General features: G+C 55.6%; 16 protein-coding genes across 27 annotated transcripts in view; 9 read left to right on the forward strand and 7 right to left on the reverse strand.

The window, feature by feature from the left end:
* Positions 1–1,670, forward strand: part of CBFA2T3 (CBFA2/RUNX1 partner transcriptional co-repressor 3) — a 14,008-nt gene extending 12,338 nt beyond the window's left edge. For all 3 annotated transcript variants that reach the window (XM_088526231.1, XM_088526232.1, XM_088526233.1), the window contains 5 exons: positions 1–77; positions 311–491; positions 573–641; positions 1,111–1,301; positions 1,419–1,670. The exon at positions 1–77 is cut by the window's left edge and continues 9 nt beyond it. In XM_088526231.1, coding sequence (XP_088382357.1) covers positions 1–77; positions 311–491; positions 573–641; positions 1,111–1,301; positions 1,419–1,670 — 770 coding nt within the window. The remainder of the gene's footprint in view (positions 78–310; positions 492–572; positions 642–1,110; positions 1,302–1,418) is intronic.
* A 3,932-nt stretch (positions 1,671–5,602) lies between these two features.
* On the forward strand, positions 5,603–9,807 carry PABPN1L (PABPN1 like, cytoplasmic). The gene is made up of 8 exons (XM_010225213.2): positions 5,603–5,622; positions 6,158–6,323; positions 6,875–6,983; positions 7,430–7,494; positions 7,972–8,078; positions 8,960–9,047; positions 9,134–9,261; positions 9,690–9,807. Exons 1-8 carry the CDS (start codon positions 5,603–5,605, stop codon positions 9,727–9,729), a joined length of 723 nt encoding a protein of 240 aa, XP_010223515.2. The 3' UTR covers positions 9,730–9,807.
* A 2,844-nt stretch (positions 9,808–12,651) lies between these two features.
* TRAPPC2L (trafficking protein particle complex subunit 2L) lies at positions 12,652–15,343 on the reverse strand. The gene is made up of 5 exons (XM_088526278.1): positions 15,292–15,343; positions 14,454–14,626; positions 13,705–13,792; positions 13,509–13,588; positions 12,652–12,833 (listed from the first exon to the last, which is right to left on the reverse strand). The coding sequence occupies exons 1-5, from the start codon at positions 15,322–15,324 to the stop codon at positions 12,788–12,790; spliced, it is 420 nt and encodes a 139-aa protein (XP_088382404.1). The 5' UTR covers positions 15,325–15,343; the 3' UTR covers positions 12,652–12,787.
* A 64-nt stretch (positions 15,344–15,407) lies between these two features.
* Positions 15,408–55,933, forward strand: GALNS (galactosamine (N-acetyl)-6-sulfatase). Its single transcript, XM_088526238.1, has 14 exons — positions 15,408–15,515; positions 18,562–18,685; positions 19,809–19,883; positions 20,934–21,036; positions 23,819–23,962; positions 24,810–24,876; positions 24,995–25,122; positions 25,925–26,064; positions 27,237–27,340; positions 32,654–32,790; positions 35,256–35,358; positions 42,742–42,863; positions 52,797–52,914; positions 55,810–55,933. Exons 1-14 carry the CDS (start codon positions 15,408–15,410, stop codon positions 55,894–55,896), a joined length of 1,560 nt encoding a protein of 519 aa, XP_088382364.1. The 3' UTR covers positions 55,897–55,933.
* A 6,817-nt stretch (positions 55,934–62,750) lies between these two features.
* Positions 62,751–65,424, forward strand: APRT (adenine phosphoribosyltransferase). Its single transcript, XM_088526279.1, has 5 exons — positions 62,751–62,862; positions 63,913–64,016; positions 64,471–64,604; positions 65,099–65,177; positions 65,247–65,424. The coding sequence occupies exons 1-5, from the start codon at positions 62,783–62,785 to the stop codon at positions 65,387–65,389; spliced, it is 540 nt and encodes a 179-aa protein (XP_088382405.1). The 5' UTR covers positions 62,751–62,782; the 3' UTR covers positions 65,390–65,424.
* A 1,605-nt stretch (positions 65,425–67,029) lies between these two features.
* On the reverse strand, positions 67,030–71,273 carry CDT1 (chromatin licensing and DNA replication factor 1). The gene is made up of 11 exons (XM_088526268.1): positions 71,149–71,273; positions 70,986–71,076; positions 70,655–70,822; positions 70,204–70,475; positions 69,733–69,927; positions 69,507–69,652; positions 69,050–69,153; positions 68,481–68,669; positions 67,956–68,090; positions 67,672–67,873; positions 67,030–67,298 (listed from the first exon to the last, which is right to left on the reverse strand). The coding sequence occupies exons 1-11, from the start codon at positions 71,271–71,273 to the stop codon at positions 67,135–67,137; spliced, it is 1,791 nt and encodes a 596-aa protein (XP_088382394.1). The 3' UTR covers positions 67,030–67,134.
* Positions 71,274–73,669: 2,396 nt separating this feature from the next.
* Positions 73,670–96,904, forward strand: PIEZO1 (piezo type mechanosensitive ion channel component 1 (Er blood group)). The gene is made up of 51 exons (XM_088526239.1): positions 73,670–73,788; positions 78,834–78,929; positions 80,904–81,026; positions 81,287–81,329; positions 81,531–81,693; positions 82,480–82,624; positions 82,704–82,917; positions 83,000–83,171; positions 83,345–83,437; positions 83,545–83,629; positions 83,758–83,849; positions 83,949–84,209; positions 84,281–84,392; positions 84,504–84,682; positions 84,797–84,945; positions 85,069–85,248; positions 85,324–85,418; positions 86,341–86,498; positions 86,574–86,750; positions 86,879–87,004; positions 87,111–87,311; positions 87,378–87,582; positions 87,669–87,773; positions 88,529–88,682; positions 89,109–89,352; positions 89,508–89,604; positions 89,711–89,879; positions 89,950–90,039; positions 90,219–90,307; positions 90,543–90,614; positions 91,036–91,136; positions 91,216–91,309; positions 91,481–91,564; positions 91,650–91,822; positions 91,897–92,078; positions 92,142–92,315; positions 92,464–92,722; positions 92,799–92,987; positions 93,289–93,565; positions 93,648–93,771; positions 93,861–94,008; positions 94,087–94,301; positions 94,555–94,713; positions 94,817–94,964; positions 95,078–95,266; positions 95,364–95,456; positions 95,579–95,751; positions 95,822–95,944; positions 96,045–96,124; positions 96,194–96,392; positions 96,490–96,904. The coding sequence occupies exons 1-51, from the start codon at positions 73,725–73,727 to the stop codon at positions 96,737–96,739; spliced, it is 7,587 nt and encodes a 2,528-aa protein (XP_088382365.1). The 5' UTR covers positions 73,670–73,724; the 3' UTR covers positions 96,740–96,904.
* Positions 96,905–97,433: 529 nt separating this feature from the next.
* CTU2 (cytosolic thiouridylase subunit 2) lies at positions 97,434–100,424 on the reverse strand. Its single transcript, XM_088526280.1, is given in 15 exon segments — positions 97,434–97,600; positions 97,687–97,745; positions 97,860–97,926; positions 98,007–98,130; positions 98,219–98,291; positions 98,293–98,311; positions 98,430–98,521; positions 98,638–98,769; positions 99,018–99,153; positions 99,233–99,537; positions 99,700–99,809; positions 99,926–99,986; positions 100,055–100,114; positions 100,188–100,266; positions 100,342–100,424. Coding segments are annotated over 15 exon segments (1,446 nt in total). The 5' UTR covers positions 100,401–100,424; the 3' UTR covers positions 97,434–97,530.
* Positions 100,425–101,726: 1,302 nt separating this feature from the next.
* On the forward strand, positions 101,727–107,388 carry RNF166 (ring finger protein 166). Its single transcript, XM_088526240.1, has 6 exons — positions 101,727–101,902; positions 103,998–104,154; positions 105,058–105,170; positions 105,570–105,684; positions 106,224–106,331; positions 106,978–107,388. Exons 1-6 carry the CDS (start codon positions 101,727–101,729, stop codon positions 107,041–107,043), a joined length of 735 nt encoding a protein of 244 aa, XP_088382366.1. The 3' UTR covers positions 107,044–107,388.
* Positions 107,389–111,046: 3,658 nt separating this feature from the next.
* MVD (mevalonate diphosphate decarboxylase) lies at positions 111,047–114,070 on the forward strand. The gene is made up of 10 exons (XM_088526281.1): positions 111,047–111,140; positions 111,284–111,354; positions 111,682–111,796; positions 111,871–112,017; positions 112,092–112,291; positions 112,373–112,447; positions 112,704–112,922; positions 112,994–113,109; positions 113,182–113,293; positions 113,950–114,070. Exons 1-10 carry the CDS (start codon positions 111,071–111,073, stop codon positions 114,028–114,030), a joined length of 1,206 nt encoding a protein of 401 aa, XP_088382407.1. The 5' UTR covers positions 111,047–111,070; the 3' UTR covers positions 114,031–114,070.
* A 566-nt stretch (positions 114,071–114,636) lies between these two features.
* CYBA (cytochrome b-245 alpha chain) lies at positions 114,637–117,127 on the forward strand. The gene is made up of 7 exons (XM_088526282.1): positions 114,637–114,710; positions 114,745–114,815; positions 115,679–115,748; positions 116,136–116,210; positions 116,431–116,514; positions 116,620–116,701; positions 116,945–117,127. Exons 2-7 carry the CDS (start codon positions 114,758–114,760, stop codon positions 117,125–117,127), a joined length of 552 nt encoding a protein of 183 aa, XP_088382408.1. The 5' UTR covers positions 114,637–114,710; positions 114,745–114,757.
* A 1,551-nt stretch (positions 117,128–118,678) lies between these two features.
* IL17C (interleukin 17C) lies at positions 118,679–119,782 on the reverse strand. The gene is made up of 3 exons (XM_088526269.1): positions 119,777–119,782; positions 119,154–119,476; positions 118,679–119,029 (listed from the first exon to the last, which is right to left on the reverse strand). The coding sequence occupies exons 1-3, from the start codon at positions 119,780–119,782 to the stop codon at positions 118,780–118,782; spliced, it is 579 nt and encodes a 192-aa protein (XP_088382395.1). The 3' UTR covers positions 118,679–118,779.
* Positions 119,783–122,219: 2,437 nt separating this feature from the next.
* On the reverse strand, positions 122,220–165,607 carry ZC3H18 (zinc finger CCCH-type containing 18). 7 transcript variants are annotated; one of them, XM_088526244.1, is made up of 19 exons: positions 165,544–165,607; positions 158,644–159,245; positions 156,136–156,220; positions 153,433–153,581; positions 152,968–153,060; positions 152,350–152,507; positions 150,883–150,915; positions 149,188–149,305; positions 147,713–148,005; positions 136,764–136,964; positions 135,538–135,663; positions 133,968–134,069; positions 132,201–132,344; positions 130,491–130,643; positions 128,023–128,177; positions 127,208–127,404; positions 125,941–126,037; positions 124,108–124,204; positions 122,220–122,650 (listed from the first exon to the last, which is right to left on the reverse strand). In XM_088526244.1, exons 2-19 carry the CDS (start codon positions 159,229–159,231, stop codon positions 122,452–122,454), a joined length of 2,988 nt encoding a protein of 995 aa, XP_088382370.1. In that variant the 5' UTR covers positions 159,232–159,245; positions 165,544–165,607; the 3' UTR covers positions 122,220–122,451. The 7 variants fall into 7 exon arrangements, with proteins under 7 accessions (XP_088382370.1, XP_088382369.1, XP_088382372.1 ...); XM_088526243.1 differs by having other exon boundaries at positions 128,017–128,177; XM_088526246.1 differs by having other exon boundaries at positions 128,017–128,141; positions 149,179–149,305.
* A 3,538-nt stretch (positions 165,608–169,145) lies between these two features.
* On the forward strand, positions 169,146–170,371 carry CIDEC (cell death inducing DFFA like effector c). The gene is made up of 5 exons (XM_088526283.1): positions 169,146–169,240; positions 169,393–169,534; positions 169,618–169,767; positions 169,905–170,089; positions 170,177–170,371. Exons 1-5 carry the CDS (start codon positions 169,191–169,193, stop codon positions 170,367–170,369), a joined length of 720 nt encoding a protein of 239 aa, XP_088382409.1. The 5' UTR covers positions 169,146–169,190; the 3' UTR covers positions 170,370–170,371.
* Positions 170,372–172,451: 2,080 nt separating this feature from the next.
* On the reverse strand, positions 172,452–199,056 carry ZFPM1 (zinc finger protein, FOG family member 1). Its single transcript, XM_088526248.1, has 10 exons — positions 198,941–199,056; positions 189,154–189,305; positions 187,487–187,577; positions 178,407–178,540; positions 176,307–176,409; positions 175,581–175,793; positions 175,273–175,497; positions 175,103–175,198; positions 174,858–175,010; positions 172,452–174,358 (listed from the first exon to the last, which is right to left on the reverse strand). The coding sequence occupies exons 1-10, from the start codon at positions 198,978–198,980 to the stop codon at positions 172,479–172,481; spliced, it is 3,087 nt and encodes a 1,028-aa protein (XP_088382374.1). The 5' UTR covers positions 198,981–199,056; the 3' UTR covers positions 172,452–172,478.
* A 6,221-nt stretch (positions 199,057–205,277) lies between these two features.
* ZNF469 (zinc finger protein 469) lies at positions 205,278–218,730 on the reverse strand. 4 transcript variants are annotated; one of them, XM_088526251.1, is made up of 2 exons: positions 211,794–218,730; positions 205,278–211,703 (listed from the first exon to the last, which is right to left on the reverse strand). In XM_088526251.1, exons 1-2 carry the CDS (start codon positions 218,728–218,730, stop codon positions 205,717–205,719), a joined length of 12,924 nt encoding a protein of 4,307 aa, XP_088382377.1. In that variant the 3' UTR covers positions 205,278–205,716. The 4 variants fall into 4 exon arrangements, with proteins under 4 accessions (XP_088382377.1, XP_088382376.1, XP_088382378.1 ...); XM_088526250.1 differs by having other exon boundaries at positions 211,770–218,730; XM_088526252.1 differs by having other exon boundaries at positions 205,278–211,104; positions 211,399–218,730.
* Between the last annotated feature and the right edge of the window lie 55,700 nt (positions 218,731–274,430).

Consider the following 274,430-nt stretch of genomic DNA (forward strand, 5'->3'; position numbering starts at 1 on the left):
GGGCACGCCAGGAGGAGGTCATCGACCACCGGCTCACCGACCGCGAGTGGGCAGAGGAGTGGAAGCACCTCAACAACGTACGTAGAGCCCTTGGCTGCTAAAGGGGCCCGGGCGCGGGCAGCTGCGTCCCCACCACGGGCATGCACGGCCACCAAGCCCAGCACGCAAGAGCTTTTGGCCTCTGCGTCCCACGGGGTGGTGGCACCTTCAGGGCTTTTCCACTGGGCATCCTTTGCTGGGAGCCGGCGCGTTGCACCCGCGCGAGCCCCAGCCCGGTGCGCCCCGTCCCTCACGGTGCCGTCGCCCGCAGCTCCTCAACTGCATCATGGACATGGTGGAGAAGACGCGGCGGTCGCTCACGGTGCTGCGGCGCTGCCAGGAGGCCGACCGCGAGGAGCTCAACCTCTGGATGCGCCGCTACAGCGACGCCGAGGACATGAAGAAGGGGCCCCCGGGGCGCCCCCCCGGTGGCACCGAGGCCCCGCAGCTCGGTAGGGCGCAGGGGGACCCGGGCGCGTGGCCGTCCTGCGTCCCACGCTCCAACCAACGGCGCCTGCCCCTCTCCCCCGCAGACGCCCACCGGGAATTCGCGCCACGGCCCCTCACCGGCTACATGCCCGAGGAGATCTGGAGGAAGGCTGGTGAGTGCAGGGGGGACGGGGGGCTCACCCGTGCACCGAGCTGCTGGGGTCTCTGCACTCATCTGTGCACTGAGCCGGCAGGGTCTCTGCTCTCAACTGTGCATGAACTGACAGGAGCTCTGTGCTCAACCATGCACTGAGCTGGTGGGGTCTTTGCACTTATCTGTGCACCAAGCTAGCGGGGTCTCTATGCTCATCTGTGACCAAACTGGTGGGGTCTCTCAGCACTGAACTGATGGGGGTCTCTGCTTATCCATGCACCGAGCTGGTGGGGTCTCTGCACTCACCCATGCATCAAGCTGGTGGGGTCTCTGCACTTATGCCCACCTGGGGAAGCGCGGGGCATGTTTGCAGGGTGCAATCCCCCCATGGGGCAGCTGGTGCCGCACACGGAGAGCGTGCGGTCGGCGAGCTCGGCGCGCCGCGCGGTGCCCGGGGCTCTCCGGCGAAGCCGCTGCCTTCCTTCCAGAAGAAGCGGTGAACGAGGTGAAGCGGCAGGCCATGTCGGAGCTGCAGAAGGCCGTGTCGGACGCGGAGCGCAAAGCGCACGAGCTCATCAGCACGGAGCGCGCCAAGATGGAGCGGGCGCTGGCCGAGGCCAAGCGGCAGGCGTCGGAGGACGCGCTCACCGTGGTCAATCAGCAGGAGGACTCCAGCGAGGTAGGGGCTGCCGGGGCGGCCGGGCCGAGCCGCTCGCGGCCGGGGGGACGCCGGGGCGGCCGGCGGTGGCCGCGGTGCCCGTCCCCGCTGAGCCCGGCGCGCCGGCCGTCCCCGCAGAGCTGCTGGAACTGCGGGCGCAAGGCGAGCGAGACGTGCAGCGGCTGCAACGCGGCGCGCTACTGCGGCTCCTTCTGCCAGCACAAGGATTGGGAGAAGCACCACCACGTCTGCGGGCAGACTCTGCAAAGCCTCCCGGCCGGCACCGCCGCGCAGCCCGACGCCGGCAGCCCCGGCGAAGCGAGCTCGGCGGCGGCGTCGCGCTCCGGCACGCCGGCCACGCCGGCGCCCTTGGAGAGCGCGAGCCGCTGAGGGCCGCGCGCATCCCGGCGAGCGCATCCCAGCGAGCGCATTCCCGCGTGCCGGTGGCTCCGGGCTCACCGACCTGACCTGCCTCACCGCCGCAACCACCTCTGTCTCCGCGGAGCGGCCGCACTCATCCTCACGCCGGGGCCGCGCGCGGAGCCAAGGCACACGCCGCTCTTCTCTGCGCCCTCTCCGGTCTTTGCGTTGGCTTTTTGGTTGGTTTTTCTATCCTTCGGGGGATTGCTGCTCGGCGCTACCGGGTTGGTGTTTTTTTCTCTTTTTTTTTTTTGTTTTTTTTTTGGTCCACGGAGTTTTCCCACTGGGCCTGGGGGCAGCCAAACCACAGCCCCACACAGGAGGGAAGAAGAACTTCTCGTCGTCTCTGTCTCTCTGTCTGTCTCCCCTTTTTTTTTTTTTTTTGTAAAAAAAAAATAAAGAAAATAAAAAAGAAAACGTCGGACTCTTTGGCTTTAAGTAAGAAACCATACAAAAGGGAAAAAAAAAAAAAAGAAAAAGAATCCCAAAAAAACACAAGCAGATGCCGCGACGTCGGACCCCGTGACAGAAGCTCACCTGTAAACTACCTTGCTAGCTAGCCAAGAACATACCGGACTCACCTCTGCTCCAAAGGATATCCAAAAACGGGAAGGACCCAAACGTTTCTCCACTGCCAAAGTTCGTTTCGCTCTGGGGCCGCTTGCGCCGGGCCGGGCATGGCCCCGCGGTGCCTCGGCGAGCTGCCCTCGACGCAAAGACGCGATGATGGAGAGGAAGGGCAGCACGGCCGGTGCCCCACTACCTCGCCGCCCCGGGGCCAGGGAGATGCTGCGAGGCCCTTCGCTGCCCGCCCCATGCCGCCTTGGCACGCTCACGGCTCGCTTGGGCTCGCTTGCGCCCGCTTTGCAGCGAGCAGGGCCCCGGGCGGCCGCTGCAGCCCCCCATGGACCTTGGGTGCTGCTGGGTTGCTTTTAAGGGTTTTCTTTTTTTAATTCCGCTCCTTGCCCCGGATTTGTTTTTCACGACGCTCTCCAGGAGGAAAGCAACGGCGAGGGACCCGCAGCGCCTTCCTCGACAAGGAGGAGGAGGATGGGAGGAAGAAAAGACGATGTAGATTATTTTGTATTTCTTGCGTCATTGTATAAAGCGCAGAGGACGGGAGTGCAATACGGAAAGTCCCACGGCTCCGCGAGGAGGGAAGCCGGAGCGCAGCCCGGCACAGCCAGGGCGCGAATGCTGTACGTTAATGTGAATGTAAATAGTGTTTGCAGAGGTCCAAAAATAATAATAATAATGATGATGATAGTGATAATAATAAGAGACATTTGCCAAATAAAAGATGATGAGAAACCACTGGAGGATGTGACGTTTAGGAGCTAGGTTGAACTGAAAGGACGCAGAATTCATGTGCTCGGTGAGGAGCTTTAGTTTCCGGATTTGCAGAAACCATCCTGTGCGTTTGCGTTAGGGACGCGCGAGGGGCTCGGCGCCGCTTTGCTGGGCGCGTGTCGGTGAGGCCGGGCTTCCCGCCGGGGTGGGAAACTGCCCCGGCCGTGTCACCCCACGGCTCCGCTCCAGGGATGCCAGCGGCTCCCAGCCCCGCCGAGCGCCCTCGCCAAAGGGTCCTGCTGCCTCCTGAGGCCTTGGGACAGGGCTGCATGTACCTCGAGACCTCGAGGCAGGGTTACATGCACCCCAAAAGCTCGAGGCAAGGCTGAGTGCGCGCCTAGACCTCCCAGTAGGGTTGCATGGCCATGCAACCCAAGACCTCAAGGCAGGGCTCAATGCACCCTGAGACCTCGTCCATCCTCAAGGCAGGGTTGCATGCACCCCAAAACCTCCCAGGAGGGTTGCATGGCACCCCAAGACCTTGGGGCAGGGTTGCATGCACCCTGAGACCTTGAGGCAGGGTTGCATGTACCCCAAGACCTCTGGGCAGGGTTGCATGCACCCCAAGACCTCACGGCAGGGTTGCATGCACCCCGAGACCTCGAGGCAGGGTTGCATGTACCCCAAGACCTCTGGGCAGGGTTGCATGCACCCCAAGACCTCACGGCAGGGTTGCATGCACCCCAAGACCTCGAGGCAGGGTTGCATGTACCCCAAGACCTCTGGGCAGGGTTGCATGTACCCCAAGACCTCTGGGCAGGGTTGCATGCACCCCGAGACCTCGAGGCAGGGCCATATGCACCCCCAGACCTCGGGGTATGGCTGCACGCACCCAGGATCTCCTCCCTCGGCAGGTGGGGACTCCCCCTGCATGTCCCTGTCCCACTGGGGCTGCGGGAGCTGAGTGGGGGCCCCTCGAGCGCCGTTCACTTTATTTATGGTGTGGCATATGTAATAGTGTCTATTTTTCTTACGTTTCCTGAGAAGAGGTAATATATGAGTATTGCAGATGCACCTGCTGCGGGGCCACTGCTCTTGTTGGTGTCTGAGCCTTTTCCTCCCCTCCCCGCCATGCGTGTCCGTCCGCCGGCGCCGCTCCGGGCCCTGCTCTCTACCTCCGCCTCACCGGGAAACCGCAGGCAAGAGCATTTACACAGCGGCTCTGCTCTCGTTTCGCTTCCTTTCTGGTTTGCTTTATTTTATTTTGCTTTCTTTTAATAAGAATAAAAATACCCTAAAGAACCTTGCATTGAAACCAAAAGCGGGGGGAGGGAGGGGACGGGCGGTGCGGCGCTCGCGGGCGGCCAGCCCCAGATAGACAGCTTTAAAGAGTGATATTCCCAAAAATTAGCAACGAGGGGAGGGCAGCGGTGCGGGTGCAGCTGCTGGAGGGGGCTCGCGGGGGTTGTGCTGGCCTCGAAGCCTCTGGCTAGAGGGGCTGGGAGGGACATGGAGGAGGCAGCTGGAGCGGGGTGAAGCCTTTGCCGTGCATTCCCATCCCAAATCCCAGCTGAAACCAAAGTGCTGCCCCAGGAAGCAATGCAGAGCCCTCCTCCCCCTGCCCTGCGCCTCTCCGGGCAGCCCTGGCCAGGGCTTCACTCACTCCGCGCTCCTCCTCTCTGGCTCACGGCCACCAGAGCATCCCCGGAGCAGCGCCCTTCTCCTCCCGGATCCCATTCGGGGCTCCGCGCGTGGCTGCCCCAGCTCCAGCAACAGGGATGCTCCCGCGGGCATCGGTGCGGGGATGCTCAGCACAGGGATGCGGGCCGGGGCGCTGGAAGCCGGGGGGGGCTGCCCTGTCGTGCTCCCCCCGCCAGCCTAGAGAGATGACGTGATAGGACTTTCCTTCGGCATGCTGTCCCCCCCACCCTTTGCTGTTTCCTGCTTTCTCTAAGTGTACTGTATGTTTGACCTGTGCAAGATGTAAACTTTATGATTCAGGTTCTGTCTGTTCTTAACTCTGTATCTGTGTAATAAAGACAATTTAATATCACCCGGAGGGCTCCACAGCCTCTGCTTGTGCTGGGCCCTCGCGCACCTCCCGCCTCCAGGGTGTCCGTATGTCCTGGAGGTGGTGTGTCCCCTCACACCTGCCTCTGGGACAGGTTGTCTGCAGCAGGTGACACTGCGGGTTGCAGATTCCCCCAGGAATCCCCCATCCTGCACCCTGTTTGCAAAGGGATTTTTTCCCCCAAGATGCTGCACCTCTCCTCGGGCTATCCTCTTGCAGGGCAAGGGGGGCGGGTCCCAGTGCCTGGGGCAGCGTGCGCGGTCCCCTGCTCAGAGAAACAGCAGCGATGTCCCCCAGCTTGGCCACCATCCGTGGCGACCGGGCCAGCGGGGCCAGCGACCCCGGGCCGGGGACTCGAACCTGTGTCCCCGCGGGGGGCAGTACCGCCCCCGCGCGGCCGCCACGGGGCGGGGCTTCGCGGCGCGCCCTGCGCTGATTGGCTGCTGATGTTATGATAAGCGGCGCGCCGGCGCCAAACGCGCACGTGGCGGCGGGAGATTCGCGCGTGGCGACGCTCCGCCGGATCCGAGGAAGACGCAGCATGTTCGGGGCCCGGGCGAGGTAGGGGGCACCCCTGGGGACCCGGCGCTGTGGGCTGGGCCGGAGGTTGCTGGGCTGGATCTGGCTCAGGGGGAGATGCTGGAATTCCAGGCTCTTGGCTGGAGAGTTTGTTGTTTTGTGGGCCCGGTTTAGGAGCTGAAACCTGGAAGTATGTAGATCAGCCTTTCATTGGGTGAGGCAGGAATCCCTGCTGCTCTGTGTATACAGCCTAGGAGCTCTCCTGCTGGCACAGGTTCTGCCTCCTCTTCTCTTCCCTTGACCTTAGTGAGGTTATAATACTTGGGCTTCCCAGTGCTTTCATACCCTTCCATACTGGGAAGTGGTTCAATACATGTGAACCAAACAGTCTTCTGTAGGCAAGACTCCTGCAGTCCTGGAGTCTTGCTGCAAGCCTGCCTGCAGCTCTGGGAATGAACTGCTTTGGGTGCTGTTCTCCCCTCTGGGGGAAGTGCCCTCAAAGCCTTTGCCTGGTTGGTGTTCTACTTCAAGATCTGTGTTAAGCTATTCCTTGCTTATTGCTGTGCTTCCTACCCAGCCCTCTCTTTCTGGACACTTCTGGAATCTGGTGGCAGGACCCACCATCCTTGGCAACAGTGGAGGAGCCCTGGGATGTGACAGAGATGACAACTCTGCAGAAGGCTGCAGAGAAAGACTTAGACCTGAGCCACCCAGAGGGGGACATTGTGGAGGTGCAGGATCCAGTGAGTGTTTGGTGAATTGTGAAACCCATTTTCATTATTTTTTCTAAGAAAATGGCAAACTCTACCCCTCTGTTCAATCACTCCCCAAAGTTAGGAATAAGAGCTATCTTGCTTATGGTGCCCATCATCAAAGCTGTAACTGAACTGTCACTCCCCTGATATGGAGCTTCCCCATCAAGCTATGTCTGCCTGAGCTTAAGTAAATGGCTCCTGATTGTCACCAGTTTGAATTTCCGGTTGCATTTGGCAGTCCCAGTGCTGCTGGGGCATCTCTGCTCCAGCAAATGCTGTTTTGCAGCTAAATATGAGAAAGGAAGTGTGTGGCATTTTCCATTCTTCTCTTATGGAGCTAAGACCTGAACTTCCCTTTGAGGGAACTGCCTTCCCTTGAGGCAGTTGTTGTCCGGAGACCCTATCCCACCCTTGTCCCCGAGCCTGGGTGTGCTAGAAAGGTGCCTGTGCAGGGCCGTGACGTTGCAGTCTGAGCTGGGGAGTGGGATGAAGGTCCCTGCTGCACATGCTGCTGGCACAAGTCTTGGTTTGCGTTCCAGGAGTTGGAGGCCATCAAAGCCAAAGTGCGGGAGATGGAGAAAGAGGATGAGAGGCTGAAGGAGTTGCAGCTGGAAGCGGAGAGACACTTCCTCATGAGCTCGGAGGCAGGTACGGGCTGTTGCTGGGTGCTGTTCCCTCCACCCTGGCCCTCAGGTGTCCATCAGAACTGGATTGTGCAGCTCTGCCTCTCGGCACTCTAGTGTCCTGTTAGCTGCAGACTGCATGTGTCCTTAGCAGGACATAGTGCTGATTTGCATTATATCCATTCTTGTCTCCCACCTCTACAGGCCAAAATTCAGTAAATTAATGAGATTGGTAGCAGCAGTTGCCCTGTGTCTTTTTTCTCCTCCCCCCTCTTTGGAGAGAGAAAAGCCAAAGGGTGGAGGATGAGGCTGTTGTAGGTCATTTGGGAATGCCCAGACCTGAACAGAAGCATGGACATGGGGAGCTTGTGGTAATCAGGACCAGGAGAGCATGGAGCTGCTTGGTGTCACCTGTGCAAGAGGGCTCCTGCTTCTCCTCCCAGTGCTTCAGGGCAACCCTTGTCTCTGCAGGTCTGTTCCCAAAGACGACCGAGGAGAAAATAGAGTCTGACCAGCGATCCATCTATGTGGGCAATGTAAGTGGGAGCCACACATGCTGTTCCAAATCCTGGACTTGGGTTTCCAGGCCGGGTGATTAGGGTGATGCCACTGCTTCCCTGGGTTACATCCTGCATTGCAGTGGTGTCCTGGGGGGGGCATAAGTGATGCAGAGCCAAGGTGACACTCAGGCTTAGAAAAGACCCCTCTGGGTGAGTCACTGCTGGCCTTAGCTGGCTCAGAAGACAGCAAGGCCTTAGCTAAGGATTAGCTGGGTGCTGGTCTGGGCCATCCGAATTGTGCCCCTTTCCTTGCAGGCAGAGGTGGCATGTGACAGTGCAAATCTGGGTGCAGTGGTGACATGAGTGTGCTAGTGAGGATTTCCCTGCTGTTGGGAAAGATAATGTGTTCACAGAGGGCCCTTAAGGGCTTCCCTTGCCCTGGAGAGCTGAGGCTGGGGCTGGCGGAGGGTCTTGGTGGTGCTTGAGGGGCTGGGCCTGGGCCTGTTGTTGCAGGTGGACTATGGTGGGACTGCAGAGGAGCTGGAGTCTCATTTCAACGGCTGTGGGCAGATCAACCGGGTGACCATCCTCTGTGACAAGTTCTCGGGACACCCCAAAGGGTCAGTATGATGCATGGGGCCTGATTTGGGGTGGGCTGGGGATGCCTAAGGGTGCTGCCCTGGGTCAGACCCTGCGCCCAAGGCTTTGGGAGCAGGCGTGTGTCCTTGCTGTGTGCTGTGGTTTGAGGTTGTTCCTCTCCACCGGGTTGCTCTGCAAACAGCCCTGCTGGCCCCAGGGGAGGAGGTGGTTCCTCCAAAACTGCCAGCTCCAGGGCTGCAGCCCTTTGCCTGACATGCAGCTCAAGCTCGATTGAAACCCCCAGTGCAGAGAAGGGGGTTGTGCTCCAAACCTTGCTGTGGGTTAGTGGTCTTGGTGCAAGCCCGGTCTTGGTGCAAAGCTCTCAAAATGAGGCCTCCCAGGCATCAGCCCTATGCATTGCCATGGGCCCTATAGAAAGAGCTACTGAGACCCTGGAAAGCAGCACAGTGTCCCACAGCTGTGTGCAGAGGGCTGGACCTGGTGCTGCCTGCACCTGGGTTCTGTGCCCCTTGGCCTGGGGAGGGTCCCCAGGTGGAAACCAGTGCTGGTTCATTCGGATGTTGTGTGGAGGGCAAGAGCCTGACCTCCTTCCAGGCCCTGCGGAGAGGTATGTGTCGATCCATGGCCGCTGCCTTTCTGCAGCGTGTGTCCTGGCTGCTCCTCCACTGCTCTTTCCCCGAGCGCTGCGCTTGCTGCAGTGCTCAACACCACTGCATGGTGATGGGTGGCCCAGGCCCTGGTTGCATGGAGCAGCTTTGCAGTGGGGAGCCACCTGAGCCATCTCCTGTGCCTGCTGCACCAGCTGGCTTGCGGGAGCCCTGTGGCACCTCTGGATGTGCAGGTGGATGGGGAAGGGACTGGTGGCAGTCACTCTGCAGTGCTCACGCCTCTGCTCTTACAGGTATGCATACATAGAGTTTGAGGAGAAGAGCTCTGTGAAGGCCGCAGTGGAGCTGGACGAGAGCGTGTTCAGAGGCCGCCTCATTAAGGTAGGAGCTGGAGGAGGCCCTGGGATGGTTCCTCTGTCTCCCAGCCCTGGAGAGCCGGCAGCAATTGAGGTGCCTCTGCTTTCCAGGTGCTGCCCAAGAGAACCAACATGCCGGGCATCAGCAGCACCGACCGTGGCCGGTACCGCGGCCGCTTCCGTGCCCGGGGAGGCTACTACGGCGGGCAGTACCCGCAGGTGCGAGGGAGGATGTACAGGTGAGTGGATGCAGGGTCAGGAGTCTCGGCACACTCGGACCAAGCAGGATCCCGTGGGGCAGCTCCTGGATGCTGGGAGAGCTGGTGCTGCACAGGGCTCTGCAGCCTCCCACCGGCACGGGGAGGAGGGAGAAGGGCCCTGCCAGGAATCTCCTCCTGGAGGTCTGTGCTAGAAATGTCTCCTGCTGTCTTGTGCTGTTAGTGTCACCCACCGGCTGCATCCAGCTGGCCTCATGGGGCTGTAGGCAGCTGAAATTGGAAAGGACAGAAGTGAGCAGCCAGCGATGGCCCAGCAAACGGGTGCCCAGGGCTCGTGGCACCTGCAAGAGCCTGTCTGCTGCTGCCACCACACTGTCCCTCGTGTCCCCAGAGGGGCCTGGAGCTGCTCTCCATCACTGAGATATGGTGCTGTGTGTGTTCCTGCCTAGGGGTCGGGCAAGACTGTGGCCTTGGTATTTTCCGTACTAGAAGGAGAACTGGACTACCCTGGTGGTGCCAGCGGGACTGAAAAGAAGAGATGGGATTGGAGAGATTTAAAAAAAAAAACTGCCAAAGCCAAAAAAAGATTAATTTTAAAATACCATCTGCCTGGCCATGAGGATTACTCGGGAGGCAATCGCGTGCTGCGCAGCTGGAGCGCTGAGCTGTTGAAGGGAGGCCGATCTGTTCTACCTGCGCCTCGGCCAGATCCCTGGCAGCTCGGGGGGGTTGGGGGCACCTTAGGTTTGCTTAAGAAACTGCATTTTTATATTGGAAACAGTCTCACTCCTGCCAGAGAGGATCCTGATCCTGGGAAAAGAGCCCTTGCAGACCATCAGTTTGATCCCCCTGCCATAGCAGAGGGCTCTATCTGAGCATTTGGCCTTTATGGGTTTATTTTTCATAGCTTGCTGTTGTCCTACATCAAGGAGGGGAAAAGCATTTCTGGTTATTCCTCTGTAAGCCTCTGCTGGGGTTATTCAAGACCTGGTTGTCAGCAACCCCTTTTTCCTCCCCTTGCTTTTATTTGGAAGCGAGGGGGAGAACAAGGGGTGCAGCTAACATGTCTCCATTTCTGGTGGTAGCAGCATTTCGGAGTAGCCTCCACTGTGGTAAGTTGGGCTCTGATCTCCCTCTTTACTCCTGTCATCATTCCTAGTCTTATCCCTGTTTGGGAATGAGTATGACCTCAGCTGAACTAGTGGATTGGGATAAAGCACATGGAAGGAGTCTGCTGGTAGGGAACTTGGGCTGGCACTTGCCCTTGCTGCTGGTGTTGTCTTTGAGCACTGCAGCTGCTCATTTTTAAAGGAAAACTATTTGTGTTAAAAGAGGAGGCCTGGGAATTCCAGCCAACAGTGTTACTGTGTTAAGTTCTGCATTAAAATAAACTTTATGTAATTCTTGAACTAATCTTTCAGGATCCTGGTCTAGGATTCATCTAACCTAGATGCAACTTCTTACTTCTAAAGCAGCTTTTCACAGCTCAAGGGACACTGGCAGACTAAAACTCCTGCTGACTTTTTCTTTTCTTAGTACCTCAGGGGTTTCTAAAGCTTGGTGCCTTAACTCTTGATTTTGCACTTTCTGCAGTATGGGCCATGCTGGTGAAGCTGGCCTTGCTTTCTTGATCCAAGCTACCTCTAGGCTCAGACTGTAAAATCTTGTTTTTCTAGGACTTTAAACTTTCTATTAATAGGTTTTGTAAATTCTCGAAGCTTAATTTTTTTATCAAAAATATTTGAGTGTATGGACTACCCTGTAATGGCTTGTGGAAGAGGAAATGCTGAACTCCAGTCTCCACAAGTGAAAAGATCGAACACTTTTATATAGACATATTTCAGAATAGCCATGTACAGCTATGCCTTGTTTAGATGGTGGGAGAGGCTCAAATATTTTAATCTCCCATTATTTGACAGGTTGTTGTTGAGTAAATGTATTTAAGTTCTGTTTGAGAAGGTATTGTAAATGTCACTTATTTTTAAAATAAATGATCCTGCTGTGTGAACTTCATCTGCAGTGAGACCACACTGGCTGTGAGCTGACACAGCACTGACCTAGCTTTTTCCAGGCTCCTTGTATCCTTTGGAGCTACATGTATATATTTTTGTGTTTTCTGTGTGTTTAACTGATTAGGTGCTGGTATCATAGACTCAGTGTTGGAAGTGGCATGTGCTGGGTTTCAAAGAGTGAATGCAGTGAGCTGTTCTGGGGAACTGCTTCAGCTCAAATGTGGCAGGAGGAGTTTGGGTGCTGCCTGGTCAGCCCAGGTGACCAAAGTAAGGCTGTGTGGGCAGAGAAGAGCACATGGAGCAGGAAGAAGGGTGGCTCAGAAGTGCTGAGGAGCTGCCAGCACCTGTGGCCTCTGAACTGGCTGTAGCTGCAGCCTCCTGTAGTGTTCACAAGTGACTAAGAAGCTGGGCTGTCTATTTGTTTCTCCTGCCTTATATTTCTGTGTAAATACCTGATTTGGTGGTCTTGAGTTAAAACAGCAGGGAGCTGCAGTAGGAGGTGATGCTAATGGAGATCAGTCTGGGATGAGTCAGGTGGCTGTGTGATTCTGATGTCTCAATCTCTTGGCATGGATTTATCCCACCTGCACTACCTGTGCTCCCTGACCTGCCCTAGAAATACTGCCACAAGTGCAAGTGGGCACCTGAATGAGGTGAAAAGTGATAATAAGGGGAATGTCAGGTGCAAGTCATTCCAAAAAATCTTGCCTAGGGGGACAAGATCCATGTGGGACTTGGTCATGTTCGAGGTACTTGGAGACCAACCGCTTGCTCTGTTTGCCAGAGCTCTGAGTACATGAACAGGGGCTGGTTATAAAGAAATGTGGAGCCTTTGGCTGACCTATGCACTGTTCCCTCTTTCCAAGAACTACTGGACTAAGCACATAGATCTGAGTGGTCCTGGCTAGGGAAAAATGGGACAGAGAGACCAAATGTTTGGAGGAAGTATCGCTCATAACATTCCTACTGGAATGAACAGCCTGGAGTAGCAGAGGGGCTGGCGAGCAGCAGTGTGACTACTTGTTGCTGGTGTGCACCTTCAATGTTAGAACTGCTCTGAAGCACCAGTGTTGGAAGAACAGTTGTTGCCAGCTGTGCCTTTCAGCTGACTGAAATCTAGGTTGATCCCAGTAATCTCTTAGCTATCTCTTGGGCAGCTGTCCTTGTTCTAATCATAAGCACAGCAGGAATTGCTGTTATACAAAGCCCAATTTCTAGGGAAACATGAGTTGCATAGGGAGCACAGCTGTGTGCCATTCTGTAGGGAATGAACCTCCTGTCTGACATGTCTGACCTTTATTAAGGAAGAGAGCTGGCTTGTACATGTTACCTGAAGGCAAAACCAAAGCTGAACAGTGAATTTTGCTGTACTCTGCTAGAGTAGAAATGCATGCAGACCTCACAAGCATCAAGTTTATTTTACACAGAATAAATGTAATATATTACACAAAAGGAAGACAATATATACATCACTTCTTAGGCATGCTCCTGCTCCCAGGGTGTGTTCTCACCCTCAGAAGGAAAGGGGCAGTCTTTTAACACACTTGCATCATCATGGAGGTCACCATATTATCAAAAGCTCTGAAGAAAGGAAAAAACAATGTTAAAGGAAGTTAAAAATGCTGCACACCAAATCTTCATGGCAATACCAAAAATGCCTATAACTGGCAAACAAGGGGCTTTTCCCAGGGCTGAATAGGTGGCTTCACTCTGTAACATATTCCCTAAGTAAACAATGACTTTTCTTTTAAGCTGAAAGTAGTACAGGTTTTAGCCTGGCCTCAGTGAAGTGTAAAAGAAGCTGTTCTTGCCTGGCAAGACATTACAAAAACTTGCTATGGAATTCCAGATGAAAAAGGGGGGTGTAGCTGTTCTCAAACATTAAGATTTATGCATGTTTGTGGGCCATTCAGTCCTTCCTTAAGGACAGGAAGAACTGCTGCTGCTTACCATTCTATTTAACTATGTTGCAGTAAAATGGGTAACTGGTTTTGTCTCTATTAGCTTGAGTCAATGTTTCCAAATCCAGTTCTGAGATGAGTGAGAGTTTTCAGTGTGGCTCTTAATCAGAACAGCAGTTTTCTATTATGCAGCAATGGGCCAAAGAGAACATAGCTTTTAAGAAGGTCCAGCACCACCCCCAGCTGCACTGGTCAGCCACAGGGGTTACATTCTTAGTTCTGTTACAATGCAAGTGCTCTGCAAGTCCCCAAAAGATAACAAAACTCAGAAAGAATGTATGGTCTGCCTACTTACTTGGAATGGATACGGTCCCCAGGGTTGTAAAACGGGTTGCACATGATGTCTGTATATGAATTATGCAGCTTTCGGAACATCTGAAAAGGGATTGTGGTTTAATTACTTTTTGTTGTGGGTTCTCGGCATTTTGTGAATAAGTGGAAGTAGCAAAAGTCCTGATGTGACTAGTTGCATTCTGATTTCCTGCACTTACGCTGCGGATCTCATTGTCTCGGAGTGCTGTGTTTGAAGAATCCACCACCATAACAAACTTCACCTTGGAATTTGTCACGTAGCCATATCTGCACAGCTGTTAAGGAATTTGCTTCTGACATGCAGAGACCTGGAAAGCAACTCAAACAAGCCTGGAATATGGTCAAAGAAACTGAGAGGAAGGCCATGTTCATACCGTACCCAGCACATAACTAGGAATACAGGAAGTAAGCAAGATGTTAAACTGCAAAAACAACACTCTGCTTTTTACCTTAATTCTGTTACCTTTGCTATCTCACAAAGGTCACAGCTGGGATTAACTCAGGCCTAATTTAAAGGAAAAAGAATTAAGTTTGCTGTCATACTGGCTGGTAATACACACTTTGTAATCTCAGAAGCAGCCTCTCACTAGCTCTTTTGGTAATAGTTTATCTGCTCATAAGAACTTTTTCAGTGACCCTTCTTGCTGGTCATTCTTATCTGGGTGACCACTGAGGCACAGACCATCAAATACCAGCCAGTGTGACCCGAAACTTCAGAAATTAACAGCCAATCTATGAAAATGCAGAAATCAGGTCTGTTAAAGCAGGCCTCTTCCACCCGTGGGATGGAACATGCTAAAAGGGGAGGACTGGTCTATGTAAAAGCCCAGTCCTCCAATTCCTCAGTTTAAAACTGCACCGGAGGTTGCAGAGAAGGAAGAAGGCAAGACTAGAAGGGGAACACGCCACCCAGGCACTGGAGGGATGCACTTTGTAGTCCTCTGTTGGGTAGAGGAGCCCCAGGTACAGATCCCTCTGATCTACCATGGCCTTGCCCATGGCCGAGATCTTCTCGTCCACAACGTCGAGGGAGGTGTGCACGGTGTAGTGGAACTTCAGCTCGTTTTCCGTCGGGACACTTCGGATGTACAAGGGATAGTTCTGCGGAGGAGCACAGCTCTGTTCCCCTCGCCCTGCTCCAGCGCCGCAGTGTCAACCGTGGCCCTGCTGTCCTGCTCTGGTCCCACAGCCTCAGTCCTGGCCCTGCTGTCCCAGTGAGGCCCCACAAGCTAAAGTGACCCCCACAGCCTCAACCCCAGCCCCACACCCTCAATCATGGCCCCACTGCTCTGCTCGGGCCCCATAACCTTGGCTCCAGCCCACTGCCCCACTCGGGCCCCACAGCCTCAGCTCTGGCGCCACTTCAGTTCCACAGCCTCAATTGTGGCCCTGCTGCCCCACTCAGGCCCCACACCCTCAACCCTGCCCCACTTGTGCCCCACAGCCTCCGCCTCCGAGCCCACTTCCCCAACACCTGCACGGGCCCCACAACCTTGTCCCCAGTGCCCCATTGGGACCCCACAGCCCCAGGCCCAACCCCACCATCCCACTCGGGTCCCACAGCCTCAGCCCTGGTCCCACTGCCCCGTTCGGACCCCACAGCCTCAGCCCTGGCCCCACTGCCCCGCTCGGGCCCCTCAGCCCCGGTCCCACTGCCCCGCTTGGGCCCCACGGCCTCAGCCCCGGTCCCACTGCCCCGTTCGGACCCCACAGCCTCTGCCCCGGCCTCCCGCCCCGCTAAGGCCCCCATCGGGCCCCGGCGCCACCTCCTTGGCGATCACGGCGACGCAGACCGCCATCTTGGCCCCGCCCCTCGCCCCGCCCCTCCCGCGCGGCGCCACGTGACGCGGCGCCCCCCTCACGTGACGCGGCGGCGGTTGCCATGGCGAGGGCGCTGGTGGCGCTGGTGGCCCTGGGCCTGTGCTGGGCCCCGGGCCCCGGCGCCGCCGCCGCGGCGCGGCCCAACCTGCTGCTGCTCTTCATGGACGACGTGAGTGCGCAGCTCGCGCCGCCCCGGGCTCCTCGCGGCGGGGGGACGCGGCGCGACACGGCGGGGAAGGGGTCCCGTGGGGGAGGGGACACTTGTCATACGGGGCGGGAAGGGGGCCTCGAGGCGACACTTGTCATGAGGGGGATGTCCTCAGGGGGACACTTGTCACCTGCTTGTCACCTCTTGGGGAAAAGGCCACTTGTCATGGAGGGCTTGTGCGTGTTGCTGAGGAGAACAGTAAGTTGTTGGCGGGTGGCATGTTTGTCCCTGGGGAGATGCCTAGGGGGTGTGGGGACATGTCTTGTCCCTTTGTCACCAGTGGGGCCCTTCTGTGTGAGGGGACTGGGAATATTGTCATTAGGTGAGCACTGCCTGGGGGAGAAGAGGACACTTGTCACCAGAAGGGTGTCCCTTGGGGGGACACTTGTCACACAGGGGAGTTTCATGGGGCAGGGGACACTTGTCACCATGGGAGGGGTTTGGAGAGCCTCTTGCTGGTTCGTTTGCCCCCTTGCTCCCCACCCAGCGCTGCCCCTCGTTCCTCTGAGCAGCACGGTCCCTTCCCGGGGTCACAATTCCTGGGCTCACATGATCTCCTCCAGAAATGGCTTTTCCAGCCCTATAAAGCCAAGGGGACACACGCTCAGCAGCCAAACAGCTCGTGCCTTGTCTAGAGGTGGAATCATCCTGTCTTGTGGTGCATTCATCATGATGAAGCAATTCGTTCCATTGTCCTTGGCGAAGGATTCCTCTCGCTAGCTGCTAACGGTGGGGAGAAGAGGGATGTTCTGTTTTCCCAAGTCTCAACAGAGTTACCCTAAACTTAAGGCTTGTTTTTATCGCTTGCAAAAAATACCTGTGGCGATACCTTCTCAAAGCAGCAATCTCTTAACAGTGAGGGTGCCAGAGCACTGGAACAGGCTGCCCAGAGAGGTTGTGGAGTCTCCTTCTCTGGAGATCTTCCAAACCCGCTTGGACGCAGTCCTGTGCCACGTGCTCTAGGTGACCCTGCGTGTGCAGGGGTTGGACTAGATGACCTCGAGAGGTCCCTTCCAACCTTAAGGGTTCTATGATTCTGTGGATGTAGTGGTAGCAGCACTTGGGATGGTGCAGCTGCCAGTGTAGCCAAAGAAACTGCAACTCATTTCAGAAACTGTTCTTAGAAACCCAGTCTTGCCTCCTTGAGAGCTGAACAAAAAGTGAATTAACTGCATTAACTTTTGATTTCTGAACTGAAAAAAATGCATTGAAGAGCAAAAATCATCACAGATTTCTTCCCACCTGAAAACCCCTTCACCTTTCTACTCTCTAGTAGGAAACATGTTTCCAACACAACCTTTAAGCTGGTGGCATTTTTCTGCTTGGCTTCATTTGTAGCGTTTTCTTGTCGTCTTTTGGGTGTGTTTGTAATAGAAATGTGTCTTGTACTTGAATGTGTCTTGTGTACTTGAAAACTAGTGAGGGTGGGTGCATGATTGGAAGGGTGTGCAAGGTCTTACTGGCTCTTGGCTTCCTTTGACAATTCCCCATGACTGTCTCGCTGTTGTTTTCACAGTGTTTCCACACTCTTGTACAAGATAATTACCTTGTAAGTCTGGGTATTTTTTTTTCCTGTCCAGTTGACCCTCCAGCAATCTATCTGAATTTCCCATTCAGGAATATTCCCCCCCAAGCCAGCATGTGTAATTTCTGAGATGAAAGCTCCTTGGGACAGTGATTAGCCTGTTCTAGAAGTGTTAGTACAGCACAAGAGATCAGGAGGCACAGATCCTTACTGCAGCCTCTCTGAACTATTTATTTATTTATATACTATTCATTAAAAATACATTTCCATGGTCTTTTTTCCTTTGATCCTTCTGTAATTTCTGTGACTCCTTCACTGTGTGTGAATTAGAGCAGCACGGTATCCTTTCTTCCTTTCTTGATGCTAAAGATACTGAAGAAGGGAGAACTCGGAGGTGACCCTGCTGAATCCTTTTTTAATTCCACATCCTAGTGGTATGTGATACCATTTAATTGCTTCTTCACTCAGGCTTCAACAAGCAGCTCTGCAGCTCTCCAACAATCTTCTTCTCCAAACTGCACCACTGCAGTGTTAATGTTAGACTCTCAAATGGGACCAGACAGATGGTTTTTCTAAAGCTCTGGATACATTATGCCCTCCATATCAGTTGCTCACCTGATACACATCTGTATTAAAGAGAGCTATTGCCTTTTGAAAAGTACAACATAATCTCTAGCAACCATGGTGCCTAATTGCTCATTAAGTTGTTCTCTTCTAGAACCTTCTGTTTTAAGATGCTTAGTTTTATTTGTGTTATTACCAGTAATAGTTTTCAGCGATGAATTTAGCGCGATGGCAATTTGCTGGCTCTCCTGGTCAGGAGCTGTTCACTGAACTAAACTAGGGGAAGACCCAGGGTGAAATTACTGTCTTGCAAATGAGCAGTGACATAGAGTGCCTCAGGTGGGGTTTTCTCGAAATCTTATTTTAAAATACATGCTCTCTCTCTCTTCCTGCTGCACCACTTTTGAATTTAGACCTTTTTCTTGCATTACTAATTGTATGTCCATAGATGGAGATGACTGAGAGAAGGACTTGGGGTCGATGATCCAATACAACAGCGAACATAACCAGGGCCCGAGTGGTTTATACTGTAATATATGCAAGTCCATATCATGTAACTTGCTCTGCCTCCCTGGTACGTGCACATGGGTCAGTCTTCAGACACTGCAGTGGGAGAAAAGGTGTTCAGGTTCTTTTCCAGCAATGCTGCAAATTTTCCATGCCCATTAGCAAGTCATTTAATCTCATGTGTGCCTCAGTTTCCCATCTGCCAGGGAAAAGGTGAATAGTTCTCTGCCTCGCAGGATTTGGGAGGATAATTTTCATCACTTTTGTGAAGTACTCCCTGAGTAGAGAGATGAGCGCTATAAAGATTTAAAGGTGGAGGGATAAAATAAAAATGTTATGTGGGCCCAGAAGCATCGCCATTTGTTGAAAGGTAAAAGTACTTTTACATCTTTTGGTGTGTTCTTTTTGCAGATGGGTTGGGGTGATTTGGGAGCTTTTGGAGAGCCTTCTAAGGAAACTCCTAACTTAGACCAGATGGCTTCAGAAGGGATGCTTTTCCTGGATTTTTATACTGCTAACCCCCTCTGCTCTCCGTGTAAGTAAACTTGAGTTTTAAACTAGCATATAAGAATGCCACCTTCTGAGAAGATTGGGATGTTTGCCAGCATCTGACATGAACTAGCAACCAAACCAGTGATTACCCTCAGGGCAGAGTTTGCATTTGGTGCTTTGATCTTCTGTTTTGCTTTCTTTTATTTATTTTTTGAGGGGAAAGCCTGCAATCTTTAGTTCATACAAAGCAGTGCTTTAGTCATCAAATCAGTCCAGCTGAAGGACTTTTAAAAAATATTCCAGTTTAGTGTCGCAGCTTCCATTGCTGATTTTTTTTCTCCTTTATTGTTTTGGGGTTAACAGACAATCTAAATTGCCATTGAACAAAAAATAAAGAAGTTGTCTGATTCTGCTGGCTTTCACGCAAGGAATGACAGCGGGTTGTGTCCTACTGTTGACCCTGGGGCTTACTAGGTTCTTGGGGAAGGGACAAAAGAAGCCCTTGAGTCTGGGAAATACAGATTATTTTTTAATCCTTACTGCCTTTTTTTTCTTTTTTTTTAACCAAATAAATTAACAAAATTAACAAAAATAAATTAAGAAAAAAAAAAGGGCTCTCTTTTTGGTCTTTCGTTTAGGAAATCATTGTGCTAATGACTGTACTTTCTCAGAAAATTTATTTGAAATATGCCAAAGTCCTGCTAACTCAAGTGGTACTTCAGCGTATGTTTAAAGCTAGGCATCTGCTTAAATGCTTAAAGGCCCAGATTTTTATCATCAAGAATGGACAGCTTCTTTTTGTTCACTCTTACATGACTTCTGTTCAGACAAGCTAGCCATGGCCTGTAACCAATCCGTGTTATGTTTTCCTCTTAAATATATATGCCAGCTATTCAATTCATCTGCACTAATACAGAATGGCTGCTACACTTCCCGCTGGAAGCAATTACTTTTCAGCTGTGGATAAAATAATTCAATAGAAAGGCAAAATTCCAATCAGGTGTGACTTGGAAAAAGCCTCTGATGGTGGCATATCAGAGCCTGGTTATCTCCATGGCTCACTCGGGGAGTTGTACCTGTTCTCGTGTGTGTTTTGCTGTCCTTAATGCCATAATATTAACAGAGTGGGCTTGTAAAAGTGAAATGTTGTTTGTTGTCATTTGCAGCCAGGGCAGCGCTATTGACGGGCCGACTCCCGATCAGGAATGGCTTTTACACCACAAACGCACATGCCAGGAATGGTAGGAGCTTTATTACAGATTTGCCTTTGTTACTTGGTGTTTTGTAGGAAGTTTTGCTTCAAAGAGAGGCTTGGCTCAGTGATCTTCCTTTATGGGCCCTTCAGCATGGCATGAGAAGATTATTACAAAGTTAGCTACTGGTAATAGGTGTGAAGTGTATTGCTTCCCCCTCAGCAAGTTGAAGGCAGAAAGCATCCTCAAATGGAGACATAAATGTGTTAATCCATTTACTCTGTTGGCTGGGATACAGCCCCTCTGGGTGGGCTAGCTGGTGTCTGGTGAAAGTCACTTGAGGCATTAACATCCCAGGTTAAGCCTGAGGTGCCTATATCAGCCAGTTTCCTAACTAGGTTAGCCAGGGCGTTTCTGTAGTACCTCTGTGTCCATGGTGCTTCCAAGGAAGAGTCTCAAGCCGTAGTGTCCCTGTGTTCATTTGAGTTCAAAGTGACAGGCAGCATGCGAGACCATACGTGCTTGGGCAAGAATCAGCAGCTCTATTAATTCACACCATCTATCTCAAGCATGCTTGGCTATCTCCTTGCTAGCCAAAGTCACATCTTAGATTCTCTAGGGCCACAAAGCTGCTGAGTGTGAGAGTGATACTGGTTCTTTCAGCTGCTGCAGCCTAGTCATGCTTATCAATCATTTGATTTCAGCAAATGCCTTTGTTTTAGAAAGTATCAAGCAAAATTTGCAGGAATAAAAGCCAAGTGACTCCACGGCATTCTTAAGGCACTTGTTTTCTTTATGACCTCCCTCCTTCCCTTTCAAGGGCTTCACCTTCATGCTGTTCCAGCAATCCCTTTTGTTTGTTGGCATGGTGTGGAGGTGGGGGGAGATCTCCCTTGGCTTCAGGCATGTGTTTGCTGAATCAACTTGTTCTCTTCATGTCCTGGCCTCTGAGAATTAGATTTCTAAACAGTGGTATTGTTGGAACATCAAACTAATTGCCTTTTGTGATCTGCTTAAGTAATCCTTCTAATCGAGTGGCCATTAGTTATTTACCCTAATATACGTAAGAGTCCGAAAGAATATTTTTGTTTTCCACAGCATACACACCACAGAACATAGTAGGAGGAATCCCAGATTCTGAATTACTGCTTCCAGAGTTGCTGAAGAAAGCAGGATACACCAATAAGATCATTGGCAAATGGTAAACTACTTTTGAGATCTTTTGCTTCAAGATTCAGTTTTCAAGTGTACATATTGTGAAGGAGGAGGACAACTGGAGTTGGGAGGAGAGAATGTCTTGAAGCTTAGATGTCCATCTTACAAAATTTGTGGTAGATCTCTTCCTTTGTGTTAATTTCAGAACTAAGTGCTATCATTATGTGTGCGTATATATATATATGTACACACGAATACACAGTATAATTCGTGTATATATAAACACTTCAACTCTTTGGGCTTTCCTCCATGTACCACGCAATTTAATTTAATCAAAAAAAAATATGCCAAGGTGCTCTCTTGGAACTTGCCTTCATCACCTGCACGCTTTTTATCTTTGGCCCCTGCTATATATTGCTCTTTTGATGGACTAGACTAAACTAAGCAAACTTTGAGGGGGTAGAGGTGTATTCACATAGAAATAGAGATACAGACACATGAAGACAATCAAATTGATACCAGAGCTACGTTGATAGCCGTTCACCTGGCATAGAAGGTCAGAGTGGATAGTGATAGACTTGACCAGAATATACTTCCTGGAATTTTATTCTTTGCCTTTATCGACTTTCGTGGGAGTACAGTAAACTTTTGCAGAGGATACAGAAAAACTTCAGGAACAGCTGTGCTCAGCAGTGCCTGTGAAGGCTGGAAGGGCAAAACCTGAAGGTACTTGGGCCAAACACAGGCAGTTGGTGGAATTAACAATGCAATACTTGAAACTGGCGTATTTATAACATTCAAATTTCATACGAGCTTGTAGGCTGTAATGGAGTCCCACTAGGTCTGGAGATCTCCAAACAGTTAATGCACAGTTTGGGGTAGTGCTATAATAAATAAATGCATAAATAACAACTTCAAAATGCAGACAAGTACTGCTTGGTTAACAGGGTAATTGTTAATAAAAAGACTTCAGACAGGAGTAGTACCAAGGGGGATGCTCTTTAGGAAGGTAATAAAATGCATTTTATTTAACAGTTTCATTAACAAGTTAGAGAAAAGTGTGACTGAATTGTGGTCGAATACACCAGTGCTGCTGAAATTGAAAAAGAAGCAAACTAACCTAAGACAGTGAATTATTTATTAGCACAAATCCAAACAGTAGAGTGGCCATGAAGAATCAGATCAGTGGGCTGAATGCAATAAGTTGCAGTTCAGTGCTAATAAATGTAAATTCATACACCCCAGGAGGAGAAATAAACAACACAAATACAGATTGGTTCCAGGCAGTTATTTGGAAAATGGCAACTCTGGAAGAACCTGCAGCTGTTAGAAAGAAGCAGACTAAATCTGAATGTGCAATGCAATCATTGGGCACTTGAGTTGGGGTGCTTGACGGGGCTGGGGAACGATGTTGCACAGTAGGAGTCTGGCATTCGTGGTCATCGCCTGCTTCCTAGAAAGGTCTAAGAAAAATGCAGAATGCAGCAGTTAAATTGGAGTCTCATCCCATTCCCTCTTAGAATTTTAGTTGTTTTAAAGCTTAAAAAAATCTTTACAGCAAAAGATTTTGCATGCTTTTAGTGTCCCTTTTCAAAGGTGTCTTGTGACAGTTTAGCTATATGTGTGCAAATCAAGTATTTTCTGTGACAGTTTTAGAATTTGTTACATTTCATTAAATATTCTTCTATTTTTCTATTGCAAAAGAGAAAAAACAATGTCTTCCTCACTTCAGCAATTATTTGTAGCTCATTTGTGTCTCCTATTTCTCCTTTTAAGTTCTCCTAGTGCTTTCTTAAAGAAAAATATTTTTTCATGTTCCCTATTATTGTGGAAGCAGCAAGGAATAGCTTTATATTGCTATATATATAAATAAGGAAGGGAGACTCCTGCATGTGAGACGTGCAGTTTTAGTTACATCACCGAGATTTGATCATAGCTGCAATGATGGTTATTTTCTGTTACAACTCATTTTGGAAAAGCTCAAAATGACACCATGGATCAGTTTAGTTCAGGTAATGTATTTTATGTTCCTTATGTTCAGAAAGCGTTTGGAGGGTGCTGACATAAAATATGCAGGTTATAGGTGTAGATTTGTGATTTGAACCTAGAATGATAAATAGACATTTAGCTAAAAGATGCCCTGTAGAGACAGGGAGAACATGGGCATTCTTTCTCTTCAAGATACTTATAAATGAGGAAGTGGAGAATTTGCAGTCCAGTAGTTGGAGATCAGAAAGGAGCTTCCTCTTGAAGTTAAAGATAGAAATCTTTTTAAGAAGTATACTAGAATGGAGCTTTCATTGGGAGTATCTAAATGTATTTTGGATTCACATGTACATGTACAAGTAAAGAACTCATTTACATTTGGTCCCCTTGTACCATTTTGGCAGCATGGAAAATCCATAAAGTGAATGCAAATATAAGGGTACATTTCAGTGTGTTTGTATAGAAGTGACTTGTCACTATCACATAGATCAGAATCCATAAGGGCAATGGTATATGCCTCTGCAATGGCTTTGGGCAGTGTAGCCCATCAGAACGGACCACTAAGCACAAGAGAAGACACCAATAAAATGAATTAATGGAAAATTAAGACTGGACAGCAGAATAAAAAAAGATATATATGCAAGCTAGGAAGAGAGTGCATGGATGAGTTCACAACAAGAAGTATAAAAAGCTGAAGACATTGGTCTGCAGCTATTTATTTGATTAAAATGCTTGAAGGTTTTCTTCCCAGGCAAATTTTGTTTCTTGCATGCCATTCTGATGAGATTATTATTTGCTTCTATGCAGTAAAGCTTGAACTTATCTATGTCTTTTGTTCCTAGGCATCTGGGTCACAGGCCCCAGTTCCACCCCCTGAAGCATGGGTTTGATGAATGGTTTGGATCCCCTAACTGCCATTTTGGACCTTATAATAACAAAGAAGTCCCCAATATTCCTGTGTATAGGGACTGGGAGATGGTCGGCAGGTAATTTAGTTGCTTGCCTGCCAGTTCCTTTCGATGGCCTGGGGACCATGGAGGGATCGGGTGTGCTCTGGGCTACCTCCTGGAGACGTTTGCTCGCTCCCTTGTGCCTTGAAGGCTTCTTGCACTGATTTCAGCCCAGCTCTTGGAGACTGGTTTCATTCCCAGCTCAGAGAGCTCTTTATTCCTCTTTCCCTGTGTGTGATACCCTTTTGTCTTTCGCAGACTGTGGGTTTGCAGCCTCTACCATTCTTGCCCGTTCAGTTCTGAGCCTGTTACCATCTCCTCTTACTCTCCCGAGGCCTTCCCTCCCCTTCTGCTCTTTGCCTAATTGGTGTCTCAAGATGCCTCAGCTTTTCAAGCATTTTCACAGCAGCCTGGCTTCTGATTCCAAGTTTGCATTATCTCACCAAAATCATTTGTGTACTTCTGAAAACTTAACTACATATCAAACAGCTCTGTATACAAAAAATAGCATCAAATGATTTTTAAGTGTACTGCCCCTATTATAACAGCGGTGATTAAATCCAATTTTTGGGCTGCTGCCTTCACTGGTATCAGTATTCAATCAGTTTTGCCTACTAATCTGTTCCCAGTGAAAAACTGGTGGCTCAGGTTCATCCAAATTTTATACTCCTCATTAAATTGGATCTGATCATTTCACTGCTTTCTTCTTTAAGAATAAAATTATTTTTAGTGTCTAAAGAGAATTGATTGGTTACCTAAATTATGATTCTGCCCTTCGACTGAATAGTAACAGTGACTTATGTGTGTAACGAGGAAAAAAACATTTTTGTGCTGTATATTCCTCAATACTTTTTTTTTTCTCTCTGATTCATTTTATCTTAAGATATTATGAAGATTTCAGTATTGATCTGAAGACAGGGGAAGCCAACTTGACTCAGATCTACCTGCAGGTACTGTCTTGTTTAATACTTTTTTTTTTAACCCACAGTGACTTTTTTGTTCTTTTCATGGAATGATTTACATGGCAGAGGAGGATTCTGTTAAATTCATTTTTATTGTTATTTACAGGAAGCTCTCGATTTTATTAGCAGGCAGCAGGCCAGCCAGCAGCCATTCTTTTTATATTGGGCAATTGATGCTACCCACGCTCCTGTTTATGCCTCCAAACATTTCCTGGGTACTAGTCAGAGAGGACTGTAAGTCTTTTATTTTTCTTTTTTTTCTTGTTTTTGGTGATTAATACCTCATGCTGTAGAAACAGGAAAACAAAGCTATGAATATTAGATCCAGCTATGTGGATCCCTTCTCAGAAATTTTTGTGTTGCTGAAATACATGACCATATATTATTTAGTGAGAACTTTGCTTGGATTGTTCTTTAATACTTTTGCTATAACCTAAAATGAAGCTCATGTGACTAAAACATGTTCTAGGAATGGAGTCTAGGCTTGTTTGCTGGCAATGTGAGTGATGAAGTGCTGAATGTGGCACAGATGATTTTTGGAAGGCTTTTGTATGATTAGTCTCTGTTTTAAAAGTGTATAAATCAGAGCAGCAGGCAGAAAAGCATGCATGAAAAATGCAGTTGACAGGATGCAAAGAGTAACTGTGTAGATTTTTATGGGCCTTGCTTCTGAGACTGCAGTTTCAAACTGACATCTATAAACAAAATGATGTTATTAGCTTCAAGCCTATGACGAAGTGCCTTTGCCTATATTTGAAAACGCTGTACTTAAATTTATCTCAGTTGCTTGTCTCTGTCCAAGAGTGGCTTGGATCTGAACAAACTCTGATTCTTAATATCCAAGAGAAGTTGCTCTCTGCAAGAAACATGAGTTTTTGCAGTGACACTGGAAAACTCCATTACCTTACTGATGCATAAGAGAATTATTTCTCTCTTAAGCACAGGTAAAAACTTGTGTCCACTAAAAGCATTGTGGCTCGTTGCAGTGCTCTTCCTCTTCTGCTGCCTTAATGTTTTGCATCTCCGTCTGTCTCAGGTATGGTGATGCTGTACGAGAAATTGATGATAGCATTGGGAAAATCCTGAAGCATCTTCAGAAGCTGGGTATCAGTGAGAACACGTTTGTGTTTTTCACCTCCGATAATGGGGCCGCTCTCATTTCAGCTCCTAAACAAGGTGAGTCACAGATGAACAAACCTGGACTGGGGCCACGAAGTCAACGTGTCAGTCTCCATGTCTCAAAGACAACTGAGGTTTTCCCTTTGTCCCCTCTGCAGCTAAGAGAAGCCTCAAAGTTCAAATTATTCAGTTTTAAAGTCATCTCACTGTTGGATAAGGTGTCCTTAGGTGTCCAGTAGACCTTTGGCCTAACCCAGTATGCTGTTCATCTGCTTGCATTTCCACTTGGTGCTGCACTGTGAATAGGTGAATATTTTTAATTTGTTTAGGTCCAAACGTAGAGACTTAGCTGTGTTTTTACTCTCTCCATCTGCTCAATGTCTATTTGAGCTTGCTGAGTAATTAAGAAGCGTTCAAGGGTCTCGCTTTTGTTAGCTATTGTGAAAAATACGCAAATATGCAAATACTTTTTCTTCGTGATGAGTTTTTTTTTTTAAAATGATTGTTTCTCTCAAATGGAGTAATTGCAAATTGATTTTATAGCCAACTCCTTTCTGTTTGGAGGCAGATTGTGTAGTGGTTATTGGACCACAAATCCAGGAGTATTCGGAGTTCTCATTTCAGCTGAGTCTCTCAGTTCAGCCTTCAGGCTTCAGCTGAGCAAATGTTTGCCTTTGAGTGACCTGGAATCAGTGGTGGGACCTCCCTGTTTGTTTCTCAGTAAGCTCAGCTGTGAGGCTTAGTTAAAAGTGCAGCATATTCCTGCAAATCACTGGTCATTTCTGAGAGTGAACATTCAGGGAATGTATAGTTATTTTGCTTATTTGCATATCTGCAGCTAATACTGTTCTCATATTTTAAAAGGGCTATCAAAAAAAAAGCTGTTTCTCTCTGAAAGCATCAGATTTCCTTTAGTTACAAACAACAGTTAACACCCTCAAGAGCAAGAAACACCAGCAGTCTTCTGTTTTCTTTTTTTCTTCCTTCTCTCTTTATTCTGTTAGTAGCAGGTTGTGTTTAACAGTTTCTCGCTGTGCTGAAAAGACACTTCTAACATTTGATCATAAAGAAATATTTGAATAAAATAACTCTGGAGTTGTTATTGGAAGAAGGATTCAGGCAGAAATCAAAATTAATTTAAAATTAGTCTAAAAATTCCCTTCTTGACGGTGTCTCTTGAAATAATATTTGCATTATCACAGGTTCTGTGGCTTCTCGTCTTTCTCTAGGTGGAAGCAATGGTCCTTTTCTCTGTGGTAAACAAACCACCTTTGAAGGAGGCATGAGAGAGCCAGCTATTGCGTGGTGGCCTGGACATATACCTGCTGGAAAGGTGAGTATTTGCTTTTAACGATTTCTGGTCAGTCTTAAACTGAAGTGGACGGAATGATTCTTATTGGATTCAGTGGGCTGGATTCTTGTTGGATTTCAGATTTCTAATGTGTCCCACCCCTCAGTCCAGAGGCCTCCCTAAATAAGGAGCTTAGTGCTGCCCGTAGAGAAGGATACCATTCCTGATTGTTATTGCAAATTTGCATCTAAGGTGTCTGTTTAAGCTCGTTACTCTTTTGGACTGCAGTATTCTTAGTGGGTTACTGAACTTGAAACGCAGTACAAAGACACGCTGCTATTGTATGTCCCAGTCTAGAGGAGGAGCATGTTGTCCATCAGGTAACAGGGCCACCTGGGAAGGGCTAGATACTTTCCAGTCCGTACACAAATTCATATGTGATCACTTCAAAATAATCCTCAGGTGACAAAATTCACCTCTCTTGTCCCAGTTCTCATTAAAGAAAGATGCAATCAATTTTTTCTGCAGGCAGGGTTCACAGTAAATAATAGATTCCCTCCCTTTTATGAGCGTCTCTTATCCCTGAAGAAAGTGATATTTCATTAACTGGACACTGTGTTTAAGACGACAAAGTATTCATAAATAAAATGTGCATTTTTCTAAGTTGCATTCCTTTTCAGTGGTTTAGTTGAGTCAGGATAATGAAAATTTAGGAGGATGCCATCAGATACCTTAGATCTGCAGCTGAGGGCAGCAAGCGTAGCTTGGTTTCATCATTTTTAAAGAGTTCACAAAACCTACTAGAAATATTTTATTATTTTTTTAATTGGAAATGAAAACAGTCTTTTTGTTTAAATTTAAACATTTCCATAAAGCCTTTACAAGCCAAGTACAACAGCCTTGGGCTAACACATGAGAACACAAAACTGAAGCTGACTGTTTTGTTTTCCATGTCCAAACTGAATAATGTGCTAAAAGTAAACATGCATTATAAATGGGGGCAAGTAAATAACCAAATTTAAAAATTCTTTCCATTGTAGTAACTTTAGGGATAATTAGGAACATAAGTAGAGAAATCTTTGTGCTTGCTTATTTCCTTCAGCTCCGGCACGCTGGTGCCACGGTCACAGATAGAGCCTCGCGTGTAGCGTGGCAGAGGAGGGTTTACGTGGTGAGCAGCGTTCTCAGCCTGAGGGGAGGCTTCCTGCTTTGGGCCACCGTTGAATTTCTGTGAACAGCCACTTCTGAGCAAAGTTAACACGTGTGCACACACAAGCACGGTGACCTGAGTGTTACAAGTGGGTGCAAGCTCGGCAAGCAGCGCGCGAGCCGGAGGTTTGAGGGGACAGGCTGAGGATCCCCCTCTGCACTGCTGTTAATACCCTCGGTATTTAAACACGTGCTTAATTTTAAGTCCTTCCTCCCCTGGGCTCCAATTCATGATGCTGCCTGCTAAATACCTGCTAAATACCCACTAAATACCTGCAGGTGCAGGTGACTTGCATCCCAGGGCTGCTTTGCTCCCAGATATCCTCCTGGCCTCTGCTTAGGTGTCTCTCAAAGGCTGTTCTGAGCTCTGTCCCCAAGATGTCCTGAGTTGGACCCACATATGCTACGTAAATATGTGATAGCTACTTATATGTCTTTTCTGCTTGTGTTCGTGCCATCGAGGCTCCAGCATTGATACCCAGGGCAGCACTGACTGCAGGTGAGAGGTTTGGCATTGCTTTTGTGTACCGTAGCTTACGGTGTGCTGGCATATAGGGTGCCTATAATTATTGCTTCCTATCTGCTTCTTTGGATACAGTAAGTGAAAAGCCATCTATCTTCGAGTGTGTTTTTGGCTTCTTTGGTGTGCTGAAGTCTCCAGGTTCAACATCATCTTTATTATAACTTGAAACCAACCTGGGTCTTGCTCCAGGACTTCCTTGCTCCTAGGTCTTGCTGGGGCTGTAGGAATGGGGCTTGTTCCTACAGCCTCAGCCCTGTGGCCCAGGAAATCCAGGTGTCGGTGGAAGCCTCGTCCCCATCCTGACAATGAGGTCTAGCAGTTTCCTAATAATCTCATTCATATGTAGGTTTTACTTTGATCAAAGAGTGCATTTGTTTAATTTCTTTTTTTTAAGAGCACCTTTTTACTTAAAAGAAATCAGATGATAGGATTGTGAGCACTGTTGAGGAGGATCTTGATAGAGATCAGGTTGTTTGGTGCAATCAGCTAATTTATATCTTTGTGCGTGTGGGTGGGGTGGTCTTCAGGAGTCTCTGTTGCTCTTGGCATCATGTTCAGTGAATTCTGGTCCCTCACCAGGTACATTTATTCACACACAAACAGCCTTTCTGCAGTTCCCTGCTCAGCGATGTTTTCCAGGTGAATTCATAACAAATCAGCATTTCAGCATTCCCCACATCACATCTGCCTTCTGGAAGGATCCAGCTGGAGGGAAAAAAGAAAAATCGTATTCTGCTGGTATTTGAATCCTTCTCCTCTTCCCTCACCCTCCTCCCCTTGCTCTCTCGTGCCTGCTTCCTGAAGGAGAAAAGAACATATCAACCCAAAGACAGCACTGCAACCTTTTCTTCACTATCTCCCATGGGGCGCAAATTGAAATTGAATTAGACAGGGATATCAGGTCTGCTTGCTGTGATAACTGTAAAAGGATTTTATTTAAAAACACCCTGACATTTGTTCACCCAGTTTCAAATATTTAGCTTTCCTCCTTTCCATTCCTGGCGGGGGCGACTTTATTAATTGTCGCCTTTGATTCAGAGTTAAAGCTTGAAAGCACTGATAACAGCACTGGTGACTATTTCTTCTAGCGACGTGGCCCACAGCAAAAGGATTTCATTTTCTTAAAGACGTTATGTGTATACTGAGAGTTTATTAAAAAGAAGGGGGGAAGAAGGGGGAGAAAAATCCGTTCTTACGTGCGTAATACCGGCTGTTTCTCACTGATACGAGCAATATCTGATCTCACTCTTTTTTATATATTATTTATTTTCTCTGGGCTGTTGCCCTCTCTGGATTTTTCTTTTTCTTTTCTTAAAAAAAAATAAAAATAAATGGGAAAGGCAACTAGAATGAAAGAGCACTGTTGACAGGAGAAAATGGTAATTTTTTTATTTTTCTCTGAAAATACTTCAAAGTTTTATATAAATATTAACCTTTCCCCCGCCTCCTTCTTCAATGTGGTGCTGCAGAGCACAGATAAATCCAAGTGGTTGTGGCATGGGCATTTAATTTCCTTAAGAAGTTTTCTCTGCTTCATGGAAAAATGTTGTCTGAGACCAGAAGTGTAATTGGATGATTAAAGAGAGTCATCTACATCTGGTTATGGTTAATAAGGGCCAGTGCAAGAAGACCGTGGTGGCCCCATAGGCTTTCACAAGGCGTTGTATAAATTAGGTGGTATTAGAGGCACGAATCTCAGGTCAGCGACTGCCCCTTGCTGCCCGTTATCAAAAGATGGAGGCGAGGGAAGGGATTGACAACAGGAAAAGCGACTTTTGGATTCGCCTCGTATAGGGCGAGGGCCTGAACATCTTCCTGCGGTGCCGAGCGCTTCTCACCCCTCAGCTTCGGGAGCACCGGGGTTCCCACAGCTCCCGGAACCATCCAGGTCTGTAAGGAGGGAGGCGAGGGCTCGTTTTTGGTGAGCAAACCCCGTTTTTTTGTTTTTTTTTGCACATGCGTGGCCAAGAGCAGAGAGGAGCCTGCATTAGCTCCATCATTGGAGCGCACAGCACTTCCCGGGATGCAGCCGGCTCCGGCTCTTCCTGAGGGTCAGCGTTTGGCACGCTGGCTTCTCCCCACCTCGGAGCCCCATTGCTCTTGGGCAGCTGATGCAGCTGCTTTCCTGAGCAGGAGCTTCCATGCTCAGGCTTTTTTGCTTGGAGCTTCACACTTTGCTTCCTCCATGAGAGCTGTGGGAGCATTTTTGGAGCCTGCTTTTAGCATCACCTGCTCCTGCCAACACCCTGATGAATGACAGCCGTTAAAATTGCTGTAATCAAGTGATGTGATGTTTTAATGTTAAACTTCTAATCAGTTCCCTGCATGTTGCTTTTTCCTTTTACTTGATTCTTCCTTTAAATGTTCGTTTTTTTTCTAGTCTAACCTCTTAATGAAAAGGCGTAGTATCCCAGCAAAAAAAATATGTTTCCCTCCCTTAATTTTCCTGTAGAGCAAGCAAACCAACATGTTGCAAAGATTCATTTATCATGTTATCATTTGTAATCATATTTAAGTAATTAGCATCAGCTCACAACCTGGGGCTCTGTTAGTGACTAGCGAGAAGATTCAAAGATAAAAACTCTTTGATAGTCCCAGCATCATAAAGTTCACGCTGACATTAGCAAGGTCTGCAGGAGGAATCTGGATTTCAGTCAAAATGTTTTTCTGTATTTTACAGATGTGCTTTTCTATCAGACGGCTTCTCGTCTTGCAATGAGTGGTATGGCTGAAAAGGCTCTTTTCATGTCACATCTTGTGCTGCTGCATCTCAGTGCAGAACACGCCTGCTCTTGCTCTCAATTTGAAGATATCTCCTTCACTTTAGTGTGTTACTGGCTAATTAAACCTTCTACAGCAGATAACAGTAGCACATGGATGATGGAAGCAAAAAAAAATCACTCTGAACAGATTTTTTAGTTTTTTTAAATATAAATAATTAAGACCAGAGAGATAACTATGGCTTCCAATTAAAGTAAAAGAACTTGCAGATCTCCTTTGGAGCCAAAGCCAGATGTTTTTCTCCCTTATTAAAATACATACTAAAAATACCACAACTTTACAGTTCTTGAATTGTTGGAAATGGTTTGCTGATGAAGTCATCAGGCTCTTTTTGTTATTATCCATCTATTCCTGTGCTTTCTGGGAATTCTCTCGGGGTATTCTGGACTCCAGAGATGACCTGGTGAGGGAATCGAGGACTTTTTGCCTGTTCTAAGTGCTGTTTTTTTCAAACCACAAATGACTCAGAATTTGCAAAAGGAAATTGAACTGGTGAAAAGAGATACTCCTATAAGTGCATACATAAAAAGAGGTGAGAAGAAAGAGAAAAAAATGAACCAAAATGCAAATGCTCCCTAGAAAACAATAGGGGAATGGAAGAAATTTGGGTCTGGATTTCTCCTTTCTGCTCTCTGTTCCTCCCCTCCTCTCCCCCCCCTTTTTTAATATATATAGAAGGTTTGCTGATGATTGCTGTGTCAAAAAGGGAGATTTTTTCTTGAAGATGCCTAGCAGAGAAGGAGATAAAGCAAGCAGTGCTTCTGCTGCAGTGGAAACCTGCCTCCTCCGCTTTGGCTTTAGCTGAAGGCCTTTTTGCAAGTGCTTTTCTGTTGGTTTTTCAGGTAAGTCATCAGCTGGGCAACGTGATGGATCTCTTCACCACCAGCCTCTCCCTGGCGGGACTGCAGCCTCCAAGTGACAGACAGATTGACGGCATCGACCTTTTACCTGCCGTCTTGCAGGGACAGCTAATTGACAGGTTAGTTATGAACGCAGAGCTCCCATCCAGGTCTCCAAGCTGACACGATTCCAAACTTCACTCTATTTATTTAAATTAAATTTTCTCATATACTTTATAAACTGAGCTAATGCATTTGTTCTCCTGCTAGGTGAAGTGGGGCAGCAGCAGAGCTTTATGGTAGGAACAGCTTCTCTCCGGGAGCTGGCTGAGGTTGGAATTCCTGGCACACAACATATTGCTGTACAGTGGATTTTCTGGACAGATGCAAATGTCAGGGGGTTAGCAGGGATCCCTGGAGCAGCATATGGCAACTGGGGAGATAAAAGCCTGTGAACTGCAGCCTGTTCAGGGGAAGATGCATAATTTATTACTGGAGAAACATCCAAGAGCTTGCTGGCTCTTTGCAGAAGAGTTACAGGTTTTGCAGTTGCTGGGCAAGGGAGGCTGGAGGCAAAGGCTGGGCTACTGAGAATGAACTGGAAGCTCACTTCCTGCAAAGTCCTGTTTCTGTGGGTGTTTTTGTAAGGATAGACTTGCATTAAAGATCTGGAATATTTATGAACAAGGAGCAATGCTGCAAGCTCCTGGGTGCAGACACTAAAATTTGACCACGAATCTCTTTGGCTCTCTCACTTGAATGTTTGGAGATTGAGAGGTGCTTTAGTTGTGGTTTTGGTGAAGAATTTGGAGCCTTGGAAATCACAGTACAGGATATGTTCTTTGTGAGATAGCGTGGAAACATACACATGCAAAACATAATTGAATTATTTTCATGATGGACTTGAACCTTTGTTCAGTAAAATTGCTTTTGTGCCCACTAAAGCAAGAAGCAGACACATGGTGTTACCTGATTTCCTGAGGGGCAGCCAGTGGCTGGCAGGAGGCATTGCAATCTCCTCAAAAACAACCTATCCCCATCTTTACTTCCAAAAGTTTCAATAGATTTTGTTGTTATAAAAGAGAATTGGCATTGTAGCAGCCAGCGTATTATAAAGAGCTACTTCTGCTACAATAACAGTGCTTTTTTATTTAGAATGAAAAAGAGAAAGGTGAAAAAGGAAACCATTAATAACAAAATTTTGAGCATAAGCTTTAATCTCCATTAAAAGATAAAATATACTTTCATTTTTTTAAAAAAGGCAAAAACTTAATCCCATGCCTTCAAATCTAGAGGGCACCTAATACTTTGTCAAATAGTGAGTGTTTACGGCAAGGAAAAAAGCAGACTGGTGTGTGCCCAGCTGTGGCATGCTTGTTCAGGCTTTTAATTTTGTTAATGTGAGTAGTTTAAATCAGGTTCTGTGTTTTGGCAGATCTCTCAAGCTGCCTTGATTGCACAGGCATTTCAGGTGTGTTAGATGCAGGATTGGGCCCAGCTGGGAGCAGCCTTTTCCAGTTTGCTCCAGAGCATTTCCTAAGGACAGAGGACACCAGGATTGTTATGCAAGAAAGCTGGAAAGGAGGCTACCGTTTTGCTCAAAATAGAAGAGATCTTGGGCTGTGCTTGTCATTCAGTCATGGTGATTTTAATCCTATTCTATATTTAGGGACTGTTATTCAAGGTGGCATCATAGGAGCAAGCAGTTTCTACCTCGTGGCGTCTTTGAATTGAAGACAAAGATATATACCCATGCAAATAGTGATAAACAACTTTACTATCTCATCCTGCCAGCAACCAGGAACAACTGGAACGAGCCGGCTCAGTCTGATGTTCTTGTGCGATGAGCACCAGATCAATCCTCTCTCCCACAAATACTCCATAAAATTTGCACCATTTCCTCAGGAATGAGGGAACATTATCAGGAAACCAAACAGGACGGTTGCTGGGGTGTCTGGGACAAGGGTACGATACGTGCAAGGGTACAACCCACCAGCTGCTCTGTGTGGAGGACCTTTTTCAAACGTGTCTTTAATTGAGAGAACTTATCAGAAAAGAACTAGCAGTTTTCAGTTATATCTGCAGATGATGCAAGGCATGGAGGGAAATTGATCTGGGTTAAAAATAAAGCATTTTTTTGCTGCTAGGCTTTTTCATAGGTGTTTTCTGTTCTGGCACTCAGAAGAGGGCACAGCCTCTGCGTCCTCCCGGGACGGATGGGGAGCCCGAGCGCGGCGGATTCGGTGGATCCCATTCTCCCCGCTCGCTTGTGCACGCACGCCGCTCCGGATCCATCTGGGGTTCCGATCGGCACGCTCCGTGGGAAGTAACGGGGTCCGATAGCTGGAGGATTAACAACCGCTGGCAGCCGAGCTGCAGAACGTGTCATCCCCGCGCAGCGCGAGCGCTCAACTTGATGAGCACTTTAGAAAATGTTAATTGAAAACCTTGCAGCGGGGACTATTAGGAGGCCGCCTGTTTCTGCCTGATAGCCGCATCGGAAGTCGGACGCCGTAAAAGCGTTCGGCTCCCTTATCAGCCCCGCTGCCCGGCCTGGCGCGCTCGCCTGCTCACGCGGCTCCGCTCTCTTCTGCATCCTTTCCAGGCCCATCTTCTATTACCGGGGTAACGAGATGATGGCCGTGAGAGTCGGGCTTTACAAGGCTCACTACTGGACCTGGAGCAACTCCTGGGAGGAGTACGGCAAGGTACAGCACACGGACCTGCTCCCTCCTTCCCCTCGCTCTCCCCTGCCTCTGTCATTTTCCTATAAATAATCCTTTAAAGAGAAAAGCAAGAAAATGAGCAAACTCTTTCCAAGCTGTTTTGAGTGGTGCTCCCTTTTAACAGCGTTTCTTAGCCCTAAATATTAAGCTCCTCTCCCTGGAGAGTTACGGGCGTTCCTGTGTTTCCCATACTAGCTTTGGAATACTGAACCGATCATGTATCTCCCAATCGATGGTATAAAAACGCTGGTCCCTTGGCTATATAAGTGGAATAAGGTGGCTTATTTTTTTTCTTCCTGGAAGGGAAAAGGAAGGCGGTAGGGGCAGTGCAGTGGAAAAAACAGCTCTTGTGGAAAATGGTAGAGTACATATGTTTAATCTATTACCAGCACTTTTGCAAGCCCTCATCACTCTAAGATATTTTATGTTTTATTTGCCAAATAGGCCCTGCTTTTGTAATTTCCTGGCTTATCCTCTCACAATTAGAAGTTAAGCACTGTCATTTTTTCCTCTTTTGTATCCTTCTTGCTGCAAACTTGAGTACTAAACCCTGAGCCATTTCTTGAATGGCAGGTTCACACATGTGCCGTGCTGATTATACGTTCAGGCACGAAGTAAATGTATACGGCACAGCTCTCAGCAATTTTGACAGCAGGATGGTATTGGGGAGGGATTGCTTGTTTGATTTATTTTTTTAATATATATATTTCTAACTTTATGGTAGGTCCTCAAGGCATCACAGGTGCAGAAATAAGTGCTGATGACATTTGTGGATGTAAAAGTGCAGGGTTTCTTTTGTGGGGATGTCTTGGGGGTGGAAGGAAACGTCAGCTCCAAGGGAGCCATTTACATTCAGGGCTGTAAATGCGTGTTTGTCCTTGTAAGACTGCAGGCTCCAGGACTCACAGTTTCTGTTTTACACACAGTCGTAAGGAAAGGAAAGTTGGCTCAAAAATGCAATGCACGCTTTGTGTCAACGTTAATATTCCACAGCTAAAATGAGATAATATATTTGTCTAGGTTAGCGTGTGCATAAAGGCCATATATCACACGTGGCACAGCGTGGAGGGTTTTCCCTGTGTGAGGGACCCTGGAAGCTTGTATGTGCATGGATAGGGATACATGGCTGGGCTCACACATGCTTTTTCCACACGTGTGGGAGATAATGTCACACGTGAATAATTGCTCTGCACATGCACACACTTACACGGCTCATTTGAAAATAAATAAATGTCTCCATTGATCTAAGCCTGTTTGTACATGGCTGAGTATGTGTGTAGCTGTGATAATAGGGACCAGTTAGTCATTTCAAAGACCATCCTATTGTGAGCAGTAGCAGTTGTGCAATTAAGGGATATTTGTTTCTTTCTAAGTCTTTGTTTAACTGCTGTCTGATAAAAGTCAGCAATTATACTGTACATCAGAGAGATGATTAAAAATTCGCTTGCTTTCCTGCAGCTTCTATCACATGTGGTTGATGTGGGTAAAATTGGACCACATTAGTGGACAGACTAGCTATTAACAACATGCAGAGGAAGCTGGGCCTGAAATTTGTTCCAATTCTCCCTATGTTCTCAAGTCATTAATTACAAGCCCTGCAAGTTTAAAAATAGAAATAAATCGGGATGCAGAACAGTCCTACAGTTGTCTTGTTTTAGGGGTTTTGTGATCTCACCTTGTGGTGCAGTTGCCTCTTTCAGTGACTGGGGTTCTCAGTGCTGTTGATATTGGGCTAGAATTGCTCCACCAGAATCAAGGAGACCAATTTGTTTACTAATTTCCTTTGAAAGTGGATTAAAATGCATGCCCGTGTGTGGCATTAGAAATTTTGCCCATTGACACACTTGCTGTTTGATAAGTTTGATTTACCATCCCAGCAGAACTTCAGCTAATAAGGCTTTGTGTAACCATTGGGTCTTCAACATAGGCCGTTACCTCCTGATCTGAGCCCAGTGTGGAGTTTTATGAGATTTTTTTAAATGTGAATCTGAGGAGTCTACGCTCAGGCCTGGGATAAGCAGGTGTATCAGCTTGGGATGTCATCCGCTTTGGAAGAGATTTGAACTTGGCCAGATGCATCCAAACAGCTGTATGTGAAAGAGGTTTGTTATGGATAATTGAGTATCTCGTTATTTTTACAGATTTGTACAATTTAGCCAAGCCTCTTTTCACTTTCAGAGTTCCCTTATCAATTGACAGTGTGGGAAATGCAAAATCTTGCACTATTTTTGATCCATACTTAGTGTATTTTTTAGATGTGACTATATAATTATAGCAGCCAGAATCACATTTCCATGTTGAGTTGGAAAGTATAAATCTGTTACATGAGCATGTGCATGTCCATTTATGACTACCAGGCCTTACAGGATTAACTAGAAATAATGTGTGCAACTTGAGACTCTCACCTGGAAACCCGTTTGTTTGAGCATAGTGTAAGTTAGTTAAGTAATTGTGTGTGTGTGTGTATATATATTTATATACCATATGTACATATAAATATTCTGCCAATTTTAGCAGTTTTAAGATTGAGACTGAGTGACTCAGGAGAATCAAGTCCCTTAGTCAGTAGCTTAAAAAGTGGTTCCACTGTAGGCAACTTTTCCATTCCTAAAATATGAACACCTGGAGTTTGTACTGTTGTGAGTTCTTTTGTCCAGCTGCTCGAAGGGACCTTCCTTATTTTGAAGAAGAGGCCTGAGAAGGGAAAGGTGAGTATTCCCTGTGAATTTACCTGAGTCCTATAGAAATTGCCTAATTAAATGCTATGTAGAGGAATGAGCATGAGCCAGCAGGAGAAAGCTGCAGCAGAGAGTAGCTCTTGTGCCTTCCATGAGCAGGGTTGCAAGAAGGAAAAAATAATAATTTAAGGAAGTGTGAAAAAGCCCTTTGGCTTGCTAGGAAATGGCTGATAACATCAACATTTCTGCTGTCCCCTTCGGATGTTGTTAGGAGCCCTCCGTGGCTCCTCGTGGAGGCTCCTGCGCCGTTCTCCGCGTTGTGTGCGCAGGGAGAAGCCCCTCCGGTCTCCGTGTGCGATGCCAGCGGCGCCGTGGGCGCACAGCCGCTCTCGTCGCCCTTCTCGGCAGCGCGGGGGATCGATGCAGGCTGCTCTGCGAGGGGGATGTGAAGCCAAGCAGAACCTCACCAGTAATGACACTTGATTGCGGTCCTCGGAGCGGATGAGTTGCCCATTGATCGCTTCTGCTGGAGAGCAGCGGAGGCGAAGCAGCGTGCCTGGCTTCGGGGGGCTCTTCCAGGCAGTTAACACATTAGAAGCAATTTTTGCTCGACAGGATTGACACCCACGATCCTGCTTTCAAGTGGCCTGTCCTTCCCAGCTCCAGTTTGGGAGGATTTTGCTGGGAATTTCCAGGTGAGAGAGCATCACCACTCACCAGCGCCATGGCAAATGGCGAGAAGCAGCATTCCTGCCTTTAATTAGTTGGTGTTATTTTCCTGTCTCCTGCTGCCCAATATTAATATACTTTTGTTGGCGCTCTGGGTTTAATGTGCTGGAATGAGGAAACATGACCAGGAGACGGAGCCAGGATTTGCTGCAGCACTATCAGAATCCACGGTGGCCTGTCAAGTCCGACCGATCTGGGACAGCGCCAGGGTGACGAATTGCCAAAGGGCTCACGTTAGCGCGAGCGGCGCTCCCAGTGCTTGGCGAAGAGCCCAAACTGGCAACCGGCTGTATTTGTCTCATGTCTATATTGACATAGCATCTGTGCTCTATTTGCTCTGGAAATTAAAGCGTAAGCTGTGCAAGCCGTGGCCGCGAGGACTTGCGAAGGGAAAATCAACGATGCAGGTCGCAAAATTGCTGGGGACAAAGGTGGGCAGACGCGCTCCCTGCAAGGTTGACCTGATGTGCAGGGCATGTTGGGGGGTTTCCTAAGGAATTGCTGGGATTTCTCTTGCAGCAAGCAGGTCTGTGCACTGCTTGCACTATCCGGGTGTAAGGAACTTGGGGAATGAGCTGAGGTATTTCTGTTTGCCAGCTGATAGTCTTCAACCCTCCCTATTTGGAGGCACAGAGCTGACTTGTGCTCTGGGTAGCATCTTCTCATTATCTTTCATGCTTTTATAATCGAGGAGGAAAAAAATCCAGGAATTTACCCAAACGGAGGCAGTGGCCTTTCCACTTTGTTGGAATGTCACCTGCAGACATTCATATGACCTTTGATAGTGCATGGAGCAAAATCTTAGGGCTGTGTTTTTAACTAGCTATTGATTCCCCTGCACATTGTAGCTATCAGTCTCAATGAAATGGTTGTAGGTGAGTAATAGCAGGTGAAGTGCTGGTGGATTTGGGTTGTGTTATCCTGGTGGATAGCGTGGGTGTAGCTGCCTCCCTGCTCATCTTCCACGTGGTGCAGCTTTGGTTTTGGGGCGAAGCTGCCACTGAAAGTGCTGGATTGCCGAGAGCTCCCGGCTGGTGCAGATCCCAGCACTGCAATGTTGCTTTTGCTCCAGCTGAGAATTTGGCACGTTGCTATTTATTGTTAAGCCCTGCAGTGTTCCTTTTAAAAGAGAGAGAGAAAAAAATAAAGTGTTTATCAAAGAGCAGGAAATGATCCAAAATTCCCTTCTGGTGGCCTGCACCACTGGAGGTACCTGCAAGGAGCACGTCCTCCTTGACCAGTCTGATGGTGCTTCAGCTTCTTTCCACTCTTCCTGCCAGAGGGCAGTTTCTTCTGTGCTGTCAAAAACATCTATCCAGGGGCTTTTGGCATGTCCTGGCAGCACACATGACCAAATCTGCAGGCTTTCCAAGCAGCTAGAGCCCTTGCCCAGATGTTCCAGCGTGTGGATCGTCTTGTCTTTAAGTGCCTCTCAAATCTCCAGCAGATTGCCTTTTGTAGCAGTTCTGCTCCAGAAAAGCAAAGCAATCCAGACTTAGCGGATCCTTGATTTTTGATTTATCGGGGTGGCTGATTTTTCTTTTTCCCTCACGAGATCTGAAAATGGCTTTGAGTTGCAAAAGAGAATGAGACAGAGCTTAGGGAGAAGTTAGATACTCTTTTCTGTCAAATGTAGACTGTTTCACTGAGTCAAACTGAGCAGCATCGAGCACTGTCATCACACCCATCAGTTTTCAGTCAAGAAGAGGCACATGCACATTTTAATTAGCAATGATTAGATAGGCTGCACTATGGCATGATGCGAATGCCCTGCCTGGGACACAGGAACTGTTCCTGGAGAGCTCCAAGGCTGCGTCCCAGCCTCTTGGTCACATTAAGGTTCTTCCAAACATCTCTTGCCATGTGTTTGTGCAATGAGGAAGTCTCTGCTTGTGGCTGCAAGCTCTGGTTAACTTGGCTCATGGACTATCTGCTTTTCCACAAGCTCCAGGTGCTTCATCCTTGTCCGTGTGCTGCCAGGCCCCCCAGCTCTGCAGCGGGTTCACTCATTCTTCCTTCTTCATCGACTTATTGTACACACTTATTTGTGCTCCTTTCATTAGCTTTTACTTGGTTCCCTCTCTGCCCCTTACAGTTTATACAAGAGAACCCTCTAGTTGTTTCCACCATATTTTATTTACTCTTATACTGGACAGTGCCTTAATTACAGATGCAAGGACATGATCTTAGCATATGTGTTTTGCTCATTTGTAGATGATCAAGTAGAAAATGCATTAAACTGAATCTTGAAGGTCACATAATGCATCAAAATAGTAATAGTTGTATTTGGGGATATAAAGTTGACAAGCCTTAGAAACTTACAGGGTGGATTCAGCCACATTTTTAGAGTGTTATTAATTTAATAAAATAGTATGCTTGATTTCCCCCCCTGCCAATAGAGTATTTTTGAAGAGGGCTCTGACTGTTTAGATTAGAAACACAGATACCTTTTGGCTGGTGGCATCAGGCAGGGTTGTCACAGCACTTTGGAAGGAACCTCTGGGACGTAACCCAGGCTGTTGTAGAGTTGCTGCTACAAGGATTTTACAAAAAGCAAAAGATAAATCGTAAACAGAGGAATGTATAAACAAATGCCCAAGAGACTAAAACCTTCTTTCGAACTAAAGCGTTTGCAGCAGAAGAGTATTGTACCAATTAGCAGGCTCTTAATTAAATAGCTTGTTTGATTTGCATCCAAATTATAATTTGGATGTTATGTCAGCTTTGATACCTTTTCATTAGCTGTTTCTTTTGAAAAAAAAATCTATTTTTCGCCATGTTTCGGCAGTCTGTGGCATTGGAAGGTGGAAAGGTCAATCATTTTTGTATCCATTTAAAGTCCATTATTGGTGGGCCACTAGAACCTATCAAGCAACTCTCTTATTTTTCCAGTCAGTGATTCAGGAATCTATAGCTCTGTGCAGATAAATGGGATTTCATGGGCTTCTAACCTTCTTGCTTTATTGAAAAGCAGCATATTAACTGCTCCACTGACCAGCTGTCCATTAAAAACAGGGGATATTTTTAGAAAATTGTTTGCCAATCAAATCCGACCAACATCTGCAGAGGGCTTTTCAGTTTGTTTGTTTTATAAGCGAATGCTGCAGCTGCTTTCCCACCTCCATTTAAATATTCCTGTTTGCAGGAATATTTACCTTCTCTCCATGCCTGGCTCTGCTGCTGGGGGCATTGTAAGCAGCAGGGCATGTTAGCCCAAATTGTAAAACGAGGTTTAACAAGTCCATTAGGTGCTAGCCCTCGCTAGCCGATGGGCCCCCCTGCGTTAGGGGAAATAGCACTTGAAATTTGGTGCCACTCGCAGGGCGCTTTCTAGGAGTCTATACGTCATATAAATAAATACACCCTTTTCTTTTCAAAATTAACCCTATTTGCTTCTTCCTCCAGCGAAATGGGTCCTTTAGCTCTGCTGTCAGATGCTGCACGTGCAGTTTCAGGGGAGGCTCGTGGTGCCTGTGTCCTCCCAGGATTACATCCTGCTGGGTGATTCACAGTGACTGCTGCTTTTAGATCCGAGTTGCCAGGTGATCAGAACCTCCCTGTGTGTTTGAGCCATAGAAACTAGAGAGGAAACATTCCGTGAGCAGAATTCCTATGATTAAATGCTTTCACCTCTTTCTTTTGTTTGGCATTTCATTTTTAATGAATATTTTATAGAGATTACTTTTTTATGAGGCAAAATTGTAAGGCCCGCTTCATCTTTTTTGCTCGTGCAATAGCAACGCTGTCACCTCATTTTACCCCATTGGATCAGAAAACATTTTGGAAACTAGAGCAAACTCCCCGGTTTTAGACTAACTCTATATTTTGTGTATATTTGGCAGCGTGGGGGAAAGTTAACCTGCTTTGTTTAACAACAAGATGCTGAGGAATGTGGCGTCAGCCAGAATTCTCTGTCTTTTTTCACTCCTGTTGACTTGTTTCCTCCTTTTTAATGCAGGGCATCGATTTCTGTCCTGGGCAGAATGTCTCTGGAGTGACAACACATACGAAGGAGGAGCACACCACTCTGCCCCTGCTTTTCCACCTGGGAAGAGACCCTGGAGAAAAGTATCCGTTAAGGTGAGCCATTTGATAATGAGGAGGTGAAAACTCTCCTCACTGTCAGTGCTTTCATTTCCAGAGGACCTGAGGAGCCAGGCAGCAGGGTGGAGATGGGGTCTGCGTGTCTGGCTTTAACCTCCAGGCTTGATCAGGCTGTTTTTATCATTCTTTGCCAACAGATGTTGTTGCTCTCCTAATTTCACTTCCCTAATTGTCTTCTTTTTTTGCTTTCAACTGTTGCTGTGTAAGGACAAAATAGGCTGTTTGGGGTGATGAGGGCCAGTGTAATGAAGTAGCATTTACAAGATTCGCATTTAATTGTGTCTCTTCATCACCACACCTCTGCTGATGGCCACAGTGATGTTTATCTACCAAGCCAGTAAATAGCTTTAAAAAGCATTTTTTTTTTCCTCTGTGCTACACCGGAATCTGCAGAAGGCAGAGGTGGTAACTTCCCAGTTCCCTAGCACCCACTAAAGGAGCTTCTCCAGAGAGTCTTTAGCAAGAGGACTGTCTGCTCAAGCCCTTCCCTCCTTGGGCTGTCCGGCTGTCTGAATCCATTTGCCTCTAAGTCTGCTATTGTAATCTTTATCTGCAGCACACACCATGCCCTGGGACATTTCTGCAAGGATTTACATAGCCATCAGGCAGCACAATCCACATATTAACTTAACACCTCCAAAAGGGCTCCCAAGGTGCCCCCCCTGTTCCTCCCCACTTGCTTCTCCTGCCTGTTTTTTGTTCTTAGATACAGGTGGGGACATGCAGCCTCTTGCTGGTGACTCTGACTCACAGAATGTGAGAGTAAATAAAAGGGCAACTAGCACTTCTGTGACCGCCTGCACAGAAATGGTTTTGTGCAGTGGCTTTAACAGGACAGAGATGTTTTCTGAGCTGACAAGCCTGCAATTACTCAACTCTTTTAAATAATTGAGTGGATACAGTCACTCCATTACTTTCAAAAGAACTGAGCATGTACTGTCCACTAAGTGTTTTCGCTAGAGAGAGAGAGAAAGGGAGGAAAAATATTTTCCCTTCTCTCACTTAACAGATGAGCACCCTAGAGGTATGTTACACAGTGTATGAAGCTCTTCAGGAGCCTGACACATTAGCTCTCCTCTTATATTGCATTTTTGCACTAATGAATAAAGCAAACCTGCAGCTCCTGGATTTTAAATTTGACTCACTGAAGCTACACTACTAGACTGGGATTCCAGATGAGGCTCTGCCCTGTCCAGTTTAACAGCTATTTTATTTTAGAAAGATGAGTGGGTGGAAATGACCTCTTTCCAAAAACCAAACAGTTTGGTATTAAGTGCAGTTTGCATTTCCTCTGAATTGGAGGAGGAGACCTTTTGTAAGAGGTGCTTGCAGGACACCTGCTTCCCTGTTATTTAGACATTCCTTAGAGCCACCATGACTTGAGTATTGAGTATTGAAATAAATTCCAGTGTTACCTCTGCAATCATTTCTCATATGTTTTCATTGATTTTTGGATGCTCACAAGCTGTTGCCTTGATTGAATTTTATGGAAAGATTATGACATGATTATGGAAAGCTGTGATGATGTTTAATATGCAGACCCCAATAGAAAGCTCCTCTTTGGCAAATGAGCCTTGCTTTTGGAAGCACGTTGTGTCACTATCGTCCCCTCTCTGGTCGCAATGAAAAACTCACAGGAAGTGGCTCCCCTATATCCAACGTGGTAATTAAATTATCCTCATTTGTGAGGCTGTTACTGCTGTGTATTTTTTTTCAGCTTAATTATCCCCCTTGGCAGAGAGCTGGTGCTTCTCCGAAGGGAATCCAGCGCTCTGCCTGCGCACACAGGGTGTGTTCCCGTCACCCGTGCTCCTGCCCAGGGGTTGTGCGTGTCGGCCACGTCCCCTGTCCGTCCTCGTGCAGCCCCGGAGGAGCAGTGTCTGTCATAAGACTCTTCTGGCGGTTTGGCTCCTCTGGAGCATTTTTATGTTGCTAAAGTCTTTGGAAAAATAGCACGTTGCACCCCTGATTTCTCAGTACATTTCCCTTTATTTCATTTACTTTCAACATTTGTTTTCTGTTGGTAAATCTGTACTACATTGTATTATTTTTTTCTGCTGTTGTTCTGGAGGCTATGGAGGAGCTGCATTGCATGTTCATGCTATGTTTTTCTCTGCCTGTTTTGTTCAATTTCTGGTTTTCTTTTATTTCTTTAGTGCAACCTTGTTTTCTTCCTAAAATGATTTTAATTCCTGTCATATCTCTTAATTCGCATTAGTCTGGGGAAGAGTCAAGTATGCGACCGCCTGTAGGATGGTTCATTGCTTCATATGAAGGCCAGGCATCAGGCATGCACCTCTAGTGATATTTAATATTTATCTTTGGGGTCTCTCTAAGATGCTAAGACATCTCGGAGCCAGGACATCCTAGAAATCAGTCAGCTCAGCCAACTGAGTCAACAGGCTTGACTTGCAGTGCTTATGTTCAAGCAATCCCATGTGAAAGGGGCCTGGATAAAGAGACTGTGCAGATAAAGCCCCGCCTGGCACGGAGTCTTTCTCAGGGTTATGGCAATGACTTTGGTCCATCTCGGAGATGGGGAATAGCCTTTTACCTTTTCCTTGGAGAAGTGGCTGCTAGATGGATCACCGAGGATTCAGGTCCTTCCGGGTCTAGCGTGTAAAGTTATCAGTTATATGAACCACCATCCCAGCAGGACGATGGTTGCTCCAACCTTGGGTGCCTCCTCCCAGCTTCCAGCAAGGACACGGCTGCTGTTTCCACCTTTGCATTGGAAGATAATTGCAGGTATTTCACCCTGGCAATCCAGCAGCCTCCCTGACTTTGTGCTTTGGTAGCTGGAATTCTTAGCAATGCCAAATGTGCGTTAGGAATCCTCACTCGGATAAGGAAAGATGAAAATGCTTATAGGTGATGATAAGACAAAATTGGCATCTGGTTAGCTGCTTGTAATAAGAAACCCAGCAAAACAAAGGTGTCTGTGGCCAATATATTTCAAAGAAGTGTCTAGTGCAGTTACTGGTAAATAATCTTTCTTTAGGTTGTCAAAAATGGCAACTCTGTATTTATATCAGTGTTGTTATTTAATCCTTGTGTAGGAAGTAGTAATTTGTTTGTGTCCTTTGTCCTCCAGGAGATTGACTAGATCTGTGTAGGCTGCAGAATAGCCCTCAATAGCTCTCAAATTTTAAATATAAATAAGATAGTTTGCTAAGCACCACACAAAGCAGAAGCGTTTCTCTAAATAGAAGCAGTATTTTGTTTTCTCCCTAGATAAAATTACTAGGGGTTCTTTGCTTTGTTTCAAGACACTTGAACTGTGGACTGTCTTTGTTACCAAATATATCAGAAGCAGAACTAAAGGATCTGATAAATCTTTATCTTTACTAAATTCTGTTACACTCTGAATGTTGTGTTTCCCCTGAGTACCACATAGGGAACTTGCTTCTCCACGAATGCAGTGCATTCAAAACGAATTTGTCAAATTCAGTAAAATTATCTGTTGGTAACATCTCCACAACCAATTGCTGAAAATAGTTTAGTTTTATCACCTGAATCGGGAGTTACAGTTTTACTAAAATGCTTCATAAGAGTTAGGAAGGACACAAGTAATAATATAGAGCAAAAGTTGGGACAACTTCAAATATACTTAACAAAATGCCCAATATAAACTTCAGCAGAAAGAGTATTTTGAGTGAGACTCCAAAGATGCAGAAAGAATAGGGTAATAGGAATCTCTTAAGTTCTGCCAGGTTGAGCTAGAGGTACAAAGCCTGAAAACCAGCAAATACAATGTGCTGAGGCTTTGTCTGCACTCCAGCCTAGCAGTGACTTCTGCTTTGGGGGATTAACCCCTAAATTTCAAATGCCGAAATAGCAGTGTTTGACTTAAGGCAATGGTGTTGACTATTAGAGGGGGGAAAAAAATGGAAATGATAAAACTTACTTGATGAATATGATTTTAGAACACATTAATTAACAAGAGAGTTCACAAGTGCCTATTTCGAGCAGATGGAAAATCTTGGAAACCATTGGAGAAGTGATTGCATTAGTTATGGAATCAGGAAAAAAGAGAAGAAGCTCCTGAAGGGAAGCTAAAGGGCAAAGGATCTGACAGAAAAGTTGCCAGCCTTACCTTACTCATCAGGACAGAAACCTCTCTGCTGAGAAAAGAAAGAAGGTGCAAAAAGAGCCAGAATCTTGCCCAGGGCAGATGCTGACTCCTCATCTTCTTCAAACTCAGGCAAATAGCAGCAGCTGCCCTGCAGGGTGGAATTAGCTGCTGTACTGGAGAGCTGCTATGGAGAAAAACTTCAGAATGATGCAAAAATTGGGCAAAAAACATGGTGATGCCAGGAAAAGCCTGCTGTCCGGCAGCCCCGGAGCAAGGAGAGGGCACAGATGGGTGGCAGGACGTGTGCCAGTCTGGGAGTGGGGGTAGTTGCTTGCCCAGGGACTAGGGCAGGAGGTAAAACAGTCTAAATCAGGAGGTGGGCATCGCTTGTGCACTCCAGGACCAGGACTCTGCATCGTGGCGAGTCCTCTGCACCGTTACAAACTGGTGTTTGCACCGCTGCTTAAACATGACAGAGCAACAGCCTGCGGGTGTTTTGCTGAGTAAGTGTCTAGACAAGAAAGATGCTGTGTAATGAGTTTTTTTTTAAAAAAAAAAAAAAAAAAAAAAAGACAGGATTTCAAAAACGTGAACTTGACTTGAAATTGATGACGTCTCCTACCTGACAGGTCTGGACCACAGCCATAGCCTAAGAGCAGTCTGAGCAACTTGTGATGATTCCACAACTGATGATTCAGAAATGCCACTGAAAGAAGTAACTAGAGAATCAAGAGAATGGGCATTATTTCTTGCAGCCTGTGTGTGCAGACACTAAGGCTTATGTAGCCACTGTGCTACACCCCATAGCAGGGTGGCCTTTGGGTAAGTCAGAATAAAATTTGACTGGGAGATGAGATTCCCCAAACTAGGGCATTACAACATCCATGAAAATAGGTGACCAGGTAGAGAAGACCAAGATCGTTGCTGAAAGGAGGGCTGTAGGTGCTCTTGGAGACCCCACAAAGGTGAGGGACATCAGGAATAGCCCAACCCAGAGATAGTAAATGGCCAAATGTTCCACACACCTGCAGGAGCATTTGCATGCAAGGCCTGCTGGACTAGAGAGCTGAGGTTTAGTATGGGCTGCCCTGCGTTCTTCTCTTTGATTCCTCCCTTATTTTCCCATGAGTCTTTCCAGGAATCACAGATTGCCATATTTCAGAAGTGGAGCTCTAAACCTTTTGTTTGCATCGTGTATTGTGCAGACTTTGAATTGCAGGTAAAGTTGATAATAGAAAACAAGAGCAGAGAAAGACCGAATAATAGGACAAGATCAAGACTGGATACTACAGTGCTGAGCAGCCTCAAAGCTCTGATAACAGATAAAATCAAATTATCTGAATCTGGGTGAAAGTATTTCACAATTTAAAATAATGTTTTTTAATTAAATTAATTCCAGTGGAGAAGGAAGTTGAAGATACAAATCATTAGCCAAGTTTATGTTCTTTCCCTGGCTTCGTGTGAGTCTGGTAAAACACGCTATAAATCTGAGAGCTGCTGTTAAGAGCCTGCTGTCAGATTTGCACGAAGCACACTATATAATAACCATTTGGTTACATTTCTCTCGATAATGTCACAATCCTGTTGCTCTTTGGAGAGAGATACTGTGCTGTGCCTTTATATGAATCATCAGGGAGAGGTATAAATGAATACATCAAGACCTAGATTTTTAAAAAAATGCTGAAAATGCTTTTTAATTTCCTCAGGTCCTGATGTCTTTGACACAGTATTTTTTATGATAAAGAATTACCCTCTCCTCTTCCTTCCTGCTCGGAGCAATTCAGACCTGAAGGTGAAAGCCTGGCGAGTGCAAGATTAAAACGGTGCTCCGGTGTTGAAGGCAGCGCGTTAGACAAACCCTCCTTCTTCCAAACCTGCATTTCACTGCAGGGCACGGTGGGGTTAATAGCAGAGCAGGTTACACTGGGAGCTCTTTGGAGAGGGAGGAGATGAGAACAGATTGCCAAGGCACAATTACGCTAAATGAACTAAGCACAGGCCACACCTGTGCCTGGGACCTGGCGCTCGCAATCCAGCCCTGATTGGCTCTCCGGGGACTTCCCGGAGGTAAAGTGTCAATTAGTGTAATGACCCTGGACTTTGTCCACTCCGCTCGTTCAGTCTGAGCACGGAATAATTTCCTGTACACTGGGGGATCCCTTTTAGCAAGCTCCTCACAACACCACCTGCTCACCCTTGCTCCCGCGCGCTCCTTCTTGCCGTGCTATTCCCAGCTCCGCTTCGGCAGGACTGTTGAACTGGAATACGAAATACAGCGTGCCCTGGAGGCACCGAGCCTGGATCTTCATTCACACAATGATGCCTAAACACCTGTATAGATAATATTATCCTTTTTCTTCTTTTTTTTTTTTTTTTTGGTAATGGAGACTATAGCAGATTCTGCTGTTGCAGCCCAAATCAGGCATTCCCACTCAAGAAAATGATGGGATTCCTTTTTAAAATAAGAGTGGTTCCCAGACCCATTAGCAACTCAGACTGTTTGCTGTGAAGTAATTATCCTCATCTTACATACAGATTAAAGGCACTCTTGTGTTGCAGATTTTGTCTCAACGCTAAGGCTGGAGGCAGTTTTAACCTGGTCTCTACAGTCAGTAAATATTACATTTACAAAACCCTGCAGGGATGTCGGGTCTTGGCGCATGTTGTGCCGCCTGCAGACGTTGCAGTCCCCTCCTATGCAGGGAGGTTGCTCTCCATCTAGATGAGGGAGATAATTTGTGTGTTTAATTGAGGCTTTTGAAGACAGTCTGTGATGGCGACGGTGTTGAGCGATTCCTTGCAGCATTCGGGGTCCCACCATTGCCATGTACTTAAACATGAGGAAGACAGCTGCAATCGGATATTTTTTAAGCTAGTGTCAACAGGTTTAGCCTGCTTAAGAGCATGTTAAGCCCTACTGAGACAAGGTTTATAGGTTAGCTGTATGACTTGGAGCATAATCTATATATGCTCTTTAGCTTTAGCCAGCTTTGTACTTAGGCGAGAAGTGCGAGTCTTTTATATGTGCCAAGCTGTTTCTATCACACTTTGGGGAAGTCGTTCAGCCTATGCTAAATGCTGGACTAATCTAAGAGCGTAGGAGCTGCAGGGGAGAGCACTTCAAACCACCAGGACCTGAGGTTAGGCCAAGATTTCCTGTTGCTGCTGAGCTAGCTGGAAATGCAGGGAGTACCCGAATGGGAGAAGCAAAGTACAACGATGACTGAAATGACTCCAGCCTGCTTGGTTTTACAGCAGCAGTCATGTGCCTTGGGTTGCTAATGAGCAATGATGCTGTGGATAAGTGCAGTAGTTAAGATGAGAGCCAAAAGGGTTTTTTTTTTTCACTGCAAGAGGACTGGCATATTTGGAGCAAAAAGCAGCAGTCATGACAACATATTGTTTATCTTTCATCCAGACCACAGCTGTGTTTTCCACTGGTCTGTCCAGATTATAGCTAATTTGGAAGCCTGTGTATGAGGAGCCATTTCGGTGGATGAAATTGGGCTCTCTCTTAAGCACTTAAATGTTTGCAAAGATGCTGTGGAGCTTAATTAGTTTGTGGCAACATTTTATCTTATGAGTCCAAAAGAAGTTCTTAAATGCTGCAGAGATGGTACAAGTAGGTGACAGAAATAAACACATTAGATGGTTACAAAAGCAGCAGCAGAAGCAGAAGGTATTAAATGATTAGATAACTAAAATCTGTTGGAGTCTAACAATTGGTTAAAATATGTATTAATTCATATTAATCCTTAATAGGAGGGCCTTAATAAAGTGTGATTAGTTTGGAAGGAGCTTTCAAATCCCAGAACAATAGGTACCTTAGAAATCCACAACGTGGCAATATATGTTCCAGTAAACTGCATTTTATCTCGGTTTGCATTGCTGGGGTATCTGGGCTTTAAGATGTTCTTGTTTTGACTCCCCCGTTTGATCTGGTCTCAGTGGAGGAGAACCTGGCCCCGCTGCCCAATGCAGTGCCTACACCTCTGCACCCCTGCCGTGTTTTTAGCTACGCTCCCGTTGTGTGTTTCCACCGCAGCCCTTTCCCTCCATGTGCAGGCTCTCTTGTGCTAACAGTGCTGTCTGTATCAACATAGGTTAGCTTTAGGTCCCGCCAGCATCTTCTAAAAATCAATTTTGATTTTTATTTCTAAGCGTGCTGCCGTGCTGGCAGCTTGGGTGTTTGCAATGTGGCCAGAGGGCTTCCAGATAAAATCGTGCTGAATTGAAAGGCCGTTATGCCAGTGTGCTGCCCAAACTCCCGAGCCAAGGGCTCGCTGCCTTCCGTGTCCTCATCAAGGCTCTGAGTCATCCACGGTCCCTGGCAGCTTGCAAACCTCTGCCTGTCCCTGCGTTTCCAGCCCGGCCCTTGGAAGGAGGCAGGCGCATGCGCTTCCCAGCTGCGAGGCGTCGGGAGAGGTGCGGATTTGGGGGCAGCACAAGCAGGATCCTTCGGGATAAGCTGCACAGCTCGCCCAGCCCTGGTGATGGGCTCTGCTCCAGGCTGCAGCTCGCTGCGTGTGAGCGCAGCACGTCGGGTTGCCGGAGCTCGTCATTCCAGATTCCCATCCGGTCCTCTATCAGCAGAGCTCAGGCCCATCCCCACAATTAGCTTCTCTCTGGATGGCTGCCGAGATGTGATATTTATAGGGTTTACTGGAAACTGTTGGCATGTTACTGGGCTTCAAAATGTGATTGTTTTTCAAAGAAGGAAATTAGCCGGAGTGTGGGGCTGGTGGCCAGCTTGGACTGTAAGCAAAGGGAGCCTGAGGTCAGCACCAAGCTGCATTGTTTCTCTTTTATCTTCAGAAGCAATTTGCCGCTCTCTTGTTTTTAAGTGACTCTTGATGTGATGAACAAAATGAGATCATTGAGTAATAAGCCTCCCTTTTTGAAATACTTGAAGTATTAGTGAAGTACACCATGAACCACTTAAACAAGTACCTACTGGAGTAATACTTTGGATTAAAATCTGGTTATTTAGCAAACTTTGTATGCGGGCTGGAGCATGACAGATGGGTCCCAGCTTGGAACAATAAAGCTCTAATGGAAGAATGTAAATGGGGCAGAACCATGGGGTGAGGTTGCGAAATGGAGGAGGTATTCTTGTCTTGGACAAGTCCTTTCTATTCTTTTTCTTCCTGTTTGCATAATATTAGTTCATCTTGGTGATGGTGAAGCTTTATTAGCCAACGCTTGTAAATAAGATGATTTGGAACCCTGAGCTGGAGAGAACTCTTGGAAAAAAAAAAAACAAGTATTGTCATTACCTTCCTTTCCCTGCAATAAATGCCTCTGCATGATGCGCGCGTTGCTGAAAGGCTGGAAACCAAGGGAGCTCGCTGACCTCTCCTGTGGCACGTTGGGAGGATCTCGGCGAGCTTGTTTATTTGCTTAATGCCTGTGGCAAGGTGTTTGTCCTGCATTCTAGGAAGCCTCCTAAACAGTCCTTTAAAGCACAGCCGAACTCCAGGACGAGCCCAGAACGTTTGGATCCCGGTACATTTAGATCCTCCTCGGGAAGCACCACAAGGCAACAGGGAAGGGGAGGCATTTGGGACCAGCGGGACAAGCAGCTTTGGAAGCTGAAGCCCCACGGAGGGGGTCTGCCGGGGGTGCAGGGTGGCTGCCCCCCGAGCAGAGCAGCCAGCCCAGCTGCTCTCATCCCATAGGATCCAGTGGGCACCCAGCGATGCCCGCATATTTACAGACACTTCTTTGCTATTTCCTGGGAAAAGCCCTCTGAAATAGCTCAGCCATGCAGTGTCTCAAGCCAGATATATTCTGGGGGTCCCTATAGTAACTCTTCAATTTTTTTCACGCTCTAGCTTTGCCAGCGCTGAGTATCAAGGAGCTATGGAGCGAATATCTAACGTTGTCCAGCAGCACAAAGCGACCATGGTGCCAGGACAGCCCCAGCTTAACGTATGCGACAAGGCCGTCATGGTAAGGAGTTAAAACATAAATAAATATGAGAACCCTTGACTTAAAATGTATTTTGCAAAAGCTTAAGAATCTCACCTAATGTTGGAAGGGGCTGGAGAAGAAATGCACGATAGCCCTTTTGAAGGGCTATCTGGCTGCTGCACTGGAGAGCCAGCGTTTGTTATCTGTGGAATGCAGTAGCACAGGAGGGCTAGTACAAAGTGAGTCGAATGAGGTCTGGGAAGTCTACAGACACACTGTGATAAACCCTGCGACTTCCTTCCTTGGAGATACAGCGCTATCTACGGCTCTAGGTCCTTCTCCTCCTTTCTAATCCTCCTCTGCAAATCTCAAAAAGCCCCCTGCGTTTTGAGTGGTGGGATTGGGACAGTGGCTCTTGTTTTTTCAGTGATGTGTGTGAATATCCTTGGTCCTACACTTGGTCTCCCCAAATCCACCCAAGCCTGTCTTTTCCAAAATTGTTATGACTTGGATCAGGCCATACATGTTTCCAGTTCTGCATTGTTTTTTAGTGTGGCTTTCCTCTGAAACAGTCCTGGGTTTGTATAGAACCTGGGGAAGAAACAGCATGGTTTGAGGGGGTAAGATGCTAGATGACAAGAGCTTCTGTTTCTAGACTTCTGGAATCTAAAGGCATGTGCCTGTAAAGGCTGGCACAAAATAACAACAGCCAAATCTTTCTGAGGCTGAAATACTCTTCTGAAGCAGAAGACAAATACCTGCTGCTTAGGATCTATTTCCAGCCAGGCAGGGAAGTGCAAAATGTGGAATAGCTTCTCCTCACTGAGGAGGCAAAGACCTTTCTTAGCTTTGTCACATCTTTTTTATTTTTGGATGTTAAGTAGGAAAAAGATTTGAAGGGCCATTGTTTCTATGTTGTTTTCCTACATTATTCAACTTTTCCCTTAAGAAACTCCGTTCTGTGCTCCTTTGGGACCTTATGGGTTCAGACTCTCTCCCCAGCGCCTGGTTGCTGCCAGAGCCTGCAAAGACATTCCTTGTCTCCTGCTGCTAGCTCCAAAATTGGTTCCTAAGGCGTAGCCATGTCCTGTTACTTGCAGCTCGTAGCTGGTGCAGTGCGTTTAGGTGCTGTGAAAGCATCTGCTCTCCGTGTTCTCCAGCACCCTGTGTCTTAAGGTTGTGTATTGGATGAAGCCTAGAGGTCTCATGCTTCATAGCCCGCTCTTTGGGCGAGAGGCAGATGTTTCCCTGAGGATGTCCTGCTGCTTATCTCAATTAGGAAGTTCTGGCTTTTCTCACACCACTCTCTGGGCTCTGCCTATGGTCATGTCCTGCGCTTGGCCAAGTTCAACCGTGTTTGCTAATCTATAATCAGAGGCAGCGAATGACTGTGCTTGGACCGGGTCTCACCAGGTAATTCAGAAACAGAAAGCTCTTTCCAGTGGGCTGGGTAGGATTCGTGTCCCTGGAGAGGTGTTCGAGTCCCAGAAGAAAAGCTTTTTTACATTATGGCTTTTATACTCCAAGTGAACTTCTAACTGGCTAATTATACACAAAACTAAATGCAACAGAGGCAGCAAATTATTGTATGTCGTTTGAAACCGGACACGAGGATAACCCAGTCTTGCCTGGGTGATAGTATTGCTGGGGTTGCTTGTGCCCTAAATCTCTTTGGAGAATGCTGAGGGATAAACGTCACTTGGCAATACTACACTGAACAGTTTTCTAAATTCTCTTGCCCATGTATTTGATCCGGATGTTTAATATTCTTTTGGGAAGAGAAGTGAAGAATCGTCCTCGCTTATCCGCGAGCAAAGCAGATGCATCATTTTGTAGCTGCCACTGCCGTTTGGGGAGTGATGGAAGAGCAGCAACTTGCAGCCCTCTGAGCAGGGGATGCGTTTGCTGAGGAGTGTCCTACCAGCAACGTAGATGAAGCCCCTACGGAGCAGCCCGTTTTGCTGCGTTTTCCTCTTGTGGAAGCAGAGGAGAAGTTGTCCCGTGCGGTGGAGCAGCGCTGGCCTGCGTGTGTTTGACCTGCTGTGCACAGCGAGCTCGGAGCTTAGAGCTCATAGCCAGGAAAGCCGCCTCGCCCCGGGAGGCTGAAGCAGATACCATCTAGTTTTTTTGCAAAAGAATGAACATTTTCTTTGTTTCTTTGGATCTCTGTTGCCTCTGCAGAATGGTCAAGCATATGAAACATCCAGCAGTGGTTGTGCGTTTTGAAAATGAGCAACAGATTTAGAAAACAGCGTTAATTGTTTCTACACCATCCGAAGCCCTTCGTGCAGCGAGGTGCCCTCTGCCAAAGTCCCCCTCTGCCTTCTCCCTTGCCTGCAGAGATAACTGGAGTGCCACTGCCATCTGTTGTCAGCTCTATGGAATATAGACCCGCTGCGGCATTCCGGTTAGGGCTCAGCCTTTCTGCCCCAAAGGAGCTCAATGCCAGGCAAATGCAAATGTCAAGAAGAGGGGGGAAAAAAAATGAAATAAAAGGCAGTAGGTCAGAGCTGAATTGACCTTTAATAGGTGACAGCACGAATCTGCAGTAGATGGGTAGACGTGGAGACAGGGAGGGCTAGAGAGTGAACGTGCTGAGAATTACAACTGCCCTCTGGATCCCAGCGAACAGGGAGGTTTCACCAAAACTTCATGGATGGGAGGGAGGAAGGGCAGCACAGACCCAGCGGACACAGCCCCTATCCCGGGAGAAGACAGAATCCGCTCTGGCAGAAGGATCCATAGTCTTTCCTGAAGCCTTCGGGATAGCATTTGGAGTTGGGAAGAGCTGCAAGCAGTTTCATTTTTCAAACAGGACGTTAAGAGCCTCGTTGTGAGAATCAGAGCGGGGCGGTTCGGGTGCAGGGCTTAGCAGGTATGTCGTGTGAATGCTCTGCTTCATTTTTCTGACTCTCTCTTGCTTGTTTTGAACAGAATTGGTCTCCCCCTGGCTGTGAGAAGCTAGGAAAGTGCCTGAAACCGCCCGAGTCTGAACCCAAGAAATGCATCTGGCCTCACTGATCTCAAGAGCTGCTCAAAAAAGCCACAACCAGCCGGATATATGGTTTACAATGCATGTTTTCTCATGTTGGCACTCCTGTTTACACAGGAAGGGTGGGATGTATGATATCATCACTTGCTCTTCCAAAAGGACCAGTGTTTATATTGGTAGTGCTCAGGGTTTTAGCTTGTCCTCCTCTGTTTTAGCCGTTGCCGTAAATGGTAAATGTTCAGTGAAGACGATTTCGACTGGAAAGGCTCCGTAGACAACCCCAAGTGTGCCATTACCTCAGAAATGCTGTGTGTGCACCTTTCCTCCCGCTCCTTCCACCCATCCTGCCCTCTGGAATCATCACTCCTTCCACTGCCCGCGCTGACGGCCGGGGAGATTCAGGGAGCCCGAGCTCTGCCCAAACCGGCCGTGTTTTCTTTGCATGCAACTTGTTGTTTTAACATTTGCTTTCCACTGCGAGACCTTTGGGCACCAGCTTGCTTTTTTTAATTCATTTTCTTCCTAAATTTGTGAGCACTGGGCATAGCCGGATGGCCCCTATGCGTGGCAGAGGGCAAACAAGCGCTGCCTCCGGAATTCCCAAATGAAGGATGGGCTCGAGGGAGGAGAACAGCCGCAGGCATTCGCTAGGTGTGTTACAAGGGACGGCGAGGACGGTGTCTGTGTAAGTGCTGCCTCGCTGCTGGTATGTGGGATGTTCTCGGGAAGCTGGGGGGCAGTTGCTCATTTAAAGGTTTTTTCTGCATTCCTGGAAATCTGGGCCCAAATATGGTGGAAGTCACGTTCCAAGCCTCGTGATGGGGGCCCGGCCAAGCGGAGGCTCAGAAATGCCCGTTTACATCAGACGTTGCCTCTTGACCCTGTTTCCAGCGCGCTCTCGCAGGAATTCTCCTTGTGCAAACTTTGCAGCCGGGCGCAGCGCTTCTCTAAACATACCTCCTCGTAAATGCAGATCCTTCGCGCACTTGATCCTTTCCTTCGCTCCTTTCACCCCCTTCTGCGTGTTTTTCATGCCCGTTCCCGCTGCTAATTACCGTTTCTTGCGCAGAACCTAATGCAGTTAGTGCAGGGCCCCCGGGGCATAGCTCAAAGCCTGGTCAGGCTGTGTGGGCACTGCCAGCTGCGTGTCCACCCCTGCGCTGCTGCCAGCAGTGCCCGTGCCCTCTTCCATGCCAGAAAACCGCAGGGCTCCCTTCCCAAGCCGAGCGTGGGACTCCAGATGGCTGGAAAGCTCCGCTTCCGAGGCAGCTGCTGCGAGGAGTTCTGTTCATCCCTCCCTTTACACCCAGATGCTCCCGTCGCGCTGCTCGCTACCTGCAGCCCTCGCCGCGGTAATTCCTAGCGTGCACCCGGATAATCCCGTCAGGCTGTAGTAAGTACAGCTCTGGCGTTGGCTCTTACTGTGCCGTCCGTCAGGAATCACAGCCAAGGGCAGCAGCATCCAGCAGATCCATCCTGGGCTCGGGATGGATCCTGGGCTCATCTGTAAACGGGACTTGTTCATTGTCCTGGCAGCTCTTAGCTGCCTTGGGGTGTCCCCTCTTGTTCCTCTGCTCTCTTGAGGCATTTCCAGGTCATCCGGGGCATTTCTCCTTGTCCTGGCACAGTGTGTGTAGCCCAAGAGATTCAGATCAGCCTAATCTTGAACGAGTATATGAGAAGGATGGCGGAAGATTTCCAGCAGTGATGAGTGGTGCCAGAAATTGGAAAAAAAAACCCTCTAATTTTTCATTTTCTGGTCTCTTGCCCCACTGCTTCAGTCACATAGAGGTGCTCAGACCCAGTAGCAGATAAAGATGCCACCAGATGAGGGAGTCTGTCCCTGCAACTCCCTGAAAGCTGCATCTGCCGTGTGTCCCGTGTCCCTCTTCCAGGCGTGCCGGGCCCTTCCTTTCCCTTCCACAGCTGATGCATTTGGAGATCCTGCCTTTCTCTGCTCCTTGGACCAGACCTGCACTCTCTGTGCGCTCAGCGTTTGGGTACCAAACCCGCAAAGGCCTCATTTTGTTTCCAAAAAGTAGTTTCTCGAAGCACAGATGTTGGGCTTAAACTTCACGTGCAGCTCTTAAAAGGGGCCCCTGAGCGAAATCACTTGGTGTTTACTTACCTGCTTCCTGCTCATCTGGTATAAAAGACTGAGGTTTAGTATGAGGAAGCTACTGCTTTAATTAATAGAGCTGGCTAGCTAAGAAGAATTTTAATTAAATTTTCAGAGTTAATTAACACATTTTAAATCAGTGCCTTTTCCAAAGATGTACAGATTTTGAAGTTGTGGGATGAGGGACTAATGCACAAAAATAAAGTAATTTTTCCAGCATGCAGTACGTGATCTGTTTGCGCACACCTGAATCACGCCTAGTTTGAGGATAGTCTTGCAGTGATGCCTTCCAGATCCCGGGACTGGCTTGGCTTTAAAACAGCTTATTTTGTTTGCCATGAATTAGATTTTAACGTGGACGTGCAGGATGCGAGAGCCAGAGCGGAGCCGATGTCTGCAGCGACGGTGCTAACTGCGTGACGTCCCTTCTTTGTATTTAAATATGCCTCCTAAACACTCAAAGCTTAATATCTTCCAGGCTAAGGGTCCAAGGAATTTCCCGCTTGCCTCTAATTTCCCATTAGCCTCTCGAGTCCCCGCTCTGCCCCGGAGCCGTGTAATCGTTGGGCGCTCCGTGCCGGGAAGCCGCTGAAATTGATGTCGCTAATAATCGTGGCGAAGTCCTCCGGGCTGCGAAAACGGAGCCTCCCTCTAAAAACCCGCGGCAACAAATGGATTATTTCGGTGGCAAATTAGTCTCCGCGGATCAACAATTTGGGGATGTGAACACTGGAGTTGGAGAGCAGGAGATCAATTCCAAGCACTTAGAGGAAGGTTAATGCCCCGCGCGCGGCGGCGGCAGATAACGCGCCGCTGCCTTTTAAGTGCGAGCCATGGGATACAATATTAAAAGTGAAAATGGGAAGGAGCTGAGGCGAATGCGAGCGGGTGATGCCACGTTACCTGCTAATAAAATGCTACTGGAGCTAACGCTGCCGAGGAGGAGGCTGGCGGAGCCGGGAGCATTCCTGGCTGCGGGAAGCTGCTCGGCGCTGGCCATTCCCGCTCCGCACCGCATCATTCCCAGCCGGCGTGGACGGCTTCCAAAATCCTCGCGGTCTCGCCCAAGGCCAGGCGGCCGAGACGAAGGGAAGTTTGGGAATGCTGCTACTTCCACGGAGGACAACGTCTTCCCACTCGCAGCGCCCGAAGGGGGTAATTTGAAAGGTAAGATATTGCTTAAATGGGGGATTTGGGGAGAAAAGGCCGTGTTTGGAAGCGAGTTGTGCTCGGTAAAATTGCAAGCAGCCTCCCTGGCAGGGCTGGGAGCAAAACCTCTCCCTTGGGGATCTTGCCGTTGTTCTGGGCCCCAGGGATCTGTACTGCCCCTTGCACATCTGCTCTCCTTCTAAGCAAATCCAAATAGCTGTTCTGCAGCAAGGAGGCTTGTTCTCTATCTCTTTTAAAAGTTACAACAGTTGGAAACCTACTTCTGCTTTTCATTTCTGAGTATATTTGATGTGAGTTTTCTGTATGGTCTCAGCAAGTGATACGGAGCTGCCTCCTGCATTAAGCAGTGCACTTTTCCCAACAGTTACAAGGCAAGAAGCGAAATCTCATGTCAGGGTCTTTATTTGAAGAGGCAGAAATGGTTACTTTAGGAAAAGACAGTATTTGCTAGTTTTCTTTATATCCTCTTCCATAGTTGATTCAAAGTTGCTCAAAGCCTACTTCGAAATATGCACGTGCACATAAAGAACCCTAAATAGAGATAGGTCACCAGCCAAAAGAGATGGAAAAAAGTGGGAATTGCGTCTCACCCGGCAGGCGCTGCTGCAGGGAAAGGGCCCAGGAGCCGCCGGGTCCCAAATCCCTTAGTCCTGGATGCGGCCCAAACCCGCGGCCGGAGCAGGGCAGCGTTTTGGGTCCACTCGGGCCCTGCTGCATGAGCCCCTTGCCACTCTCCAAGGGGACAGAGGTCCCAAATAATTTGTTATTTGGGACTGAAACATCAGTCGCAAGCCCAGCTTGCTGGCCCCGGAGCTGCATTCTTATGCTGTCGAAATAAGATATTGCAAACTTGTTTTTATTAAATGGGTTTAAGGAGCGTATCTAAGGCTGCGAGCAGGGCGGGGAGCACAGGCTGGTTCTGCTTTCCCCTCGTGGGTGATGTTGAAATGGGGGCATTTTGTTCCACTTGACACGGAGGTTTGCAGGCCCTTAGCGGAACAGAAACTTCCACGCTCAGCTCCTCATTGCCACGTTAGATCGGAGCTGGCCGCGCGGCTCGTACGCCCACCCGGGCCGCGCTGCCAGGTTAACACACAGCATCGCTCATGCCCGGATCTCGAGGCACCTACGGCGCTTGTTCCGCGACGAGCACGATTTGGCAGCGCCGCTGGAAATCGCTCCTAGGAAAGTTCGCTGCGGATGGAAAGCGCGGCAGGAGCCAGCGCTCTTGTTTGAGCGGTTGCAGGAAAACTCATTTGCTTGGGAAGGTAGAAACCAGGCCCCGGAGGTGCAATTTGTAGCCTGTGAAGCGGAGGGTTACTGAGGGCAAGGTTATTCCAGGGCTCTTGGGCATGTCCTGGCCGGTGGAGCTGCAAAGGAGGAACCTCCGTGGCCGCTCGGAGGCAGCGAGGCTGCCGTGGAGCCCCGGCCGGGGAGGCTGCGTGCCTGATTTGCAGCCCATTTCTCGCAGCAGCTGCTCGGGAGGATTTTCCAGTGCCAAAGAGATAATCTGAATTCAGGGAAAATCTGTGTCCGCGCTGCTGCGAACGCCGGCCACGCGGGCCGCCTCCTACACGAGCTTTCCGAGAGCGCCCCTTGCACCGACATCTCCAAGGATGCACCTTGGGACATCTATCCATCCATCCATCCACCCATCCTGCAGGCGCCTGGCCAAGGAGACCCCCGGCCAGCTCCACATGGAGAAGGGAAGGAGCGCAGCAAAGCGGCTGGATACCCGTGGAGGGCTCAGGAGGCACCCGGGTGCGTTTGGAGCACGTCCACGTCACAGCTGCTGGTGCAAGAGGGGCCGCTCGTCACCCGGCGCCGCGTCCCCGGCCCCTCGCTAGCAAACTGCTACTTGCAGGAGGGAGATGGGCGCTAAGAGCCGCGCGAGCGCCCTGACCTCCTCGCTGGGGACCTGCCCCGGAGCGCTGGGCTGGGCCCAGCCGCTTGCTTGGGCTGCCGTTATCATCCCTGAGGAGTCTAATCTGAGACAGCAGCTCTAACGACCCAAAGCGCAACCCAGGGCTGATGAGGGAAGAGCGGAGCAGGAGCCCTCACGAGCGGCTGTGCGAGGAGGTGCTCTGGGTGACGGAGCCCAGAGCCCTTAACCGTCCCCCCAAGCATGGGGGGACCTTGCTGAGCTGGATGGGGCCAGGCCTGTAGCTCTGCAGGGAGCTACAGGACCAGGGCACTGCGCTCGCAGGTACCGGGGCTCCGGGCACGGCGGAACCAGGGCACAGCGCACCAGGATGCTCTGTGGACCAGCGGGATCAGGACTTTGCGCACAGAGGTACCCAAGTACCCAGGGGCCGTGCACCGGTGGTACCTGGGCTCCGTGCGCAGGGGGTAACTGGGCTCTGTGCGCTCAGGGTCCCAGGGCACCGAGTATGAGGGAACCAAGGCACAGTGCACCAGGGCACCCAGGCTCCCTGCACACAGGGTACCAAGGCACTGTGGATATTGAACTCCGTGCACCGGGAGCATGGAGCACTCGGAGTACCGAGGATCCATGCAGGAGGGGCACCGTGCAGCAGCGCTCTGCACCAGGGGCACCACGCACTGGGACCACTGAGCACTCATAGCACCGAGGCTCCGTGCACTGTGGGCACCGAGCACCCAGGCTCCATGCAACGAGGGCTCCCTGCACCGAGGGCATCCTGCAACGGGGCACTGAGCACCTGCTGCACTGAGGTTCCAGGCACCAGGACACCGGAGTCCCAAAATGCCATGCACTGCAAGCACCGTGCAGCGGGGCCTCTATGCACCGGGAGCACTGGGGCTCCGTGCACCGGGAGCGCCAAGCACCGGGGCAACATGCACCGGGAGCACCGAGAGTTCGTGTACCAGGGCCTCTGTGCAGCAGGAGCACCAGGCACCAAGGCTCCGTGCACCGGGATCACCGGGGCTCCGTGCATCAAGATCACCAGGACTCTGTGCACCGGGGCTCCATGCACTGGGGCTCCGTGCACCGGGATCACCGGGGCTCTGTGCACCAGCACCCAGGCTCCATGCACCGGGATCACCGGGACTCTGTACACCGGGGCTCCGTGCACGGGGATCACCGAGGCTCCATGCACCGGAGTTCTGTGCACCGGGAGCACCCAGGCTCCGTGCACCGGGATCACTGGGGCCCTGTGCACCGGGGCTCCGCGCACCAAGATCACCAGGGCTCCGCGCACCGGGATCACCGGGGCTCCGCGCACCGGGATCACCGGGGCTCTGTGCACCGGGATCACCCAGGCTCCATGCACCGGGATCACCGGGGCTCTGTGCACCGGGATCACGCAGGCCCCGTGCACCGGGGCTCCGCGCACCGGGATCACCGCGGCTCCGCGCACCGGGAGCACCCAGGCTCCGTGCACCGGGATCACCGAGGCTCCGTGCACTGGGATCACTGGGGCCCCGTGCACTGGGCCTCCGTGCACCGAGATCACCAGGGCTCCGTGCACCGGGAGCACCCAGGCTCTGTGCACCGGGAGCACCCGGGCTCCGTGCACCGGGATCACCGGGGCTCTGTGCACCGAGGCTCCGCGCACCGGGATCACCGGATCCCCGCGCCGCCCCCGCGGTGGCCGCGCCCGCCCCGTGGCGGGGCCGCGGCGGCTGCGCAGAGCGGGGCCGCCATGAGCGACGAGCGGCTGCGGCGGGTGCGCGAGCGCGTGCGGCCCTTCCCCGACTTCCCCGTGCCCGGCGTGCTCTTCCGGTGGGCTGCGGGCCACGGGGCGGGGGCGCGCGTGGGCGGGGGGGGCATTGGGGCCGGGGGTGCATTGGGGCCGGGGGCTGCATTGGGGCTGGGGGTGCACGTGGATAGGGGGCACATTGGGGCTGGGGGGGTGCATTGAAGCTGGGAGTGCACGTGGGCGAGGGGTAAATTGGGGCCGGGGGTGTATGTAGGGGCTGCATTGGGACTGGGGGTGAACCTGAGTAAGAGATGCACGTGGCCTGAGGGCGCACCCTGGGCAGGAGGTGCATTGGGGCTGGGGGTGCATTTGGGCAGGGGGTGCTTTGGGGCAGGGGGTTCACGTGGCCTGGGAGGCGCACGTGGGTAGGAGGTGCATTAGAGCTGGGGGTGCTTTGGGGCTAGGGGTGCATTAGGGCTAGGGGTGCATTTGGGTAGGGGGTGCACATGGCCTGAGAGCACACCTGGGCAGGGGGTGCATTTGGGCATTGGGGCCTTGGGGTGAGGGGTGCATTGGTGCTGAGGGAGCACATGGGCTGGGGATGCGTTTGGGCAGGGGGTGCGCTGGAGGTGGGGGTGCACTGGGGCTGGGTGGAGGGTGCATTAGCGCTGGAGGTTAATTGGGGCTGGGGATGCATTTGGGCAGGGGATGCACTGGGGCCTTGGGGTGCACTGGGGCTGGCTGGAGGGTGCATTGGCAGTAGATGTTAATTGGGGCTGGGGATGCATTTGGGCAGGGGGTGCGCTGGAGGTGGGGGTGCACTGGGGCTGGGGGCTGCTTGGTGTTGGGGGGTGCCTTTGAGCAGGAGGGGGGGGTCCAGCCCCCTCGGGGGGCGCACGGGGGTGGGGGTGTGGGGAGGAGGTGTGTTTTGCTTGATGGGGGGTAGGTTTGGGCGGGTGCACGTGGCTGGGGCTGCAAGGGGGCTGCAAGGGGGCTGCAGGGGTTGCACTGGGGCCAGGGGGTGCAGCGGGACTGAGGGCAGAGCCGGGGCCCGGGCAGGGACTGACTGTGGGTTTGGGAGCTCCCTGGGGTGGGAGCCAGGGCGACAGCTGATCCCCGTCCCCCCGTTCCAGCGACATCAGCCCCTTGCTGAAGGACCCGGCAGCTTTCGGGGCTCTGCTCGACCTCCTGGAGGCTCATCTGAGGGCCTCCTTCCCCCGCATCGACTTCATCGCGGGTGAGTGCGGAGCAGCATCCCGAGCCCCGGGCCGGAGGGCTCCTCAGTGGGACCCACTCGGTGCAGAGGGGCTCTGTGAGCTCCAGCGCAGCAGCCCCTGTCCCTGCGGGTTTTCCTTCTCGGAAGGCTTTTTCCAACCCCACGAAGGTGCTTCACACGACAACGTTTTGCAGCACAGGGAGGATAAATCACTTGGGCTTGATGATAACGCAAAGTGCGGTGAGCCCAGACCGAGCCCGGTGCACCCGTGGGGGCAGAGTCCGACAATCCTGCGCCCAACCTGAACTTGGCTCTGCCAAGAGCTAGTGGGAAGGGAGGCAGAATGTCCAGGGAGGTCCGAGCCCTGTGCTGGGGGCTTGTAGCAATTGCAAGAGCCAATTGCTTCAGCCCCCTGGATGCCGGTGGGTAGAACGGGAATGCCGTGAGTGTCCTGCAGTGGCTCCGCGACCCGCAGGTCTCGACTCGCGCGGCTTCCTCATCGGGCCGCCGCTGGCACAGAGGCTGGGCATCGGCTTCGTGCTCATACGCAAGAAGGGGAAGCTTCCCGGGCCAACAGAGTCCATCTCCTACGCCCTGGAATACGGCAAGGTAATGCCTGCAGCAGGGGGAGGCAGGAGGGTGCAGGGGGGTGGCACAGCCGGGTTCTGCAGGGAGCCAGGCACATGCACTGCATGGTTCCCTTTTCTTAATTATTGTATAGTCTTGGGGGCTGCAAATGGCGCTGAATGGGAGGCTGTTTTCCATATTGATGGGTGCTGAAACCCAGGTGAGGAGCCCAGGTCTGCTCCACATTAGGGAGGTGAGAGGAAGGAGGGATATGGGGGCTGCTGCTCTGCCAGCGAGTGCTGCCCTCGCTGCACGGCTGCAAAACGCAGCGGGGCTCCCCCGCTCCCCGATGCAGCAGTGGTCCCGAGCAGCCACCTCCTATCCCGCTCCTGCGGTCACTCCCAGCAAAGCTGGGGTCAGACCCGCTGCGTCGACGTCGTTCCTGATGGGTGCACGGATCCTGCCCACTGGTCGTGGGTTTTGGGGTGTTTTTAGGGGCCGAGCACTAAGTTGCTGCTCTTTCCCCCCCAACACAGGCCGAGCTGGAGATCCAGAGGGACGCGGTGGAGCCGGGGCAGAAGGTGGTGGTGGTGGATGACCTGCTCGCCACGGGAGGTGAGGACGGGGCCGGGGGGTCCCCGGGCTCGTTGCGGGCCGCGCTGACCCCCCTGCGCCGTCCCGCAGGCACCATGCGCGCAGCCTGCGAGCTGCTGGCGCGGCTCCGCGCCGACGTCCTCGAGTGCCTCGTGGTCATCGAGCTGCGGCCGCTGCGCGGGGCCGAGCGGCTCCGGCCGCTGCCGCTCTACTCGCTGCTGCAGTACGACTGAGGCACACGGGGGACAGCAGGGACACCGCGGGGGACGGCGGGGACGCTGCAGCCCGGCTGGTACTGAGCACGCGCTGCAAACACCTCCGTCCACGTTGTTTTCCAAGGCCCAGAACTAGTTGTGTTTAGTTTTTTTTTTACTTTCAAGCTCATCCTTCTGGGAAGGAAGAGTGGTTTTCAGGAAGCATGAGGCAGCTTTAGTGATTTGTTATTACTTTTTTTAAGTGAGCAGAGGGAGATCGGTCTTGGGGGAGGCAGGAGGGGTTTGTAGCATTGCAGGGCCCGGCAGTGCCTCTGGCCAAGCTGTGCATGGTCAGGCCCGGGGGAACGCTTAGGTTTCCAGGGAATTGCAGCCACCTCTCGCCTTGCACATCCCATCCTGCTCCGCTCGTGGCTGCAGGAGCCGGACCCACAGGCTGGGCCTGGCTCTGTCCTGGCAGCAGCTTCGTCCCCATGTGCCAAAGCTCCTCTGCACCTTGGCAGGCTGGGGCTGGTGTCCCCTCTGAACGGGGCTAGAATGCACTGATAAAATAAACGCTGGCTTGATGCTTTTTTAAACAGTCTCGCCTTTCTGCATGTCTTGCAGCACGGGCGCGCTGAGGGCAGAGCCTCGGGCCACGTTGCAACCCAGGGCACTGGCAGGGACCCAGGAGCTGCCACCCCCAACCTGAGCAGCTCGTGCAGATGGGTCCCTGCAGGGCCACCTCTTCACGGAGGTGATGGAAGGTGCATGCAGGAACGCAGGGCAGGAACAGTCTGGTCTGCGCAAACCCTGGGCCTCGGCTGGCTCCACGCAGGAGCAGCGGGACTGGGAGAGTGTGGGATGGGGACAGGGCATAGGATGGGACATGGGTAGGGGACAAGGCAGCTCCCACACAGAGCTCAGCAGTCCTACAGGGACCCAGGACCTGGTACCGCTGCAGGAGGCAGCACCCTTGGCCCTGGGAGCTGGCCCTGGCTTTGTCCCTTGTTCCCAACCCAAGCTGCACCCCTATAGCTGCCTCTTGGGGTGTCCCTGCTCTGGAAGCCACCCCGGCTGCAGGGAGCTCCTGGGGGAAGGGGCTCTGGCTCTTCCTTGGCCCTGGCCCCAGCTCCCTTTACAAAAGCTGCTTTCAGCTCTGCAGCCCCCTGCTCACTTTTTCCAGCCTGTCTTGCTCCAGCCCTTGGACAAATCCCAGCCCTTGTCTTGGAGAGCCGCAGTGCTCCGGTGGAGCAAGGAGGAAGAGCACAGAGTTAACATAACTCAACTCTATTTAAAACATTTAATACAAAGATGTTTTGACAAGCCCCGCAATCGTTTCCAGCAAGAGCCGGAGCCGTTTCCCTCCCTTAAAAACAGAACGAGGCCCAGAGCTCGAGAACGTCACCACTTTGTGACTTCACTCCTTCCTCCGTGTCACCCTCTTACCATGCCCAGTCCGGCCTCCATCCCACAGGATTCGGTCAATGGAAGAAAACTCCAGTGCCAAACTTGCCAAAGAGCAGGGTCACTCGAGAGGAGGCTGCCTGCTCCCCTCGCTATGGGAGAGGGCACTCCAGGAGCCAGAGTGGCTCTTGAGGGTGGCGAGTTACGTCCCGGTGGACAGTGGAGGTGAGGCCTGTCCATTGCAATCCCAGATGTCCCTAAGGATGAGCCTCCCACTCCCTGGACCCTCGGCCGCTCCCACCAGCCTAGGAAATCCCCCCAGTCCCAGGACATTGTCCTGGGTTTGCTACATCTACGGCTCAGATCATGTGCAAGACGGCTCAGGGGGCTTCTGCCTCCTTGATGGCCTGGGCGAGTCTCTCCGCGATGACATGGAGGTCCTTGTCCTTGTCCAGTTTGATGTAGGTGTCCGTGCGGATGGGGTGCAGGCTCACCCAGTCGGGCAGCAGCTCTGTGAAGAGGCGCAGGTGCTTCTCCATGTCACCTAAGGGAGCCAGCACGTGAGAGGATCACCCAGCTGCCCAACACCGTCCCTCCTATGCGGGGATCTAACTGCCTCTATTGGGGTTACAGCCATTTCTAGTCCCACCAACCCGCTGGTTTCTGGTCTTATCCACTGCTCTGGAACCACCAGGGCTGGATCGCCTTCGGATCAGGTGAGCGTCATCCCAACCTCAACTCCTGGACTAAGCAGCTTCCCTTGCATCAGGGAAGGGACAGAGGAACTTGGTGGCTCCACACTCGGTGCACCCCAGGGTCCTGCAGGGAAGGGATTCATGTGGAGGGAGGGAGGAAGGGGAGATGCAAGAGGCCCCCAAACATCCCATGCTGGGGAGAAAGCGGCCGCAGTTCCGTACCGGGGGACATCTGCGTGGGGCAGCTGTCACTCATGCGGGCACAGGCCACCTCCAGGCTCAGCGCCTGCTTCTTCTCGGCCACGAAGACGTTGCGCAGGACGCGGGCCATGGCCGGCAGCCGCGCCAGCATGGCCAGCCGCTCCTCGCGCTGCGGCGCCCGCGTCAGCAGCGCCCGCATCCTCTGCGCCTCCTTGGCGCGGACCTGGGCAGCGGGACGGCACGGGTCAGGCTCCGCGGGGCACGGCCAGCGCCGCCGCGGTCCCCGCCACGACCCCGTCACTCACCCGCTCGAGCAGGGCCGGGGACACCCCTTTGAGCGCGCTGGAGGTGCTGGCCGGGGACGGCGCGTTGGGAGCCTCCGGCTCCCCTGCACTCGTTTCAGCTGCTTTCAGGGCCATGTTGGCAAGAGCTTTTTCCATCTGCTCGTGGGGAAGCGCAAGGTGGCATTGGGTTAGTGCAGGGAGCTGCTCCACTGCACAAGAGAATTCCCCCCGGAATGCACCCACTCCCAACCCTGTTCCACATTCCTGGTCCAAAGCTCCCGTTTCATGTGGCTCTCAGCCACCCCACCTGCCATGGGGGCACCTTTGGGTGCTTCACCTTCTCTCCCAGCCCCACAGTAAGTACCAGAGACCTCCCCAGCCCCAAGCAACAGCCTTCATCCTCAAGCCCTCTTCGTCCCAGGAGGGCCTCAAGGAGACCTCAGGAGCCTTAAGGGCTCTGAGCTGGGCTTATCCAGCAGCACCTTCCTGGAAAGACAGCAGCTTTGAGGTCTGCTGCTCACTGGGAACGTCACCTTTGTCACTCACCTTGGGGGTCATCACGCCCCGGGCCGTGCTCAGCACCTCCTGGGCCGTGGCGATCCTGTCACCCTGGGGTGGCCGCGGCAGCTCGGCCGGAGCGATGTCCGGCACCTCGTCCACGTTGAAGCGGGGGTGCCAGCGCGTCAGCTCGTCATCCGGCACCGCCAAGGGGGGGCTGAGGGAGGCCAGGAATGCCTGGAGAAAGACGTGGGGGAAAAAAGGAGGAAAGATGTGTCACACAGCAGGGACCGGGGGTCTGGCCACCCACCCGATGTGGCCCCACGCTCCTCGTGCCGCTCACTGTTACGTGGCCGCGAGCTCAGGGGAGCCGGGGCTGCGAGCGATGCATTTCCTGACGCTCCCCACCCACGCCGGCCTGCCAAGAATATCCACGGGCTGCGCCACAGCCTGGACACCCGCCCAGGCCGGCCCAGCGCTTCCCTGGAGAGCAACGGGAGGAGACCCGGAGCCTGCAAGGGCAAAACCCACCCGTGACCCTGGGACCGTCCAGGGAAGGCTTGACCCGTGGGGCAATGCCAAGGATGCCGAGAGCAGCGTGCCGAGGTGCCCCTCACCTTGTGGTGCCGCTTGACGATGTCCACGAGGCCGCGGTTGAACTCCTTCCTGCGCTCCAGCAGGCGCGAGGCTGACAAGTGCGGGCGGCCGTCGACCTTCTCCCCTGCAACGGGAGCCCCGAGCGTCACCCGCAGCCCTGGTACAGCCCTCCCGGCCAGGCGCAGAGTGGAAAGCGGAGCCAGGCAGCAGCTGCCTGGGCGCGAGCCAAGGCTCGAGAGCCTCTCGAGGGACAGGAGACCTGTTGCCGCCTGGTGCCCTGCCAGCACCGCTGCTCAACCTCGCGCTCTCCCCACAAGTGTTTTCCACTTCTGGCACGCTCAGGACTCACAAATCAGATTATTTAATAGACCAGAGCAGAGCGAGGCAGCGTGGAGAGCAATGCTGGGGCCTTGAAGGTCCTTGCGGGACCCAGGCGCCCGGGCCCACCTCTGCTCTCCCAGGACCCCAGGCTCATACCTTCCCCCAGCACTGGCTCAAGGGTGAGCTGATAGTCCGACTTCTTCACGGTGCTGCTGAACGTGGGGATGTTCTTCTCCTGGCGCAGCCGGTATGATTCCGGGTACACCGCCTTGATCTGGCCCACGTGCCGCTCCTCGAACTGCCTGCGAGAGCCCGGCAAGGTCAGACACCGTGGGGACAGCGACAGGGACCCTCCTGCCACCCCTGCCCACGCTGCACCTACTTGCGCATCACGTCCTGCACCCCCTGCTTGACCTTGGCAAAGGTGACGGTTTCGGAGCGGTTGAAGAGCATCCCCACGATGGCATCCATGCTGCGGAACATCTCCGCCAGCACCTTGAACTTGTAGGGCAGCGTGAGCCCCGGCGGCACGTCCTGGGCTAGGGTGTGGAAGCGCTGGTACGCGGGGACCTTCTCGCTGCCGGGAGAGGGACAAGAGGTGTCAGCTCCTGGCACGCTCCTTGCAGGGCCTGCGACCTCCCGGACAGGCTGGCTCAGCATCCCACTGCCTCAGGGCCACCTTCCTGCCCGGCAGCCCGTGCCACGCTCGCCCCAGTTAGGTCACCTTCCACCCCCATCCCTGTGGTCTTCTCCAAGTAGCTTCTGCCACCATTTGGGTCATCCTGTGCTTCGGACAAGGGCTTTGCACATGCGCAGCCGCTGTTGAGCCCTGCGCCCCGAAGCAGCTGCTCACCTGGCCGCCCCTGCCGCGCTGCTGCTCTCCTCCGAGGGCTGCGCCTCCGCTTTGGCTCTTTCCGCTCTCCTCTGGCGGATCCTCAGCTCCAGGTCCCGCGCTCGCTTGAGGCGGCTCTGCAGCTCCGCGCTGGCCTCAGCGGAGGCTGCTGACACCTTGGCGAGCTCAGCGAGCGCCTTCATCCTCTGCAAGCGGCGCTTCAGCTCCGCGATGCTGTCCTGGGGCAGAGGAGGACAGTGACATGGAGGCACCCGGGCCTGGCACACCAGTAACTTTACCAAGCGCCTCTCCACACCGCAGAACCAGAATCTGTGGGATCATTAATGACCCTTCTTGGTGGGACACTCTCTGTCCAGGAAGGAGGGTAAGCAGAGGTGACCTGACAGAGCAGTGAGGGTCACCTCGCCCAGCACAGGGTGGCACTAAGACATGCAATCACCCCCATCCGTACCTGCTTCGACTCTCTGCTCTGGCCCGGCGTGGCTTGACCGGGCTGCATCGCACCGGGCTGCACCGGCCCGAGGGTCGCACTGGATGTCGTCTTTGCTGCTGTGCCTGGCGAGGAGGGTGTCACTTCTGATGAGGAGGGGGTCAGAGTGGTGGCCACGTGGCTGGAAGCCTGCGGGAGGGTGGGAATGGTGAGCGGTGGAGCTCGCTGGGTGTAGGGAACCCAAATGAGGGCAGGGAGCAGCTCGCAACCCCCCAGCCCCGCACCAGGGGCTGTGCCTGGTTTAGCTTCCCCTGCTCCAAGCCCCGCGCCCGGCTCAGCCGCAGCCCCTCACCGCATCCCGCGGCAGCTCCAGCCTCTTCCGCGCCGACTTCCCGCTGCGCTCCGCGCCCGGCTCCTCATCCAGCTCCTGCCGCCGCCGCTTCCTGCCCGCCAGCGCCGGGATGCTCCCGCCGCCGCCGCCGGGCCGCGCGGGGGTGCGCGGGGAGCCGGGCGGCCCCGGGGGCTCCGCGCTCAGCGCCCGCTTCCCCAGCGGCCCCGGGGACAGCGCGGCCTTGAGCCGGCGCTCGGCACCGGCCGCCTTGGTGCGCCCAAAGAAGTCGGTGAGGCGAAGCTGGGCCATGGCGCGCGGCGGTGCCGGGACAAACCCGCTCCCTGTCCCCGTTCCCGGGTCCCGGTTCCCGCCCACGTGCGCGCTGCCGCGCGGCAATGGAGCCACTTTGGCGCGAACCCGCCGCGCGCGCCGTCACGTGACGCGGAGCGGCGCGCCCGGGAGCGGATTGGCGCCACCGGGCTCTTAAAGGCGCCGCTTCCCGGCCGGAGGCGGTCGGTGGGGAAGGGGTGGGGAGGAAGGGAGCAATGGGGCGGTGCGTGGCCGGCCGGGCGCTGCCCGTCCCGCTGCGGCCGCCCCGGCTCCCTGCGGCTACTGCACCGGGATCGGAGCCTTCGAGGTGCATCAGACCGCGCCGTGATGCATCGCACCCCGTTGCGGTGCCTTTAGCTCCTCCGGGGTTCATTAGACCCCTCTGTGGTGTGTTGGACTCCACCACGGTGCATCGGACCCTGCTGTGATGTGTCAGCCCCCACCAGGGTGCATCGGACACCTCCATAGAATCATTATGGTTGGAAAAGACCTTTAAGATCATAAGATTCAACCATAAACTTATCAACTCTATGCCCGCTTAACCGTGTCCCTAATGCAACCAGTCACCTCAGGGTGCATCAGACCCCACCATGGTGTATCAGACCCCGTTGTGCTACATCAGATGCCACCGTCCCTGCCATGCTGTATCAGACCCTGCCGCAGTACACGGGACAGATGCTGCGGCTTACGGTGCTCTGCACTGGCCTAGTTGATGCACGAACGCATCCCACTCCTTGGGATACAAGATGTTGCTCCGTGGTGCCGCATCTAGGATGCTGCAGAGCGTCATTCCCGCTCCGTTCCGCATCAACTGGTGCTCCTCATTCATAGGATCCCACTTAGCGGTGGCTTAGCCGCATGCTGGGACACCCCTGTGCCCACCTCCCTCCCCAGCGGATGATGCTGGGTGTCGGGATGGGAATTTCAGGCCGATTCCCGCTCTGAGATCCCAAGGGCAATCCAGGCAAGAGGGACCAGATAGCAAAAGCAGTTGAAATTCCCAGTGCAAAACCCCTGAAGCCGGGGACCGGCTGTGCAACTCGCTGAGCTACTGCTTGCGGCTCCATCCCTGGGCCTGAAAAACGGGGTGGTGTTTGCAGCCTCCCAGTGAGGCAGGAAGGCTCCCGGCGTTCCCAGCGTTCCACCTTTTCCTGGAATGCCGGTATCTGCTCCGGCCGGAGGGCTGCAGCCGGAGCATTGCAGCTGTAATTTCTAAGGCTGGCTTTTGCGGGTTTGCAGCTGCTTCGTTAATGCAGGACTTCATACCTGGGTATTGAAGAAGGTTTTACTCTGGCCGATCCCTCTGGATCCCGGCTCGCAGGGATCAATACGGCATCGCCTGCCAGGCAGAGGGGCCAAGGCCTCGTCCCGAGGATGCTCGAGGGGTTTTTCTTGTCCACAGCCTGTCCCAGCACCCGGCGAGCAGTGGGCAGCCACACACGGTGCAGGGCTTGGAGCACCAGCAGGGCAGGAGTTGGATGGAGCCCAGGGAAGGAAGCGGAGGCCGTCAAGGACCAGTGCTGGTTTATTAAGCGCGTTTGGGAAACAAACAGGAGAAAAGCCAAAGAATGCAGAGAATTTCACGGGCTGGTGGTTCCTGTTGGGGCTGAGCGGTGCTGCCGATGCCAGCGTTGCCGGATTCCGAGTGGGACCCTTGCACCGGGGGGAGTCCCAGGCTGCCCACGCTGGCTCGACCGCGGCTGCTGTGCAGTGGTAGGTGGTGAAGCACAGGGTGTACAGGCACGTGCCCCCATTCCGGGGTGCAGGATGGACTCCCTGCTCCCAGGACTTGCGTCTGGGCATCCCTCTCCCAGAGCTTGCGGCAGGCAGCCACAGCCAATTCCGGGACCGCGTGACATTCCCACCCCGCTCCGCAGCTTCCGAGCTCTCTACGGACATTAGCTCGCCCCGGAGCCCGGCCGAAGCACTCAGCCTCAATTAGCTTTTTTTTTTTTTTTTTTTACGACGCACAAACAGGAAGCGCATGGTCTCTTTTTCGCCACAAATGCCCTTGCTGCAGCCTGCCCGCTCGCGTGGCAGCGGGGGCCGCGCCGGGAGGGCCCCTCTCCTTGTCCCGTTGCGCTTTCGCCACCCCGCTCCAACCCACCAAGGGGGTCTCCCCGGGCCGGGGGCAGCCCCCGCCGCCCCCTCTTCGGTCCCCTAAACCGGCGCTGGCAGCGGGGGCTGAGACCGGCCAACTCGTGACAGCGGCTGCAATGCGCAGCGGGCGGCGCTAGGTGGTGCCGGGCGCCGCGCGGGTCGGGTCGGGCCGGGCCGGGCCGGGCCGGGCCGGGCTGGGGGGGTGGAGGGGGGGGGGGCGGCGGCGCCTATAAAGGCGGCGGGCGCGGGGCGGGCGCTCCGGGACCGGCCGCTCCGCTCCGCTGCGCCCGGGCGCGGCGGGATGAGCGCGGCGCGGGGCCGCCTGCAGCCATGGAGCGGCGGCTCCTCTGCGCCGGCCTCTACTGGCTGCTGCTGCCGCTGGCCCTGCTGGCCGGTGAGTGCCGGGACCCCCCTCCTCCTCCGGGACCCCCTCCCCGAGACACTTTGTATCCGCCCGCCGCTACTTCGTATCGGCCCGGAGCGCTGCCCGCGACGGGACTGCGGGCGCCCACCCCGTTTACGGGGTGTTTTTGGGTTCCCCTGCTTGCTCTAGTGCTCTGGGAGGTGGGAAGCCTTTGAGCACCCCCGTGCTGCATGTGCTGGGGACACCCCTGGGAGCCTGGCTGCGCTTTGTGGGGTGCCCCAAAGCGGGGGTGTCGGTGGGTGCTAAGGCCACCCGTGGGTGAGTGGCTCCCCCCGCCGCAGCAGGGAAGTGACCGGGGGTGCGGGCGCTGCCGCGGCCAGGAAGCGGCTGAATCAGTGCGGCCCGTGGGAAGGCGGCCGCCCGCGCGGAGCCACTGAGCGTGACACCCGGCTCCGCAGCGCCGAGCGCGTCGGGCCAGCGCCGCAGCGTGCCGGGATAGCGGGGCGGCTGCTGCGGGAATCTCTGCTGTCTTCCCATTCCTGAGCCCGGGGAAGGGGCAGCAAGGGAGCCCTGACGTGGTGCTGAGCTGCCAGGCACGGGGTTGTGCAGATCCGCTGCACCGGGTCCTTTGCCCCGGCACCCGCAGCGTCCGAGCACGTGGGACCCGTCGGGGTGAAACCGCCTCCCGAGGCCGGAGCGGCGGCTGTTTTGCAAGTTTTATCACCGAAGGCCAGGGCTGCGCGGCGGCCGCCAGCCGGCTCCGGGTGCGGCCTTGCCCGCTCCCTGCGCCCTCCGCATTCCTCCTCACGGGATTTCGCAAACCTGCTCCCGGGAGCTGCCGTGACGGGGCTGCTTGTGCAACGAGCTGCTCGGGCTCATGTGGGGCAGGCAGTGGGACACGGACCCAGCTGCAGCCGCCGGGACCGTCCCGGCGGAGCTGCTCTAAGCCCATTTTAAGCAATGTTGGCCTTTGAAGGCAGATGCACCACCCACCTAGGCAATCGTCTGGCTACTAGCCTGGAAAATACCCGTGTCCCGAGACTCGAGACTCGCCGAACAAGAATCAGCTCTTTGAACCTGGGCTGCCTGGGGAAACGTGTTCGGGGACTCTGGGTTTACCTTTAAATAGACGCCAGGGGAACGCTGCTCAGGCCAGGCAGCCCGGCGCTCCGTAAACAGCATCGGTCAACGGGCTCCTTGTGCCCAGCGGGCGCCGTGGGGTGGCCGGAAGAGGCTGCAAGGCGGCTCGTGCGATAAGCGAGTGTCACCGCTGCCCATGACGGCACCTGGGGGCTGCATCCAACCAAGCTGCTGCATTTCAGCTTTTGCAGCCTCGACCCGGCCTTTCTGGGCCTCCAGCGGAGGCAGCTCGAGACTCGCTGGTGCAGGAAGTTGGTGACTGTTGAAAAAGCTTCTCTATTTGCTCCAGTTTGTGCGGGGAGTGACTCAGTGCAGGATGTGAGGAGGTTAATTATAACGCTGCCATGAGGCGGGCTGGAAGGTGTCCGGGCGCTGCTGCACGCAGCCTCCCTGCTGGCTCTACGCGGGGGACGGTGGCCTTGCCAGCAGCACGTGTCCCCCCCGGCGCCTCCGTGTCCCCCCGCCAGCAGCGCGTGCAGCTCGTGGGGCTCTGTGCCGGGGATGCTGCGGCTCCCGAAACCCTAGTAGCCGGGTGTAATATTCCCCTGGCTGCATCGGGAGCTTGTTTAAATTTGGAGCCTGGCGCAGGCAGCTGCTGGCAGGGATCGGCTCCGACGCTTCCCTTCGGTGCCGGAGCAGCCGCGCGGGAGGGAACTGGGATGGGGGTGACAGAGCCAGGGCCCCGCCGGGGCAGTGGCGTCCGCCTCCGCCCGCAGCCTCCCGGCCTTCCTTCCCCTGCAATTAGGGCTCTTCCCGAGCGTGCGCAGGATGTCGGTGGCGGCCGCGGGCCGGCTCCGTGCTGGGAGCCCCCCGGGGCTGCGGGTCGGGACGAGGACGCGGAGCGGCCCCTCTGCGGGTCCCCGAGCCCCCCGGGGGTGCCAGGTTGCACCGCCTGTGCCCGGCGGGTGTGTGGGCTGCGGGCGGCTGCCTCCTGCGGTCAGGTGCTTTTTATAAATGAGGGGAAATTTAAAAAAAAAAAAAAAAAAAAAAAAAAAGGAAGCTGCAGATGTCTCCAGGAGAAACAGCTCCTGCTTCCTCCCCAGGGCAGGGCCGGGTGCAGGACTGGGGCACTGTGTGCCCAGGCCTGGGTTCTGCTGTGCGTGTCCCCACATCTCTGTTTTGGGGTGACTGCTGTGGGGCTGGGCTCCCTGCATGTTGCAGTGGGCACCGTGGGTGGGATGAGTGTGCGGTGCTGGTCCCACAGTGGCACTTAGAGGTGACAGGAGACACTCGGGGGTAGCACTGGGTCTTGCTGCCTGCCCCCAGGCTGGCTCTGTTCATGCTCCCCCCCTTGATGCTGCAAGGTCATAGGAGCAGGGCTGTCCCTGTCCCCTAGCACTGCGGTGGCCATGGGTGCAACCCCATAGCCCTGGTTGTGGGGCTGGTGACAGCACTGCACCACCATGGGCACAGTGCCCACCTGGTGCCCCCAGGGCAGCTCTGGCCATGTCCCCAGGGAGCCACCGTGAGCCGGCCTGGCGGCGCTGCCGGCACCGGGATGTGTTTTTCCACAAAAACAGGATGCAGCGGATGAAGTGTCGCGGCTGGTCCCCCATCCCGGAAAGGGGATTTGGGGCGTGCTGGGAATGCAGCCGGCAACGTGGCCCCTGTGCCTGTGGCCACCCCTCCAGCGGTCCCGCTCCGGGCGCAAGGTTCCCGAGGGACACTTTGCCCTTGCAAAATGCACCCTGTCCCCATGCACTGCATTCTCCCGGGAGTGGGCAGAGCTGCCTGGTGCTGCCCCATGGCACAGAGCAATGCCCTGGTGCTTCTGGGCACCAAACCCGCCTCGGGACTCAGCTGCTGCAGCAGGTAACGGCGCTGTGCAGAACCAGCAGCGCGTGCAGTTGATTAAAGAGCTGTGCTAATTAATACTGCACAACCGCCGGTCCCAGCGGGGAGAGCGGCCGTGCCAAGCCCTGGAGCGGGTGCCTTGGGGTCCTGCTGTGGATGTGCCGGGTCTGAGCCCTGGGGCACCGGGCAGCACTGCTCACTCATGGGCCTCCCACCGCACCAGCTCTCAAGGGAGGATTAAAGACTGCTCTTTAATGAGGTCCCATGCATCTTGCTGTGATTTATCCTCCTCTTCGTGTTTTAACTTGGTTAATATTTCAAGTGCTGCTGGCTGCGGCGCTGGGTTAATCCCTGTGCAGAGTTGGAGCTGTCCTGGCAGCTCTGAGGGGCTTTTTGGGGACATGGGGCTGGCCTGCAGCAGCCTCGTGCCCCTCTGGCACTTGCCTGCAGCCCAAATGCACTTGTGGGGCTGAGAAGGGTGCCTGTGGGTCCCCACTGAACTGGGACTGGCTTGGATGCTGCTGAATCCTGACTGTCACCTCCTCCTGGGGTGCTGTCCCTGTCCCCGGTGTCCCTGTGGTGCCAGTGCCTCCCAGGTGCTTGCAGTCCATGTCCTCATGAAGGGTGTCTCGTGGTGCTGCCTGCATCCCAGCCTGGGTGATGCTAACAGGGCTCTGTTCCCACTGGTTCCATCCTTGCTGGCAGCATCCATGGGGTGGGGACGGCACCAGGATGGGGTCTCCGAGCACCTTTGGGTGTCCGTGGGGCAGGACCAGGATGTGCCAGGAGGGCCATTCCTCCCGCAGCCACCCTCCCCAGCGCGGCTCCTCTTGGGCTCCTCACTGCTGGCGCGGGAAGGGGAATATTTGCTCCATGAGGTCATGGCTTGCCGAAATGCAGCGAGCAACCCTCGGCGGGGAGGGGACAGGGGCTGGGGGCAGCGCTGGCCGTGGGTCCCTCATGGGCAGGGGCTGCGAGCGGGGCCGGGCTGCCCCCACCCCGCGGTGCTGCCTGCAAGAGGTTGGATCCGTGCCCTGTCCAGGACATTCCCGGGGTCCCAATCCCATGTGGGATGATGGTGCCAGCTGGTGGTGGGGTCCTGCCAGGGGCTGTGTGTCCTCCCCGCTACGTGTGGCCCCAGGATGAGCCATCCCATAGGATCCGTAAACACAGGAAGGGCCGTGCCTGGCTCACTGGTGTGGAGCACGTCCCTGGCTCCTGACCTGCTCCCCCTTGGCCATGCAGGGAAGGGACAAGTGTCCCTGCCCCGGCCGGACCTTGTGACCGTCCCCTCCTGGGTGGCCCTTGGGCTCCCTGGCTCTTGCTGGGACATGTTCCCCTCCGTGGCCATCTCCGAGATGTCCCACCCAGGCGGTCACCTCTGTCCCTGCTGGTTCAGGTATGGGCTTTGCTATGGGCTGCCCAGCGCTCACGCAGCCACCGGGACACTGCGACCCCGTCCCCGCTGGTGACAGCCCGACTCGGTTGCAAAGCTCCCTTCCCGTCTCCTCCACCACGTTTGCGCCTGAAAACAAGCTGTAATTTAGGTCTAAAAATAAGCGAGGGGAAGGTGCAGAGCGGCTGATGTGTCCGAACCGGGCTGCGGGTCGGGGACCGGACCGGGACTGAGGCGCTCCGAGGCTCCTCTCCCTTCACCACATTGCCGGAGGGTCCCCACGTCCCCCAACCCACGGAGGCGGCCGTGGGCACTGGGATGGCAGCGAGCACAGCTCAGCGCTGCCTTACGGGAAGGGGGTTGTTCTGCCCGTCGGAATAACGCTGATTTTGCTCTTCACTGCTGCGCCAAGGGCTCTGAGCTGCCCCTTGATGGAGCAGAGCCCCTGGGCACATGCCAGGCGCCGCACCGGCGTCGCTTGGACGATGCCTCCCCGAAGGGGTGTCCCCTGAATGGGGATGGGAGATGTGGGACAAGCTCTTTTCTCCCCTTTGCGCTTTTCTCGGGACCTTGGTGATCCTGGGGCTCGCGTCTGCGTTTGCAAGTGGAGGCTCCCAAATGCACCCGCTCCTGGGCACTGCAGGGGTTAGGGATGCGGGGTTCCCAGCTGGATTCATCCCAGGGGCTCCCGGTGCTGCGGGGTGGGTGTGCAACGGGCTAACTCCATCCGTGCTTCTGTCCCCAGCCTGTCTCTTCCGCTTCAACGTCCTCTCCCTGGTCTACCTGCTCTTCCTGCTGCTGCTGCCCTGGTTCCTGGGGCCCTCCGAGCACACTGTGAGAGGTAAGAGCTGGGGGGCCGGCTGCGTCCGTGGGGACCGGCTGGTGCCATCCCCGGGCTCCCCTCCTTGCAGGACGGGAGCTACGAGGTGCCCTGGCGCGGGTTCCTGCTCCCCTTGCCCTGTGGTTTGCCCCCGGCCGCGCGGCACGGGGACGCGTGGCTCCGCGCGGCGGCCTCGCTCTGTTAATTATAGCCCAGCCCAGCTATTAATAGGCTTCTGGCTATGAAAAGGGCAGTTTCGAGTCCCAGCCATATTAACCAGAAACCTCAGAGCTGGGCTGTGCCCGCGGGGCGGGCAGGGATGTGCTGCCACCACCGTCCCTGCCCTGGGTGCCCCGGGCAGGGCCCCTGCAGTGGCTGCGCTGTGTGGGTACATGGGACAGGTCCCCCATGGTGGCATGCCATATATGCACGGGGCAGGTCCCCATGGTGGGTATATGGGGACAGGTCCCCATGGTGACATGCCATATGTGCACGGGGCAGGTCCCCCATGGTGGCATGCCATAGGTGCACGGAGCAGGTCCCCATGGTGGGTACATGGGACGGGTCCCCATGGTGACATGCCATATGTGCACGGGGCAGGTCCCCCATGGTGACATGCCATAGGTGCACGGAGCAGGTCCCCATGGTGGGTGCATGGGGCAGGTCCCCATGGTGGCATGCCATACATGCACAGGGCATGTCCCCATGGTGACATGCCATATGTGCATGGGGCAGGTCCCTGTGGTGGGTCCATGGGACAGGTCCCCATGGTGGCTGCATGTCACGGGAGCATAGGGCAGGTCTCCCGTGGTCAGTGCATGCTGTGGGCGAGGAGGAGAAGGTTCCTGCAGTGGGTGCACACTGTGGGTGCACAGGGGAATGTCCTTGCAGTGGGTGCACCCTGTGGGTGCACGGGGCAGGTCCCCATGGTGGGTGCACACTGTGGGTGCATGGGACAGGTCCCCATGGTGGCTGCATGTCACGGGAGCATAGGGCAGGTCTCCCACGGTCAGTGCATGCTGCGGGTGAGGAGGAGAAGGTTCCTGCAGTGGGTGCACACTGTGGGTGCACCCTGTGGGTGCACAGGGGAATGTCCCTGCGGTGGGTGCACACTGTGGGTGCAGAGGGCAGGTCCCCGCAGTGGTTGCCTGCCATGGGTGCATGCAGCAGGTCCCTGCAGCAGGCATGCTGCGGGTGCATGGGGACGCGTCCTCGTGTGCACAGTGCATGCAGCGGGTGCATGGAGCACGTCCCCACGGCAGGTGCAACCTGCATGTCCCCATGCGGGACAGCCGGGGCGCACGGTGGCAGCGCTGGAGGCGAGCCAAGCCGCGGGGTTGAGGGCTCCGTGCCCCGCTCCGGGTGCCCTCCAGGCCGGGCTGCGCTGCGGCAGGGCTGAAAGCGCCGGGCGCTGCCGTGGCTAAAAGCTCTGCCCTCTGAATATTTCATGGGCTTCTCGGCGTCGGAGCCCGGGCGCTGCCGCGAGCCAGCGCGCGGATTTACAGGAAAAAACAAGCGGAGGGAGAGCTTGGCCCGGGGCCGCCCCCCCGGCCGGTGCAGCTGCGGCGGGGGCTGCGGCGTGGCCTTTCCAGCCGCAGGGAAAGTGGGATCAGGGCCCGGGGGCCCGGCCGCAGCTGGTGGAAGGTGTGACGGGGCCGGCGCGGCGTGGGGGATCGCTGGCTCCTGCCCCGCTGCCGCCCCCGGGAAATTCCAGCCGTGGGAAGGGGAGGCAGCGCCGCGCTGGCACTCCGGGCGGGATGGGCATGGAAGGGGGGAGCTCCCGGCCGCGGTCGGAGCATCCCGTGTGGATTCTCTGCTCCGGTGTCTGGGAAACAGCCCCTTCCCCAGCTGGTGCTGGAGCAGGGGGATGCTCCCGGCTCCCTGCACTGCTCCATGCCTCAGTTTCCCCAGGATTTTAGCATGGAGGGGTGCCCCTAGGTGGGGTGCGCCGGGGGCTGTCATGTCCTTGGTGACCGGGGTTGTCCCCTCCTGCAGGTCACACCGGCCGCCTCCTCAAAGCCCTCCTGGGAACCAGCGTCATCTTCCTCACGGCCCATGTGATTTTCCAGATATGTCTCTACACGCTGCCCGTCCTCGACCAGCTGCTGGGGCCCAGCTGTGAGTACAGGGCACCGCAGGGGGTGGGCGAGCAGGGCATCCCACGGGCAAAGAGCCCTGGCCACTGCCCTGGGGACTCTGGGCGGGTGCCGTTTGCTTCGGTGCATCCCTTGGGTGCTGAGGGTTGCTGCAGCTCCGCGGTGCAGCGCTGGCTGCATCGGTGCCCGCGCGGGCAGCAGCGTGGCTGGAAATCGCTGCTGCGAGCGCGTCGGGGCTCAGCACGCCCTGCCGCCGCTCAGCACCTCCGTGGCTCCCTGCAGGCAGCACCTGGGAGATCCTGGCCCGGCACGTCGGCGTCACCAGGTGAGGGGTGGCCCCAACGCCGGTGCCGCACAGGGAGCAGGAGCATCCCTGCCCTTGGGATGCTGCTGAGCTCGGCGCCTCCGTGCGCTAGTGCAGGGCTGGGAGCTGTGCCGGGTGACATGGTCCGATGTCACCCGCGTGGCCCTGCATCCTGTGCAATGGTGGCACGTCCCTGAGCCCTGCTGTCACTGTCCCCACCAGGATGGACCTCAACGACATCCCAAACTTGGTGCGCCTCGTGGCGCCCGATGCCGGCATCCTGCTGGTGTCCGCGCTCTGCCTGGGCCTGTGCCGCCGCCTCGTCCCCAAGTCCCGCGCCCGGAGGCCGGAGCCCCTGGAGCCCCTTGAGCGGGTGGGTGACAACGTCTGTCCCCCTCATGTGTCCTGCCGACAGCTCCTGCATCCCTATGCGGTGGCCTTGCTCCCGCACCCCGGCATATCCAGGGCCGCCGGGATACGAGTGCTTTGTGCTCCCAGCTCCGCACGCTGGGAATCCCCGATGACGTTGGTGGGGCCGGATCCATCCGCGTGGTTCCCGCATGGCTGCAGCTCCCCCGCGCTCGGCACCTCGTAAAGGCCGGGCTGACTCAGCCGGCGGCCGCCGGAGCTGCCCGTGTTTGCGCGGCGTTTCCATAGGGATCCCGGCAAACAGCCCGGCTGCACAGAGCCGCTTTATGCGGGACGGCCGAGGCCGGGCCGGCGCGGGCTGTAACCGGAGCGCGGGCAGATGCGGATGCCTTTGCCGTGAGCGCGGGGCCGGCGCGGAAAAGCAGCCTGGAAAAAAGCTCAGCGCCGGGAACCCGCGCGCCGGCGCCAAGAAAAGCAGCCGTGCTTGGCGGGCGCTTTCCGAGCGGCTGATGGGATAAACACGGCCAGGTGCAGGGCTGCGCGCCCGCGTGGGATGTCCCCGCTGCGCCGGCACCGTATGGAGATGTGATCCCACATCCCTCCTTCCTTAAATACCCAACGCCCCGAGCTGATGGCAGGAGCTGGCAGGGAGTGCTGGCATTCCCAGGACCCGGCTGTGTGCTGGCCGTGCGTGGGATGCTCTATGGGGACACCAGGGCACGCAGCTCCGGAGCAGGGTGGCCCTGGGTATGCGGTGCCGCTGTGCGGGGACAGATCGGGATCATGTTCCTGTCCCCGTCAGGGGGAAGAGGAGGACGTGGAGCGTCGTGGTGGCAGTGGCACGGCCGGCGAGGGGACGCCGCTGAGCGCCAAGCTGCGGGTGACAGCGCACTGGCTGCTGCGCGCCGCCGCCACCGCCTCGGCCGTCCTGCTGCTGGCCTTGGCAGGTGAGACGAGCTGTGGGGTGCTCAGCGGGAGCGGGCGCCGCCGGTACCGCCCAGGCGCTGACGTCCCCCTGCTCCGCAGGGATCACCCTGCCCTCCGCCTCCTCCAGCGTCTACTACGTGCTCTTCGTGGGGCTGTGCACGTGGTGGGCTTGCCACGTCCCCGCCGGCCGCGCCGCCTTCGACGTGCTCTGCGGCCTCGTCGGCCTCTACGCCGGCGCCCACCTGCTCTGCCTCTACGCCTACCAGACGCCCTTCGTGCAGGGGGTCTTCCCGCCCCCCACGCTCTGGGCACGGTGAGTCCCACGGCGGGATGTCCCCCCACGCCGGGAAGTGGCTCCCGGAATGGGCTGAACGCCACCCGCTTGGTGCCCGCAGCCTCTTCGGCTTCAAGGACATCATCGTCTACGCCAACTGCTCCCGGCCCAACGCCCTGGCGCTCAACACTGGCCACCCCTGGCCCGTCTATGCCCACCCTGGCATCCTGCTCCTGCTCTACTACACCGTGGCCACGCTGCTCAAGCTGCGGCGCCTCGATGCTGCCCAGAGGGTGAGGGGCGCCCGGGGGGCTGCTGGGGTGAGATGAACCCCCGTAGGGTGCCAGGACCGTGCTGGGTGCCCCAGCAGTGGTGATGGTGGGAGATGGGAACAGGATGGGATCCCCTCCTTGGTCCCAGCGGCTCCCGAGGGGCTGCAGTGAGCTGGGTGCTTCCCCCCTTGCAGAGAGCCCGGCTGCCGGAGCGGAGCCGGGACCGGGAGCTGGTGGAGCTGGAGAGCTGGCCCAGGAATGGCGATGGGCTGGCTGAGGACACCAAGGTGGGTGCGCGGGCGCCGTGCCCCCCATGGACACGCACACGGAGAGGGGGTCCCCATGCGTGGGGCACGGCGGTGCGCCCCGCTCAGCCCCGCTCTCTGCCCCCCAGCCCATGCTGGGTCCCGGTGCCAGGAGCCCGGGCAGCGGCCCCCAGAACTGCACCGTGCACGTCGTGGGCACCGCGTCGCCGACGGGTAAGCTGGCCCCAAACCGGGCAGCGAGCTCCAAGCCTGCCTGTGCTCAGGGCAATGCCCCAGCGTGGGGCAGAGCTGCCCCCAGCTTCGCTCCCGGGGATTTCACGGCTCCCGCTCCCCGCGGCCAGGCACGAAGCGGCGCTCGGAGCGGCCGCTGCTGCACACACTGGGTCACGTCATCATGAGCCAGAGCTACGTCTGTGCCCTCATCGCCATGATGGTGAGGAGGGGACGGGGGGGACGCCCGTCCCCACACCCCGAGGGCTGGGGAGGCATCGGGAGAGCCCACGCGAGCGGCCGCCGCTGCCTCCCCGTGCAGGTGTGGAGCATCACGTACCACAGCTGGCTCACGTTCGTGCTGCTGCTCTGGGCCTGCCTCATCTGGGTGGTGCGGAGCCGGCAGCACTTCGCCATGCTCTGCTCGCCCTTCCTGCTGCTCTACGCCGTGGGGCTCTGCAGCGCCCAGTACGTGTGGGCCATGGAGCTGGCCCCCGAGCTGCCCGCCCGCGTGGGCTTCATGAGCCTCGAGCAGCTGGGGCTGGTGCACCCCAAGTACCCCTGCCTGGACCTGGGGGCCAAGGTGAGGCCGGTGGCGCCGTCCTCGCGCCCGCGGGTGCCGGGACGCGCCGCGCTCACCGCCTGTCCCCGCAGCTCCTGCTCACCCTCACCTTCTGGCTCCTGGTGCGGCAGTTCGTCAAGGAGAAGCTGCTGACGAGGCAGTGCCCGTCCACGCCGCTCCTGGAGGTGACGGTGTCGGACACGGGTGAGGGCGCCGAGAGGGACGGGCTGGGGACGCTGCCGGGGACACCCCGTGGGCCCAGGTGTCCGGGCGGCGATGCAGCCGGCCCCGAGCAGCCCCTCCGGTGCCTTGCAGAGCCCAGCCGGCAGCAGGACGTGCTGAAGGCGCTGGGGGCCCTGGTGCGCGATTTCTACGCCAAGTACTGGATCTGCGTGTGCGCCGGCATGTTCATCGTGGTGAGCTTCGCCGGGCGCCTCGTCGTCTACAAGATCGTCTACATGTTCCTCTTCCTGCTCTGCCTCACCCTCTTCCAGGTAGGGCCAGTGCCGCTGCCTGTCCAGGACCCCGTCCCCGGTGGGGTGGTGTCACGGTGTTGTCCCCGCAGGTGTGCTACAGCCTGCGGTGGTGTCACGGTGTTGTCCCCGCAGGTGTACTACAGCCTGTGGCGCAAGGTGCTCAAGGGCTTCTGGTGGCTCGTGGTGGCCTACACCATGCTGGTGCTCATCGCCGTCTACACCTTCCAGTTCGAGGACTTCCCCATGTACTGGAGGAACCTGACGGGTCTCACCAACGAGCAGTGAGTGGTCCTGTGACAGGGTGACGGGCACTGAGAGGTGGCCAAGAGATGCCAGCACTGAGGATGCCAGCAGTCGGGATGGGATGGATGTGGCCCTGCGCTAAACGCTTTCTCCCTGCCCAGGCTGGGAGACCTGGGCCTGGAGCAGTTCAGCGTCTCCGAGCTCTTCTCCAGCACCCTCATCCCGGGCTTCTTCCTGCTGGCCTGCATCCTGCAGCTCCACTACTTCCACCGGCCCTTCATGCTCATCACCGACCTGGAGCACATCCCCGCGCCCGAGCCGCAGCCCTGCCGCATCCCCAGGTAGGGCCCCGTGCTGGCGCTGGGCACCCATGGGTGCCCCCCAGGCCCACGTCTGAGCCGCCCTCCTGCCCGCAGGCCCGAGGAGCTGCACGGGAGCCGTCTGCTGCGGGACGCGGCCGCCGCCGAGAGCGCCGCGGCCGACGGCGAGGACTCCGACAGCGCCTCGCAGGGTAGCGGGTGGCAGGGGATGCCCGCCAGGATGGGGCGGGGGGGGTGCAGGTTGGGATGGGGCATCCTCCGGGATGGGACTGGGGGGATGCAGGGTGGAACGGGACGTCCTCCAGGATGGGACTGGGGGGATGCAGGGTGGAACGGGGCGTCCTCCAGGATGGGGCATGAGGGATGGAGCATCCTCCAGGATGGGACTGGGGGGATGCAGGGTGGAATGGGACATCCTCCAGGATGGGGCATGAGGGATGGAGCATCCTCCAGGATGGGACTGGGGGGATGCAGGGTGGAACGGGACGTCCTCCAGGATGGGGCATGAGGGATGGAGCATCCTCCAGGATGGGACTGGGGGGATGCAGGGTGGAACGGGACATCCTCCAGGATGGGGCATGAGGGATGGAGCATCCTCCAGGATGGGACTGGGGGGATGCAGGGTGGAACGGGACATCCTCCAGGATGGGGCATGAGGGATGGAGCATCCTCCAGGATGGGACTGGGGGGATGCAGGGTGGAACGGGACATCCTCCAGGATGGGGCATGAGGGATGGAGCATCCTCCAGGATGGGACTGGGGGGATGCAGGGTGGAACGGGACATCCTCCAGGATGGGGCATGAGGGATGGAGCATCCTCCAGGATGGGACTGGGGGGATGCAGGGTGGAACGGGACGTCCTCCAGGATGGGGCATGAGGGATGGAGCATCCTCCAGGATGGGACTGGGGGATGCAGGGTGGAACGGGACATCCTCCAGGATGGGGCATGAGGGATGGGGCATCCTCCAGGGTGGGGTGGAGAGATGCGGAGTGGGACAGGGCATCCTCCAGGATGGAGCAGGGGGGATACAGGGTCAGATGGGGTGTTCCCCAATCTAGGACAAGGTGGGGAGAGCATAGGGATGGGACAGTGACAATCCACGTCCCCACAGTGCCCTCCAAATGGGGGCTGGTGCTGGAGCGCCTCATCGTGCTGGGCTGGACCTTCTCGGACCGGCTGACCCAGGTGCAGGTCTTCGTGGGGCGCCTGCTGGAGCTGCACATCCTCAAGCTCGTGGCTCTCTACACCGTCTGGGTGGCCCTGCAGGAGGTAGGGGCAGCGGCTGGGATGCGTCCCCAAGGGCCCTGGCACCTCTGCTGGGTGGTGACACCGGCGCTTGCCCAGGTCTCGCTGATGAACTTCCTGCTGGTGCTGCTGTGGGCCTTCGCCATGCCCTACTGCCGCTTCCGCCACATGGCCTCCTGCCTCTCCACCGTCTGGACCTGCATCATCATCGTCTGCAAGATGCTCTACCAGCTCAAGATCGTCGACCCCAGCGAGTACTCGAGCAACTGCACCCAGGTGCCTGGGGACAGGCGGGTGCCACCGCGCTGGGGGTGCCCGATGTCCGGGTCTGCCCGGAGATGCCCAGCTCTGGGTGGGATGTGGGTGCCCATGGGGCTGATGCCTGGATTGTGCGCCCCTTGCAGCCCCAGCTCAACGGCACCAACCTCAGTCCGGAGGAGCTGGTCAACTCCACGCTGTACCGGGGCCCCGTGGACCCCGCCAACTGGTTCGGCATCCGCAAGGGCTTCCCCAACCTGGGCTACATCCAGGTGGGTGAGGACGATCCAGGGTGCTCCCTGCACCAGGGTGTCCATGGAGACCTCCACGTGGGCATGGGCATCCGTGGGGATGCTGAGCACCCTCTCGTCTGCGCAGAACCACCTGCAGGTGCTGCTGCTGCTGGTGTTCGAGGCCGTGGTGTACCGGCGCCAGGCCTACTACCGCAAACAGTTCCAGCTGGTGGCCCCCGTCACCGAGACCATCTTTGAGGATGTGTCCCGTGAACACCTGGACCAGGGGCTCATCAGCTGCGCCAAGTACTTCCTCAACTACTTCTACTACAAGTTTGGCTTGGAGGTGAGGAGCGGGCAGTGGTGGGCACCAATGCCGGGGTTTGGGCTGTGGCTTATCCTCCATGTGCAGATCTGCTTCCTCATGACGGTGAACGTGATTGGGCAGCGCATGAACTTCATGGTGATCCTGCACGGCTGCTGGCTCGTCGTCATCCTCACGCGGCGCCGGCGGGCGGCCATCGCCCGCCTCTGGCCCAAGTACTGCCTCTTCCTCGTCATCTTCCTCCTCTACCAGTACCTGCTGTGCGTGGGCATGCCGCCCGCCCTCTGCATTGGTAAGGGACGTGGCTTGGGGACATGGGGACATGCGTGGGGACGCAGGGGGGTGGGTGGTCACTGAGGTCGCTGGTCACCCCCCCAGACTATCCCTGGCGGTGGAGCCGGTCCCTCCCCATCAACTCGGCGCTCATCAAGTGGCTCTACCTGCCTGACTTCTACGTGGCGCCCAAGTCCACCAACCTCATCAGTGAGTACCCACCACCCTGTCCCCTCCCCGGTGTCCCCGGCCTCCCTGGCCACCCGAGCCCCAGGCACAGCCTTGGGAGTCCCCTCCTGTCCCCATGGGTGACCAGGCAGGACAGCTGGGAAGGGTTGGGGTGATATACATCTCTTTTGGAGCTCATCCCAAGGAAGGGAGAAGCCTAGAATTAGCTCTGCCCCCTGGGGGTGGAGCTTGATGGATGTCCCGCCCCTAGGGAGGAGTTTATTGTATGGCACGCCCACTGGGGGGAGGAGCTATTGGAAGATCCCATTTCCCTGATGGAGGAGCTTGGTGGAAGTCCCATCCCTAATGTTGGGGTCCCCATCCCTGTGGAGGAGGAGTCTGGAAATAGCCCCACCTCCAGGGAGGAGCTTGATGAAGGCTCCACCCCCACCGGGGGAGGGGCTTGGTAGAAGCCCCAACCCATGGAGGAGGAGCTTGGTGGAGGTCCCATCCCTATTGGTGGAGTCCCCTTTCCCACGGAGGAGGAACCTAGAAATAGACCCACCTCCTGGGGGAGGAGCTTGATGGAGACTCCACCCCATTGGGGGAGGAGCTTGGTGGGGGGTCCCACCCCGTTGGTGGTGTCCCCATCCCCTTAGAGGAGGAGCCTGGAAATAGCGCCTCCCCCGGTGGGAGGAGCTAGTTGGTGGCCCCACCCCCTTTTGGCGTGGAGGCGTGGCTTGCTCACGCCCCGCCCTGCGGGGGGGCGGGGCCAGCGCTGAGCCCTGTGCCCGCAGACGACTTTGTGCTGCTGCTGTGCGCGGCGCAGCAGTGGCGGGTGTTCGCGGCCGAGCGCGCCGACGAGTGGCTGCGGGCGGCCGGCGACAACGCGGACCGCCTCGACGCGCCGCGGGAGCCCCGCAACCCCGCGCCCGACTTCATCCACTGCCGGTGGGCGCCCGCGGGAGCCGTGGGGATGAGACCCTTCCCAGCGTGCGGTGGGGACCTTCCCCCAGCACCGACGTGGCCTGGGGTGGCACTGCTTGGGGATGGGGACCTGCAGGCAGCACGGTGCTCGATGGATGGGGATGGGATTCCCAATGTTGGGGCTCTTTGGGGACAGGGACAGCATCCCCTTGGCACCAGGATGGGACTGGGACTAGACCCTCGTGGCTGGGATAGGACCCCGGGACGGGAGCCCCTCAAGCCTGGAATGGCACTTTGCATCTTCCCCAGAGCACTGGGATCCCCAGATAGGGCTGACACGTCCACTTGGGTCCTCCTTGGTTGTCCCTTCCTTGCTTGACAGCCTATACCCCAAAACCTGAAGGTGCTAGGAGGGAAGGGGGACCCTGCCCTGAACACCCCATCCCGCAGGTCCTATCTGGACATGGCCAAGGTGGTGGTCTTCCGCTACCTCTTCTGGTTCGTCCTGGTCGTGGTCTTCATCACCGGTGCCACCCGCATCAGCCTCTTCGGCCTCGGCTACCTACTCGCCTGCTTCTACCTCTTGCTTTTTGGCACTGCCATGCTGCGCAAGCCAGCGCGGGCTCGCCTGGTGCTCTGGGACTGCCTCATCCTCTACAACATCACCGTCATCATCTCCAAAAACATGCTGTCGGTGAGGGCGCCGGGCTGCTGGCACCCGTCCGGGCGCCGCGGAGCCATGGATCTCCATGAGGAGCCACCATGGCATCCTTGCAAACCCCGGGAGCTTCCCGAGCCGGGTGCCTCGGGGATCCAGCAAGTGCCTGAGCCTCCGCTCTGCCCCTGCAGCTCCTCTCCTGCGTCTTCGTGCAGCAGATGCAGAGCAACTTCTGCTGGGTGATCCAGCTCTTCAGCCTGGTGTGCACCGTCAAGGGCTACTACGACCGTGAGTGCCCAGGCCGGGGACCGGGTCCTGCCTGCCCTCGCGCCCACCTCGAGCCCGGGATCCTGGAGGTTGGCGCTGCCTCATTGTCCCCATCTTCTCCTGCCAGCCAAGGAGATGGGCAAGGACCAGGACTGCTCCCTGCCTGTGGAAGAGGCCGGCATTATCTGGGACAGCATCTGCTTCTTCTTCCTCTTGCTCCAGCGCCGCGTCTTCCTCAGCCACTACTACCTGCACGTCATGCTGGACCTCCAAGCCTCGGCCCTGCAGGCCTCCAGGTGGGCTGGAGGTCCTGGGGGGCCGCCGGGGCCGCCGTGGCCTCGCTCACGCCGCGCGCTGTCCCCGCAGGGGTGTCGCGCTCTTCAAGGCCAGCATCCTGAAGAGCATGCGCTCGCACCGGCAGGCTGAGAAGAAGTCGCTGGCACAGCTCAAGCGGCAGTGAGTCAGTTTTTGGGGGTCCCCCTTGCTTCCCCCCCTGCTGCTTGCTGGAATGGGGCTCCCCTGTGCGCTGGGTGCCCAGGGAGGGATGGGGGATTCTATGGGACCCCTTTGGGGTTTGGGTGTCCCTCGGGGCGGTCCCTGCTTGGAGCTGATCCGGAGCATCCCGTATTCCGCAGGATGGAGCGGATCCGGGCCAAGCAGGAGAAGTACCATCAGGAGCGACTGCCTGGTGGCACTGGTGACGGCCAGGACGAGGCCAGTCCAGGTGAGACCCCGGCGCTCCCGGCCCCTCCAGCCTCTGCCCTTCCCCTCCTGGGGCACAGCAGGGTGGCCTCGACCTGTCACCGCTGCCCGTCGCCCTCGGCTCGTCCCACGTTCTCGCTGGCAGGGCACTGGAGCATTGCGGTGAACCAGCCCTCCCGCCCCGCTCTGCCCGGCTCCCTGCTGGGGGCCATGCAGCGAGCGCGGCAGGTCTCAGCGCCACCCGTGCCCTTCCACAGAGCCCGGCGGCCAGGCGGACCCGTCCCGGCGCAGGGAGCGGTGGTGGCGGCCTTGGTTAGACCACGCCGCAGGTACTGCCCCGGCACGGGGCACTAACTGGGGCGCTGCCCCACGGCAAGGTCCCTCCGCCGGGGCCGCTAACACCCGCGGGGCTGCGCGGAGCGCTGGTGAGGCTGCTTTGGTCCAGGTGCCACCCGCATGTCCCCTGTCCCCTCTCTGGGCTGCAGGACATTAACCAGGGCTTTTCCTGCTACCGGGCACTAACGGGGCAGTGACTCGGGCGGCTCCAGCATTCCCTGTGGGAGCCTCTCTGGATGCCACGGTGGGGACATCCATGCGGAGTCCTACGCTGCCGTCTCCAGCGGGGACGCCCATTGGCGCCCCGGGGCTTGGGCAGAGCCCTGAGGGACGGCAGTGGGGTCTGCACTGGCTGTGCCGTGGTGCCCGGTGACACCCCATGGCGCCCGGTGACGCGCCGTGCCACCCCGGCAGTGCTGCATTCGGGCGAATACTTCCTCTTCGAGTCGGACAGCGAGGAGGAGGAGGAGGCTGCTCCGGAGGAGCCGCGGCCGGGCAAGCAGAGCGCTTTCCAGGTGAGCGCGACCCCGGCGGGCAGGGGACACCTTGCCCGGGCCCCCCGCACGCTCACGGCCCCGTCCCCTCCCGGTGCAGCTGGCCTACCAGGCCTGGATGACCAACACCAAGACGGCGCTGAGGCAGCAGGAGCAGCAGGAGCTGGAGCAGCCGGGCACGGAGCTCGCTGCAGGTGGGAGCGTTCGCCCACCTTCCTCCCAAACGGGGCTGCGGGGCGCTCGGGGGACGCTGTCTGGCAGAGCTGTTGGCATCCCCTAAGGAGAGCATCATCTCAGCGGGCTCTCCTGCGCGAGAGGGGACTCTCTGATGGCTACAATAGGGTTGAGCACCATCTGCTTTGCAGGGGACGGCGCAGGGAGGAGGGCGTCCGAGGCTGAGGCACCTGCAGAGGCTGAAGGCCAGGAGGAAGAGGAGGAGGAAGGGTCAGGTAGGTGGGAGGCAGGACTGCAGGGGTCTGCGGGGGCATGAGCTGCTGCAAAAGCGCCACCCTCTCTCGCTCCTGGTCCTCGCAGAGCGGGGGAACGTGCTGCAGCGGGCGCTGAACACCCTGCGCTTCCTGTGGGTGCTGTGCCAGGCCATGGTGGACGGCCTCACGCAGTGGCTCGACACCTTCAACAAGGAGCACACGGACATGTCCACGGTGCTGAGGGTCGAGAGATACGTCCTCACGCAGCGGCTGGCCAAGGTGAGCGGGCACGGGGCCCAACGGGGACGCGGCGTGGCACGGCACGGTCCCGCTGACGCTGTGCCCGCCCGCAGGGCGAGGACGTGCACCGGGGCGTCCTGGACGAGCTCTACGTGCTGCCACCGGATGACGGCCCCGAGGAGCCGAGCCAGCGGGCGACGGGGGGCAGCGAGCCCCAAAACGGCCTCGCTTCAAGGCAGGTGCATAGATGGCCCCGCGGGGCTCGGCTGGGCGGCAGGGACACGCGCCCGTCCCCGTGTGCCCCCACGTGGCTTCCCCCAGGGAGAGCGGCTCACGGTCTGTCCCTCGCTGTCCCCAGCGGGTGCGGAGGAGCCAAGCGCCCCCATGGTGCCCCGGAGCAGCAGGAGCAGCTGCCGGCCCTGGGCTCGCAGGAGGACGTGGCCGGCTCGCGGGAGGACGTGGCCGGCTCACGGGAGCTGCTGGCCCTGCCCCAGAACCGGACCCGCACCGCCAGCGAGCTGCTCCTCAACAGGTACCAGCGCCAGAACGGGGGTGGCATGCGTCACCCCAGGGTGGCAGCGCACCCGGGGACAGTGGCAATGCACCCCAGAGTGGCAGCGCACCCAGGACGGTGGCTGTGCACTTGGGACGGTGTCGGCTCAGCCCCACGCGCCCCACAGGCGCCTCTACTTCGCCACGCTGGAGGAGTCGGATCAGTTCTACCGCTCGCACAACCGCTTCCTCAAGCTGCTGCTGGCCGCCTACCGCTGCGTGGCCGCCCACTCGGAGCTGCTCTGCTACTTCATCATCATCCTCAACAACATGGTGACCGCCTCCGTCATCTCCCTCTTCCTGCCCATCCTCGTCTTCCTCTGGGCCATGCTCTCCATCCCCCGGCCCAGCAAGCGCTTCTGGATGACGGCCATCATCTTCACCGAGGTGGGCACGAGTGGCGGGGGACCAAGGGGTCCGCTCCAGGCTCACCGCCTCCTGCTTGACCCCTGCCCCTCCGCAGGTGATGGTGGTGGTCAAATACCTCTTCCAGTTCGGCTTCTTCCCCTGGAACAGCTACGCCACGCTGGTGCGCAACGAGGGCAAGCCCTTCTTCCCGCCCCGCATCCTGGGCTTGGAGAAGACCGACCGCTACATCAAGTACGACCTCCTGCAGCTCCTGGCGCTCTTCTTCCACCGTTCGCTGCTGCTGGTGAGCAGGGGGCTCGCGGCAGCGCCAGAGCGTCGCTGCTGGAGCGGGTCCAGCCCTTGGGCATCTCGGGTGGTCTTGATGATCTTGAAGGTCTTTTCCAACCATAATGATTCCATGATCTTCATCCCTTGGGCATCTCTATCCCTTGTTTCCAATGCAGACACTGATTTCTGGTGGCTCTGGTCCCTGGGAAGCTTTAGCGCCCTTGGGTTTCTGGGAGCAGGATGGCCAGGGATGGGGTTGGCACAGTGGGGCCGCGGTGGGTCCCAGCCGGGCTCTTGCTAACTGTGGCCTTCCCCAGTGCTACGGACTGTGGGACCATGAGGAGGACCCCCTGGCCAAGAAGCGGCCGGAGGATGAGGAGGAGGAGGAGCGGCGGGAGGAAGCAGAGCCTCCGGTGGGTGGTGACGAGGGGCCGCAAGCGCTGGCAGAGCCGGGAGCGCCGGCAGTGGCCGTGGGGCTGGAGCAGGAGGACGATGCCGTGGGGCAGGACGAGGGCACCGGGGCTGGCGGCAGCCACCTCCGCTTCCGGAGGAAGAAGCAGCTCTGGAGCAAGAGTCAGGAGGCCGTGGAGGAAGGTGAGCGGCGTTTCCCACCCACCGTTGCCCCAGGGAGGGACGTCCTCCTGTCCCCGTGCTGATACCTGTGCGGTGTCTGCAGGGCATGGTGGGGAAGAGGAGGAAGAGGAGGAGGATGAAGAGGAGGAGGAAGAGGTGAAGCAGAGCCACTCTCAGAAGAAGCTGAAGAAGTTCGGGCTCCGGGTCAAGCTCTTCTTCCTCACCATGTGAGTGCCCCGTGGTGCTGGCTGGGGTGGAGGGCTGCGGCATGAGCCCATGGGACACCCGTCCCCCTCTGTCCCCTCGTCCCCTGCAGGGCACAGAACATGTACCAGCCCGTACGCGGTTTCTTCCATGACATCCTGCACACCCAGTACCGGGCCGCCACCGACGTCTACGCCTTCATGTTCCTGGCCGATGTGGTCGACTTCATCATCATCATCTTCGGCTTCTGGGCCTTTGGGGTGAGCGGGGCCGAGGGCAGCTCTGCCAGGTGACATGGGGCAGGCCGGGCTGTGTCCTCACATCTCCTGCTCTTCCAGAAACACTCGGCGGCTGCCGACATCACGTCCTCGCTGTCAGACGACCAGGTGCCGGAGGCCTTCCTGGTCATGCTGCTCATCCAGTTCACCACCATGGTGATCGACCGCGCGCTCTACCTCCGCAAGACCGTGCTGGGCAAGCTCATCTTCCAGGTCATCCTGGTCTTCAGCATCCACCTCTGGATGTTCTTCATCCTCCCGGCCGTCACCGAGAGGTACCGGCCTGGCTGTGTCTCCCATCCCGCTGCATCCATTGGAGATGCTCCTTGGGTGGCCCCTGCTAGCACTATAGGGGGCTGGGGGCATCCAGAGCCAAGGCCACGTGGTGCTTGCTTGGTGCCTGCTTGGTGCCTTCATGTCACCTTCATGGTCCTGGTGTTGCTGGGAGCCACTGGCTTGGCATTGGTGGCCCAACCATGGGGGATGGGGTGGCCAGAGGAGTTACGGGTCCCCGCGTGGTCCCTGCAGGTTGTTCAGCCTCAACACCGTGGCCCAGCTGTGGTACTTCGTGAAGTGCATCTACTTCTCGCTGTCAGCCTACCAGATCCGCTGTGGCTACCCTACCCGCATCCTGGGCAACTTCCTCACCAAGAAATACAACCACCTCAACCTCTTCCTCTTCCAAGGGTAGGGCACGGAGGGTGGAGAGTCTCCCATCGGGCGGCCTGTCCTGGCCGTGGGGCAGGACGGACGCTGCCATCCAGGACGGACGCTCTCCCATTCCCGGCAGGTTTCGCCTCGTGCCCTTCCTGGTGGAGCTGCGGGCTGTTATGGACTGGGTCTGGACTGACACGACGCTCTCCCTGTCCAACTGGATGTGCGTGGAAGACATCTACGCCAACATCTTCATCATCAAGTGCAGCCGTGAGACAGAGAAGGTGGGACCTCAGCATCGCCCTGCTTGTCCCCGGGTGCCAAGCAGGGACTCGCGCGTGTCCCCCAGGCTGGCCGAGCCCCCTGGCACCGCGCTGAGCCCACCGTCTGCCTGCAGAAATACCCGCAGCCCAAGGGGCAGAAGAAGAAGAAGATAGTGAAGTATGGCATGGGGGGCCTCATCATCCTCTTCCTCGTGGCCATCATCTGGTTCCCACTGCTCTTCATGTCGCTGGTGCGCTCCGTGGTGGGCGTTGTGAACCACCCCATCGACGTCACCGTCACCCTCAAGCTGGGGGGGTATGAGGTGAGCACAGCGGGTTGTGCCCCCTTGGGGCTGCGGCGCTGGGCTCGGACGCCTGGGCCCCGCCGGCTGATGCCGCCTCATCCGCGTGCCCCTGCAGCCGCTGTTCACCATGAGCGCCCAGCAGCAGTCGATCCAGCCCTTCACCCCCCAGGACTACGAAGCCCTGACGAACGAGTTTGAGAGGCAGCCGGTAAAAAGAGCCTCGAGGCCCCGCGGTGCCGGTGCCGGGCCGTGGGCGCAGGGCACAGAGCCGGGCACGGCCGGGGGGCAGCGCGGGGGCCGCGGCTGAGCCGTGCCCGTCCCCCCGCCCAGGTGGCCATGCAGTTCATCACGCTGTACAGCTACGAGGACATCGTCACGGCCCGCATTGAGGGCAGCTCGGGCTCGCTGTGGAGCATCAGCCCGCCGAGCCGGGAGCAGATGCGGCGCGAGCTGCAGAACGGCTCCTCCGACATCACCCTGCGCCTCACCTGGACCTTCCAGAGGTAGCGCCGGCATCCGGGCGGCTCCGGGCGCCGCGGCGGGCCGGCCCCGCTCAGCACGCTGCGTCCGCAGGGACCTGGGCAAGGGCGGCACAGTGGAGCACACGTTCGACAAGCACACCACGGACCTGCAGCCCGGCGCGCCCGCGCGCGCGGAGCTGGCCGCGCTGCTGCAGGGCAGCCGCAACACCCCCGTGTGAGTGCGCCGGGGCGGGCAGGGGGTGCTGCCCGCGGGACCCCGCGCTCCGGGTGCCGGCGGTGGCCGCGGGACCTGCCGGGACCGTGTTCTCTTGCAGGCAAGTGCCCAAGCTCTTCCCCAAGTACATCCGCGCGCCCAACGGGCCCGAGGCCAACCCTGTGAAGCAGCTACTGCCAGGTGGGTGCTGGGCTCGGGGGGCTGTGGGGAGACCTCAACCCGTGCCCTGATGGCTCTGTGTGTGCCCAGACGGCGAGGACAGCTACCTGGACGTGGAGGTGCAGCTGAAGCGGGAGCGCGTGGGCTCGGGCCGCGGCAGCGACAGCTTCCTCGAGTGGTGGGTGGTGCGGCTGAAGGACGCGCCGGCGCGGGACGGTAACATCCTGCCCATGGTCATCTTCAACGACAAAGTCAGCCCGCCCAGCCTGGGCTTCCTGGCCGGCTACGGGTGCGTGGGGATACGGGAGGGCTGGGGCGGGATGCCCTGGGAGCCGGGGCAGCGAGGCCGAAGGCCGCCCACGTGCTCATCGCACCCTCCCTCGCAGGATCATGGGGCTCTACGTCTCCATCGTGCTGGTGATCGGGAAGTTTGTGCGCGGCTTCTTCAGCGAGATCTCGCACTCCATCATGTTCGAGGAGCTGCCCTGCGTGGACCGCATCCTCAAGCTGTGCCAGGACATCTTCCTGGTGCGGGAGACGGGCGAGCTGGAGCTGGAGGAGGAGCTCTACGCCAAGCTCATCTTCCTCTACCGCTCGCCCGAGACCATGATCAAGTGGACGCGGGAGAAGGAGTAGGAGGAAGGGGGACCGGCCCCGGCCGCGGGCCCCCTCGCAGGGACATCACCGCCAATGCCTTAAGCCAGCAGCCTCGCGGGCGCGCTGGGGACCGAGGGCCGCCGTGTGTCCCCACGGCCGCCCTGCGGAGACACCAGCCCCTCCGGGCGCCGCGGGGCAGCGTGCGGGGGCACCCGCGCTCCTGCTTTTAAGGATGTTCTTCGGGAACGCTGCCCCGTGCCGGCAGCGCCCGTGTCCCAGCGCCATGGGGACCATGATGTGCCTTCCTCGCCCGGGGCCACCACCGGCGGGGCAGGGGGGGCCCCGGGTTGCCCCCCAGGTCCCCTCTCCAGCCCCACAACCGGGTCGAACTCGAAGCAATAGGAGCCGGGGTTCCGCAGCCCGGAGCGCGGGGGGCGGCTGCCGGCGCCGCCAGCTGGACTGTAGACTCTTTTTTAAAGTCAAATGGTTTATTTATACAGATGCATAATAAAATAAAACGGAGGCCTCCCTCATTCACGTGCTCCTGGGGCGAGGGCCACCCTGGCACTTGGGGACCGAGCGCTGCTGAGGACTGGGGCTGTGAGTCCCCTGTCCGTGACCAAAGAATTTAAATCGGGTTTAAAAGCAGCCGCTTGGGCACCTGCTGTCACAAGGGTGACCCAGCCTGTCCCCTAGCCTTGGCTCTCTCCTTCTTGGACCTGTGAGGATGGTGTCACCATAGCTGTCCCCAGCAGCGGGACCTTGTCCATCCAGGGTGTCCCAAAGGGCCCAGGGGTCTGTCCCCAGCAGGAAGCACAGCTGGGGCCTCATCAGCTCTTGCCAGGCTCCTTGTCACCATTCTCCAGCAGGACTCCCTGCATCTGCTGCGTCATCTCAGCCCTGCAAGGGACAACGTGATCTCGGCTTTGACGCACTGTCCCCTCATGGGGGCTGGCATGGAGGAGCACCCCGTGTCCCCGCGGTACCTGTGGAGCCTGTGCTGGGCCTCCGAGCGCACGTAGGGTGGCAGCGTGTCCAGAGGGCCCTGTGGGAGGGAGAGGGTGGCAGGGCAGGAGGGAAAGAGAGGCAGGGTGGGCACAAGTGCCCCCAGGGAGCCGTGTGGCTCCGTTGGGAGCGCGAGCAGCCCCGGCTCTCTTACCATCTCCTTGAAGGTGAGGCGGCACCCGTAGCAGAGCAGCGGCACGAGGGAGGCTTTGCTCCCAGCCCTGCGCAGAGACACTGCTGAGCGGGTGGCCGAGGCCCCCAGGACGTCCGTGTGGCCTCGGCACGGTCCCCGGCACCTTACCCTGGCATCGGGGAGCTCTGGCAGCAGCTTCCCTGTGTCCCTGCGTGGCAGCAGCCGTCCCCAGCTGGTCCCTGCGGCGCCTCCTCGTCCAAGATCAGGGTGGGCTCCAGGGCCAGCTCCTCCTCTGCATGAGCCCAAGGGCAGGAGGGAGCTCAGGGCCTGTGGCCACCCCAGTGCCACCCATGTGTGCCCCTGCCATGGTCCCCACTCACCCGTGAGGGTGTCCAGGGCGCAGAGGCAGAGCAGGCAGAGCTCTGAACCGGGGCTGCCCTCCGCAGGAGCCGGGGCTCAGCTTCTCACCCGTCCTGCAGCCCAAGGACAGGCCCATGAGAGGCAGCAAACGGCCCTGGTTCCCCCCGGGGGTGCCCCCTTCTCCGTGCCAGCCCCCCAGCAGGACATGCGCAGGACGGGGCCGGGCCTCACCGGTACACGGTGCTGATGGAGGACGGGAACTCCACCTGCAGCCCCAGGAGGAACTTCTCCACCACGCCGTGGATGCTGGGCTTCTCGCGGCGCTGCGGGAGCGAGCGGAGAGCGCGCGGGCACAACGGGGCACAGAGAGCCAAGGGCCACCCCGTCCCTGCTGTGCCCCAGCCCCGTGCGCCCGCAGAGGCTGCGGGTCCCTCCTCACCTTGGGCCGGAGGGCAGGCGTGGTGACGGTGGGGACGCCGAAGAAGTGGTTGTAGAAGGCGATCTCCTTGGCCATGTACTCGCGCATGGGCCGCACCACGGCCACGTCGCCGTGACGGGTGTCCAGGAAGCCCTGCGCGAAGGGACAAGGGTGCTGAGGGACAGCAGGGTCCCACGGCACAGCCCAGCAGCAACCAGTAGCCCTGAGCCAGGCTGGTCACTCAGGGAGGGACACAACGGTGCCCAGAGCAAGTCCCTTCTGCTCTCCTTGCCAGCAGAGCACAACATGGACCCCTGGTACTTGTCCCGTGTGCCAGACAGGGACAGTTGTCACCAGGCTGTGCCAGGCAACACGGGGAAGGGACCACAGATGCCACTCACTGTGTCCATGGCGAGGAAGGCGCCGCGGCCCAGGGCCAGGTTGATGAAGAGCTTGACGGCCACGCGGGTGCAGCTGTCCCCCATCATGACCTTGCTGTATCCCTGGGTCCTGGCCACGTGCAGGATGAGGTGCGTCCTGCGGGGACAGCGCCATCCCCGCTCAGGCCGTGGCCAAGGGCAGGCCAGGCCGGCGCGGGGGCCACGAGCCCTCTCACCGCAGCATCTGCAGCATCTCCTCTTTGGCCGTCAGCGTCTGCGCCGCCTCGAAAAACCGCAGCAGCTCCCAGGTGAGGGCCGCGTCGGGCAGCCGGGAGCCCGCGGCCACCGGCCCCTCCGCGGCGGCCATGTCCGCGGCGCGGAGCTGGGCCGGGCGCTGGTCCGGGGAGGCGGTTCCGTCGCTGCCGGCCGCCTCCTGCCGCTGCTGCTGGATGAAGCCCTCGACCGCCTCCTTGTAGCCGGGGCCGGGCGCGTCGCTGTCCCGCGCGCGCCGGTGCAGGATGGAGCTGGGCAGCTGGAAGGCCTGAGGAGGGAGGCAGAGATGGGCATGGAGGAGGCGGGGACCAACACTGAGTCCCCCATGGGAGCAGCCGGATTTTTTCCGGGAGGTTTTGGGGGCGCCACGTCATGATTCCCCTCCCCATAGCAAGGCCCAGCTCTGCTGCCCCTGGGCAGCAATTCCTACCTGCTCCAGGTGGGCCAGGTGGAAGGGGAAGCCGGTGGCCCGCATGATGGCTTCCACGGCGGCCAGGGTCTGCTCCCGCTGCTCCGCGCTCTGCCCGCACACGGCTCCCTCTGCGGAGCAAAGCGAATGGAATGGGAAGGAGCAAAGGGAATGAGGCCGGGGTGTCCCGGTGGGCATAAGGGAGCCCATCTCCGTGGATCCGGTCCCAGCACGAGAGTCTCCTTACCATCAACGTAGATGATGCCGGGGATGAAGCGGAGCTTCTTGGCCGTCTCCCGCCTCAGCCCCTGGGAAAAGGGGCGGGAAATGAGCCCGGCGGCGGCATTCCCGAGGCATTCCCCGGCCCCACGCTCACCTCCTGGACCTGCCGGAGCATGGCGCTGGACGCGGGCCCGCCGGAGAGCGCCAGCAGCACCTGCACGAGGAGCCGGATGAGGACGAGGAGGCGTCGCGGCCGCCCCCGGCACCCCCCGGCCTCCTGCCGCTACCTTCTCGCCGGGGAAGATGACCCGGTTCTTGCCCAGCATGGCCCGGAATTTGTGCACGAAGTATTCCCGGAAGCAGGAGCTGCGGGGACGCGGCCGGGATGAGCCGGGACAGGGTGACCCCCCGCCCGTGTCCCTGTCCCGCCGCGGCGCTCACCGGCAGAAGGGGTCCCCGAGGCGGATGACGAGGACGGCCGGGCTCTCCTTGCACTTCATGCAGATCCGCGGGGCGCTGGGAAGAGGTGTCATCCCGGGTCATTCCAGGGGGGATTGCCCTTGCCAAGCTGGGCTCGGTTCCAGGGACGGGCCCGGGGGTTGGTCCCGGTCCCCCCATGCCGGCATTCCCAGAAGTTTCTCCCAGGAGGAGGGGGTGATCGGTCCAGGTGCTGTTCCCTCCCGCGGGATTTGGTCCCAGGGCCCTCAGCGCATTCCCGGGGGTGCTCCCAGTTCCCCGGGGCCAGTCTGGGAAGGGGCAGTGGTCCCGGTTCCCCCGGTGCCAGAATCGGGGCCAAGAGGAGGCGACGCGGTCCCGCTTCCCCGGGGCCGGTCCGGGAAGGGCGCGGGGAGAAATCCTGGTTCCCAAGGGGCCGATATGGGAAGTGGGGGAGGGAGGCGGTCCCGGTTCGGGAGGCGGTCCCGGTTCGGGAGGGGTCCCTGTTCCCAGGGGCGGTCCTGGTTCGGGAGGGGTCCCGGTTCCCTCGGGGCTGGGGCCAGTCCCGGTTCCCAGGGGCCGGTCCTGATTCCCAGGGGCCGGTCCTGATTCCCAGGGGCGGTCCCGGTTCCCAGGGGCCGGTCCTGATTCCCAGGGGTGGTCCCGGTTCGGAGGGGTCCCGGTTCCCTCGGGACTGGAGCCGGTCCCGGTTCCCAGGGGCGGTCCCGGTTCGGAGGGGTCCCGGTTCCCAGGGGCGGTCCCGGTTCGGAGGGGTCCCGGTTCCCAGGGGCTGGTCCCGATTCCCAGGGGCGGTCCCGGTTCCCAGGGGCTGGTCCCGATTCCCAGGGGCGGTCCCGGTTCCCTCGGGACTGGAGCCGGTCCCGGTTCCCAGGGGCGGTCCCGGTTCGGAGGGGTCCCGGTTCCCAGGGGCCGGTCCCGGTTCCCAGGGGCCGGTCCCGATTCCCAGGGGCCGGTCCCGGTTCGGAGGGGTCCCGGTTCCCTTGGGACTGAAGCCGGTCCCGGTTCCCAGGGGCGGTCCCGGTTCGGAGGGGTCCCGGTTCCCAGGGCTGGTCCCGGTTCGGGGGCGGGTCCCGGTTCACCTGGAGGGCGGGCCGCGCCGCTTCGGCCCGCGCCGCCCGCAGTCCTCCCACGGGTCGCACATGGCGGCCGCTCCCGCTCCGGTCCGGCCGGCCGCCGCGTGACGTCACTCCAGAGCGCCGCCGCCGCGACGTGACATCACCCCCCAGCGCCGCCGCCGTGACGTGACGTCACCCCCCGCCGCTGCCGCGTGACGTCACCCCCGAGCGCCGCCGCCGTGACGCGCCCGCCCGCGCCGCGGTCGCCGCCGCCGTGACGCGCCCGCCCCCCCCCCCCCCCCCCCCGCCGCCGCCATGTTCCGCTCGCTGCTGGTGGCGGCGGCGGCGCCGCGCGCGCAGGGCCCGGGCGGGAGCCCGCGGGAGCCGCCGCCCGCCGGCGCCGCGGCCGAGGCGCTCGAGGCGCAGTTCAGCTGTCCCATCTGCCTCGAGGTGTTCCAGCGCGCCGTGGGCATCGCGGGATGCGGACACACGTGAGGCCGCCGCCGCGTCCCCGCGCCGCGACCGGGCACAGCGCGGCCCTTCCCGCCTCCCTCCCTGCGCCCCCGCCGCTACCGGCAGCTTTCGGCCCCCTCCCCGGGCCCTGGTGCCCGCCCTGGGTCCGCTGTCCTCTCTTATAGTCGGTATCGAGCTCCCCTGGGCGCCCGGTACCGAGATCCTCTCGCGGTGCCGAGGTCCCGTGGGCACCTGGATCCTCTCGCAGTCAGTACTGAGGCCCCCTGGGCTCCCGGTACCGGGATCCTCTCACAGTACCGAGGTCCCCTGGGCACCTGGTACCGGGATCCTCTCGCAGTTGGTACCGAGGCCCCCTGGGCTCCCGGTACCGGGATCCTCTCACAGTACCGAGGTCCCCTGGGCACCTGGTACCGGGATCCTCTCGCAGTTGGTACCCAGGTCCCCTGGGCACCCGGTACCGGGATCCTCTCGCAGTTGGTACCGAGGTCCCCTGGGCACCTGGATTCTCTCGCAGCCGGTACCGAGGTCCCCTGGGCACCTGGATCCTCTCGCAGTCGGTACCAGGCTTCCCTGAGCACCCAGTACAGGGATCCTCTCACGGTCGGTACCGAGACCCTTCTCCTGTCCCCTGCCCGGGATCCCCTTTCCTCCCGCCCGCCCGTTGGCACCGCCGGGCTGCAGCCCCTTCCCCAGCTGTCCTCAGCCCCCCTTTGTGCCCCTTTCCGGGCGCTGCGGTCCCTGTCCACAGATTGAGACCCCCCCACCCCAATAACTCCCTCTCTCAGCACCTCTTATCGTCCCCTGCTCTGTGTTGGCTGGGGACAGGGAGGTGGCAGAGCGAGTGGGTGCTCATGGCAGCTCCGTGACCCCCCCCCTGCTCCTTCTGGAGGCCTTGGGGCAGGCGCTTTTGGTGACATCCCCTCCGTTCCCGTTTGCAGCTGGTAGCTGGGGTGGCTCTGGGCCTCTCTCTGGGCCCCTTTGCACCAAGGGCACCCCTGGAGTGACACCAGGGAGCCGGGGCAAGAGGACATCTCTGCAAGGACTTTCCCCTCGCGAGCTGTCACCTTCCCTGGCTCCTGTGCCACTGCGCGGCAGCACAGCCCTAAGTGTGTCAGGAGGCCCCCCGGGACCCCAAGAGGAGGGACAGGCACCGGGAAGGGCTTGGCGGGAAGAGTCACCACGTGCTGGGCAGGGACGGGGTGGCAGCTACGTCACTGTCCCCGGGCCCTGCACATGCCGCCGCGTTCCGTAGCCTGGTGCCATGGGCAGGTGGAGGGGACAAGGATGGTGCTGACGCTGGGGAGCGTCACGAAGAGGTTTAGGTCTCTGCCAGGGGACGTGCAGGGAGAAGGTTCAGGGAGTTTCTCTGGGGTTTTGCTGCCAGCTCCGGGGATGCAGAGTGGCATTTTGGTGGCTCCAGCACAACCTACTGCTTTGCTCGGTTGGTTGGAGCCGCTTTCCTCTCCGCTATTGAATTTCCCATCTGTGCCCCTGCAGGCACAAGGACCTCACGAGGAGGTGAGCCGGCCTCTAATTCCGCAGCTCACCCGCTCGCTCTTCCCTGCGCAGCCGGGATGTTGGGCTCTGCTCATTGTTTGGCTCCATTTAATCCGTGTCCGTTTGATCCGCTTGCAGCCCAGGGCTGTATCCGCGCACGGTGCAGAAGGACACGGGCTTGGGCCGAGCCTGGCACCCCGGTACCAGCACCAGGCACCCCGGTACCAGCACCAGGCTCTGCCCGGGGGGCTCCCGGTGCCCGTCCTGCAGGTGTTTAGCCCTCAGAGTAGGTTGCCAGCGCTGTGAAGCGGAGGAAAGGCTGGAAGAAGCCCCGTGGAAGCAGGAGTTGGCTCAGGGCACCCGGGAGCTGCTGAGTTGTGAGGTCAGGGCCGTGTGTGGTCGGTATTGAACCTGTTAGAGCTGTGGAAAGGATCCGGGTGGCCCTCAATTCCGCGCCCTCCAGTGCAGGCTCTGCTGCTTCCTCTGCGCTTAAGGCTCCTGGATCCCGTTAGGCAGCACAAAGCGAGCAGGATTCCCTGGACGCGGGGAGCCCCGGGGCCACGGCGCAGCTCCCCGCGCTCCGGCCCCGCTCGACGCCGCTCTCCGTGCCCGCAGGTTTTGCGGGGAGTGCCTGCAGCCCTGCCTCCAAGTGCCCTCCCCGCTGTGCCCGCTCTGCCGCATGCCCTTCGATCCCAAGAAGGTGGAGAAGGCCTCCAACGTGGAGAAGCAGCTCTCGGCCTACAAGGCCCCTTGCAGAGGCTGCAGCAAGAAGGTAAAGCTCGTGCAGGAGCTGCCCTCTGCCACGGGGCGCAGCCGGGGGGTGTGTGTGACCCTGCGGACAGGGTGCCAGGGAAAACGAGGTCACTTGCTGCCCACGGTTGGCCTTGCAAAGCTCCTTGTTCAGTGGGTCACCCAGATACATCTGCAGAACGTTGTGGCCCTTTTGGGAAGGCTGCTAGTGGCCAGGCGGGCACGGCCGCTCCGGGCCCGGCGCCCTCCTAGCTGCGTTTGGCAGCAGACTGGGGCTGTTGTAACATGCTGGGGATCTCCAGGTACGTGCTGAGGTGTCCTGCAACGCAAGAGGCTGAGGCAAAGCAGCTCTGCCTCTCCTGGAGGGCCTTGCTGCAGGTGCTGGGATCCCAACAGCCGCTGGGGAGCTCAGCTGGCAGCAGGGAAGTGGCATGGCCCAGCCCGGGGCATCTGCTCTGGGGCAGTTTTGGGACCTGCTGTAAGGCTGTGGTTCATGATGTGTTTACGAGCTGATGCCCTTTCTGGCTTCCATAAACTCTGGGAATCTTCCTTCAACTCCCTGGCTGTGGCCCAGAAATGATCCCATGCCATCGGGTCAGCAGCCCTGTCAGGCTCTGTGTATTCCTGCTTCCTGCATGCGAAGGACGATGGAGCCAACCCTGCGTCCTGCAGCCTGGGGGACCTGTGTGTATAACCCTTGTGCTGAAAGCGCAGCCCCAAACCTCCCTGCTCCCCTTTTGGAAGGGTTGGTGCAACGTTGATGTGCTGGAGGGGACAACCTGCACAGCCCAACGTTCGCTCTGATGTTGCTGGTCAAAGCGTGGCCAAAGCTGCTCTACCAACGTGGAGCGGAGGCCCCAGGGCTGTGTCTGGCAGAAAGGTTTCTACAGCCTCCAGGAACGTGTGTTCTCTCCTTGTTTTCCAGGTAACCCTGGCGAAAATGCGGTCTCATGTCTCCTCCTGTGCGAAGGTGCAAGAGCAGATGGCCAACTGCCCCAAGTTCGTCCCTGTCGTCCCCACGTCCCAGCCCATCCCCAGGTATTGCATCAGGAAGGGAAACCTGTCCCTGCTTAGAAACCTCACAGGTGCTCAAATCCGTCCTTATAACAGCCCTGAAATCCAGGGATGGGTTTTACTTTCTTGTTATCCTGATCTCAAGAAGACACATTGGCACCTTTTCCTTCTTGGCATCTGCAGCTGGGCACTGCCCTGTGCTGTTTCAGAAAGGGACCCACAAGGAAGGCCTGTGGTTTGGCGGGGAATGGCCAATAATTCCTCATTTCTCAGCAACTGTGGAACCCAGGACACACTGGTCTGGCCTCTGCCTGAGGCAGCTGGGACAAACCAGAACAGGGAGCAACAAGGGAGGCTGGATTAGTTTGGGAGAAGCTGGTCCAGACCCTCCTCAGGGCTCTGAGCATTCCTTGCTCTCCTTAGCAACATTCCCAATCGCTCGACATTCGTGTGTCCGTACTGCGGGGCCCGGAACTTGGACCAGCAGGAGCTAGTGAAGCACTGCATGGAGAACCACCGCAACGACCCCAACAAAGTGGTGAGTGAAACGGCCCGGGGTGGCCCTGGAAATCCAAATGTATCTTGACCACTGCTGCTCCCCACAAAGCGCAGCACTTCTCGATTATTTAATTTGTTTTGAATCTCTTTGACAAGAGGTAGGGAGCTGCCTCCATTAGCTTTGTGAGACGCTCCAGAACGGGCCACTCTGTCCCCTGTGTGCCAGCCGCGGGGCACTGAATCTGCTCTCCCCCAGCTCTGCTGGCTCAGCCCGGCTGTTGGTGACAGAGTGAGGACCTTGCAGCTCTCAGAGGGGCTCAGAGGGGCTTGTGCACACACGTGTAACTTGTCTGGGCATGTACCCGGAGGCTTTGTGCACTGAAGGATGTGCCAAGGAGGGAGGAAATGAGGGTTGAGCCCCCTCCTTGGCTCATCCTGCTGCGGGACGTCTGTTATCGCGATGGGGAGCCGCTGCTCCCCCCTACCTTGGGTCAGGATCCCCCCTCTGCAGAGGCCGGGGCTTCCTGGGGACGGGCAGGGGGGTCTGCGCCCGCAAGTCACCGTTCCCTGTCCCTGCAGGTGTGCCCGGTGTGCTCGGCCATGCCCTGGGGGGACCCGAGCTACAAGAGCGCCAACTTCCTGCAGCACCTCCTGCACCGGCACAAATTCTCCTACGACACCTTCGTGGTGAGTGCGGCCGCCAGCCACGGCCACGTCGTCCCCACCGTGTCACCCGCCAGGTGGTGGGGAGCTGGGAGCAGCAGCCCACGTCGCTGTCCCCTCCTGCAGCAGGGGAAGGGGACGGTTCCTCCCTGGGCGTTACGGGGCACGCGGGCGGCACACGCTCGTCCCGCGCCAGGCTGGGCTTGCCAACCTGCCCTGCGGAGGGGCTGGAGCTGGTCTGGCACTAATCCAACCCAGGAAAAAGCCACTGGAAAAGGAGGAGATAAACATTACGCCAGTCTGTGAAGATGGGTCACCTCTTCCACACTGTCCCTTAACCTCTTCCCTTGAGAAACCCCTTTAGGTGCTTCACGTGGGGAGGCCTGAGGTCACTTCTCCCACACTCCTATTTCACCCGGCTCACAGCTGGGGCTAAGAGCAGAGGGGATGTTACCAGGACAATTGTGTTAACCGTTATTGTAACCATGTTACAATCCCACGGAGCGCGTGTTGCTCCCGGGACCTTGCAGTCCCATTAGCCGGAGGCAATTGGGAACAGCCCAGTGGGAGGACAAGGAACGGGAAGGCTCCTTCCCTTGCCTGTTCCCACTGCTTTGAGGAGGCTCTGTGCTCGTTGGCGGCTCTCCTGACTGCCCCTGCTCTGTTTCAGGACTATAACATCGACGAGGAGGCAGCGTTGCAGGCTGCCCTGGCACTGTCGCTCTCCGAGAACTGAAGGCGACTGCGGAGCATCAGTTGGACCCACCCGCACACCCCTTCTCCTCTTGCACACTCGGCCTTCCTGCCGGGGAGCTACGGAGCTCCTTGGCCCCTCGGCACCCCCGGAGACCCTCCGCCTCTCTCCTGACTTCTCTCTGGGCTGATCCCACCTTGTTTAAGAAGGTGGAGTCTCTTTAGCATCACGCTGGATCGGTGAGTGAGCAGAGACGTCCGCTCTTGGGAGGAGAGAGCTATCCATGCTGAAGGACTGGGATTGTCCCTCGTTTGGGCGTTTCATATCCATATACGGAGTATATACCTGTATCCAGATCTATTTATTATTAGATGCTTTTTGGCACCATTTGTCTTCATGCTCTTTGTCGCAATTTAATAGGTATCTAAAACTATGATGCATTTTATGCAAAAATGCCCTAGTTTTAAACTGGAATCATCCATGTTCTTTTAAAAAACCGAAGAAAACAGCATGGAGATTTTTTTTAAAAACCCCATAAGGCTATTTCTGGAGATGTTGCTCTATCCCGTCCCCCACACTGTGGGCAAGAGCTGCCTTGTTTTCCTGCTACTGCGCAGGCAAGGCCAAGAGCAGCCTGGGCTAACAACCGGAGCGAGACTGTTGCCCTCATGTGCCCTGTGACTCCAGAGGGTCGGAGGAGTCTGCAGGGAGCTGTGGACAGTCCTGGCACCCGGCATTCAGTGAAACCTTTCACATTTTGTACTAGCTCTTGTGATACTAGGAGTTCTTGCATTTTTCTACATTAATCGGTGTGATACCTTTTCCACGTTTTATAGAGCAGGAACAGAAGCTGTTACTCTTCACACTGCAATATCTGTGACCGGGGACAAGAGTATTTTTATGGAACGTTATTAAGAAAGTATATTTTTTAAAAAACAAACAAACGAACATGCTGTGGATTTGCAATGGGGCGGGAGGGAGATCCTGGACCTGCGGGGGGGCTGTGCCTGGGCAATGGGGAGTGCATGCGTTTCCTGTCCCATTATTTGGGGCCGTTCTGTTCCTTCGTCCGTGTGTTTCTGTTCAGCGAGCGACGCTGCAGGTGAGGCCGGGCCGGAGCAGCACCTTGTGGGCCGGAGGAGCAGATCAGAATCACAGCAAGGCCAGGGGGTCCCTCTGGGGAGGAAAACTGTGCAGAAAGGGGCTGTGGGGAAGCAGCTCTGTGTTCCGCAGGAGCTGGCTGGGATCCCAGGGCCATTAACCCTCTCCTGCGTTTCCAGGCTCTGCGTGTTGTCACCAGCTGGGGCGGCTGGAGCAGCTCTCGCCCCGCGGGCTCTGTGCTGTAAACGCAGGCCTAATGTTGACAGATGGGCCTCCTCTGCCTGAAGTTTGATCTCCAAATGCTCGTAATTAAACGATGAGCTGTGATGTTTGAGCACGGAGCCAAGAGCTGGGGATCCATCCTGCAGTGAGAACTGCCAGGAATTGCCCAGGTTTGACTTTCCTCCATCTGGGACGGTTGGGAACCCGCAGAAATCTGCTGAGCTCCTGTAACTTCTTGGCAAGAGAGATCTAGGATGGTTCCAGGAGGAGGATGCCACGGGGAGACTCCGTGTGCAGGGAGCAGCGTTAGCGTCTCCATGGGCAGAGCTGCTCCGTGTGGGAGCTGCTCCATGGTGACGCCTGTGCGGGAGGGACATCTGCCCATCTGAGCTAGAATCCTAACCCTGATGTCCCCCCAAAACACAGGATTGCATCGCCCTAGGATGCCCTGGGAATAAGGTGCATCCGGGTAGATGCTGATCTCGGAGATGCTCCGTAGGCTCCCTGTGAGCACGTGTGTGGCAGGAAGCCCCTATGCAGGGACTCCCGCTTGCTCTCAAGCTCCTGCCCTTGGGAAGCAGCCGGGTGGCCGCGGCGTTTTGTCCCCACGCTGCTCTGGGTTGTGTCGCAGCGCTCGGGAAGAGGCCGCGTCCTTCCCCGTGCTTGTCCCGTGCCAGGCACTGTGCCAGCTGCTGCTGTCCCCAGCACCGCGGAGCCGTCCCCGACCAAAGGGACAGCCGTGGGGCCACGTGCTGGGGCTACCCCATCCTTCGGGGCCGCGCCAAGCACGGGATCAGCACCAAGCTGGCAGCAAGCTGCCCACAGCAAGGGGAGGCCGAATTTGTCACTAAACTCTGAGCCCGCATGGGGACGCGTTGTCAGGGAGCTCGCCCCCAGACCCGCTCCGCTTCAGCAATACTGTCTTTTCTATTTAACCTTGAACTAAACGGTACCCAGCGCTTTGCAGGGCTGGGAGCTCCCTGTGCCTGCGAGGAGCTGCCAAGCCGCACGGGCCCCTCGCCGGGAGCTCAGCGGGACACAGGGAAAGGGCTGGAGCTTCCCAGCGGGATCTCCTCCACCCGGGAGACCCCGTGAGCCCGTCCAGCCGCCTGGGGCAGCACCAGCGCAGGGGCCGCGACGGCCGCTCGCCCAGGGCGCTTTCTGCAGGGAGCTCCCGTGCGTCTCGCCCCGCTTCCCACGGGATTCGGGAACGGCCGCGCTCAGCGGGATGCGGGGAGGCCCTGCTGTGCCGGCGGCCCCTCTGCTCAGCGCGCGGCTCCTGACTTTTTTCATAACAACTCCAACTTTTAACGGGACGTACTGTTTTTTTGAAGAAAAACAAAGACGAATCAATGACGTATTTGTAGCCAACCATTTTTCTCAATAAAGGCAGTTTCATCCACGGGTGGTCTCGGTGTGGAGTGTCTCCACCATGGGCTGCGAGTACCCGGGAAGCATCCGCAGGGCGTTGCGGCTGCCCCTGTTGCAATCCCGCCCTTGTCCCATGTAGCAGGATGTGCACCATGTCCCATAGGGAATCCTGCGGGCAAGATCGGATGAGAAGGGACTGGATGGGAAGGGAGAGGATAGAGCAACATGGGATGGGAAATGGGATGGGATAGGACAGTAAGGGCCGGGTTGGGACCAGGTTGGGGGCTGGTAGGTGCCTGTTTCTGCAGGGAAGCGGCTGCCCCAGCAGTGCTGGGGGGTGTCCGGGCCTGGGGAGCCCCGTGGGTCACTGGGAAGGGGAGCCCTGGGGACACTGGGGGGCACTGGGGTATTGGGGATGCTGGAGACACTGGGACAACTGGGAGCACTGGGGGATATTTGGGGGCACTGGGAACACTGGAGGGTATTGGGGACACTGGGGGATATTGGGGACAGTGGGGGCTATTGGGACCGCTAAGGGTATGGGGGACAGTGGGGGATATTTGGGACACTGGGGGATTTGGGGGACACGGGGGGATATTTGGGACATTGGGGGATATTTGGGACATTGGGTTTTATTGGGGACAGTGGGGGCTATTGGGAGCACTGGGAGTATTGGGGACACTGGTGGGTATTGGGGACACTGGCAGGTATTGGGGACATGGGGGTTTGGGGAGCACTGGGGGTATTGGGGACACTGGGGAATATTGGGGACACTCTGGGTATTGGGGACACTGGGGAATATTGGAGACACTCCGGGTATTGGGACCGCTAAGGGTATTGGGGACAGTGGGGGATATTTGGGACACTGGGGGGTTTGGGGAGCACTGGGGGATTTTGGGGACTATGGGGGATATTTGGGACATTGGGGTGTATTGGTGACATGGGGGTTTGGGGAGCACTGGGGCTATTGGGGACACTGGGTAATATTGGGGACACTGGGGCGAACCCATCCCCCCTCCCGCGCTCCAGGCCGCCCCGGCGCCAGGCGCATGCGCAGCGCCGCTCCCGTCCCTGACATGGCGCCGCGCGCCCCGCGGCTTCGCCCCGCCCTGCCCGCTGCGCCCGGCCCAAACCCCTCCGGGCGGCAAAGCGGGGCGGCCCCGGCGTTCCGCGCGTGGGGAGGGGCGGGGGGCGTGGCCAGCGCCGTGGTCCGATCGCGGCTATTGGTCGGCCGGGAGCGGCCGCGGCGGCGCCGGCCAATGGGAGGGCGGCATCTCGCTCCGGTGTATCGGGCGCGCCGCGTGGGTGGTCCCCGGGGGCGGCGCCGCGCGCTCTGCCCCGACGGCGCGGGCGGCTCGGAGGGTCCCGCGCCACCATGGCCGAGGACACGGCTGTCACCGCGGTCACCTGCACGGCCCCCGTCAACATGGCGGTCATCAAGTACTGTGAGTGGCCGCGCGCGCCCCCGGGGCCGCGGCAGAGCCGCTGTGGGGCGGTGCAGAAGCGGCCGCAGCCCCGCGCCGTCCCCAGGGTGTCCCCTCCGAGCGGGGAGCCCGCAGCGAAGCCCCCGCGCTTGGGTCTGTTGCAGGGGGCAAGCGGGACAACGAGCTCATCCTGCCCATCAACTCCTCGCTCAGCGTGACGCTGCACCAGGACCAGGTTGGCACGGGCCAGGGGCTGGCACGGAGCGGGAATTGTGCTGGTGGGGAGGACGTGGGGGTCCGCGTTGGAGCAGGCATGGCAGTGGGGCCGTGTTCCTTCCCATGGATCATCCAGCCACGGAAACGGGGCTTCTTTCTGTACTGGCGGGTGCAGAGAGATTCAGCCTTGGAGCCACAAGAGCAGCAGGAAAGTGCGGGATTTGGGAGTTTCACACCCACTTTCCAGCCTTTCCACCTCCCTCTTGGTACCGGGCAGCTCCGGGTGCGCAGGACGGGCCCCTGGCACCCCTGGGTGCGGGCGCTCATCTCCCTTCCCCGGTGGCAGCTGAAGACCACGACCACCGTGGCCATGAGCAGGGCCTTCAAGGAGGACCGGCTGTGGCTGAACGGCGAGGAGGCCGACGCGGGGCACCCGCGGCTGCAGGCCTGTCTGCGGGAAGGTGAGACCCACCCCGTGCCCCGACGTCCCCGTGGGGCCGCTCCCGCGGGTCCCAACGCCGCCTGTCCCCTCCAGTGCGGCGCCTGGCCCGGAAGCGCCGCGGCGGCGGCGCCGAGGACGCGGCCGCGCTCGGCCTCTCCTACAAGGTGCACATCGCCAGCGAGAACAACTTCCCCACGGCGGCCGGGCTGGCGTCGTCGGCCGCGGGCTACGCGTGCCTGGGTGAGCGGGCGCCGCGCGGGGACGGCCACAGCGATGGTGGCGGCGCCGGGGCTGACGCGCGGCCGTGCCCGCAGTGGCGGCGCTGGCGCGGCTCTACGGCGTCGAGGGCGAGCTCTCGGAGGCGGCGCGGCGCGGCTCGGGCAGCGCCTGCCGCAGCATGCTGGGCGGCTTCGTGCAGTGGCACCGCGGCGAGCGGGCGGACGGCGAGGACAGCGTGGCGGAGCAGGTGGCCCCCGAGACGCACTGGCCCGAGCTGAGGGTCCTCGTGCTGGTGGTGAGGGGACAGCGGGGTGCGCGGCGCCGCGGGGGTGCCCGTGTGGTGCCACCCGCCCCACGGCTGTCCCCTGTGGCCCAGGTGAGCGCTGAGAAGAAGCCGGTGGCCAGCACGGCGGGCATGCAGACCAGCGTGGAAACCAGCCCCTTGCTGAAGGTAGGGAGCCCGGACGCCGGAGCCCATCCCGTGCCCTGCAGCACCCTGACCATGTGGTGGGTTGGGGTCCCGGCTCCCTTGGGTGCTGCTTTTCCATCCTGCCTGGGGGTTGGCACGGATGGAGGGCATTGCCCCCCATGGAGTCCTGGGGCTCAGCATTGCCCTGGGGGCAGCCAGGAGGGCTGAAACGTCCCCAAAATGGGGATTTTGGAGCGGGGGGACGTCACGGATGACGCCAGCCCGCGTGTCGCCGCAGCACCGCGCGGAGGCCCTGGTGCCGGAGCGCGTGGCGCTCATGGCGCGGCACATCCGCGAGCGGGACTTCGAGGCCTTCGGGCAGCTCACCATGCGGGACAGCAACCAGTTCCACGCCACCTGCCTCGACACCTTCCCGCCCATCTTCTACCTCAACGACGTCTCGCGCCGCATCATCGCCCTGGCGCACCGCTACAACGCGCACCACGGCCGCACCAAGGTCCGGGGCGGCCGCGCGGGGCCGGGGGGCGCCCGCCGCGGCGCCCGCACCCACCGCGTCCCCCGGCACAGGTGGCCTACACCTTCGACGCCGGCCCCAACGCCGTGATGTTCGCGCTGGCCGACACCGTGGCGGAGTTCGTGGAGGTGCTGAGACGCAGCTTCCCCCCCGCGCCCAACGGGGACCGGTGAGCGCAGCCGCGGGTGCCGGGGACGGCGCCGGGGCCGCGCGGGGGGCTGAGCGGCGCCGGTGCCCGCAGGTTCCTGCAGGGGCTGCCCGTGGGCCCGGCCGCGCCGCTGCCGCCGGAGCTGCTGTCGGCCGTGCTGCTGGAGCCGCTGCCGGGCGCCATCCGCTCCATCCTGCACACCAAGGTACGGGCGGCGCGGGGCAGCGCGGGGACCGTCCACCAGCCTGCAGGGACCTGTCCCCATCCCCTCTACCAGCCTGCAGGGACCTGTTCCCTCCATCAGCCTGCAGGGACCTGTCCCCATCCCCAGGGGTGTTTGCAGGGTCCCATCCACCAGTGTGCAGGGACCTCTCCCTATCCCCTCCACCAACCTGCAGGATTCTGTCCCCATCCCCAGGGGTGTTTGCGGGGTCCCATCACCAGCCTGCAGGGACCTGTCCCCATCCCCAGGGGTGGTTGCCAGGTCCCATCCCTCGGAGGAGACGGAGGGGTGCAGGGTCCCGTGTCCTGTCCCCAGTCTTCAAGGGGATTGCAGGCTCCTGTCCCCGGGATGCAGGCTCCTGTCCCCATCCCTGGTGGTGTTTACAGGATCCTGTCCTTGGGGGAAGATGGGGGGGGACAGGGCCCAACCCCCGGGGGTGCAGGGTCCTGTCCCCCTCCCCAGCAGTGTTTGCAGGTCCCCATCCCAAGGGGTGTGCAGGACCCCATCCCATTCCCCGTGACCTTTGTAGAGCCCCATCCCACAGTGCCAGCCCCCTGCCCAGGGCTCTCCGACGTGGGGGTCCTGCCCGGGGCCGGGATGTGGCCCTGCCTCCCCCAACGCCTCCCCGGTTCCCCCAGCCCGGCCCCGGCCCCCAGCTCTTGGACGACCCCAGTCAGCACCTCCTGGGGCCGGACGGGCTGCCCCGGGGCAGCGCCTGAGCCCCTGCCCTGGGGCCCTGCTCGTGGTGACACCGAGGGACGGCTGTGACACGAGGGACGGCCGTGACACCCAGGGACAACTGCGGCACCGAGGGACGGCTATGACGCCCTGCAGCCTGGGGGGAGCCCCTCGGGCTGCCTCAGGCGGGGCTGCCATGGGGCTGCCCCACGGCTCTGGCGCCCGGCGTGGGGCAGGATGTGCCCCTGCACCTGGTTTTTACCTTTTTGCAAACAAATACAGTTTGTCCAGCTGCAGCGGCGCCGTGGGCTCTGTGCGCGCGGCCGGGGGGGACATGGGGGCTGCGCCTGCCCCCCGCGTCCCAGCCCTCCATGTGCCCCTTCCATGGGGCTGCTCCTGCCCTCCACCCCCGCGTGTCCCCCGTGGGGCCGCCCCTGTCTCCACCCCGCAGCCCTGTCCCCTCGCGTGTCCCCGGTGGGGCCGCCCCTGTCCCCACCCCGCGAGTCCCCCGTGGGGCCGCCCCTGTCCCCCCCCAGCCCGATGTCCCCACGGGGCCGCTCCTGCCCCCGTCCCGCCCCGTCGCGACCTCGGGGGCGGGGCTTGCGCGGAGGGGCGGGGCCTGCGCGCGGGGTGGGGCCGCCCCGCGGCTACATTGTAGCGAGTCGCTTCCGCCCCGGCCGAGCCGAGCGGGGCCGGGCCGAACCGAACCGGGCCGAGCCGAGCCGAGCCGAGCCGGGCCGGGCCGGGCCGGCCGCAGCGGGCCGGGCCATGGGGCAGATCGAGTGGGCCATGTGGGCCAACGAGCAGGCGCTGGCGGCCGGGCTCAGTGAGTGCGCGCGGCCGGGCCGCCCCGTCGGGGCTGGGGCGGGCGGGGGGTCCTGCTGCCCCGGGGGGACGCGGCGACTCCCCGGTGGCTCCTACGAGGGTTGAGCGGGAGGGGGCGGCAGCCCTGGCCGCCCCGCTGGCCGGGACCCCCCCTGCTGCTGCATGGTCCCCGCGTCCCCCCGTCATCGCGCAGACCCCACGTCCCCTTCTCATTGCGCAGCCCCGGGGTCCCCTTGTCACTGCCCAGCCGCTGTCCCCATGGGGCTGCCAGGCGCCAAGCCCCGATGTCTCCATCCCTGCAGCCGCCTTCACCGCCTGCTGTGGGGGACGAGCTGCTCCGTGCCCGGGGCTGGTGGCCTCCTGGCTGCTGCGGGGACAGAGCCCTGTGCGTAACCCGCAGCAGGCGCTGGGCTCCCGCTCAGGACGGGCCTCGGAGCCTCTTCCCTCCGGCCCTCGGAGCTGGGGCTAAGGGGAAGTCACCGCTGTGGGGACACTGCTGTCACAGTGGGGCTCTGTGGGGGCCCCTGACCCCCAGTGCTGCTCCAAGGGGTGCTGGGACCCCCTGGGTTTTCCAGGGTGGCGCAAGCAGGAGGCGCAGAGCTGGCTGGGGAAGTCCCGGCCGGGCACTAGCTGGGCCAGAGCCTCCTCTTCCTCATCCCTTCCCAGAGCCTCCTCTTCCTCCTCCCTGCCCAGAGCCTCCTCTTCCTCTCCCTCCGGGTGCCAATGCAAAGATCACGGCCTCCCAAACCCTGCAGCAACCCCCTACCTGCACCGGGGAGGGGAGGGGGGGTCTGCCATGGGGCACCCCCAGCCCCACACGCCGTGGGGCCGGGGGTCCCTGGCCGACGCTGCGTGTCCCCGCAGTCATGCTCACGGGCGGCATCGTGGCCGTGGCGGGGCAGTTCAAGGGCTGGTACTTCGCGGCGTACGCCATGTATCCTTTGGAGACGGCCGGGGAGCGGGATGGGGCTGGGGGCAGCCACCCACCTTCACTTTCACTTTCTTTTCTCTAGTTCCTCTTTTTTTTTTTTTTTTTTACATGTTTTTTCCTTTCCGCAATCGCCATTTTCTGGCCCTGAATGGTCCCTCTACCCGCAGGCCTTAAATCCTAGCCCTGAAACCGCATCGTGCTCTTTGCATCTCTGCAAAACTTCCCTGGTGGTTGGGGTGACAACCCGGTCACTTGTGGGCAGTGGCAGCGCGGCTCTCCTGTCCCCTGCCCTTGCATTGCCCTGTGTCCCCGTCTCTCCTGCCTCCCTCTGGCAGCAGTGGCATCCCGGGGGCACAATCCCAGCTCATCCCCTTCCTTGACGCCCTGCAGCGCAGCCGGTGTCTTCGTCTGCCTGCTCGAGTACCCCAGGAGCAGGCGGAAAAAGGGCTCCACTATGGAGAGGTGGTAAGTGCTGCCCTCCTGCAGGGCAGAGCGAACTGGGGACACAGGAGACGGTCCCCACCTGGGGGGGACACAGCCCCGGGTGATGCAGGAGGCAGCAGGAAACAGCTTCTTCCAGGCTTTCCTGCTCCAGAGCCCATGGGCATGGGGTGCTGCTGTCACTGGGGATATAGGGGTGGGGGATTATCCCGATCCCGGCACATCCCTCCGCCTTCCCGCGCAGCGGCCAGCGCTACATGACGGCCGTGCTGAAGGTGTTCGGGCCCCTCACGAGGAATTACTACGTCCGGGCCATCCTGCACGCGGCGTAAGTGGGGCTGGGGGTCTCCGCGGGGCTGGGGGCTCCGCAGGGCTGGGGTGCAGCCCCCGCCGGCCACGCGGGGACTCAGCGCCCTGTCCCGTCCCCATGCAGGCTGGCCGTGCCCGCCGGCTTCCTCCTCTCCACCATCCTGGGCACCGTGTGCCTGGGCATCGCCAGCGGCATCTACCTGCTGGTGAGTGTTGCCCTCTGTCTTGCTGCTTTCCCAGCCCTGGCTGCTTTTGCAAAAGCAAGAGCAAACTAAGGAGAGGCTGGTTTTGCAGGATGGGTCTATATGGGGTGGATGTAGGGTAGGGCAGGACGCCTGGGCCCCTCTGGGCTCGCCGCCCCCTCTCTGGTTGCCCGGACTGGGCTCTAAGGGCTCCTTGCGGGGGGTTGCTGGGTGAGGGGCTCCCTCCTCACGCCCCCGGCCTGGCAGGCGGCCGTGCGCGGGGAGGAGTGGAGACCCATCGAGCAGAAGCCCCGCGAGCGCCCGCACATGGGCGACACCATCAAGCAGCCGCCCAGCAACCCGCCGCCCCGGCCGCCCGCCGACGCGCGCAAGCGGCCGCCCGCCGAGCCGGGGGGACAGGTCAACCCCGTGGCCGTGGAGGCCGAGTGAGGCCGGGGCCTCCCCCTGCACCGTGGCCTGCCCAGAGTGCGCCAGGAGCACGTGGGGGCCGCAGCGCTGCCCGCTGCATCCTCTTATCGCCTCCTGCTGTGGTTGCTTTTGCAATAAAACGGATGAACTCCCCACATGTGCGCTGTGTCTGCTGCAGCTCTGCCCGCGGGTGAGGAGATGAGCGCGTCAGTGCTCAGCACCGCGAGGGCAGGGGGATGCAGGGTCCTTTCTCTGTGCGCATCGGCTCCCTCGCTGCTTTAGGAGCAAGCACTCGGCTCAAACTGCCCAGCCCTTGGCGTTTCCCTGGAAAAGGATCTCTGGGCTCATCCCAGCACGGGGATTTACTGTTACAGCGCGGGATGGGGGTAGGAGAGGGCTGCTCCCCTGCACCTTGTTCACGGGGGCTGCGCTGGGGATGGGTTTAATGGCAAATAGCAGGACATTGGGCCTGGCCCCTGCACCGGGCACGTGCCAAGGCGATGGCAGCTCTGCCCTCACCCCGGGCAGCAGCCGGTGCTCCAGGCACCGCTGGGGTGGCCGGAGGGTCCCGGATGGGTTGTCCCAGGACTGCTCATGGGGCCCATGCGACGCAGGCAGGAAGCGGTACCGGGGCGCAAGGTGCGTTGCAATGCAGCCTTGCTGCAACAACAGCCGTTTCCTCCTGTCCCGTGAGCTGCCCTGGCCCGTGGGAGCAGTCGGGCACTCAGGGTGCAGCCCCGTGCGGGCGCCTGCGTCGCACCCCCCTCCCTGCAGAGCTGCTCCCGGGCACACGCAGGGCCTGGTGCCCTGCAGTCCCCTCCTTGGCTTGCTCACGTTGCCGGCCAATGTTTGTGCCCTGCAGCCTTGTCCCATGCCTGTCCCCACTGCCATGCGGTGGCCGTGAGGACCCCCCCCACCCCTGTCCTTGTGCACGTGGCCCTGTCCTGCTGCCCCTGTCCCCATGCACGTGGTCCTGCCCCGCTGTGTGCAGACCTCCCCGTTTCTGCCCGCACGTCCTGCTCTCGGGTGGCAGCGGCTGCTGCAGGGAGCCCCTTTGCAGCACCCCGGGGTGGCCGCAGGGGGCACGGGCACCCATGGGTGCTGTGTGAGGGGGAGCATCGCGGGGCCGGTCCCGGCAGGTGGCGCTGGGCCCGTGGGTGCCCGGAGGGGGCCGAGCCGTGGGAAAGGAGTGGGTGGCCGAGTGCCGCGGGCTGCGGCAGGGCTGGTCCCGCCGGGGAGCGGGGGACGGGGGCATCGCCACCGTGGGGCACAGCCCCATCCTGCCCCGGGCCAAGGCCGAGCCTCCCCCCGCCGTGGGGACACAGCGGGCGACACACAAGTGTGAGAAGGGGGCCGGAATCAGGCTTTATTTGCAGGCTGTCCCGCGGGCAGCGTTAAATAGCACAATAAATAGCATTTGGGGCAATAAATAACCGCGCGGGCGCCGCAGCGTTCGCGGGGCATCAGCAATAAATACGGGGTTAAAAACGACACCGGGCCGGCCGTGCCCGGCCCCCATCCCAGCCCCGGGGGAGGGCTCATAAATAACTCATAAATTAAACCGGTGGCGGCGGCGGGGGGGGGAAGCCCCGGCTCCCCGGTGCGAGGCGGGTGCTTTAAAACAAGCACGGGGCGGGTGCCGTGACACGGTCACGCTAGGGCCGGGCCGGGGCTCAGCGGTCCGTGCGGGGCAGGACGCACGTGCAGCCCACGGCCACCCTGATGTAGTCCACCTCGAAGGTGAAGAGCCCGTGGCCGCCGGGGCCGGGGCAGGGCTTGCGCCGCAGGACCATCATGGTCTGGTGGATGGCGACCGAGTTGAGCGCCGTGGTCTCGCGGCCCGTCTTCACGTCCACGCAGCCGCGGCACAGGCACTCGGCGAAGGCGAGTTTCCGCGGGTACCGGTCCTCGTCCTCGTCGATGCTGCGGGCAGGGATGCGCGTGAGGGCCGCGATGCCGCCGCCGAAGCCCCCGGCTGCCGAATTCCACCCCCGCAACGGCAGCCGTGGGGAAGCAGCAGGCGCGGGGCAGGGGGCTGCGCACTCACCGGTAGCGCCAGGGCGAGATGGAGCGCTCGTGGGTCTCGCTGCGCGGCCCGGCGCGCGGCTGCAGCGCGGGACACGCGCGCTCGTGGCGGCGGCGGCGGCGGTGGCGCGGGGGCTCGCGCTGCTGCAGCCGCTCCAGCCGCCGCACGAGCTGCACGGGCGCGTAGTGGTCCCAGCGCAGGCTGCGGCCCGCGAGGTGCGCGGGGGCCTCGGCGCCCTGCAGCTCCCCGGCGCTGTAGCAGCGCGGGGACGCGGGGACGCCCGGGCGCCGCAGCCCGCGGCTCAGCCCCAGCGCGCACAGCAGCGCCAGCGCTCCCAGCCAGCCCTGCCGGAGAGCGGAGTGAGCGGGAGCGCGCGGACACGGCGCCCTCTCCCCTCTCGTTTCTCCCCCCACGCCGCGGCACACGCGTGTGCGTGCACGCGCCGGGGCAGAGCCCCGCACACTCGCACCCGCAGACGCACGCGGAGCCCGCGCGCTTGCACAGACACCCAGCGTGCCGGTGCACACTCTTGCACACGTGCTCGTGCACCGCGTGCTGGCTGTGAACACATGTGTCAGCACAGAAGCATTAGCTCCTTTCATGCACACATGAAAGCATGCATGCACACGCTAAGTGCACACTACCTGCATGTACGTGCTCCCCTGCACTGCCGTTTCGTGTGCAACCCCGCACATACACACACACATACATGCAGACACGTATAGAGCCCTGCTCTATACCTATATAACTCTTAGAGACACCCAGTGCCTGCAGATGTGCACACGCACAGTATCACCCATTCTGCACCCATACACAAGTGTGCATGCACCTCTGCACGCCAGCAAGCATGCACACACACACCAGAACGTGCATTCATTGCACCAGCCTTCGTGTTTCCCATATCAACAAGCACTCATACACACAGCCTTTGTGCCATACATATTTTGTATATATACATATACACACACTCATATATATAAATATATACGGTCCTTACATGCACATGCAACCCCCTCATCAGCCAACATGCAGGTGCACACACATACACATATATATAGTCCTTACACACACATATGAGCACATGCAAATCCCATGGCACTCAACATGCAAGTGTACATGCACACACACACATACATATGGTCCTTACACGCACATATGAGCACATGCAAACCCCATGGCACTCAACATGCCAGGTGCACACACATACACATATATATAGTCCTTACACATATATATGAGCACATGCAAACTCCATGACACTCAACATGCAAGTGTACATGCACACACACACATATATAGTCCTTACACGTACATATGGTCCTTACACACACGAGCACATGCAAACCCCATGGCACTCAACATGCAGGTGCACACACACACACATATATATATACATATGTATATGTAACATACATAACATATAACATATATATACATATATATGCGTCTTAGGCGCACATGTGAGCACACGCATCCCCCCGCCGGCCAGCATGCAGGTGCCCCCCGGGCGGGCGTTACCATGAGCGGGCGCGCAGCGGGCGAGCGTGCGGGGAGCGAGCGGGCGGCTGGCGAGCGGCTGCCCCGGGGCTGCGGGCGGCCGAGTGGCAGCGCTCCTGCCGCCGCCTTTATATATAGGGCTGGCGCAGGTGATGTACACACACCTGGAAACTCCAGCTCCCGGCTCCCTTCCTCCTCCCCGCGCGGGCCGCACTTCCTTCTCGCCCCGGCGCGCCCCAGCCCTGCTCCCGGCGCCCGGAAACCGCCGGGATGGGGGCAGCGCCGCGGCCCCTCGCGGGGGACACGGGGGCACAGGGGGTCCCCGTGTCCCGCTCTGCGCCCCCCGCGCCGGGCGCTTCCAGGGAATGCGCTCCGGGCGAGCGGAGGCTCCCGGCGTGGGGATGCCCTGGGCGCCGTTGCGCAAGGCCGGCGGTGATATCACCGTCACATTCCCGGGGCAGCCGCGCTCGGAGCTTGCAGCAAGGCCAAGAAATCCCTGGTTGGGCAAGCCCGGAAAGGGCCAAGGGACAACGGCCGCCCTGCATTGCCCACTGGCACAGGGCATGGGATGGGGACAAAGGATGTGGCAGCAGCCATGGCACAGCCGGATGGGCAACGTGGGCGGAGGAAGGAGCATCTTCCCTGTTCCAGCATCCGGCCTTTCCTCGCTGGGCGCTGCAGGCGCTCAGCTCCAGGCAGCCACGTCCCCTTCCCTGCACCCCATTCCCTGCAGAACAAGGATGCACCGCTCGGCAGCACAGGCTGCATCGCGGCACAAGGAAAAGGAGCAGGCGCCGGCGCTCGGTCCCTATTCCCACCCCAGCGCTTGCACAGGAAGGATGCAGCCCCACCACGCTCCAGCTTGGGAGCTCCAGAACAGACATGGGATCATCCACGGGTGACTTTTCCTGGTGCTGCAATCCCAGAGGCTCCAAAGCCTCCGCTGCAAATGCCAGGAGAGCCGGAGCGGCCGCTGCAGCCCCAACCGCACGCGTTGCTGCACCGGGGCGGTCACTGAGCCCGCGGCGCAGCCGGGATGGAGCAGGGCCCAGCACGGAACAGAGCACAGGGGAAGAACTGGTTATCAAAATACTTTATTTCAGGGAGATCCCTCAAAAAAGGAGAGGAGCGAGAAAAAAAAAAAAAAAAGGAAAACAAACAAACGAAAAAAAAACAAACAAAAGGACCCTCCTTGTTAGACAGACATCCCGACAAAACCTTCAGGGTTCCTCTTAAATCAACTAAAACAATCTGATGCTTAAAATAAAAGACAGGTCATTTTCCCAATGAGACTCGAGTCAAGAATATATATATATTTGTTTTGTTCCTGGGGGAGGGGGGAGAGAAGGTGATGTTGCCAGTAGTTCACAGCAGTTTTCGGTTCTCTCGTTACACAGTATATTGAACTGCATTGCTGAAGACACTCAACACACAGCAGGGCTAACTAGAAGAATACAACTCAAGGCTAGCAAAGAGGAGAGGGCAGGGACAGAGGGAGGAAGAGAAGGGGGAGCATCCGACAGGGCGGGATCCTCTGTGCATAATTTACATGGAAAAGGCGGTGGCGGCCCCGTGCCGGGAGCCGACCCGCTCGCCCTGGGCCGGGGCGGCCCCGGGGAGCCGGTGCGGTCGTGTGTTCTCTGCTGACAAACTTCCATTTTTTTTTTGTAATTTTTTTTTTTAAAAAGAATCGCAGCCAAAATAAGACAGAACTGCAAAATCCCAAAGTGGCCGCTTTTTTTTTTTTGTTGTTTTGTTTGTTTTTCCACTATTTATAAAAACATGAACAGTCACTAACGGGGGCAGAGCGGCGCTCCACGCACTATACTTTCCCGGGAATTTTGGCCCGTTTGCGAGCAATGGCATCTTCCACGGCCTTGAGCTGCTTGAGGAGCTCCTCGCGCCGCGACAGCGTGCTGGCCTTGCCCGCCTTGGCGCCCGCGGCGCCCGCCTCGGCCGCCTTGCCGGGGACGCTGGTCACTTTGCTGGAGCTCTTGGACTGCGGGGACAGCTGGCGTTTCCTGTTGGGGACAGAAAGGGACAGGCTGGTGAGGGGGACGGTCACCGGCACCACGCAGCTGGCACAGCTGCAGCAGGGGAAGGGCTGTTGGGGTGGAGAGCATCGTTCCAGGTGCGATTGGAGAGAGCAGGGTTGAGATGCGAGGCTGCAGGGTGGGAAGGAGGACTGGGGAAGGAGCGGCCGAGTTCTTTCCGCCGGCTCCAAGCTCCCGGAGGCGGCGGGAGCAAGTGCAGCCCCGGCGGGGTCACAGCAGGACGCAGAGCCCCGGAGTGCCCGGCTGCTTCCTCAACCACCCAAGGGTGTGAGCGAGGCGGCCGGCGACGCTGCCAACCCAAACAGGAGGCAGGAGAGGGGCAAGAGCAGCAGGGATGCAGGTGGAAACGCCGCGCTGGGAAGGCTGAGGTTCCTCCCAAGCATCTCAGGGCTAGGGGAAGGCTGGGGCTGTGGCCAGGCCTTGATTTGGGGCTGACACACGGAGCGGGAGGGCTCGCTCGTGCCCCAGGCTGCACAAGGAACACGGGGTGCAGGACGCAGCTCTGCGTGTTGGCACGTGCAGATCCTGGGGGAGATGGAACTGGAGAAATGCAGTGGCCATGGGCAAGCAGGACCAAGGACACGTCCAGGGTCCTCCACGGGCTTCTAGCCAACCAGGCCAAGGACCCTGGAGCCACATGTGCAGTTCTGCCATGAGGCATTCCCAGTGCTGGCAATAGGCACAAGCTGCCAAGAAACTGGACGTGAGGTTGTCAGCTGTCATGGGAGGGACAGACAGGCTCAAAGCCAGGGATAGTCACCACTTAATCTTATCCAGGGGCCACGTTTTAACAATTCTCAGCAGCAAAGTGAGTGGCTCAATGTATGCCAGAGCATATAAAGTAGGATTAGGCACCAAAACAGAGGCCAAGAACAGCTTGGCAGGAGGGATGAAGGGCTTGTAGCTTCTTCCTCCATCAGCACTACAAGGTGCCAGCAGGAGGCAGAGGCACTGGCATGACCGAGCCTGCGCCTAACCCAGGTGGCACCTCTCGCTAGGACTGACCTCGAGAAAACTCCTAGGTGCTGCTCTGAGCTGCAGGAATCTACCTGGTGGCTTCCCCTTGGGCTGAGCTGGACACCTGGGCACCTGCGGCTCCTGTCTAAGAAGCTTCATGTCCTTCCCCTCTGTGTCTCCATGAAGACTGGAAACTCTAAGGGCAGAGGCTCAAAACCTCCCCAGGAGGAGAAACTGAACTATGGGACAAGTGGGGAAGTGAGAGCAGACAAGTGCTTTACCACTGGTGTGCCAGAGACACACCAGAAATCCTCACTTTCTCTGTGTGAGTTCCACCTAGAAGAGGCTGAGGAGACCACAGGCAGAGTTCTTGTTTCTCCATAGGGCTGTTAGTTTAGGGAGATGAGGTCCCACCAGAACAAGCCATAGCTTTGGCCCATGAGCCAGGAGAACTGGCAGCAACTGACCTGTCTGTCTGAGCGGGAGATGGTTTCAGGTTCTGGCCTCTCTGTCGTTCTTGCTTGGGTGAAGAGAGTCTCCCAGTTGCTTTCCTGTCGCGAGAGCCTATTGGAAAACCAAAGGTGAGATATCCTTTCCCATCACGAAGGCGCAGGGTGCTACCCTGCCTACCATGCTGCTTCTGCACATTAGGGCTGGTATCTTGAGAACAACCAGAGCAGGCCTCAGAATGGCCAAGTCCAGAAGCAGCCAGAGAAGGAACCCTCAGGGATGAAGGGGTAAAAGTTGTGTCACACTGCTACACTAATGTCACCCGCAGGAGCCCTCTCCTCACCCTCCAATTTCTGGAACAAGGCTCATCCACTCTACTTTTAGGCTGATTTTTGCCTGCAGACCTGTGGGGAGGGCCTTTCCTTGCAGACCAAGCGAGTGCTCCATCATCCCAAGCTCTCCCACCAGAGCTGCGTGGACCGAGAGCTGGTGGGAAGGCAGCTGGGGTCCTGTAGCACCATTACCCAGATTTTGCCAGCGGGCTCCTATCCCAGAGCACGGAGAAGCAACTGGAGCTGGAAGGCAAGCTGCACCACTACAAGGTTAGGCTGAGTAACCTTCAGGGCTTATGTCCCATTTGCCGCTGTTTAAATACACATTTTCTAGCATACTATTTGTCCTTTGCACATATCTATAGCAATAAGCCAGGACAGTTTGTGACTTAGGCCGGTTCACTTGTGCGCAGCTCAGTAGTAGCTGTGAACTAGATCCTAGTGAACTTCAACCTCACCCAGTCTCTTCCAAGCTGTCCTTGCAGTAGTAAAATGCAACCAGGCTATTAGCACAGAATTTTCCTCTGGCTGGCACCCAGAGTCAACAAGAAACACCTACAGCCGAGACATCAGGGAAAACATCACGTGTCAATGCTGGCTTGTGCGACATAAACAGAAGCACCTCTGCTGGTGACTCCCCCCTTTGCTTTTCAGCAGCGCTGAAAGGCTGGAGTACCAGCCAGGTCCTCCTTGACGCATCACAGTAGGTTTTCTGGGGCACTAATATCACTGCTCTGACGCTTCAGAGAACACTTGGAAAGCCCGTGTCTTTCTAAAGACATGGGGCAGATCAGATTGTGTCACACAAGTGAGGAAATCAGCTCATTTCACAGGATGGGTGATCCAGCCAATTACTGCATCCCTCAATGATGGCACACAATAATTGGCAGCCTGTGCTCCCTTTCTAAGCACTGCCACAGGCCTTTCTACCAAGAGACAAAGATCCCTCACTATGCACAGGACTACACGCTAGAAGAGACCTTGAAACAGGGAGGAAAAACCCTACAGAATTCCACAGCCATATCCAGTGACAGTGTCAGAGAACTGCAGGTCTTCATGGGATGGATGGATGTGCAGAGCTACAGCAGCAATGAGCACTTTGCAACTCCAAAGGGCTTTCCTTCGGGATTAGGTGGATACGGTGGTGCCAAGGCCCTTGATGCACCAAGAGTGATGGCCAAGGAGAGGGTTGGTTTGCCCAGGGCTGATGTGGCCTCACTTACTCCACAGTCAGACCCCAGTTTCTCAGCTCCGCCGCGTTGCTGCAGCAGGACAGCTCCTGGGCCTGCATTACCCTGTGGCAATCGCTCACCCTGCAGCTTACCAAAGGCAGCAGGTTTTGGAAGGCTGCACGCCTGCAATTAACCTCTCCAGCAAGTGGGCTCTTGCAGCAGAGGTATTCCCAGGACATTTGTCACTCAAAACGGGGTGCTCGAGGGCTGCCTCTAGTGGCAGGAGCAGCTACGAGGCCAGGCCAGAGAGCCCAGAGCTGAATCCCTCCCAAGCCCAATGTCTCACCTCGGTCAGGTGACAGGTTGCCCCGCTTGGCTGGAGGAGAGCTTGGCCTGTCCTTGTCTGCTGGCTCATATCTCTTCCTGCTTCCTTTGTCAGCTGCCTGAAATGGAATTAAACAGATACCAGAGCTGAAGAGCCACATCCCAGGAGGGAGGAAGAGCAGAAGCTCTGGACACGCTTCCCGTGACGGGGCTGGGGACGTGCTTGCTCACTAATGCCAGCAGGGTCCCTATGAAACGCATGCCAGCCCCAGCCATCACTGGGACCGTTGAATTCCCTGCCACCGTAAAGCAAGCGACGGCATCCCCTGGCAGCTGGGATACCCTCTGGAGCTAATGCTGGCACCTCCTCATGGGGTATTTTCATAACAGCCAGAAGAGGGAAAATAGAAGCATTTTTGCAGTCTTCTCCAACAGCACCACGGAGAGCAAATGTCAGTGAGGCCTGTGGAGTCACACATCCTTCCAGGATCCTACGGAGTCTGATAGCAGCTGTGTGTAATTGCCTGCTCCTCCCCACAGAGGCACCCAGCATGCTTCAGCAACACGATAAAGGCACCTCACGTCACAGGAGAGGGAAGCAGGGAAAAACACGGCCTCAAACTGCACAGGGGAATGCAGGCTGACAAAAAAAAAATCAACAGCCCAAATGCAGGAACCTGAGCAGGTGACTGGAGCCAACACCCCGCTCCAGCACAAAAGCCCACGAGGCCAAACTCTCTCACATGATCCGGATTGCATCTCCGCTGAGGGCATCCAACTGGGGCATCAGCCTCGACCGTAATGCCAGGGAAGGAGCCAGCCTTTCTGCGGAGCGCGTGGCCGGGTGAGGCAACCGCCACTTTTACCTCCTGACTCACTTAATGGCTTGTCAGCAGCTCGTTCCGGAGTGGGCTAGTGGGAGGCCAGCTCACTTGGAAGCGTGCGAGGAGTGTGCTTTTCCCGTGGGCACGGCCCGGGCACACGCGGGAGCCGCCGTGCCGCGCATGCCTGGCCTCGGAGCGCCGGCTGCAGCCCTCGAGAGAGCAGCCAGCCCTGGAAGCTGCAGCAGGAATGCGCCCCAGGGGAGCCGCCAACACAGTCCCAACTGCAGTCACCACAGGGTGTGTGCTGCCAGACAGGTTCTGTCTGCTGCCTTTCCAAGCCCAGCTGCAGACCTACCCGACTGAGCTCATCCCAAGCCCGGAGCTCCCCTTCTGCAAGGCCCGGGTAGAGGCCCCATCGGCGACTCTGACCCCCGTGCAGAGGGAACGACACCCTCCGCCTCTCACCTTGTTCAAGAGTGTCAGTTTGATCTCCTTATGAGCGCTGAAGCCCCCTTGCTGAGCCTGGGGGGCCGCGGGCTGCTGGGTCTGCAGGAGCTGCTGCGATTTGCTCCCCGGGGTGGGCTTGGTTGACTTCAGGAGCTGGGCAGACGCATCCCGTTTCCGCTTTTCCTCCTTGGCGCTGTCTTCCTTTTTCGACTTTCCTATTGAAACCAGAATGGAGACATTAGCGACTTGTAATCAGTCCCTTTCACCTGCCTTCCCCGTGGGGGCGAGAGGATGCTCCAGGGACTGAAAGAGCCCACACTAACTGGCACAGCATGTGGTCCCGAGGTTAAAAGGCCCAGCAAACCAGAATTTCCACAGAGAGGATGCTCAGCACAAAAGAGGAGGAACAAAAGGCTCTTGCCTCCAACACTACTATGGGCTATGAAGAACAGAGGAAGAGCCACATGATCCTAGAGTTGTCTACATGATTTGGCATCATCTCACAAGAGTGAAAGAAAACAAGGTTAGGAGAAGGAGCATCAAGACAGACCCCTGTACAGGAAAAGGCATCTTTCAAGCCACAGATAAACGGATAAAAGGATGCAATGGCATGTTTGCTCCACAGCCTTCCCTGCTCCATGCTTTCACCCTCCTTGGGTAAAGCCTCTGGAATTCCTAGTTTACAGGAGACATACAGCAGCTGAAACTTGTCAGCCCCTGCCCTACAGCTTTCCTAGAAGCTGCAGAAAGAATAAAACTACAGATTTCAGCTCCCCTTTACTTTCCCCAGGACCCCTTGGAGAAAGCAAAAATACCGAGCCGTCTACCTCTACCTTTCTTCTGCTGCGCTGGGGTTGGGGATCGGGAACTGGCTGAGGAAACAGGACTGGCCAAATCTGCGTACATGTCTTCGGAGTCAGCGCTGCGCACGGAGCTGCTGCTGGAGGAGGCACTAGAGACAGAAGAAACGCTGCTCACGCTCAGGGACCTGGAAAGAGCCAACAACCCATCACAGTTAACGCAACCAGAACCTAGCAGAAGTGAGACAAACACCTTTAATGCCCCTACTGTGCCCCAAACGAGTGGCTGAGATGTCAGAAAGCTGCCGAGGTGAGCAGTGCCCAGGACAAGACAAAGGATTTCCTGAGGTGCAGATGATATTAACACCTCAGATGTGTCAGATGCAAGTTTAGAAAATACCATTTATTTATAAACAGTGTTAAAGCAATACCTAAACAGGTCACTGTCCCCCCAGGTACACAAAGTGAAAGCAGGGTGTGCACTGTCACCCATGTCAGCAGTAATGGCTCAGATCCCTGCAGTGTTGCGTGGTACATGTTTATTCTTGCAGACTTGAAAAGACCTGGAGGTCAACAGCCCCCAGCTCCTGCACGGCACCCCAGGGCCAGGAGAGCCCTGCTGCCTATTCTGAGGATGCATAAACTATATCAGGAGTGATAACAACAGGGAAGTAGGGTGCCTATAACTTAGCTATCTTAGGAGATTCACAAAATGAAGTGTTGGACAATCATCATATTCATTTAAGAAGCATTTTCTACTTGGCAACATTTCAGACAAGAATTCAAGGATATTAATGAGGCACTTGCAATTTGCAGGGATGTGGCTGCAATTTTGCTGCACCGAGGTGGCTGCAAAACTCCCAGCTAGCTGGGAACTGGCTTACACAGCCACGCAGGACCAGGTGTATGCTAAATACATGGATATTTCCAGAGCTTCTCCAGCAGGTTCTGCAGGCCATACCGAGTTCTGTGCTTTAGTGACTGCTCTGCTGCCACTAAAGCTTGGCTACATCCAAGCTCGCTAATTGAAAGCCAGCTTGGCTACGTCTGAACAGGCTGCAGCAAGGCAGACATGCCCTGGGACAGGTTACAAAGTCACTACCTGCGGGTATCCTGACAAAACCAGAGTCTGAGAGGAGGTCTAAATGAAGGCTATGATGGTGACTCCATGGGCCAGGAATTCCTTCCCTGGGAAAGGTCCTGGCTATAGGATTGGAATGGTAAATCTGGTCTGGCTTGGGCACAGATCACATTGCCCTTGCTGCAGAAATGATCTGGTCCCAGAATCCAAGCTGGAGGTGTGAACACACAGAGTTAGCTTCAACCAGCAGCACGCGGCTTGACAACAAGCTCCAAAGCTGCCAGCCCTTTCTTTCACATTTTAGCAAGAATATTACCCCCTATCTCTGTCCTTAAACCTCATCTGCATGTGCTCTGTACAGACAGCAAGCTTCAGGGAGCAGGAGCCTTCTTTTCCAACACATGTGTGAAAGCAGCAAGCACACCCCTGGTACCTGCATTAGGTTTTCACATTTTCTTCCTCTCAACTGCCTTTTAGAACAGGGTAGTGCAGAGCAAGCATGCCCAAGTGCTCTCTGAACCGCTTGCATCACCCTTGCCTCATCTGATGAATGAGACAAGTATGTAGTAAACACGTTTGCATTACCGCAAAATACTGCGGATGTTCAACTGCGGAGTTTCACGGCGCTCGGATACGTGAATTAGCACCAGCCAGAGCCAAGTGCTATTTTATCCACTGTTTTTAGCCTACGGTAAATCTACTTTTAACCCCAAACTTCAGCACAGTGAAGCTCTGTGTTTAAAAGCTACCTGTGATGTTTCAGAGGTTCTTGTGCATTGACAGATGCAGAAAAAAATATGAATGAAAAACTTCAAAAGGGGATTTTTTTGACTCTTTACTGGAGTTAGCTGTTTACGAATTCCACAGACTAACAACTATTCACTTGGGGCTAAACACAGAGGGAACTGGTCACACAACTTTAGCAGCAAAGGGAAAAAGCTGGGCCTTTTAGGTATTTTCTGACCTACTTCTAACTGACAGGCCAAGCATCTTCCCTAAGGACATTCAATAACTGGAGGTAGTTGAGGTTTATAACAGCAAAGCTCTGTAGCCTGAAACTGTTGTTACCTTGTAAATAAATTACGTTTTTCTTTTTTCCTCCCACCGCAAGATAAAACATTAAAGATTGTTAATCTGGACATGATGTTTTGGTCATATTTTAAGTAAAAATATACAGTTTAGCACACTTGAATTATTTCCTTGAATAGCCCCAAAGACACTATCAATACTGTTCTGCTCTCATGATTCAGGACTCAGGATTGATAACAATATATGAATGAACTATCTTATTTCAAATCCTACTTACCTAGAGCTTCGGTATTTCACCCTGGACAGCTTTTGTTGCAGGAAACCTCAACAGTTACAAACAGTGAGAATTTCCTGCTATGTTGACAAAGGTTATTACGGGTCAAGGCTGTACCTGGATTTCCTGGACCCAGACGGGGAGTGGGAGACAGAGGCAGACGTTGATCTGGAATGAGATCTGGAGAGAGAGCGAGACAAGGACCTAGATCGGGAACTGGAACCACTGTAGCTGCTGGCACTGCCGCTGATGCTGCCACTGATAGTCCGTCTGCAACACAGCGAAAAACAATCTCACCTGCCTGCACTCTGCTCTAAAGCAAGCTCAGAAAAGAACCCCCAAACATTCAGGGACCGCTTGATGCTGGAACACGACTGTCCCGCAGCATGTGGAAGAGCAGGGCTTGGCAGACGTAGCTGTTTCAGGTGATCTCAACAGTTTTTTCCTGATCCTGGGCTGGCACCTCAGTTCTCAGATGTTTTATGCAAGACAGTGATGCTAGAGCCAGACAAGGAACAGCCTGAAGCCCTTAATCCAGCAGTGATACCAGAGCAAATACTTCCTACAATGAAAAATTGCTAACTGTATAAAACAGTGGGCTCATCTTTTGTTTCAGGCTATATAATCACAGCCATTCTTGTGGCTAACACACCAGTACTAACACAAATAGTGCTGCTCTCCTCACTTGCACAACAGGCAGCTCAGAGGGCCATGGGGCTTCTCTGAGCATATGTAAGAGAAAAAAAAAAAGGGACAGAAATAAAGAAATAAAGACTAATGGAAAGTGTCTAAAATCATCCAAGATTAAAGTGAAATAAAGTCAAGAATTAATGCAGTTTCTAGAGAAAGGAAATTCTAGGGGTCAGTTTTCATGCATGGAGACACTCCAGGACTTTTTCTTAGGTACTGGGAAGAAACCAGAGATGTAATCCCATGCAAAATTAAGATCCAAAAATCTGAATGGAAAACAGACTCAAGGCCATCTTCAAGAACCTCTGATAAAAAAAATATCATGCAGTTAACCAAGAAAACTGATGTATGCCTTACTAAAGGCATGCATGCATTTATTCTGCAACATTTTTAAATATGCACAATGGATTAAGCATGATAAACATATTTAAATATGGACAAGTGCTGCTTGTTTGAAAATCAACAGAAGTCTCTCTCATTTCAAATGTAAAGGGAGAGCAAAACATCAACAAGAATGATCAGAGAACAGAGAAAACAAGTGGCTCAAACATTCAGACAAGTCACACAGGACTGAGCCAGGAGGGAAAGCAGACCAAGATATCATCAGCAAACTGTATCCAAGGGACTCAGAAAGTAGCGGCGTTTTTCCTCATCTGTTTTGACTGCTGGATGGCTGACAAGCCAACTCCTGGGACCACAGTGTAGAAATACTTTCTACAGACCCACCAATGTTTATAGCAAACAGGGTCCAAAGGCATCACCACAAATCTTGACCCTCTAACCCATCAGTGGGGCTGCAGATTAAAGGTGCCTCTGCTTCCTTGCCGATAGCCTCCCCAACCTGCTGCTCCAAAGGGTGCTTTTCTTCTCCCACTCTTACTCCTCCCTGCAGACACTGCCTTCTGGCACATTTCAGGTATTCCACCTACTACATTCACCCAACAGATCCTTTAGAGAGGAGCCATTTGCTATGGAGACTCACTAGAGTTCATCCCCCAGCTCCTTCCATCTCCTTCCTGCCCCAGGAAACAGATTTCTCCTATAACATGGAAGAGCCCTTGCAATTGGTGTTGGAGAAGCCCAGAACTCGCTCTATCTTCCAGGAGATCAAGCCTCACTCCACCCCAGCTTTCTTACCTCCTGGGTGGAGTCCTGGTCTGACGTTCCTTCCTTCTTGCCTCTCTATTATCCCCTGGTTTGGCTGGCTCCGGCGCAGCTGCTGTAATTTTAGCGAGCGGCTGAGGGACTGGAAGGGCAGCTAGTTTCTTCACAGACTTTTCACTACAAAATTAAAATATTTATGTGCATGAGCAACCTCGGGAGGTGCAGAACAGACACTTTCAAAAGCTGTAATGCACCCCTGTTTGTGGTTGACCAAACCGTTGTAACGGCTGCACCTAGACACACTTGGAAAGATAAACCCAGCTTCACCACAACACTCAAGCAATAAGGATTCTCTTAAAGGGATCTGTTTATTAGTATAAATCAAGCCACCTTTGCAGAAATGAGGGTCAGTTTTGGAGACAGCCTACTTCGTTAGTTAATTTACTAGGGGGGGTTAGTTAATTTACTAGGGGTGGGATCACTGCTGTTGCTCTTATCCGTTCAGCCCTACAGATTCTTATCCCAAAGAGACAAGCCCACCTACAAACTGCCAGTCTGGCTCCAAGATCAAATGCACGCAGCTTATGCAAAGCTGCTCTTTTCACTCCTTCACACTGAGCAGCAGGGTACAAAGGAGAACAATCCTGCAAATGTCAACACCTGCCCCTTGCCTTGTTTTACACTGTAGGAGATGTAAGAGGTAGCACCATCACCGACCACTGCTACACAGCATTTCTGTGATTTTAGAGCTTCAGACTGGAATCAATTCAGCTCTTCCTGTGCTGCTCATGTCTGGGCTCAGAGCTCTCCTCTAGTCTAATAGCTGGTTACTGCTCAACAGCACCGGCGGTGATGCCAGACCTACTATTAACTGGGGAGGAGGCTGCTGCCTTCATACAAAAAACAGGGACTGTTAATTCCTCCTTTGTGCTCAAGAATATCTGCATTCATCCCCTGCAGAACACAGGATTATTGCATGCAGGGCTACGGAGGGGAAAATGATCCCTATGCCAGCCCAGGCTGCTGGCTCGGGTTGTTTGTTACCAAACCAGCACTGCGATGCTCACCAGAAGGGTGGAAAGACATCGCTGCAGGCACAGAGTGAGTCCTTATGAGGCTGACCCCTTGGAGTTGAGGGGACAGAAAGGGAGGTCAATAAGGCACAAGTGTGGCAAAGAATACTCTACTGTATTCTGGAGAATCCAGGGGATTCCCATGGTAATTTACTTTCAGGTCATCTTAAAGGTGACATAGCTCTAGTGTTGTAACACCTTCCAATGTATCCATAATTGACTAGTTATGACGAGTTTGTGAAATAGCAAATTCAAATATTCAAAAAAGCATAATCTGCTGAAGAGTTTCGTTGCTATGGGGCTTGTTTTAATTTGTCTCCCACATTATAAGTGCATGAAGTTGAACCATTTCTTTATTCTAAGGTTATGTATTGATTAAATCTACAGAAGATCAGTGAATTGAACTTTTTTTATAGCTCCTGCATAAACTTACCTGTACACACAGGATGATTAAATAGTAAATCCTGCCTGTGTTTATACACTCACATATTCATCTAACAGTCAGGGATACTTGTACAGTGACTTGAATTTAGTAAGTGGAAGTGCAATCATTTATTAAACACCTCAAGCTAAATACTCATCTACGCAGGACATATTTGCATTTTCAAATTCTTCCCGAAAATGTTGACCAGGTCAGAAGGGTCTGAATAAGGTAACAAGATCTGGGAAGTCAAGTGATTGTTTAGAGTCTTTTCTGCACTGTGTTATCAAAATAGATAAGCCTTACCCTTTTCCAGCAGGTGGTAATAACTCCCCTTTAGCTTTCACAAGTGGCTTGTGTGGAGATGGTGTTGGGGAAGGAGAAGGTGAAGACGAGAAGGACCGTGATCTAGAGAAAAGAAAGGACACAGTCAGTTCAGTATCTGGAAGGGCGGAAGGTGTCCTGAGCTTTTGCATCTTAGCCACAACTCCTTCCTTACATTAGTGACTATGTTCCAGGAATCAGGTATCAGTGGGTCTAAATTTGTCCTATTTTTATATCTGGACTCTGCCTGAAATGAATTGGCTGCAAGACAGAATCACCTTAGGCATTTCACACCAAAACCTGGAGACTTCATACCGTGGGGAGACAAGGCCTACAGGAGAGCAAGTAGGATTTGGCCTTGCAAGTTTGACATAATTTGACTAACCTGATTTGTCTCCTGCAACTCCTAGTGCAGTCTCCAGTATTTTAGACAGCAGCAAAAGCCTCATGGGGAAAAAGACACAAAGTAAAACTAACTGAATACCCCTAACTTCTGCAATGCAAGAAGAAAAAAATCAAGTAGAATATAACAAAGCCAACAGAACAAAGGGGAAGAGCCGTTTCCTACAGCAAGACTGACCAATGAGGCTAGTCACTTTAATTAAGCACTGCTTTCTGGTGTGCTAAATGTTTCACCCTGCTGCAAAGCCTAGAGGTACCTCCTGGCAGCCTAGCACTGAAGAGAGCCAGGCATCTTGCTGACTTGTTTTCTGAATTAAAAAAAAAAGTGGCAGTTCTGCATTTGGAGAGCTCCTCTAGCCCTTGTCCTCAGAGAGAAGAATGTAAACACCAGCGTGTCCAGCTGAGCAGTCACATACACTTGGCACTGTCCTGCAAGGAACGAGGCAGTTGGGGCTGCCGCTGGGTGGATGGGGACAAGTCAGCCTCTCCTCCAGAGGAACACGCTTCCAGAACCCACCCGAGGCTTTCCAAGGAGAAACCACCTATCCAAATGTTACTATGCACTCCCATCCACCACACAATCTGCTCTGAGCCTCTGTGTGATTTTAGCTCTGAAGTCTATCTAGAGAGCCTGTTCTCCTACTATGCATATTCCCCATTTGGAAAAACTATCTGCAGGGGCAAGGAAGTGGTAGAGAAATAAGCACGTCTGCATTTCATCAGCATGGGACACCAGACTGTTGCTTTGAAGAGTCAGGACTATCAAAAGACAAAACTGGGCTGCTTTGTTAGAGAAATGTGCTTTGCCTCTATAAACAGGAATTCCCGTGCAATAGAAAAGAGATGTCACTAACTTCTTCCAGTCATAAAATGCAAATGATGGAAACCCTCAGGGTAAGCCGGGCTTCCACAACTGCCCCGTTACCACAGGAATGGGAAAGAGTCCAGCCACAGCAGTGTGGTACACAGGCGTAGGGGATGGTGGATGACATTTCCTTCATTCAACTACTGAGATAGCAGGCTGCCTTGAAAGTGGTTTGAATATTTTATTTCCATGGTTGGTTGTTTGTTTTTAAATAGCACCAAAATATTTGCTGTTAAGTGTTTGGAAAACAGTACACCACCCCTTTGAAACCCAAAGAGGTATTACCTGGATCTGCTGCCTGAGAAGGAACTGTGTCTTGAAGAGCGACTAGAATAAGAGCTGTAAGAAGAAGATCTGGAACGAGATCGTGAGGAACCTGATCCAGAGTAAGTGGACGAACGAGAAGAGGACCTGAAATAAAAATATTTAAATTCAGTGCATCTCAAGAAGTCTTCAGAAACCAAGTTATTGCTTCCAATGGGGTGTTCCAAAAGTTCTCAATCACTCCTCCAGAAATCGCCTGCTTTCTTGGGAGCTGCAAGGACTACAGCCCCTCCTCAATCCTCACCTCTTTTTGTCTCACCCTTTCTTTTAGGGCAAGAAACTGTTGCTGCTACCCACTTTGTCTCCTAAAATAGGCTTCCCTTCCTTTTACTAATGAGTCTACATCTCTTTTGGGGAACTCGCTTCTTCCACATAATTTCCCACCTTGTCACCAGACAATCCCATGACAGGTCAATTCCGACTTAATGATCACAACGTTTAGGAGAAAACAGAAAAATCAAAAGATTCAATGACTCTAGAAAGCTATTCTAGAAAGCTATATGTACTTCAAGAGAGCTTTGGTTTTTAGAACCACAATCTTCAGTGTGCCGCGATGCTTTGTTCCTCCTTTCAGGAACCTCAAGTTAAGTCTTTAAAGAAAACAGCTATGTCTCAGGTCTCCCAGATTCAGGGCATTTCTTTCTGAAAAGTGTTCTTTATCTCCGTGCCTGGTTTCAGTGCCCTGCTGCAGCCCTGGAGGGCTCCTGTTGGTCCTTATGACCCATTTTTCCCTTGGCAGTAGCACCAATAGCATGCTTATTCTGCAGTGGGCTAACCTCATCCCTATGCTTGTCCTTGGAGTGGGCTCACCTCATCCCTCCAACACTTCTGCAGTGAGGAGGCTCCAATTTTTCCAGCTTCCAGCTTTTGCTCCTACAAAGACCAACTTTCACCTACGTAAGCTACTAATAAAACAGAATGCAAGCCTAATTTAACTAAAGAACTTCATACACATTTCCAAAATTCTGTCTTTTCTTAGTCCTCAATAAATTACACCTCTTCACAACACCCTCAATGGCATGTCTTCTTTGGCTTCCATCTCACTACCTACACATCTGGGTCTGTAACTCTTAGAAAGCAGCAAGACTTGCACTGCTTCCTTCTCCTGACAAGGAGTCAGGTTCACATGCCCTGACATATAACAACATGTAATATGTGTGTGTAACACATTTTCCCCCTTCACCTACCTTGAAGAGCCAGAAGCAGATGCTGAAGAAGCAGAGGTTTTTCGGCGCCTCCGCGCGCGGCTGGGAGAGACGGACAGACCAAGTTTCTTCTTGGGTGACTTGGATCGGCGCCAGGGGTCCTTCCACTCATCTGCTCGCTTGGACTGAGCGGTGCTAATCGTACTTGCCTCCTTCTCCTTCTTTGGTGGCTCAGGCTGACGGCTGGAAAATAAAGATGCTTTAAATAACAGGGATCTATGCATATAAAGGCCAACAGAAACACAAAGTCAGGAAGAGAAATCAAAGATTCATCCTTCGCACTAACAAACATCTGCACCCAGATCATTCCTGAGATAGGAAATTTCTCTTTGCTCTTAACCTCTACCTAGGGATATTCAACATTTTTGGGCAAAGGGGTATTACAAGAGCTATCTTTCTGTAAATCAGCATTTACCACAACACTGATCTCCAGTCTCACTTCCAGAGCACACGAAGACAACTGCTGTCAAATGTTCCCCTACAAAATTCTTACACATAGAAAACTTTCATTCCTCGCATATCTTGTGGGCTCAGATCACTTTTTGCAGAGATTGCATTTCCTAACACAGGTTTTTTATTTCTTGTTCAAAAACTTGGAGTCTCCAGAGAAGACCAGCACTAGGAGACTTCACTCTATGCCTTTCTGCCAACACATTGCCTGCAAGTCCCAGAATGCTGTTGGAAACTACAAAAAACAAATGATAGCAAGATAGTAATCGTGGTTCCAATATGATACTGTTCATAGCTTGTTCCTACAGAGCAAAGAGCCAAGCTAGATTACACCTTCTCAAATGTGCTCCTCCAAGTAAAGCTTCCCCAGCACACAGCAGGGTAGAAATGTCTTATTTCTCAACTGTGCTGCATCAGATACTCCACTACACATCACAGGATGCTTATCTTGCCACTTTTTTGATTTTTAAGTATGATCTGAAACCAATTAGTAGAATTTCACACTCGCTTTGTCATCCAAGGTGACTGCAGCAGTCATAGCTGCAAGTTTTGTGAAATACTTCCTGGCATAGACCAATGCTTGAGGACCTTTCCTCAAAGGAGGAGACAGAAGTATGCAAGAGCAAAGGGAAACTGGAATCCTGCCTCTTCCTACACCCATGCCAGGTAGGTAGAGCTGGAAGAAACCCCAAACTGGTAGGCAGGCCCAGTGCAATGAAATACAACCAGAAGTAAGTGAGGACACACTCGGAGCGCGCGCCTGGAACACCTTCCCATTCTGACACGGCATGGAAACCACCAGCAGGCACTAAGAGAAGAGATTTAATCTGGACTACTTTCCCATAGTTTCCTTATCAGGAGATCACGTGGGATTGTGCCACAAACCTTACCATAGTCAAGACACACCGATCTGTTTTTGCCCTTACTGACAGGCCAGTTACCTCATCGAGTGAGTGTAAAGCAGTTCACAGTGGCTGTTTTATCGCTGTAATATTCTCTAGGTGCTCGTAAACTGATCGGCAAACACGTGCTCTAGTGCTGTTCATAACCACAAAGTTTGGACAAGCAGCCTAGGGACTCCTGCTCTCTTCCCTTTTAAATGCTCTAATGGTATTCGGTGCTCTGAGCTTCCGTTCTTCTCCATGGCTCTTTAAAAACATCATTCAGTGCTAATTTTTCAGTCTCCGCACTGTCTAGTTCCTTAAGTTCTTCATGGTGAGTTTCTTCAGGCCTAGACCTTGCTGCATCTCTTATCTCTGGAGGATGTAACTTGGGTTTTTCCTCACCCTTATTCTAACCTGCACGTGACAGGTCCATCACTTGGTCACAGCCTCTCCATCAGGTTTTAGGCAAAGTTTATCCCTGTTTAGAGGTTTATGAAGTCTATTATGCTAATCAAATTGCAAGTGTAATTATGGGTTTATTCCTTTTCTCAAAATAATGAACTCGCTCGGAGAATTTGGGGAGGGTGGGGGAGCAAATGCACCTTCCAGCTCTATGTTCAACCAGTACCACCCTATTAGTCACACATGACTAAAAAGCAACCACTCCCCAAGCAACTTCCTCTACCTTTTGAGATAAAAAAGCAACCTCCAAGTTTTCTAATAATTCCACGGAGTGCAATTCTTGCCACAACACTTTTTCAACAGACACCTGGATAATTAACCCTCCCCATTAGCTGCCTCTTCTGCCCTTTGAAGGCTTCGCTAGGCACTGACAAGTTTCATCCCCTCCTTGCCTGGCAGTATCGAACAAAGCCTCATCAACACCAAGTTGCCAAAAATCCTACGGAGAGCAGCAACCCGCGCTTCCCACCTCTTCCCTGACTCCAGAACCTGCATATATTGACTTTAAAGTACAGCCCGGCATCCCACTCTTTTCCCATCTTTCTTGATCTAACTACTTCAGTTCTATAGTTTGTCTCAGAGCTGTTTCAACACACAGCACTGGGTGGCAGGAGAAACTCCTCTTTCAGGTTCACCTGTCCCACAAATCTTATTCTGGGCTTAGAAGAGGACCCTTTGCTTATTAGTTCACAAACTTGCTGACTGTCTAGGAAGAGAGTCCCAAGCAGGATTTTGGCCGAGCATCATTCCCCAGCACCCTTATTTAGCTGCTCTACCATGTGCTGACTCAACACAATACATGTTATTTGCAGTGGCTTCATCTAGCTCTTCACATTACATCCACAACTATATGGGAATATCTGCTCAGGGATGAAGACCATGGCTCTGAATACAGAGGTGAGATGGACTTGACCTCTTATACACTGACAATGCTACGTAGTCATAGCCAGGATCACGCTCTCACACCAGCACATGCATTACAAACTCACCACGAAGCCAGCTGGACCTCCAGAGCATCCTTAAAGCAAGGAAGGAAAGGTGGTAGGCTGCAGCCTACACGTTTTACATCAAGCAACAAGCTATAGGGCAGCAGGAGGAAGGAAGCACCATGCGAAGATGCTAGGGTAACCTTGGCCATTGCTTGACTATTAACACTCATTAATACTTGAGAGCTTAACACTTAAGTCTTTCCCAGGAGATGAGTTCTCATGCTTTGGGAGATGCCAGGGAAATATCCTCCCAGCTCAGGGGGAGAGAGAGGCAGTTTCCTCCTCAGGAGCTGGATGTAACCAGCTGAAAACTGTTTCCCAGCCATGTGAAATGTTAGAGACGTGAAAGATTCAGCATTAACGAATGTCCTGCACTTCTTCCAGGCTCAATTCTCTGCAGCAAGAGCTTTCAGAAAGGTCGCAGAGTTATTTCCATGTCTTTGTCTCTCAAGAAAAGACAAACCCACAGTCAGGTCCAAAAGCAGCACCTGGGAACCTGGACCTCAGCTCAAACCCTCCAGGACGGCACCTTTCCCATAACTACAACCTGGGCACGAGCTTGGAACAAAGGCAACTACAAAAGCAAATCTCATTACTTGCACTTGCTGCCTGGTTTGATGCAACTCCTTCTTGATGAGGTCACTTTCTGGAGAGTTTTTTTCCCCCAGGAAAACCACAACAGAGAGCCTCCTTTCTGGATATGCTTTGGTTATTGACTCAGCAGTAAATATGTCATCACACTACAGCCAAGAAAGAAACATGATGCTCATGTCAGGGCATTTTCAAAGTCCTTCCTCAGGAGTTACCTGCATGTGCAACATGTAGCATCACCAAATGAACCTGTTCAACTAAACCCTGGTATCTGCCACCATTTGTCTTTTTTCCCTTTGATTTCTGACTCTTGAATTTCACCAAAGTAAACCCAAGTAACCACCAAAGATCTTTACCATCTGCTTTAGAGCAACATCTCAATTGCAGCCTGTAGGAGCTTCATCAAGGCGACCTACTAAGGCTGGTAGCCCATGAAAGTCTGCGTTTCAACCAAATTTTCTCCTCCCCACTGATACTGTGCAGGTCTTGGGATGAAGCAGAAGAAGCCTCAAGGCAGAGCTCAGTGAGAAAGCGGAGTCACTTACCCCACTATGGTCATCACTGGAGCTGTCCACGAGCAACAAAACTACCAAAAGTTGGTTTTGTAGTGGATTTTTGCCTCTTGGTTGACTCCGTACAACATCCTTCTGCACCTTTTGATAACTTTTTGATAAGCAGGATAAGTTTGCATGCATCTCCCCCATGTGCCACTTTGAGGACAATGAGATGACATTTCAGCACAGGAAGCAACTCTCAAAAAAGTCTGAAATTACCAAAGTGCTCATGGAAATCTAGGCTTTCTTCTTCATCAACTTACAATTTTTAGGAAATACGCAGGAATGTCTTTGAGAATTAATTCCCTAATTAGGAACCACTGTGACAAGAGGTTAAAAAATAGAGGAAATAAAAGAGGCTGACAGGATAGACTGATCAAAATAAGCTTAATTTCCTTGCAGAACCTAAAGCAGCAGCATCCTGCGTCATCCAGGACACGTCAGCCAGGGCAGAGTGGAGCTATTTCCGAAGCTCATTTTAAACTCAAAATAACTAAATGCTTTATTTTGCAGAAAGAAGACATTAATGCATATTTGGCTGCAATTTAATTACAGCAATCAAGTGGAGAGCTGAAGCCGATCGTGGCTTTGGCAACGAAAGGAGGAACAAAGGTAACTAGAGCTGGCAACGCAACCGCAGCGTAGGTCGGCCCGTTCCCAGCTCCGTACGCGCCGGCTCGCAACCGGAGCGGATCCCAAGCACGTCACTGCACTCCACAACGTTTCCGAGGGGAAAATCTAGCCTCATGGCCCAAGTTTTCCTCCTCATGTATTATGCAAATGACCCTGAAGCATTTCTAATCTTAGACGGAAAATACGCTTCCCAGGGAAAGTGCCTCCTTCCTTCCCCCTCTCCGTGTGACACGGCTACCACAGGTAACGTAAATCTTATCGGGGCAGTAACCAGTGACGTCAGCCTGGCTCCAGGGCTACTGTTTTGGCCGGCAGCTCCAGCTCCATCTTCTGAAAGAGGAAAGTCCATCTATTATTCAAGACATCTCGCTTCTTGCAGGAAAATAAAACTTTGCGTCACCGGCACAAGTTTTCCTCCAATGCCAGTGGAATTTTCCAGGGGAAGTGAACTCGAGGAATGTTTGGAAGCCTGTGCCAAATGGTTGTTAAGGGCCTGCATTTTTTTTTTTTTTTTTTTTTAAACAAACTTGAGCAGTGTGCCTGCCCACTGCCAGGCTTTGGTCTCGGAGCACTCGAGTTCCCTGGAGCTTGTGCGTCCGGAGACAGGGAGCAGCTCCGGGAGCCACCTCTGTGCAGCCACTGTGGGAATCTCACAACCTTCAAGTTAGTGCTAATATTGACCACGCTGCCATTGAGCATGGTGAAATAGTAGCAAAGGAGCTGCTTTTCTCAAGATGTTTCCATCCCAAGCAGCTATCAGACACTTTAAAAAGATTTCTTCAAAGCCTGATGGGGAGAGGCTTCAAAATTAAATAGTGGAGATAGAATCTGCATCTCCAGCATGAAATCATCACAGCGGCCAGATAAACATATCTGGGATGTGATCTCCCCTAAGGGCTGAGCCTTTAACGCCATGAGAGGCCTCTCTAATGCCAAGCAGCAGCGTGCAATGGTTCTGCCTTACCATCTTTTAATCAAATCCAGCGTATGGATTCTTTCTAGTAACTCTAACTCTGAAACGCTAAAGAAAAACACGTTCCTTGACATTCACATCTGAGTCATCCAACATCCTCCTTGGTTGTTATTTATGTTTATAAAACCCTTTCCTTCTTACTGTGTAAGTGGAGCCTCAGAAATGCTGAAGATGAACAAAACCCCCAGTCTACGGAAATGCGTTATGGAGAACGTAGCAAAACCTCTTGTAAAAGATTTTCTTTGCAGAGATATCTTATTAAACATCACAGCTAACTTCCCAAATGAACTAGGAGAATAAATAAAAGTGAAGTTGTCTAACCAGGTTCCACTGCTTAGGCTGGAAGCTGCACTGCAAAAAGATGGGGATGTAAACAAGTTATAATAACACCTTAACCACAACGTTCCCATAAAGGGCGCTTGCGTACGACACGGAAAAGAGCTGGATGGCAGCGACGGGCAGGGGACAAGGGGGACAAGGAAAATGTCCTCCAAGAGAGCGGCCCTGCTCTGAGCAGGGAGGGAGAAGGCTCAGGAGTCCTCCTGCACCCAGGAGGAACACAGGTCCAGCTGCAAACTGGAGCTCATCTACCTCCTGCGTGGGAAACCCAACGGCCCGGGGCTGCTTCCTCCCTTCTCTGAACTCGCGGCGCTTTGAAGAGCCGTCCTCGCTGGACGCAGACACCTGGAAAGCAAAGCTTAGCCCACAAGACTAGTTTTTCCCCCTCAGGAACATTTCACAGCTTGTTCAAGGCTGGTTCGGAGAGCTGCTGTGTTCCGTTAAGAGGATGTCTGGATGGAAACAGGGAAGGGTCCTCTCTTCCTGCCCTGTCTACTCAAATGGGAGGGAATGGAGGCTTCGATAGGAAACAACCAGGTTTCCACAGGAGAAATTGAAAGGGGACAAAATCCACACCATGCCTGTAAGGATGAAATGCTATTTTAAACCCACAGAATATCTCCCTCTCTTTGCACAGCTGCTGCTTTCATACAGCTTTCTCACTGCAAAGAGATCTCAAAAAGAGCTGGAAACAGACATGGCCAGTGGCACGGGGCCACCAGAAGCCATCAGGAAAGACGATGGTGACCAGGAACATTCAGAATACAAATTCTGAATAAAAACAAGTTCAGTCGGTTTGTGATCTCGCACACACAAAATCATGAATCACTCCATTTGCATTGCCTTATTTTTTGCCACTCCTTTCCCAGACCAACTCCATTCTAACACTTTCTAACTTACAAACCCCAGCTAACCTGCAGCCATCGATGTGAAACACCAAGATATCCTGCTCGTTAACACGCCTTATTTAAAGGCAGCTTCAACTGGCTTGAAAAATTAATGCACAGATGAGCTCTGCAGAGGGACTGCTTGATCTTTCGCCACAGGGTCTGCAACCACACACAGCATCTCATCATCAAGGACTACATCAACCTCAGCACGGGCTTGGAAGAAGCACTCCTTTCCTGGAGGATTTTATGAGAGATTCTGTTACAAAATGGACACCTTTTCTGACATTATGTTGAATTTTAAGGCAAGTTCACACCATCCATGGCCTCCAACCCACAGAATCTTGCTTCTCCCTATCCCTTCTTGCTGGATCAACGATATCCTAGTGCTACCCCAGCCAGCGGGGCAGGGACATCAAGGCTCCCACCACAGCTGATGAGTTTTGTTCCATACTAGTGTTCCCAAGTGCTTTGGAAACACAAATATTAACAGGTCACACACGACCAAGTTGCTCAACGCACTATTGAAACAGTCAGATTCACTTGGATGATGACAGGATAAGACCCTAGGCAACAATAGGGGGATTAACACAAATTACTATTTTTGCATGTGGGGCCTTCACTCACCGCTGAGGGCCAGCAGCTTTATGGCTCTGTCAAGTGCTCACGTTAGGACATCTTGCACTGCTATAATTCTCCTGAAATCAAGTGCTTCACGCAGTGTCTTTATCCCTGAATTGCTTTGCACAACAGCAGACTATGCTGATAAGATATGGATATAAAGCAGAAGTTCTGCACTCAGCAAAAACAGGCACAGCCTGGGGCATCAGAACTCGTTCTGGAGACAGGGAATATGGGGCCAGCCAGCCAAGTTATCCCTCTACCTGACGATAAAGTGTCCTGGCTTGTTCAAGTGTTCGATGCCCGAGGAAGGAGGAGGAACAGGCATTGCAATCTCAGATTACACACTTCTTTAACTGCTCATTTTAAGCTTGAGAAAAAACAACAAGGTCTAAGGAAAGAATTGCAAATTCCTTCAAAAAAAATCCAATCCTCATGTAACAGTCAGATACCTAGAAAAGACCCCAAACAGCAGCAGCTGCTTCTTTGGAAGGGTTCAAGGAGAAACACTTAGTAAAGGTTAACACTGTTTGTTGCTGATTTATAATTCCCACATGCAACCAGCACTGATGCAAAGTCACCTTCTCCTACAGCCCTAACTACTCAGATTAAAGTCTCCTGCTTCCATGTAAGTGAGGGGAATTGCCTTCTGCATTCCCAGCTATCTGCTTTTCAAGTTCTCATTCACCCCTTGCAATTTGCCACTCGGTTTGTCGCAGTGTGCTCCGTTCAGCCACCTTTGCTTGAGGAAAAAGCAAAAGGCCAGACGGGCACCTGTGTGGAGCAGCAGTTGTCCTCGACCTGCCTTTGGCAACGTTCCTTAATACCTCAACAGTTGCATAATCTCCGGGGAGCAGCGTTCAAATCCCTTCGTGCTCATGAGGAAGAAGAGCAGGGCTCAACGGGAAGCGTCACGGGAGGCGCTGGCGCGCTCCGAGGAATGCTAACGGGCAGCCACCGGCGCCCGGAAAGGCCGCGCTTGCCAAAAGCCGGGATGGAGCGATTAGGGAAAGCACGGAGCTATAAATAGCCTCCCAGGTGAGCGTTGCTCTGCTTCCGCGCGCGCTATCAGGGAAGCGCGCGGCGATTGCGACCCGCTTTGCTCACTGAGCAAACTCGGGAAACGGCCGAACGCCCGGGATATCAAGATGCCAAAAGAGTATCCAGGGCTCAGCCGGGACACGCAGGGATGTGGAGCAAAGGGGAGGTGGCTCCACCACAAGCTGCTCGTGAGACCATGCCTCTTCCAGGGGAAGAGGCAGCATTTCCCCTCCTAAACTGCGCTTTCACTTTTTAAAAGTTTTTTTCTAATTTTGTAATTTTATTTCCTCTGAACACACATGCATGTATGTGCATTGCTGTTGTAGCAGATGTGTTCATTTTGACATGGATGCCAACAGTTAGAATTTAAGTCTAACGAGGAACACCTGGAGTGCTATCAAAGCAGGACTTTGGAGCTTATCGATTGGAATTCCCATTAATTCCCCTGTTCTCAGAGATACCGCATGCAGGTGCTGACCTAAGATTTTTGAGAATTTAAAGCTTCCCACTGCCATCATCTTTCTTCCAGGCCAATGAAGCCAGAAGGAGGCCCCGCTTGCTCTCCTTTTGCTTCACCCGTCATCAGGTCACCCGGGACAACAGGCTCAGGACATGGCCAGCAGCAAATTCCGCTATTCAATTCTACAAAGAACAGCAGAAATAAAGAGGCAAAGAAATACTCAACGAGGATTCCTACTTTTCCAGGACTTTGGAAGCTTGTAAAAGAGGTAGCCCGCAGGTCACCTAAGTGTTGCTAACGTGAGGGAGGAAGCACGAGAGGGAAGTGGGGAACCGATATTCCCAGAGCATGAGGTCACCAATGACCACACTGAGGAAAGCTCCTGGAAACCCCATCTCCCTGCTCAGGCGGTACCGCTGCCTGACACAAACGGATATAAGAGGTGAGATGGATTTCAGATTGGCAAATAAAGCAACTGCTCCCACCCAGCAACAGCTTCGCCACAAGGCCCTGCCACAACCCAGCCCAAGGGCTGAAGGAAGGAGCAACCAGCAACCTCCATCCTGCACACGGTGAGTGTGGCCATGGTGACTCTAATGACGAGCTCCCAGAAGTGCCATCAGCTGATGACACTTTCCTCATCCTCACATGATTCTGGAGAGCAAGTTCTCCTCCATTATTAACCTAACAGGCACAATCAACAGCTATGGTGCTAATTAAGCTGCCCAAATTACGTTTGCAAGTGAAGATCATAATTAAATGTAGTGCTCTGTATTACTATGGCTGTGTTGATACTTCTGCTGCACTGAAACAGTTGTAATTCTGAAACTTAAACTTCCTTTTGGAAAAAAAGTCATCACCAAAAATAAGATGGAAAAGTCAGATGAAAAGCCAGTAAAACAAACATAAATTCTGCCTCGTATTCAAGGCTAATCCCTGCTTCCACTTGGAACCAAGCAATTCTATGTGGCATCTACTTCTCTGCCTTCTTAGCCCTCTTCTTCACTAAAACACTCTCTTCCCTACACTAATGATGTTTCACAGTCTCCTCCAGAGCTTGAGGAGCAAAACAGATATTTGGCCAGGAGAATCTCCAATACGTCTCGGGAAATGCAGCTTCTCCACACACACGCTCGCATGCCCACGCTTTCCTCAGTGCTCCTTTGGGAGGCTGCATCTGTTATTAGTTTCCAAGATACTGGCACTGCTGATCAGTTTTCCTGGAGATGTCTTTCAGCAGGAAATTTGGACACTTTTCTCCTGATTCTGAACCAAAAGATGTTGCAATGTTAGAACCTCCCTTAAAAAAAAGTTCCCTGTTCAGCTCTGATATTTATATAATGCATTATATAAGCACTGAGAATATAATACACTGATGAGTTCCTGTACTTAAGTAATTGACAAAGAGACTCCATGATCCACTTTGGAAATTCCCAGACTTTAGTCTGTCTCATTCCATTTTCTCTTTCATACGGGTCAGAAACAGAATTTCCAGAACAACTGAAGAAAGTCTGGCACTCAGGGACAAAAACCTGCCTCCACACTAAAATCCAACCCTAACGCTTAGCAGACCCACCTCAAGGTGTAAAACCTGATTATTTTTTTCTAACCTCTATATTTTTCTCCCTATTTAACAAAGCTCCAGGTAGTTTTGATCTGCAAGCTCCCATGCCAGCCTTGATTCTGGCTAAGTGACATTTCTCAAGGCCACACAGGGAGTCCCCAACACTTGCAGTGCTACGTCAGTGCTGGGGATCCAGTCAGCCTTCCAAGACACACTCTGAATTCAAGGGGACAGGGACAAGCTGAACCTCTCAGTATCTACTGAGCTCCAAGCTCAGCCAAGCTACGAGTTTGCTTGGTTCTAAGCTGGCGTTTTAGCTCCGCTTAGTGGCCAGCAGGGCTCAGCTGAAGCTACTCTTGAAACCACTGCACTAACCAAGGGTTACAGGCAACAGGGATCTCCACTAGAGCAAACTTGGCTCATTACCTACAGCAAAAACAACATCGAGTCACATTTCAAGTCTGAATTCAAGCAAACACTTACCTTGGTAGCAAGGGAGAGCGGGGCTTTGGTTTTTCTTTCTCCTTTTCGCGTTCCCTTTCTCGGTCCCGGTCTCGGTCCCGGTCCCTGTGCAGCCTGTCCTTTTCATCTCTCTTCACTCGTTCTCTCTCGCGTTCCCACTCTTCCTTCCTCCGCTGCCGCTCCTTGTCCCGCTCCCGCTCCCGTTCCCGCTCCCGCTCTCTCTGGCGCCGCTCCCGCTCTCGTTCTCTCTCCCTTTCGCGTTCCCTCTCTCGTTGGCGGTTCTCTCTTTCCCTTTCCCGTTCACGCTCTCTTTCCTTTAAAGATAAGCAAGAATTCAACATGTCAACAAAAAAAAGATAGCATGGTTTGGAATATCAGACTAAAAGCAATTACAGAAGCTTTCCCTCACTGCAGCAAAGTATTGAGGAGAGCTCGGAGTGTGGTGGCCATGGGTGTTTTCCGATGAGGCCGAGAGTGGAGAGGAACAAAACTTCATATTTATCGCAGTTACAGTTATCAAAGCCAACAGTCAGGGACTGAAGTGGCTTATTATTCCCACTCAAGAAATACGCAGTTATGCTTACAAGTATTTACTCACATTGCTAATCATATTTATAACAAGCTAATTAGCTTTGCAAATAAGTAGCATGAGAAAAATGATGGTGCTTCTTACATACTAAGAATGAGGGCAGGCTCCTGTTTATGCACTGCTTTTTTTTAAGCAGCAAAAGGACTTTTTATTCAGGATATGCCAAACACTACTGATGAGCACCCCCGAGCAGGAATCTTCCTGCCATTATTGCCAAGGCACAATGGTTTGCACTAGGACTGAAGGAAGGGGAGGGAAAGGGTTGGTAGGCTTATTTTCCCTGAGCACTAAACCTTACAGCAGTGCAACACAAGCTGCCTGCATCCAGGATGGCAGCAAACAGTCTGATATTTCCCTTACCTGACTCAAAGCAGCTAATGTGTCATCCCAGAGCCCACTTCTGTGCACAAAACATGCCTGACCAAATCTAAGCCTTTCCATCTGTCCCAATAACCAACAAGTAAACTGTCCTTTGGATGGATCAGCTCATGGAAACTGCCTCCCTCTCTGGCGTTCCCAAGAATGGCTGTGGCTGCAATGGCTAATGGAAGCGCTGCCCAACTCCATCTGCCCTGGGCCAAAAAAAGAGGAGCAACCCAAGCACACGAAGAGGGACCGTGGCTGCCTAGGAGGGGAGGAAGGGCTACATGTGGCAGTGCCATCGCCTCCCGTCTCCAACATGGGCTTTTCCCCTCATCATGCTGAAACAGGTTCCCATACATGCACCTAGAGCACGTTCTGCACAGAAATTGAATAACTCAGGATTTAACTGTTTCAAAGATAAAGAATCTCGAACATAAAAGAAACAAATCCTATTTCAACAGCTATAATGGAAACATGACAAGCCCTGGCAGTACCTGGAAGAAACGTTGCAGGAGAAGAGCGGAAGGAGTGTTACCTTACTTACTCTGTAGTTACGGTATGGATCGGGGTCTGTATACTGAACCCTGAAATTCTCATACTGCCCACCTCGCCAGAACCGTTCTATTTCATAGTCATAATAGGGATCTGCATAAGGATCAAGCCTACAAGGAAAAACAGCAAAGGTTAGAGAGGGAAATAATCTCACTGCACAGAAATACTACACATTCTAGGTCAGGTTTTAGTCACTGGGTACCGACAAGAAAAAGCATGTTAAATGGAGTAGGACCATACAAACTGTTACTTGCTACATATCCCAGAGAGAAACAGTCATTTTAGTGATGCTTATCAGAGAAAAGCACAAAGCTTTCCTGATAAACACCAAAAAGGACACTACCAACCAGTTCAGCCCTCAGATCAACGTGGTAAAAGTGCAGACCCACCAATTGCTTTTTGCAGCTACTTCCAAAGTAGCAAAGGGAGCAGGGAACATGTTTTGCCCCCATTGAGAACGGCATTTTCTGCCCGGGCACACGCTGCTAGCCTCAAGAATCCTCTCATGGAGGAGCATCACGAGGGGAGCAGATGGTCACCTCTCCTACTGCTCTGCCAGACATGGAGGTGTCCATTGGTTAGGACTTGCCTGGAAACAAGCTTTTGCTGAGCTTTCCACTGAGAAAAGCTGAGTTTTGGAGCAGGCTTGGACTACTGTGCTCTACATGTGAAATTACTCCATGCAAGTAAAGCAAAAACATTTGCAGCTGATGCTCTCCAGGGGAAAACAAATGCTGGTCCACCAATGTATGAAGGCCCTCGCGAGGACTGTGTGTGCAATACACCCTACTAGGCTGCAAAATTGCAATTGCTTTTGTGAGGAAAAGGATCCCAAAACCACCCTCCTTCAATCTACAGCACCTCCTCCATTTAATGATTTCTATTATTTTATGTTTTTAATTCACATACCCGACAATACCCAGTCCCTACCTGGGAGACTGAAAATATCAGATCCATTGTAAAGGTGGGGAGGTGGGTACAGAAAACAAGAAACTTCCAGGACCACAGAGGAGTCAGTGGCAGAACTAAGAGTAAAAGCAAGTGCTTTCAAATTCTGGATTACCCTTAATCAGATTGGAACTTGTTTTACCTTTAAAGTGCCAAATAAGCTCACACAAGCAAAGATGCAAGTGCTGCCCTACAAGTCAAGTTGCTACCTATATTTTTTCAGTGCTTTTAAATGGTTTAAAATTTCCCTTTTTTCTGTTTCAAATGAAAAGTCAAGGGGAAGAATACCAGGGAATCTTGAATACTGATGTTTAATTCACCAGCAAATTTCCTGATGTCGACTAGATAACAGTTGAGGTAACGGTGACATCAGGTGTTCAAAAAGCAAGAAAAAAAAAATCTCAAGCTACACCAAAAAGGAAGCTCTTAACTTTTTGACCCAGCCTCAAATTCAAAGCTGCCCAAGCCCTTCCTATAACATTTGTACATGTTTTATTCATTTAAACAAGCACCACTGCTATGCTTTTAGAAATCCATGGATCATTCAGTTCTTAAATCCTTAGGTTAAGAATCGCCATCATTCAAAAATTAAATACATCTATTTCATTAATTAACTGCCAACCACACCTGAGGGAACAATTTTCTGTGGCCTAGGAAGTTTTAAGAAGTGCAATGGGATAAAAGGAAAGGGAATATTTTCTTACAGTTGCAACAGTACTGGAATCAAAGACCTGCTTACCCATAGTTAATGTTTTCTTTGATGTCCACCTCCCTATAGTTTTTCAAAAAAGAAAAAGGGATTCATGAACTATTTAGGCATCTTCACATGTCACAAGACAGTCCTGAAAGCAATTCATTGACATTCCACCTGAACCATGAGTGCTGTGCAACCAGTGAGTATGAGAAAACCCACCATTTCCTAGAGTTTAAAAAAGTAGCAGCTTTGTAACTTTTCTCTTCGCACAGAATTAATGCATTTTATGCCACAGTCTGGTTACACACAAAGGTTCTTGATTTTTTAAAAAAAATCCACAATTACTTCTCTTTGACACTAGCTACACACACATAACATTTTTTCACTTGAATACATAAAAAACCCAACAAAGTCCTATATTTAACAAAAAAAGTCCTAATGTCAATCAGGTAGTGGCATAAAACAACTAGAAAAACAATTGAAGATGCAAGTTTTCCATATAAAGTTAAAAATTAAGGATACTTTAACAGTCAACCTACAGAGCACATGCACCTCAATGCAAATGAAAGATTTCTCAGAGAAATGCAAGACCAAGATACAGACTGATTTCCACATAGAAAAAAAAAATTTTGGAACCATTTTGTATGAGTCTGCAAAACTGAGCACACAGGGGAAGGAATCGCACTTCAGAGCAAATCAAAGCCTATAGAACCAAAGCTTAACCTGCTCTTTTATTTTGCAATTCACTCAAAATAGAGCCAAGCCTTGCCAACACTTTCTCTGTGTATAAATGAGAATATTTCCATAATGGGAAAAAGGAGAAAAAAAGCGAATTTCCCTATATTCCCATAGGGCACAAATGTCCCTTTTAAAAATTGTTCTTCCATTGCATTTTTGGTTTTTTTTTTTTTTTTTTTTTTTTTTTTTTTGATTTTAGAGCTTCTAAATAAACCTGCCAGAGTTCACCACTGCATCCTTGCACCTGCTTCTAGCTCTCTGCCTGCTCTCATTCACAACTGAAGGGTGTCTGAGGCCTCCAACAAGCAACTAAACTCTCCAGTTGCAGAAGTCTGAGTTTGCCTAAGCTGTGTCCTGGCAAGCAATGGATTTGCTTCCTGAAGAGTGTCTTACTGAACGGTTTACCAGGGATTAATAGAGTTGTTTGTTAAACCAACTATTCCAAACGTTACGTAGTAGTAGTTCAACAGTATTACTGCTGCTCTGAAACTTTTGGATGTTGAGCCTGCTCCAAAGCTTTGTTTAGTATTTTAAAACTCTTATGGCTTGAAAATAAGAAACAAGAGAAAAAAAAATAACAAGCTGCTATGAGGAAGGGAATGTACAGTTAGTTTGTGTCCCTGAGACCCATATGCTAAGGACATTGATGGTTAAGAAGTTGGTGCCACATTCTGAGATGGCTGATCCTCAGATTTGGTGTTAGCTGAAGGCTGCCTTGCTGCATTTATTTCCCACCCATCTATTCCACATAGCAAGAACAAAGCTGCGTCTTACGCTGGATCTCTGACATCTCTGGTGATGCGGTAATTCCAGTCACGGAAAAACTCGTTTTCTTTGTCAAATTCACGCTCATCTTCTCCAATAGTCACAGTGAACCTCTTCTCCTCAAAGTCAGGCTCTTGTTCTTTTCTCATAGTTGCCTTTTTTAATACCTGCCACAACATGCAATAAAAGCATTGTAAAGAAGGAACATTTCTGAGACACAGAGAATAAACACTAGAATATTTAAAACCTTTCATTTGCGACAAACCAACTCTTCAACTATAGTATCTTCCTCTGCAGGATGCTGGAATTTTCTTGACATAGAAAGCATAATTCACTTGTCCATCAGATCAGAAGAACAGCAGACAAGCAGACAGGTAATAAAACCTTCGCTCAGAAAGAAGAAACAAGAAACCCAGTCCCCCCCTCACTGGAGATCAGCTCCTCTTCACTGTAGAAGAACTGTGATATACAATAAGCAGTAGTTAATAAGTTATTAGGAAAAAAGCAAAAAATAAAATAAAAGCAGCTCCTTATAAAGAGCAAGACATTAAATGCTCCAATATAAACTTTACTAGCCTTGAGCCACCAGTGAAACGGTGGATTTTGGAGGAAAGTCAGCTTATTTACCTCTTTAGCATGTCGGAGACCTCTCTCCCAGGCACTTTCTGTTGGAGGGTCTGGAGGGGGTGGAGGTAAGATTTCATCAACTACTGGCCCTCCCTGTTAGGAGGTTAAAGAAAAAAGGAGAAAGACACTTGACTTTAGTTCTTAAGTAGCAAACATGAACTTTGTAAACCAGTTGTTCTGGAATACCTCCAGATACTTCCCTAAGGTATCAAGAGGATATAAACTGAGGGACATAGAATCATAGAATGCTTAAGGTTGGAAGGGACCTCTAGAGGTCATCTACATGGGGAAAATTATTCCTTTCTACCACCAAGCTCAATCAGATCTTTAAAAAATAAAAAAATATATACACATATCTCGATGTACTGAATCTTGCTAATATTCCAGCTCAAATAAAAGCTTCCCTTCTGCAGGAGACAAAAGCTACACCCAGCAGGCACAGAATGCCCCACAGCACGTGCGTACCCAGGGGTTGGCTGGCATCAGTGGATGGGGGCCCATGGGCGGCGCGCCGTTAGGGGAGAAGGGCTCCGGCTTGGAGATCAAGGAGTAGTTTCCTTTGTCGTTCACACCAGGGTGGATAAACCGGCAGTTCATTCCCCAAGTACAGTGACCTGTGGAAAAACACAGCTCCGTTAGATCAGCGTATGTCTAAACACTGCTGCAAGAGTCTACCCCACGACCACCTAAAACCAGTCAAGAAGGCTGTTTTCAGGCACCCAAACTTTCTTCTCTCCAACTTCTTCCAGAATTGCGTATTTCCGTATACATGGAAAGACATTTGCCACCTCCCACCCTTCCAGATAGGCCAAGTTCAACAGATCCAGTCACAGATGAATGAGCATATGATAATGTTACTATTGTTGGGAGAAGGGAGGAGGGAATATGCACGCAGCATAAAATAATATGAAAAATCTAATAATAAGCCACTGACTTCCTCAAGTCTTATTAATACAAATCTCAGTTGATTTGATTTGCTCAAGTTAGCACACTTGAAAACCTGGGATGACACCAGGGTCTGTGTTTAGCTCCCAACTTCATTCAGCTTAAAACCCAAACCCACTTTTTCTTCTGGCAATTCACTCAACATCAAGGAACAGAGGTTTTGCATTGCAAAGTCACTGCTAATTCTGTGTGAGCTCTGGCATTAACACACTGACTTTAGGGGCAGCAGTGCAGTTGACATTCCTGTCACCCAAGGAGGGATCCCCAGAGGGCAATTTGTCAAAAATTTACACTGCACCTGGGCAAAAAGCACTCAGGCTCTAGAAATGCTCCTCAACAGTCCCAGGTGAACCTTAAGCTAGTATTCCCAACCTGGGGTAACACTAGGTACTTTTGTACTGTCAAATATAATGAAAGCAAATCCCTTTGCAGGGATGACTGGCATCGTTTCTCGGTGACTAGCTGAACACTTGCCAGGGGAGATGTGAAAGGGGAGCACAGACACCTACACAAACACTCACTCCTCTCATTGAGGTGTCAGGGAGAACGACTGCCCTGACAAGTAAGAGGCCCTGGCATACGCCAAGGAATTTCACTGGAAGGCTTCTCAAACTAGTCATTCGCGAGGGACACATTCCTCACGCCGAGCAAGGACTAAAAGCTGAGCATCTTCACGGACACGAGCAGCGTCTGAGCTCCTTGGAATCAGCAAAGCCTTCAAGGAGCAAGCAAGAATCGATGCTGTTGTCACCTGAACAACCCAAAACCCACAAACAACTATGGGAAAGCCTGAACTCTGACTCACGCACACATTTCTTGCAGCATGGAGGGGTAAGTCATGCTAAGAGTTACGGAACAAACAAGTCTACCTGCAGAGGCACTTCCCTGTTCCATCACCACGACACCAAGCTCGTATCAGGCATAAAATTTGATAGCAGGAGAGGTTCAGGAAGGCAGGTGAGCTGTGTGTGACAGCCAGGTCTCTGGAAACCCCCAACCACTTCCCTACCGTGCACAGTCGCTGACGCAAGGAGCAAGGAATAGGAGACTCCACCCTGCTCTCCACCCATCTTTTAAATTCAGATGTTAACAAATTTGTTTCAAGTGCAATTGTAAACAAAACGAAGCAAACTTTAAATAAAGCAAAGCTGAACACAGAGCAACAAATGATAGTTTAAATATGAAAAGCTTTATAAAATCCGCTCTCCAGATTAAAAAGAATACAGTTATTTGAAGACAGCTGTGTTACAGTTGCAGAAATTTTGGAGAATATCTCATGAGGAAGAACTTAAAAAAATAGATTTAAAAAAATCTAGTTTTAGATTTAAAAACTTAAAGCCTTAATTGCAGTAAGAACTGTTTTCTGATTTCCTGCCCCCACTTCCTCTATTCAAGACTGAAAATACCAATCCTATTTCAAAAAGGCAGAATCTGATCAGTACACAGCAATCTTTCAGGTTGAAGAAAGTTTTTCTTTAAATGAGGAAATTTTCTTCTATCTGACCACTTCCCCTGTCCAGTGGAAGCCTGGCTACTACCACTCCTAACCCATCAGCTCCAGTAGCACCAAACATCACACTGGGGCTTCTGGATTGCTCAGGAAAACAGCCTGCACCAGGAGTTGCCAACACCTGACCCCACAAAGCAGCCAAAGCAGAAATCAGCTCAACAGAAGCATTTAAAACCTGTCTGCGGGGGCTGCAGCAACTCAGGAGGAGTCAACATAATGTCACAGAAATAGTTCTTATAGGAAAATAGTATTTCTAGCATCATTTTCAATTAAAAAAAATCAGTCAGTATTTCTCTATACTTGTTTGGGGAAGTAAGCCAAATATGGGATTGCAAGTATCAATTATGTTTTGGCCAGATACAAACTTGGTAAGAAATGTTGTGTATTTGCCATTTTTTTCTGTGAGATAACACTTAAGAACTTCTTCAAGCAACAACTGGCTGTTAAATCAGACCAGGCGGTGTTGTTTCAAAACACACCATCGAGTTGCCCTTTGTTTCCTTCTGCTGGGAGCACCACACCTAAAGCATTTTTATCCAAACTGGAATACCAGCTCTATGTAAATTCAGCACGTGGCCACCAAGGAACAGGAAGGTGAGTGAGGATGCCTGGGGCAACGTTTATCGTGTAGACAGCAGCTCTACAGGTGCACGACCGAGTAAGAAAATTTACAGCATATTTAGTGTGCTGCCACCATTGCAGCAGGTCTTTACCTTTCATAAAGAACCGGCAGGTGGGACGTGGCCTCACTTTTCTATCGCTGGGATCTTTAACTTCTCCTTCTTCCAAGTCATCATCCTGGAACAGACAGAGAAGCTGACATTTCAAGGGGTGCATTTTTTGCAGCAACTTGACATTTCACAATACGGTCAAATATCAGTCACTGAATACACACCCTGGAGCAAAACACAAGAAAAACGAGATATAAGGCTGTGATAAACACCCCAGAGCATTTTTTTTTTTTTTGCAATGCACAGCTACCAACAACAAGAAACATCCATTTCAGTGCTTCAAAAATGACCACAAAACCTCTGAGACATCATGGACATCTTGGAGCTGCAATATAGGCCACAGCTTCAAGCTGCAACATTTTACTGAATATGTGTTTAAAGGCTCAGCTGAGCCAGGGTTAACTCCACCATGAATCAGGGCCTCTAAATTGGGCCTGTCCCCAGCTCAGCACTCATACCCTAACACCCAAGCCAGTTCCTTCTATTAGCTGCTTTAAAACACACAGCAGTGTTCCAGGGTACAGGTATTTAACCCAATGATCCAATACAGACACCATGCACCTGTAGAATAAAATCCAAAGGACAATTTCTACTGCAGTAACTAACTACATGATGCTTCCCCAAGGCATTAAGTGATAATCTCACAGCAAGCTTTCCAGGAAGAAAGTCGTATGCATTCTTCCAGTCCCCTGTAGCAACAACTTGACACCTTCTTTTTCATTCCTGAGCTCCACATGTAAGATAAGAATCCATATTCTTATATGAGAATATAAGATGTGAGCTAAGAATCCATAGCAAAACCCTACACTGCCATTAAGTGTCATAAAACACAGCATTCACAGAGAGAAATTCTGGAAGACAGAGGTTGCTTCCAAGATGAAGAATCCCAGGAGATGAACATTGAATTACGTTTATGAAACTATCTCCAGAAGAAAGTAACTGAACCTTTAGAGCAAAAAAGCGTTTGCTTTTGATCTTGAGGAAAAAACTTCCACCAGCCTCATTAATCCCTATCTAAAAAGTCAAAAGCAATTAGAAAGAGGTGACAATGTTGAAGGGAAATGCACATGTGAATGGAGAGGTGTCAAAGGTATCTTACACTCCCAGGGAAATCTGTTATTTTTCCTAAAAGACACCCAAGCTCTCCCTTGGTCTGTCTCCATTTCACCACCACAGAAGTTCAAACGTTTTCAGCATATGAAACACGTCTGAATAGAGAGCATCTGGTGAAGATCTTCCCCCTGCTCAGCAATCCTAACATCCCTGGGGCGATGACAGCAGTTGTCTACATAGAAGAGATTAAATTTTATGTACTTTGATCAATTCAGCAGCTGGAAACGAGGAAAAGCCATCGCTTGGCTTTGGATAAACAAAGAAAATAGACATGGGTTAACAACCTCCTCTCCTACACTCCTTTGAGGGCAAAACAAGGAGGCCTCTCCTGGACAAGAACTCATTTTAGAGACTGCACATATAGTCAAATTAAGTTTTGCACTAATGCTTTCCCCCTGCAATAAAGATAGAAGTCTGAAAGCAGAATAAAATGGAAAGAATTAATAATTTCCCCAAAAGTTGGATCTGGCATTCAATGAAATGTGAATGGTAGAACCAGCTCAACTCAGTTCCCTTCAAAAGAACCGTGTGAAGTCTTTGCAAATGTTGTGCTTGAACAAAAGGGAAAGTATTTGTTTCTGTGAGATCCCCTTGGAATCAGACAGCTGGGAGCCCTGTTATGAGTTAATGTATGAAAATCAAGGTACAGATTCATCTCATGCTTTGTGAGAAGTGCTCCTAAGAATGCCTTAGACTCCAAAAGAAAGCATTCATATTTTAATCAAGAAGTAGGCATAGAGTCAGAACCCCAGAAAGTTTCTTCCAACTTCCTGGCATCTCCTACAACCTCCAAAAATTCCTTTTTCTGCACAAATCACAAATACACAAAAAATTTCAAAGATAGTGTTTAACCAGACTGCTTGCCAGAATCAGCATGAAGATGAAAAATTAGCTCTCCACACTCCCAGATGCTGCTAGATCATGTGTTTCCCCTCATAGTCTTCTTGACACCTCAAATACTGTAGCCACTCTGCAGTACCAGCAGCCCAAGCTAAACTGGAAAGAAACTTTACCAATGTTTGGTCCATGGTAAGTAATTTGCTGTCAGCATCATCCAAAAGCTTTGAGAGTCAAAGCAGATTTTAAGAACCACAGCCCTTTCGTACTCGGTGGGAACGCAGTTTAATTGTGACTGTTCTGACAATGTTTGGCACAAAAGTTTTCTACAGCATATGGCAACAGCTACCTTAACCACTACATTCGGTATACAACATGGTCTTACCTCCAAAAGGTGCCTTACACAGTGGGAACAGATATGTTACAGGAGAGAAAATAAAGGCATGGGACTCTAAGTGCCAAATTGTTCTGGAATAAAAGTGCAGGACAGAAGATCTCTCCCTGCAGAACTCTGCCCACCTTGGCTGATGTCCTACTCACATCAATTTCACCATCATCGATTTCTCCATCATCGTCTTCTTTCTTCTTCTCCTTGAGGGGATCCTGGCCATCCTTCTCGTCGTCACTTTTACCACCAGATTTTTTCTCATCTTCAGGGGCTTCATCTCCTTTCTCCTCTTCCTCATCGTCCTCACCTCCAGCTTTCTCAGCATCCTCCTCTGCAGCAGCAGCGCTAGGCTCCTCGGGAACCTCCTCATCATAGTCCAACTCATGCTCGTCCAGCTCCCGAGTGACAGAGGACGCTTCATCCCCAAGGTCATTTCCCCGCTCTCCCTCGTCCCCCTTGCGCGGCGGAGGGCTCTTGAGCTCCCCGCTCCGCTCGTTGTTGTCGGAGTCCTGCGACTTGGTTTCGCTGAGGCGGTCCTCTTCATCCGAGCGGGCCTCCTCTTCACCCTGACTCAGTCCCCTGGCTGCCTCCTCCTCCTCCTCTCCCAGGACGCTGCCTTGCCCGCCTCCATCCATGTCCCGATCCGAACCGCTCTCCTTGAGGATTTCGTCATCGGAAAGCTGCTGGTCCTCATCGGGAGAGCAGGGGTTTAAGCGCTCAGGGCTGTCGGAAACATCCATCAGTACCCGATAGTCTGCAGGGGGTGGAAAACAACAACTGTTACAGGGAACAAGCAAGTAAAAAAAAGACTCGCTTCATTTGTTACGAACCTGTACACTTGCTTTTTATCTCTGGAAGAAGAAAAAGTTGCCTGAAATCATGAAAATGGTTTATCGCCATAAGCCTCAGTATCATAGTATTATCAAGAAGAAAAAAACAAACAGAAAATATAGAGCTCAAACTGCTTAAATACATCCCAATATTACACCAGAATAGATAGAAGCGTGCTACCCTATCCTTCACATAAAAAAACCCACAAAATACAGAGTCACACATTAATTATTTTACTTCAGAGAAGAAAAAGAAGAGATTTATAGCAGGGCTGTCTGATCCAAGAGATGTCTCCTGATAGCACGACTACTGCTTCACATCTAGACAAGGGCTGCTGGCAAGTAAAAGCCCTTGCCCTGTGGCTGTGGTCTAGTGCTGCATCACGTCCCTAGCCCTGCAGATAAGATGCTCCTGCAGCGGCTTCCTCGCTCTGCTCTGCTGTAGCCAGGGGCATTTGGCTGCCTCCGAAGAGCCCGGGGCTTGCAGGGTGTTTCAGGCAGGTCTCCCAGGGCGCACACAGCTAAATCAGGGCAGAAAAGCACAACCTGCAGCTCTCTGGATTGCACTGGGGGGACAGCTAAGCAGAGGCAGCAGCTTCTCTCAAGACGGTACCTTCACCAAGGATTAAATCTGCTATTTTAATATGTATAGGCCCTCCTCCCCAAAGAAAAAAAAAAAAAAAAGGGTGGGGGGAAGAAAGGTTTTGAGTAATAACAAGCTTGGGCAGGCATCAGATACAGGTGGAAAGCTAAGAGAAGACCAAGCCAAGACTTAAAGAGTATTTATAGCTAAAAAGTCACAGGATCACAAATGAACAGCATTTCTTCACCTGAAGCTGTATCATGTTGTACTTCTGCCACTCCTGGTAAGTCCCCCACAAGTTCCTTTACTACTGATGCAACAAAAACAACAAAAACACAAATTGCCAGATTTTCGCCCCCTACTTTTAAGGCCTTTGAAGAAAAAATGCTACAAGACTTTGATTCTTTAAACATATCCTGAAGTCTTTTGTGAAATAACAGATATTAGCACTAGCCAACTCTGTACTATTTAAGCCTTTCCTGACCAAGCTCCCTCAATTCTTCTCTGCTGTGCTTCTCTGACTGGTTCTACATAAAAAAAAAAAAAAAGAAAAGTAAGGGTTGGCATTTAGCATAAAATTAGCAATAACAACCAGGCAGAAGGCACATGGGGTCCCCAGCATTCAAACAGATTGATGTACAATGTAAATACTACCAAAGTAAATGCAAGTCTTCTCAGACTCTGAAACCCAAAATATTTTGGTAATCAGAGAATTGGGGATCTCAGCACTGAAATCTGATAGGAGAGTGAGTCTAGGGAACACGCAGCACCTTTTATATGCACTAAAAGCAATGACTGGGTATCAGGAGGGCATTACAACTCTATATGACAGATGAGTAGCATGGACACTAAACTTTCCAGCACTGGGACTGTTGTATTTGTGTCTTATACTTTGCCAGCTGTGCTGTCACTGCTGCAATAACATCTCTTGCCTTGGCTACAGCAAAGGGCAGGTGGTATTTGCAGCAGGCTCTCAAGATATAAGTCACTAAAGGAGATGCTTCTCATTATCCTGCAGCCAGTTTGCAGAAAAAGAGATAAGGATATTTCTCAAAAAAAAAAAAGCATCCCCAGAAGCAGTATAAATATACATAAATATTGGAACCCAGCAATTCTGCTCTGCTTCCAAACTGCACAAATATTAGCTCATTATTAGGTGTGAGGAGGATCTAAGCATGTCACAGGGCCTGCAGCATGAAAAGGGCCACGTTTTGCACTTATTGCTGGCTGCTTTTGCTTTCTTAGCACATTTGAGCAAGCTGCTCTGCAACCAGGGTTGCAAATACTATAGAGAAATTAAAGATTGTAATTGCCTCTTGGTGATAGCCGCTCTAGGCAGCTAAAAAGGATGTAATCTGAAACAAAGTATTTTCTTACAAAGCACATAAAAGTTGATGCTGAGTCCAGAAATGCCTACACAAATTGCCACTGACTGCGAGAGCAATTTGATGACAGCAGTTTTAATTGTTTAAGTGCCTGAGAAGCTGCACTTTGAGTGCATGTTCAACAACTTAGCATATTACAGCTGAAAGGTCAGCCTTAAGAGGCCAGCCGAAATATAAAAACTGTCAAATACAGACATGTTCAGGAAATTTGTCTTCCGATTTCTTATAAAAAAGCAGCACAAAAGCAAAAGCTTTTAAGCAAACTAGATCCTTTTCAGCATCTGACAGAATGCCCCTGAAAAGCATGGGGGAAAACGAATATGAATGCATTTTCATCACCAACTGATAAGTATAAAACATTCAACTCCATCGACAGCAATTAAAGATATTAAAGTACATCACATGCAAAAGTAGAATTAGAAGAAAAAGGGAAATGAAAATTAAATGAAAACTATCATACTAATCATGTGAGGGCAAGATACTTTTCCAGTAGTGATCCAAAGTTTGCCTGGACTCTCATTAATTCCCTATCCCAGCAACTCCTCCTATAATGGAGGAGATAAAGATGGTAACGTTCTCCAGCCGTTCCTAGTTCTGTGCAGCTCCATGCAGGCCAGGAATCCATGGGGAAAAGTGACTGGAGAAGGTCTGACACCACAGGGACAAGCTTATATCCAACAGGAACATCCATCGGAGATGGGAGAATGCCTTGTCACTGACATAAAACTATATTACTTATGAAAAAAATCACTGTTTTCTAACATACCAACAACTTTATGAAGTGCCAGACTACTTGCGATAGTCACAAAAGCTTCCTTGTGGATTTTGTTCTTTCCAAGGCAGCAAATTTAGCTTCTAACTTGAAGTATAACACCCAAGCTCTTCCGCAGAATCATCTCAAAAACACCCTTGATCCTATATATCTGAAATTCCACAAGAATTTTTGCTTTCCACCCTACTTTACATACAGATGAATACTAAAAGAAGCTAAGAAAAAATTCTACATGGAAGTATTTTGAATCGAGTAAAAGGAAGTTAAATAGTAGAGCAGGTTTCGTCCTTCGGCATAAAAGCCCAGTGCAAGCCTGAAACTTGTGTACTATAAAAGCAAGCCAGTTTCTTACTAATTTGTTTTCAAGATCAGTTATAAAAACAAACTAACTACTAATTTCTGAATAAAGAGTGACTAGTCCATTTGGGGGACAGTTAACCATTTATATAATAATACTTCCCACTAGCAGTAGTTTCTCTTCAAAAATATCTTCAAAGTTGCACATAAATCAAGTAAAATCGACTTGATCAAAGTGGCCTGACACCTACTGTTCTAAAACTCACTGCAATTGTTCAAAATGCAACAAATGGTAAATTTTCACGTGTCTGCAACAGGCTGGGTTACAGTAGGACAGCAAAGCGTTTCGGGTAAAACATTTTGCTAAACAAGTTGCCACAGCCTCTTCCTCAAGAGGCTCTGGAGCAAACGCACTAGTGGGGTTTGCTTGCAGCTCAGACTGTGCCTCAGTGTCCAAACTCGTGTGTCTCATCAAGCTTAAAAGCAGTTTGTGTTTTCTCAGCAGAAAATAGAGGATTGGGCAGCTCAGCTTGCCAGGTGCACGCAGCAAGCACGTGCCACCCTCCCGGATACCAAGTGTGATCCAGGCTGCACTTGCTCCCCCACATTGAGCAGGACTTTCCCTTCAGTTGCTCCTTCTACCCCCTTGCAGGCTCTGCTGTCTTGCCATGTCCCTGCCAGCTCTTGCTACATTAGGCAGTTAAATGAAAGCACAAATGAAAAAATAGTCAAAGACACCTTTTTTTCTGGTGGTCCCTTGCTTCGTTCTTTATGCACACACAAACTTCTGCCAAAGAGCCCCTTATAGACTGTTAAAATGATGCTTTATGCTGACCATATCTTAGGTGAACTTAAATTAATCAGCTTCAGCCACACTACAATATGCTTCTGCCAGAGTTAAACAAAATCCAAAATTTATTTAAAATATAGTAGTAAGCCCAAAAAGCCTTGTCACAAAACTAAGTGCAGTAAGAAAACAAACGAACATGCTAGGTAAGCTGCTTATTAAAATTCATCTCAAATACTGTTAGGTAATCCAAGATACATTTTATACACTATCCTTGGTATTTCTAATCTTATGTGGATGCCTCAATAGCGCTGGAATTCTTAGTTTCAGGTCTATTTTCAAGATCAAGCCCTGCTTCTACTTGCTGTTAAAGGAACAGCATTGAAGGATACAGCACTGAAGGATACAGCTCTGGAAGAAGTTTTACCTCAGTTTTAGACCCTGAGCATGCAGACACCCCACGTGCTGCTCCAGGTCAGTGTGGGGTTTCACCAACTTGCACTCTGCATCTGGGGCTCTTGCCAGTGTCTATGACTGCCTGGATGCTCAAGGTCTGTTTCCTCTTCCTCTGTGTCAATTAGAACTCATTAAAGGTTTAAGCAATTTTTTTTTAATTAAGCCAAAGTTAAGTTCTGTCTACATCTAATTGACTTGCTGCTGAAGAGAGGCTTTTGGCAGCAGATTAAGTGGAACTACTACTGAAAGGAGGAGTTTGCTGCCACCTAACCCTGGGAGGGTGGCTTTGCTCTAACCTGTCACACCAGCTATAGGATGAGGCTGTCAGTTAAGGTGGCACTTGAAATACAGAGTCACCATGAAAAAAATAATCTTAGCAGGCAACATTTCCATTCACTAGATTCCTCCCTCCAAGACTGAGCTTCTGTAGTGCCCCAAAAAAGCTTTTTTCACACCAAAAAGGATGTTCCTTGGAGCAGCAGTGTGGATACCAAGGTCTCCCACAGCTCCAGTTCCAGCTGGAGAGCACCAAGTTCTGCACAGAAAGCTGGATCTTGACAGAGCTGTTGGCTTAAACCATGAAATCCTACAGATTCAGGGGGATGGCAAGAGCCAAGTGCCATAACCCTGAGCAGAGAGCTGAGAGCTCCCACAGGGACTGCGGGACAGACAGCAGGAACGGAGCAGGGAAACAGCAGCACTTTCCAAAGGGGCTGGCAGGATAGGAAGGAGCTCTGTTTCAGGCACAAGTCTTGGGGTAGCAAAAAGGGTTTTCTTCTCCTTTCTAGCAGCCCAGCATGGTTCGATGGAAGATCAAAGCACTTACAGTTAGCAAGATGCAAAAAGGGAAATGCAGAAGTGAAAGGAGTTTGAGAGCATGGCCCTAAGTCAATCAAAACATGGAAGAGCAGCAACAACAGGAAGAGAAGGAACTAAAACACATCAGGATCTAGAAAAGGAGTAAAAACGAAAAGAGGAGTAGGACAAAAGCAGAGCACCCAGTTCTTTGTTCTGAATGAAACTAGGGTTGTTAACGGGGTTAATTAAAATAAAATACATACCCAGCTGACACCCCTGGAGAAGCACTGCCTTTGAAGCTGCACAGCAAACTTCAACTACCCAGCAGCTGTCAGAAAAGCTTTTAATGCAGAAAACTAAGCTGCCTTTCAGTACTAACTCAACAGAATGACTTGGTGACAGCCATTTTCAGCAAGCGCATTTATTTATTTTAAAGTAGAGCCTACAGAGTTCTGATCCAGAATGTTACCACCAAACTCCACAGTAGTGCTGGTCACTACTTTGTGTCAGGCAGATTTTAAAAGTGAAATCCAAGCAGCTGTAAGGAGGTGACATTTGCTTTCACAGTGCAATGAATTTTGCAGTTACTAGGACATGCATCACTCTTCCTTCACCTCTACACTAATAAAAGCTAGTTTTGAATTACTGGAGCTTCAGTCCCATGACAAAAATTTAAGTACAATTCTTCCTGTACTCTGTAGGATTCATGAGTTTAGCTCAAAACAGTGGAGAAGGCAGCTTGCACATAGTTCACTTGATCAGGAAGAGACCTTGACCTCTTTCCTTAATCTAAGCAAACCTTAAGAAGATCAGGAGCAAGAATTCCCCCTTTGCAGATGCTCTGTGGCCGAAACATTAACCGTTGTGTCAGGAAAGCCGAATTGCAGCAAGGGGAAAAGGTGCAAGGCCAAAAGGGCAGCCCAGAGGAAGAGGCAGCGCAGTTCAGGATGATTTAAACCACCTGCAGAGCCATGTTCTGTAGCACCTGCAAGAGCGACCAGGGCCTTACAGCCACTGCAGACCCAACAAGAGGTTGGGTTTGGCCACACGGGTCCTGCCGACCCCCTCAGCCCGCTGCAATGATGCCCCCAGTATAGCAGCCCGCGGCAGGAGGCACCTGAAGGTGCCACGAGGGCTCCCTTACCTCAGGGGGCTCCTCCAGGCTCCTTGTGCTGCGGCCCTGGGACGAGGCTCCTGGAGCTCTCCCTAATCCCAGCTGCGTGGGGAGGGGGACAGTCAGGTCTCTTGGCCCCCCACCCCGGGCCAGGAGGCCCCCTCCCACAACCCACCCCAAGAGGGGGCTGCCCCCATTCAACACCCCCCTAATTATCCTACAACCTGGAGGCTCCCCCTTTTCCCCAACAAAGGCTGCAACCCCCCAACTCCCTCCCCGCTTAAACCGCCCCCCGCTCCCAGCCCCACCGCAGACTCCCCCCAGCCCCATCCCCAATAGCCCCCTCGCCCCCCAAACCCCATTCCCACTTCGGCTGCCCCCTTTTTCCCACCGCCACCCATTGACTCCCCCAAATGTCACCCCCACGGGGCACCCCCTCCCCACGCGCGCCCCTTCCCAGCCCCCCCGCTTGGATCTGCCCCTCTTCTCCGTTCCGCCGAGGCCGCCCCTCCCCCGCTCCCCCGCCGCCCAGGCCCGCCCCCCCCCCCGCCCCGGTCGCTAGGCCGCGGCGGGGCCCGCGGCGCGCGGGCGCGCGGACAGCGGCGTCACCTGCGCGGTTCGGGGGCCGGACCGGGGCCCGGGGCCGGCGCGGGCGGCGCGGGGGGCGGGCGGCGGCGCGGACGCGGCTCCGGCGCGGGGCGGGCCGGGGCCTCTACTCGCGGCGGCGCAGGGCGGCCATGGCGTGACGTCATCCGGGCGCGACGGCTTTCGCGCCGGGAGAGGCGGGGAGGAACGGGCGCGTTGCTCCCGCGCGCGCCGCGGCCCCGCCCGCGCCTTAAAGGGGCCGCTGGCGCATGCGCGCTGAAGGGGGTGGGGGGGGGATGCGCGTGCCCGGGCGCGGGGGCGCGCGTGAGTGCTGGCGCGCGTGTGCGCATGCGCGCAGGTGCACGCGGGTGTGCATGCGCAATAGGGGTCGTGCCCGGGGATCCCGCTGCGCTGCCCGTTCTCCTGCCATCCCCATCCTGCCATCCCCATCCTGCTCCGCACACTGGGGCAGTGCCCGGGGATCCTGCTGTGCTGCCCGTTCTCCTGCCATCCCCATCCCGCCATCCCCATCCTGCTCCGCACACTGGGGCAGTGCCCAGGGATCCCGCTGTGCTGCCCGTTCTCCTGCCATCCCCATCCTGCCATCCCCATCCTGCTCCGCACACTGGGGCAGTGCCCGGGGATCCCGCTGTGCTGCCCGTTCTCCTGCCATCCCCATCCCGCCATCCCCATCCCGCTCCACACACTGGGGAAGTGCCCGGGGATCCCGCTGCGCTGCCGCTCTCCTGCCATCCCCATCCCGCCATCCCCATCCCGCTCCACACACTGGGGCAGTGCCCGGGGATCCCGCTGTGCTGCCCGTTCCCCTGCCATCCCCATCCTGCCATCCCCATCCCGCTCTGCACACTGGGGCCGTGCCCAGGGATCCCACTGTGCTGCCCGTTCTTCCACCATCCCATTCCCACCATCCCTGTCCCGCTCCGCACACTGAGGCAGTGCCCGGGAATCCTGCTGCGCTGCCTGTTCTCCCGCCATCCCATTCCCACCATCCCTGTCCCGCTCCACACACTGGGGCAATGCCCAGGGATCCTGCTGCGCTGCCCGTTCTCCCGCCATCCCTGTCCCGCTGCGCTGGCGCCATCCTGTCATCCCTTCCCATGGGAGCCGCTTGGCACCAGAGCCGGAGCCATTCCGGCATGGGGGGAATGCTCCCGGAGGCGCTCGCTTTGCGGAACCAGGGCCCAACCACACTACCAACTGGGGGGGAATCCAGCAGGGAAGCCCCTCCGGAGCTCCCTGCTGCTCCCAACTGCAACCCGTGACAGCACCTTGCTCCTGCAGTCCCTGGGTGTCCCTGGCCCTCGTTGCGGGTGTCCTGGGGGCAGGGAGCTGCCGGGGCAGCCCAAGGCTCGCTTGCCACCAAGGAGAGCATGTCCTGGGCACGCTGCGCCGAGCCCTGCTCCCTCGTCACAGGCTGGCAGCAGCCGGGGCGGCCTGGAGGATGCTCTCCCTCCCTGGGCACCTCGAGGGCATTTGCTCCGTGCAGGGTTGTTGCTTGGGGTGCTGTGAGGGAGCTCGCTGGAGGCAGCCTGCAGGGCATGCGCTTGGCACATCCTGCGGCTTGCTGGCTCCGGATGGGATGGACGATGCTCGCATGGGGCACCTGGAGGGTGCTGGCGTGGGCAGCCTGCAGGGTGCTCGCTTGGGGCGCATGCAGGGTGCCGAATAGGGCAGCTTGCAGGGTGTACCTAGAGGTTGCTTGTATAGGGCACCCAGAGGGTGCTTGCACAGGGCACCTGGAGGTTGCTTGTACCGGGCAGCCCAGGAGAATGTTTATAGGGGACACCCAGAGGATGCTTGCGTGGGGCACTCCAGGAGGATGCTTCAACCAGGCAGCCCAGGAGGATGCTCAAATGGGGCATTCAGAAGATGCTCACACGGGGCACCTGGAGGATTCTTGAACTGGGCAACCCGGGAGCATGATTGCACAGGGCACCTAGAGGATGCTCGCTTGGGGCAGCCTGGAGGATGCTCACGTGGGGCCCCAGGAGGATGCTTGCATGGGGCAGCCCAGGAAGATGCTCACTTGGGACAGCTTGCATGGAACACCTAGAGGATGCTCCCTTGGGGTCCCAGGAGGGTGTTCGCATGGGGCAGCGTGCAGGGTGCTCGCATGGGGCCCCAGGAGGATGCTCACTCAGGATGGCCCATAGGGAGACCTGCTCGTGGCACGGGAGCTGCTTGCTGGGGCACCCAGGGACATGGCTCATTGTCCCTGCAGAAGCGCAGGAGCATGGGCTGGCACCGCCCCCTCGCAGAGGCTCCACCCCTTGTGCTAGCTGTCCAGGAGGGGATTGGCTGAGGCAGTGAGGGGGGGCGGAGCCAGTGGGTGGCAGGTATATAAGGCAGGCGGGGTGGGTGACACCAAGTGCAGAGGATCTGGTGGAGGTGAGAGGGGATGGGGATGGGGATGGGGATGGGGATGGGGATGGGGATGGGGATGGGGATGGGGATGGGGATGGGGATGGGGATGGGGATGGGGATGGGGATGGGGATGGGGATGGGGATGGGGATGGGGATGGGGATGGGGATGGGGATGGGGATGGGGATGGGGATGGGGATGGGGATGGGGATGGGGATGGGGATGGGGATGGGGATGGGGATGGGTCTCCAGGTGCTCTATGACCCACAAGGATGGGGATGGGGATGGGGATGGGTCTCCAGGTGCTCTATGACCCACAAGGATGGGAAGAGGATTGGAGCCTCCCCAGGTACCTCTCACCCCATTGCTTCCCTGATGACGCCTGGGCAAAGGTGCTGCCCCGTGGCCGCCTCTCACCTTTGCTCTGCGCTGACTCAGGGCCCCACGTGCCGCTTTGCGCAAGAACCCGTCTGGCAGAGTCACCCTGTGGCCGCCTCCAGCCCGGTCCGGCCAAAGGGCAGCCCCGGCCCCTGCGTAAAGGCGGCCGTGCCGGGCGCTGCCTCGACACGGCACCGGAGCCGAGCACGGGAAGGAGCTGCGGGAACAGAACTGCTGGAAGGGGTCTCCTTGGGGTGGTGGGGACTGGAGGACGCTGCTGCCGGGGCTGAATCCTTCCCTCTCAGCAGGCTTGAGCGCAGCCCTTGCCGAGATGGATTACGCCAAGTCCCTGAGCCTGCGCCTTGCTGACCCCATCTCCAAGTAAGTGCTATGGGGTGGTCCCGGGGGGATGATGGAGCCTTCTTTGCTTTCTCCCATGGAGACTGCTCCTGGCCCTTGCACTGGATGTGCTGGTCCCCCGTGATGGCTGCTGGTGGCCCTGGCAGCCCCCTGACCCCCCTGTCCCTCCCCAGGTGCGTCTCGGCGAGCGCTTCCATGACACAGCAGCTGCTGTCGAGCTCGGCGCCGCGGCCCCGGCCCTACCGCGTCTGCAACTGGGACCGCAGCCTGCGCAAGGGCCTCACGGCCCGCAGCCTGGCCGAGCTGCTGAACCAGGTGGGCTGGGGGGTTTGTCTGTCCGGCGGGGCCGTCTGTCCAGCCTGCTCCCCGCTGCTTCCCGCCACCATGGCCCCTTGCAGGTCCAGAGCACCGCGCTGGTGCCGGACGCCGTCTCGCTGGTGCTGGAGGAGGACGGCACGGCGGTGGAGACCGAGGCTTTCTTCCAGACCCTCGAGGAGAGCACGGTGCTCATGGCCCTGAGCAAGGGGCAGGTGTGGTGCCCCTCCAAGGTGGGTGCTGGCCTCGGGATGGGATGCTGTCGTGGGCAGGAGCTGTATCCCGCACTGGGAACAGCAGGGAATTGGGGAGGTAGCAGGGGGTCCTCTAGGCAATGCCACCCTGTGACGTGGGCACTGCTGTCCCCTAGTCACAAGGCTACCAGCTGAGCCTGTCCAACAAGCCGCACCGCCGCATCGACGTGGCCTGTGTCACCTTCGACCTCTACAAAACCAGCCCCAAGGACCTGGGCTGCCTCAACGTCAAGGCCACCCTCTACGGCAACTACAGCATGTCCTACGACCTGTGCTGCTACGGGGCCAGGCGGCTCATGAAGTGAGTGCTGGGTACGGGGACAGGATGGGGGGCTGCTGTGATGGGTGGCTGTGTGGAGGGCCACTCACCTGCATTGTCCCCATGCAGGGAAGCTCTGCGCTGGACGCTCTTCACCATGCAGGCCACGGGCCACGTGCTGCTGGGCACCTCCTGCTACATGCAGCAGCTGCTGGACGCCACCGAGGAGCCCAAGGAGGAGGCTGGGGAGAGCGCGCCGGCCCTGCAGAGCCTCCTGGCCCACAGCCTCCTGCCCCTGCCGCGCAGGAAGCCACTGCAGTGAGGGCCCGGGCATGCATGTCCCGTCCCTCCTAGGTCAACGCATGCAGGGAGGCTGCTGGCCTTCCCCGGGCACCTGCACCTCTTCCCCTCACCCTTCTCTCCTAGCTTGGAGCAACCAGGGCAGCTGGGATCTGCCTGGATGCTTCTGCCTTGCGTGGCACTGGCCCAATGCGGCTAGGTCCTCTCTGTTGGCTGCTACTCTGTAAATATATTTATTTAAGTAAAGCTGTATGCACTGCAGCATGTGCTGTCCTTGTGGTTTGTGTCCCTTCCCTCCCCATGAGGCTCTGATGCCAGAGGAGGCCCTGTCCCGCTGTCAGCAATGCTCCTGCATTGGCTTCCTCTGTGTCCCATCCTGCCTAGGGTTGGAGCTTGCAGGGGACAAGGGACAGGGCAGAGCACTCCCCACGCAGCCCTACTTGGCACCCGGGCTTCATCGTGTTGCAAGAGCGACTGAGCTGGGGAGCCTGTTGCAAGAGGGACCCAGGGAGCTGCTGCTTCAGCACTTCTGCCTGTGATTGCAGCTGGGCTGCCCCCAGCACCAGGCAGGTCCCCAGCAAAGGCTGAGCTTGGCCAGCCCTGGGGACAGGCACCATTGCTTGGGGAGGGTGCAAAGGGGCTCCTCTGTCCCCAGCCCTGTCCTTGCCACTGCAGTGGGTGCCTGCAGTGCATTGCACCTATGTAGCTGTGGCCAAACCCTCTCCCGCCTTGCCTGGTGGGATCTATCCCCAGGAATGGGTGCAAGAGGGAGGCTGTGGCCCCTGGAGCAGGCAGTGCAGGGAGGAAGGCCTCCCAGTCCCCTTCTTGGTCCTTGTGTGGCCTCTGCAGTGCCAGGGCCCCTTCCATGGGCTGGTGCAGGGGTGGGGAGCCCAGCCTTGCTGGCACAGCCCAGGAACCCGGCACATCTGGGGCTTTGCACAACCTCATTCCTGCAGCTGGTGCCACCCTGCTCGTGGCCCCTGGCAGGTCGCCTGCAATGCAGCGAGACAGGGGAAATGCCTGTCCCGGCGGCTCCAAGGATACCAAACTCCGAGGCAAAACAGCATGGGGTGCTAATGAGGGGGTTGCTGTGCCCTGGTGGGTGGAGGGGGCATGGCCGAGCCTGCCCCAGTTGGCCTGGATGGAGAGCCTGGATTGCACCTCCAAAGCGTGAGCCTGCAGTGTGTGCAGGGGGCACGAGGTGGGCAATGGGCACCATGTGGGGGCTCCCAGGGAAGCAGGATGCAGCTGCCTGCAGCACAAACTGTCCTTGCAACCGGTCCCCAGCACCCACAGGGGCTGCTCACGGGGTGCTGGGGCTCCCAGTGCTCACCGGCTCTCCCAGAGCTTGCTGGCTGCAGGGACTAGTGGTCACAGCCCGAGAACAGCCCTAAAATGTGACCCCCTGCTCAGTAGCACAGGGCTCTGGTGGTCTCTCCACCATCTGCAATGGAGGAGATGGGGCCCCACACCACGCTCACCTCTGCCAGCCCCATGGGCTGTCCCCAGGGTCCTCTGTGGGGCTCACGGTCACCCCAGTGCTCCCAGGTGGGTGTCACAGGCCAGCTGCCCGCACAGGAACCCTCCACATAGCCCAAATGGGTGGCCAAGAGCAGAACCCACAGCTCAGCAATACCACCAGCTGGGGCCCATCTGGGGCTCCTCATTAGGCAGTTAATTAACAAGTCATCAGCAGCGGTCCCACCACCTGCTGCAGGAGGGGGGATGCCGTGTGCGCGCCGGGCCCAAGGCTTTAGCAGACATATTTATTTCTGTACACACTTATACACACCATGCCCGGGTGCCCTGCTCCCGCCCTCAGTGCTCTCTTGTTCCAGGTGCCATCCCGGGCCAGGCGCTTGCGTCCCCGGCCCATCGCCGGGATGGGGGACACAGGGACACGCACGCACCGGGGCCAACCCCAGCCCCTGCCCTGTAGTGTCTCTTGGGCCCTCGCGGTGGAGGGCACGGGGCAGGGGGGTGCCCGCTGCGCCTCGGTTTCCCCGCGCCGCAAGAGGGGACCGTGCGGCCGCCGTGCGCCCGCACCGCGCTCCCGTTATAAATACACAAGCAGCAGCTCCGGGCACGCGGCGCCGCGCTCGGCCGCGTGCCCGCACGGCTGCCCGCGGGTCTATTTGACGTGCTCGGCGGCGTGCGAGGAGCAGTAATACTTCTTGTGCGCGATGAAGGTGGAGAGGCTGCTGAACCTGATGTTGCAGAGGCGGCAGTAGCGCGGGTTGCCGTTGGGCACGGCGCCCGCCGCCCCTTTGCCCGCGCCGCCCTGCGCGCCCTCCTTGTCCGTGCAAGCGAGCGGCGGCGGCGGCGACGCGGCGGGCGGGCGCCCGGCGTCGCGCGGCGCCTCGGGCGAGGCGGGCGGCGAGGCGGGCGGCCGGGGGCTGCCGTCGGCATCGCGCCCGTTGTTGAGGCTGTCCCGGCGCGGGCGGCCCGGCGAGGCGGCGGGCGGCTCGGCGCTGCCGGCGGCCTCGGCCAGCCCGTGGGCGCTGCGCAGGTGCTCGGCCAGCTCGCCCGCGGGCGCCCCGTTCAGAGGGCAGTAGGGGCACGCGGCCAGGCTGGTGGCGCGCGGCGGCGGCGGCGTGTCGCCCGCGGCGTCCTTCATGCGCTGCAGGCGCCGCAGCGTGGCGGGCTGCAGCGGCGTGGCCGGGCACTGGTACTTCTTGTGCGCCAGGTAGCCGTCGAGGCTGTGGAAGCTCACGCGGCACGCCGTGCACTCGTGGTAGTCGGCCAGCGGCGGCAGCGGCGCCGTCTCCCCGCTCTGCGCCCGCGGCTTCTTGCTCAGGTCGATGGGGCCGTCGGCGTCGGGTGGTGGCGGCGGCGGCGGCGCCGGGCGCAGCGGGGCGGCCGCCTCGGCTTGGGGCGGGCGGCGCGCGGGGCCGGGCGCCCCGTGGATCTCGTAGAGCTTGCGGCGCTTGCGGGTGCGCAGCGGCTGCGGCGGCGGCGGTGGCGGCTTGGCGGCGGGGCGCCGCAGCGGCGGGTCGTGGCGCGAGGCGCAGTAGAAGCGCTTGTGCACGGCGTACGTCTCGTGGCGGCTGAAGCGGATGTTGCACGCCTCGCACAGCGTCTTGCTCGGGTCCTCGTCCCCCTCGTCCACCGAGCTGCCGGGGCTGGGGCTGCCCTCGCTGCCGCGCGCCGACGCCGCCTCCGGAGACCCTGCTTTGCAGCGGCCCTCCTCGGCGCGCGGCTCCGGCGGCGTCGCGGCCCGGCAGCCCTCGCCCTCCGCGGGGCCCTCGCCGCCCGATGCCACCGCCGCCTTGGGGACCGCCTTGGGCTTGCGCGGCCCCAGGGCGCCGTCCTCGGCCACGTGGCGGCTGGAGCAGTAGAGGCGCTTGTGCACGTAGTAGTTGTTGACGTTGTTGAAGGTGATCTCGCACTCGAAGCACGTGGCGCCCTTGGGCGCGGGCGCCGCGCCGGCACCGTAGAGCGCCGGCGGCCCCGCGCCCTGGCCCTGCTTCAGCCGGCTGTGCACCAGCTCCGACATCTTGGCCAGGATCTCGGAGGCTTGCGGCACCACGGCCGCCTCGTGCCCGAAGAGGTACTGCGGCAGGAAGACGGTGCCGCCGGCCGTGCCGGCGCCCGGCTCGCTGGGCACCGGGCTGGAGCCCGGCGTGGGGCTCGCCAGCTCCAACTTCACCTTGCCCGAGGGCAGGCTGCGGGGCGATGACGTCCGCGAGTCGGGCTCCGCGCCGGGGCTGCCCGGCGCCTCCGCTCGGGCCGTGCTTTTGGGCGCCTCCGGCTCCTCCTTGATGCGCACGGGCGGCACCGGCTCCGAGGAGGAGGACAAGGAGGAGGAGGAGGAGGAGGAGGAGGAGGATGGCGCGTCAGCGCTGGGCGCCCTGGACTCGCCGTCGGGCGCCTCGGCGGGCGGCGAGACGGTGCCGGCGGGCGGCGAGGCGGGCGCGGGGCCGTGCAGCGCGGCGCGGGGCGGCAGCGCCTCGGCCAGGAAGCCCGGCAGGCTGCACTTCAGCACCGGCGCGTTGTTCGGCTGGCTCAGCCCTGCCAGCGGGGGAGAGAGGCGCTGCTGTCACCGCGGTGGCACCCGGACACTGTGCAAGGCTTGCGGGGGGGTCACCTGGCAGCTTGCAAGGTGGGTCTTGGCGAGGTGGCACCTTGCAAGGGGGGCAAGGTGGCACTTTGCAAGTGGGGGTCTGGGCAAGGTGCTGCTTTGCAAGGTGGATTGTTGTGGAAAGATGGCATCTTGCAAGGGGGGGGTCCTACCAAGGTGGCACTTTGCAATGTGGGCAGTTCATTTGACAACTTGGCACTTTGCAAGGGGTGTCTTGGCAAGAGGCCCCTTGCAGGCAGGGGTCTGGGCATGGTGGTACCTTGCAAGGGTGGTTCCCTTGACACTGTGGAAGTGTGGGACACCTCAAAAGGACAGGTTCTCTTGGCACTCTGACAGTAAGCAAGAGGGGTTCCCCTGGCAGAGGTGCTGGGAAGGGTCCCCAAACCTGTCCCCAGCCCATGCCCGGGGCTGCGGGTCCCCCGTACTCACCCGGGGCGAGGGGCTTGGCGGCGGGCAGGCTGGGTGGCCCTGGCGAGTACACCTCGCCCTTGGAGCCCGGCTGGCAGATCATGTGGTTGGTGACCAGGTGGCTGTAGAGGATGTCCCGCGTGGTGGAGATGAAGCCGCAGCTGTGGCAGACGCCTGCGGGGAGGCCGCGGCGGCGCGGGCCGTGAGCCGGGGTCCTCCGGAGCCCCCCAGGCCGAGGCGGTGCCCGCGGGGCCGGGCGCACTCACCGTTGAGCGTGTCCGTGTGCACCTTGAGGTGCCGCTCGCAGTTGGCCTTGGTGGTGAAGGCGGACAGGCAGATGAGGCAGATGAAGGGCCGCTCTCCTGCAAGGCGCACGGAGGGACGCGTGAGCCGCGCGCCCGCGGCGCTCCCCCCGGCTCCCCGCGCCGGCCCCTACCGCTGTGGCTGCGCATGTGGATCTCCAGGGAGCTGGCGCTGGGGCAGCTCTTCTTGCACTGCGGGAAGGGGCACACGCGCTCGTTGGGGTAGCTCTCCTTGGGCTTGTCGTCGGCGGCCGGCGCGGCGCCGCTGGCCCGGCTGGCGCAGTAGTAGAGCAGGTGGGCTTGCAGGTTGCGCTCGCTGCGGTACCAGATGCCGCAGTCCTTGCAGGGGAAGACGTCCTCTGCGGAGGGCAGCGCACGGGGACAGCGTGGCAGCGAGCACCCCAACCCCGGCCCCCGCGCCGCGCCGTCCCCCGGGACTCACTGTTGACCACGGCCGTGGCCAGGATGGCCGCCATGCCGGCTTGCTGCGGCAGGAGCTGGATGTCGGAGCGCAGCGCGGCCGGGTAGGGCGAGTCGGCGGGTGCCTCCGCTTTGGGCGCGTGGTTGCCGATGGCCGCGGGCTCGGCCAGCACGAAGGCGCGCAGGGCCTCGTCCTGCCGCACGGCGCGCGTCGTCCGGCACCACAGCGCTGCGTCTGCCCACAGGGGACAAGGGTCGGCGGGGACAGTGGCCTCGGGTGCCGCGCGCTAAGCCCGGCCTTGCCTGGAGATGGCGGTGTCAGCCCGCGCGCGAGCCGCGCGCTTGCGGGGATGCCGCGCGGCGCTTTGCGGTGCCACCGAGGTCTGCACTGACACTTGCACTGCATTTTGCACTGGTGCCTGTGCCGAGTTCTGCACTGCTGCTTGCACTGCATTTTGCACCAATACTTGCACCAATTTTTTGTGCAGTTTCTGGCACCAAATTTGTGCGCTGTTGCTTGCACCAAATTTGTGCACCGATGCTTGCGCCCCGTTTTGCACTGGTGCTTGCACCCTGTTTTGCACCAGCGCTGGCAGTAAGGCTTGCACCGGCCGCTGCATGCTGGGACCCTCCTGCCTCGCATCCCTTAGCCCAGTTGTCACCCGGGGAAGGGACAGAGCAGGAAGGGGACACAGGAGCACCTGCGGCTGGGATGTCTGCGCCACAGCGCAGCGGGGCAGGTACCAACCCTTGCTGTAGATGACGGCGTTGGCGTCGGGCTCGGCGGGCACCAGTGGCAGTCGGGACAGCCAGCAGCTCTCGTCACCCAGCACCAGTGTCACGGGCGCACTCTGCCAAGAGCCAAAACAGCGACGGGTGAGAGCCCAGACCCAGCGGGGCCGAGGTGGGGACCGTCCCCCTTCACCGCATGGTGCCAACCCCAGCCCCGCGCCAGCTCCCCGCTCACTAATGAATATTAATGAGTAGAGGAAGGGGGGAAAATTAATCTGCCTGATCCTCCGATGGCTGCCGCGGTAACGATATGAAATCTAATTATTCCTCCCAATATTTCTAAACCCTCCAACTCCGACTGACAGTCTCGGCCGGTTTCGGCCTTATCGCCGCGAGGAGCCGAGCGCTCGCGGCGTGATAAACCCGCGTGGCGCTGCCAGGCCCCGCGGGCGCCGCGCTGCGACGCGGGATCCGTCCCCGCCGGGGCGCGGAGGCGGTTTCGGCTGCACCACGGAGCCGCTCGGGGCGCGGGGCCGCCGTCCGCGCGGGCTGCGGCGCCCGCGGTGGCACCGGCAGCCGTCGCGGTGCTTCCCGCCGCCGGCCCCCGGCCCACGCTGAGCAGCCTTCCTTGTTTTGCCTCGAACAAAGAGGTCAGTGTGTGCGCGCAGCACCGGCCCCGATAACCATCGGAAACCCTATCTGCGCCGCATCCGCCCGGGCCGCCGCTATCTGGGGCACCGCGAGCCCTCCTCGCCGCCCGGCCTCGGCTTTCGCTGCCCCTCGGTGCTCTCGGTGTCCCCAGCTCCATCGGTCCCCAGCCCCATCGTGCTCGGGGACGCACAGAGCGATGCTCCCGGTGGAAATAAGGCCACCAATCCCCGCGCCGTGTGCCCAAACTGATGCCCAACATCTATACGAGGAGATGCAGGACCGTTTTGGGGAGGCCCTCCCAAGCCTCCCCCGCCAGCGCCAGCCGAGGGACCCAAGGGCGACAGCCCCTATCAGGGATGGAGCTGCGATTCCTGCCTCGGTTCCCCAAACAGAGATAGGGTGGGAGGCGAGCAGAGGAGAGCAGGGCTGGGACTCATCAGCCCAGCTCGATAAGGGAGCTGCTGAAATGGGAGCAAAAATATTTAGACAATAAATGAAGTATCAGAAAAAAGCTGCGCATATCTTTAAGAAATCAATCATCCTGTACCGGGTGTCTGGACACACGGCGCCAACCGGGAGATAGGGAGCCAAACTGGGCAGATAAGGGTTAATCAAGGATTTAATTCGGCAAAGATAAACGGGCCTGAGCTAAAAAAAAAGAGAGAGAGAGAGAAGAGGAGGAGGTGGGGACGGAGCCAAGACTTCCTGCGAGATCTCCAGCCTCGGAGACCCGGCTGGAGCTCCCTGCTCTTGGCACGGCTCCGGGAGGGGACTGCGAGCCCACGGATGGACAGGGAGCACGTGGCCGTCCCTGCAGCCTTGCAGTGGGACACGTTGTCACCGCAGCCTGTACAATGCCCGCCAGCGTCCCTTGTGCGGGACGCATGCACACGTGCATGCACAAGCATGCACACATGCATGCGCTGCCTTTGCAGCCATCCCTGTCTCCCAGCCGCTCGAGCTCATCCTCATCCACCAAAAGCGATGGAAATCCCTTGGGGGATAGGCACTAAACCCGATGCAATCCAGCTCTGCAAGAGGGTCCTCTCCTCTCTCCTTATCACATCATTCTGGTCGTCCCCATGGCCCGAAACGTCACCTACAACCAATGGCACCGGGTGCAGCTGCTTGTGCCGCCTGCACCTCTGCTGGGTGCAAACATGGGGTGGAAAACCTGGACCCCGAACAGCTTGGCAAGGAGACGGCAGCGGGTGTTTGTAAAGCTGTTAGGGGGCTGCACGATACAACCCGGCCACGATAGGTATTAACGGAGCAGGTGGCTCCCATGGGTGGCCACCAAGCATTGGCTTCGACAGCACCATTGCAGCTGGGTCCAGGGATGGAGGCCTGAGGCTCCATCCACTGCATGGTGCTCCCGGGGGAAAGTCCTCCAAAACCTGCTTCCTCTCCCCAAACTCGTCTTTGCCGCGGGGGCTTCCCTGTGCCGTCCCCGCGGAGCCCTTACCGTCTCGTTCTGCCCCGGAGACGCCGGCTCGCTGTGCACGTTGCCCGGGAAGGGGCCCCAGGAGAAGCCCTCGGGGAGGCTCCGTCGGGCCCGCACGCCGCTCTCGCCCTCCTGTGCGGCCAGCGCCAGCTCATCTGCGGAGAGACGGGGACAGCGTGAGGACGTGGGGACCGCGGGGACCTCCTCGCTCGGGGACCTTCACCGGCTGCTGCTTTATCCGCAGCATCCCCAGGCGCAGCCGGAGGTGCCTCCTCTAAAGCCGGGAAGGCAATGGCAGGACAAGTCTCGTGCACATTTGGGAGGGTTTCCTGCATATGCGGAGTGAGAAGCAAAGCGCCAACGGACAAATTCTGGGACAGCCCCAGGGCTGTTCCAGCGGCCAGGAGCGAGCCGGGAGCGAGCCGGTCCCGGGGGGTCCGGGCACGGCGCGGCGGAAGGAGCACTTCCCATCCCTGCGCCCAAAGTCGCTGCGGCTGCAGGGCTTAATGGCTTTGATGATCTGATAAGGCTCTGGTTTAATGGGTGAGATAACATGTTAATACACTATGGAGGCAGCTCTAAAATGTTTTAACGGTGCCTTTGTCTTTCGGCACGCAGATAAGGTGGCAGGTAACCAATACTGGGGCGGATGCAGGCCGCCAAGCTCCGCTCGGGAGCCCCAGGAGCATCCCAACGGGAAGCTCGGATGCACGGATGCCCAAGCTTTGGAGGTGCCCGCGGAGGAGCAAGAGCGCTCAGCGCATGCTCAGCTCTGCCCGCTGGCTTTGCACCCATGGGAATGGCTCCGTAATGGAGCAAAACCAGCGGACATCCAGGCCCTTTTTCCAGCTGCTCCCCTCGCGCTGAGCCCAGTGCCGGCGGCTGAGGGCCCCAGGTCCTGCATTGCGGGGGAGACTCCACTGGTTTGAGTGCAAAGTGCTTCCCAAAGCCGAAGCGCAGGGAGGCTGAAAAGATCCCATGGCTGCGGAGATTGAAATCTGATGTGTTTATTAGCCAGGCTGACATCTGGATCCTCTCTGCGCCGGGGTTATTCGAGGTGAGCGCCGGGAAGCGCTGGGTGTTGAGCGAGGGCCGGAGGCGCCCGCGGTTGCCAGATCCGGCTGCTGCCGCAGGCTCCTCTGCAGCGAGAAACGTGTGATCCCAGCGGAGCTGGGGCTGCTGCCGCCCCAGGCAGGGAAGCACCGGAGAAAGGTCCTTTGGGAAAGGGGTCCTCCGCGCAGCGGACACGGAGCAGCTGAGCAAGGATGCCAAGGAGCTGGGAAGGAGCGTGGCCACCACGGCCATGCTCTGCCCAGCAGCTCGGGATGCAACCGGCATCCTGGGCACGATGCAGCGGGCAAGCAGGGCCCGGGGCTGAGCAGGGCTGCAGGATCCAAAGGGAGTTTTCCCACTCCCACAGCCCAGTGGAACTTTGCAAGATGCTGCAATTCCAGACTGCATGCAGAGTGTGTCAGGCCACAGCGGGGTGGCAGCCCGGACTGCGCCGCGTGGGCTGCAAAGCCAGGAGTGACCCAAAGGCTGGTCCTCACCCTGCCATCCTCCCGCTCGCCAAATCGTTTCCAATGCACAAACTGCACCTGATTCCCAAAGCTCCGGTGCCCGACATCCTGGCGCAACACCCAGGCGAGCAGGGACCGTGGTGCTGCCCTGTGCCCCGTGCACCAGAATCACCGTCTCCGGGCTCCTCCCGAGTCACCCATGGAGCTGCCGGAGCTGAGCCGCTCCTTGGGAAGCCATCCCCACCCGAGCCCAACGGCCACCTCGTCTCCCCCTCCGCCGCTTTCTGCCTCCCTTCCCCACGTCCCGCTGTTAATCAGCGGCGCTCGGGTCAGGAGACCACGTCTCCCAGATAAGAGCGTTCGCCTGACACTTCCCATGTCAGAGCACTTCATCTTCGGCATATCAATCCCCAGCAGAGAAAACACACAGGCGCTGATAAAGAGAAAACCGTTCCCGACAGGGGGACAAAAATAGTGCCGCGGCGGCCGCCCCGCGGGCGCTTGGGCCCCGGCGCGCTGCCAGGGGCAGCTCTGTCCCGGAGCAGGATGCGGAGGCACCGAGGACGGGAGGCGCAGGGCGATTTCCAAAGGAAACAAGCAGCACTGCTGCATTCCCCTTCTCCAGCCAGCACCGTGCCGGGAAAGTTCCTAGGAGGCCTCGGAGCTGCTGCACATTTATTCCCCCGGCTTTGGATGTGAGCGGGAAGGGAGCAGCAGCAACGCACACGGAGCGACCCGCGCGCGCGCTTGGCGCCGGGAGCAAAGTCCGCGCGCGCTCCCGCCGCGGGGGCTGCCCTCGCCGCAGCCTCGAGCTGCGACACCGGCGCTCGGTTTCACCGCCCCGCAGGTTAATACAATTCCCGTTTATCTAATCTCCCCATCGCTTCCCGGCGAGGCGGCACCCCATTGGCTCCGGCCCGCCAGCCGGCCCGGGAGTTATCGCAGGAATTCCTATCTCCGAGATCATTAACCAAATTGGGCAGGGATCGGGGCTGTTTGCTTTCGATTGCAAAGAAAAGCAGCAAAAAAAATAAAAGGGAAAGAAGGCGAGGAGAGCAGAGCGGTTGGTGCACCTGCTGCGCGCGCCGTCCCGCCGTGCCCGCCCTTTGCACCGCTGCGGGATGCAGCAGGGCTCTGCAGAGTGGTGCGGGGTCCCCAGGAGGTTCCTGCGAGCCCCGGCCTCGCCATGGTGCTGTGGCCAGCCAGGATATAATGGGAATATGGAAAAACATCCTGAGCGCGGGACCTGGGCTTGGCGGCATCCCCAAGGAAAGGGTGCTGCAAAGAGGCAGGGGTGCATCGCGGAGAGGGAGGGTCTGCCAGGAACGCTGCAAGCCCCAGGTCTCCCATTCCTGCAGCAGCCTGGCCTGGCCCTGCCGAGATTTCCGGAGGCATCCAGAGGTTGCAGAGGGTAGCGAGGACCCAGCCCCTGGATGCATCCACCTTGGAGCGTGCAGTGGCCGGAGACAGCGAGTTCCGAGCTGCCCGGGTCTCCCTGGAGCCACCCAGTGCCCGGAGCACTTCCCGGCACCCTCGCTCCTTGCCTGTGGGATAACCGCACTCGCTCACCTCCCTTTGCGCTTATCTCCTCATCGAGAGATTTCAAAGAAATAGCCTGAGCTCTGCTGGAGAGCAAAGATTAATCCTGTCATCACACCGCTGCCATTTATCGGCTGATAAATGAAAGAGAAAAAGGCTCGGCTGCCATCCGAGCTCCCTCCTGGAACGCCGGGGTGGGCAGCGGGCACGGATCGCCGCAGTGCCGGCGCCAAGGGGTCTGGGCATGGGCTGCCCGGGGACATGCGCTTCTCACACCAGCTCCAGAGGAGGAATTAAACCCCCAGGGTCACCCCCTGCTCATTGCTCCGTGTCGGTAAGGACTGAGCACGCCGCAAAGCGCCGCTGGCCACGAGGGCAGCGAGCGGGTCTAGAGCAAGGACAGGGCACACGGGGGCTCACGGGCTGGACTTGGCACCACGTCTTCCCCTACAGTGACACCCAAAGTCTCCACAACCCCGTTCGCTGGGGACCAAAGCCATCCTCCAGGCCGTGGAAATAAATAGTGTAGGAAAAGGGGACGGTGAGGACGTGCCACCCGCTGCAGTGGGTGCCCCAGGCAGGCTCCTGGGGTCTCTACGCAGATGCACACACATGTGTGCACCTGCACGCACATACCACACGCGCACACCTGCATGCACATCTGCATGCACCTGCAGCGCATGCGCACACCTGCAGCGCATGCGCGCACGACCACGCACGAGCTCCCTCTCCAGGCACGCAGCGCGGCCTCGAAACATGCAGGCACCAAGCAGGCGGGAAGGCAGCGGCTGCCCAGGCCACCTGCACTGGCCCACGGCCACCGGACCAGTTTGCACCGAGCTCAGTGGCCCTTCGAGCCCAGTCGGGGCTGCATCCCAAGAGGAGCCGAGGACTGGACACCCCCTCTCCCAACAGCCGCTTCCACGGCCTCCCTCCGCTCTCCCCGAACCTATTCCCAAGACGTTAATCAAAGCTGGGCTACCGAATTGGATCTGCCCTTCCGCAGGGATCGCTGATTCGAGGGCTCCGGAGTGTTTGCAGCTGCCTGGATACTATCTGGATAAATACTGCTATCAGGGAGTCATGCGCCCGCTCCCCAGCACGAGCGGCACCGCGCGCTCCTCCGCGCACAGCCAGGGGTGCCATGGGGGGACAAGCGGTACCGGCAGCATCGCGGGCAGCTGATCCCTGGGATAAAACCCCTCGTCCTGCTTTGCGGAGGCCCTGATGTGGGGCTGAGCCGATGCGCGGATCCAAAACATGCCCCAGGATGGGGGGGTCCCAGCATCAGGGCGCCCACGAGCACAGACACCCACCGCAGCTTCTGTTTTTAGCAGCTGCTAACGCGAGGCGGAAGGAATAAATCCTGACAACTCAACTAGCGCAATGATGTGATGGCACCGCTCCGATAAGATGGAGGGAGCCGATTGGGAAGAGTCTTAAGCTGCAAACACGCAGCATCTCCACTCTTCACCTCCGCGCACAAAGGGAAATCTCTCCAAAGGGGCTAAGCAGATTATCCCGGCTTTGCCGTCCCGGGTGCTCGAGTAATCAGGGCAGCCTTGGGAACAACAAAGGAGCAAGCGGGGCTGCCACCGGAGCGGGCGCCGGCGGGCAGGGAGGACACAGGGATGCAGCCTGTGGGATGCAGGATCTGGAGCATCCTCCCGGGAAGAGCAGCAGCACCTGGGCCAGCTCCGTTCCCGCTCGGTGCCAGGGAGACGAGGGCAGGGGGCAAACACGGATGCTGCCGGGGAGGGGAGAGCAAAGCGGTGGTTCCATGTGGCTCAGGGGCTTCCATCCCGGCACCGATGTGCCCGGATCCCACGGCTCCGAGCCCGGCCCCGCTCCCTGCATCCCTCCCTGCTCCGGCAGGGCTGGTGCGCACGGGGCCGCGGGCCGGGAGGCGAGGGGAGCGCGCGGTGGCCCTTATCGCTGCCAACCATCGCTTGCGATTTATTGATTTCTTGACTCAGTACAACAGCAAATCTTTATCGCGCTGAACCCTGACCCCGCTTAATGGAGGAGCTGTTAGCTACGCGGAGCAGCAAGGCGGGCACTTCCCGGTGTCCCCGCGGGTCCCCTCAGGGCGAAGGCGGCACCCTCCCCACCGGGGCACATCGGTGCCACGCGCGCCAGCTGTGCCGAGGTGGCCCAGCTGGCGGGCGAGCGGCCACGTGGCACCGGGTCCCAATAACCGCCCGCTCCCGGGCCGTTTGCATTGAGGGTGTCGCTGCCGGCTGCGGAGCAGCCGTGCTGCGGGAAAGGCCGGCTGCGGGGAGCAGGAAAGGGCGAGGAGGAGGAGGAGGAGGAGGGCAGGGGGCCGGGAGGAAGGCGGGCGCCCACCTGTTTGGCGCAGACAATGCGCGCGGCCCCGCTGCGAGATGCTATCGCGGCTCATTTCTGCGCTCCGCGCGTGCCCTCCCGGCCAGGATATGATCAGACCCCGGCGGCCGGGGGCTCTTTGTTGCACCGAGCAGCTCTATTGGCAGATCGGGGGGAAATAAGCAGCAGGAATGAAATTATAAAGCTCTGAGTGGGCACAAAGCAAGAAAACTTGGAGGCTCCCAAGGGTGCAGGCGCCCGAGCCGGGCCCCGCGGCGATGGGGACACGGGGGCTCCGCTGTGCCCCATCCCGGCCACGCGCCGCGGGCTCCGGCGGGAGCGAGGCCGTGCAGGAAGCCCGGGCGGGAGGAGGAAGCGGAGTTAAGGGGCCCGGAGCCGCTGGCCAGATATGATGAGCCGGGGAGATATCCCGTCCGGAAAAGGGGAGGGGGAAACCGCAGCGGGGGGTCCCGGCCGCGCGCGCGGGCAGCAGCGCCAGGCGAGCGGGGTGATTGGCGGCTGCCCGTCCCCGCGGAGCGGCTTGGAGCGCCCTCGGGAGCAGGGAAGGAGGGACGGGGACGGACAGCGGGGCTCTGCCCCATTGCCGGACATGGGGACAGTGCTGCTGCTCTGCGGGAACGGCCAGCCCGTGCAGCCCTCCATGCTCGCACTGTCCCCAAACTGGTCCCGGCATTCCAGCAGTGTCCCCAAACCATCCCCGTGTCCCTCCATCCCAGCAGTGTCCCCAAACCGGCAATGGCAACACTCCACTCGGCAGTGTCCCCAGACCAGCCCCAGCATCCCTCCACCCTGGCCCTGTCCCCAAATTGGCCCCCATATCCCTCCATCTCAGCCATGTCCCCAAACCAGTCCCAGCGTCCTTCCAGCATAGCAGTGTCCCCAACCGGCCCTGGCATCCCTGCATCACAGTGGTGTCCCCAAATTGGCCCCTGCTTCCCTCCATCCTGGCAGTGTCCCCAAGCCCAGGACTTGCCAAGGTGCTGCAGCTGGGGATCCCTGGGCAGCATCAGCAGGGCCAGGGTCCCCTTTGCAGCCCCCAGGTTGGGACAGGGCTGTCACCGACCCTGATGGTGCCGTCCTGGCCGGGTGCTGCTTTCCACGCATGGAGCTTTTGCATGCGGCGCTCACCCTAACGGGGACCAGGACACGCGGGGACCCTGCGATGTGGGGACTGTTCCCCCAAGCCCTGGTGTCCTCCACGCTCCCTCCGCACCAAGCGTGCCGCTCCATAGCAAACACCTCTCCCCACGGCTCGGCCCCGCTCCGAGCGATAAAGAGGAATAGCTGGAATAATTTCTCCCACCCACACATACCAAAGCCGAGGGAAAAGGGGAAAAAATAAGAGCGCGCGGCGGGGCCGGCGCAATCGGGCAGATCTGGCGCGGGGTGTCCGTCAGGACGAGCCGTCCCTCCTCACCGTGCCCTGCTCGCCCCGATAATAAACCTTGAGGTTTGCACACAAACTCCGGGCGCCGAGAGATTATTGAGACAGGAGTCGCGGCGCCGATAAACACAACGGAACGAGCGCGGCAGGCGAACGGGAAGGAGGAGGCGGGGAGCAAAGGAAGTTTTCCCCGGCCTTGCAGCAGTGCGGGCACGGGGCAGAGCGCGGCGCAGTCGCCCCGTGCAGCCCGTACCGGGGTGCAAACCGCTCTGCAGCGCTGGTTCTGGGGCCCGTGGAGCAGCCGGGCGCCCCGGGCCGGGGCTACCTGGCAGGCGCACGCGTGGCGGCCGCCGGGCGGGATGTGGGCAGGCGATAGGTCTGCTTTGGTGCGGCGGCTGATCGCTATCGGGCGGCGCAGGCCGCGGGGCGCGCGCGCGCGGGGACTCGCTGGGGTGGCGTAACGCGGCCGAGCGGCGCTTCGGGCCGCGACCAGGGTCATGGGGACGCTCCAAATGCCACCTGGGCTGGCCAGAGCCGAGGGGCCTCCGCGTCTCCCCCAAGCGAGGGATGGGGGCATGCGGTGCGGGAAAGCCCGGGCTGAGATCCGTGGCGGTGCTATGAGCCCCTCTATCCCCCCTGGCTCCAATTCCAGCAGGGAATTGGGCTGGATTTGGGGGCGCGTGAGAGCACCCCAGAGCATGGGCAGTACAGGATCCCTGCTGGAAGAGGTTGGCAGTGGGATGGAGCGCACCAAGGACAGGGCAACCTGATCCGCATCCAGCCCCTTCCTGGCTCACCAGGCACCCAAGCAGGAGGTGAGCGGCTGGCCCGGTCCATCTGCAGCGCTCCCAAGTCGAGGATTATAGATTATGGCTATCAGCTATTTGCATATCAGAATTTGAGGCCACCAGCCCCTGCAGCGAGCAAGGTCATTTCTAAGATAAAAACACCCTCCTGCTCCCGCGCTGCCCGCGCACCTCCTGGCTGGCACAGCCCCTTTGCCCGGCTCCCGGCATCACCCCAAAACACAGCGCAAACCACAAGGAGTCGCAAAATCCCTTTGGAAAAACCCCGGAGAGCCCCAGGCGCATTGGGCTGAGCACGAGCGCAACTCGTTGCACCCGCGGCAAGGCGCGAACAAAGGCGGCCGGGAGCCGCGGCCGCGCCGCCCCCCTCTGCTGCCAGTGCTGACATACGGCGGATCCTGCCAGATAAAGAAGAAAATTCCGGCTGCGCAGAGTTTCCCTTTTTGCCAGCTCCATCCCTGATAAGTGCCGAGCCTGCAGAGCGCCTGATAGACGGGCTATCGCGGCGGTTAGCGCGGGAGGAACAGCCTATCGCGGCAGCATCGCCGGACCGCCATCAACTCCCCGCCACACAGAAATTAATACCACTCCAATTACCAGAATAGAGATGGGCTGGGAGAAGGCGATAATAAAAATCTCTTTTACATAAAGAATGCAAATAACTGGGCCGAGGGAAGGGGGAAGGGGAGGCAGGGTTGTTTCGGGGGCTGTTGCCTTGTCCCGGGTGTTGCAGTTGTTGCAATGAGGCCGTTGCAATGGTGAGTATTGCAACGGGGCCGAGCTGGCAGCAAGTGAGCAGGAAGCTCCCTCCTGGAAAGGCCCGGGAATGCCGGTGCGCTGTGGAGCGCCCGGCAATGGGGACGTGGGGGCAAAGGGCTGGGAGCGGATGAGGAGGCGCGAGCGGCAGCTCCTTCCTGCCGCGGCCTCCCGGAAGGGCCGGGATATCAGCGGGGCCGGCATGCGCTTCCCAGCGCTCCGGAGCGGCCTCTCCTCCGAGCGCATCCTGCTCCGGCACGGCGGCCTCGGAAGCCGCCGGCGCGCATGCCCTGGCAGCCGGCCCTTCCCGAGGCTCCTGCATGGAGCCCGCAACGCTGCAGCCTGCCCGTGTCCAGGGCGCCCCTTCCCGTCCTGTCCGCAGGGAGGAAAGGCAGGATAAACCTGCCGGGATAGCGCGGCCGCCCCTGCCGGAACGCCGTGCCGTGCCGCGGTGCTGCCGTCCACGCCGCTCGCGACGCCGCTAGACGCCTCGCTCGCTGCTCGGGGTTTTGATAGGCATCGCAGCGCGCTCCCGCGCTCGCCTTGTGGTTGCCCGCGGCTTATCGGCGCGCCCGGGGAGCCGCAAGCGCCCGGCCTTTCCCGTCTCCCTGCTCCCCATCCCCGTCAGGGATGCGACCGGCCCCGCTCGCGTTGCCTTTCCCGGGAGAACCCTCGCGACGCGCTTGTCCCGCAGCCCTGCTCCGGGCTCGCGCCGGCGTCCGCAGGAGGGCAGGGAATCGGGGCACTCACCTGGCCCGCTCCAGGCGGGCTCCGCAGGGCTTTCTCCTGGATCCTGCTCCTCCGGCTCCTTCGGACTCTCCGGGGCGTCTTTAGGCTCTGCCTCTGCAGCGAGAGCGGGAAGGTCACGCGCGGGAGCACTCAGATGCAGCCCCGGAGCCGGGACATAATTCGGGGCCGAACCTTGAGCCCAAAACTCTCCCTACGACTCGTCCTCGCCTGGGAGGGTCCCGGCGCCCCCGGCCCCGCGCCCGTCACGGCTCTATTTGTGGCGTATTCATAGCAACTTGATAACAATTATTTTCCCCATTAGCTGCTGTTCGAGATGGGGCTGATAATGCCTATCTGCATATGACAGTGTGGAAGATTAGCGCCCAAAGTACATGTTTGCCTTCGCGTCCCGGGCGGATAACCGGAGCGGAGCCCAATCGATAGGCGCCATAGAGAACACCCAGGGGTGACGTCACCGGCATTGGAGATTATTAATACAGGTGATAAGCGGAATGATTAACATCAAATAAATCAATCACCGGGTATAAAAGTCCTATTATTTTTGGCTATAAATCAAAGTGCCTGGCATATTGATTTTTATCCATCGCGCTGAAAGCTTTAGTGGCCGTTATTGCTGCCTGCCGTTATCTCCGCTATCACCTTTTTATCAAAGCGGGTTAGTGCCAGGTGCAGCTCCGCGCCGGGGCTCCCAGCGCCCGCGCCCCCGGCCCCGCACCCCGCGCCGCTTCGCCCCGCGCCGCTGCCTGCGCCCGCGGTGCCGGTTTCGGGGGGCTGCGGCGGAGGAAGGAAACCGGCGCTTCCCCGGAGCCGCCCCCGGAGCCGCCCCAGCCTTGCCCCGCCGCCCGTTATCTCGCAGGGCGCCACAAACATTAACCGGGTTAGGATTTGCCCCCACCTCCACAGGAAGGAACCGGGAGGATATCTAGGAACTGGCTCGGCCCGGCCCTGAAACGCAGCCACCCGCGGGGTGGGGCGGCGGCAGGCAGACGGCAGGCCGGTTGCGTCGCGTTGCAGCGTGCCGTGTCGCAGCGTGCCGTGCTGCAGCGTGCCGCGTGGCACCGGGACATGTCACGTTGCATTGTGTCATGTTCCACTGTGCAGTGCTGCATTGTACTCTGCCAGGTTGCACCATGCTGCGTTGCACCATGCTGCGTGGCACCGTGCCATGCCATGTTGCATTGTGTCATGTTGCACTGTGCAGTGCTGCATTGTACTGTGGCAGGTTGCAGCATGCCGCGTTGCACCATGTTGTGCTGCATTGCATCATGCCATGCCACACTGCATCATGAAATGTTGCACTGTGCTATTCCGTGTTGCATCGTGCCGTATTGCACCATGCTGCACCACACTATGCCACATTGCATCATGCCACGATGTGCCATGCCACGCTGTACTGTGCCATGCCATGTTGAATCATGCCATGTTGCTCAGTGCCATGTCGCACCATGCCATGCCAATTTGCAACATGCGATGTTGCACTGCATTGCATCGCGCTGTGTTGCATTGTGCCATGCCATGCTGCTCCATGCCATGCCACACTGCACCATGCCATGCTGCATTGCAGGGCGTCCAGGCTGCTTTCCCCCTGCACCAGGCTTGCCCGCACGGATCCCGGAGGGATGCCCACCCGCGATGCTCATCCCGTCGGGAGCGTGCGGGGTGCCGGCCTTACCGGGCAGCTCGTGGTGCGGTTCCCCGTCGGGGCTGGGTGCATCGCGCTCCGAGGAGCCCTCGCGGTCCGAGGTGGCCCCTTCCCTCTCCAAGGGGCTGGAGTCACCCGCCGCTGTGTCCTCGCCGTCCTCCATCTCTCCCAAGGAACCTGCCGAAACACAAGGGCCGCGTGGGGTGGTCATGGGGGCTCTCAACACAGTCCTGGGAAGCGTCACCCCCCCTGGCTTGCCATCATGTCCATCCTGGATGGGGACACCCTCCCGAAGCCCTTCTCCCCTTTGGGCAGCTCCCAATCTGGCAGCTTTTACTGCTGCTTTCACCAGCTCGCGGGGGACTTCTTTGTGCATCATCGAGGGAAAGATTTGGGGGGAAAACATGGGTTTTAGGGCTCATTTTCCCAATACGTGGGAACCCAGCAGAGCCTGTCACCAGCCGCCCAGTGCTGCGGTACCCAAAAACACCCTTGTACCACCATCTCCACGGCAACGCAGCATCCCTTGGCGGACCAGCCCCCAAGCCCCATTAAAACCCCATTAGACATAAATATTTCCAGTATATCCGTAAGCGCAGGTGGCTCTGGCGGCGCGCGCGGGCCGGGGCGCGGGGGGCGCGGGCGCCGCAGCCTCGCCGTGACTCCAGGCGGGGATATTTACAGCGGCAGAACAAAGGCGCCGTAATCGAGACAAAGACGACAACAATGAGCGTGGAGAAAGAGGCTGCCGGAGCAGCGGAGGCAATTTATTCTAATTCTGCTAATTTCAGTTCCAGCACAATTAAAAAGGCTCTGATAATATTCAGAAACAATCGGCCGCTAACAAATCGCTTCTCTCGCCGTAAATGAAACATTGTTAGGCTAATTTTTCCCTTCACGCCTTCGCGGCTCTCGGGCTCCTGATAAAGTTAACCCGACTCTTGCCTCCTTCCTGGCTCTCTATGTTCTCCTGGGAGTGGGAAGGCAGGGATACGGGCTTGGGGACACAGGCTGAGTGCCCCATAGGGATAAGGGATGGGCCTGGTGGCCCCCATGCTCATGCCCCATCCCAGCATTCGCATCCCAGCATCCGCATCCCCATGCCTGCATCCTTGTCCCCTTTCATCCCTGGGGATGCGCCCAGGCTGTGGAGCCTCCGCGGCCACCGCGCTCCTGACCGTGTGGGTTAAACCAACTACCAGATAGGCTATAAAAAAGGGGAAAAAAAGAAAAAAAAGGAAAAGAAAAAAAAAAGAGAGAGAGAGGGAGAGAGAGAGCCAGAGCAGGGCGCGGAGCGTCATTTCTCCGGGATTGCTGGAAGCCTCGCACAGTTATCACCTCACACAGCCTCCCTCGGCTTGCCTGATCTGTCTATTCTTCATTAAGCAAATACGCCGAAATGGAAATGAAAACATAATAGCTATTTGATTTTCGGCGAGATATTTTGCATATTGGTTCAGTGCTGATAGCGGAATTTCATCAACTCCCTTTTTTCATGCTTTAAAACTGAATTACTGAGGCTGGCTTTACAGAGAGGGGAAGAGCCAAAAAACGCTCCGCTCCGAGATCCTCCGCTTAGACGATTAACTCTTCTCCCTCCCTCCTGCTCCTGCTTTTCCTGCTTTTTTTTCTTTTTTTTGATAACAAGGGAGGGTTTTTTTAGATTGCAGTGGTTGTAAAAACTTGCTGCGATCTGAGGATGTGCCCGGCCAGCTGGGTGCCGCTGGGGTCCAAGCGTGGCGTTTTCTGGGAGGGAGCAGGGAAAGGCCGGGCCCTCGGCTCTGCTCCGGCATCTCCCGTCCCTTCTCCTGCAGCATCTTCAAGAGCCCAATCCCGCATCCGCACCTGCGCTATCCCAAAATATCAGCCCACCCTGGTGTATGGCTAGTGCCACCCTGTAGCTCGGAGCTACTGTGTTGGGAATGAGGTGACCACAGGCCCATCACCATCCCCTCCAGCCGGATCCTACCAGCATCTCCTCCTGCATCCCGGGAGCGGGTCAGGATCTGCTTCCCAATGATGCCGGAGGCACCAGGGCTGCTGCCGGCTCAGCAGGACCATCAATCCCAAGACCACTGGCCTTGGAGAGAATCCTTGTGCCAGAGACCCCCTTGGGCGAAACCCATCCCTATCTCCAGCCCCGGAGGCTCCGGTGTGGCAACGTTGGGGACCAGAGTGTCACACTCCAACCAGGGACCAACGAACCGCGATTCCTCGCACGTGTTCGGATAATTAAACAAAAGGGGAAAAAAAGACAGAGGGAGGGAGATTTTTCCAGGCCGCCCAGAGGGAGACCCTGGAGCTCCGGAGAGGCGGCACGCAGGCGCGAGCGGCGCGATAAGCAGCCCCGGGAGCAGATAGAAAATAGCAACAGCTTCGGACTTTCCCAGCGGCTCGGGACGGGAGGAGGAGCAGGCGCAGCCGATGCTCCCTGACCGAAAGGGAGAGGCCTTCGTTTGAAAGAATTAAATAAATAATTGCTAATTTGATAATAAATAAATAAAAACATGAGGACCAGGCTCCCCCCAGGTCTGCAGAGTGCGAACTGGTGCTTCCAGCCATGGACCAGCTCTGGAATAGCTCCTACCCTCTCCAGCTCCCTTTCCTTCCCTGTTGGCTCTGCCCTGGTGACTTCTCCAGGGTCTTGTAGCGGGGTTGGGCTTTCCCAGCCCATAGTAATCACCAGCCAGGGCAGTGTGGGAGCGAGCTGGGATCCGGGATGATCCAAACCGCGCGGTATCCGATCGGATCCCGGCTGGCGCTTCGTGCCCAGCTTGCCCTCCTGCCACGGTGGCTCTCCAGGAGTGCCGACGCTCCGGGCTGCCTTGGATGTCCCAAATCCCGCAGCACCTGCGGGCAGCCTTGGACTGCGGCTCCAGCAGCCAGGAATCGGCCTGGTTTCCCCTGGACTGGACCAGTGCTCCAGTGACCCGGTCGATCTCACCCATTGGGACCACATGGAGCTTGTGCCACTGTGGCCACAACAACTATTCAAGGATTTGGGGGGACAGGATAAGTCAAGACCTCAAAACGCAGCAGCACCGGCAAGGCAGGGATGGCTCCACGTGCCCAGCGTGGCACAGGGGAACAGCCCAGAGCTCCTGCTGCAAAAAGGGGCGAGCGTGACCGTGCCAGCCAGGAAAGGGGCTCGGTGCAGAGCACCGGCAGCACCAGCGCGATGCGGGCGCCGCTATCAGCCGGCGCGCAGCTCCGCGGCGGCACCCGGGCACCGGGCTCCCCTGCACGCCGCTATCGGCCCGTCGAGCATCAACCCAGTGCGAGGGGCCGATAGCGCCGGGGCCGAGCCCTATCTGCGCCCGCCGAGGGGGCCCGGCTCCATCGCGCGCAGATAAAGGCAGCGCGCGGCGCTCCTGGCCGCCGGAGCATCCCCGAAACTCCGGGGCCCCGGCCGAAGAAAAGACAAGGAGCGGCCGAGCCTGAGAAAAAGCAGCCGTGCTGATAGCGGAGAGATTGGTTTCAGCCGGAGCTGCTCGCCCTGCCAAGTCCATCTCCTATCTGCGCGGGGTGCGCTTACTTAACATTCATCACCGCCTGAACTCTGTAACTTTATCAGCGGCCGAGCATGGCGCCATCGCCGGGCCCGGCCATTCCCGGCTCGCAGATAGCCCCGATAGCGCTGGAGATTACGGCAGATCGGCGCGCGCCGATCGGGGGGCCGCGCTCATACGCGCGGGAGCGAGCGCGGCCGCCACGGGGCCGATAAAGCACCCGTGGGTTCTAGGAGAGGCTAACGGATGGGGATGGGAGGACGGGGTCGCGGCGGGTCTTAGCGCCATCCTGGTTTCACATCCCAAACCTCAGAGCCTTGGGGCTTCCCAAGCAGAAAATTCCTCAATTCCACCACTTTTTTTTTTCTCCAAAATGCAATAAAGTCATTCCAGTGCTCTAATGGAACGGGTCCCCACCAGGGCACACGGCCAGCCCCATCCCGATGCCACCAGTGCGAGATGGGGATGCCAGGGCCTTCCACAACTCATTACAGGGGGATGAAAGGAAGCAGGGCAGGGGAGGACAGGGAAAAGGCTCAGCCTGGTGTCCCCCAACCCCAATCTTTCCCTCACTGCCAAACTAGTGGCCACGTTTCTGCCCCAGCTCCTCCAAGTTTGGGTCTGTGCAAATGCGTGCGCCCAGGCTTTGCTTTTTTCTTTCTTTCTTTTTTTTTTTTTTTCCTGTTCTTGGCATTTTGGTGGAGCGAGATAAGAGTAAAAAACAACAGAGCTGCTCAGAGAGTGAAAAAGGGAGATAGATAACACAGATACCGACTCCTACACAAAACAGTCCTGGCTTTATCGTTGCTTTTTATCACAGTTCCTTTAAAAAAAATAAAATAAAGAGAACAGCCCAACTGGAATGGGGCAACACATTAAAAAAATGAACTTTATACTGTTTGCTCTTTAGTTTTATATTTAGATGAAACAAACTTGGGGTTTTGTTGTTTTGCGGGTGATACCTTCTTCTGTGCAAGGAACCTAAGGGTCTGCACGTCCTGTTTCCTCCTAGAGGGATCATTTAGCAACTTGAATTAAATTAAAATTAAGGAAAGCAATAAAGTATGCAGGAGAAAAGTGATTTTTAGGAGGTGCCACCTCTGTGCAGCAGGTGACCGGGCTCCTTGGGGTGAATCCGGCTGCTCCCATGGACTCGCTTTGGCCAAGCGGGCATGAAGCCTTGGGCATCCCCAAACCCGGAGCAGATGGAGGCACCCGGAGCAGACGGAGGCACCCGGAGCTTCTTCATTGCCAGTTGCGGAGCATCCTTGGGGATGCGGCAACGGCTTCCAAGAAAACCCTTCGCGCTGCCAGCTGCAGAAGTCCAGGCTTGCCCACAGCGGGACGATGGATCCGCGGTGCTTGTCCCCACGGTCCCCAACACAGCCAGGGAAGGGCATTTCACAGCAAGAGACCCACGGGGCATTGCAAGAAAGAAGGAAAAGGAGCAAAAAGCAGCAGGAAAAAAAAAAAAAAGGGACTGGCGGTTTTTCCCTCCCCTTGCACTCCCTTCCCTACCTTCTTTTTGAAAAACATAATTTATCTGTGTATTATCAAGAAATCCAGACACTTTAATCAGTGAGCTATGAAGTCAGTATTTCCATTCTTATCTAGCGGAGGAGTGGAAATGGAGAGCAGATAGGCAGCTCCGAGCCGATCCGTGGTGGGGAATGTTAATGGGAGGAGCGGCGGAGCCATTGGCTACCGAGCCGCCGCTATCGCTGCCATTATCGGCGCTTTATCGCCGCAACCATCGCGGCGCAGTAATGGGGCCAGTTCAACTTTCCGCATTATCATCGGAGCCACGCCGAGAGCGAGAGGCCTCGGCTGGGAGACGGAGAAGCCGCCGAGCTTCCCCCTTTGGAAAACCACGGGAAGGGAGAAAAGCCACGGGGAGAAGGGAGGCAGCGGCCAGCAGGTCAACCCGGATCCGCGGGGCATCCGCGCGGTGCGGAAGCGCTTTGCCTCCCGCATGGGAGATGTCGAGAAAATATGTTGATGTGAGAAAGGGGAGATAAAGGATTATTTTGGAGGAAAAAAAGGCCGTGGAAGGCGCTTATCGGGAGTGAGTCACAGGCGCACACTCCTTAACCCCAGTGCAGCCCAAGGTCAGCGGTTGCATTCCTCGCGCCGCCGCGGCCCTTCCAAAAAAACACGCGGCCGCAGGAACAATGAGGAGCCTTTGCCGCCCGCCGCCGCCATCGGAAGAGGGAACTTTATTACCCCCGACGCACTTGAACTTTCCTGATAAAAGCGCCGAGCAGGACACGGGCTCTGCCAAGCGCGAGCGGAGGAAACTCCTGAGTCAGGCAGCAAGAAGCGGTCACGGGACGCGGCCCGGGAAAAACGGGGAAAAAGGGAAAAACACAGATGGGGCCGCAGGTTGGGGTCATTTGTCACCTTTTCCTATTTTGTTTGTAGTAACAGGCATTTTGAGGAACTACGAGGTCTTGGGGCCTTTTCCCGCCTGCTCCTGCTGGCTGTTCCCTTCCCTTGCACAGCAGAAAAGTGTCAAACCGGGTTTCCTTGCCCAAAGCGACGCTGCGAGCGGCTCAAGTGCCGCAGCACGAGCACGTGCTCCAAGGGTCCTCCGCCCTCCCTTGAAAAAGGGCGGGTTTAACCCAAAATGCACCAAAAAGGCAAGACCAGCTCCATCCTGGGCTCTGCCAGCCCCAACGCTCCCAGCTCGGGTGGCTCTGGAGAGCTGCGCTCTGCAGCATCCCTTGCTCCGGGATGCCAGCCGCATTCCCACGTCTTCCTGGCGGGATGCAGTTCCACGGCACGGGACGGCGCATCAGCAGCCGGAGCTCCGATCCCGGCCGGATCGGCACCAAAGCGGCTCCGGAGGCGGCCGCCTGCCAAACCCGCCGGCTCCGCGGGCGCCTGCCCGGCCGCTGCCGTCGGCAGAACTGGTTTTGCCGCAGCGCGCGCGGCGCTCCCGCGGCTGCCGGCTCCGGCGCTCCCGGACGGCATCCTGCAGCGTTCCCGGGTCTCCAGGCGCATGCGGTGCTGGTGGAACAAGCCCTTGGATGCGCCTACATCCTGCCTATGGATGCGGCAGCTGGACACGTCAGCACTGCTGTTTTCTCGACGGAAGAAGGATGGGAATGAGAGTATCGCCCATGCTGGGCGCATCCCCGCCTGCCAAATCCCGCATCCGGCCCGGAGCGGCGGCTTTCCCACGGCACTGCCATGCTCCCAGGCTGCATGGCCCCATTCCCAGCCCTCCACTGGGGAAAATGAGGCATGGAGCGGCCTGGGAAGGCAGGAAAAGGGCAGAGGAGCAGGAACCTGTCACCTGTGCGTTCCCGAATGGAAAACGCCGCCGTGGATAGGGAGCAAACAGAAGGAGAGGGCAGGAGGCGGGCCGGGAGGATCAAAGCCACCGGGTTACAGCACTGGTGCTAAAAATAGACACCGCGCTGGCTACCGGCATCGTGGCAAGCCCTTCCCGATGGTTTTCCAGTGGGACATGCGGGCAAAGCCCAGCGAGCGGGGCCAGCTGCGTCCCCCCGGGTGCTACAGCACAGAGCAGCTCCCACCAAGGCAGAATAGGGGAAAAAAACGACCCAAAAAAACACCCAACGTGAAGAAAAACCCCAGTCGCGAAGAGGCGCAGGTTTAACAACGCGATCGCGCCCGCTATCTCACACCATCTAATAGCAATTAAAGAATATCCACACACGAAAAATGCGGCGCCGCTTTCACGCCCCCCGCCCCCCCCGGTGTATTTGCTACACTTAGAATGGCAGATAGCGATCAAAAAAGAAAGTCAGCCTCCTTCGAACTAATGCAACATCTGCAGCTGATAACAGGCACTGAGGAGAGTTTGCCTTCCAAACGAAGCTCCTTTCAGAGCACATGCATGCAAGGGGGGCAAAAAACACCCCACCCTATCTATTAAAATATATATGTAACCCCCACCTCGCCATCAGATAATTAAAGCGCTTGCATTAATCACATTTGCAATAGAACAAATTGTTGGAGCCCTTTTGCCCCTCTTTTCAGTGTTTGTTATTGTAGCGAATCCTGCTCCAGTCTGGTTGGGAGAGATAAGTCGCCCTTATCGCACTTGGCGATCTGTATCAGTATGGAGATCGGGCCGCGGCGCCTATCGGGGTTCACATCTCCTCGAGCTGAAAGCAGAATAGAAAGGGAAAAAAAGAAGAAGAAGAAGAAAAAAAAACACCCACAGGCAGGCCCCTTGCAACCGCTGCGAGAAAACATTCGCTTCGAGTTCATTTAGGAAAAAATATATATATATTAGAAACAAAACAAACAACACACAGAGGCACATCAGCAATGTGAGATCAATCTCCCGCTTATCGCGCCGCTGATCTGGAGAGCCAGCGCTGTAACTGCATGCACGCGCAGCTGCCAGGAGCCGCGCTCGCCGTACGGGTGCCCGCGCTCCCATGTTTGAAGTTAATAAATATAACAGGCTATCTGGGTTGGAGATCAGCTCCTGCTCTCTATCAGCCGCTCGCATCTATCTACCAGCAGAACAAAAGACAGAAGAGAAAAAAAAAATAAAATAAAGACAGAAAAAAAAAAAAAAGCAGCAGCTGCACGGAGGTTGCTGCGCTTTCGCCGCCTCCGATGGGAGCATCCGGCAGCGCGGCGCTCCGGAGCATCCAGCGCGCCGGGCGCCCGCGAGCTGCCGCTTGCCAGCGGGTCCTAATACTCTCGCCCTGCAAACTGTCTCCTGGCATCGCCCGGCAAAATAGAAGTTGCTCTGCCCAGCTCGCTAAATTAGAAAGCACGAAAAAAAATAATAAAAAAAGAAGGTTAAACTAGCTGGTTAAATATAGTCCAGTGTCTGATCTTTGTCTTATCGCTCTTGGCGATCGCACGCTCTCTCCGCGATCTCCCCTTCGAGCCTATCTGCATCTTGCATCAAGACAAGAAAAAAAAAAAAAAGAAAAAAAAAAAGATGAAGAAGGAGAGGGAACATAGCGTCACTGAGCAAAATAAAATAAGCAGATACGGATCTGGAGGAGGTTTTAATGCTTCAGCCGAGATGATAAAAAGGATAGACTTTGTGGAAACAGGTCCGGTCTGTACATTAGAGGAGTCTGGTTACCGGAGCCCTGATTCATGCATACTTTTCTCTCCTCAGGAGAGAGCAGGAGCAGGCGGCAGGAACGCGCTCTCGCGGCGCTATACGTTTCTAATGACTGTTTTCATGTTGACACATACAGGAAGGGTTCCAAGCTTTCAGCTTTTAATCAGTTTTGGCCATCGCCGGCGGCCTGAGATCAGCCTCCCACTTTATCATTTCTTCACATCTCCAAAGCGAAACAGCAGAGGAAGGAGAGCCCAGCGGAGCCGCGTTCAGCACGGGCAGCGGCACTGCCCGGCCTGGAGGCCCCCCGCGCGCTCCCGCAAACGCTGGGGAGCCCGTGCAGTTAAATACCACCAAGCAGGCAACAACCTCCCGTGCAGCCTAACTGCAAGGAGGGGTGGGAAACAACGAGAGAAGTTGGATCAAACTAATCAGGAAAATTATCAAGGTAAAAAAAAAAAAAAAAAAAAAGGCAGGAGGAGGCAGCCGGGACTATTTTTAACTCTACCCGGGTAAAAGTCTAGCTGCGCGTTATCACCAGCGCAATCACCGCAGGCAGGGAAACAGGTAGGTGCAACTCAGCCGTGCAATTATTTCGCGGGGGAGATAACGCCCCGCAAGCGCGCGGCGGCCGGGCGCCTGCCCGCTCATCCCCGCGGCCTCCGGCCTGCTCGGGAAGCGGCGGCGGGGCCGGGGGGGGGGTGGGCACAACCGAAGCCCCTCGCCAAAAACTCCGCGCACTTGGCAGGGTTTTCCCGGCGGCTGCGGCGCGGTGGGTCCCGCGGGGCTTTGGGGGGGGATGCGGCCGCCCCCCTCGGCCCCGTCGCGGTGGCGGGGAGGCGGCCGCGGATAAGATCAGCCTTTCAGCCCCGTCCCGACGGCGCGATCTTATCGCGACGGGACTTGCAGAGCGGAATATTTCAGCGCCCTTATCGGCGCCCCGATCGGCAGCGCCGCTATCGGGAACATCGCGCTGGAAGGAGAGAGGGGAGAGGGAAAGGTGGGAGGGCGGCTGGGAGCGGGGCCGGGGGAGGCGCCGTCGGGGAGCCGGGGCGGGCAGCGGGTAGTAAAAGCGGCGTTGGGGCGGACGGTTGGAAATGGGGAAAAAGGGCTTAAAAAAGAAAAGAAAAAAGGGGGTGCGGGCAGAAGCAGGGGGAGGCGGTGCGGACCGAGCAGGCCCGACGCGGCGGTGAGGGGCGCCGGTGGCGGGAGCGGGGGGGGGGGGGGTCATCACTCACGCTTGATCTGCCGGGGGTTGCTCTGTTTCCTCCTGGACATCGCTCGGCGCGGGGCGAGCCCGGCGCCCCGGCTGGCGGCGCCGAGGGCGGCGGGTGGCGGTGGCGGCGGGGGCGGGGGGTGGCGGCGTGCGGGCCCCCGGCTGCTCGCATGCCCGCGGGGCCGGGGCGGGGGCCGGGGCCGGAGCAGGGGCCGGGGCCGGGGCCGGGGCCGCCGGGCGCCGCCGCCGCCGCCGCCGCCGCGGGTTTTTTCTCAATGGGGCCCCGCAGCGTCTCAAACGCGCGGAACGTTCCACGGGGGCGGAGCCGGCCCCCGCCGCGGGCGCCCATTGGCGGCCGCCACAAGCCCCGCCCTCCCTCCCCGAGGGACACGCCCACCGGATGGCGTGGCCGCCGCGGCGCCGCGCGGGGAGGGGCGGGGCTTTGTCGGCGAGGGGCGGGGCTTTGGCGGCGCGGGGCGGGGCTTGGCGGCGCGGGGCGGGGCGGCCGCTGGGGGGCGCGGCGGAGCCGGGGCCGGGTCGGGGGAGGCAGGGGAGGGGTTTGGGGGTGATGGGGGGGGTCTGAACCCCCATTTTGGGGTCTCCGTCCTCCCCTTTGGGGTCCCCCCGAGCCCGTACTGGGCGGTCCCACCCCTGGCTTTGGGGTGTCCCACCCCACGAGGTCTCCAATCCCCTCCCTGCGAGGTCTCCAGTCCCTCCTCGGGGTCCCCAAGCCTCTTGCAGTTCTTCAGCCCCCTGCTTTGGGCTCTTCCCCACTCCGAGGTCCACGGCCCCACTGGGACCCCCTTTCTCCCCCCTTTGCCCTTCCTGCCCCCCCAGGGTGTCCTTCAGCCTTCTTGTGGGTCCCCAAGACCCCCATTTTGAGCCTTCAATTGGGCTTCCCCCCCTGCCTCGGGTCCTCAGACCCCCTTCAGGACATCTCCTGCAGGCACCGTAGCCTCCATGTCCTCTGTGCCATCCCCAGCTCCCCTGCACAGGGGTAACCGGGGGACCCCCCCCATTCCACTGTCCCTGGAGGCATTTGGGGTGAGTCCCAGCACAGCAGGAGTGGGGAAGCGGAGGCTCCGGAGGAGGCCCCGCATCCCGGGCACTCTCCCAGGTCACCTCAGGGTACCAGAGATGCAGCAACACCGCCCCGAGCTCATCCCTTCCCAGCTTGTCCAGGGGGGCACAGTGGCTGTGCCGGGTGGATGCCGCAGCCGGGATGCTGCCCTGGGCATCCCTTGTGCAGCCACCCCACTGCCCTGTCCCCGTCTCCTGCACCTGCCATCCAGAACCAGCCCATTTTCCCCATTGGAACCGAGCATCCCGCAGGTCCCGCCATGCTCCGAGTGCTCCGCATGGCGTGGCTTGGCATGGCATAGCATGGCACCATATGGCACCGCATGCTGCCACCAACACTCCCTCTTCGCTTTGCTTTTTTTTCATTTTTTTTAAAGAGTTTCTAATTAACTTCCTGTTTCAATAGTGGCATAATGAGTTTTAAGCACCACATGATTCTAGTAAAGAGGTCAAGCCAATGATGAGGATGTCAAAAGAAATTAAGTTAGGAATTAAGAAGAGTTGCAGGGGGAAAAAAAATAAAAGGGAGGTAACCGGGGCCACAAAAACCTCTGCTCTTTCATCGTCTGCCCCTTTGGTCCCAAAATGGTTGTGGCTGAAGCCAGCGAGCAGAAAGCTGCTTTTTTTCCACTGAATTTGGCCCAGTTTGGTTCAAAACAGACTCCATCAAACTGCAGAATTTGCAGGGTGCCCCGTCCAGAGACCCCTGGTGCTCCAATGCATTTCCCAAGCAGAGCATCACCCGGAGCAACTCCAGCTGGGAACAACGAGCCTGGAAAATCCCCGTCGTCGGAAGATGCCAAAAGCAGGGCCAAGTCCTGCCACCAGCCTGTGCAGCAAAGGCTCCTCCTCACTCTCCATCCAAAATTTCCCCACCTAGTGATTCCCACCTTGCATGTGCCACCTGGGTGCTCCTTCCCCCGGGTTTGCGGAGCGCTCTTTGCAGGATACCGGGATAAATAGTGCGTTTTCCCGTGGAGCGCCGGAGGTGCCTGCAGAGCGGAGATAATGCGCGAGCCGCCGCTGCGCCCATTGTGAGCGGGTGACATCTCCGCACGGAGCCGCGCGGCTGCATTAGCGCCAATTAATCCACGGCGATATTAGCCGGCGCGGGGATGCCAGAGGGGGAATGCAAATGGGAACGACCAAGGCAGCGCCGGAGAAACTGCGGGTGCCCACGGGGCATTGGCATCCCTGGGTACCGCGTGCCAGGCTGGTGCAAAGAGAGCAAGTGTTGCCGCTGCGGCTCTGCTGGTGCTATAGAAATGCCAAATTTAGGCTGCGAAAAAAGTGAAATTAGCAGCTTGTTTTATTTTTGCAAATGGGAGGAATTTTTCCAAAGAGGGAATTTTTGCAGGTGCCGCCCAGCTCCCAATGCCCGCTGCTGTGTGGTTATGGGGAGGATTAAAATGCCAAGGAGAGACAAAACCTGGGTGGCTGCTCCAAAGCAGCAGTTCTGGAGGGATTTTAGGAGTAAAGAGCTGCTGCAGCAGCAAAATTGGCCCTTTTGGGACATCCTTGCAGCATCCACCCACCATGGAGCATCCTGGCAGCCTTCCTGGCGGGAATGGCGCCAAACCAGGAATCGGCCCCATGCAGCCTCCTCCGCCACTATCCGTTAATCCTGGGGTGCGAGATGCATCCCGGTTTTGCTCTTCTCCATGGAATTATGCTGCGATCTCTTGAGTGTCAAACGCAAACGAGGTGCCAGCTGATAACACAGCATGCGGCAAATTCGAGGCCTTTGGGGAGCCAAGCGGCACTGAAGGATGGAAGGATGGACCGGGATGGGCAGGCTGGAAGGAGGTAGAAAGCAAGAAAAAAAGAAATAATAATAAAAAAACACAAAAAAAACCTTTCCTAATTTGGAAATTACCCTGCAGATGGTGGCAGAGCAAGGGACCGTGATGGACGGGGCACGGAGCCATGTCCCCTCCCTGCCTGCAGCAAGAGCTCCGCGGTGCTCCCTCACCCTGCAGCCGAAGTGGCATCATTTTCCTTGCCAGGAAATAAATCCGGAGGTGAAAGGAAAATAAACGGAGCCGCAGCAGGCATGAAATACCCCTGGCTCCTGGCGACTCGCAGCCCTCGTGAAATATTGTCGCGACACAACATAAAAGTCCCATTTCCAACCCCATAATATTTCCTGCCAAAGCAAAGTAAAATGTGCTGCTTTAAATTTTCTGCAAAATTCTTTTGAGGTTATTTTTTTCCCTAAATTAAGCCATACTAATTATTTTCAGCCGCTTTATCTCCACTCTGCAACACACCAGGAGGGTGCAGGCGGCAAGCATTTTAAGCCTCCATAAACAAAAGAGTAGTTTGGAAAATAATTCTATCAATTAATCAAATTAATCCTGCAGTTTTAGTTACAAGCCCCAAGTGGCAAGGATTCTAGCCTGCGGTTATGAGCTATCTCTCATTGACAGTGTTTAAATGTTACGAGTGCAACAGTAATTAAAGAATATAATATGCCCAGCTTTGTGCCAGCCTCCTGCCTCCGGACCTCGGCGCGGGGCTGCAGAGGTCACCTCGAGGACGAGCTGGAGATGCCCAAATGGTGCCACGTCGGGGCCTTTCCCCTGGGTGAGGTGCCCCTTCCTGGCTGCCCGTGCTGGAAATGCAGCCTGGCCCCTCTGTAGGAACCGAGCTGAGTGTTGGTGGTGCTGCCTGCCCTGCTCAGAGCCAGGAGTTCGGACCGAGGTGTAGGATAGAACAACAGAAAAAATTAGCTCTCTGGACAGCTCATAGACCCCATGAAACACCTGAGTTGTTCTTGGCTTTGGCAGCCCCTGCAGCATGGCATTGCATTGCGTTGCGTTGTGTTGCACTGCATTGCACGGCAGGGTGTTGCTTTGGGATGTATTGCATTGAGGTCTGTTGCATTGATCTGCGTTGCACTGCATTGCGGCATGTTGCATTGCACAGCACGGCATTGCATTGTGTTGCATTGCATTGCGTTGCGTTGCATTGCGTTGCGTTGCATTACATTGCATTGAGTTGTGTTGCACTGAGCTGTATTGCATTGCATTTCATTGCATTGAGTTGTGTTGCATTGAGTGCTGTTGTGTTACATTGCATTGCACTGAGTTGTGTTGCGTTGCATTGCATTGTGTTGCATTGTGCTGTGTTGTGTTGCATTGCATTGCATTGCGTTGCACTGTGTTGTGTTGCATTGCGTTACATTGCATTGCATTGTGTTCCACTGCACTGTGTTGTGTTGTGTTGCATTGTGTTGCATTGCATTGTGTTCCCCTGCAGTGTTGTGGTCTGTTGCATTGTGTTCCACTGCACTGTGTTGTGTTCTGTTGCATTGTGTTGCATGGCATTGCGTTGCGTTGTGTTGCATGGCATTGCGTTGTGTTGCATTGTGTTGCATTGCATTGTGTTGTGTTGCATTGTGTTGCATTGCATTGTGTTCCACTGCACTGTGTTGTGTTGCATTGCGTTGTGTTGTGTTGCATTGCATTGTGTTGCATTGCATTGCGTTGTGTTGCACTGTGTTGTGTTGCACCGTGGTGCATTGCATCGTGGCTAACGGTGCAGCCGATGCTCCTGGGCACCTGGTAGCCCTTGACTCTCGTGCAGCACTGCTGCCCTTCTCCTTTGCACGCAGCAGCATTCCCAGCTGACCGGCTCCAGCGGCCTCCAGCAGCACAGAGGCCCCACCATGCCAGCCCTGACACTCAGCCCTGTGCTCACGCTGGGAATGCTCCTTCGGATTGGGGATCTTTGGGATCCAGGAGGAGCTGAAACGGTTTGGGCAATAACGGAGCTGACAGGGAGAGCAGAAGTCCCCAAAATGAGCTAAAAAAAAAGCCAGACTTTGGGTAGGAGCACCGGCAGCACGTGCACACGCAGAGCCATGGCCTGGGGCAAGGAAACACCTTAAAACATGAAACGGAGCTGAAGGCCCTGCAATTTGCAATTATTATTGCAATTCGACGGCAGCGTCACCTACGGCCTCCTGGAGCTGCATCGAATTGTTCCCGGGGGGAAAAAATCACAGCAGATTTTTCTCGAGCAAAACACAGAGCTCAGCACGGGGAATGAGAGGGGATGATGCCCCCGGCCGGGACGGACCCGGCCCACAAACACCACGCAGACAGGCAGTTTCTGTGAAAATATTGGAATATATTTGAAAAGATTAATCATGTATGATTTTACAGTACCACCCCATATTTTCATCTCATACTTTATTTAACAATATTAAAGAGGCACTTTAAAAGCACACATACGACATCATAAAAAGGCGTTTCCTGCTCTCTCTCTGCTTCTCTGACAAAATATCAAAATAAAAACTTTTGACATAACACATTGCACCCAAGGTAAATTACCTACAATATTTTTATACAATACAAAGGTTTGTAAAGATACATATTAACAGAATAAAGCCTCTTTTTTTTTCCTTTTAAATCCAAAACAAAAAAAAAATTGCAGGACAGACGCAAAGTACTCTGACTGTTCATATCACATCAGTGCATTACTTCACCTCCTTGACGTGGGAGTATTCAATAGTATTTAGTTATCTTCCATGTCCTCGTTTGCACCTGAGATTTCTTTCCGGTTCAAAAGTTCGGTTGTATAACGTGCTTGTATAACGTGACGTAACCTTTCCAACACTATGGAGTACCAGCATACAGGATTTTTTCCTTAAAGTTTGATTATTTTTTTCCTGCTTTGTTTTCTTTTACAGGTAACTGCTACTTCCTATCGGTTCCCTTTATTTTTTTTCAATCAAGGAAGTCTGTATTCACATTACAAAATAAAAATAGCACCAGTAACTGCATAGTAAAAAGCGGATACCTATATAGCCACTAACTCAATACAGTAAGATAGGTTAGAAGTTATACCGTTGAGGGCACTCGGACAGTACCATTCTGGTGTGGTAAATTGGCACAGTTTTGTCATTGCGCAAAACAAAAACAAACCAAGAACGAAACAAAAAAAAAAAAGACAAAATAACAATTAAAAAAACACTACAAAAAGAGTTTGTCACAAGTGTCAAGGTGCAGTTTGCTCGCGCTCTTGGCTTTCCTCCATTTACATCAGCTACAGTGGTCAAAGAACGGCAGCAACGTCGGGAACGCTCGAATAGCCCACGCAGCGTCAAAGCTGGCTCGTTATTCGCTTGACAATGTAGAAACAAATTCATAGGGATGGCTGTCAAAATATGGGCCACTCGCTTCTTAATTTAATTTTTTTTTTAATTGTATCATCTCTTAGGCCGGCTCCCAATTAAATGAATTGTACAGGATTATTTGTGCAAAATCTTCAAAAAAAAAAATTTGCTTTCTACAGTGTACTGCACCTTATGAATAAGACGTCTACGGAATGAAGTTCATCTCTTCAAGTACTTTGTACAAAGATAACACAGACACAGTCTCAAAAGGGTCTGAGATTTGCAAGTATCCTTATAACCTCAGCACTTCTGCAATAAAGCAATTGCTCTCGACGATTCAGCCTGCCCAAAGCGATTACAATTTCAGTTCATGAAAATCATCAGCAACATCAAAGTTCTAGCATTTGCATGATAAATCAGGTGAATTAAAGTAGATTAGTAGACACAAAGCAAACTATTTCACAGAGGCTGCAGTGCAAGTTCATTTAAGCTAGACAGAAAAATCATGCTACACAAACGAATTTAATGCTTTGATAATTTTTCCCTTGCAAACCCCATGAAAGCAGCTGAGGATCACCATAAGTCACTTTCATAAATTACTCTGAAGTATCTCTTCTTAAAGGAATTTTAAAGCTAGTTAATTTTTGCCCGAAGAGCTGGCTGAGCAGATGGTTCTGGGATTCGGCGGTGCGGAAGCTCGCCGGCTCCGCGGGCTTCGCGCCCCGCGCCGCGCGCGGCCGGTGCAAGGAGCCACGCGGGGAGGACGCCGGCCCCTTGGCCAGCACCTGGTGGAAGCTCTTGCCCAGGATGGCCTTCTTGCGCTTCACATCCCCGTTGGCGTGACGGATCTCCACCTTCTTCTGGTTGTAGGTGTCCAGGACCATCTTCTTCAGCTGGTTGCCCACTCCTGCCATTTTGGGCTTGGGAATCAGTCTGTTGCAGTGCGTTTCCCTCCTCCCCGGGGAGAGGGCAGAAGCTTCAGCGTTGGTCCAGTCGGCGTGTTTGAACTCGCCGGCGCTCTCGCTCCTGCCCGGACCTGGTGTCCGGGCTTTCTTCTTCTTCCCGTCTCCCTCGATGTTCTCCCGGGAGCCGGAGCTGCCTCGGTGGCTCAAGGACTTGTGCTCTTTCCTCTTCTTTGGGTGCAGCTTGCCCGGTGCGCTCAGAGCCGGCTTGTCCGCGTGCCTCGCGGCGTTGCCGGCCGCCTCTCCTTTGAGGTGGTGGCCGCTGGACTTGCCCGCGTTGGCGCCTTGCTCCTTGCTGCTGGCGTTAGCGCTGCTCTCCTTGGCACAGGCGCCCGCCTCGGGCACAGCTTTTTCCTTGGGTGTGCTGGATTTCGGGCTCTCCTCGGCGCTCCTCCCAGGACTGGCAGCGTTGGGAGGAGTGTCGCTGCTGGCCTGGCCACCTGCAGCTTTCTTCTGCATGGCCAACTCTTTGGCAGCCTTGTTCAGCACGGGTGACACCGCCTTGTCCTTCATGGGGTGGTGGACAGCCTCGGAAGAAGTGGCTTTAGATGCTCCTTCCCAAGAAGGGCCATCGTTTGCACTCCACAGTGATTTGTTGGTCTCTTTGGCCTGAGGAGCCTCTGCTCTTGGTGATGGGACCTTCTTGGCGAGTTGAAGAAATGGGACCTCATTCCCAGCGCCGGTGGTGGCATCGGGATTTTCCAGGATGCCCGTTACATACTCATCTTTGCTGCCTAAGTTTGCTTTTTTATGGGCATTGGCATTGCCACGTTTCTCAGTAAGACGTGGAGGAGACAGTTTTTCATCCGCTACCTGGTTACAGGCTAACCCAGCAAGATCAATATTAAACTCGGGTGAGTCCAAGAAAGGAAGCGGTTTCCCATCAAACGCTCCTTTCTCCAGTTCCTCAATGGATAGGGCGGTGACGTGGCCGAGCTCTGGACTGCTTGTGGCAGCTGGTGGCAAAGACGGCGAGAGACAGGGTGGCGGAGGCAGGGCATCAAACTGAGATTTCTCCATCTCTGCAAGGAGCTCAGAGAAATCACCCACCAGGTCTTCTGTTTTCAGAGAGGTTTGGGGTAGAGGTGCTCCTGGCTCACAAGCTGCTAGAGGGAAAGGCTCACTAGGAGCTTGCAGGCTGGGACTTGCAACCTCTGCCATTTGCAGGTCACTCGCGTGGTCCAGGTGAGGCACCGGAGAGCTACGTGGCAGTGAGCTGCTACGATGAACAACTTTCCTTTTCTTGTTTGGTGGCTCCAGGAGGGAGCCTTCCTCTTTAACCTTCTCCCTGCCCTCTCTGGAGGCAACGCCGGGCCTCATGACCCCTCTGAATTTGAAGGTCTTGTTGCTTCCTGCAAGGTGCTTCTCCATGTGCCGGTCATACTGCTCTTTCTTGGAGAACGTGTAGTTGCACATGCTGCATATGAAGGACTTTTTGATAACGTGCATGACGTCTGCACAGAGCTCGCATGCATACAGGGTGGTGTGCTTGATCTCTTGCTCCTCCAGGATCCCATGCTCCTGGCTGAGGTGGTTTCGAAGCTCTTTGGTCTCCTGGTAGAACATCGGACACTTGTGGCACAAGTAGATCTTCTGTAAACTGTGCACTACTAAGTGCCGCTGGAGCTTAAAGGGTTTGGGAAACTGTTTCCCACAGTGATGACAGTCTCTGGAAGGATCCTTGCAGTCTGGATGCATGGGGACGCTTTTGGGGGAGCTTTCGCTTTTTGCCATATGGTCAGGAGATGGACTGGCACATGCTTTGGAAGAGCTGGGTGTAGATGGCTTGACCTTGACGTTGCTTTCCAAGGGGTCTTTCATCGCCGGGGCCTCCTGCTCAAGGGGCAGCTCTTTGGGGCTCTTGTTCTCCCTGCTACCTGGATGCTTGTTGCCGGAGTCAGCGTGCCTGGAGGACTTGCTGGGTCTCCGATACATGATGGTGTTGAGGAAGTGGGTGACGGCGGCGCTGTCCTCACCAAAGCAGGCAGGCAGGCCCATCACGGACTTCTGCGCTTGCCCTTTCCGAGCAAACTGGGTGGCGTGTTCTCGGAGGTGCTCGTTGTACATCCACACGTCGGAAATCTCCTTCAGGCACATCCCGCAAGCCCACAGGCCAGCCTTGTTTTTGGCATGCTTCTCTTTCAGATGGTCCCTCAGCTGCTCCCGAGAGCTGAATTTGCGCTGGACACACATGTAGCAGGTAGGAGGTGGGGAAGGGTTATGGGTGAGCTTGTGGAAGTCCAGTTCCCCTAATGTGAGGAACCACTGGAAACACACTTTGCATTTGTACTGCTTGTCTTTGGTCTTGATGTTTACATCGCTGCGGTTTTTCCCCAGCTTCCCATCTTCTAGCCTGTGTCTGCTGTGTTTGCTGTGCTGATCTGGCTTCTGCTTGAAACTCACGGCATTTTCATCAGTATGGCCAGGAAGATCTTCACAAGGGCCGAAGAAACACACGTCCCTCATTTTTAGCTTTGCATTCAGCATCTCAACGTCAATTGTGTGAAACTCAGGAGAGTCCGAATCGTCCTCGCTCACCTTGCCATCGAAGGGCTCCTCTGCCAGGTCGGGAGGTTCTGAGCTCGTTTCTCCTAGCGAGTGCTCGTTCTCAAGCTCCATTGGAGCCTCAAACATGTCCTCAGCGCAGATGCTTTCTCCCTCCTTCTCCAGACAGCCCCAAAGGTTCAAGCTGGGAACATTCTCCACTTGCCTGTTTTGGCACAAGAAATTTAGCACGTTGTTATCTTCCAGGTCAATGACCTCCTTCTCTTGGTTGATCTTCTCACAGTCTGACCCCAGTGCAGTATTTTTAGATGCACTGGAAACAGCTTCTCCGCTCTTCGCCTTACTGCTGTGACACATGTTCAGCATTAAGGCATCGTCGATGGAGATGGTTTCGTATTCGCACGGATCCTCCCTGGTGACACAGAAAGAGCTGGTTTCACTGAGGTCAGAAGCTAAGCGGATAGTGAAGAGGTCGACGGCACCCGCTGGGCGGATGTTTACCTCGGTGACAGGCTTGGGTTTCTTGGCGCGCTTTCCGTACACGCGTGTGCACTTCCTGCGGATGAACTGCTCGTCCCGTGGAAACAGCTGGGAGAACGTGGAGTCATCATCGAAGAGGCTCTGGAGGTCCGCGACGGCCGCGCTGTCCATGCAGGGCTCTTTGTCCTGCTGCAGGTCTCCCCTCGCCCAGCGCTTGGTCTCTCCGGAGGGGGAGCTGGCACCACAAGTGCCCTGCGTTGTGTCTTGCGCAGGAGCCTTCTGCATGGTTTCCAAATCCCGCTTTTCCAGCGGCAGCTGCTCTTCAGCGGGACCCGTGGGACTTTGCAGGGCACTGCTCTGACTCCCAGCACGGCTGTTTCCTGCACAACTGTCCTTTGTCTCAGTGTTCATTTCATCTGCGCCCTCACCATGGAAGTGCCATTCCTTGCTTACCTTGCCCAATCCCTTCTCCACTTGCTTCACAACCCATTTCTTGCAAGCCTCTGGGTTTTCCACTCCACTTGGCTCTTCCACCTCCGTAGGACAAGCAACTGTGCCCTTCATTGACTCCTTCCCGACCATTTCCTTTGAAGACTCCATCCTATTGCCCGGGTCCTCTACTGCACAAGGGCACTGTCTCACTTTTTGCGAGGATTGGAATGAGTCGGGCTGATTTTGTTCCTCTGTTGAGATGCAGCTGCCTGGCTCGTGCAAACCCTCAATTGTAGTGGACAAACTGGAGCTAACACTGCTGAGGCTGACAGGGGAAGGACCCAAATTCACGTTATTCTCCAGCTCAGAGGGACCATCAGGCTCATTTCTGTTGGGAAACAGCTTTGCTTTCCTTCGTCTCACTTTCCTGTTGAGCTTTTTGTCAGGATTGCTGTTTGCTCCTGCAGGATCTTTGCTTTGGTTCCTTCTGCCCTTTTCTCCCTTCCTGGCTTGCTTTCCAGGATGCAGCTTTTCAGCCTCTGCCTCACCCGCTCCCCTCGTCTCCGAGCGCTGATACTTTGCCTTCATCTCTCTGCTCAGAACACCCGTGCGATGAAGCTCCTGGGACATCTCAAAGGATATAACACTGAGGTCACTGAGCACTCTGCTCACTACTTCTTGCATCTGAGCATTGGGTTCTTTCTCCAGGCCTGGGCCTATTTTCTTGGGGGTGCACTCAACAGCGGTGTCTGGCACTGGAGAGCTGCAGATTTTCTCTTTGACAGAAGTCTTTAGGGTCCTTCTAGGGACCTTTCTGGCCACTTTTGATGCTTTGTCTTCTGGAATTAAATCTGACTCAGGAGTTTTGCTTGCCTGTGATATGCCGCTATTCTTTACCTGATGCTTGACAGCTTTGTGCCTGGTCAGGCCAGGCTTGGACCGGAAAGAGGCTGAACAAATATCACAGGTGACCTGGAGCCCAGTTGGCTTCTTTTCTTTCAGAAGTTCATTTTGGGAAGCGTTTGGAAGACCAGTGAACATGTTGTCCTCTCCTTGACCCATGTTATTTAACATGCAACTCCCAGCTTCTCCGCCACGCTCAGCCCCACGGTTTTTGGGTTTCTCACTTTTTAAGTTCTTTCCTCCATGCTCCATAGTTTCGGAAGGATCACCAGGTCTCACCTCTGCTGCCTGGTGGGAATTTAGTTTAGGAGGACTGATCTCTGCAATCCTTGCAGGACTGTTGCTGACAGGAGGTGGTATCTGCTGAGCAACCGAACCACTGGGCAAAGCCTCTGGTTCATTCTGAGGGTTACTTTCCTCTTGAGAGCAGTTCTCAAGCTCTTTCTCATTTAAGTTTACCTCTCCTTCTCTAACCAGCAGAAGATCTGTCGTGGGCAGCGTTGGGTAACCTTGGGTTTCTGGAGGAGCGGACTGGGAATTAGTAATTGTGTCTGTGTTGGTGTGTGCTTGGGTTTCTTTAAAATGAGGGCCTGATGTGGCACGAGGGCTTTCTGGTACCTCATTCCTAACATCCTTTTGGCTGAAAGGCGGCAAGCAGGGAAGCGAGCAGCCCTTGACAAGCAGTTTCTGGGGACCTTCCATCTCCAAAGCAGGGCCCATCAGATCATCAGCACACAGAGGAGCACTTGCCTGTCCTTCTCTTCCAGGCGGTCCGTAGTTACTCAGGATGCCTTCGGGAAGGTGGTGGTGACTGCTCCCTGCTGCCTCCAGCGGTGCGGGAATGCTGGCTCTGCAGGGATGCAGGGCCAGGGGAAAGGCGGGAGCTCCTCTCCACTTCGCCTGCTCTAATGAGCTCGGGGAGGGCTGGCACATTTGACCGCTGTCGGCATCAGGAGGGCCGTTCTTCGTGATAAAGGCACTCGATGAAGCCTCCACACTGTATTTATTGTCCCCCGCTAACCGTGTGTTGAAGCTGGGGAACTCTCCTCCTTCACCACCGCTTTGCAAGTATTTAGACTGAGACAAGTTTGTTTGCAAGGACAGGCTGGTCTGGGACTCACTCGTGTAGTGACAGCCCCCGAGGGACCTTTTCTGGCCGTTCCCTTCTTCGGGAACCTTAGCATTTGCTCTGCAGGCTTTTGTGCCCTGCAGCAAATGATGATCCTGGTGGAGATCATCTGAGGGATTCAGTGGACTGGCAGGACTCCCAGATGCACCGCAGAGGGGCTGTGTCCCATGCACTGCTTGATGATTCCCAGATCTGATCCGCTTGGTTTTTATGGAGCCTAATGCCTGCGCATCCTGGCTAGATCCCTCGCACCAGGATCTACATTCAGCCTCACTTGTTTCCAGCCTCCCTGCTGCCGCGCTGCCCAACGCTTCTTTCTCAAGTGAACTATGGCTTAAAAGGGATTGCTCATGTTTTTTAAATGCCAAGGTCGCTTTGTTTTTATCTTGCTCCTGCTCTTCCACAAGCTGATCAGCTTTCTTTCCCTGCCCTGGCAATGGGGTCACCACCGTGTTGTGAAGTGGTGAGAGGTCATTACGCTCTTGGGAAACACCATCTGCATGGATATTAATGTCATCCTGCTCTGCATGTTCATTTGCTAAGTGCTGCAGCTCCGTTACATTATTTTGCAGCTCCAGGCTCACAAATGTGGATTGTTTTGCACTGTAGGAGTCCATTTCACTGAATGATTCCAGGTGCTCACACGCACCTGAGAAGACTGCAGCCTCTTTAGACGGGGTAGCTATGCCCTCTGCCTCACCTCCAGCGGGGACATCCCCCTCCCCATGGGCAGCACAGCCTGTCCCGTTTTCACTTTCCGAGTTGTCCCTGCTCTCCTCTCTCCGCTCCGGCTGGACCCTGGCGTTGGGATGCGGGTGGTTGGGAGCAAGAAGCACGGGGAAGCACGGCAGCAGCAGCTCCTCCTCGTTGTTCTTCACAGTCCGGGCGACGAAGAGCTGGAGCTGCTGCAGCGGGTTCTCCTGGGAAGCCACCCTCTCCTTGGAGCCCCCGTTGCTCTCCTTGGGCAGGCTCAGCATGTCGAGCAACAGCACTTTTTGCTTGCTGGCTTTGTCGCTGGTGGCAGGGGCTGGGAAGGCTGTGGTGCTCTTGCTCTCTTCCATCTCTTCCAGCGACACCGGCCCACCGCTCTCCCCTGTGAGGGACACTGCTCTTTTCCCCGCTCGGGGTGACTCGGACTTGCTTAAAGCTCCTTCTTCTGCATCCGGGACCTCTTTGATGCAAGATGAAAAGGCGAGATCCAAGGCTGGGGCTGGCTGCTGCTCAAAGCCAAATTCAGGTTTTAGGGTTGGAAGATGTGTATCAAACTTCTCCAGCTCTGCAGGATCATCAAAGTTTTTATCTGTTTTTCCAGCCACGGGGAAGTTCTCAGCACCATGTTTACATGGCAGGGACGGTAGAATATCTTCTTTGTTTAGTTCAGCTGCCTCTAGAGTCTTAGGGAACAAGGGGTCAGTGACAACCAGAGGGGTTTTTATCATATGGTCTGTATACATTGGAGCCTCTATTTTGTCTGTATGTGAGTCAGGCAGGCTCTGGGAGGACGACTTCTTTTCCTTCTTTCCGGAATCATTTTCCTTGGCAGTTTCAGCTCCCTGGAATTGATCGCTGGCATCTTTGGAGCAGAAATGGTCCACAGAGAGGGAGTCCTCAGAGCCTGGCGTGCACATCCCTGCTTCCAGCGAGGTGAACTCCACGGGGCAGGGCCAGGGCTCCCTGGGGCTCTCGTAGTCGCCGTGGGCATCGGCAACACCGGGTTTCTCGCTCCCCAGCCTTTCGCCAGCACAGGTTTTCGTGGCTAGAAGGCTTGGACTCCCAAGGTCGTCTGCCAAAAACAGCCCTTTCTCATGACCAGGCTCTTGATCAACAGGCAGGGGTGGAAACTGCTCATCTGCCTGTCCTCGCAGCTGTGCAGCCATGTGTTGCTCAGGTTTCTGCAGAGCAGCAGACGTCTCGTTATTCATTTTGCCCGTCTGCAGCTGACTTTCCAGTTCCGTAACCAACCGCTTGATCTCCAGTTCATCGTCTGATATGTTGTTCATAAAAGTTACGTTATAATCTGTTATCCTGTCTGACAGCGGCAGAGACAGTTGGTTGGGAGGGACAGGTCCCTCGTCAGGGAATTTCTTGGCCAGTGGCTTCTCCGTTGAAAGGTTGTGGAATTGAGTCACGTCTTCTGGCAACATTGGAGCCACCTCCTCCATGAGGGTCCAGTCTTTCTCCTGCATAAACGGCGGATACGGCTGCTCAAATGGCAGTGACTTGCTGGGTGCATTGCCAGGGCAGGCAAATGTTGTCACGTAACTCTCCTTGCTTGCAGAAACGCTTTCGTATAACGGCGGATCGAACTCGGTGACAGGGAGTTCTCCAAATATCGAAGAGGAATCAAAGCTGAGAGGGGAGGAGACCTTGGCCTGTGGGTTTTCTGCTGCGTAGGGGGAGATATTGGCGTGTTTCTGTTCGAAGGTGCCGCTACTAATGTCATCGCGGCATAAGTACATATCACCAGTGTGTGAGGAAGCCAAGGCTGGGGGCTTTGAGAAGAGGTTGGACTCGTAGTGACTGGGCAGGCCCTTGTGATTGAAAAACGTGTTGTCACTGTTCACATACGTATCAGGCACTTTGCCAGCAAGCATCATCCCAACAGCATCCCCCCCATACGGGGCGACAGGAGCCGGATAGTCCTTCCGACTGTCGCAGAGCCCTCGCTCCTTCAAGTATTTGACGTCGGCTTCTGGGTAGGCAGCGCTCACGTTGCCAGGACTGGCTTCACTACTGACATGGGATGGAGCAATTAGCTCTTCTGCAGGATACTTCAGAGCATCATCAGTGTAGGGTGCAAACGGATGCCCGTGGTTGACCATTGCCAACTCAGGGGACTCCTGAGCCTCCAGAATACTTTTCCCTGTGTCACCTGCATGGCTTGCTGCTCCCTTGGGCTCATCTGCATGGTCCTTACAGGAGGGTCTAGTGGGACTCCTGCCAAATGTGTCTGTGCTGGGGAGCTGCTTCTCCTGGGCCTGCGGTAGGTGGTCCTCCTTCACAAAGTCTGTCAGAGGAACATCTGGCTTGGTGCTTGGATGCGTCCTGGAGCCTGCTAGCAAAAATTTGGCTGAGCCAAACCGTTTGGTTCCTCTTGAAAACTCTTCTTGGCTTTTATGGCTCTCCTTGGGGCTGCTGTCCTCGTGAAGGCCGAGCGGGGTCCTTGGTGTGTGCTCCGAACTATCCGAGTGCCTTCTCGCCTGCACGCTGCCCTTCTCGCTGTCCGAATCAGCCCGTTCAGCGCCGCGAGGGCTGGGGCCAGTTTCACTGGACACGCTCACGCTCTGATTGCTGCCAGTAGACGACTGGCTGCTCCGTCTTCGGGCTCTGGTTGCACAATCCTCCTTCTTGGAGGCCTCCTTATCAGGAACCCTCCTGTGCTCCTGGGTCTCTCTTTTCTGACTCTCTCTTTTTTGGCTGTAGCTTTGGGCGGGATCTTTCTCTTTGGCTCTTTCACTCCTTCCGGGCCGTTTCTTGCTAAAGCTGTATTTGGACCTCCCAATAAATCCTGCTCCCCGCCTTTTCCTCCCATGGAGTTTGGTGCACTCTGCCCCGTCGTCATCCGAGTCTGAAATGTAGTCGTACTCCTGAAATTTCTCCTCTTTGGCAGCTGGCATCAGTCTCTCGGTGACCAAGGAGAACTGCATGTGCTTGTTGCTCTTCACGTGCAGCTTGTGGAACTTGTTCTTCTGCTGCACAATTTTGTGAATGAGCTCCTTGCTCCACGTCCCGCTCCGTGCCTTCCGCTTCTTCATGTCCTTCATGGAGAACCGGGGCGGCTTGGAGCTCTTGGTGGCAACGCTTGGCCCAACGTCGCTCTTGGCGTGAGTCTCCTGGCTGGCCTTTCTGGGCTGCTTTTGGTTTGAGGCTGGAACGCAGCCGCTGCTGTTCTTTCTCCCCACCCTCAGCCTGGCTGTTTTGTCGGGTCGCTCTTCCCGGGATGCTGCCTGACCCGGAGATTCGCTCCGAGGTGGCTCCGGCGTGTGGGGCTTCTCCTGCCGCTCGGCCTCGTGGCCCAGCGCCCTGCGGCCCGCTCTGCCCTTGTGAACGTGCTGCTTTCCTGTTCTTCTCCGAGCCTGTTCCGCTCGAGGACGGCTGTCTTCATAATGACAGCTGGCCTTGGGCTGGCTTGCTGCCTTCTCCTCGGGTCCCGGGTGCTTCGATTTGTTCTCGGAGGCTTCTTTTGTCTTGTGAGACAGCCCGTTACCAGCCGCCTTCACGGACGTAAGCTCCTCATCGGCAAACACGTCGATAAAGCTGCTGTCAATCTCTGGATTATCTGACTGGTACTCCAGACCGTTCAGGGCTTCTGTGATCAGACTGTCCAGCTTGGCATCATCGATTTCCAAGTCAGACGCGGTAAGTGGCAAGGAGGTTGTGGTTAGGCCGTTGAAGAGGTTGCCCTTCAGAGCATCTTCTTTGCCGTCGCTCTTGCTTTCCCCCTCTAGCAGGAAATCGTCACTTTTGTTTAGAGCCATCAGATGTGCCTGGGGGTCGGGCGAAAGCGTCAGGTTGGCTCCGGCATGCGAGTGCTTTGCGGCTTCGGGAGGGAGCGTTTTCCTGCACTCCGCGGCCCGCGGAGCGTCCTTGGGCTCGCCCTGGAAAGCGGCGTGCGAGCCGCAGAACTGCCGGTGCTCCAGGAAGGATGAGAGGTTGCTGTAGTTCTGGTCGCACTGCTTGCAGGTCAGCAGCACGTCCAGCTGGTCCAGGCTGGCGCTGCTGAGCGAGGTGGCCAGCAGGTGATGGGAGGAATAAGGCGGCGGAGGCGGCTCCCCTTCGAGACCGTCGAGGCATCCTTTGGCCACCTCCATGCCGGGTTTGTGGAATGGGCTCTCTGGGGTGCATTTGAGGAGATTGTCATCCTTCAGGGCTTCCGGAGGGAAGTGGAAGGACTTGACAGAGTCTGATGGGTGGTAATGAAGCGAGCCCGAACTCAGTACATCGGCGGGGTGGAAGGTTTTGTTGCTCTCCTTGGGATGACAGGGATGATGAAAGAAGGGAGAAGGGGTAAGTGCTCCAGACATCTGGCTGTCTTCAAAGCTGGGGTTGAGCGGGCTGCTCGACATGGGGGACAGAGAGGAGCAGGTGCTGCTGCACGTGGGGTTGGGGACAGGGGAAGGCAGCGGGGACTCACACGGGGACGCAGCCACCAAGGCTGACGGCGGCAAGGCCAAGGCCGAGCTGGATGAGTTCCTGGAGGGAGGAGGAGGCCCTGCTTGGCCCATGCCGTAGAAGAGGGCTTTGCTTCTTGAGTCACAGGCGGGAGACCCTGGGTCCTTCCCACTTTCGAAGGAGAAAGCGCTCGCCGAACCGCAGCTCTGCCGGCCGGGCTCACCCCGCTGCGCCCCGAGGCCCTCTCCGCCCAAGAGCTTTTTGCCGTGGTACCCGGGGGAGCTGCTTAGCGGGGCGCTTTTCTGGGCCTTCACGCTCCCTTGCCACTCGGACGTGCCAAGGGCGAAAGGGAGCTTCTGGCCGCTGAGTTGTCTCGACAGCTCTATCCTGTTCTGAGCGGGCATTGCAGGAGCGAGGTGTATCTGCTGCCAAGGCATCCGGGCGTTTTTCTGCCTGTGCTGCCTCTGCTCGGGGCCGGGCTGGCACTCGAATGAGAACTGGTTTCCAACAGGGTTTGGATAAGGTGCTGAATTCTGGTCCACGGGAGAAAACGCCTTAGTGGCACCGTCCCAGGCTTGCACAAGCCTGGGGTGGGTGGGTGGTGTAGTGGGAATGCTTGTGTCGAAAGGCACGGATCCTGCGCTCACGCTGCCCGCCGGGGAACCGCAATAGACTTTGTTCTGAAAGTGCACTTGGGAGAGAGAGTTCGGTGGCATATTCCTTCTAAGAGGGCTACTCTGGACCAGTAGCCGCGGGCTAGGGACACTGTCTTTTGACGAGGCTTGCCTCTTACCGACTGGCTTTGGCACGCTGGGCGAGTGTAAACTAGACGGAAAAACAGCTTGGTTTTCTGGGAAAGTGCTTGGGTTTGGGTCGATAGCACCAGACGACGCGAGAGCACCATTGAGATCAGCAGGACGCTCGCTCCTGCCCTTGTAGGCTGGCAACGGGCCGTGGTGGCCCACGGGTGGCGGTGGCAGGAAGGCAGCCGCCGTCGAGGACAGCGCGTAGAGCCGGCCCTCGGGGGACACGCTCTCGTAGGAGCCGCCGCTCAGCGCCTCGTCCTGCCACTCGCGCGCGTGGAAGCCGAAGGCGGCGTGGGCCGCCTGGCCGGCCGCCAGCGGGACGTCCCCGTAGTCCTGGCCGGCGGCGTCGCTGCGGAACGGCTCCTTCACCGCCTCGTGCAGCAGCTGGAAGGGGAACTGGAAGGGCAAGGCGCCCAGGCCGCCGGCGCCGCCTTTGCCGCCCTCAACGAAGGCGCTCGGCTTCTGCGCCCCGTAGTTAGCACCTGGAAAGCTCTTCTCCGGCGAAGGCCAAGAGTTCGTCCCGTTTGCCTGAAACTCTAGGTAATGTAGCTGCCCGTGGGTGCCGGGGCTCTTGAGGGGCAGGCCCGCGGGCGGCTGCCCCTTGGCGCCGTGGCCGAGGCGCGCGCCGGCGGCCGCCTCTGAGGTATAGTTGGTGGAGGTAAGGCTGGCAGGGGCCTCCGCGAAGCGCCGGCTCAAGCCGAGCTCCTCCTGCTGCAGCTCGGCCTCCCTCTCGGGCACGCTGGGCACGTGGAAGCGGTAGCTGCCGGAGAGGGGCCCGCGGCCGGCGGCCGGCTCCTTGGGCGGCGTGACCTTCTGCTGCGGGTAGGCGATGCCGATGGTGGGGTTGGGACGCGCGCCGGCGATGCTCAGCCTGTAGAGCTGCGGGTGGCCGCGCTCCCCTTTGCCCGAGCGCCGGCTCTTCTCCCGCGCTCGGCTCTTCCCCGTCGGTGACTGGGGGCTCCCGTCGAGGCTGCTCCAGGCGCCGTCGCCGGCAAACTTGGGCTTGCTCTGGAGGGACTTGAAGTCGATCTTCCCGGCTTGCTGCGGCCTGATCACGGCCTCCCTCTGGCCGTGCGGCTCCTTGTCCTTGGCGCTGGGCAAGGGGCACGCGCCGTCGGCGGTGCTGCCACGCGAGCACGGCGCCGGGCCCTCGGGCTCGGCGCCACCGAAGGCCCTGCCGTCCTTCTCGGCGTAGCGCTCGAAGCCAAAGTCTTTGCCTTGCTCCTTGGCGCCGGCCTCAGTGTCGCTGATGGCATAAACATGCTGGGTCTCTCCAGTCATGATACCGAGGGACGGGGCTTCCTAGAAGGCGCTGGGCTCCCGCGGGGCTGCGAGCTCCGGTCCTGCCGTCACGGGCATGGTCCTCGGTGGCGGGCGCCAGGACGCGGCCGCGTTACAAGGGCCGCCGCATCCCGCTCCCGCTGCCATCCTGGACGCTGGGCAGGGCTGGCCGGACGGCGGCACCGGGGACTCGCCTCATCTTCCCGACGGGATCTGCAGCGGGATGGGAGAAAGAAGAGAGGTTGTGAGCTGGGGCCTGTGGAGCAGGAGCGCTCCGAAGGCCGCATGGAGCATTTTGCCCGCGGCAGAATTTGCTGATGGAAGCGCTTTTTCTCCCCGGGAAGCTATTTCTGGGTACTTCTTAGCAACATAAGCCGAAAAAAAAAGAGATGACAGAAGAGCTCCACCTACGGATTACTGGGAATGACTGTCGGGACAGGCTCCGAGTGTGTCCCAGGAGGGAGGACTCCCGCTGTCCTCATCCCTGCTCTCTCTCCAGCTCCCCAGCTGCTCACAGGTGGCTGGGCAGCAGGTCCAGGTCTGCCTTGGGATTTGGGAAGATTTTGGAGGATGCACAAGGCAGGTGCAGGTTGGGGCCGGCCAGCTGCACTTGGAGCTGGAGAACCGAGCTCCAGCTTGGAAGCGGAGGGCAGGGATGGGAAAGGGGGCTCCTCCTGGCACTCCCGCACTGCCATGGGCAGGAAGGAGCACGCCAGAAGGCCCAGAGCGGCTGCCAGCGATGCTGGGAGCCCCTGGGTGCATTTATTTTTTAAAAAGTACATTTTCCTTTTAAAAGTTTCTCCTCAATACCTAAAAACGCCTCTCTGGTGCCTGCAAGCCCCACACTGCCGCAAGGGGGCAAGAGACATGGGGCAAAGAGCAGGGGAAACCACCAGGCTGCAAATAAATTGTGCAAATCAGCTCATTTGAGTGGTGGTGACTGTCAATCTACAGCTAATCTCTCCTGATTTCCCTTTATGCCAGTGCCCACTCCATGCTGCACCGACCAGCCATTCAGAAAGGTCTGGAGAGAAAATGAGGAATCCTGCAGGAAGATGAGAGAAGCTGCAGATTTAATGGAGCTGGTGTAAGGATTTGGGAGCTCTGCAGCATCCCTGCACTCCTGGCTGCAGTGAGGAAGCTTTGCACATGCCGTGCCATTCCCAGCGCATGGAATATGCACACAGGGCTCGGACCCGCTGCTGCAACATCTATGTATTAATAATATAACACACAGCAATGTGTCTATAGGCAGGTCTATATGTCCAGACAAGCTTCGCTCCGGCCGCTTCTCTCCCTGCCTATCAAGCCTCCGTCGGGAGCGGACGGTCTCCAATTCCTCCGTGGCCTCACACTCCACTCCGCGAAACGAATCCCAGCCCGATAGGGCCCGACCCTATCGCTCTTGCCCCCGGCGCGCTGGCCAAAGCCAACACGCGGCCCTTTGGCATGCCCGGAGCGAGCGGCAAGACAATGCGCCGCTTATGCCGCTCGGAGCCACGACTGCAAAGCCTGTTTACTGCTGTTTAAACTCGCAAAGGCTCCTGGCCAAGATAAAATAACCAAGGCCAGCGCTAGTTACATTATCACAGTCGTGCTCTTTCAGCCACATAAAGGAGCCATTTTTGAAGGAAAGGCTCATTTGTGTATCCTAAAAGCTGCAGCATTTGCATGGCGAGGGCCGGCTGAGCTGTTGCATTATTGCTTGGTGCCAGGAGAAATAAACCCCAGGCTTCCTGCGCTGGCAGCGGCTCTCGGAGGCGCTCGAGTTCAGAGCAGCGGAGCCGGCGGCGCGCGGCCGTGTCCCCGCGCTGGCTGTGAAAGCGGCTTGCGGGGACACGGGGACAGCGTGGGCTCCGGGGCCGTGCTCAGCCAGTGCAGTAGAGCAGGCTGAGCATTTCAATTTATTATATTTATTTTAAATACGCCCTAGGCTGCATCTGTTGCGCTCCCTGATCCAGCCCAAACACAGCTTCCCCCTCAGGGGATGGGAAAAGCAGAATAAAATGGAAATAGGGACAATTTCCCCTTTTTTTTCCCCCCATTTTATTTTTTAAAGCAGAAATGGCTTAAGCCTCTCCACCTGCCCATTTGCTTCTCCCTCCCCTGGTGCCAGGTGAGAAGGGATGGGGCCAACGCAAGGGTATGTTTTTTAAAAAAAAGAACCTTATGTTTATGAAGCGGTGGCGCTGCTGGGATGAACAGCTGTGCAAAATGCAAATAGAAAAGGAATAAAAGCAAAAAGAAATGGGCCACCAGCTGCCGCAGCAGAGCAGGAGGAGAGGGCCGAGCGCCCTGCTCGCACACGGGGAACTCCGTCGCGCTCCGAGCGCGGCTCCCGGCCCCTTCCCGCCCGGCTGCGTTGCACAACACGCTGCAGAAATCCCGTCCATCCGCCGCGAGGAGGCGGCGGGCGGCCTTGCCGCGGGATTTGGGAGCCCTGGGTTCAACTCCTGGCCGCGCGGCTCCCTTGCGTGACCTTGGGTAAGTCACTTAATCGCGGTGACTCAGCTCTCCATCTGCAAAGCGGCCCCGATAAGGCTCCCCGCGCCTATCGGCTGCTTGTGTCGTCTGTTTAGATTATCCAGGCAGGGACTGTTCCTGCGGCGCGGGCAGAAACGGCCTGGGATCCCGCGCCGGCAGCCGGCCCGTACCTTGGCACCCCTCCGCCGCTCAGCTACTGCCGCCGCTCGCTTCCACCTCCCATGAAATATGGATTTCTTGGCTGCAAAGGAAAGGGGGAAGAATGTCAGGAATCTGCGCTTGGCTTGGCCGCCGGCACCGCGGCTTGCAGTGGCTCTCGGTGAAAAAAAAAGGAGGTTCTGGCCCCAAAAAGCATCACCACAGCTCCCTGTGCCTGCAACCACTGGTTCCTGAGAGCCGAAGTCCTCCCGAAGCCACTGGGAATCTCCCATCTGCTCTGGGAGCGGAGCAGGAGCTGAGGGGCTCAGTGAAGACGCTTGGTGCTCCCCAACAGTTAATAACCCGCATGGGCAAAGCCAGGACCATCTCTTAATCATCTCTTAATCCCGGTCCACCAGTAACATGTTGCAAGGCTGGAAATGCTTTCATGGAGCACATGCATGCACACACACATGCACACGCGTGCACACGCATGCACACGTGCTCTCTTTTGGATGGTTCGCCCTGCCTGCAGGGACAGGCAGCATGGGCAGAGGTTGCTTCCAGCAGATTTTTCCAGCCAGCGGAGAGGTTGGAAGGTGACGCAGAAGTTTGCTTCTCGCTCACGATGGCCCAGAACTGATGTTCTGGATCTCAGCAGCTTTGAAGTTCCAAGCTGAGGGGGGATCCAGTGTTTGCTCCGGATCCAGAGTGGTGCAAACAGCCCTAATCCTGGTCGGGCTGCTCATGGAAAATGAGCTCACACCGAAAAACGACCTGAGCCCCCAGTGGTGTCTGGAGTGGGGTTTGCAGGGAGTGCCCGGCGCCGTGTCCCGGGAAACCCTGCGCTTCCCAGCTCGAGAAGATGTGGAAACAGCTCAATCCCACCTGGACCCTTGCAGGGCCACGCTGCAAGCAAGGATGGACCAAGGCGACCTGGCGAAGTGAATCCTGTAATTCCCGGGAGCCGCTGCGCTGGGCGCCTCGGAGCCCACGCGCTTTGCAGTCACCAGGTGTAAACCCACCCGGATGGCTCCGCTCGCACCCCCGGCCTCAGCCAGCACCAGCGGAGCCTTTTCCAAAGGAAATAACATGGCTGGGGATAAATAGCGTGTGGCACGTGCGCATTTTAGGCCTGGAAAGCAACGGGCCGCGCTCCTCCTCCGGCGGGAGGAAGGTCGCGGGTGCACGGCCACAAGCACGCGGCGCTCGCGACTGTCCCCAACTGGGCACCTCCTGCCACAGGGGCCGCGCTGGCCCTTCCAAGTCGCCTGTCACCAGGGTCCAGTTTCCTTAAAAACCAGGGGAGTGACACACGGGCACCTCCCCTGCTCCCGCTGGCCGAGCCGCCGTCTCCAAAGTGCTGTTAATCTCCCCTGGGAATCAGCAGAGGGGCTGGGACCGACAGCACCAGCTTTGTAGGGCTGTAATAAAGCATGACTTATTTTGACATTTATTTAAGAAATATTAATCTTCCATTTTCCTTCTAAATGCTCCTGTTTGCTGAGGAACTATCTGTTACCTAAGTGCTCCGATAAATCTTCTAAGGTAAAATTATATGTTAGATGCTGCCAGAAGGGTACATTTAAGAATGCTTCCCAAATTATCAGCTGCATTAATCTTAATTACTTCGGTAAAAGTAGAGTCTGGCATTAGGGTGAACTAAATTGAACGGGTGTTTGTTTGTCTTTATCATATCACATATTTGAGATCATTTAACAGACCGCAGATAAAAGGCGCGCGGGGCAGCGAGCGTCTGCAAGCGCCGTCCCCCCCGCCACGGCAAAGCCCAGGCAGCACCGGGGCACCGTTTCCCTCGGAGCAGTGAGAAAAATAAATAAAATATACAAAATTAACCCATTTTTCCCCCTTTTTGAGTGCATTCAGACGCGGCCCTGGCTGCACGGCTGGGCCTGGCTTTGCCGTGTGTTTCCCTCGCAGCGATCGAGCCCGTTCCCTGGCCAATATCGCGTTTCCTTCCTCGCGGCCGGGGATGCCTGGGCCCGCTCCAAGCCGTCTTGCCCTGCTCCCGCTCTCCGTGCCGGTCAGACGGGGACAGGAAACGTGAGCGCGGATGGGAACGTCGCCGCTCTTCCCACCCGAGCCCGGTTATCCGCTTGCCTTTTCCGCATCTCCCGGCCACGGTGCCCGTGTTTTACTGCATCCCGCTGCGTCTCCGTCCCTCCAGGACCAAGGTGGGCAGAACCCGCGATTTTGGTCTTGTCCTCAAAGTCCCAGGAACATCGGAGCCAGGGAGCCACACGCTTCCCTCTTCCAATGTGCTCTTGCTCCAGTGCAGCAATGAAATGAAAGGACACACATGGCATGAGCTGTCTCGGGCTCTGCCACCCCTGGGAAGGCCACCAAAACACAGTGGCTCAACGCATGGCCATGTCTGGACCCTCTGATGACACCGTGCACAGGGGACATGCAGTTCCTGCAGTCCCAGAGGAGGATTTTTCCTCTGGGATTTGCATAGGTGATGGATGGCACAAGTCGGGCAGCAGCACCGGTGCTTTGATCTGCTCAATCCAGCAGCTACCGGCAGGTCCCTGAGGGACTTGGCTTGGAGGGAACTGGGGCAAACTTTGGTTTGGGATCCTCCAGCCACCTTGGGATCCTTCCCAAGCCAACCAGAGCGGTGATGGCGATCCACAAGTCCCCTGCAAAGACACCGATCCCACACCGGCTCATCCCGGGAAGCCGAACCAGACCCTGACCACAAACAACAACACGGTGGCAACCACGGCCACCTCCAGCAGAACCGTCCTGGCCCTGAGAACGGAGCCGCTCGGTTCCAGGGTGAACTAGTTACAATGTGGATCTGATAGGAGGAGACTTTCCCTAGATCTGGGGGCTTTTAAGCTGTCAACTTTCCTATAATTATTAGCAATGTTTTAAATAAGCTCTCTTCAGAAATTTCCTTCTAAAAGACAAGATTAATGAGCATTTCCTTTGGGGATTTATTGCACTGTTAATTATTCTCTTCCAGAAATTTGGTTCAGAATATTATCAGCCTTTTTTTTTCATTTTTTTTCAATTAAAAGTGATTATAATTTGTTCTGTATAAAAGAAAAGTGGATTTAAGAAAAAAAAATCTCCCCTTCCTGATTAAATATAATAGTCGGGTGACTAAGATAAGAGTAGCCAGTGGCTCTGGCAGGATACACTGGCCAGGCTCCAACCATGTCAAGAGAAACTTGGTGATCTCCTGGTGGGATCTGGGTTTGGGATAACGAAGCAGAGCACGGAAGGGCTGTGCTGCAATTTATGGAGATTTCCTGCAGAGGGAAGCAAAGGTGTCCGAATGCGGAGCTGCGCAGGGCTGACTTGGGAATCGTCCGGGGCGGCCCGGGATGCGGGATCTGGACGCAGGTTCTCCTCCACAGCTTCCCAAATGTGAATTTCCCCAAAGCCAGGCTGTGCCGGGCACAAGTGTATCCCGGGACACACGGCAGACATTCCTCACGTAATTCCCAAACACAAAACATGTGGAAAATGCACCAGGCACAGGCGCTGGCCGGGCAAGGGATGGATCCTCTGCATCCTGGTGCACGAATCCGCTGTGAAACACCCTGCAAATGGGCTGGGGTTGGGATGCGAAGCCAGGCAAGAGGATCTACTGCATCCTGGAGGATATGCATCCATGGAGGCAACTTCCAGGGCCAGCTGGGATCACACATCCAAGTATCCCCACCCAGGTCCATGGATTAGGGATATGTTATGGAAAACCGGGGCCTTCGGAGCAGCATCCTGCATCCGCAGCAGCGGATGGCAGCGAGCGGCTGCTCTCCCCTCATCCCCCACAGCAGCGACGGCCCCGCACGGACAAAACCCGGAGCAGCTTCTGCTCGGAGCCAAGAGGAAACGGGACCGCCTGGGGCCAAAGAAAACGAAAAAACACTGCAAAAAGGCTGCAGAACAGAAGCACAACCACAGCGAGCTGCAACGTGCGGCGCCGCGAGGATGCAGGAATCTTGCAAGGCACCCGCAGGATCCCATGAGCGCTGACGGCGCAAGCAGCTCCCACCTGCAAACGCAACCTGCTGGGTTGCCTGCAAATGCAGCTGCCCGGTGCAGAGAACCACCAAGTTTCCCTGCATAACCTCCTTCCTCCTGCTTGAGCATTTTCCTTTTGTCAGCTGAGAAATTCAGATTCCAGAAGGCTGGAGAAAAGCACCGTGGAAATATTTTCCTTTTGCTGGTGCCACGTGAGGTTAAAAAGGAACGCTGGAGTAACAGCAGCTATGCTGCTACTCATTGCCACCTACTTGCAAAATGCAAAGCCCGGCCTGGGAATTTCCCTTTGGCCTCGAGGTGCCGCTTTCCAGGGAGTTGGGAGGGATTTGATGGATTCGGCGAGCGCGGGGCGAGGATGCTGCAGCCTGCGGTGCAGGCTCTGAGCCTTCCCCTTCCCTGCTCTCCTCCGCTGGAGGAGGAATGCAAAAAATAAAAAATCCCAACCCTCCAGGAGCTGGAAAGAGGAAAAAATGTGTGTTTTAATATCCTGGCTGGAAAAAAGGGAATTCTTCCAAACAGTGGCAATTCTTCACCCAAATTTCTTGCTTCTGCAAAACGGTTGCAGAAGGGAGCTCGGTGCAGGGCAGGAGCCACCTCTGCTTTTGGGGGCCGAGGACTGCAGGGATGGGGACACCGGCTGCAAAAGCTGCATTCAGCCCGCGTCTCTGCACATATTTTCCTTCCTGGAGAAAGAATCCCAGACGATATCTAATCCGACGGACACTGGAAACTATTTCCATCCCTCAGCTATTTAGCAGCGGCCGAACCAGCACAAACGTCAGCTCGCTAAGCCCGGCACCGTTTTGCAGGGAATTCACAGCCCAAGGAGCTTTTTCTTTTCCCTTGCACGAGCTGCTGGATGCCAGCAGCATGCGCCCGGGTCCCCAGGGCAGGGCTTTATGGTGCAAAGCGTGTTATTAAGGTTGAACTTTGCAAGCCGAGGCACCTGCCCCAGTAATTTAGAGGGAGGGTCAACACAACCCCAAGCAAAATATTTGTGCGTGCAACTTTGCCCCTCCGAATCCTCTCACATGGCTGCAGGCGGCACTCAGGGCTCCTGTTTTCCTCAGTATTCCCAGAAAACCGTGCAATATCCATGCGTCCCCCTGCCTGCAGGGCCGGGCCCGCCGCTTCTCCCCCGCTTCCCAGCAAAATGTTGCAACTAATAATTTTCACACATGGTGCCGGCGCGCACGGGCTGCCGTAAAGTGGCTGTTTATTGCATTAGCAGCCGCCTGCCGCGCTCGGGTTTAGGGCGAGGGGGTTTCGGGAGGCCGCGCGGCGCCCCGTGGGGTATCGCTTTACCCCGGCTTCCTGCCCAGGTGAACCCACACAAACCCGCCTGTGTTACGGAAAACATTCGGGAGCCTGGACACGTTTCCAGCGCAAACACAGGCGCCGATTGAGCTCCCCTGCCTGGCCTTCCAAGGCGTCCTCCTTTTAACACAGAAAGTGGCATTTACCTCGGGATTCCTTAAACCCACAGCCAGGAAAAAATTAAATATCCGTGTGTGTGTGCATGGCGTGTGCATGCTGCACTCTTGCAACGCTCACTGCGCCGGTGCTTGCAGCCTTCCCAGGGCTGGTGCTGCTCACCTGCGCCCGGCCCTGCGGTGACCCGGGAATTTTGGGTGGAAACATGGAAGGAAAACACATTTCCTTCACCCTGTCCCTCCCTGCTGGAAGCAGACGGGCTGCCTCCAGTGCACGATACCTGGTGAACTGCCCAAGCAAGGAGCCCAAGCTTGCAGAGCACACATCTGCAGGGGAGGGTGCACATCTGCAGGGGAGGGTGCACATCTGCAGGGGAAGGTTGCACATCTGCAGGGGAAGGCCTGCACATCTGCAGGCAAAGGCTGCACATCTGCAGATGAGGACGTAGCCTGTTTTGCCCGCAGAGCCTTATGCTGGTCGAAGCCCTGGAAAACTCAGGGTTACTTTCCCTTGTATTGCACACCAAGTCTCCATGCAGGATTTATACAATCCAGTCCCGAATCCCTGGAAGGCCGGGCTTTCTGCACTGGGAACACGACGCTGCCTTTACCCCGCTGCTGTAATTATGCCCCCAAACTTAGAAAGCAGCGGAAGGGCCACGCGTAGCGCTGCAATTAGGAGGATGGGTAATTGCAGAGCAGCGATGTGCTGCCTGCCTTGGCCGGGCTGCAGCCCCAGCTGCTCCGGCCGCTGACCCGTGGGAGTTGGGATGCTGACCCGGCTCCTCCGGGCACAGCAGCCTCACGTCCCAAACCGGATCCACCATGTAGGACCCCTGCAAGTGAAAAGCAGCAGCAGAGCGTCTATATGGGGAAGGAACCACCAGAATATATGTGTATTTGATGCAAGAGGCTTGCTGTTTGCATGAGCATCCTTGCCCTCTCCAAGGAGCTCCCCAGCAGCATCTCGGCCTGCCCGAGGGAACATCCCGCTTCCCTCCTGCTGCTCCCAGCACCTTCCCTGCAATGCATCTGCTCCTGCTCAGTCTTTTACAGTGGGAATTGTGGACAAACCCCATCCTGGAGCCAATTTAAACTCCTCTTTCTACCCTTCTACCAAAGCGATGCCCTGGAAGCCGCCAAAGCTGCCCGGGATGCATCGGTTCCTTGCAGTTTTATGGCTCAGATGTGAGGAAGTGGAGGGGGAGCCTGTGCCCAGGTTTCCTCGGGGATGGGCCAGCGCATCCCGCTTGGAGACCCTCTTGTTTGCGCAGCTGGCGGCAGCTCCACGGGGGCTGCAGCGATGCAAACACGGGGGCTGCAGCGATGCAAACGCAGGGACCGCAGCGATGCAAACATGGGGACTGCAGCGATGCAAACATGGGGACTGCAGCAATGCAAACATGGGGACTGCAGTGATGCAAACGCGGGGACTGCAGCAATGCAAACGTGGGGACTGCAGTGATGCAAATGCGGGGACCGCAGCAATGCAAACGCAGGGACTGCAGCAGCACAGATACGGTGACTGCAGCGATGGAAACGCGGTGGCTGCTCTCTGCACCCGCGGGGCCTCAACCCGGCTGGCACTCAAATTGGAGCCACCCTGGGGTCCCCCCTGTGCCTGGGGCCAGGCGGCCTCTCCCCAGGGCCACCAAGCTACGAGACACCGGGGTCCGCGGCCAACCGGGGTCCTTCTTGCATCCAGCTGCACTCTCCTCCCTGCAGCATCCCGGCTGAAAGCGTCTGGAGTGGAGAGTGTCACCGCACACGGCAGCTGCTGGCTTGTCCTCCCCTGCAAAAACACGGTGCGGAGAAAGAGCATTTTGTTCCTTCCCCCTCTATTGACACAGCTGGGAGAGCCGGGGCAGAGCCGTGGATCCCGAGCCTCCGTCGGGGCAGCTTCCCGGGCTCTGCCAGCCTGCTGGAGCATCCCCATTCCCTGGCGCCCAGCGGGGATGATGCTGTGCTGAGTGTCATGTCACCAAGTATCCAGGTCCCCAAGTGCCCAGGTCCCTAAGCTTGCAGGTCCCCAAGCGTTCATATCCCCAAGCATCCAGGGCCCCAAGGGTCGTGGTCCCCAAGCATCCAGGTTCCCAAGCATCTGAGTCCTCAAGTGTCTGGGTCCTCAAGCGTCTTGGTCCTCAAGTGTCCGCATGCCCAAGCATCCAGGTCTCCAAGCATCCGTGTCTCCAAGTATTCCTGTGCCTAAGCATCCAGGTCTCCAAGCATCTGGGTCCCCAAGCATTTGGGTCCCCAAGCATCTGGGTCCCCAAGCATCCGTGCCCTCAAGTGTCGAGGTCGCCAAGTGTCTGTGTCCCTGCTCTGGAGGGCAGCCCATCACCCCACGTCAGGTCGGCTGCCAGGCTCGGCCCCGGCACCGCTCCAGTGCCAATCTGCTTTTAACTTTATGGTTCAACCGCCTTCGGTCCCTGCAGAAGAGTTTCCAGCTCTGCCTCGCACAGATGGTTAATGCAGCTTTTTATCCCTTTTTTTATCCTTCCCAGGGCGCTGTCTGCTCCATCCCAAGCCATGCAAGGAGCAGCAGGATGCGGCCTTGCTCCCGGGGGCAGAGCATCTGCGAGTGATCCCTCCAAGGAGCCGGGGGGATTGTGCCGGGGGCTTTCCTGGAGCCAGCACGGATGCGGATGCGGATGCGGATGCCCGGCTCTTGCGCGATTGGAGCGTTTGCTGCTCGTTGCCTCCGGCCTCCGAGACGAGAAACAAATGCAGAGAATTCCTTTATCTCCCGGCCTCGAAGGGATGACGGGCAAAGCAATAAAATGCATTTTTTATAGAGCTGTAAATTTAATTTCCTTTTAAACCATTTGCTTCCACTTATAACTCAATGGAAATCCTGGGCTGCTGGCAAAGCTGCTGCTTCCCTGCCCCGTGATAAATGTATAGGAGCAGAAGGCAGCGGTTCCCAGATGAACTTAAAAGTTCATGGAAGGGAAGGCAGGGATGGGGTAGCAAGAAGAAAATCCTTGGAAAATCCTGGGACCATTTTCCCACTTTGGAGGTGAATCTGAACGGAATTCCAGCTGAAGTTGTTCGTGTCCCTGGCACAGAAGTTCAGCATGGGAGAGCTGGGACCCTTTGGGAAGGGGGTGAAGCCATCGCGAGTCATCGGCGGGGCCGTCGCCAAGAGCATCGCAGTGACCACGGGGACATCCTGGGGAGCCACCAAGGCTCGGCCGGGCTGTGGTTTCCTCCTGGAAAGACTTCCAGGTTTCAGCCCAAGGCAGAGAAGGCCGGGAGGGAAGGCAGGGACGCGAGCCCGGCATGCGCCTTAAAACCCTCTTAATGCCAAGCGCAAACGCTTCCCGCTCTGGAGGAAAAGCCCCTCCAAGGGCTGCGATCCCGGGGTGAAGGTTCGGTCTGACCTGCAGCGCAGGAACCTGGGAGCATCCCCCATCCGCAGCCCCGATCCCGAAGCTGGGGGATCTGCACGAAAGATGTCCCTGGCGCTGCACGCTTAAAAACGCCCAGAAGTTGAAAGCGCAACGTGAAGCCCACTTCAAAGGGCTGCAGCTTCCTCCTCGATACCATCAGGAGACGGGATCAAAGGCTGCATCCTAGGAAGTCCAGCAAGGGAAGGGAAAATAAAATCACTTCCTCCAGAGCATTCCTCGCTGCTGAAAATAAGTTGCTGGTTTGGGAAAATTGGAGCATCACATTAAAACTAGAGCTGATGTCCAGGCCATCTCCAGTGGCTTCATGGGCTATGGAAGCGGCTTGCAAGTGGAGAGGGAAGGGATGCAGGGAAGGTCCAGGTATTGGTTGAAACATCCTGCAGGACACGTCCCCCGTCCTGCGCGCGCATCCCATGAGCCGCACACGGACACGGCCGCGCATCTGCAGCCCTCCCCGCTGGCTGCTGCCTCTGGTTTCGGGAGCGGCGCTCCAGCATTCCTGCTTGGAATGTGCCAGTCCTGCACAGGGGTGGCTCCGGGAAGCGGGATCTTGCTGGGAATCACGGCAGGGAATAGCGGGATCTCTTCCTCCAGATGCAGGAGGGAGGCAAGACGGAGTGATTCTCACCTGGGCTACAGACCATGCGCAGGGTCCTGGCAAGGCTCTCTGTGCACAGGATGCCCATGGGCTGGCATGAGGAGCATTGCCCTGTGTCCCGAAACAGCCAACGTGCCCGCAGGAAAGGAGGCACCTGGGGGACAGCAAGGAGCATCCCGCAAGAGCAGCTCCTGGTTGCTCCAACACACCCGGGAATAAAACTCATGCGAGAAACCAGATTGATTCTGCCCAGCTACAAATGGTGCTGGTGCAACATCAGAATGACCTCATTTCACCGGCCAAAGTTGCAAAGTGTCTGCAAGGAGCATCCCACAGGAGCATCCTACAAGGAGCATCCCACGAGGTGCAGCCTGCAAGGAGCAACCTGCAAGGTGCATCCCACAGGAAGCATCCCACAAGGAGCATCCCATAGGAGCATCCTGCGAGAAGCATCCCACAAGGAGTATCCCACAGGGAGTACCCTGCGAGAAGCATTCTCCAAGGAGCATCACACAAGAAGCATTCCCATAAGGAACATCTTGCAGGGAGCATCCCGCAAGGAGCAGCCTGCAAGGAGAAACCTGAAAGGAGCAGCCTGCAAGGAGCAGCCTGTGAGGAGCATCCCACAAGGAGCATCACATGAGGAGCATTCCCAAAAGGAGCATCCCATGAGGAGCATTCCCACAAGGAGAAGCCTGTGAGGAGCATCCCACAACGAGCATCCCATGAGGAGCATTCCCAAAAGGAGCACCCCATGAGGAGCATTCCCACAAGGAGAAGCCCGCGAGGAGCATCCCACAAGGAGCATCCCACGAGGAGCATTCCCATGAGGAGCATTCCCACAAGGAGCATCCCACAAGAAGCTGCCACCTGCACCTCGCGCTGCCCTCGCGGTGCTTCAGGCCTCTCTATTCCTGCTCCCGGCGCAGACGCGTCGCTCCGGGCAGAGCGGAGCAGGCAGCATCCCCTCTATTCCCCCCGTCATATGAAAACCAGATGCCGTGAATCCGGCTACAAATCAAAGCTGACAGGGAGACGAGAGGTTTACTTAGGAGCGGGGAGAGGGCATGAAACCTTTGGAGCGGGGCTACCGTGCAGCTCCCTGGGGCACCAGCCCCGTTTGCACCAGCGAGCATCCGACACGGAGCCCAAAAACCACCCACGAGCAGTCCCTCTGCCACCATTCCCGGCTCCCACCAACTTTTCCTCTTCCTTTTTAAAATGATAACTGGGTAAGAAGTTGTTACCTGGGGAGCCTTTTATTTTTGTTAGTTTTAACTGATCACCGGCTGCATTTGCACAGCTGTTTCGCATTGTGCCGAGCAGAGCCGCGCAGGACAGGCCACTCAGGAACTCGCCGAGGGAAAGCAGAGGAAACAGCTGGATTTCACCCTAATGTCTCCTAATGGTTGGGAACAGCCCTGGCTTGCTCATCCCTGGCTTAGCCCGCTTGGAGCAGGAGGGTTTTCCAGCTTAAGGATGCAGCATCACACGTGCAGAATGCCAGTTTTCCAGCAAAAGGGCTGCAAGTAGCCAGTGGTGGAGCTGGCTGGGGCCAGGGAAGCGCTTTGGGGTGCAAAGTGGGGGATATATTAAATTTTCCTTGCAAAATACGCAGGTTCCCGCTTTCCCCATGTGGTTGTCCCGAGGTGGGAGCAGCCCGGGGTGGCTCCGGCGGCGCGCGGGCAGCTTGGCCCGCGGTGCTGGCACGCGGCGGAGCGGCCGGCGAGGGAATTTGAGGTCTGGATCGCAGCTCACCTGCTCGCCGACTTCAAGGAAATGAGAAGGCGGCGTTTAACCCAAATCCTCGGGAGAGGCACCGGAATCAACGCTTTTCCCAGGACACCGGCCTGGAAAACCGAGGGAAGGAGATTCGCAAGGAAGGTGCTGCCAAGCAGGCAAAATAGCGCTGGGAACTGGTATAAAGAGCACGGGGAGACACTGCTGCACTCCTGGAGCTGGCTGGAATATTTTGGAGGAGCGGTTTGGTTTCATATCCCAAAGGCCAGGTCTGAGTGGCAGGAACTGCTCGGTGATTAGCGTCAGCTGAAAAAATGCAGAAGAAAGCCCAAACTTTCCATTTCCGGAGCAACGCTTCCCTACTAAATATAGGTAATCTAATTCCTCGTAGGAGGCTGGAAAGCGCCGCCCGCACCGGGCCGAGGCGGGAGGCTCCTGCAGCCGCCGCGCGCTCCGGAGACGCCGTGCGGATGCACGGAGCGAGGGGAAGCGCCGGGCACCAGGGCTGTGCACGGAGAGCAAAGTGCACATGGAGAAACATCCCTGTAACCTGGAAGCACAAGCGGGAGCCCAGGAGAAAATATCCGTGGTTTTCAACACAGATTTTGTCCGGATTGCCTGACCCAACACTGTGCAGGATGGAAAATCCGCTCGTCCCAGGCGCGGGATGAGGTTCTAATTACTCCCCACATACCAGCCTGCCTAAATACAGCGTAGTGCTCCAAGAAAAGCACGCTTCCAACCCGGAGAGCTTTTCCCGGAGCTAAATGCAGCCTCCTTCTCCCCGGGCGCCGGGTGGCAGCTTGAGGAGATGGCAATTTGCTTGCACCGGCTTTGCCGACGGAGGATGCAGCGCTCCGGACTCCTCCGGCGGGAAGAGCAGCTCCTGGCACGGCCATGGGGATGGAGGTGCTGCACGATGCAGCCCAGAGCAGCACATCCCAACAGCATCCCAGTCAGCAGCGAGGAAGATGAGAAACCTTCATCAAATCATCCTCCCGTCTCTGTGCCCTGCTTCACCTTGCCAGAAATGCCCAGTTTCGCCCCCATTTAGAGGATATTTAGGAAAATGCACGGCCTTCGGGTGGCTTTGCCGTCCTCAGTGGAGCTTCACCATGGTCCCAAGCATGAAGAAAAGCCCTGCAGGCCCGTGGGCTGCTGGAAGACCCACGTGGGGGACCTGCCCTCTGCAATCCATTTAGCACTTGGCACGGCGCACAGGGCTATTTTTAAAAGGTATGCAACTGTCCCAGGAAGGCAACTTTGAAGTGCAGTTCAAGGCTTTGTTGTTGCAAAAAGAAAGGGCTTTTTTTTTTTTTTTACAAAAAGTTTGCAATTAAATGCAAACGCGATCGAGCGGCTGGAGCGGCGCCGGCCGCAGCAGGTCGGCCTCGCTCTGCCGATGGGTCTGGATCTTGTCTTGCTCCGGTTCCAGTGCGCGCGTGATGGATCGCTGGCTGCCTCTCCTCACTGCGAAACGCTACGTTTTGCTCTCTGTCAATTGGAAAAAATTGCTTCCCGGATCCTGATAAGCACCAGGAGAGCCCCGGGCTCACTCCCAGCCTGGCCGTATGGAAACCATCCCTTGGTCCAGCTGGGGCGGCGCGATGCCACCCGCTCCGGCTGCCCATGGCTGCAGGGACCTGACCGTGCCAATTCCCAGCTCCTCCCCCAGCACCGCGTTCGGAAGCGCTCCGTGTCCCACCGGGAATAATGCTGCAAAGAAACCGCTGCTGCGGATTGCTGGGGAGCCGGTCCCTCATCCTGGGAGCTCCTGCTGAGCCATCACGCTCTGGATAAGGGGGAAAACCACCACATTGCGGGGAATCCCGGGGTCTCCTTGCGTTTCCTTCCCGTGGTGGCATTTGGAAGTGTCCCCAAGGCCAGGGCCAGCCCGGGAGCTTCGTGCCCGCCGGGGCTGCAGCCCGCGTGGGCCGGGCGCTAATTCCGCACGACAGGTTGACAGGAAGGGGCGTTAAACACGGCTCCGCACCAGGGGTCCCGGCCCCAGGGGCAGAGGCAGCCACTAATCAAAAAGCAGCAGATCCCAAACAAAAACGGTGCTTTTTTATGTTTAAAGGGACACCGAGGGTTGCCCGCAGCTGCATTTTTCGCATGCCTTCCCGCCGCGCTCGCTATGAGCAAGGCCGAGCTCACGCGGCGGAAGCCCTGGGCCCTGCAGGGCTCCAGCCAAGCCAAGAGGATCCCTGGCCGGGCTGTCCATGAATCCTGCGCGGGAGCCCTGGATCTTGTGGGCAACTGTGTGAATTTTTGGGGCGTCTCGGCCCCCCGGGACGCGCACAGCCTTGCACAGCCCCAGCAGTGGTGGGTGCAAGGCCCAGCTCTGCAACGCGCTCTGCAAACAGGAGCGAGAGGCTGCGGTTTTGGGAACGGGCTCACACCAATCCGCCACGCAGCATCCCCCGTCCGCGACTCCATCCAGGCGCAGCTGGAGCTGGAGGAGTCTGGAAAGCTGGGAAAGCCAGGAAAGCAAGCCGTGCATTGTCCCATGCCCAGGCTGCAGGGATGCTCCCATTGCATCCCTGGAAACATCCCTGGAGCAGCCGGCATTCCCGCTAGCCCGATGCAGAGCCTGGCACCCTGCAAGCTGCACGAGGCTCCAAGGTATCACCTCGACCTTTGCTTATCTCGCCAGCCTCCTCCTTACCCCTTAGCAATCTCCAAGAAGACATCAGTGCTTTCCAACTCCGGCACAAAGGTGTTTTTAAAAAGCAGGAGCCTCGAGGCTCTCCTGTACATGCCAAGAACGCTTTCGAGCCCGTCAGCGGCACACGGGCACGGGAGACCCAAGCTTGGCAAATCCGCAGGGCAACTCCCAAACTTGAGCAGACAGCAGCTTTGAAGGAGATAATTTGTTTTTTTGGGCTCCACCGACGCGCAGACAGTCACTCCTTTCTATTAAAAGCCTTATGGTAAGGTAGCCTGGCTCACTTGGCAAGCCAAGAAGGAGCTCGCTGTAAGTCACTCCCGGGAAGCCGGACTCTGATTTCACTTCACATGTAAATTAGGCCTAGCTGCACTAGCGCAGGGCTGCTCCTGCACTTCCCCCTGCTCCCGGCTCCGGAGCCCAGCGCTGGATCCCAGCCTGGCGCAAGCGGCTGCAAAATGAATGCCCGGCAGTCAGCATCGACGCGGGGCCGGGTCCTCGCAGCATTAAGGCCCCTTTATGCTCCTCTCGCCACGTAAAGAGGCCTCTAAGTGAGTGCAAATTAAATTTAAGGTACTTGTGCTTCCTTTCTAAGGCCCCTTTACGCTCCCGGCGAGGGGTGAAGGAGCCGCGGTGGCACCGGGGCCGCTTTCCCAACGGCCACTGCAGGGTGTAATGAGGGCAACGAGGATGAGCAGGGACGCAGAAATGGCCCCTGCAAATGCCCTGCCAACCAGGCACTGGGTTTGCAATGCCCAGGAGGGCTTTTTTCCCCATGCATGAAGGCATTTACCCCCACGCACATTAATTTGCTTCCATACGGCTATTTGCTTATATTGCAGGGATCCCTCTGTCCTGCCTGGGGATGCTCAGCGGCTGGCTCAAACCTCCATCCCCAGATGAGACTTTTTAGCTTTTTTTAGCTTATATTTCTCACGCAAGTGAGCACAGAGGCCCCCGGCCCGAGCCCCCTTCGGGGCTGCAACACGGAGTGGCCGCGACGGGGTTAAAAGCGGCAGCCGGCGGCTCCGGTGCCTCCAGCCCGGGCGCCGAGCGCGTCCCGGCCCGGCAGACTTGGCACCGCGAGGCGCTGCCTTCCGCCCGCGGGGACGGGAGCCCCGGCTAAGCGAGGAAACAGAGCCGGCCCCCTCCCCGAGGCCGCACGGTTAATTTGGGGCTTTTCATCGATTCTTTCCCCTTTTTTGCCACCTTGCAAATATTGCAAATAAAGCGCAAGCGAAGCCGGCGGGCTGGTGTTTGCTCCCCGGCACCGGAGCACGTCCTGCATCCCATGTCCCCAGCCCCGTGTGCCACGTCCCCCTTGCCTCCCCATGCAGTGACAAGCACCGAAGCAGAAAGCTGAAGGAAAATCCAAAATGCTGGCAGATGCACTGGGATTTTGGGGTTTTTTTTTGCACAAAAAGAGAAAACTCTCATTTTCCCCCTTGTGCCGGTATCGCGCTGCTGCAGGGGGCTGCCCGAGCGCATGGTAGTTGTATTTTTTTCCCTTTCTCCCAACTCTTTCTGACTACTGCTCCCGTGCTGAGGAAATCTGGGAAAGCAAATTCACAGCTCTCCAAAGCAGCGAATGGAAAGTCACTTAAAGGGACTCAGGCCTTAAAGCGGCAGCGGCGCGTTTCCCCAGCCCCCCCAAAAATGGGTTAAAACCCCCCAAACCTCCCATCCGCAGCTTCCCTCAGCCCCCATATCCCATCCGGAGGAAGCCCTGTGGTTCCGGGAATGCCGTGAGGCCAGGCTGCCTTCCCTAGGGCCAGGGGTGTCCGGAGAGGGGAGAATCCTTGTGGAAAAGCCCCCCGGAGTGGCTGCAAAGCGCAGGGATGGGGAGCTGGGTCCTGCAAGGAGCCCCCGCTGCGGCCGCGGCGCCGGAGCCCCCGGGAGGCAGCGGGCGCTCGGAGAAGGGTTAAAGGGAAAGAGAAGGGGGAAAAGAGCCCGGCAGGAGGAGGAGGAGGAGGCCGGGCTGACTTCAAAGGCAGCTCTCTGCTCGGCAGATGAGCACTGAGTGCCTCTATCTCCACTTCATATTTTTTGCAGATGAACCCGGCGTGGGGCGGGTGGGGGGGAGCTGCATTAACTCTTTGGCTCGCGGAGCCCCAGGAAGGATCCCAATGGGAAAAGGGATCCTGGGATGGTGGAGGGGGGGCAGCTGGTTGACGATAGGAGGGTGCAAGAGGCTGGCGGCCCTGTCCCGAGCAGGGGGCCAGGGGACGCCAGGGATTCACCTTCCCCCTTTAAAGGTCCAAGATGACACAAATGGCTGAAATACTTCCAGGCATGGCAGTGGCGGCTTTAACTCCTGCAAACCTCCTTGCACGAGTCCCAGTGGCGGGGAAAAGTTGGGAATGCGGCGGAGCAAAAGGCAGGAGGCTCCGCACAGCCCCCCGCCCCGGGACAGCGGGAGCCGGGGCTCGGAAGCGGCAGCGCTGACATGTGGCGAGCAGCACCGCCGTCCCCGTCCCCAGGAACGGCATTTGCATTGCAGCGAGCGCGCCGTAAGCGACAAAAGGGAGCTCACCCACCTCGTCATGCCGCGGTCGGGCCGGGGGGCTGCATTCGCCGAGGAAGCGGGGGCCCAAATTAGGAAGCGGGCGGATTAGGAGCTGCCGTCCGGGCCCGCGCCGCTGCGCCGTAATCTGTGCACGAAAAGAGAAGTGTTCATTAGGGAGCGCAGGCACGGAGCCCGGCTGCGCACGCCCCCTCCGCGCCGCACCAGCCAGTAGCGCACAGAAGTCGGGCGACGGAGCGGGCGCCGGGCCGAGCCGCCGCTCGCGTGATTTATCTGCACCTCTGGGGCGGCGGCGGGGGGGAACCGGGCGGGAAAACGGGGAAAGGGAGCTCCGTGCAGCAGGACGCAGGAGGGGAAGGGAGGATGTGCCGAGCCCCGCTGCACGCTGCGGCCAAAGCCGGGAGCGAAAACGCGGCTGCAAAATGCGAGCGGGCGCTGCGTGCTTGGGGTGAGCTTGCTGCCCATTTGGGGTTGCGTTACTGGTGCAAAGTATCGGGGCGCCGTGCATTTGGGCCCCTTCCTTCCTCTCCAGGCTGCGTCCAGCTCTGCTCATGCCCTATATTAAAAAAAAAACCCTCCCAAGTTGCAATGACGCAGGGCGTGTGACCAAACGACACGCTCGCGCTGCATTGAGGTGGCTCCGTGCGTGCAGAGGATGAGCCGGGAAGGATTTGCCACCTGAAGGCAGCGATTGCCGGGAATTGCAATCGCAAGCCACAGCGGCTGCCACCCGGACACCGCTGTCGGGGCAGCCCGCAGGCTGTCGGACCGCGATCCTGGGGCTTGCACAACTCCTGACGTTGCTCGCATAGAAATGAAAACCCTCCTGCGGTTTTGGTTACTCCTGTTTAACATCATTTGCTTTCCAGAAGCAAACAAGTGTTTCTGGCCATCCCTGCAAGATGCCCGCGAGGGCTGGCACCGCCGTGGCGTGGGCAGCCTCGCAGCGCTGCCCCTGCCCCACGCTGCCCTCTCGTCACATCCCGCATCCCGTGGTACCCGCCAGCTCCCATCGGAACCTCTCTGGAGGGCCGAGCCCTTCCAGCCCGGCCCGGGATTTTGATGCAGAGGGAAATACCCAGATATCTGGCTTCAAATCCCCACTGCAAGGCGGGCATCAACATCAGTCACAGCAGCAGGCAGCCAGAAAGTCCCCGGTGCCCATTTAGTCCATTAGTCCAGCACCCATTTAGCTGATATCCAGATAGTCCCCTATGGAGCAGGAATACCCAGGGGGAGGCATGAAGCAAGCAGAAGGCTCCTTCCAGTACATGCAAGGAGCTGGCCCAAACTCAGGATCTTCCTAGAAGGCTCTTTTCACAGGCAAAACAAGGAATATTGCAGCGCCTGCTGCGCTGGGTTTGCTTTGAACTCGCTGACATGAAACCACTTATGTAACTGTCACAGGGAGCAAATAGCTCATTAGATACATGGGAAGAAAAAACTTTTCCTCGTTTTTTTTCCCCCTGGAAGCTGCGAGTTTTTTGCCTCGGCCAAGATGTTTCACCTGGACCATAAATCAAAGCCAGGTGCATCTTCCTGCATGAAATGCTTCATTGAGGAATGTTGCTTAAAATATATATAGGAGCGCATTGAAAGCAAACCCTTAGCCTCATTTGGAGAACTTTGAATTCATCTGGGGACGTGGGATTCATCCTTTTTCCTTTCCTCACTTCTTCCACCGCTCCTAACCTGGTGTCTGCAGCAGCCGGGCTCCAAAGCATCCTCATCTTCCTTGCAACTTCCTTGCAAGCAAACCTAGTTTTCAATCAAGTCCACCTGGCCACTTGCTGATTTTTAATAGCTATGAGCTTACAAGGATATTTCCATTAGAGAATACCAATATTTTGCTGCATGAGCCCATGCAGAGGGTTTTCCCTGCCTGGCAGAGGGATTCCGGCACCTGGCATTTGTAGGACAGGCCGAGCTGTGGCTGGCACCTTTGCTAGTGCAAAGCCAACACTTCCCTCTCTATTTGTGATGAAAAGCCTGTCTCTTTTGGGCTGAAAAACCTGCAAAAAGTTAAATTGCAGCTGCAGCAGCTCGGGAAGAGCTGCATGCGCCGCTTGCTGCATGCTCCTGCATGCAAGAGGGCGAAGGCCGAGGTGTGCAGGAAAGAAACCCCCCGGCTCTGGGCTTGTGGCATCACCTCCCAGTCCTCCGCGTGCATCCAACCTGGGAATCCTGCTAAGGCAAGGAAAACAGCGAGGAGCCGGGGAACAGGGGCCCGGCACGCTGTAACTCTAGACGGGATGCGGGACGCATGAATGAGATCTTTCACTGCGCTCCAGAGCAAGCTCGCAGCAAGCCCCTTGCAAGCAGGGATGCGGCAGCGAGCAACGGGAAGCAAACGGCCCGAACGCTGCAAAGCTGTCCTTATTTTTTCCTGTAATTGCGTCTCCAAGGGACCCCTCGCATTTTCGTTTTTTTTGCAGGCGCTGTATGGTTCATTCACGGGCCCGTTCAGCAAAAAAAGAGGCCCCGCTACTAAATAGCCTTATTGATGCTCGCGGGTCCATACGTTGGGCTCAGCCCGCGCGCAGACAACCGGCCCCTTTTACAGTGCGCTATATTGTGCGCGAGCGCTGCTCGCCGGCGGACACGCGCCCGGCACGCATCGCCGCCCCCCGCCGAGCCATGAATGGCCACAGTGTCCCCAGCCCCGGCCCTTCCCCAGCACGGAAAAGAGGAAAAACGGGGGGAAAAAAGGAGAAAAAGAAGGAAAAATAAAGAAAAAGAAGGGAGAGCGCGCGGGGCGGCCGCGCTGCGCGGGCGCATAGAACCCCTCTGTGCCGCCGGCCGGCCCCGGCGCGGACACATAGGTGCATTATATTGAGCTGGCCCCAGCGCTGGGGCATAATATTTTTTTTAGCAGCGGACTAAATATTTTTAACATATGCAAACACGCAGGAGGGAGCGACGGGGCCGGCGCGCGGCCGCGCTGCGGGGCGCGCGGGGCCGCACAAAGTCACCGTTCTGCTCCCCGGGGGGACACAGACATCGCGCCGGGGAGGGCAAGGGGGAACGGGGCAGGTCGGGGTCTCATCATAGAATTTGCAAGACAAACTGGGGAAATTCCTTAGGGATGGAGAGTGGAGGATGGCTGGAGCATCCGCCGGCGCAGGCGGCACGGGTGCGCGTGCCGGCATCGCCGAGCGCACTCCCGGCCTTGAGCAAATGGCAAGCGAGCGCGGTGCAGCAGGAGGTTCTGCTGCTGGCTGCACTGGGCAGCACTGACCACGTCGGAGCAGATGGGGATGATTTCTGGAGCACGGAGCAACGCGCGGGCTCTGCTGCTTCGCCTCCGTGCCAGCCCCGTGCTCACGGCGCTACCGGCTTTACAGCTCCCGCTGCAGCTCATAAAACCCAGCCGTGCCGCTCTCCCCGTGCCAAGCGGCTCCGAGGACAGGGACGAAGGCGGTTGGGGCGGGAGGCGGCCGCCTGTGCCCTCCCCTCGGCCGCGGCTCCGCTCCTGTTTGGTTTGGAGAGACGTGCGAGGCGCCCGCGAGCAGCAGCACGATGTTCCCTGGCGAGCGCCAGCGCGCTGCATCCCGGTTCCTGCCCGCTCCGTGCCCGCGCACGGCTTCGCCAGGGCCCTGGCCTTGTGGATGGGGAACTCGAGGGCTCATTTTTCTGCACGTTTGGGTGCAGAATGATTGCAATTTTGCCAAACTGGGCATTTCCCTCTTTGTGCCAACGTGCTGCAGGTTGCTAAACCCCACGGAGAAGGAGGAAACCCACAGGTGCTGAACCTGCCTGCAATGAAGAGGAGGGGAGGAAGAGCCCCAGGGCACTGCAGAAGCCTCTGTGGCTCCATCCCCATCGCAGGGGACAACCTCAGTAACTCCCTTTCCGTGCCTCAGTTTTTGCAGCTGTGCAATGGTATTCCTGACTGTACCCCTCATTTTGGGGCATTCCCTGAAAATCGGAACTGGAAATGATGTGAAGGCCACGTGGCTCCTTCCCTGAGTAGCAGGACATCCCCACGTCGCTCCTCCCAGCTCCTGGAGCACTCTCGGGGCTGAAGCTCCATAGCCCAACAGAGCAAAGCAATTCCCATCTCCCATCTGCAACCTTCATCCCAACTCCCACTTCCATGGCCTGGAAAAGAAACCTGTGGATGTCACGCAGGAGAAGGGAATGGTTGAGCTCCGCTGGCGCTCAATCTTCTTTCCCTTTGGAATTCAACAAAAACAAGCAAGGTGGGATCAACACTGTCATCTTCCACCCAGTTACCACCGGGGCCCAACCATGCACGCGTCACCCCAAAGCGGCCTGAATTTTCCTCAAAAACAGGCGAGTAGAAAGACGCTTCCCAAAGACAGCATGGGCATTGGAAAAAAAGGAAGGAAAGGAAAAGAATAGGAGGAGGAAGGCGCTGCCCGCTGGCTCGCGGCCGTGCCCGGCGCTGGCGGCTCCGAGCCCAGCTCCGCTCGGCACAAGGGGCCGCATTCTTGCCCGGCGCGCTCGGGGGCACGGCGGCAACTCCCCTGCGCGCCGAGATGAAAGGATCCCTCACAATCGCTGCTTAATGCCGGATAAGTGTTTTTCCTCCAAATTATGAGAGCGGAAATTCAATATTTTTTTAGGACTTGCCTTTGCATAGTAACTAATAGCCCAAGGAGAACAATCCTGTATTCATATTCAACACAAACAAGCACATTCCAGTAATCTCACACCTCGGGCGCGAGCCCAGCGCCGGAGCCGGCACCGACCCGGGCTCCGGGCATGCTGGTCGGAGCAGCACCGAGCGGCAGCGGATGCAGCTGGGATGCTGCGTGCATCCTGGATCCTGGATGCAGGGATTTAGATGCAGTGCAGGGGTGGGGGAAAGGGAGAAGACATGCTTGGAGAAGAGGTGAGAAACTATAGTCCCTCAATCCCGTTTCTTCCTCAAATCCCGGCTATTCTCGTCTCCTTCTGCCGGGTTTCCCTCCTGCTCCCCTGCAGCCCCTTCGGAGCAGCTGCCCTTACCTAGTAAACAGTGCACAGCCCCGGGCCAGTTTTCCTGGTGCTAAAAGCCCACTTCGTTCTGTTTGTCCTGACAAAACAGGAGCAGATTTGTGCTATAAATCCACGTTAATGGAACAGTCTATGTTGGCTTGTTCCCATTAGTGCTTTCCCAAAGAGAAGCCGTGTGCGCACGTGCACGTGTGTGCAGGAGAACCATTCACAGCCCTGCCCTTTCCTCGGGCATCTTCCCAACCTCGATTTTGGGAAGAACGTTCCAAAAACCTTCTGGTTTTGGAGACAGGCCCTGTACCTCACGGCAGACCGGCTGCAATCCCACACGGCGTGCACCTTGGCTAAGCACACCTGCCTGCCCAGCCAGGTCATCGGAGCATTTTGGAAAAAGGAAGCTCACAAAGGGTGTTTTCTCCCGGGAAAGCAGGAGGAGTCTTGCAGGAATAACCAGCAGGTGAAGCAGTAGAAAGGTTGACGGCAGCCAGACATGGGAGCGAGGGCGCAATCGGCCGGCACCGCTGCGGCTTCGCGGGGATCCAAAGGCTGCTGCAGGGATGGGAACCGCATCCTTTGCCGAAGGATGCGCTCGCTTGGCACCCGTGCATTTATTTGAAGGTCCTCCAAGTGCCGACGGGCCCGGGGGATGCAGCAGGGCCATCCATCGCGCACCGGCCTGCAGGGTAGCGCAAAGCAGCCCTTGCGGGATGGCTCCTGCCGGGATGGCTCCTGCCGGGATGGCTCCTGCTGGGATCGCTCCTGCCGGGATGGCTCCTGTTGGGATCGCTCCTGCCGGGATGGCTCCTGCCGGGATGGCTCCTGCCGGGATCGCTCCTGCTGTACGTTCGCATGCGGCAAACAGGTGGCGATGTTGTACTCCGGGACGTCGGCTTCCAGCCCCAAAACGCGGCTGCTGTCCGAAGTGCGCGCTCGGCCCACGCGCTCCCAACGGCAGCGCCGGGGCACGCGGGGAAGCCGCTCTCCGCTTCTCGTCAATTAATGGAAATATGCAAACCCCAGAGCTTCTCTTTCCCTTTTAAATCCAAGTCAAGGCATAAAAAGACAAGAAGGGGAAGGCAGGGCTCCTGCAGCACCACTTCCCGGCAGGGAGGAGGAGGAGGAGGAAGAGCAGAAATCCAGCCACGAGCAAAGCCCATGCTGGCCGTGCCACTGGGAGCAGCGGTTGGGCTCTGCAAAAAGGTCTTATTCCCCCAGCAGAAATCGCAGTGTTTCTTCTCACCCAGCCCAAGACGTGGAGCCGATGACTCCTAGCAGAAGGTCCAAGCTGGCCTGGCACCGTGGGCAATGCTCTCTCCGAGCTACTCCGTGCTGCTCCATGTCAGCCAAGGAATCCTCCCGTCCTCAGGTGCCAATGGAGGAGGAGGCGAGAAGGGGCTCCAGGATGGGAGCGTTCGGTCGAAGGGCTCCATCCTCTTCACAAGCATCGTCCGTGCAGGAAAATCAAGACGAGGTTTAGGGGAAGCCTTGTAGGTCCCTGAGGCTGTGGTGAGCGAGCTGGGAAAATCCAGGGACAACCCGCAGGAGCCGCGAGCAGCCGAGGAATGATGTTTGTGCTGCACGGATGCTAATTCACACATTAAGAAAGCAGTTCCCGGGGTGCAGGGAGCTTGGAGGCTGGGAAGAGTGGATGCATCCCGGCATGCCGTCCGTTCCTGCTCGGATCTCTGTGCACCAACCTGCGATCCCCAATTCCCACCCAGCAGAAGTGACACAGGGCAGCTCAGGTCACACCAGGGAACTGAGGCCACCTTCCCAGCAGCATTTCCCTTGCAGGGTCTGGATGCAGTGACGTGGTCTGCAATAAGACTCCGCGAGCCGGATTTGGGTGCCCGAAGCAGCCCAAAAACACAAACAGCAATAGGTGCATGCCCCTAAACGAAGCATTTATTCTGCAAAAGCCCAAAGCACCGAACGATTCAAAGCCCCACTTCTTGCTCATGCTCTCGAGCAGCCAGAGAAGCGCCAGCTCTTTTGAAACGGCCGTAAATATCGGGGGCTGTCTCGTCCCGCGGGGCCGGGCGGCTGGAAGCGCCTGTGCCGTCCGCGCACGCCTGACTCACCCGCAGCGCCGCCGCGGCTCCCCCGCTTTCATCAGCCCACGGGGTTTATTTGCTTAAGGTTGTTGGTAACTGTTGCTTAGTAGTGGGACACCGGCCCTCTAGCACCTTTCCCTTCCAAGGAGGCAAAGCCAAAGGCGATGGAGACGAGTCGGGGGGATTTAAGGGTCGCCGGGAGCTGGGGTTGGATCTGCTCGTGCGTCACCGGCTGCTGCAGCGCCCGTAAAACGGCGGTGAAAATTGCACCGAATGCAGAGCGCGGTCCTGCACGGCTGCGCTGCAAGCGAGCAGCACAAGCAGCCCCGCATGGCGCTGCGAAGAGCACTGAGGTCCCGTCCGTGGGGGGACGTTCCCCGCTGGGCACGAGAGTGCGGATGCTGCTTGCACAAATGGGCCTTGCAGGGGGGAGAAAAAAGGAGGAATTAGTCAAGGAAGGAGAAAGACCTGCCTGGATTTTCCCGGCGACATGTGTAATTAAAGCCACGTTTGCAGCAGAGGAAGGAAGCCCGGTGGCAGGTGGAGCAGGCACTGGCTCCACGCTCGGGCGCGTGCAAGCCGTGCACACGCGTGTGCAGCACGGCGAGCGCGCTGGGAGAGCGCCCGTCCGAAAGGGCTTCACGGGACGGCGGCACCCGAGCAAACCCGGCGCGGCCGATACCGCAAAGTTCATCTGTTTGCACTGGGAATCCCTGCAGCATCCTAAAACTCGGGTTTAACAACAGCTTTGCTTCTAATGCTAGTTTCCAAAGAGATAAAATCACATTTTTTTTTTTTAAGGAAATATCATTCAAAATGAGTAACGGTGTATTAGAGGAAACCCCAGAACCGGGTGTCTTTGACAGCCAAACGCCCGCTCTGTGGCACAAACCTGGCTATCCCTACATGAAACCAAAAGAAACCAAAACTACCGCGAGGCAGAAGACACAAGCGGTGAGCGCAGAGGTGAAGACGGGCTGAGCCCCGGCGCGCACGCAACTCAACACAGCAGTGGAGTGGTCGGTTCTGCTGTCAGAGATCACCCGTGCCTCCCTCCAAGGGGTTAATCGCATCTGCCGGAGCCTCCGCTGCTCCGTTTCCTTTCATTTGCCATAAACAAAAATGCGCGTTTTCCCAGCGCGACTTTCTGTGCATTAAGCAGCGCCGCTAAAGCGAGCACCCCTGGTGGGGCTTCCCCCAGCAGGACTCGCCGCGTCCCGAGTTCCTAAGTTATCCCGAGAAAGCCAGTAGCGCAAAAAAAGGCAGGAACTGCTCCAGGGAGCCGCACACGCTCCCGGGACAGAGGGAAGAGCGTGGCCCGGCTCCAAAGCTTGCAACGGGAGAGCAGCGGCTTCAACGCAAAAATCACCCAGGCTTTTTGCAGGGAGGACAAGGGACCTTGCAGCGGGTGCGGGTGTCGCTCCGCTCTCCGCTCGCAAGCGCCTTCCCCACCTGCGCGGCAGCCGCGACGCTGCGGGACGCGGCGGCCCCTCGTCCCCCCCGGCTCCGGCGCTGCCCCCTGCCCACCGGCGACACGGAGCGAAGGGGCCTTTTCCCCCGGAGACCCCCTCACCTTCCCGCACGCCGCCCTCGCCGGCTCCGCCGTCTATCGCCCGTCTGCGGGCGGAGCTGGAAATATCACTAGGGAGGCGAAAAGAGAGGGAAAAAAAAAAAAAAAGGGAAAAGGGATCACGGGGAAGGAGAGCGATCGCGCGCGCCCGGCTCCGCGCGCGGCCGGCTCCACCTGCGCGCATGCTGCTCCACGGCGGCCGCGGGGAGCTCGCGCGGCCGCGCCGCGGATGACTTCACGTCATGAGCACGCTGCTCCGAGCGCTCTCCCCGCTGTCTTTCACTGCCTTGAGGGCTCTGCTAATCAAAATAGCCGAGCACTTAACTATTTCCTGACTCCCGGGCCTGGCGCGGTGCGCGCTGCGGGCGCGAGCCGGTTCCGTGCGGGCCCAATGCTCCCGAACGGAGCCGCGGTGCCGGTGGAGGCAGGAGGCCAGCGCCGCTCCAGCTCCCGGCACAGCCGAGTGCGTTTCCTTAAGGAAGACTCAGAGAGGAGGAGCCCCGGGGGCAGCTCCTGGGGGCGCCTGGGGACACGGATTCACCCCTTGCATCCCCTTCCCACGCCGAGTCCTGCTCCCCACGTGTTCCCGCTTCTCACTGTGACATCCCTTCGTGGCAGGGGGCATCAAGGCAGGAAAAGCTGCATTGACTACTGGGTGACAACAGGGTAAACTGAGGCACAAGCAGCTCTGCCAACGCCACACATGGAGCCGGTGACAGAGGCCAGTGCTGAGCTCAGGTCTCCAGGGGCCCCTCAAAATCTTTCTCCTAGTTTCTAGCTGTTTTGGAGTCTCTGTCGGGTTTTACTTTAACAAATTAAAACAGGAGCAGATTTTGCAACGGTGGAATTAAAAAAATCATAATAAATCTGGACATGTGTCCATCTGCACATGTGTCCCCGTGCAGCCTTGCAGGGTGCATGGCCAGGCTGCACGCACATCCGCGCTTGTGCACGGTCCCGTGCAAGCGTGTGCATGGGATGGAGGTGTCCCCGTGTTCCTGCACACGTGCTCACCGCTGCCTGCACCCACTCGGATGGCTCCCAAGGCTCCCACGCCGCGGTGCACGTGGGTGCTGGTGCACGGTTGCATGCGTGCACCAGCAACATTGGCACAGCCCCCGTGTTACCCATTTCCAGCTCTTTTCCCCACATTCCTGCACTCCCATCCCATTAACGCCCTTTCGTTGCAGCCGTGAAAACTGGCCCCCGAAAGCTTTTAATCAAGGCCTGATGTGCGCTCTGCGAGCAGAGCGTGGAGCTGCCGCCGCGGCAGCAGCTGTGGGGTCCACGGCGCTGCCGGCCTGATTCATAGGCTGCAAAATGAGGTCAGGAGCGTATGAGTCTCCGAACGTTCATTTCTTCGCACAGGAGGTGACCCACATTTTTTCGGGCTGATTCACGAGCTCAGCTGCAGACACTGCTATCTTTAGCCCTAGAGCGGCCGCGCGCCGAGGCGGCCCCTCTGCAAAAGCCATAAGAGCCGGGCTCCGGCGGCTCCGCTCCCGCGCGGCTCCCGGCCTTCCCTCGCTCCGTGCGCGCTCCGGGCGAGCGCGCCGAGCGGCACCGCAAGGAGGGAGCCGCGAGCAGGACAGGGGCTTCAGGAGATGCCCTTGCTCCCTGCGGGTGGCTCTCCGGGGACATTTGTGGCTGGACCCCCTGCAACGGGGCTTTGTGGCCAGCGGTGACCACGGTGGCTGCTAAAGCAACGCGCTGCTGCTGTGCACGGCGGTGGAAGCGGCTCCTGCGGCTGCGCTTGGCACCCGGCGTGCAGGCCCACAAATGATAACATTTAGCAATGTTTATCCTTCCCCTTCAGGGCCGAATGCCTTTTTTTTTTTAATTTATTTTTTTTTCTTTTTAAATCTGTTTTTGGAGCCCTAAAGCACATGTTTACTTTCACACCGAGTAGCAGCCTCCAGCGCTGGCACAAGGGAACCGCCAGTGCTGGTGTGAGCTCAGGCTTGTGCTTCACGGGCTTGGACCAAAACTGCCTTTTTTTCCCCCTTTTTTTTTTTAAAAAAAAACCGCAAGGCCACAGTGCAGAGCAGGGAGTCCATGGGAATACTGCACCGCTGCAGCACATCCACCCTCCTTGTGTGGGAGCCCGCAGGGAAGAGCGGGATCTCTGCGCAAGCCCTCGATGGCATCAGTCTGCAATCCCAACCTCTCCTCAACACCTTATCGGTATCAAGAGCCACAAGTTGCTTAGCGGACCTTGCTGACCACATGGTCTCCAGGAGGATCTAGGAACCTGCCAGGGTTTCCTGGAATTTCAGCATCATTCAAGCCATGCTCAGAAGAGAACAAGGCGCTAGGACAGACTTCCTGAGGTCTGCAGATCCTTCGCTGCTGCCAAGCAATAAACAAGCCCCAGTGATACCTCATTTCATCCAACAGTTCTTCTGAGGGTGGAAGCATCCTCTTTCCTTGAGGATGCTGCGCTGTCTTAAGGACAACTGTCCTACCAGGTCCCGCAGTGCTCCGTGGGGCACCTATGAGACCCGTTTGCTCGCTCCTCGCTACCCTGCACGTCAGGCACCAGCGCAGCATCATTGCAAGCTCTGACTCCTCTCACTGGTTTGGTGGCCTCTCTGCAAGCAAGGATGTCCCAACAGTTCCTTTGGGCACATAAGGGAACAGCGATGTCGAAGCCACCAACACCAAGCAGCACAGTTTAACCCAACGGTTTCAGCTCATAAACGGAGGAAGGAAGCACACGAGCAGGCACTTCCAACATAAGCACTGAAAACTGAAGTCTCATTTCTGTTTCAGAGCTAGCAGGGACTGCCAGGGGGTGAGAATTTCAAGATCAGCAGCTCTCCCTGAATCCTTCCGAGTGTGGATGCTCTAATTGCATCAGCGCCCACACACCAAGCGCTGCTTGGGAACGGATGGTGCCGATAACGCGTCTCCTGAATCACTCCACGCGTGGGCAGCATCGAGGGATGAGGGCTCTGGGGCTGCCTGTTGGTACAGCTGGCACCTACTCCTTGGCAGATCTTACTCCTTGGCAGATTTTACATCCAAATAATACGGACAAAAGGCAATTTCAAGACTGGGAGAGGGGGCTTGTCTGTGTGTGATGGAGGGATCTCCTCCACAGGTCTAGGATGCTCAGCTCAACCCGAAGGTTGGAGTCTGAGAGACCTTCACTGAGAGGTTTTTCTGTTCAATGACCATTTGTGGTCATAGAAGAAGGAGACAGGGAAAGGTGACCACCAGAGCTGAGTTGTAGGCAGCAAATTGAAGCTCTCCCCTTTTCTTCTCCCTCCTGGTGCTCCCTGCTTGTCCCTCACACTGTCCTCCCCCATCTCCTGGCTATACCATGGAATATGAGTCAACCGTTTCATAACAAACACAAGTTGGGAAAAAACAAAAAACTAAACTAAAAAAAGACCCAAAAGGCAGCACATGCTTTCTTCAATAATAAACATATAAATATGTTAATTAAATCATGCTTTTCAACTGCGAATGACAGGAAATTTACTTTCACCCAACACCGAAATCAACAGAGCTTGCTTTTCTTCGTGTCTCCTTGCAGCCAAATGGATGTGAACATGAGCTGGATGCAGGATGCACATTATGCCTGTACTCCAAATTGCAGAGACACCCTCTCCTGCAGGACAGCATCTTATGCTATAACTGAGGATGCCAAATGACTTAACATGCCATGAACGTTGCTCTAAATGAGTCTGTGGTAAACAGAGATATGAGACCCAGATGTGTGATACTGGCCTCTAATTTTGTGTGTCCACAACCTCCCGGCTATGCTTTGCTCAGATGCAAAGAGAAAAGCTCAGGGGTTTCCCACTTGGGTGCATCGCTCCTCCAGAAAAGGGGCATAACTTGAATGCCAGCTGTGCAATTGGGGAAAAAGTGGCACGTTGCCAATCTGGAGAGCAAAAGCCCCCTTTGAAAGTTGGCAAGGGCTGAAATCCCTTTTTTTTCTGCAACAGCAGTAGCATTTGGGTGCATTTCCATCCTTTTCAGTAATAATCCTCATTCCTCTTTCCTTGAGGACGCTGTGTCTTAAGGACGACCGTCCTACCAGGTCCCACCTCTGAGACCAGACTTCGCTCGTTCCTCACCTGGTCCCCAATACTTAGATCTCTGCCCCAGCTCTGACGCTGCTAGTACCAGCAGTTAGGAGCAGGTTTTGCATCCCAGGAGCATTTAAGCATTTACAGACTGTATTCCAGCCGTGGAACGGCCCCAGGGAAGGTTCTCCTTGGAGAAAAGTTATTGCCAAGCTCATTTCCCTCCTGTCTCCTTGCACGAGCCCAGAGATGCACACACCATCAGCACAAAACCATTGGCTGTAGCGGAGCTGGGAACCCACGTTCCTCTGCTCATTGCTCACTGATGACCCAGAAATGAGGCTTTGCAGGTTCCTCTCCACGCAGAATCAGCTGCAGCAGGACCCGCAATCCTTCTCCCAGGTAGCCGGGTGGCCAAGGACAGGCCCGGACTGGCCACGGCTCAGGGGCCCACGTGTCCTCCTGCCAACCTGAGCACAACCTGCTGCTCCGCATCGCTGCCCGCCGTCCCCAGGAGAAAACAGGTCCCTCTGCAGCCGCTGGCCCCTTGCAGTGACTTTGTGGTCTAGTCATCCCTGCAGCTCCCCTTTTTGCAGCATTACTCACTCCGCTGCAAGCTTCTCCGCACATTTTTGGTGTCAGGCGTCCCCGCTTGCTCAGTGCCATGCACGCACATGGCCCGAATATCATTCCTCCGTCTCCGCAGGAACCCGCGAGCAGCTGCTCCCTGTCTCCCAGACACTCTGCAGCGGGGCAGGCCCAGCTCGCCTGCCCCCCCGACCCTTTCCCAGCCACCTACGAGGGAGGAGGTGACAAGTGACGGAGTCGCCGGGGTGGCCGGGTGCCAGGGACACCCGCGGCGCGGGCGGCCGCCTGCGTTATCGGTCGCGAGCTCCCGGGCGGCTACCAGCTGGCAGCGCCCGCGATCGCGCCGGGATATTTAAAGCTCCAAGCGTGCATGGAAAAAGCAGGGAGCGAAACCCCAAGCGAGCCGGGGAAAACAGCGGCAGGACGGGAAGCAACATCCGGCGGGATGCGCCGCTGCCACTGCTAACGGGTTCTGACACTTCTGACTGCCGTGCTGGGATGGTTTCCTCGGATGCTCCTTGCTGTTTATGGAGCTGTCGTGGAGAAATCCCCCGGGATGGCACCAGGCTCCTGGCAGCGCGGGGCTCCCGGGAGCGCAGCCAGCGGCGCGCGGCGCCGTGAGCTTCCACAAGCATCCCTCGCCGCGCCGCACGCGCCGGGAGCATCCGGACGCGATGCCATCCGGCTACCCCGGCACAGCTGGCAAACGTCTGCGGAGAACACGTCGGAACACATGGAGTCGGTGGAAAACGGACGCTAAAATCGAGTGTCCTTGGAAGCTGCTTCTAAAATCCCCGAGGAAGAGCCTGGTGCGCTCCCGTGGACCGGCTGCAGCCTGCACCAAAGCAGAACCGCGATGAAAAGCCGAAGGAGGGAGAACATGGGAGCAGGAGGCTCCCAGCAAAGCCGCAGCCGCTCTACACATGGTTTCTATCGCGAGGAGCCGGCATTCCTTGCCTCTGTGTTGTGGGGAGATGCTTCGGGATGGCACTGGAGAGGCTTGAGTCAGACTAAAGAATTTTGACAATAATGTTCCAAGGCCAAAAATTACATTTGAACAAAAAGTGGGACCTTACCCAACCGGAATAATAAGGCATGTGTAGGAGCTCGCTGACTCCCAGCTGCTTGGAGGATCCCGTCCTTGCCACCATTCCCAGAGCTTTTCCCTCCGCCCTGTTGCAGGGAGCTCGCCCTCCTTCCCATGCTACGAGCCCTAAGACAAGCCTAACTTTGGGCCCAGCTCCTCCAAACACCGCGCTAGGCAGGTGAGCAAGGAAAGGGACCTCAGACCTGCTTCAGCTCCCGGGATGTCACGAGCTCCATCAGGTGCAGAGCAGCTTTCACCAGGATTTCATCACCCTTTGGCATCTGGCAAAACCTTTATTCTCCTCCCTCACCCACGCTTGGTTCCTGCACCCCTGCAGACAGTGCCTCATCATTGCAGGGATGCTGATGAAGGTCCTTGATGGAGCAAGGCTTCCAGAGCTGTATATTTTGTTTTTCACTACCCTGGACAGATTTTTTGCCATTTGATGCAGGACAGTGAAAAGCAATAGAGCAGCAAGCTGTTTCTGTAGCTGCAGGGGGTTTGCAAATCCCGATGGACACATCACTGCTGCCCAGGGAAGTGGCTGCTGTCCCCTTTTCCTCTCCTGCTTAACCAAACTTGCACCGCAGCAACAACTAATTTTATCAGCAAAATTTTACAAAGAAAATATTTCTTAAACAGCTCCTGTGCAAGAGCAAGTGGTTTGAAAAGAAACCTGGGCCTGGTTGCTTTGCAAAGCAATCAGTGCTTCATTTCCAACCCCGTTCTAGGCAGGATATTTTTTCCTCCTCCAAAGGTAGAAAATGGACTTGTATCACAAGGAAAACTTCTGCCCTCAAATGAGAGCACGAGGCCTGCCTTGGTACCCAGAGTGAACACACGCCCCTGGCTTTGAAAATATTTCAGGCTTTTTTAGGACGCTTTTCCATTTGTTTCCTCGAGGTAAAAGTCTCAGTGAAACAGGCCAGAATTTACGCAACAGCCTCGTGCTCTGCTTGCTTTTCTTCCCATTTGTGCAAAAATCATTTTAGCCAAAATTTTCCATCCAAATGCCGTGCTTCAGTAAGTGCCAGGCTTGACTGCTCAGGATTCTCCTCTTTCCCACTGTTTCGGTTTCCACCGATTTCTCCATCTCCTGCTTCCCATCTTAGCATTAGCCACTATTGCAACTCTCCATATCCACGGTGCTCGGGGGGATAAACTCCTGTCGGATCTCGCCGAAGACCTTTGAGTGCCTCCTCAATGGTTAGCAGCCAAATTGCAAAGTGCTGCCCCAATTTTGCTCTTTTTTTTTTCCCAGATAGCGACCTGCATGGAGACAATGCATGGGGATCCCTGCAAAAAAAATCAGCCGGACAGGAGGGGAAAGACCAGAGCAGGACCAGCCTTGGGGCTGCCACAACCAGCTGTGACACATGGGACATTCCTGCAAAACTGAGCACGGAACCCCATAACCCAGGATCATGCAGGAATCTTAATGCAGCTAATTGCTAGGAGGCAGCTCCACTCTGCACCGAGACACCCACTGTGCAGAGGAATGAGGCAGAGCCTTAAGAGCTACAGAAAATATAAAGGGATTCGCTCTTTTTTTTCTTTTTTTCCTCCCTTTTTTGAAGCCCCACATCGGGCCAGGCTTTCCTTGAGTCACGTATGTTTGTACCACAACCAGCCTTGCCGTCCTGAGCGCTCCGACACCGGGGGTCAGGCATGAAAAGGAAAAGTGATCCCGACTTACAAATAATAAGGCTATAAAAAAAGAAAATAAGCATATTTGGATTATTTTCCTTCCTAGTCCAGCCCGTATCCGCTTCGCGAGCTCTCGTGTTGCCTCTCCTGGTTTCCCATTACATCCTCTCCTTTCCGAGTGATCCTGCAAAGCTCAGACCCACCTGAGTGCGGCCGTGGGGGCTTTGAGGGACCCACTGGGTGCTCCAGGATTCACTGTGGTTGGAGACGCCTGGAAAAGCCGCATTCCTGCTGCGGGCACTGCTTTGCCAATCCTCCTATTCCGTTCCCCTGCTCGGAAAACCCCAGCACATCCCAGGCTCGTGTCTGCATCCGTACCCGCTCCGGCCTCCAGGCCACGGAGGTTTCAAAGCCCTTCCCGGTTCACGGTGGGGCCCGAGTTCGGCAAGCCGGACTCGAGCCCGCGCGCTCGGCCGCGCCGCCCTCCCTTCCAAGAAAAATGGAAACTGGAGACACAGGAACTTTCCTACGCTGCATCCAGCCACGCCACTGCCAGATTAGCATCCCAATATTGCATTAGCATGGAAATCCTCACGGCTCGCGATGAGAAAAAGCAGGGAAAGGGCCGAGGAAGCGCGCGCGAGGGAGCAGCATCGCGCAAGGCGCAGCGCCGAGCACCGCGGCTCCGCTCTGCAGCACCACGGCGCTTTGCAAAGCAACCACAGCCTCAGCAGGAGGATTTCTGCCCACGGACTGTTCATTGGGAGCACGTAGAGGGTCAGTCCTGGGTTTCTCCGTGCAAACTCTGAAAGCAGCGAATATCCAAGAACCGCTCGCCTCTGTGCTGGGCATCCCAGCCCCTGATGATTGTGCGGAGACCGATGCTGCTCTATAAACTATTGCCTGTGTGGATGCATGTGGATACACGGCCAGTGAAGTTAAAAGAACACTAGGGCTGCAAAAGCAAACATGTTTGGAAATTCCAGAATTGCTGTTTCCTGGGCAACCTTCAAACGGCCCCTTTGTGCGCGGCCAGTTTGATACCTGCCCCGGCTGCCCCCCTGCGAGCCCCTGCCAGCAGCTCCAGCCCCGCGCGGCCTCTCCTGCACCATGGCCATGCAGGCCGGATCCGCTGGGAATTTTGGGAAGCTGCATCCCGGCAGCGCAGCCGCTGCGGTGACACGGGATGTGCTGCCCCGTGCGCTCGGAGCTGTGCAGGGGTCCGCGATGGGTTGCGTCTCCTCAAGGACAAATGCAAACCCAGCTTTTCCCCAGGTGGCTTCCAGCCCGGCGCCTTTCCCGAGCGCTCCCTGGTTTCCGCGCGCTCTCCCGTACAGCTGCACATCGTTTAGCGCGCGCCGCCGTGCAAATCCGCGCCGCTGTCCGGCCCCGGGCAGGAGCGCTCGACGTTCGTGAGAGCGCACTTGGATTCCGTCCTCTCTTTCTAGGAAAGAGCGCAAGTATGCACGGTCTGCATCATCGGCCCTGTCATCCTCTGCCCTAAAAGACACTTTGAACGGCTTCCCAAAAGCAAATTCCGCCGCACCCCACCCCCGAGGCGGCTCGTGGGGAATTCTCGCGGGGCGAACGCGGGCGTTCCAGCGCCGGAGCTGGCGAGCGCCGCTCCGCCTGCGGCCGCCTGCAGCTCCTGGCTACCAGGGGGCAAAACCCGGTGGGTTTTCCATTATTCAGAACCTGGAGATCCGGAATCTGGGAGCTTCCCATGGGTTGGGCTGAGCGCTCGGTTCTGCTGGGGAGGGAGCAAGTGTCACGAGGGCAGCAGATCTCTGCGTCCCCAGCGCTACTGAAAGGCTAGCGGAAGAGGAGCAACGAAAGGGAAACCAGTCCCAAGTTGAGGTCACTGCGTTTGCTCTGATGAGCATCTCCCGGCAGCCCGAAAAACCCGTTCCCCGCCGAAGTGCAGAGGTTTTTACAATCCTCCCACCCCAAAGCGGAGAATTCAGGAAAAAAAGCAGAAATGGCACCAGAACGAGACTCTGGGGGCAAAGCATTGCTGTGGGGCCTGGCGTGTGGGCCCGGAGCGTGTGTGCGGACACCCATGGGTGCAAACACGTGCAAGGATGTCCGTGCGCACGGCCGTGGTGCGGAGCTCCGGCTTTCCTCACACGGCACAGCCCGGAGCAGCTCCGGGAAAAGCAAAACACGGTAATTAAGAGCAGCTTGGCCCCTCAGCACTTGCTGTACATAGATCGGCTTGGAAACTAATTGCAGCGCCGTGCCAAGCCGTGCCGTTCCGCGCCGGCACGCCACGGAGGCACCGAGGAGCTGCGCTGCGGGGCAGCACCCAAGAGCGGGATAGAAGCAGCACCCGAGAGCAGGACGCGAGGGGCCTTCGGCCCTGGAGGATGAGGAGGAGCCGGTGGGAGCCCCAGCGCCGGTGTCCGGATGGCAGCGAGCATCCTTGTGAGCCACCGCGCGGGGACACGGCGGGGAGGCCCCTGCAAAGGCTCCGGGGAGGCAGCGGGATCCAGGCACCATCCTGCGCGGGGACGGGACGCGCGAGGAGGAGCAGGGCCACATATGGAGGCGATTACTCACGTGCAAATAATAGCAGAAGTGTGCGCTAATTCCCACGAGAGCAGCTCCCCCCCTTCCTCGGGAAAGCGGAGCCTTGCAAAGAGCATCTTCCAAAAAGGCCTTCATCGCCGTCCCCACGTCCCCGCCGCGTGTCCGAGCACAGCGCGCGGTTCCGCTCGCCCCTCCGGACAGGCACGGATAATAACACAGCAGGGAATTAAAACTGCATCGCGTTGGGCACCGTTTCTACTCCGTGTCTTTGACATGTAGCTTCCTGAGCAGCAAAAGTAGACAGGCCATTATTTGCCTGTTTATTTTCGGTCAATATTTCAAATTTCCGACATCAGAGAGAAAACCAGTAAAAAAAGAGCTCCCTTTAAATGCACATAAACCTTTTGTAATTTCTTCTTTTGTCTGCCTTAATTTTCTGTGCTTTCACTGGGACCAAAATTTAGTGTCACCCTTCCTCTTTATTCCCTCCTCCAACCTTCTTTACTATCGGATAAGCAGAATGCAAAGCAGGGACGAGAGTGGGTTTTCCACCCTTTCTGCTAGGAAATTTTTGGATAATTCATTTTGTCCTTTTGTGGCTTTTAAGAAGCAGCTCTCCCGCCAGAAGTGGTACGGATTGGCCAAGGAAATATGAAACATTGTAATATTCCTAAGGTTGGAAGAATTTTTCAAAGGTTACATAGTGGAAAAACAAAATATGAAAAGCTTGTGGAAGTGCGGAGGTTCCTCAGAAACTCCTGCCAGCCCCCTGCTACTGCAAGAAGGGCAAGACAGGGGAAAATGCCAAAAATCCCCCCAAATGCAAACTTCAGCACAAGAAGGAAATGCACGAAGGAGAAGGCAACCCAAAAGGGAGGAAAAATGGCTTTTCTCAGCGTTTTTCCCCAAAGTTCTATTCTAATAATCATTTTCACCCCCTTGTTCTGGCACGCTAGCACAAAGCCGACGTGTTTACATTACTTAAGCCGCCTATGTGTTCTTAAAAACTATTTTAATGGAAACGCAGCAGTAATGGAAACATTTCTATTTCCTATTAGGTTTCCTAAAGCCCTTATAGACTAAAAACCTAAACTTGGGGCTTAATCCTGCCCGAGGGGTGCATGGCCCTGGGCTCGGGGACCCGCCACTGGCTGCTGCCCCCCTGACTTACCCAGCCCCTTCCCCAGCAAGCCAAAAATGCCCCGTTTCAGCTTTTTTCTTTTTCTTTTTTTTTTTTTGCTTTTTTATCCTTTTTTTTTTTGCCTTTTTTCAGCTGTTCTTTCACTTGAAAAATGAGGTGGTTTATGAGGATTTTCTTCACAGAGGAAAAAAAAATGCTCAGGGATATCGGTCCATGAAGGCAGGCAACAAGTTGATTTTTTCAACACTTCAAAATTATGTCATAAACGCCCAGAAAGAGGCTTTGGCTAATGCATAACCATCGAATCCAATAGAAGTTATGGGATGATGAACTAAAACCCAGTGTTTCCAGAGAAATCATATCTACACAAACAGCCCGTGCGTTGTTTATGCTGTTTAGCTAAATGAGTAAGAGCGCTTTAACCGTGGCCAGATGCTTTCTTTTTAGCTTAAGAAAAAAGAATAAAAGGGATTCATGGGGGATTGCATGAATAATATCAAATGCACCCCCCGAAATAAGAGTTGGGGCCCTGTCTGGGTTTGGGGGTGTGCAATGCATCACGCTGGGCTTTGCAGCGGGCGGCAGGGAGCAGCGGGACGAAGGGGAAGCTCCTCTTTACAAGCCCATTAATCACACGCGTGGTCCCGCTGGGCAGCCGCCAGCACTCCAGGGAGCAGCTACCTGCTATGGGGTGGGAAAAATCCCATTTTTCCCCAGACAGTGTTTGCAGTGGAATTTAGAGCGCCTGGTTTTCCCAGGGCACTGTTAACCCTGTGCAACGTTGGGCATCTCCCTGCAGGGCTTGCAAGGGGACATCCCCGAGGGGTGCAGGAGCAGCATTGGGGTTGTGCAATGATATAAATCATCGTGCTGGTCCCTGGAGGGTTTTCCATAGGAAACCTGCCCCGTACAGCGCGCCGGAGCGCGCGGGCCGGCGAGCGAGACGCCGTAACCGGACCTTGCTGCTGCGGCAATGACTTTAGCAGGGCCCTGCACGTCGCACAGCGTGTGCCTGCAGCGCTCGGTCGTCATGGCAAAGGTGCATCCTCCAAGTAAATAGTCTATACAGCGACATCCATCCGTCCCCCAGCAGGTTCTACCCTTTCTGCACCCGATTTGTATCTTCTTCCCTGCCTTTCTGCAGAGAGGAGGGTGAAACTCCCCCTGGCCGGGACCCTTGTGCTGCCCCAGCACCACCTGAGCCCTCATTTAGCAAGTTTTCCTGGAACAAAAAACCAGGCAGGCGTAAAAGCTCAGGATGAGAAGCCACATCAAAAGTTGATTAAGCAGAAAGGAGGAAGCTCCTTTAAAGTAAGGAGCATTATTTAGATTAGACAGGTACTATAGTCAGATTAGGCTGAAAGCGGGCAGATTTGTGCAAGCAGCAAAATCTTGAAAGGAAAGATCGGCAAAGGATAATGCGGCGTAGAAATGCAACGCGCACGGACAAATTCCTAATGGGTTCCCAGGTTCCACAAAGGGAATGTGGGGATTACTTCTCATTTTAGCAGAAAAATAATCCCCACTATAACAGCAGAAAAAAAAAAAAGGCTTTGAAGGTATGAGCGGAGCAAATGGGCTGGCTAAAAAGCCATGCACTAGATAGCCATGCAGATGAGTCCGTGTAGATACTATCTTTTCAACACTAGCAATGAGAAATTACTGTCTTTCTAACACACTTAATCGCTTCATGATGAATCAATGGCATTTCCACTTCCATATGCTTTTGATATTACTTAATAAACTTAATTAGAAAGCAGCCATCCCACTGGAAAAATAACATTTCAGAGGGTTCCCTTCCTCTGGTTAGTAACAGGCAACATAACTGGATTTCTTTGCTGTTCTGTATTACTGCAATTGGGTTAAATTCCACTATTCATTCCTACAATGTACATTAAGGCTAATGATCCTCATCATTTTGCAAGTATGTAATAAAATGCATGTCTGTCCAAGTTTTCAAGTAATGCCTTAAAAGATATTGGGTATTAAGAGAAAAGGATGTCCCGAGTCTATGTCTCTTCCTACCCTACTTGTAAATTAAAGCCATATACATCCTGCATGCAGCAGAAAAAAATAAAATTGCAGTTTTAGGGTCATCTGCCAGTGCATCACGGTGGGAAACCTGAGAAAGGACCTGCCTGGACAAATTCCTTCTTGCAGGGCAGCAGAGGGAGGAGATGACATCCACCAAGGAGCTTCTTTCTTTAGATCACTCCAAATCCAACCAACTAAAGGCTGTAACGCATCCTCCATCTTTGCTTTTGTGCAACACATTTTCAAATTTATCATAATATTCCATGAAAAACTTCAGCGCCTAAGAAATGCAGCTAGTTTGTGATGGTCTGGGGAACCTGGATGCTGCTGGTGAATTCTGCTCGGCAGCAAAGAATGTTTTATGACTGAAAACTTAACGAGAGCGGGAACGTTACCAAGGAGGACATCTCTCACTGGTCATTTTTAGAAACCGGATACAGAAGTGAGAAGTGCTCTGTGCACTCGAGGAGAGCTCCGGTGCAGGAAAGCAGGAGGGGGAAGGAGCTGGGATTACTTAAAGGACTTGGATTTCTGTTCAAAGAACTCTCAAGAACCATTAAGTAAAAAAAGCAGGAACACATACTTGGGCATTTATTATTTTGTCTCAATCCGTGTTTCTTGGGCAAGCTGAAGTAAAATGCCTGGGTCTTTTTTGAATCTTTGCAATGCCTGGATCTCTGCTTTCTCTGACGTGTTTCCTTGAAGAGATGAACTGCAAAATCCCCACATTTCCACCGCTAGCAAAGGATGTGCTTGGCTCCGAGGGCTTTAGTCCCAGGACATGCAGGTCTGCAGCAGCTGGGCCAAGGGAAGGTGCTCCAAGGAATGTGCCAGAGAAGCAAAACAACAGCTCTATAACTAAATAACTAAATATGAATGAAAGCAGCTTTAAATACAGAGCTCAGTGTAGCAGGACGCAGCCTGATGGAGGAGTTTCACGGCAGCTCTGCGACATCCATTAAATGACATAACCTTTTAAGAGATGCATACCAAGGACATTAGCAACAAAAATCCTTCTGCTTTTGCAGAACTGCAAGGGAGCAGCGGGGGTGATTCATGTCCGTCTGCAGCTCCTCTCAGAGCTCTGCGCATTCCTTGGGTAACATCAGCACGGAGCGACTCGCTGCACCCGCTCCCGCAACGGCGCTGGGTCTAATTCAACAGCGTGCGTTGGATTAGGAGGAGAAAAAGCAACGAGGCATCGTCGGTGAATATGCCCTGTCCAACGGGGAGTCCAAAAGGAGACCCACTCTTGGGAGAAACTTGAGCGGTCCGATGGCAGGTCCTCTCTGCAACCGCAGACATCCTGCGGTTTGCCGCCTCCGTCGCCGATCTCCTCCCAGGGAGAGCTGCAGCTGGGACAGCGTGTCCTCAAGCTGTCCCTCGCTGTCCCTATCCCTCGCTGGCCACAGGGGCAGGCTCCAGTCCTGGACGTGGGCTCTCCACACAGGTCTGAACTGCTCCGCGTGGGTCAGGATGCACCTGCGAGCTCTGCACGCTCGTGGGGCCACAGTTAAACACCTCAAATGACACCGGAGCAACTCTTTGAACACACCACGCACAGCAAAGACTTTCTGAAAGGAGGAGGTGGCGGAGTCTCCTTCTCTGGAGATATTCCAAAGCCGCCTGGATGCAATCCATGTACTGTGCTCTAGGTGACCCTGCGTGTGCAGGGCGGTTGGGTTGTGATCTCCAACACAAACTCAATGACCCTGTGATTCCATATGCACTGGGTGACCTCAGGTGAGTCCCTTAACCCAGTCCCATCCCGTATTCCCAGGCTGGAGGTTATAGGGGGCTCCCGGCAAACCTTAGAGCAGAGTCTGTTGTTGACCAAAGGCTTCTAACTAGTCCCTGGCCTCTTTGGGCAACTTTTGGTCCTACTACACCAGAGCAACAAGGCTGGGGCTTAGGGACCCCTGATATTACACATATTGCTTGGGGGCCATCGTAATACCTGGCTACAACATCAGCAATTAAACGCAGCCTGTAATGCTGATTTTCCTGGCAGTCAAGTAATAACTTCAATGTTGTTTCAATGCAACACTGAGTATTTAACTTAAGACTGCTGGCATGTTCGCGCGGGGCTATGATGGGGAGACAGGATGCACTAATATTTGCCAGGGAGACAGAAGAGAAGACAAGAGATAAAGAATAGGATTACGCCCTGCACACCACATACTCGCACAATAAAGAGCATTATTTCATTGCTCGTGGGATCATCGTGCAAACTAATTAAAATGGTATTTCAGCATATTGAATTAATGATTCCACTGAGGGCAAGAAAGATCTTATCAGCAGGCGTTCTGCAACCTCATTTGCTTTAGAAAATGTACCGGATTGGTAATAATCTAAACAGTGAATGGGCAGAGTCAAGTAGAAACACACATTTTGCCAAGGCTGTCGTGGGATGAACGACAGTCTGCAGATGAGCGCGAGGCATGGCAGTACCCGTGTCCTATGTCAGGGCAAGGCCATTCCCAAGGGAAGCCTTAGGTTCCCTTCAGCCTATGGAGAGGACTTTGGGCTGGGAAGGAAGGTTGCAAAGATTGGGTTATTGCACATGCCACTTCCCAATCTGGGGATATTTCAGGGCTACCCATTACAGGGGAGCTGTAAAGACTTTCCCATGGCCTTGCAGACGGTCCCAGAGTGAGAATCAGCACAAAACCAACAGGGTTTCTGGAGAGTGCAAACAGATGCCAAAAAGATAGATGGGAAAAACGTCTCTTTCCAACTGCCAGAGAAGACAATGAGACATAACAACCCTCTCTGTTTGGGGGATGGTTTTCCTTAGGGAAGAAGACTGGAGGGGAAGCAGGGGGGAATGGAGTGGGTGTGAGATGGTCTATGGACAGTTGAAGTGTTATTTCTAAGCCAAAAATTCTCCATAGCCAACCATCACGTCTGGGTGCCAGAGAACACCCCGTGCAGATAACCTCGCTGCAAAGGGACAGGGTTGTGGCCAGTCCTGTCAGCGTTCCTGGTTCTGTGCAACCCCATCACCCGTGGCACAGATTTCCTCGCGCTGCGTGTGCTTGTTCAGCACATGGTGACAGAATTGGCACTGGGGATGCATCATGCACAAGCAGCTCAACTTGTGGTGCATATGAACATCCCCCAGATGCCCTCTGAAGCTGCCCTGATTGCAGGGATGCTCTGCAATGCTGCTGCACTGTGCACAAGGTGGGCACTGTGAGCTGGGACATCTCCAAGCCAGAAATGCTGCACACATCTGATAAAGCCAGGTATTTTAGGGCTGTAGGACCAGGAAAACCATTGGGCAAAGGCATAAAATCCCTCTAATTCCCCCAGACATGCTCACAGGTGGAAGAGCAGACTCTAAGCAGCAAAATGCAGGTGTGTTTTGCCATTGCTTTAGAGCAGCGCTGCCCGGACACAACTCACCGCTCGTCAGCTTGCCCTGCACTGCAATTAAACCATCTTGCTAATCCCGAGAGGCACTGGCATGGATTTCTGCACACTCTTGCCAGAGGAGTTTGCTTGCTGGTGTGGGATGGCAGGCACATTCACTGCAGAATCACCCCACCACGATGCCACGTGCCCTGCTGTGGCCTCAGGTCCTCTGCAACCACCCCAGCCATTCCAAGACTCTGGAGATGTAAAGGTCTCTTTTTAAAAGGTGCTTAGAGGTCTCCAGCTCCTGCAAGCTGCAGCTAAACGTCTTCAAAATGCTGGGGTGGAAGGTCCTCAAGGTGCTGGCCCTGAGCAGGGCGCAGGGGTGCACAAGAGCTGCCGGGCATGAAGACTTGCAAGAACGAAGCCGTGTCTTTTGGAGAATCAATTCCCCCTAGACACTTGTCTGGGGATGCACTGATCACCCTTCCATTGCTATTAAGGGAGTTGAGGCTGATTTGCACAGACTTAAGTGTCTGAGCTTTCCATGCCTAAGGTAAGGCAGGTGACTCCATTCTTCATCGACTAAAGGAGTTACAACCCAGGAGGAAAAACAGACCGAACCAGAAAAATCACCCCCGCAACAACCATCAAAAAAAGAAAAAAGCCCCTCAAGTGCATTGACCTCCCAATGAACTTCACAAGGAGAAGAAATAACCTGTCAATTAGGCCGAGCTGCCATCTCATCTGTCATCGCGCTACCTGCGCGCGCCGGGACGGGAGCTGACAGCTTGCACCTGACAGCAGGGAATGGTGGGGAGCTCCTCGAGCGCTGTCCTTGCTCCATCCAGGATGCGTTTGAAGGGGACACCCAAGGGAGCAGAAGTGTTTTGCCACCGTTACCAGCTGCTGCTTGCTGGTAGGAGGTGGGATGGGTCCATCCCCCCAAAATACAGGGGCACCAGGAGGGATCTCGCACTGTTGCCCGCAGCAATCAGCTTTGCTCTGCAAGCGGGAGGTGAAATTCCATCGGCTCCAGGAGCTCAAGAGGAGCCGCATCTCCATGGGCTGGGTGGAGGTCCTGGAGATGATGATGCTCGTGGCCTCACATGGGATTTTCAAACGCAGGTCTCAAGAATGAGCATCCAGCAGCTTGTGGTGACTCCCAGGCAGAAAATTACTCACAACCATCACTATTCCTTTCGCTGTTTTCTATCCGGGAACGGAGCATACCATGGAATGTGTTGGGAACTGGGCCCAGAGAGGGGAAGAGGGCCGTGCTCAGAGGAGATGATTCTTGTTTAATGGTTATTTTAATTTTTTTAAAATATCCCTCTTATCAGGAGTTTGGTATCCGGATTCCAACAAAGTCTGAGTACGTTTCCAGGCTCGCTCCTAACATTTCCCACCACGGTTTGTAGGAGAAAAAGCCACTGTGAAGCCAAGTGCTCTGGGCTTAGCCAGAGCTCACAGGTCAGGCGTTCAGATCTGTGCCAAAGCCCTTTCTGAAACGGTGCTTTGCTGACTCAAGGACCCCAACTATGTCCCAAGTTATCTCCATGGAAAGCCTCTTGAAATAACTGCAATGGGAGAAGGGCCAATGCACAAGTACGAATATTTTGGCCCTACTAGGAGATGCTCCAGACCCCTCTCCAAGGCCTCTTTGGCCCATCATGGTAGCAACCAGCTGCAGGTGGTGCAGGAGACACCGGGGCTTGTGGTGCTCCCACCACCATGGTGTGGCCATCGGGTCACTGCTGAAGGGACCACAGGAGCCAGGTGCAAAAGCTCCTCTCCTGACTGATGCCTAGCAAAATAAGGAGAATAATACTAGCTAGGCCACGTCCTAGCACGTCTCATCCAAAGCATCTAAGCTGATGGTGGCACATTCTCCAAAGTTCTGGAGCTTTCCTCATTGCCAGGTTATTGCTAGATGAATATTTCTCCACAGCTTTTCAGGCGAATTGTCAGCATTATATATCTAGATGCTAGATGAATATTTCTCCATAGCTTTTCAGGTGAATTGTCAACATTAAATATTGTGCAGCCTTCGGATGCAAAGGTGCTTTGCCCAATGATGAGCTGTCCCTGCAGGAAGCAAAACTCCATAAACAGTGACATGCTGGTCCTTCTTCACCCCTCCAGACAGCAACTGAGCTCTGTGCAGGGCAATCAGCTCACTTAGAAGCACTGAGCGTTTTTTCCCTCCATGGCCCGAAAGCCTGTGGTCGTTTTTACCCAGTATTCTCCGTTGAGTTGCTCTTGCTTTGGCATCTTCTCCTGTTAAAGCAAGCCTTGACGAAAGGGGCCTAAAATAACCTGCTCGGGGATGTGTTATCAGGCTCCTTCCTGGCGCACAGACCCGGTTCCCAACAGGCATCAACATATTCACCCTTCTGGGGGTTGCTCCCAGCTCCAAGTCACCTATCCCAACGTAAGGGAGCACGAGGCTCCCAACGCTCAACACTAGAGTGGTCCCAGCACATTCCCACAGCAACCAGCGCCATCACGGCTATTTTGGGGCTCTTTTTGGGATCTCCAAGGGCTGTGCTCTTGTTGCTGCAACAAAAGGACCCTTTTTCAGCAAGTCCCAGTTCACACCCCAGTCTGAGAGCATCTCACAAGCCCCAGATACCTCGTTATGGGTTGCAGGACGTGGCCAGGAGAGCAGAGCCCCATGGTGGGGTGCACTCCAGCAGAAGGTGCTGCAGCCTGGTTTGGAAACGCACCTAATAAAAACCTGAGAAAACCCTAGACTATCGGCATCTAGTTCCTTCATTTTTCCAAAAACCCAACGCATCATTTGAGAAAAACCTGGCCTTTCCACAAAGAGGGACTTGCAAGTCACGGTCCTTCCTGCTGTTGGCCGTGGCAGAAATACCTTGCTCGGAGCGAGTGCACTAGAGAAATGCTCTTTACCCTTCCAGCACGATCAGCTGCACGGGTTTAACTCAACCCTGGCTCTCTCCGCTCCAGAGCTGTGACGTGCCCTTGCAACGATAAAGAATAATCTCACCAGAGGCTACTAAATCCCACCAGGATCAAGTGCATTTTACAAGTAACTTTTTTCCTCCCGCTTTGCGTGACCAAACTTTGTGCTTCCCACATAGTGCTAGGAATTTCCTGCTTCCTGAAACAGCAGTAAATGCTTAAAAATGCTAAATACTGATCCCGGCGTGAGGCACGGCGCTTTTGTGCACATTTTGGAGCCTGGAGTCTTGGCGCAGGCAAGAACCACCTTGTATGACCCACTGTGCCCAAGTCCACGTCTCACCTAACAGGGACCTTTCTCTGCATTTTGCAGAGCATGTGGCTGGTGACAGAGCCCCAGCTCCCCTCTCTCCTCTGCCCGAGTGCCAGCAACCCTTTATTTCCCAAGAGAAAATCCTAAATTTGCAGGAAAATGCTTCTCTTGGAGGAAAGGCCAGGTCTGGCAGCAATTTATGTGGGCAAAACAAGGTGTGCAGCAGAGATGGAATCTCATGGGAATGGGATGGAGCAGGACCCAGAGAGGTTAAAAAAGAAGGCTTGGCACCAAGCTACCAGCATATTTATGGCACCAGCAAATATCCCTGTAGTTGAAAGAATTCCCGGTTCAGCAGGATTTCAAGGAGCTTGAGAACAAAGTCCCTTTTTTTTGCAATAGAAATCTTTCTCCCTGTTGCTGCTCTTCTCCTAATTCCTAATTGGACATGGCAAGTTCTTTCCTATTTCCAATAGGACTGTGCAAAATTATGAGATCCATTAGCTTGCAAAGGAAAAAAAAAAAAAAAGAAAAATTTTCAAGTTCTTCCTTGAAACACATGTGCTTTGCAGCCCAGTAATTTTGTTTGGTGTAATTCACTTTCACTAATTTCCTGTAATTGTTGCAAGACATATTTTTTGGTGGTGGTTGTTATTTTCCACATATATTCAGCCCCAGTTTCCCCAGTGCCTGGAACTACAGGTCTCCTTTGCTGTTATTGCACACAGCAGCAAAATGCTGCTGCGACGGGCAGCACGTTCCCTCTCTGCCACCCAGTTTGCACCCTTCTGTACTTCGTTTAATTGACTCTTTTTTTGTAAAATCTTTGGTTTCAGGTTGACCCAAACCGAATGATCTTTCCTTTGCTTTCTTTGGTCCAGCTCCTGCTCTAAAAATACCGCCTGGCCACAGAGGCCCCGTTATAATTTGCTTTCACCTCCAGGTGGAGCGTTTTGGTTGCTGTTCCGTGGAGCAGCCGCGTTATCCCCATCTGCCCGTCCGCGGGGCCCTGAACGGCCATGGCATCAAAATGCAGAAAATAACCACACAGGAACACCCCAGAAAAGCCTGCACGAGATGCCAGACATGGCTGAGCCTTCCTCCGTGCTGGAGAAGCCGTTTTCCGTGGTGGTTGCATCGCTCCAAGAGGCCAAACTGGAAATGCCGGCGCAAGCCAAAAAAGAGAAATTGCAAAACAGGAGTGGGGAGGAGGGGAGACCTGGATGAGCCACTGCCCTCCTCACTTACAGGAAGGCGACTGGGAGAAAGCACGGTCTGGAAAGCAGCTTCCCGAAAGAAAGGGGGTTTAACTCAAACGCTCAGGCACAGCCCAACTTCATCACCCCCAAGCGAGCAAAGGTCATTAAACACACAGCAAAAGTGCAAGCGTTGAGATCTGGAGTATATTTCGCTGTCGGCTTAGGGAGAAAAATTAAGCATCAGGAATTGCAAGGAAGAAAAGTTATCTAAAGCAGTGAGACTGATGGACGAGAGCAAACGGGGTTCCTTGGTGGCCCGCGGTGCACAGAATGGCTCTGTCAGAGACACGAGCAGCGGGTACGGACGGGCTAGGAAGGGGACACGGTGAGGGCAGGGGATTTAGAGGATTTTCACATCACTTTACATGCACCGGCCTTCTCAGATTTCCTCTTGTCCTGTGCAGTGATCCCAACGCCACCACAAAGCCCTGACTGCAGGCGGTGCTCGGGATGCGTTTTTGCACTGCTGCGCCTTCTGCTTTGCTTTCCATTACGTTGGCAAGAGACCGGGTTCACTCTCCGAGGATTCACACGTTCCTCTTGCAGTTGCATAGAAATCCACAGGGAAAGCACAGACGGCTTTCCAGCCCTTGTGCCAATCATCCCTGGAAACCCTTTGCAAGTGTTTGCCCACGCAGAGCTCACTCTTCTGCAGCCAAAGGTCTCCGAGAAACCTATGGGACTTGTAAAATCAGACCAAACTACTTAGCCACCCAAGACTACGGCCTAGAACCACTGCTGTGCCCTAAAGCAGCTGCGCTGAAGAGAAGGGAAATCTGAGAGGTGAAGGCTTAAAATCCATGCATGGGAAAAGAACCCGGCTTTGGAGCCAGCATGTGCCACGGGCCAAGGTGCTGTGAGGCTGGGGTGCAACCCCCTTCTGTACCTGAACTGCAATGCACGTGACTGAGGGGGACAAAAATAAAATGAGATCTAAAAATCACAGGTAAAATCGGAGTCAATGGAGAATGTGCGTCTGCCTCACTTAGTTGCTTTTAAAAGTATTAAATCAAGCTGTTAATGCCAGCAAAACCTCTACTGGGCCCTCTAGATTTTACAGAGTCATTAGATGGTCAAGAAAACAGCAGGCCACTGGATAGCTTTCAAACTCCATAGAAGAAACCAATGAAGCCATTTATTCTATACGGGAATCAAACCCAGCTCATACAAATTTCCTCTCCCCCAAAGAGTTCGATGATTAGCTTTGATTAATGGTGCTGCCAGAAGATCATTCATCAGTATTAAATAATAACATCTTTTTCCACATTATTTCCAACTCCCTAGAAGCTCAGGAGCGAAATACGTTTCTCTTTCCCAATGCTCTGGCCGTCTGAGCGCTGGTTTTGCCTCTTTTCGGCTGCCTGCAAGACCCCCTTGAAGGCAAAAGGGCCACTCTGGGGCTCTGCACGGTGCTTATTGCAGGTTGCCGAAGGAGAGACGGGCACAGACCGTATTGGAAGTCTGCTCACTGTTGTTGAGCTTCTAGATGGATATTTTCCCCTTTTATTTTTTTCTTGCCTTTTTTTTTCCTTTTTTCCGTAGCTGCCATAAGGCCCTGGCTTTGGAAGCAACCGGCGCCACCGACTTTGCAAAGACCTAAGGAAAAGTAGGTCAGATTTTGGGCTGCGACGTTATCGTGGCGGGAGGAAGAGGAGGAGGGAGGAGCGAGCGCCTGTCCCACGCAGGGCACGGGGCCCCGCGGCGCTGCGCTCTCCGGAGCATCCAGGAAAAATACGGAAGCAGCTACCGTGTCACCCGCACCGCATCCAGCCTGGCTGCCGGAGGCATTCCCCAGCGTGGGGCTGGAGCGCTGGCTACGGCAGGATCAGCACTTGGGATTCCACAGAGGAGCTATTTGGACCGGGATGGTGTAAAAGCAGCATCACGTCGTGAATACGCACGCTGTGATGTTCATCTATCCTGACCGCTCTTCCAGCTCGGCTGCTACTCGTGCCAGCCTTACCCTTAATATCGCTTCAAAGAATTCCCAATTCATGCTGTTAGAAAGCCGCTGGATGGCAAAACTTCCAGCCCAAGATGCTATAGCACAAAATGAACATCAATGAATAAGTCAAGAAATGAAGCTAGGAAAACCTGCACGCCAACAGGGCTGCGGGCCCTTACAACCAGCAAAAGTTGGAGTAAATTTTCTTCCACAAAGAAACACCCTTTTTCCAATTTCTGAACAATCCCAATCTTAACTGGTCTGGTCAGGGAAGTTAAATATTCTAACCCACCATAATTTTATTTGGCAGGATGAAGTCCTCAAGGCTCCACAAGAACGGCCGGGTTTGGGTTCAGGACAAGGACGCCTCAACAAGCCACGGGACCAGCGTGTTACACGACACATTTCAGCAAAGCAGCCACCCAAGACAATACGTATCTCATTATTCTCTGTTTAAAAGATATTTCGCTTGTATGATTCATACTGTGACCTTAAATAAACATATAGAGTGAAGATTCAACCCACGCTTTTCAGGTGGTCCCAGGGCACAAGTGGGCGGCGGGGAGGAAAGGCCAGAGCTGCTCTCCAACACCATCTTCCCAGTGCGAAATCCCACAGATTTCCAGGTTTGGGGGGAATCAGAGGAGGCAACAAGGAATGCCCGGGCACAGGCAGGATGCTGCCTGGCTGGATGGCATGGGTGGATCTTCCCGTCTCCTCCTGCTCCTCCGTGAAGCCACCTGAGACCTCTGGGATCCATCCTGGGTGCCCTGCGTGTCCCCCGCTCCAAGGCCGCTGCCGCTGGGATAGGCTGGGAGCAGCAGGAGCCAGGTCTCCCGCCGGGTGCCCCGTTATCCAGACGGCGGGACCTGGGAGCGCGCTGGAGCAAGCAGGCGTCATTCTCCTGCGGTTTCCAGACCGCTGGATGCACTTTCTGTCATGGCAAATAGGAAAAAATCTCCAGTCATCCAAGAAGGGATCGCGGCCGGCCCTGCAGGGAATTCCTGCAATGCAAGAGGGCCCCGCGGCCCCTCTTAATCCGCTAAAAGCATCCGTGCAGGGCGGCCGGCGTCTTCATGGGCTCGCAGCAACGGCGGAGGCTCCTTGCGCGCTCGGCCTCCCAAAGGGATGAGTTTTAGGTCAAGCAGTCCATGAGGAGCAATTGCCCCGGTCTGCCCAGGGACTTGGTGCAACCTAAAGAGCTTCCTGGGCACTGATGGCAGCTCCTGGTTCAGCTGAACCCGTGGTCTCTCCTTGGAGGGCACCTGGGAGAAGCCATGGAGGCCCCATCCAGATGCACAAGGGCTCCCTGCCAGTGGGAACGACTTGGTTTTAGGCCTAACAGGCTCCTCCACCTGGCACATGTCCCTGATGCTGCCCAGCCCCAGCACAGATGCCACCAAACCCAAGCAGAGAGCAGTGCATGAACCCCACTTGCACTGGTCCAAAAAAATTGGGACACCCTGGCAAAACCAGCAAGGGCGTTTTGTGGTGTGCACCTGCTTTTTTGTAATTTGGGTTTTTTTTTAACTAGGACCTGCTGGAAAATGACACTTTCCCTATCCATGACCTCGCGCCTCTTCAAGCGTTTCCAGCTCTTCAAGACTGCCCGTAGTCGTGGACATCGCACTCTATAAACATGTCATCGAGTCACCAAAGAGGGAACCCACAACACGAGCCCTCTCCTTCCTCCGGTGACACTTCCCTTGTGCTCCGGTGCTCCAGTGTCACCTGCCTTGTGCTCTCCCCGAGCCGCCCCGCGCGGTGCCACCGGCACGGCGAGCCCGACCGTGCAGTTGTGAGCACTTGGGAGACTCTGTTGAGTGCATTTTTCTCCTCTCCAAGAGGCTGGAAACCAATCTGTAAAATACTTTTTTCTTTCCCTTTTCTAATCATCAGCTCACTTGAATAATGGGAAAAAAGCATGATATCCTACTGCCTCCTACCAGAAGCGGATGCAGCAATATTTCTCGGGACTACTGTGCTGGAAATGAGGTTCATGGGATATGAGGAATGGGAGGCCAGGCATCAGCCTCCTCGGGTGCCTCTTTAACTCTACAAATGTCTTGCTGCAACACGCACATGTGCCACATGTCACTTGATATGTCCTACTGTCATTGCCGGGTGTCCCCAACTTTGCCATGCTGTTTTTTATGGAGATTATTCCCACCTCCCATCCTTCTCCATTCCATGGGTCCACAACCTGCCTTCTCCTAGGACCGATCCCACCACCTTTGGTTGGATGAAGCCAGTGTGGCTTCCTCCAGAACAGGGTGCCCTATGTCTTTTAGAAAAAAAAGCAACGGGTGAATGAATTGTCACCTATTCCCAAGACAAAAACAGAAAACAAAAAACCAACCAAATAAACAAAATAATAAACAAAAAAGCAGCAGGACCTATGCAGAAGAAGGACAGGAATGAGGCAGAGGCAGGGAGAAAGCATGACTCCAGCAGTTTGCATGGTATTTGGCAGGGCTGGAAAGAGTGATGGCACTAATTTGACCGTAGTCTCCTGAAAAACTGCTTGTCAACGATTTTCCAAACTCCGAAAAACACAGATATATTTGCAAGTAACCACCAGACTCAATCAGCCCCTCTTGACCAACTGCTCCGCACTGACATTATTCCACAATGGCATAAGCCGGGGAGAAAAACCACAGCATTCTTGGACCCAGCGCAGAAACTCGACACATGTAATACCTAATACTAGAGTATACTTTATACTCTGTTTTCCTATGAGTCATTTTCCATCCCACTGTCTGTTGAAAATGCTTTTTGTTTATTTATTAAAGATTCTCTCAATGGCTTTATTGATGACAGAAGAAGAAGAGCGAGTGAAGCAGGGACTCAGCGTCCCAGAGACCTGCCACCGAATCTGGCCTAACCAGAGCCATCTGCTCGGGTTGGGAGCCACAGCCTCCGGACCTGCTGCCAAATCCGGGTTTTAAAGGGACAGTGATGGCCCCATCCAAGCTGGGGGCTGCGATTTTAAACAAAGTCCTGTTGCAGAACCTGGGAAGAGAAATGGTCCTTCATTTGGAGGGGGGGAGTTGCTTGCTTTGCTTTTACTGCCTAATTTTGTTTGCGCAAATGGAAACATCCCCAGGCCTAGCTGGAAGTGCCGACACCGGGCAGCTTTTTAGCCAGCACAAGAAAATTGCCAGAAAAACCCAAGTATGCACCAAACTCCCAAAGCAAACCCATCTGGTCCCATTCCGTAGCCCAAAGCGATGCATGCAGTGGGACTCAATTTAACACCAGCAAGAGACTTTCATCCATCTCCTGAGAGCGAGATAAATCAACCATTTATTTAATAAATACATTTAATTGTGCTATTGGAGTAATGGCAATAATTGAGCAGCAACGGCATGTGTTAAGGAGGGGTGTTATTTTCCAATTTAAGGTTGGCAAGACCTGCTGGAGCACAATAAAGTGAAGGGAAGGAAGCTGAAGTTGCTTGCGATGTGCCAATGGGACTGGGTGCTGCTTCCACATAAACACCTCAAAACGGGGCAGGAAAGGGGAATCTAGCACCCTGTCAAGCTCATCTGCTTATATGCTGCAAACAGCAATTGCTTTAATTAAAACAATCCTGAAACTTTCCCTCTGCTGCATCTGCATCAGCTGCCAGGTTGCACTGGAATTCTTGCCGGGTTTTGGACTTTGCAAAGTGCAAGAAGCAGAAGGACACACTGCAGCGGGATGCAAGCAGCACCTCCAGGATGTCCTCGCTTGTCCCATCACGCCAGCCCAAGAGCCACCAGCCGAGGAACAACCCAAACACCCACGGTCACCATCCATGCTCATCACCAAAGAGACAAGACCCGACACATTCATGGTCTGCCACCACCCGCATGAATTCACGGCCATGATCCATGCAATGAGCGCCATGAAACCAAGGCCCCCCAGCAGATACGGAGAGCTCCTGATGGCCCTCGTGCCACCACGATGAAGAGGAACCTTGTGCAAAGCTCGGGCATACGGTGGGACTTGCTGTTCACATCAAAGCTGTTAACCACAGGGCTAATATTAAAAACCACCTTTCTTCGAAAAGAGGCTCCCTCTTCCAAGCTTAAGCAAAACACAAATAATAAAGCTAAACATATGCTTTTATATATGCATATCATAAAAATATGGCACAAGAAAGACAGTCAAATCAGCTGTCCAGCCCTATCTGCTGTGCTGACAGCAGATCCGCCATGCAAATGTTGCACGTTTGCCTTATACTCCTTCTTAAACAAAATGAGCAAAGGTCAAAACCAAGCTTCCTCAGGAGGCCACATTTGCCGTCCAGATGTAATAAAATATGAAGGCCTTTTCTGTGCGTGGAATGGACAAGTAGACGTTCTGCAGCCCTAACACCGTGCTGACCTTTACACCGTGCATACCCATGCATGTTTGCCCCGGGGCCTCTGCATCAGTCGTGCTTTGGGAATAGCAAAGCAGGAGGCAGGGAGGGCACTGGATCCGTACGGTGTCTGCATTCCGGTCACATCAAGCCTGGCGAAGCTCGGTCTATAAGAGCTGTAAGACTTTAAAGACTCTTACAGCCTTTATCCAGTCCTGGCACAAAGTTCATCCTCGGGATGGAAACCCTAACTAGGTTATCCAGAGATTCATTTTTCACCTTTGGAAAAGCCCTAAAATGACTCAAAAGTGGTTTCTCAAAGATGGGAATGTTGTTGGGAGAAGAGAAAACAGACGAAGGCTGGGGTTGACATCACTTTAAGGATGTTTCTTGGGATAATTGGATTTTTATGGATCACAAGCAAGTTTCTTTCCTGCTTATCTCTTCTGTGGAAGAAGAACTAAGCCTGAGGAGAGCAGCTCATCCTCAGCAGCAACAGCCTCTCACCCTTCACGAGAGGTTGTACCTGGAATTCCTGCTGCAGTCACATTGTGCAGAGGTCCAGGAGCTTGTGAGGAGCTGCAAGAGGAGGCTCAGCATGCGAGGGAACAGAGCAGGGACGTTTGCCATTTAATATAGGTTTTAAAGTCACACCTGGCAATACAAGGGAGGATGGGGAGCGGCAGAGGGACCTGTGCAGGAGCTGGTGGATGTGCTCCTGGTCACACCATGGGGCAGATGGCTCTCACAGCTTCCTTCAGACCACGGCCCAGAGCAGAGCTCCCCTATGGAAAGCACCGTGCAGAAGCTCAAAGGCAAAAAACAGACCCATGGCACGGAGTCAAAGCGCCGGGGTCCTGTGATCCTGGAGGCAATACTT

This window comes from Tinamus guttatus, unplaced genomic scaffold, assembly GCF_059628265.1.
Source record: "Tinamus guttatus ecotype Peru unplaced genomic scaffold, ASM5962826v1 Tinamus_guttatus_pri_ptg000244l, whole genome shotgun sequence".
In the NCBI taxonomy this organism is placed as follows: Eukaryota; Metazoa; Chordata; class Aves; order Tinamiformes; family Tinamidae; genus Tinamus; species Tinamus guttatus.

Excerpts from the sequence above, each read along its gene's own strand:
- PABPN1L (XM_010225213.2), top strand. The coding sequence starts at position 5,603 with ATGTTCGGGGCCCGGGCGAG. Across the intron at positions 6,324-6,874 it reads TTGTGGAGGTGCAGGATCCA|GAGTTGGAGGCCATCAAAGC; the intron begins GTGAGTGTTTGG and ends TTTGCGTTCCAG. Across the intron at positions 6,984-7,429 it reads CCTCATGAGCTCGGAGGCAG|GTCTGTTCCCAAAGACGACC; the intron begins GTACGGGCTGTT and ends TTGTCTCTGCAG.
- TRAPPC2L (XM_088526278.1), bottom strand. The coding sequence starts at position 15,324 with ATGGCGGTCTGCGTCGCCGTGATCGCCAAGGAG. Across the intron at positions 13,589-13,704 it reads GAGACAATGAGATCCGCAGC|ATGTTCCGAAAGCTGCATAA; the intron begins GTAAGTGCAGGA and ends ATCCCTTTTCAG. Across the intron at positions 12,834-13,508 it reads GGGGACCGTATCCATTCCAA|AGCTTTTGATAATATGGTGA; the intron begins GTAAGTAGGCAG and ends TCCTTTCTTCAG.
- GALNS (XM_088526238.1), top strand. The coding sequence starts at position 15,408 with ATGGCGAGGGCGCTGGTGGCGCTGGTGGCCCTGGGCCTGTGCTGGGCC. Across the intron at positions 23,963-24,809 it reads GACTGGGAGATGGTCGGCAG|ATATTATGAAGATTTCAGTA; the intron begins GTAATTTAGTTG and ends TTTTATCTTAAG. Across the intron at positions 52,915-55,809 it reads TATGCGACAAGGCCGTCATG|AATTGGTCTCCCCCTGGCTG; the intron begins GTAAGGAGTTAA and ends TGTTTTGAACAG.
- APRT (XM_088526279.1), top strand. The coding sequence starts at position 62,783 with ATGAGCGACGAGCGGCTGCGGCGGGTGCGCGAGCGCGTGCGGCCCTTC. Across the intron at positions 62,863-63,912 it reads GTGCCCGGCGTGCTCTTCCG|CGACATCAGCCCCTTGCTGA; the intron begins GTGGGCTGCGGG and ends CCCCCGTTCCAG. Across the intron at positions 64,017-64,470 it reads CCGCATCGACTTCATCGCGG|GTCTCGACTCGCGCGGCTTC; the intron begins GTGAGTGCGGAG and ends CGCGACCCGCAG.
- CDT1 (XM_088526268.1), bottom strand. The coding sequence starts at position 71,273 with ATGGCCCAGCTTCGCCTCACCGACTTCTTTGGGCGCACCAAGGCGGCC. Across the intron at positions 69,928-70,203 it reads AGCGCGGCAGGGGCGGCCAG|CGAGAAGGTCCCCGCGTACC; the intron begins GTGAGCAGCTGC and ends CTCTCCCGGCAG. Across the intron at positions 69,154-69,506 it reads TGAGCCAGTGCTGGGGGAAG|GGGAGAAGGTCGACGGCCGC; the intron begins GTATGAGCCTGG and ends CTCCCGTTGCAG.
- PIEZO1 (XM_088526239.1), top strand. The coding sequence starts at position 73,725 with ATGGAGCGGCGGCTCCTCTGCGCCGGCCTCTACTGGCTGCTGCTGCCG. Across the intron at positions 83,438-83,544 it reads GGCTGGCTGAGGACACCAAG|CCCATGCTGGGTCCCGGTGC; the intron begins GTGGGTGCGCGG and ends TCTGCCCCCCAG. Across the intron at positions 92,079-92,141 it reads AGGGACACGCGCCCGTCCCC|CGGGTGCGGAGGAGCCAAGC; the intron begins GTGTGCCCCCAC and ends CGCTGTCCCCAG.
- RNF166 (XM_088526240.1), top strand. The coding sequence starts at position 101,727 with ATGTTCCGCTCGCTGCTGGTGGCGGCGGCGGCGCCGCGCGCGCAGGGC. Across the intron at positions 105,171-105,569 it reads ACGTCCCAGCCCATCCCCAG|CAACATTCCCAATCGCTCGA; the intron begins GTATTGCATCAG and ends TGCTCTCCTTAG. Across the intron at positions 106,332-106,977 it reads TCTCCTACGACACCTTCGTG|GACTATAACATCGACGAGGA; the intron begins GTGAGTGCGGCC and ends GCTCTGTTTCAG.
- MVD (XM_088526281.1), top strand. The coding sequence starts at position 111,071 with ATGGCCGAGGACACGGCTGTCACCGCGGTCACCTGCACGGCCCCCGTC. Across the intron at positions 112,923-112,993 it reads CGCACCACGGCCGCACCAAG|GTGGCCTACACCTTCGACGC; the intron begins GTCCGGGGCGGC and ends CCCCCGGCACAG. Across the intron at positions 113,110-113,181 it reads CCCGCGCCCAACGGGGACCG|GTTCCTGCAGGGGCTGCCCG; the intron begins GTGAGCGCAGCC and ends CGGTGCCCGCAG.
- CYBA (XM_088526282.1), top strand. The coding sequence starts at position 114,758 with ATGGGGCAGATCGAGTGGGCCATGTGGGCCAACGAGCAGGCGCTGGCG. Across the intron at positions 116,211-116,430 it reads GGCTCCACTATGGAGAGGTG|CGGCCAGCGCTACATGACGG; the intron begins GTAAGTGCTGCC and ends CTTCCCGCGCAG. Across the intron at positions 116,515-116,619 it reads CGGGCCATCCTGCACGCGGC|GCTGGCCGTGCCCGCCGGCT; the intron begins GTAAGTGGGGCT and ends GTCCCCATGCAG.
- IL17C (XM_088526269.1), bottom strand. Across the intron at positions 119,030-119,153 it reads ATCTCGCCCTGGCGCTACCG|CATCGACGAGGACGAGGACC; the intron begins GTGAGTGCGCAG and ends CCCTGCCCGCAG.
- ZC3H18 (XM_088526241.1), bottom strand. The coding sequence starts at position 159,231 with ATGGATGTTTCCGACAGCCCTGAGCGCTTAAACCCCTGCTCTCCCGAT. Across the intron at positions 153,582-156,135 it reads CTGCCGGTTCTTTATGAAAG|GTCACTGTACTTGGGGAATG; the intron begins GTAAAGACCTGC and ends GTTTTTCCACAG. Across the intron at positions 135,664-136,763 it reads TCTGCTTCTGGCTCTTCAAG|GTCCTCTTCTCGTTCGTCCA; the intron begins GTAGGTGAAGGG and ends TTTTTATTTCAG.
- CIDEC (XM_088526283.1), top strand. The coding sequence starts at position 169,191 with ATGGATTACGCCAAGTCCCTGAGCCTGCGCCTTGCTGACCCCATCTCC. Across the intron at positions 169,535-169,617 it reads TGGCCGAGCTGCTGAACCAG|GTCCAGAGCACCGCGCTGGT; the intron begins GTGGGCTGGGGG and ends GGCCCCTTGCAG. Across the intron at positions 170,090-170,176 it reads GGGGCCAGGCGGCTCATGAA|GGAAGCTCTGCGCTGGACGC; the intron begins GTGAGTGCTGGG and ends GTCCCCATGCAG.
- ZFPM1 (XM_088526248.1), bottom strand. The coding sequence starts at position 198,980 with ATGTCCAGGAGGAAACAGAGCAACCCCCGGCAGATCAAGC. Across the intron at positions 178,541-187,486 it reads GCCCGCCTGGAGCGGGCCAG|ATGAGCTGGCGCTGGCCGCA; the intron begins GTGAGTGCCCCG and ends GTCTCTCCGCAG. Across the intron at positions 175,794-176,306 it reads CGCCGTCATCTACAGCAAGG|ACGCAGCGCTGTGGTGCCGG; the intron begins GTTGGTACCTGC and ends CCCTGTGGGCAG.
- ZNF469 (XM_088526249.1), bottom strand. The coding sequence starts at position 218,730 with ATGACTGGAGAGACCCAGCATGTTTATGCCATCAGCGACACTGAGGCC.